The sequence below is a fragment of the Mya arenaria genome, chromosome 7, assembly GCF_026914265.1.
Source record: "Mya arenaria isolate MELC-2E11 chromosome 7, ASM2691426v1".
Taxonomy (NCBI): Eukaryota; Metazoa; Mollusca; class Bivalvia; order Myida; family Myidae; genus Mya; species Mya arenaria.
In genome coordinates this window covers 58,610,809-58,899,166 of record NC_069128.1, presented here as the reverse complement: position 1 = coordinate 58,899,166, position 288,358 = coordinate 58,610,809, and the positions used below count along the sequence as shown (strand labels likewise).

Sequence of the window (288,358 nt, the reverse complement as noted above, 5' to 3'; positions counted from 1 at the left end):
CCAAAAACTTGCTCAGGATGTTTTTCTTGATGATGTCTTGATCGAGTTCAGTCATGGATGGGGCAAGGTCAAAAAATAGGTCAGTAGGTCAAATCTTCGAAAAATCCTGTTTACCCTGTAGGAGCCCCATTTTTTGCCCAATCTTCCTGAAATTCAGTCAGAATATTTGTTTGATGATATCTCAATCGAGTTTGACCATGGGTTGGGCCAGGTCAAAAAGTAGGTCAGTAGGTCAAATCTTTGAAAAATCCTATTTAGGCTTTAAGGGCCACATTTTTTACCCAATCTTCCTGAAACTAGCTCAGGATTATTTCTTGATAATATCTTGATCAAGTTCAATCAAGGGTGGGGCCAGGTCATAAAGTAGGTCAGTAAGTTAAATCTCAAAAAATCACAAACCTTCACCTTTGACATTAGTGCGTAAATGGGCACTCCCAACCCCTATTGCATGCACAATTGTGAAAAAGTGCCTTCATGCTAGACCCAGTCCTTTTGGGGCATGTGTCATGTGACTGTGACAGCTCTTGTTAATCATTTCTTTTTATATGCCCAAAGAAACTTTGGTTGTATTTTGTTATGGCGCATCTTCCGCTTGTCCATCCCTCTGTCTGTTTGTCTGTCAGCCATTCTTGTCCGCTCAATAACTTTAATACTATTCAGCTTAGGGCAACCATGGATTAAAAATTTATGACCCAACAATTCTTAGGGTTTTGCAAGTTATATATATATTACATTGTTGGGTTAATTTTTTTATGACCCAACAATTATTCAGAGTTCTCATGGAATATATAAAAAAATGTATAATACATTGTCTTTTTGTCTGTTAGCCATTCTTGTCCGCTCAATAACTTTAATACTATTCAGCTTAGGGCAACCATGGATTAAAAAATTATGACCCAACAATTCTTGGAGTTTTGCAAGTTATATATATATTACATTGTTGGGTCAATTGTTTTATGACCCAACAATTATTCAGAGTTCTCATGGAATATATAAAAAAATGTATAATACATTGTTGGGTCACCAATCTCAAATACTACCAGTAGCTATCTTTAATTTGAAGGTTATGTTATCGGGCACCAAGGCAACACTTAATTAGGGACCAAATCAATGTCAATGTCACAGTTATCTGATATATAGAATGCCTGTGCACTCAAACATTTCTGCTCAATACCGTAACTTGAATAACTCGATCAATAGGTCATCGCCACCGTGATCTTTAATCTAGTCAGTACCATTAATTGAAACGCATTCAGCTAAGGACTACCTTATGTGGTGTTATAGATGATCATGGTCTGTAGTTGATGCTTATTTTTATACCCCCAGAAACCAAGTTCGAGAAGGGGTATATAGGAGTTGGCATTGTCGTTGTTGTCGTCATTGTCATGGTTGGTGTAGGCATGAAAAACTTTAACCTTGGCTATAACTTCTTTGTTCTTGAAGCTACTGCAATGAAACTTCACACAGCTGTTTACAATCACAAGGGCTTTAATCTGACCAAGAGCCATAACTCTGTGATGCTTTGTTGTCAGAATTATGTTTATGGTCTTGGGAAATAATAGACGAGAGTTGACCTCCATGCACGGGACTTATAGTTTTGAATTGTCTCTTCAAGACGATTATTGAGTAATAGCCCATAATAACAAAACCTGGTTGTGTCAGGAGCTGGGGCAGAAGTACTGATGGTTCTAGGGTTTTTGTGTCACCTGCTGTAGGCAGAAGGTGACACTAAACGATCACTTCTCTGGCGTCTGTCTTAGTCCGTCTGTCCAGCCGTCTGTCCGTCCATCTGTCTGTCCGTCACACTTTTCATGTCACGCGTTTTAGCTCACCTGAGCAAAGCTCAGGATGAGCTACTGTGATCGCTCGAGGCATCCAATAAATCGACTATTATTCTTTTGATATAATTAGAAATAATATAAATGATAATATAAATATAAGAAATGAACGCCTACTCGCTACATTTCAACGGGTATATGAATACAACAGGTCGCATGCATAGTTAATGTAAACCCCTTCGGGGTTTACGAACTCTGCACGCGACCTGTTGTATTCATATACCCGAGAACAGACGCGAGAAGGCGTTCATTTCTTAATTGAAATTAAGTTTTAAATTTTATTCATAATTACACCTGTAATAGCCTATAGGACTTATTCTTTTTGGCTGAAATCTGTTAAGGTTTTGGGGTTAGTGTTGTAATGCACTGTTGCTCCATGAAATAATATTTGCCCTAGGAAGCTTATATGTGACGTCGTTTGAAAAAATGGGACCAATTGCGGGACAAAAAATGCAAACTTAGATCAGACGCCGCTCATTCTGCGCGACGTCTGATCAAAGTCTGCACTTTTTGTCACCCATAGACGTGTAGAGAAAACATTTTCTCTCTCTGTGTGTGAAGATTAAACTAAAAAATAACGACACATGTGTGAAAACAGCTGATATATAATGTCACCATGTTTTCCGCAATTGGTCCCATTTTCTCAGACGACGTCACATATTTGAAATGGAAGTGCCCTGTATGCTGAACATAGATTCTGCATAGATACTGTTTCAAACAATTGATAATTTTAGTCAAATTTCACAGGATTTGAACTGAGTCATTTTTAGTTTAAATCTGATTGATAGTTGAAATATTTGCTGTAGGGAGCTTATATTTGAAATGGAGATGCAATGGAAGGCTGAATATAGATACTTCATAATTAAAGATGATGAAAATATGTTTTATCCAAATTTTAACCCTTTACCTGTTTAATGTTCATGTAAAAAAAACTCTGCCTACTATGCATATATTATTAGACTATTTTCATAGTTTGTGAATTATACTTGTAATTTGTAGAACAATATCCAGACTACAATATTTTATGTTGCAAACAGAGCAGTGTAGTGGACATGATATTTATTATCATATGTTAATATAATAAACACCATGTCCACTACAGACCATAGTTATCTCCCCTTGATGTGTTAAAGTAGGCAAAATAAGCCCTGTCCGGGATTCTTCTTTGTTATTATTCAACAAATCTTTATCAAACTTTCAGAAATTAATGGCCATGTTGTAAACTTTCGCCTCTGTGAATTTGGTACGGGTCACATGACCCTGACCAGAGTTATCTCCCCTTGATGTGTTAAAGTAGGCAAAATTAGCTTTGTCCGGCCTAACTCCAGGGCAAAAAACCTAGACATGGAGGGGATGTACTTATTTCAAACAGTTAGCTCTAGGCGAGCTTTGCTCTTTGTTACTTTTTGTTGTATAAATGGTACAACATGTATTTTTATGCCCCCTCTCTTAAAAAAGGGGGGGGGGGCATATAGATTTGCCTTTGTCCGTCCGTCTGTCTGTCTGTCTGTCTGTCATTCCGTCTGTCTGTACGTTCCGAAAAGTTTGTGTCGCGTGTATCTCAAAAACCGTTAGTAGTTCAGACTTGAAACTTCATGGATGTAATACTCTGGGTGGGAACTTGCGCACCTGGGTATTTTCATCCGGCCAAAATTGATATTTACGGAGTTATGGGCCTTGATTTTGTGAAAAAATGGCATTTTTAGTTTGTGTCATCTGTAACTCTAAAAGCCTTTGTAGTGCAGACTTGAACTTCATGGATGTATTACTCAGGGTGTGAACTTGTGCACCTGGGTATTTTCATCCGGCCAAAATTTATATTTACGGAGTTTTGGGCCTTGATTTAGTGAAAAAACGGCATTTTTAGTTTGTGTCATCCGTAACTCTAAAAGTATTTGTAGTACAGACTTGAAATTTCATGGATGTATTATTCAGGGTATGAACTTGTGCACCTGGGTATTTATCCGGCCAAAATTTATATTTACGGAGTTATGGGCCTTGATTTAGTGAAAAAGCGGCATTTTTAGTTTGTGTCGTCCATAACTCTAAAAGCGTTTGTAGTAGTGACTTAAAACTGCATGGATGTATTATTTAGGGTGTCAATTTGTGCACCTGAGTATTTTTAGCCAGCTAAAATGTATTTTTACGGAGTTATGGGCCTTGATTTAGTGAAAAATCTGCATTTTTGACAAAGCACTAGTGGGGGCATCTGTGTCCTATGGACACGTTTTCTAGTTCATAAAAGAGTTCTTTAAGAATAAAAGTTAAAATGAAATTTTAGCTTTGTCTGATTTATTCCCAAATCATTTGAATTTTATGTATTATTAACTTGGAGGTGTGTTTCTTGAGGCTAGGAAATCCAGTCCCTACCTAGGTTTACAGACCGCTTAAAACTAGCACCTAGGTTTGGAAAGGTTGGGGAATAATCTTTCGTAGGCAAGCAAGGTCATTTTGCTAAAAGCTAGATCGTTTCTTTTTAAGCAAGATTAAAATCTACCTCTGACTTCCTCTTACTTTCAGAGTCTAGCTGAAGGAAACGCACATCTGATGACTTTAAAAAGTAGGACCCATGCAAACATTTTTGGACTGATTTTTCAACGAAAAAAATCGTCTATTACAATTGTGATGTCCGGGCGGGCGGGCGTCCGCACAGGACCACCTTTTGGTAAAAGTGCTATAATTATTTTATCCTTCAATGGATTGCTTCCATATTTGGACAGTTGCTTCATTGGATAGTCCCTTTCATGTGACATTGACCTTGACCTACTTTTTGCCCCGGAAAATCCGTCCATAATGCGTTTCTCGATTTTATTTTTTTAGCTCACCTGAGCACAGCTCGGGGTGAGCTTTTGTGAACGAGCGTGGTCAACAATTTGCTAATAACCTAATAACCACTTTATAGGCCAGAATTTAGAACCTTGTGTCGCCAAACTTGCTCATAATGTTTTCTATTGATAATATCTCGACCGGAAGCTTTTTTTTCTTCACTATTAGATCTATTTAGACAAATAATTGATATTTTGTTCCATGTTTAGGTCAATTATTTCAGGGTGACATGGCTTACGAGCATGTGCAAATAAACAAACTAGCTATAGCTTAGGTGGCCGAACTTACGTACTTCAAGGGGCTAGCTCACGTAAGAAGACTTTAAAAATTCCAATCATAGTCACACGGCCTGTAAACGTGGGCGCCACCTCTTTTTATGCCCCCAGAATCTGTGATTCGGGGGCATATAGGTTTTGCCCTGTCTGTCTGTTTGTCTGTCTGTGTCACGAAAACTTAACCTTGGCTATAACTTTTCAACCATTGGTCATAGAGCTTTCATACTTGGCATGTGTCTTCCTTGTGACAAGAGCTTTCCAGCTGTGCAAGATTTGTAACTCTGTCTGCAATATTTAAGGAGTTATGCCCCTTTAACCGAAAACTTAACCTTGGCTATAACTTTTCAACCATTGATCATAGAGCTTTAATACTTGGCATGTGTCTTCCTTGTGACGAGCTTTCCAGCTGTGCAAGGTTTGTAACTCTGTTTGCAATTTTGATGGAGTTATGCTCCTTTGAAATTTTGAGTTTTTTTACAAAAGTGCCGCCTGGGGGGCATTCGTGTTTCACAAACACATTTTTCTTGTTTTTAGATGCATTGAAAATGCCCCTATGCAACTTCACAGATACCAAGACATATTTCCACAATTTCCTAGATTGAAGCAGTTTGGATTAAGCAGACGATAATTTTATCGGCGGGTTCAGGGTTAAACTATCGTAAGCAAAATTATGTGTGGCCGCAGCCTCTTAATATAGCGACAAAAACATTTGACGTCATCTGCGAAAAGGACCTTATTGCGGAACAAACCATGACGTACGTCATAAAGCAGCTGCTTTCACACGTTTATGTTGATATTTATAGTTTATACTGCACACAGAGTGATAAAATGTTTTTCTACTAGACTATACAGTCCTATGTGACAAAAAGTGCAGGCTTTGATCAGCCGCCGGGCAGAACGAGGCGTCTGGTCAAATCTTGCACATTGTGTCCCTCCATAAGGTCCTTTTCCCACACAACGTCATTTTTCAGCCGTTTTAGATCTGCAGTCCTGTGCTTTTCAGCTTATTGTAGAGCTAAGCCATTAAAATGTTTAGTGTCCTGAAAAAAAATGAAACTGCGTAGACGGTCAGTGTGACACGTGCTCGCTTAGCCCATTCAGCCCTAGCGACGAGTTTCAGCGTCCTTTGCAAAAACGTGTAAACCAGATCAGAGGGCTCCTGATGGAGCCCTCTGATCAGGGTTTCACTTTTTGTAAAAAAAATTAGATTTATTCATGTTTTTTTCTCAAAAAAATCCCCCAAAATCTCAGACTGAATTTGTCTTTATAGATCGCATGGAAAAGTCCATTTTAAGGCTAATGCTCAAGGAACTATCTGCACTTTTGTTTTAACGCACTTATGCCTAAAGTCGACAAAAGTAGACATAGGCAAATGGTGTAGACCCAGATAAGCGGACTATGTTTGCTCAACCTGAAATTTCCAAAAAAATCAAAAATCTTAACACTTTGGAAAGTTTGTCCTTATTGTATCAAAATAGACTGTTCCGTGGAATAAATTGGAAAATCCCACTATTAATTCAGGCATGAATAGTAGTGATGTACTGATTAATCAGAAAGTCAACGAATCGTTGACGAGTAGCCCTCTGACTTGACGATGACGGCCGCAAATATTCGTTGACGAAATTTGCCCAAACCCGAAAATGCTTCATTAGTACTGTAGAAGGCATGCGTCTTTGCCTTCGAAAAAATACTGCACTTTTATCACTAGTTTTTAATTGAAAGAAAGTATTTTTCTATAAGTTCTCTATATCCTCCTATATACCCCCAACTTTTGTGTCGGGGGATAACAATACTGTATCAAGCATCAAAGAGTATTATAGTAGTCATTTAACCTTTACAACATTAGTTCTAATGAAGTTTTGCAACTTTTCTCACAAACATTAATACTGTCCCTTTTAGTTGACTTTAGTCGATTAATCGTCAACTTTGACCACTGATTAATCGACGAACTTTTTGGGGGCTGATTACAATCACTAATGAATAGGTTAAGTGATTACCGAATTATTTTTTTAAAATGGTTCTTTCATATTTTACCTCATTCTAACTGCAAGTTCACGATTATACTAGCAAATGTTACTACCGCTGTTATGATATATCACTATACCGGTATATCGAGGGGTTGCTGCCAGAAGCACATAGCTCCTTCTGGCAGTAATCCCTCGATATCATTCGATGTAATTTACACAGGTTCTTAAGACCTCCAAACTGTGTGCAAGAATAGCGGTCCATTCAAGACCTAGGGACTGTTACAGAGGGACTTCGAAATTTCCTTAACATTGAGTTAATGTTTCGTTAATGTTTGCTGGTAAATAATGGTTACAGTAGTGAACTTGATTAAATTGACAACTCTTCCGGTTCCGGTTTGGTATTACTGATTGAATTATGGGATGTGTCAATTCTTATGCAAAATAGTTTGGATGCTGGGACTCTCACAGCTGGCGGTGTCTCACAAAGTTTCCATCTGTAGGTATTTGCAACGCTCAAATACATGTATAATGGCCACAAAATGTTTGAAAACGCTGGATTTTCTTAGTTTGTTAAAGCTTTTAATGGCATCATTGATTAAAAGGTTAAATACTGTGGTACACGTATTAAGGTTAGGTGTTGATAATAATGACAAAAAGTTATGTTTATTGTTTAGCGATTTATTAACACAACGAGCTTCATTAATACTAACCCTATCCAATACAGTAACAATTATTAACGTATAAAACATGATAAAAAGTATACATAATTCGAATTATCTGCACTGATTAACCCAATCATCCAAATTGGTAGAGCTGTTACGAGTATCCGAGTACTCGGATATCCGTGAATCAGGCCTAAAAATCGTGTACGGATATTCGTCATTGCCGAGATCGGTGGATCGCAATCTTTTGCACATTATATAAGTTATACAAAGTATAACGTTTTTGTTCATTATCTTGCCATTTTAAACTGTTCATTTCTGAACAGAAAGTAAAGAATCAATCTATAGGTAGCAACGAACCTTTGTCATTATATAAGATTCGATGATATTCTTGTATGAATTTTCAAAACACAAAAACATGTTTTGAAATTAAATCTTAAATCAGAATGACAATGAACAAGAAATTAATTATAATTTTATGGATATAAAATAATAAATAAATAAATCGGGCTTATTGGTTGACAGGACTGATACACACACGCTTTGTAAAATAAATAATTTGCCAGCATTAACGTTTGACTTAAATGATTCGTATGTGAGCTATTCACTAGGAGAAAGAAACTACTGAGTAAGAACAGTCATAAGGGTATTGCTAGTATTTGCTATCTTTCCATTGCTGTGTTGTTATTATTATGTCTCCCCTTCTCTGAAAGGGGGAGACATATTGTATTTGTAGTTATTCTTATTCTTATTCTTATTATTCTTAGTCTTCTGGGAATTTTTTTGTCCGAGGCAGAACTCGGAAACTACTTGAAGGAATTGATTGAAACTTGGAACATAGCTAGATGGCGATGTGAAGTTGTGCCCCTTGCAAGAGTTATAACTCTAGACCATTTTTTTGCAGAGTTATCTCCCCTTTTTCAATTTTTTAATGGTGTACTTTGTCCAGAGCAGAACTCAGAAGCTACTTGAAGGAATTGATGGAAACTTGGAATATAAATAGATGGCGATCTGCAGTTGTGCATCCTGCAAGAGTTATAACTCTAGGCCACTTTGTTGCAAAGTTATCTCCCCTTGTTCAATAGTTAAATAGTGTAAACTTTGTCCAGAGCATACTATGACAACTACTGGATGGAATTTTATAAAACTTCATACAATTGTAAAGCTCAATGAGAGGAAATGCATTATTCAGGGGCCATAACTCTTAATTACATAATCACAGAGTTATGTCCCTTTGTTACTTTTTCTTATCTAGTTCTTCTTCTTATTCTTCTGGGAATTTTTTGTCCGGAGCAGAACTCGGAAACTACTTGAAGGAATTGATTGAAACTTGGAACATAGATAGATGGCGATGTGAAGTTGTGCACCTTGCAAGAGTTATAACTCTAGGCCATTTTGTTGCAGAGTTATCTCCCCTTTTTCAATATTTTTAGAGTGTACTTTGTCCAGAGCATAACTGAGAAACTACTTTAAGGAATTGATTGAAACTTGCAACATAGATGACGATGTAAAGTTGTGCATCCTGCAAGAGTTATAACTCTAAGCCAATTTGTTGCAGAGTTATCTCCCCTTGTTCAATAGTTAAATAGTGTAAACTTTGTCCAGAGCATACTATGACAATTACTGGATGGAATTTTATAAAACTTCATAGAATGGTAAAGCTCAATGAGAGGAAATGCATCATGCAGGGACCATAACTCTACTTTACCTAATTACACAGTTATTTCCCTTTGCTACTTTTTCTTATTTGGAGCATACCATGAAAAGTATTGGATGTAATTTGATAAAACTTCATAGAATGATAAAGTTCAATGAGAGGGATTGCTTTGTACAGGAACCATTACTCTAATTTACTTCATGACAAAGTTGTCTCCCATTCTTTAGGTCAAACATATGCTAGGGGAGACATCTGTTTTCGACGCTATGCTCGAAAACAACACCCATCTAGTTTTCAAACTGAATTTCGATGAACAGATGATGAAAGCTATAACACAAATATCAAAATAGATATTATTTTACAACACAAATTTAAAGAAAATGATTTTCGTAAGGTGTTTATGTGGTCGTTAATTAATGCTGATGATTCGTGGTTCGATCTGTGAATCGTCATCTCTGACTCGTGGATCGAATCGGATCGCCACTTGACCGGCGATCCACAGCCCTACAAATTGGACAATCATTATGTAATAATTAAAATTGATAATAGAACTATCACTAAAATATTTTGATGCTCTTTTCTGACAATATTGTCAATATTGTCAAACATTCTATTTTATCTAGAAGTCGGAGGCAAAATTACCTATTTATATTTCAAAGTGATATAAACCTTCAAAGCAAATAAATAGGATCCTGATGAAACAACTACAGATGCTGTCTCGACGGGGTCCAAACTATTTACATATCAAATTGGTTACAGGGTTGATTGTTCATACTTCTTTATATCCAGAAGTTCTTTTTACAATATTCAGTTAAAAAAAACTAATGTCTTGCTGTCAGTTTTTGATTGCCTCCAACTGTCCCCACTTTCAGGAAACGACTTAAGCCTCTTGGTGGGCCAATTTGGAAATTGGTTCCTGATCCAATTTTGTTAACAGATCTGATCATCATGTCTACTAGAAGTAAGACATGTTATATCTAAATCCATACATTTTGAAATTTTAAATTCATTCAGCCCTAGTGTCAAAGATAAGCGTGGAATCATACCGATTCGACCCAATAGCTTAATGCATTTTATATATTATATATAACATATTGGGTCTAAAGCCCCAGTAAAATGATGGGTCTGACCCAAGAAGTTGGTGACACTAAAAAGGTACCTATGTCTCAAGATTTTCTGATGTATATTGATATACATAGCATTCCAACAGTCAATCTATACTGTATATAGGACAGTGACGCCTGTATCACTATTATATCTAGTAGGTCCCAATAAATATGGATAGGATTATAGTCCCAATAAGTTGGCGAGTTTAAGTATATATATATATATATATATATATATATATATATATATATTTATATATATATATAAGGGGGGGTCACATGTTTTTTGGGTCTGGACCTAGTTTTGCTCACAACTAACCCTAATGTAGAGCTCTGGCACCGTGACAACCGCCTTTGTAATCAATTAAACTGCTACCTAATTTTCACTTAACCAACATAAGTGAATTTACCATTTCCTGGGATTTCCTTGGCAGTTCAATATCAGAAATATACTCCTCTGGCCAAACATTTACTCTAGGATCTGTAAAATCATATGGGACAAAATCGCTTATGATCATATATACGGTTAATAAATCGAAGGAAGGCCCTGATTCGCGTTTGTTCGGTTCAACTGGTTGGTTGTATTTTCTCTTGAAATGGCTAAATTACTACTAAGGGAAGTAACTCGAATGGCTAATTCGATTTTGTATAATACTGAAGGTTACAGACCACCAATCAAAAGCCTAATCTATTACATTATAACACAAGAAAAAAGTTGATACATAGCATCAAGTCGGCGCAATGAAATTAGAAGAAAAACGTGCAGGTAGATAACCAAAATTGGTTATTATTTCAATGATTATATTTTTTATGTTGGATGTACATATGTTCAAAAGGACATTATGGTTAATAATATTGTTACAATAGTTTAAGCCCGGAATTATAGATATTCTGTTTTTTCCAAGCTAATCCCCCGGTAAAAACTAAATTATACCAAAAATATACATACGTTTCTTTGGGAAAAGAAGAGTCAATGGTCTTATACATAGATTTCAATAGCATGAAATTTACCTTTTATTTGTACCGGCATGTTATGTGAATTATTTGCTTTATATATTGTATAAGTTTTTGTTACACATTTCACTCATATGAGTATATAGAACGGGGATACAAAAATACCACACATAAAGAGGAAATTATCTGGATTTATTCTTTCGAATGACATTTTCAAAACAAACAATTAAGCTCAATGTTAATTTTTCAAAACTCGACATTTTATGCTGTCGCCAAGGGAGATTACTGCGTAGGTTTAGTTTAGTTTAGTTTATTTCATAAATCAAGGCATGTTACATGCATGTGATTTAAACATAAAACTGACATACAACTACATGGTTAAAACAAGTATAACAAAATGTAGTACACATACAAAGCGACAGTTTAAATATAGGCTTTAGATGTTAAAATAGATATATTAGTTTTGTTACATGTATATCAACATTAGCCAAAAAATTCAAATAAATGATACAGGGAGAATGAGATCAATTAAAGTTAGCTAGAATAATTTTACAAAATAATGCCATATATACAAGTACAACTTTATCTTTAGAGTTCATCAATTGTTCAAATTTGTAAACATTAGGATGTTTAATATAAAATTGCTGAATATACTTTTTTCTGTCATTGCTTAAGTATCTGCATTCCATTAAATAGTGATATTCATCACCCAAAAAATTATTAGTACATAAGTGACAAACACGATTATTTCTAACAATGTTTAAAAGCGACCTTTTTCTATTGGTAATTTGTGATTCATAGTTCGGAATTTACATAATGAATAAGCTAAGTTTATGGGAATAATATCAAGATAGTTCCCAAACAAATGTTGTTTCTTATACAATCTATAAACTAAACACTTTGGTGAATTGTATATAATACCATTCCAGTCTTGTAAAAACTGATCATTAACTCGAGAATTTAACACAGATTTAAAATGATTGACACTGTTAACATTTTGACAAGTGAAATAATCTGACATACCAAGGCTATCCAAAGATGTAAATAACATATTAAATCCAAGGAAATTTAACAGATCCAACATTGTGTAAAGATAGTGCAGTGTTATGATCTGTTAAATTTCCTTGGATTGAATATGTTAAAACGTCTTTGGATAGCCTTGGTATATCTGTCACGGATATTGTGTTATTGGAGCAAAATTTTGAATGCTAATAGCATTCAAAATTTTGCTCCAATAACACAATATCCGTGACGTAACATGCAAGGCTATGGGAGGTTTACAAAAATAAAGGATATTGTAATAGTACCGTGTAACCTTCATCTATTTGGCGGAAGTTGGTATCAATCGGAACCCCTCGGCCTGTATCTATCTCGAAGCTTGCCGGAGATGGCCGAGTTGTTATGATTGAGTTGGTATTTAAAATCAAAATTCACAAAATGATAAGCAGACTCTATCCACTTATGACATTTTAAATAATCTTACAAAATACTGTAACAGCATACACTTTGTAGCACTGGAAATATACACGAAATTTGAAATAACTGATTTATGGAATAACGACAGTTTGTTTAAACATAAGGTCGGATAGTTTTGTTTTATGTCTTGTCAAGGTCATAGCAGACAGACAGACAGACAGACAGACAGACAGTTTATTGACTTGCACATAGTACATCGTCACAACACATACATATTATAATACAATTTGTCAACGTGTATCAGCAATGATAATAAACAATAATAAATACACATTACAACATACAAATATGTAGAAAAAAACACACAAAAAGACAATAAATTAGAAGGTGAACATGGTTTATAAATGAAATTAATTATTGACATTTCGTAAGTTTGATCTTATTTTAAGAGATTCTTTAACAAAGATACATAGTTTTATAAGTTCCGTTCTGTTAGTTGAAATTATTAACTGGATATATTTAAATTCTGACGGCTTTACAAAATAGTATTTCTTTAAATATTCCCTTCTAAGAGCATCAAAATAAGAACAGATGCATATAAAGTGAAATTCATCTTCGATATCAAAGAATTACAGCACTGACATTATCTTTCAGCTCTAGGTATGTTATTTCTGGCATATCTACCAGTTTGAATACGAAGTGGATGAACAGATAGACGTAATCGACTAAAGTAAAATCTTAAACTTCCTGGTAAAATATCTAAAGTAAGTTTCATATGCAAAACATGATTTAACTGTTCTATATATATCCAATACGCTACTATTTTCAACTGTTCTGAACCAATCTTGTTTAAAAGTATCGTATAATCTACACTTGAAAGCTTCAATGAATACAGCTACATCAATATTTAGAACATTATCAAAGACGTGGCTAAAGCCAAAGTCATCTAACATTTTTTTAACATTATAAACCCAATTGCGACAACCTTTAGCGCAATAATACACAGCCAGACCTCTGCTGAGTAATTTAATATGGAGCCAACAAAGGCGTCAAAAAGTTGACACATAATCTTGGGTTTAAAATCAAAACACTTGTGAAATAAAACATTCAATGCCTTAAGGGCTTTTCCAATCAAATGTTCCTGGTTCAAACTAAAATTACCAGTATAATTAAATACAACACCTAAATAATTAAAATCGTTAACCACTTGTATCTCCTGACCATTATAAGTCCATCGTTCGTTAGGCAAAATCCCGCCTCTTTTTCGAAACACCATAATTTTTGTTTTATCAGTATTTACCTTTAATCCCCATGCATTACAATAACTTGATAAATAATTTAATTGAATTTGAATATCTTCAGGAGATTTGCCTACAATTGCCATGTCATCAGCAAATAATAACAATATTAAAATAATATCACCAGGTCACAAATATGCGATGATAATATATCAACGGTTTCAATGAAGTATTCATTTAATAAAAAGTCATTGCCAAATGCTTTACATCTTTTCAATGATTTAACAGCAACTTTAATTTCTTCAACAGAAATAAATTCATCAAGTTCTGGAAAAACTGTATTTGGTTGATTAAAATCAAATTGTTCATTAAAATCCTCCGCTTCCAAGTTATGATTACCAAAATCATTGTTACTTATATTTTCAAATGATTAATGGAATTCGTCAAGAGGAGTTGTATTGGATTTGTTGGAACTTTTTGTTTTAAAATGCTTCCAAAAATCTCGAGGTTTACATTTTCTCAGATTTTCGATGTCATTCATTCTTTTTCTATAATCAACATTTTTCTTTCTTTTTATATGAATAGCCCGGTGCGCCAGCAGGTTTGACAAGCGTTTACTTCCGGTATTCTTAAAAACGCCATGTAGCCGTTAGTATAGTAAAGATACATATATGTATTATCAACGTTGATCTATATAGTATAAAGTTACATTTTTTTCTAAAAGTTTAAATATTCAGGTGTTATAAAAAATGAAGATATAATGTTTATAAGGTATTAAACACCGCTAAAAACTGAGAGTTTTAATTAACAGCAATACTGCGATTTAGGAAACCTAGTCCATATAAATGGCTGTCAAGGAGTCTTTTAAAATTTTAGGAAATTAGAAAATGAGTTATCGCTGAAGATTTATTAAGACGCAAGCATTTAACAACGCAGAGTTTGTTATGTTATTAATCAGAGATAATTTTGTTTTAGCTAGACACACTAACACGCGTGAACGTTACCTTTTAATCATTTGGAGTGTGTATGTGTATACGCTAATCTATATTTGCACTCAGGCAAGGCCCTGTTGGCGATAACTTCAATAAGTTTGTTACTAATTTTATTTTTTTGGTTTTTTGAGCATAGTGCACAGACAGAATGTAACCCTGGTTAGAGCTACGCTGGTTCTCTAACGTGCTAAAGTGTATAGCACTGTTACACTGGACCCCCATTTAATGTCCCTCCCGGAAGACGATTAGTGTTGTTTTAGTTGTGCAGCGGGGAATCAAACCGGAAACTCTGGAATGACAGTCAAGTGTGTTAATACCACTAGACCAAGGCGTGACCCGCCACTTCCGTAACATTTGGACAGGCATGATGTACCCCTTTATCCGTCAGGTCCAAACAAAAATCGTCAAAGACACTGAATCGGCTGTTTAAATAGACTGTGGTTTACTGGTCTAGCAGCATGAAAAGTAACTTTCGTTTCACATGTTTGTTAAGGGCCGGCCACATACAAACATTTTTTTAAAAAAAAAATGTATTTTTTTTATTTTTTTATTTAGTTTTGTGATTCAATATTAAGCAAGCAAAATTCATATATCTGTTGCAACATTAAATCTAAGCTATAAGGAGTATAGCAAATTTTTAAAAGGAAGATTTTTTTCAGATTTCCAATCAAAAAGCATTTACGTTTTCCCGGAAATGTCTTTATTAGTATAACAAACTGAATATGTTTATAAGTCAAAAGTATCGGAACTACCCAATCAACAATGTCTTGAGGGTTTGTTATGATTGCAGCTATTTTTATAAAAAGATCTATTTGCATTTTTGTAACCAGGAAATGAATTTCATTCACTTTTTTCATTTTTTTAAATTACTTTCTTTTTTGAAAATATATCACCAATGGCTCTCATGACATTGTTGATTAGGTGGTCTTGAGCATTATGACACAAACAAACAACAACAAACAAACAAAGTAATAATGTCGACAGACTTTTCCCAAAGAATGTGAATGCTCGTTTTATCGAAAAATGTGATAAAATCTCCTTTGTTCAACTCCTTACTACCCCAAATCACCTTGAGAATGTATGTTTCACTTCCAAAAAAGATCGTTCCGCAAAACTAACTATATAAAATGAACTGAAGCTTCCCCACACATGTTGCACTATGGAAGGCACTTACATGACCGAGAAAACATACAGTACAGTCTCAACCACAGCGGTTTCTTTCCATCTTGTACCCTATATGCATCTATAGTCTATATACATATGTATGTTAATATAGAGTAAACAGATCGCGGGAACGCCCTGTGATCCCGATTCGCGTTTCTAACTACAAATTACCTCGGTTCAACTGGTTGGTTGTATTTTATCGTATTTAACTTGAAATGGCTAAATTACTACTAAGGGGAGTAACTCGAGTGGCTAATTTGATTTTATTTAATACTATAGGTTACATACCACCAATCAAAATCCCCATCTTTTACATTATATTAATAATTATTAATATCAACTTCACATAACAAAATATTCCCATTTCTAGCGCTTCACGGCCCCCAACACCACACTGTTCACTTCGATGGAGGTTGCCATTTATTGGCGCAAGGTCTGATGAATCGGTTCACCGGTAACTACTTGCTCATTTTAAGTAGTTCCATCCTATTTCAGTTTTTTATCAGAAAACAACTATCAGTTAAAAGAGGGCTCAAATGTCTAGAATGCACAACAGCTTTCCAAAGAATATCATGGTCTGAAATTTTCATAAATAAGGAATGTAACAATACAAATGTCCCCAAATGCTCTTCATTTTAGTATAAAGAAATACCCGAATGTTCTTCTCTTTATAATAAACCTGTACTTGTACTACACTTTAGTATAAACCTGTACCCAAATGTACTACTGTTTAGAATAAAGCTGTACCTAAATGTACTTCTTTTCTGTGTAAAACTGTACTCTAATGTACTTCACTTTAGAATAAACCTGTACCCGAATGTGTTACTCTTTAGAATAAACCTATACCCTATTGTACTGCATTTTAGTATAAACCTATACCCTTATGTACTACTGTTTAGAACAAACCTTAACAATACTGTAGTTTTCTTAAGTTTCTCACCACCAAAGGGTAAAGAATGTAATGTTAGTGCTTAAAAACCTGTAAAAAAAACTAAAATTTATCAAGGTTATAAGATACTATATGTCTGTCTTATGTCAAGGACCACATCAGCACTGCCAGAGCTGACCTCTATACCTGTCTTGACCAGAAGTAATAGTTTGTGGCTGGTTCATTTCTGTCTCATTTATGGTCTGATTTTGAAGTGACAACCATAGTATGAGGACATGCTGCCCTAAGACCAGTGACCCTACCTTAGAAATCAAGGTCACAGCCACCTTCTGGACTTACTAGTAATATGTTTTGCTAAATAAGCCTCGCTGATGATAGTTTATGTCCAGTCCATATATTTGTAATACAAGGTCAGATTTAAAATGATTTGGAAGAAGTCACCTCCATAGTATAAGGATGTTTGTTGTGTTGTACAGTGTCTGAACCTTTGAGGCCAAGGTCACTTTAATTTAAAATCATTTGGAAGAAGTCACCTCCATAGTATAAGGATGTTTGTTGTGTTGTCCAGTGTCTGAACCTTTGAGGCCAAGGTCACTTTAATTTAAAGGAAGTTTGTTTGCTTTATAAACAGTATTGATGATATTTCATGTCCGGCTCATACCTTTGTCATTCGTGGTTGGATTTTAAAAGAATTTGCCAGAAGTTACCAGTCCATAGGATGAGGTTGTGTCAAGCGCAAGAGCCTTCAATGTCAAGGTTTACATCAACCTTCCAACTTTGTCAGTTTTGCTGTATAAGCCTTAAAGGGACTGTACACCAGATTGGCACCAAAAAGAGATTTTTCTGTAACGAATCTCAGGACAATTCTTTAATAGAATGTGTTACGCTTTGATATCATAATTTAAAAAGTACCAAAATGTAAAAAACAAAAAATGTGTCGGATACCGGGTTCGAACCCGTGTCGACAAAATTGCAGTCGATCGTTGTATCCACTGAGCTACGAAGGATTAGAGTGGTATATTTAATCTATATACCAAACTTGGTAATATCACGTGATAACATCGACTAGTCAATCACGCATAAGGAATGAATTTTACTAGGTAGACATACCCAGTAAACATTTTTAATGAAAAAATACGAAATAACTGCTAAACTTAAATAAATTGTAAACTATGTGGACAATTTTCTTTTTTTTTCTTGCAAATCGGTCATCTGGTGCACAGTTGCTTTAATGATGATAGATTATGTCTGGTCCATTATTTTTTCTCATTCATGGTTGGAGTTTGAAGTGATGTGGCAGGAGTTACAACCATAGAATAAGGACACGTCTGCCTGTCTGTCTGTCTGTCTGTCTGTCTGTCTTTCTGTACCGACTATCTGTACCGACTATATTTCTGACATTTTGGCGTGAGAGGGCATTAATCATAATTTGTGATAGCTCTTATTTTACATTTGAATACATCAATAATAATTGACGCTAGCTTTAATGAATAAATCAGCCATTTTGATAATTCAGTATTCTAATATAATAAACTTGAAATTTGTGATTTTTGAGTAGTTTTTACTATTCAATTTAAATAGATAATTAAACAAGTTAATTTTATTAAAATAAATAGGTGGGGTTTTATACTTAAAATGATGAATTTCTCAATAAAAAACCCAGATTTTTTTTCTCATAATATATTCAAATGCTGTAAAAAATGAAGTTTGCAAAACTTGTCATGCTAGTTATAATGATGAATTTATATTTTACAAAAGAGAAGATTTCTTTTTCTTATGATTAAATATAACATCATTGAAATCATAGTAAGATGAAGTTAGTGGGTTTTGTTACACGGCTGTAAATTAAACTCTTACTAGATGTGCTAAACTTGTAACATCTTTATAAAATTGGGTGAGTCCTTTCATCTTGAATAATAAGATGTCTTACAATTAGGTGATGGTAAGGATAGACAATTATTTAATAAAACCTGGGACCAACAATACTTACTCCCAGATAAAACACATAAAAGATGAGCGTGGATTTTATTAAACTTGAAATATTTATAGTGCTTATGTGTCAAGATATTTTGTTTGCTTGGACTATTCATAAAAATAAATTTTGAAATTGAAGTATTCTCCAGAAATCTAGGATCAGATGGATGCATCTACAAATGTAAGTAGTCACTTTCGAATATGTATTCATTTACCTTGTACCGTGCTTAATTCCCATCGACTTAAGGTAGTATGACCCTTATGAGTATCATTTCAAAGTATGGTCGATTTCTCGAATTAAAAAAAAGAATAAAATTGAGCAGAAATTTACCGTTAAATAAGACTTTTATTTAAACTTTAATAAACACGAACCAGATCGCGAATGTTATAAGGGTTAAATAAGACTTTTATTTAAACTTTAATAAACACGAACCAGATCGCGAATGTTATAAGGGTTATCTTAGGGCAGAGGAGCCAGAACTGGGGGGCAGGGGTGGCGTACTCACATCTTTCGGTCGCGTAAAGCTACTTTTGTTATAGAATATAACTTAGCTACGACCTGGTCTTTTATTACAAATGTGTGAAGGGCGCTTTCGCCAGTGCACATGGAAACGACTATTTTACTATACATATTGTTGTGACGATGAGCTTTTTATGCTTAAGTCGAATAAAATTTATGTTCTGTTCTGTTCTGTTCTGTGTCGAGGTATTGAGCAATAAACAACACGTTTATCGATATTGCATGAGTCAGCGGTCCTCAAAGATTATTGGAGTGAACTATGAACTATGACAGCATGTGCGAACTACAAAAGATTTATTGAAGTTTTACCATAATTATTTGTCTTAAAATGCATACTTTTAGGAAACGTTTTCATTGATTTTCCCTGCTGCGCATCCTAGTTTATTGCACTCAGTACTCAGCAGGGGTCGAGTATCTTGTTTTGTTGAGTTGTTCAGGGCCAATCAGAATTGAGTACCAAATTTGTCACTTTTGGAATAGATCATCTCAGTGTTTCACTAATACATAACAAATTCTTGTGTAAAGATAACGTAACTTTATTTGACGTATATCCAAAAGATACAAAGTAATATAATCAAATTTATATAACTTGAATTAAAAATTCACATTTTTCTGATATAATTTCTACAAGTAATCAAAGCGCGAATGCGCTGAAAGACTATCTGCAGGCAAATATGTGAGGGTTGCAAATTTGGAATGGGTGAAGGGCACATAGATAAAAGTGAAAGTGCCGAGGGTCAAGAGAGCTTGTGCCCAGATTGGGCGAGGAAACAAACATATCTATACATCTATTTTATGGCGTTTGGTGTCATTTTGTATATGTAAACGTCACTTGTTCACTTGTTAAACGTCGTAACCCCCATCCCCATGTATTTGAGGTTACAATGCCTGCCCCATTCAATAGTTTCTTAAGGTTTTTCGTTGCTTTGATTAGATAGTATACGATAGGAAAATACAATACATTATATATACCATTTCTTTTTATGAATATACACGTTTTATTTAAGAAAAATCATTTGTTTAAAACCAACTCCAGCAATAATTCCCTTCAAAATGCACAGCTTATCACTTCAGTCGACGTATCCCCCATCCCCATGTATTTGAAGTTATAATGCATGCCCCTTTCAATCGTTTCTAAAGGTTTTTCGGTGCTTTGATTAGATATCATACGTTAGGCAAGTTTTATGAACATACATTTTTTAATGGTTTAAGGAAAATGATTTTATTTTACGAACAACTTTAGCAATAACTGCTTTCGAAACGCAGAGCTTATCAAATGGTCGTTTTCCCGTGGTAAGGACAAACATGTGGTCAGTTAATGTATGTAGAAAATATCGGTCAGTTAATGTAGTTGAAACTATATTTAGATTATCGGAACTTGTCTGTTCTAAGAATGAGAATATGATTGTGCTTTTTAAAGTTTATTGATAAATTTAATGTTATTTATGTTTTATGTAAGTATCTGTGTAGAAATAGTACTAGTGCTGTTATGAATACTTCGTACTCTTTGGATGTTTTACTGGTTTAATCCGAACTACTTTGCTTCACCAAAGGTATGCATATCTCACTGTCGTATCAGGGCATTCGTGCTTATATAAATTGAAAGCATAATGTCTAAAACTATGCCAAGAATACACCGGAACGATGCTTTTATGCAAAAAATGAAAACATCTCATTAGAAATATAAACGCCTAAAATCATAGAATGAATAGTATCTTGTTATTGTGTAGCAGGTAAATTACAGTATTTGAAGCATTAGCAACGCGAAACCTGAGATACAACTATTTTGACACTCAGACAAACATTTTTGTTTCTTCTCTCATAAAAGTAAAATAAATAATGCACCATTACAAATAAGCGTGCTTCAGGGTCACGTCAGGTTAAAATAACAAACCCTGCAGGCGATTGGACACTTGCGGTCGGTAATAATTTCTGGAACATCATGGGCTAAATTCAGAGTGAATATCATTATGTTACCTTCCTACCAGAGCCTCCATTATTTTGACCCACATGAATCTGATAAATATAGCGATCTAAAAATAGTTATATTCTGCTAAATATAAAACGCCGGGATACAGAAGTACAGCACGGAAATAGCCGAACAAGCAAAAACTCATATTCGGACTGCAATGCAACCAATCTTTTTTATGCTTCCGACGTCATTCTGCTAAACATAGAGCGCATTGAGACAAAAAATGGGTTAAAACGACATAAATAGAAGTAGTTCTTTGGAGTTTGCGGTCTTAAGACTACCTGCGCGCATGCGCAGATAGTCCAAAAATTGGAAGTCATCGTCTAGATCATTGGAGTACTAAAATGTACAATAACGTTCATCTCTAGGAATGTTGTTATTTGCATATCTACCGGTATTTTTGTATCTACTTCTAGCCTTGACATTACCCTACGCTGACTTTAATGTTTGTATGAATGTTTCTCCGAATAAGTTGACAAATGTTTAAACATTTGTACCAATGAATTATCTCAAACATAGGCAGAGGCATGCTTTCTTAAAATATCTTTAACATTATTTACCCCATTGCATTCACCATTTTGACAATTTTTAACAGACATATTATATATTTTCCTTAATATTAACGTTATCGGTTTCAACAACTTTGAACAAATGCTTTAAAATTCTAATCTATCGTAATGTCAAAAAGGGGAAACAGGATTCCCTGTATATAGCACAACTTGAAATATTGATACGTACATTTAAAACACTTACAAATACGATCGATTTCATTTGGGTTTCCGAAACTCCATATCTCTGACCCATAACTCAATATTGAGCCAACAAAAGCATCAATATAATTTACAACTAATGGTTGGCATGACTACTGGACTTGTTTCTGTAGTTTTTCATATAAATATTGATATTATACGTAAGGCCACAACAAATTGATCATTTGTTCTACGGATTTTGCCAAAAAAGTAGGAGCGAGCGAGCGAAAAAACAAAACATTTTTTTAAAAATTAATGCAAATCAGAGAAAATAAAATAAAAATGTATATTTCTTACCAAATTTATCATACAATTATATCAAGAAATGCTTTTTAATTGCAAAAAAGGGTTCTAAGCTATAAATTAAAATGTTTTGATTGTATCACATGAAAATCATTCAAAATATTTATCCAGTGCTTTACTATTAACTTTCATTGCAACAGCAATTTAAACGTGGATATTATTGTAAAGACAGCATTCCTCACAGTAACGTTCAATTATTTGAAGACCAAAAAGAACAACTAGTGTATTCATTCCGTACTTATTTAACGTAATATCATCTTTTTTTAGACAAGTAAGAGTAATTCATCATTTGAGCATTTCTAAATATTGGGTCTAAATTTGAACCTCTTGAAGCACATGATAAAATTGTAGTGACATTGACATGGCAGGAGATCGAAAATGTAAATAACACAGAGAACATTTCTGAAAAAATACACTGTGGATTGAATTGTGGGACAATACAAATGAAGCAGTATCAAACAAATCTGCAAATGTGGCACTGGTCATTATATTAAGTGCAAGTGGTGGATTTAAGATGTTTCCGTTTCAAGACCTCGCCTTGACCACAAACCTATGCTTTATAGGTCCGTGTCTTGAAAAAGAATAACATGACAGCCTCCATAGCTTCAATGCCCGATAGAAACAGGCCACTTTATCATTAATCGATCAAAGAAAATTAGTGCGAGAAGAACAAAGACTTGAGAAAATTAAAACATGTAAAAGGTTTTATTTTCGGATTTTACTGATGTTATTATATTTAAATGCTGTATGTGTAAATACAGACTGATTCTAAAATAATTACAAGTCCTACTTGCTTATCTGTTTATAACACTTATGAGCATATGAATACTGGAATTGCATTTTAGAATTTAAAAAATAACTCACGAAAACATGTGCAATGGTTGTAAGTCGTGTGTCCGACGTGTATTGGAATAGAAATTAGGCCTAACCCTAACCTACTCAATGCTTCCGGCTACATCGTGTACAAATATCTTTATAAATATGTTGTTTTTTTCGTCTGTTGAAAGTTAACTTTTTTCATATACATGCACTCCAGTTGAATTTTAATTGCCATCAGGATGTTTAAGGTGTTTTCTGTAGTTTTTGACATAAATATTGATATTTTTCTAAAGTTTTTCCATAAATACTCTGATAAGATTTACAATTTACGTTTTTACTTTATTCGGGATTGTTGGGATTAGAGTGAGGTTGTGCACACAAACTGGTTTAAAACCCCAGTAATTTTACATTTTACTAACCGTCCCAAGGCGGTACCTCACAATCCGTGATACCCCTAGTTTTTTACATAATATATATGTACTGTGTTGTTTGTGGAGTTTTGTGCTGTTGATCAATGTTTCTGGTTTGTGACTGTTTGTGTTGTGTTCTATGTCTTTGGCGTTTACCCTGTGCCAATAAACAGAGTTTATGTTTAAATCTTCGACTACTGAGCTTGTTTCTGTAGTTTTTCATATAATTATTTATCGTGTCAACAAGTATGGACAGTGTTGTTTGGTGTTGTTATTTTCAAGTTAATACAATTTTACCGCTTTCTTTGTTAAGTTTTTTGATTGTCAACGATGAATGAAAAAACGGCGCTACGCTGGTTATCGATCACTAGCATGCTTTCACAAATTGAGTTCGCGTTTGCCTCCCTTTACGATTTTTATAATAAATCTGAACAAATAGCTCAATAACTGTTGATTATGTAGTTCATGCACGAGTTCACAGTCGAAAACCTGATTTTGAAACGAATATTGAATTTACTATCGATCGTTCCACAGGCGGGACGCGAAACGATAATCGGCCCGGGCCGCCAAATTGATCGACGTGTCGTCAAAATAATAGCGAAACCCCGCATAATTGTGTAACTATAAATACTTACATATGCATTATGTATAAGTAATAACTAATTATATATATGGCTGGATGATAGGATGAATTAACAAGAACACTAATTATGCTTCAATAGTATTCAATCTTAGAGTTTGAATTCAACCTTTGGTCGCATACGAGTGCCGTATTAATAACGTTTGTGTTATGTTGTATTTATAACTACCGTTCATATATTGGCTGGCTGATGTAAAGAATAAACAAGGACGTACATAATGCTTCAATAGCATTCCATCATAAAGTCGTATCTATTGTGGTCAATGAGTGCCGATCTTATTATTTTTGACACCTATGCTTTCGAATTTGGGATACCAGATACATATAAATGTTTTTAATTGTCACATTCGAGTTTCTGGTTTAAAATGTCGTTGAAAATGACCTTATAGCCGTCCTCAAATCATTAAAGATTCACTTACTAACACTTTTCCATAACTCGTTTAAAAATGACATTGTAACCGTCCGCAGATCTTTAAAGATGTTTTAACTAACACGTTTATTGAACTTGTTTAAAAATGATCTGAAAGCCGTCCTCAGATCACACAAAAATCGCTTACTAACATTTTTTTGAACTCGTTTAAAAATGACATTATAGCAGACCGCAGATCTTCAAAGATTCACTAAATGACACTCTTCTTAAATGTTTATATGACTTAAGTGTGTATTAAATGACTCGTGACAAATCAAATATAGTATATCGATTTATTATTGCATAATTATTTCGAAATCCAATTCGGTATTAATCGTCTTCAGGCGCAGCACTTCAGCTGATGTTAACACTCGGGATGTCAAAATCATCCGGAATTTTATCCGTCGCTTTTCAAGAGCGATTCGATTCTTCGGCATCAACCACAGCCTTACTATCGACGGTGCAGAACCTTACATACGGTGTTACCGGTAGGAGGAACTTTTTTATTTGTATATCAGCTTTACGGTTATCCGCATGTTAAGTTTTAGATATTGACATTAAAGTAGTGTAAAGCATGTATACGCCCGATTGTTCAGAACTTCGTTAAAGTTATCAAAATTGTTAACGTCATCGAAGTTAGCTATTTAATCTGTATTGCTCTGCAAGTTTGACAGATACGCTTATTATTCACAGTAGTCCTAACGTGATTTAAGACAACTGATTTTGATGTACTTATTGTTTTGTTTTCAGGTATATGAGCTCATCATGAAATAGTTCACCTATATAAGTAAACAACGATGACGTTTATCACATAGTTAACTTTTACAAGTTCTGAACAATCTAGTCGAAATGTTCTATAGTTCTTAATTTAATCATATTTGGTAGTAGATCTCATGTTCTTAATACGTTAACAATGTCCAATTCTGTATACCTTACAGCAATGCTCGGCATGACAGTAGGAGTGAAACTGACGTCTTGCAGAAATCTCGTGTTCATTGGATCTTTATTAAACTCTGCAGGATTTGTTATCACATCTAGGGCTGTTAGCATAAAGGTTCTCCTACTTTCATATGGAGTGTTAATTGGTAAGTAACCTTGATAAGTGTCGAAGTCGAATATTTCAATATCCGTTAAAAGCCAATTTATGAAATACTTGTTGGTTGTAAACTTAATGCGTTTCATTTTTATTACGACTGATAGGTCTGGGCTATGCATTCACTATCGGACCGTCAGTGATAATGGTTGAACTCTACTTTGACAAACGGAGGGGCCTAGCTACCACCCTTGCAGTGGCCGGGGTCTCAGTCGGTGGACTTGTTTTCGCACCATTAATAACCGCTATGCTTGAGTACTACGGATACCAAGGATTAATGATTATTGGTGCAATATATCTGAATGGTTTCGTCAGTGCGTTGTTCTTAAGACCACCTGGTTATTACCAGAAAGCATGTGTTAAGTCAGAAGAAGACGAAAATACATTGATGTTAGCAAAAAATGTAAACGATGATAAGGTTAAGAAAGAGTCGTCAGCAGACAAGGACAGTGACAATTGCAATGTGTGTCAACTAAACATGGAAGACGAGAATAAATGTGTATCAATAGTTATGGAAGAGATGTCAAGCGAAATGTCACCACCATATAAAAACAGTTTCCTGGACCAAACACATGCAGTTGTAAACACACATGAAACAATTGCTTCAGAGACTTCTTTGAAAACTTCCCAGTGTTCGCGAATACTTAAGTCAACAAAAGACATGTTTGACCTAAGGGTATTTCGAATACCATCCTTCATTGTTTTTATAATTTCAGCATTTTTACAAAGTCCTGCAATAGGGTTGAGTACGGGTTTTGTTGCACCATATGCGAAGGAAATCGGTGTGAACTCGGACAGAATTGCTTTGCTTCTTATTGTATACAGTATAGTGAATTTGTTCGTAAGACTGTTGTTGGCGTCAATTGCTAATAAGAGTTACATACAAAGAACAACTCTTGTTGCTTGCTGCTCGTTTACAATCGGAGTAACGGGTCACCTTCTTCGTTGGTATACGAGTTTTGAGTTTCTTATAGCGTACACATGTGTTCTTAGGCTTGTGAGTGGAGTTTATTTTTTCTTCTACGTCGTTATTATCGTGGACGTTATAGGCCTTCAACAAGTGCTTGGCTTTGCAGAGTTATTTCAATGTGTCACTATTGCCTGCGAGTTCTACATTGTCGGTGAGACCTCTCGATATTTTGACTGAAACTAATAATACAATATATAATGAAAGCTTAAAGATATTTTAAAGATATTTTAGTAACATTATTTATATTCAATGGTTTCCAGTAAATATGTGTTTAACATTTTCGACTGTGGTTTGTTTCTGTTCTGTATTGCAGGTTATTTGCACGATGTTACTGGAAATTGGGTCATATCACCTTTTGGGATCTTGCGTGATTTTAGGACGAATCATTATGCTATTTCTGCCGAGACTGAAGACGTAGGAAATCAAATTTACTTGATTCTGAACAAAGAAAGGTGGTCCTGTTGAATAACATGCGGTGGCGGCTTTTTAATTGTAAATGCTGATATAAACGGATCACAGGCATATTTATGTAAACGAATCATATATCACGACAATTTCATTTGATCTGAGTTCAAACGAATATATGAAAGAAATGAAAATTCCAGTCGGCTTATTATCTTGATATTATGCATTCCGGGCAGTTTTTGGAGCCATAATATTTTGTGATACGTTGCAAATGCTCAAATGCGTCTTCCGTTGTAGTGCCCTAAAAAACCTCATAAAATGAAAATTAAGAAACCATACTCAATGTTAACGTCCCTTTTCCACTAGTTTGCACAACAACGGAAGGCGCGATGGAACATTTTCAACGCATAACAAAAATGTTAGGGTTCCAATGTTTGCCCACCGTGTTATGGTTTTTCACGGATTATTAGCATTTAATACATAGTATGAATGAGCATCAAGTAAATAAAATATACCTCTCATAGTCTTTGACTGTGTATTTGATGATGTATGATGTAATGTTATATTATGATAGGCAATCAGAGAGGTTGACAAACACGAGGTGCACGTGTTCATGTACGTGTTGATACACGTTCACGTAAGGGCTTCAGTTTAGTTTTGAAAGTCGTATGAGAAATTTCTCTCAAAACTTGTTCTTATAGGCTCGCTGATACCGGCTTTAATCACTTTTCTCTAGTTTTTTTTACACGTCATTCTAAATGTGTACAATATACATATAATAGATGACGTAGAAAAAATATACACGTTAAAGTCTAGTTTGAAAGTCGTTTGTGAAATTTTGCCTAGGGTAACCTAGATTAAATCTGGAAGATTCACGAGGGGCTTATTGCTTTAAGGTAGTGTAGCGCTACATTCATATGTAAGCAAATTATGGATGTAAGCTATTTAAGAAATATAACACACCACTGAGGGTCATATGCTAATATAAGGACGGGCAAGTCATCTCCCGAGGTGTATATGGAGCGAGGCTTTAGCCTAAATGGCATAGATAACTAGTGCGCGACGGAGAGACTGTCGTTTATGCAGTCAGGCAAGGGAAATAACTAGACAAATATTATAGCTCGAAATATACATGCTCATTAACCAGAGGTTTGATGATAATAAATCTGTTAAACGCATGGAATCATCGCTCTGGTGTACGAGAACGGTGACATAGCTAATTGTCTTACGTACCTAAATAAGGTTATAATTTTCAACAGATACTGAAAACGACGATATGAACCTTTACTTGGGGAAAATATTGGTTTTTAAAACAGTTCACCTTCTTTTTACTCCTATGTCTTGAACAGGATTCCGGTTAAAGTCTTTGTGTCGGTGTGTGTCCACAATGGACCACAATGGAAATGAGAGCTCTCCGGGACCCTTTTTTGTGTTATCCTTGGTGCTGGTATGTATGTCATGCATTATCAATGAATGCATATACGTTATATTTTATACACTGTATTAAAACTCAACTGGTTCTGAGTGTTCATTCTATGCACCGTTAGGCTTGAGTCGAAATACTCTGAAGAGGCTGATTATCTGAACTAAGGCTCACTGGTCTAGTAGCACGAGAGGAACTTTTGTTGCACAAGTTTGTTAAATGATTGAGAAAAAATACAGTCAAATCACTATCACATGGGTTTCTCACGATTGTGTAGCCTATATATTTTGTATAGTCTCAACAATATATATATTTAGAGAATGAGAGAAAGTTAATCGATGGAACGCCCTGTGATCACGATTCGCGTTTGTAAATACACATTACCTGGTTGGAGTTTTTTTTAAATGATAAATTTACTACTAAGGTTAGTTACTCGAATGAATATTTTGGTTATATGTAACAATATACCTTGTAGAGTGTTTCTCTATTAAGAGTGCACGTACCTTTAATCATATAACACCATTAATCGTTAACACTTCTATCAGAATGGTTAAATACCTCTCGGCAGTTAATATCTATTAACCCTGTCTTGCATCCATGATGGCCGTGGTTTTCTTGCCGTTAAAAGTCCCGCAGATACCAATAGTAGCAGACAACAGTTTATATGACACAAATTGAACCAAGAATGAGCGGTTACGAAATGGAAAAGTCATAAAATGACCATTATTTAACGATATGTATAAGTTTCCGGACCACAAGTACAAAACCCTTCAACCATCACTTTCTTTTAGTCTTCTACAAGAGTAAACACACACACCGTCTGCATGGCATCCTCGTTTAAGAGATCCGTGTGTTCCAACAGCCGATCAAGATGAAAATGGCTGTCGAAAGCCACTGGCCAATCCTCCAAGTTCAATATTGCCGGTCAACTTTCAAAAACATGTGCAAATTATTTGGCATGCATACTATTTTGTATCCTAATTGTCATATTGCAACTGACAAAATCGCATTACGTTCAGTCCTGTTCTAACAGAACTGACCACCTCAGAAATCAAAATATATATTAAAGGGAATGGGCTAATTATGGACAAATTACTGAACTGCAGGATCAGCTAGATAAAATCTATCACAACGGGTTTATTATTTTAGGTAGCATTACGCTATATTCATATGTTAGTAAATAATTGATGTTAGCTAGGATTGCATGTAAGTACAATTTTCAAAGATTAAGAAAGTTTCTTCATTTAAAGTTGTTACGTTATAAACTTAAAATGCATGGTTGTCACAACGTTGTGGCAACGTTTTATAGATGGTGTATTGGTTGCCAAAGTAACGTTTTCACAACGTTTAGAAAACATCCATACTCAAAGCGTTGTAAGAACGTACGTTATGGCATTACGCTAGCGTTAACGTTATTACAACGCTGTCAATACGTTATGGTTTTTTGCGGGACTATCAATTAATAAGATCAATCTGAATAGCCTAAATTTACGAAAATCGATTTTTTTTATACACATTCTATGACTTCTTTCTTAATCTTTCGTTAATCAGTTTATACAATTGTGTGCATATACAGTTTATTTTTTCACGAACATATCTTATAGTTTTATTTTACAATAATAATGTTCGCTGGTCCATTTTGATCACGTGATCCTCCATGGTACAAACATTGAGACCTATCCCAAGCTACCACGTGACGTCAATAATGTTGAATGAGAAGGGTGCCGACTGCTAATAATAGGTTTTCCGGGACCCCTTTTGGGCTATCCTTGGTGCTGGCAAGTATGTCATGAATTATCAATATAAAATTATGTATGTATGTGATAATTGTTATACACTGTATTAGCTGTACTGGTTTTGATTGTTTTGCTTTGTACCATTTGCCTTGCCGACATAAATTTAACTTATGTCGTTTACATCGTAGTTTCCACTTTACGTTAGGTTGTTTTTATTCATGCGGTATTATTGTATAACGACACTTCACTGTGTATGTTAAGATTGTTTATAACATTAATCCCCAGATATACATACCCTTGCATTGCTTTACCAGACTTCCCGAAAGTTGAATAAAAGTGGCAGACATCTGGTCTGACAAGACATAAAAATCTGTCAGACCGAAAGGAAATCTGTCAGACCGAAACAAAAAACAAAGTAATAACATTGCTTTATTCATCAATAGCAGCTTATTTCTTTATAAAGGCTTTATCATAATCACTCTGTCAAAATTCAAAAGTTGATCTTGATATTCAAAACACTCCTCATCAATATCGGGGTTAAGGTCCTGTTTGTCACAGAGAGTGTCCATTTCAAGAGCCTGATGTAAGGACTGTTTCAGTGTTGGACAGGGTGACAACCTCCTGTGATGACAATGGTTCTGGTGTAGTCTGTTCGATTATATGCAGGCACATCTAGACTCTGCCTAAAAGTACAAAATTTATCATGGACAGTGGATGTACAAATAAACTTTTATCAATAAAATTAAAAAAAAATCACAAATAAAATGCCTTTCACAACATGCCAAATTATTATATTAGTGGTGAATTTAGATTACACTTTTATGCCTTATTATGGATTTAGTTTTTGTTGTATAGGATATTTTCTTTTAAATTTATAAAGGTAGAGCTATTTTTAAGATAGAAGTAATAATTGCCTACCAGCAAAGTGTCCATAACTTTCTGTTTCTGGAGGTTTGAGTTTCACCATCATCATCGCAGGTTATTACTTGCTTTTCTTTGTCAATAACAAGTCATTTCCTATTTCTTTGCCATTTCGCAAAATAATTCTTTGATGACATTTCGTTTCATATTCATTTTCCTTTCAGAGCATTCATCGATTGATAATTTTCTCTTTATTAACTAGCATTCGTAAAATGTTAGAGAAGCCATGTTTGATGCGCAAATGACTGACAGTATATAACATGCGCACCGATTGGTTCTTCTACGGGCACTGTGCCGAAAGCGAACAATGAAAACTTGTGTAACGTTTTTCTAAGGCCCTCATGCAAAAACCCGGTTACCGGGATTTTATGATAAAACCCGGTCACCGGGAATAAAAAATAGCCGGACAGTCGGACCGATTTTTGTTCAGATATCGTCGGACCGGATCAAAATTTGCCGGTCATGTCCGTCGGACCGACGACTTTCGGGAAGTCTGCTTTACAGCAGGACACATCTGATAAGGATTTGGGGGGGGGAGAGATTACTAAAATGGCTTAAAAAGGACTTTACAAATATTCAAGTATTTGGAACGTATGGAGCAAAGCGTTGTAACACACGTTACTTTTCTATTTTTCTTTATACTATTTGTGTGAAAAGCTAATCCACATTTCTTACAAACGAACTGTTTGTCTCCACTTTCAATTCGCAAACGTTTATGTTCATACTATTTCCTTGAAAATGAACTCACGTCTCACACTTGTTTTTTTCTCCTGTGTGGATACGCATGTGCCTTTGTAAATCAAATTTCCTTGAAAAGGAAACACTACACTTTTCACAAATAAATGGTTTCTCTCCTAAATGAGTTACCGATACGTGGGCCCGTAAATTATATTTTCGTGCAAAGTTAGCGCCGCATAGTTCACATATATATGGTTTATCCCCTGTGTGAGTACTCATATGCCTTTTTAATGTATCATTTCTTGTAAAAGTAGCATTACACGTCTCACATGTGAATTCTCCAGTGTGATTGTGCAAGTGGTTTTTCATAGCTTGTCTAGAAACAAATTCAATACCACACGTTTCACACTTGTATGGCTTTTCCCCTGTGTGTATTCGCATGTGGCTGTGGAATCGAGTCCTGCGTGTAAAAGCAGCACCACATGTTTCACACTTGAATGGCTTTTCTCCTGTATGCGTTCGGGTATGGAGTTGCAAAGTAGATTTCTGCGCAAATGCCTCATCACATATTTCACATTTAAATGGCTTTTCTCCTGTGTGAGTTCTGGTGTGAAGTTTTAAAGTAAATTTATGCGCAAATGCCTCGTCACATATCTTACATTTGAACGGCTTTTCCCCCGTATGAGTTCTCATATGCCTTTTTAATGTATCATTTCTTGTAAAAGTAGCATTACACGTCTCACATGTGAATTCTCCAGTGTGATTGTGCAAGTGGTTTTTCATAGCTTGTCTAGAAACAAATTCAATACCACACGTTTCACACTTGTATGGCTTTTCCCCCGTATGAGTTCTCATATGACCTAGTAGGTTACTCTTTCTAGTAAAAGCAGCATTACATACTCCACAACTGTATGGTGTGTGCTTTTTGTGCAATTCCATTATTCCTTCTATGAGAAGATCATATCAGGCGAACAGTAACATGTCCCTCTCGATCGTGGTCACACTCGCTTACTGTAAATAATCATAAAGTAATACATGTATTTTATATGTATGATAATACATCTATATAAAAGTTACGCCAGAGAAGCAATTAGTGTATGTCAGAATTAATATTTTAGGCAATTTGTTCATATATCTGTTTTCCAAACATGGTACTTTTTCTTTAAAATCAGCTTAGAGAAAAGACACTTTTCTACCAAGTTGAAAATTAAACCTATGTGGCTTCATGAATAAGGCCCAAAAAAGCTGTTTGTAACTGAAAGTGAGTTCTTAAACACTCAGTATGGGCCTATAATTTAATCTGCAGTATTATACCATATATATGTAACGTGCGAGCTTTCTGGCGTAATGAAACAAACACCAACAGATCCCTTCAGGGCAAAGCATACTCGACCCTGAAGGGGTCCACTGGTCTTTATATACACTAACTTCTCCATTCTCACATAGCCCAGGCTTTGCTAATTTGCATATTACCAAGTTAACATACGTACAACGAACGTACTTCCGTTTTATACGGAACGTTATTATGAACGCACACGTTACATATATATTAGTTTTCAAAACTGTAAATTGGTCTAAATGCTGTCATTAGTAGTATTAGTAGTTTTATTCGTGCATTACGTCAATAACAGTACATTTTACATCAATATAAGATAATCACATACTGTATTTGTATGATATTTAGAGTCCTAATAAGTTATATCACAGAAAGTTTGTCATGAAATAAATATTAATACTAGATCTACTAAAAAAGTATTACTTCTGGTGTTAATGATAAAGCTATCTAATTTATTACCAAATAAAGTTTAACATAATAAATGACATTGTACAGGATAACCCGTAAAGATTTGCACAAGTACAAAAGCTTATTTCCAACAGGGTCCATGTCTAAGGTATTAAAGTTGGCATTAACGATTAAATGATTTAGTGAACAGTATTATATAATATTATATCATATACTCAGATGAATTAAAATAATATATGACATTCATCACAATTACAACTACTATCAGTATCACATAATTATATAATATACCACACAATTATACAAATAGTTAAGAAATGTTTAAAAATTACCAAATCAACTATATAAAAGTTGTGCGTATTCTTAGAAAGCGCACTTATATTTATCTAATACATAAAAATTATGAATACAAAAAGACTGACTTTTCAAACTTTTCTCCATCATTGCTGAAGCTTAAAATATGAAATTTTGGTGAAAATATATGAAAAAATATAGGAAATTTTGTCCAAAACTATAGGAGGTTTTGGCATTTTCTGGGCAAAATATAGGAATTTTAAGGTTGAAAAATCGACATTAAGAGGTATGTAAGTGGACATTTTCTTACTAGTTTATTGGCTATAATCATAAAATTGATGTTTCACTTAATCCACATTCCTTAAAGGCACTGTACACTAGATTGGCACAAAAAAAGTGTGTTTTTTCTGTAACAAATCTCAGGACATATATTTAATAAAATATTTTACTCTTTGATATCATAATTGTAAAACAAATACCAAAATGTATAAAAAAATCAAGTCGGAGACCGGATTTGAACCGGGGTCGCTAAAATTGCAGTCCAGTGTTGTATCCACTATGCTATGAAGGCTTACCCTTCACGGTTGGAATATTTCAGCTATATACCTAACTTGGTAATATCACATGATAACATCGACTAGGTAGACATACCTAGTAATCTTTTTTAATGGAAAAATACCAAAAAACTGCAAAAAATAAATTAATTGTAAACTATGTGGTACTTCAGTTAGTAAGTTTCAATGCATTGTAAACATCCATACCAACTTTATGTCAGTTTTCCCTATTTCATCATACGGAGTACAGCCCCTTTAAACCTCTCAATCAAGGCGGACTATGCTGCAGCAACACAACTGTGGTCATCAAAGTGGAAACAGCAATTCTGAAAGAGGGTGATGGTTTAGAGGATAAGGACAGTCTTAAATTGTAAATAAACAATATTTAAAGGCAGTATCAATTCTTTGAATGATTTCAAACATACCCAGCACCATTTTTTAAGAAAAATATAGGAAAAAAATCCAAAATATAGGAAAATATAGGAAATATAGGTTTTGAAAATATAGGAAATTTCTCAAAAATATAGGAAAATACAGGAATAAAGGAATTGGTCGACGGCCTGAGTAAGTCAAAACTTCACAGTCAATGTCATTCAAGGACAACATTGATCTTTCTTTTCAAAACTGTATTGATGGTCCAAATTTCATTGCTGAATTTTCAAATAAAAGAAAATATATCAAAAGGCCAGAGCCAAGGTAACCCGTGCATAACATTTATATGTATTTTCAAAGAAGTACATATGGTCATTACTATAGCTCCAAAAAGAACGAACTATGTTAAAGGGAGAGTGATTATTGAGAGTGTAGTTTCTTAAAGCACCACGACAAACCTTTTCACAATATGGCCGTCTGACGGAGCACTGTCAAAAGATTATTTGGAAACAGGTTTGTCGAAGTATTTGATGAGACTAATCACCTTATCAAACTCCGGTAATACAACGAAGGTTTGACTCTTAAAAAAAAGATAATAAGCGGCTTAGACTGACTGCCCTTTGTTTCATTTAAAATGGTGCATTAAAAGAAAAGTTATCTCTGATTTAATCCCTCATTTTAAGCCAAATGTTGCTTTCCGACGTAGCATTAACGACGGTATTTATCACGTGGTATACACACACTTGGTATGCAGGCAAGATTTATGTTATAAATATTTTTATATATCAAAACATTAGTAGTTTCAAGGTTCAAGTTTTATTCGCTAAGGGCATGTATTTCTCATTGTACAGGTCGGCAAAAAATATCCATTTTCACCAAATATTTATATCAAACAGATTTTTATTTGTTGAACGATTCTTTCTATTTTCTCATCTACAGAAAGCTCTTGTAATGTATGAATATTAAATAGCACATTTTCACACTTAAGGATATTAAGAAAAGAAAAACAACAACATTGTGATGCCACTTTCTGCACAGTAATACATTAGGCTTACTATGAAAGTGAGTAATATGTTAAAATTATTTAAGTCTGGAGATCTAGCTCTTGTTGATAAATTCAATAGCACGTTTAGATATATTGATGATAGTCTAAGTTTAGATAATCCTGTGTTTATAGATAACATTCATTCGATATACCCTTCACAATTGCAACTTAATAAATCTAATACATCCTATTTAGATTTGCAACTAGAAGTAAAGGATGATATATTAAGCATCAATCTCTATGATAAACGTGATGATTTTAATTTTAAAATAATTAATTACCCTTCTTTGGATGGTGATGTTCCTATTTCACCATCGTATGGTGTTTTTATTGCACAGTTAATACGATTTGCTAAAATATGTACAGATGTAAAAAAAATCCGCTCTCGCAGTAAACTTCTAAAACAGGGCTTCCGATATTTTAAATTAAGGAAAACTTTCTCTAAATTTGTTAATGGTCGTTATAATCTCATATCAAAGTACAATAATAGTCTTAAATCGCTCATTGCTGATAGTATTGCTCATCCCGATTTTTATGGTGATGTTTTAAAGAAAATTCGTAAAATTAAAATGTTTCCAGCAGGCAGTTGGGCAGATAGACTTAATGAATTACTTGGATTTTATTTAAACCGTGGATATAAAGGCAATATTTTGAAGAGCACTTGCCTTCTTGTTTTTGAAGATGAATACCTGAAACAAAATATTGGGTTGAATATAGCATCCTTTCATAACTAAACTTTCAGTGTTTTGATTTTTATGAAGAATTTGCTAATTCATGTTATCTTTAAAACCGTTTTTGGCGGACACGTGTTGACTGACTCCGAGTGTTTTGGCTGTGACTTAAATTTCTTCAAATATTTTACGTTTTCAAATCATTTGGAAGGAGAGAATAGCATATACTAGTCGCTTTTATTTTTAATAATGTTTTTCTTTATTTGTTTCAGAATTTAGAGTTTTAGTACAATGATGCTTTTTATTATGAAACTCTATAATCACATAGTTTTAAACCTTTTAAGGAAGACTGTGTGCGAAGCTTTTGGTTTCTAACGACGACTGCATCGTATCTTTGAAAAGTATTTGCATTAGGTGCTCTGAATTGTTTTCCTCCGTCTGCAGATAGAGTTGGGATCTCTAATCATTGAAGTACTTTGGGTTTACCTTTTCGTTTTTTTTATTATTATTTGTTTATTGATAAGTTTCCTCAAGTTAATGCATACTTTGATAAGATTTACTTTTTGCGTTTTATCTTTATTAAGAATTGTTGGGATAAGAGTGAGGTTTGTGCACATAAACTGGTTTAAACCCCCAGTAAATTTACATTTTACTGACCGTTCCAAGGCGGTACCTAACAATTCTTGATAAACATACCAATTATATAGTATTTATGCACTGTGCTGTTGGTAGAGTTGTGTGCTGTTCTATGTTTCTTGTTTGTGAATTTGTGTTCTATGTCTTTGGCGTTGCCCATTGCCACTAAACCGGGTTTATGTTTAAACTTTTTGCTACTGAGCATGTTTCTGTAGCTTTTTGCATATATATTACTTACAAACATTGTGATGCCACTTTCTGCACAGTAATACATTAGGCATACTTACAATCTCATTTATGTAGCAAGGTGCATATTTCAGTATTTTATTAGTTTGTGTGTTTGGTATGGTTCTATATCGTATATCGTTTTGTATTGTTTGTGTATCGTCGTGTTTAGTGTTGTGCTACGTGGTTATTGTCCTCTGTGCGTTACTGTCCGTCTATGTCCGTCAATGTCGTCTTTGTCCGAGTGCGTCAGAGCGTGAATACTGGTTATGCGAGTTTGTCTAAATTTATAGAGTGATTGATTGGTTCATAATGCCTTTTCCCCTTTTTCCCGCTTCATTGCACACGCCCTTATTTATATATACACATATATCATTCCGTTCTGAATCATCATCGACGCAAGTCAAGATTTCAATTGTAACAGTTGTTACTATTTATTTAATATTCGCTCTTATCATTGAGCTGAAATATTCTTACTTATTTAATATTTGCTCTTATCTTTGAGCTGAAATATTCATTCATATTTAATTATTATTTAAACGTGCCTGGTAAGTTTATTACTCATAGTTCTTAGAATGTTTTATGTATTTAACCGCGAAGTCTCCCTTGATATATTTACCGATCACCGTCCATTGTCTTTGTATTTTGTGCTATTAATAATATGATTATATTAGCATATTCTTTTATATGTTTTATTATATGTTTTAGGTTTCGTTCGACTACGTATAAATAAATAATATTCGAATTCCGAAGTTGAGTGGTTTTGTCTTGGGACACCCACACTACATTTATTTTAACTTTTTAACAAATTTCAAACCAAAAAGTTTTTGTTTTTTATACGTATTAAATATGATTTGAAGACCTTTCCAATGATACATTATATAACAAGAATGTTATGGAAAAAAAAGATTTTAAAATCAAAGTCATTAAGACATATGCCAGACATTACAGTATGCCCCGGGTGTACAAATCAACTTTTGTTCCACCAAAATGGCAATTTTTATTGAAGCGTGGCATCCAGTATATTTAATGCTTTCATGGTACGACCCTAGTCTAAAATAATAGACGTGTTATACGGGATTCTTCCAATCCCTAACGTCTAAACGGGAATGTGCAAAAAACAGGGGTGTTTTAAAAATATTGAAATTGTTTTAAGTGAAGTATTTTATGGTTGAAATTGATCATAAAGAGTTATATTCATGTTTTAGCATGTAAGTGAAATGTTATTTTGCACTAAACAAGCATTTAGTGCATTAAAACAAGTTGTTTAGCTTTCCAATAAAACAAAAGTTGACTGACACAGACAACAATTATGCGAAGGGGAACAACTCGATACAATCGTAATAGCTCGGCCTCCTCCGACAAAGCTTCGAGATAGACTTCGTTATACAATTGTAACAACTTGGCCATGGCAGAAATGTTCCGAGCGATTTAAAACTGTGCCCTAAAGCCTTGCAGGTGCCCTTCATGTATATATCGTTATGTTTTGACAGAATGAAATGAAAAAAAAAGCCGTCAAACTCATAATTATAAGTTTGATATTTATTTTTTTGTGTACGGAACTAATATAAAATAACATTATCTGGTAATATTTCTTGTTTTTATGATATTTTATAGACGCTATATGCTTTAACCCGGAATCGTGATTGTAACAACTACCCACTTTTGATACTAAAGAATTTGTACGTGAAGGATTTGCCATATCAAAAATCTAAAAAAATCTGTCAACGTACAATTATTTGGACTAGGTACGACCCTGTCAACCATTACTGTATATCTTTGAGGGACATCTCCTTTTTGACCAAATAAACTGCCAAACAATACCATTCAGTAGCCTATATAGCAGATACTGCCGTTTATAGCAGAACTGCTATTTGGAAATCTGCCCTGACGTGTATTTTCATAAGTAAAGTACTAGTAGTCGATGAGGCTTAACATTATTCAGATGGATACATTTGACAAAAAAGTTTAAAAGGTTATGCTCAGTTATAATTTAGTTTAAGCATACAAAGAAATTTGTGTTTACATGTGTTAAATGAATGAGAACACAAACGGTCACTATCCGCGTTTGTAAATACAAATTACCTTCTTACACCTGTTCCGTTGTATTTTGTTCTTGCAATGGCTAAATTACTTCTAAGGGTAGTAACTCGAATGACTCTTTCGATTCGGCTACCAGACAAATCGGCCCCTAGTTAAAACCGGTGCGGGGTGATACAGGAATCCAGCGGTGCGGGGTGATACAGGAATCCAGTGGATTTCAATATTTCAATAGGAACAATTAAAACGGTTCCTTTTCGACCACATACCAAATCGGCCCCATCCAGTAGACGCTTCGGCCCCTGATTACGGAGACGTTTCGGCCCTTATTTTTATTTTTAAATATAAGAGAAAAACCATAAAATTTCATTTTTTATTTTCAAAGAAGTTGTAATGAGATATGTTTATTGACATAAAGCCATATATAATATGCATAAATGGTATTGATAAAATATAGATTTAAAAGAAAATAACTTTTTACTTGAACACATAGATCTATATATACATATGAACATATTTTTATTTTCTTATATTCTGGGAATAGTGTCAAACTTTAATATGCATTGAAACGTAAAGGTATATGGAAAAACAGTTTACCACATTTAAATGTTGATAACACCATGTCAGACGTGTTTCAAGTATAATGTCCACAAGTGCCCACGTGTCAATGTTAGTTATAAACATTTTGACACATATTCTGCCAGTCCGGTGTCAATGACAACAGCTTTGATATAATTTGGTAACATTTGCATTTTATTCTAAATAACATGAATTATAGGATAACTCGCTGTTACATACATAGCCATATCTTGAAAGATTTATTATACATTTTAGGGTTGTCTACAAAACATTAATATTGCTAACACTTACCTGTATCGAAGACTCGGTGCTGCCATCTGTCACATTCATCGCAGGTGATGGCCTGTTGCCTCACAACCTTATCACACACAATACACAAATCCGAATCAGACATTACAAATTTTATCAAAAGTCCAAAACACAAAACATTAAGAAATATAAGACACTTATTCAACCACACTGACACGTCTTTGAAAGTCTTTTTCACACCTACAACACCAACAGTTTGCCTGGCAAAGAATGCATTGATCAAAGACAATTTTTCTTTGAAGTTTTTATTTTATTTTATTTATATTAAACAGTTTTAAAAAAGTATATTCTTATATTTTTTTTAAAATTTTATATTCAAGATAAAGGTTAAGATTTTAATGCTTTTTTGCAATCTTATCAATATAGTTCATGAATGTCTATTTTTGACTTTACAGATCTCATGTGCAACGTCTTTTGAAATACAATTTGAAAATTTATATGTTTTTTTTATATTAAATAAAAAATAAAATAAAATTAAGGGGCCGAAATGTCTCTGTTGAAATTCAGGAAGGGGCCGAAACGTCTCGAGCCAATTAAATTAAGGGGACGAAATGGCAGGGCCGAAACGTCTTAGGGGCCGATTTGGTAGTAGGCCGATTTGGTAAGGGACCGATTTGTCTCTCTCTCGCTCTTCGATTTCAAGGGAAGTAATATATACTAATCTGTGACAAATAAGTGTTGTGGGCATCGCTATTTTGTCTTGGAGTAAAAACAAAATCGTTTTCTGGATGAATCTGAAAATAAATGATAATTGATCGAATCCAACACCACGGAAAGAGAGTGCGCTTTATCCCTTTTTGGAAATGACAAAACAATTATAAACGTGTTCGAGTAAAATCACAGTTAAATACAAAAGTCACAAAATACGATGGAAGCTACAGGAACAAGTAAAAAACAAGTCAATACTTAAATGAAGACCCCCGCCAAGAGCCAAGGCATTCGAATAACACATACTGTATGTGACCGCTGCTACCCAATTAACTCCCTTTGAGAACGTATTAGTTTTTATTTTAAAAATGATGTAAAGAATTTGATAAAATGAAAAATTTCTTATAAACATTATAAAAGATACAATTTTAAAAATTATTTGAGTAATAGGATCTTCTTTATAATGCAATAATCAATGTTGATACGTCCAAGATATTCACATGAAACTTAGACGACTGTAGGCTCCAGCAAATATTTCTGCTGTTGACTAGAATAGTATTTGAGCGCTCCACAACATCGACCAACTGTCGAGTGGAGGGTAACCATTCATTATTTATAAGTAAACTGCTGTCCCCGGTATACCCCTAGAACAAGGGCGATGGGTGGGCGGGGCAGTCTTTACAATTGACAAGTGCATTACAATCCCTAGCTAAAGAACTTCAGCGAACACATTATATATTACCTTTTTGGATGTGTTAGCTGAAGAGAACGCCGTATCCAAACCCTACCAGAATTCGTGACATTTTTATGTCACGCTGTTATTTCACTTGTATGCATTGTACAGACAAAATACTGTACCCTTAGGTAAATGAAGTAAAATGTAGTTCACAAACTCATTTTCAAAACCAAAAAACGCTTTAAAGATAGTGAATTTAGCATTTGAATAAATCCTATTACAGGCATTCCTTATCTATGTCATAGTTGTGTTCAAATTTAATCACGTGACACCAAGATTTCCAGAAAATACCCATGTTACCTAGTATTTATTTTGCTGTTATTTTTTCTATTTCGAATAATTAATAAATAACTAATAACAAATTTGGAATAAATAAATAGTTTTTACTTATCAAAAGGTATTTACAGCCTTACTGCAATTGGATTCAACTAAATGAACAATGTGAATCCGATGCTATAAATAGAATCCATCGACGTCATCATGGTCATGTGATTGCACTGCATCATCACACTCAATTGATTCTGGTTGACTTTACTATGGGGGTTACGCCATAACTTTAATGTGTTGTAAACATCAAAAAAATAAATATCAACATTAAAGTTATGGAAGCCAGAACTATACAATCCCAGATTATGCTGCAAATAAAAACAAAATATAAGGTGATAAACTTAGGCTTACTTGTGTTGAGGTATAGCCAGATCAGTGTTTATATCGCTACATGTATTTGTGAAAAGATATTTATTCAAAACTGTTGTTTTGTCAGAATTTGATCAAAAATGAGCTTGATACATCAATTTGGACCAAACAATGACTCACAATCCAGTTAAGTTGACCTGTCATTTTCAGCATCGTCGTAACGAGAAATTTTGGTCCCTTGTATTATGACTTGAATAAAAAAAGTTGATCATTCCGATTTCCATTCAAAACGAGTCACTAATTACGCAATATAATCGCTACCAGTCTCAGATACACATGCTTTATTGCATAATGATTGCTTTAAATAATGATCTTTTAGTGCATGAGACGATCAACAATGACGTCAAGCATGCTCAAAACATATTTATTGTAAAAAATAAGAATTAATTTCCAAACTTCGAGCCACATTGTTTATATCGGAAGCCGCTATTTTGATTGAATTTATTGAAACCCATGCTAAACCGATCGATATACAATATAAAAACACTACACTCGGTAACTTCCCTTTACAAAAACAAAAACTAGCGTAGAAAAATTATACTTGATTATTTTCAGCCTTTTAATATATTATTACCTGAAAAAAATCTTCTTGGCGATCAAAATGGAGGTGCGGGCGCACAAAAAAAATAAAAAAATTTTTTTTACATTTTCAAAAAAATAGGAGCGGTAAATCCGCGGAACGAAATATCAATTTGGTGTGGCCTAAGTCAACTTCATACAAATATGTAGCATAATAATGAAACTGCATTCTCATTCATCAGGGGTTTTACAATGATAATTGTTGTATAGCATCAAGTCTCTGGTGTACGAGAATGTAAAACTATCGCAGGCATTAGACACGAAACCAAGTCCAAATAAAACATTAAATCGCAGGCAAACAGGACCAGTTAAGTCGATACATGACTGACTCTGATGACATAATAGTGCAGGCCTTGGCCACAGGACCAAGCCTGGATATGACACTGATAATATTATCTCAGGCCTTGGAGAAATGCCCTTTTCCGGTGCATGGAATTTACGTGCATAAGCGCAACTATGTAAATGCCATTTTGTGACAATTTCCATGCAATTGCACTTCAACGTTAAGATGCAAATGGTTTTTTTTCGAAATTTGATCAAATGATATTCCGTTTATTTTGCAGTAAAGCTCTCAAAACATCTACAGGTGTATGAAAAATCACGTGCATTTCACTTGCTTATACTTTTAAAACTTAAATCGAAATAAAGATCGACTTTTTGAAGAATTGTGCTTTGATCCATCAATTCATCCGTGCTTCTTACTGACTGTGGAAATTCGGCTTAATAAACCCCAAACACTTTATTACAGTCCTCATATATATAACCACGTTTTTTTGATTTTTCGGTTTACAAGACCGGCGACCCTAAATTTTGACAAAACTGAAAAAAAATAAAAATGATTTTTGTGATTTATTTGGCCGATCCGACGTGCTGCGAGTTAAAAATAAATAAATTCGGGTACGAAATAGAGTGGGTACGAAACGTATCGCGGCGTCATGTCGAATATATTCTTCCACGCTAAGTTCGAAATGAACAACAAAATACTATGCCAAAAGTTTATTAAAAGTAAAATAACGGCACAAGAAGATATTGGAACTGTAATATCACAGTACCTTCCCACAGAAAATGTTCTGGTAGGTAAACTTGTCGCATTTCATTTCTGTCATATATTTTCGCGACCCGAATTTCAACTTTTTTCATCAACATATTTTTCTGCAAACCTTTGTTTCTGTAGATGTATAACCTATTTTAATAATGTGAATCGAGCATTAGTATTTTCCATACGGATTTCCTGACCTGTGATATTTACTTTACTTTTCAAAATCAAAGCACTGAGGGTGTAGTCACAATTGTCTGAATTATTTGTTTATATTAAAGAAATTATGGAGATATGACAAGCGACAGTGACTTATTATCATAGACTTATTAGAAAACAGTGTTTGTTTTTAAAGTAGTGTGTGTCATAATGATTTTATGACCATATTAAATCTGACTTACAATGTTTATATATGTACATATATTATAAATGATCAAAATGTAAAAAAATCAGTTTTTCTAAAGATTCGAAAAGTGGTATGCTTAAGTCTTTAAAGTTTGTTTTGTTTTGTTTTCGACCTGCCGGTGAGTACTTTTTAAAAAATTTCTCGTAAACCAAAAAAAACAAAAAACGTGGCCTAACTGAAATCTGATAATGATAATTTCTTGCAGTAATGACTTTCATAATCGATTCGTTATTAAGTAGCCACGACCATATCCGATGATTACCCCTTGTTGGCAGTATTTTTACAGCAGATTTGAATGTAACGGAGAGGCAAGTCGAGCGCTCGAGGTACGTCAATCGTATGGTCGACTGCATATAAGTCGGCCGCTCGGTACACGTCAGCCGATAGGCTTAAAGTCGACCATACGATATGCGCTAGTTAGTCGACTGGCTTAAAGTCGACCATACGATATGCGCTAGTTAGTCGACTGGCTTAAAGTCGACCATACGATATGCGCTAGTTAGTCGACTGGCTTAAAGTCGACCATACGATATGCGCTAGTTAGTCGAATGGTTTAAAGTCGACCATACGATATGCGCTAGTTAGTCGAATGGCTTAAAGTCGACCATACGATATGCGCTAGTTAGTCGACTGGCTTAAAGTCGACCATACGATATGCGCTAGTTAGTCGACTGGCTTAAAGTCGACCATACGATATGTGCTAGTTAGTCGACTGGCTTAAAGTCGACCATACGATATGCGCTAGTTAGTCGACTGGCTTAAAGTCGACCATACGATATGCGCTAGTTAGTCGACTGGCTTAAAATCATCACTCGGAATTCGTTAATCGACTGTCTTAAGGTCCCAGATCGCTTGGTAAACGTCAGTTGACTAGCTTAATTACTTATGTGATAAACTACAGAAACAAGCTGAGTAGCTAAAGTTTAAACATAAACCCCGTTGCATGGCACTGGGTAAACGCCAAAGACATAGAACACGAACATAAAAAAAATCACAAACAAGAAACATGTTGTTAACGTCAGTTGACTAGGCTAAAGTTGAGCACTCGAGATACGGCAGTCGACTGGTTTAAGGTTGATCGCTCGGTAAAAGTCAGTCGACTGGCTTAGAGTTGATCGCTCGGTTGAAGTCAGTCGACTGGCTTAAAGTCGATCGCTCGGCATACCTTATTCAACTGTCTTTAAGTCGATCACTTGGTATATGTCAATCGACTGGCTTTAATATTTATGCGAAAAGCTATTTAAGTCGAGCGTGTATGTCGAGTGCTAAATGATTTGACAAAACAAAACAACGGACTATAAAACGCTTTCCAGATACATATGGTTAGTATAACTATAGTTTAATATATCAGTTTTGGTCTTAGTAACACAAGATTAGAAACAAGTAAAGCATATGGTTCGTATATAACATTTATTACTTCCCTTATATATTTGTATTCAACTTTTATTTTATTCATTAACACAATGTTTTAAATGTAGCACTTTCTTGAACCGACGATAAGTCACTTCATAGTTATTGTTAAAAAAAGTATTAATCAAAATTGTATATATCATGTGTGAACTGTGTGTTAGTTTCATGAAACTTGGAAAGCGACGTCTGCGTATTATTTCTACAGCGGACGTCCATTTTTGATCACTTCACATTTAACGACCGACCGTCGAGTGAAGTGTCATTTCTCGTGCCTTCATCTTGACTGTTTTAATACATATCTTTAAATATTGCAAAAGTACATAATTTTTATACTGTCAGGGGCGTACCTGGAGCAGCGTACACTTGAGGAATCCCCATGAGAAGTTCACGCACCAGGGGCGTAGCCAGGCTTTACTGAATATTACGCACAAATGTGGGAGGGTATTGGAGGGGGGATATCCCAGTAACCGTAGGGGGTTCGGGGGGGGGGGGGGCTCCCCAAGGAGAAAATGGGAAAAGGAACTAACATGTAGAGCACTGATGTGTTTTTGGAGGGATTTATAGGTTCGAGGCCACCAAATGTAGTTGAAAGTGATTTATTTAGGCTCAGTAAGTTATCTAGCATAGAAAAACGGTGCTTTCTATAGCTGATCTTCCCTTTATTCAGATTTCAATATTTAGCTTAGACCTCGACTTTGATGCCATTTTTGGCCATACTTATTTTTTCATTTTTCAAATTGTACGCACATGCGTAAGTGCGTAACGCTGGCTACGCCCCTGCGGCGCTTACGTTAAGTTAGTCGTCGACAAGCTCTAACCAGTAATTTAACGTTATTGTATCTAAACATATGTATACCCCTCGTAGCTCACTGATTCGAGTTTTAATTACTAGTACCTGTCATTTCGAAGGAATATGATCTTAATTTGCACGCCCGGGTGAGCTGGAGCCTAGGTACGCCAATGTTAGTAAGTCGAAGGTATAAATAAAACTGGGGCGTAATATGTGTTTAAGCAAATAATACACCACTGGTGAAAACTTTGTTTCCGAAATCTGGAAGGAGTATTGTTTGGTACAAAATACATATAACATTTTAATATTGTACAGACATTGGCGCCGGTTTGTCTTCATACTGACTTCGTATAAGTATTTACCTACTGGTCAAACTGTAGTATTGATTGATCCAATTAGCACACGATACATATTAATGTTGAATAGATGCCGACACCCAAAAACTACTTTTTACCACGACCTTATGTATATATATAATGCATGAAAAGAAAATTATGTTTGACCTTTTGACCTCATTTGATTTTCGAGGTCACGCTACTGCAGTAACGACGATTTATGACGTCTATCAAAGATCGAGAAAGTACGACCGACAGACTTAAATCAAAACATTTCGAGCTGTCAATCTGCCTCTATGATGACATAAATAAAACACAATTCTTATTACTTCCCTTGAATATATTTACTCATATTTTTAAATAAGGGTTTTTTCTTTTTATCTTTTATGTTGTAAAAACAACCCAGATATAATTTATATTGGCCATGAATTCGAAAATTAAATAAGGTAGTCAGATATATATGTACAAATAAGAGCTTCAATTGACTAAAACTTGGTACAAAGACTACTCGTGCAGCTTGTATCTCAACTGCACGGGCAATGTTTGAACGCTCCACGGAAAAGACCGACCGTCTAGTAAGTGGAGGGAATACAAAAATGTACTTCAGGAAAATAAGACAGGCTGACCAATGCAGTAGCGTATCATTTATTTTCAGTACTGGGTCATTCCCCCACCCCACTCTGCCATGGCCAGAAATCTCAACTGTTGGTTATTTAAATTAATAGACGATTGTACGAATTAAAGTGCATTCATGATTTTGATACATACTTGCAAATTTGCATAATTATAATATAATGTATTTGAGTTTGAATATCTAGTTTCAAGGTATTTAGTTGGGCATTCCAAGGCACTTATCTGAACTTTTGTTATATTTATGAATAGAATATGTCTCAAAGTGGACGGGATGATACTTTTGTATATTTACACCTCAACTTCCATTCCTTAAATGAACTGCCTTTCGGCAATTGCGTTCATCAATCGATGAACGCAACATCTTCGGATATGTTCGGATCGTAATTCATTGCATAACAATATACATGAAAGCTTTTGATCTTGTTATTGGTTGTATTGTGTCTGCAGGTCCCGTAAAATATAGATCAACATTTTTAAAAGTGTAAGTTTATTATATTTTAAATATAATGGTACCAGAAGTGTTTCAATTTTACGTTTTAAAGTGATTTCAAGTGGTTGATCTTTTCCCGCGTTATTGTGACGTCATTTGAAAAAAATGTTTCCGGTAATAGTCGGGTCGTTCTATTTACAGAATGGGTAAGAACGGATTACTTAAAGGTTTTCTTAAATGAAATGAAGAATTTTTTTAACAATTCTTGAATGAAATAATGAACTATTGGTGTAAATATAAGGAATGAATTGCGGTGTTGATGTCATTATCGGGGATATGAACGCAATTGGGTTGGTCAAAGTACGCGTGGAGTCCTTCGGACTCCACACACATTGACCAACCCAATTGCGTTCATACCCCGATAATGACATCAACCCCGCAAATCATTCCTTAAATATTAAAGCTATCTTTGCATTTATATGGAGGCATGAGAACATTTCTCTGCTTAAACCAATACTATATTTTACTAAATATGTGTCACATACATATCAGTTGAGCCCCAAACTTCAAAAACTGTCATGGAGCATTGTTATGGAAAGTGGGTGGTGGGGTAACTGAACAAGGTATTGTGGTTGAAAATAGATGATTTTTTTACTATTTCTATATAAATACTACAGCATTTTTACACATGGCAATTTAAATCGATTTAATATATTTTGCAATACAATAAGAGGAGTTAAGAAAAAAACTAAACAAAGACAGCCTTAACGCATAGAAATACTGTATGTTGATAAAGATGTAAAAAACAAAAACAAAAAACAAACAATATCGCCTAGAATTTTCTGATAACTTTAGTTAGTATATTTGGCCTTACTGGTAAAATGTTGAGAAAAATACGTTACATGTATAAATATGTTAAATCATGTTTAAAAGGATGTGAAAAATATTCAGAATACTTTGATATCTCATGTGGCTTAAGGCAGAGGGAGATGATCTCTCCGATAATGTTTGCATGGTTTATCGAGGACCTAGAGCTATGTTTACAATATAGGATAAACTATGGCTTAGCCATTTATGATTTATGTCTCATACTTTTACTGTTTGCATTCGATATTTGTATACTAGGCACGTCACTCCAAGACCTACAAAACTCGTAATTTTAGCCTTAATACCCAGGCTTTGCATGAAGAGGCATGAGTAGATTGCTTTTGTATCCCCAATTGTTTCGTATGGTTGTGAAGTATGGGGCATCAGTAAGTCTAAATCTTTAGAAAATATTCTTCCCTTAAAACCATTCTATAACCTCCTATCCGATAGAAAGCAACAAAATCAATACCTTTCAATGGTCTTATTTTGGAAGTCTCAGTGAAGCGATTTGGGAAACCGATAAACATATACAGCATAAACTTGCAACATGAGCAAAGTATGTCTTATTAACAACACGCCTGACAAAAATGGAGCTTACAGACGTGGTCGACTGACCGAGGAAAAACTGAGATAAAACCCTCCTTTTGGGGAAAACTCAGAAACCTCTACCCGTTTGTCATCCAGATTTACAGGATTTGTCTCGTACCACTAGAAGTCGGGCCTCATCACCTGTAAGCTCCTTAACAATTAGGTATAAAATACATATCATTTATATGATTCATGTACACGTACTATAAAGAGAATACTAGGTTAGTGCCGTGGATGGAGGAAGTTTATCTGGCATGGCGGAGGAATTAATCGGGTGAGCCGATGGCGAACCCGATAAAATCCGCAGCCGAGCCAGATAAACGTTCGTTTTTGCGGTCACATGACCATCTGACTGTAAATAAACATCACGTGGTTTACTATCCTCATAAACTAAAATCGACATGTATGCAAGTGACAAGATAAATCTAGTTATAAAACTTACAGGTGTCAATTACAGTACTATGTATACAAGTGAGAACAAAAAGATCATTCATATGATGAAATTGCGTAATAACAGAAAACTTTCACAATCAATTGTATCGATGTGAGCGAATCCCAGCGCTGAATGCCTTTACATTCATATGCACACAAAATACTCGTGCCTATGAACCGCTCGTTCATATAAAACGCCACCTGGTGGTTATTCCATTATAAGGGAAAATAATTTTCTTCTAACTCGTTTCACTGAAACGCAGAAAATAATATGTCTTAAATATTGTAAAACTTTACTAATAAGACAATCTGATAAAAACGTTGATGCATACGGAATGTTAGGGCATTTCCAACTGTATATAAATATATATTTCCAACTGTATATAAATATATACATTAAACTAATTTTGTTTTGGTTTAAGTTGTATCAAACAGACAACATAATATTAAAGGCTATGATATCTAATAACCATTTGGGTGTTGAAAATAATAAACAAAACTGTTTAACTAAGGTTCAGCAAATGCTAGTTTGTTATGGATTTTAAGAGGTTTATGACAATGTTGCCAATGTAGATTATGTGTTTTTTTTTCAATTTATAATATACAAAGAATAATTTACGAATGTTTGCAAAAATGGCATAAAAATAGAATTAAAAGACGTGTATGCCAGATTTGAACTGCAAATGGTATTGAGGGTGAATTTCATTTTATCTTTATTTGTCAATTTAACCGCAACTAATTAGAGCAAAAAATATAAAGCGTTACTAGAGACAACGACCTAGTATGTTTAAATCTGTACAGTTACATCAGAAAATAAATGTGAAATATTCTTACTTATAGGAAGTTAAGCTTTTTACCATTACCACTATTTTCATCATGCTACTATTTACCATGTTTTGAGGTAAACACTCTATACACCAATATTATTTGTAAGGTGAACATGCTTTATATCCCTTACCTTGTGAAATGGTTTAAACTTATATATTCCTTATAGGATACAACCTTACTATGTTCTATTACTCTGTGTCTTGTAGTTTGATTATTATTTTTTTAAATGTCACGTGAAGTTATGAAGTTTATGTGAATCTGTTTTATGTCCACACAGGTACCAATCTAACAGCTGGAACTACTTTTCAGCTCTTGAAAATACGTCTAAAGGTTGCCCCTAAAAACATTAAAAATGCTTAGACTAGCTGATATTTGTACAAATAATACAATGATTACTAAAGCATGCTGTAATTCCCATGTACATAAGGCCTAAAAAATAAATTGTGTGGTTCGGGTAACATGGTCCCCAAGAATAGGTAGGGTAGGTCGGGATTTTTTTTTTATTAGTTTGGTACAGGTTTGTTTGCTTTGTTTTTGTCCTTTTTCAACATAATTTCAGTTATATAAGGACATTGCTGAGCATCGCTGCAGTTAGGTGGTGTGTCATTGCTAGTTTTGTTGTCATCGTCACACAACTTCCGAAAGCAAAACATATTGATAATTAAATGTGACAATACTGACCTGCTGCAGCATCTCAATAACATTTCTCTGCCATTCTCCAATAAGTAAAGTTAGGAATAATTTATAAACTGTACAAATGGCAACAGACCCAGGTTTCAGTCCCAGTTTCAAAGAAAGTCACATTTTGTCAGGCACCAGCCTATGTCAGAACTCCCAGTATTTTATATTTCCTTTCTATACTAGTAATATGTCTGCCCTGCTGCTTTTTTATTTAAACTGTTTTTTATGATTGCATCTGACAACATGACAAGTGAAAAGGGTCTTGCCTTGTCCTGCAGTGGTGGGTGGGGTATATTAAAATTAGACCGGCATTCAATCTTATGTGTGGGAAAACTTATACTATTATCCAAGAGACATTTTGTTCCATTGTATATACCTAACTCTGAAGAGTGAAAAGTCGGAGAATTTCTTGATAAATTGTACGACAGGAATATCGTACAGCTGTTCTTCTTACAAAAGGGTCCATGACCCCTTGTCGGATGTTGATATGTCAATCTCGGATACAGATCCCGGCTCGAACAAAAACATTATCTCTACATCTTCGAAACTCATCTTGGGTGTTATGAGCTTGAACTTTCGACGTTCTCGAGTGTTGTTTTTTTCGCAAGTCGCACCAAAAAACAACAACAGTAGGGTCGGCGATATTTTCCAGGTAGGGTCGGGTGACCCGAACCACACAATTTATTTTTTTAGGCCTAATGCTTCTTACAACTTCGCTGAATGAAACGTATATTTTTAGTATCCATAATTTATACTATAGTCTTGAAAGAACTTACCACTTAACGGTAGTGATCTAATCCATCTTACGTTTTTGTAATGGTATTTACACACTCAATATGTGAGTAAACTAATTATTCACTAATCTCAAAATACAACAACACAAACAGTTAAGGAATTAGCAATGTATTTGGTGAACGTACACAGGAAAAGGCAGTATTTGGATGCTGGAAGATTCGTTATAGCGTCTTAGCACATCCGGGTCGTAACCTTGGTCAATCGTGGCCACGTCCGCCCTTAGAGTCAGCAACATCCATAACGACTGGTATCTTAGGAAATATCATGAAACAACTGGAACAAAACTTAACATGCGCTAAATCTTAAACGATAAAAGTAACAAATACGTTGCTAACTTATGTTAGGCAATCAAACAGTGGAACCCTGTAAATGAAAATATGCATATAGATAGAACACCTGTTTCAGTAAAACCAATCTAAATATAGGAATGGGATGGGCGGGAAATATGATCAAATATATACTTTCGCTTTCAGACATTTCAAAATAATTTCTTATTTTACCAAATACAAAACCTCGAGTGACGAAAACAGAATACTTTTCCCCATATACCAACAAAATCACACGAGGAAATCATGTTACTAGTGTCCCGCCAAACTTATCCCCTAAGTACTAAAGTACTACGCGTACATGAACCAATCTCCTGAATTCAATAAAGTTGATATTTTTTAAAACGTGAATAATTGTATGCATGGATATAATTAAAAACGGCTTTTGTAAATACTAAATGTTACCTATTTAAAACTATATGCTTTCATTTCCAGGTCATCAGTTTATTGTTATGTTTTCATATGGTATGTATGTTTGTCAATCATGTCGAAAAATAGCTAATTAGGCTTATATTCCTTGTTATGTTATACCCGACTTTAAATAAAGATTATTGAATCTTACACTTTGTATCTAGTCAAACAATAAAAAAATAACATGTTTATATGAATAAGATGATAAGAGCCCAAACGACACTAAAAGAGATATTAAAAAAATATGTTCACAGATTGTGCCGATTGTTAAAAACTTTGTTTAAAGTTAACAATGCTGCTTTTCTCATCGTTGTTGACTTTCAAATCGTTAATGCTCTAGAAGTTTAATGGATACACTTGTGATCTGCTGTATTTAAGAGATCTGGAACAAATGTTTCAGCTGTACTTGTTTATATTTAAATATATGAGCACTTCATCAAATAGTTCACGTTTAAAAGCTAACAACGATGTTGTTAACCACTGTATTTTTTAGCTTTAAAATCGGAACAATCGCCTCATTGTTTACGGTTTTGTAAATAAGTTCGAGTGCATTACAACACAATAACTACTAGTTTGTATCTGTAACAGGCACGAGACAGGTGTGTAAGCTTATTTATACTCCCACTCGGGCCTTGCCCATTCGGCGAGTGCTCCGTTAAGATTGTAAGTCATTTAAGGTTTTGTGGAGCATAGTACACAGACAGAATGTAACCCTAGTTAGAGCTACCCTGGTTCTTTAACTTGCACCAGTGTATAGCACTGTCACACGGGACCCCCATTTAATTTCCATCGGAAGACGATTAGTCAAGTGGGTTACCACTAGACCACGGATCCATCACCTATGAGGCACACAATCGAAGGCCTTTAATATACAGATTCATCATGATTGGAGCATGGATGGATGTCCGGGAATGATTTTAGTACTCGGCATCCGGGCAATACAAAACCACCATCGAATGTTTGTCGCGTTTCATGTGTTTTACGTCAGTCTTGTCGCCCGCTAAATGATTGGAAAAGGGTCAAGGTGTTTATCGAATGCATATATCAACAGTTGGCTTGCGTTCGGGAAAACTAAGGCCCATTCCTTAATTAAAGGCCGGGAACAATGTCTTTTTCGGTTTACTTACTTTGTTATGCAACAAACTTTAAGTATTCGGACAATGAATCGGACTACTTTCTAACAGCCGTGTACAAATTACTTCAAGTATATGAAAATGTGTTATTAAATTGAATCTGAAATTACATTTGACTATATTGTTTATCGTCTTCTAACTCACAGTTATGGATTAATTAAGGAATTAATTTTGTAATGCCAGATAAACATACTTTCCCGAGTCCAATAAGGGATAACTTAAGGAACTGGTTAATTATTTCTTATTCAAAAAGCACATAAGGAACAGAAAAAGTTGAAATTTAATTTTCCTTTCCTTTACTTTTTATAAAACTAATTATGCATCATTGGTGTTGTTTTTAAAACTGTTTTAATACGATAAAAACTCCGAATAAGGAATAGAAATGTGAAATATAATGTAATGCGCAATGCATTGCAAAGCAATACAGCAATACAAACCTTGGCAATCCAATACAAATACAAATTCGAATACAAATACGAATACGAATACAATACAATACAAAACAATACAAAACAAAATATTACAATACAGTACAAAAATACAACTACAAATACAATACAATACGAATACAATACAATACTGTGCAGAACAATACAATAAAACACAATACAATCATGACTTTAACGTGCGAGGCCAACGAGGCCACCAGATCCCTTCAGAGAAAAGCATACCCGACCCTGAAGTGGTCGACTGGTCTTTATATACCTATATTCTCCATCCAAACGGAGACCTGAATATGCCAATTTGCATTATCAAGTACATCAACGTTCTACGAACGCACTTCCGCCTACAGCGGAACGTTACAATACAATACAATTCAATTCAATTCAATTTTATTCAATTCAATTACAAATTCAAATACAAATGCAATACAAAACAGTTATGTACACTGCATTGCATTGAAATGCAATACAATACACTACAAAATAATTTGTTTCGTATAAACAATGCGATATCATAGCTAAAGGGGTGTTGATGAAAATATTATAAAACAATTGCAGAGGAAAATATTGACGTAAACACTCATTATGTTAAACAGTTGAACAATATGAAAGGCATTTCCGTAGGCCATTTCCTTTTACATGCGATTATAATATATATTGCTGGTTGTATAGCTAATTAAATCTTCCGTTTGATTGCAATACATAAATATTTATTTACATATTATATCGCTCCATTCGCTCGTCATGTATATAATGTATGAAACATATTGATATTTGAGTTTATTAAATTATGTGATACCTATTAATTCTTGTTTCTTTTTGAAATCACAATGGTTACGCTCAACCAGTTTTATTGTTTCTGAATCTAACTAATGTTTAGTTCACAGGTTGAACTTTATATATGCTGCTTTGGGTCGCCAAGCACTTAAAATCAGTGTTATTTTGCGTGTAACTTGGTCAATTGACTATAAAATATATACGGATTTTTTTTGGTCCCTGATCTACATGGTTGTCATACACATGAAACGCTAGATATGGCATTTTTCCAATGTTAAGTTTGCTTATTTACATTGAAATGTAGTGGAAATAATTAGTAGTGCATAACCTAAATTAGCCTAACACGAATAATTTATCCGGGATATATTTCATAGATATATACTACAGTACGCACCGGCTTTAAGAAACAGTCATCGAATTACGTACACATGTAGGCATAAAGAAGATCAAAGTGATTAAGTTTTGTACTTTTGCCAAAACTGACACAAGAGTGGTCAGGCATTTGACAGAATTGGACTACAATTTGTGTTTTTGGACGGACAACTCATTATTCTAAAAATAGCCTACTTTCGTTTTGTAAAGTTCGAGAGATAACGATCGGTAACGGAAATTTCCGAAGTACGGGCGGAAATTGCCGAATGAATGTTTAGAATGGCGGATGAGTAATCTCAGACAAAGATGCATCGAAATTATGTCTTTTTTGCTGTTTTGCGATACTTAAGCCATGAGTTCAACTGACCAGTCAGGAGATTCAGCTAGTGACCGCGATGTGGACTACTTTTTTAGACCAGGTTCGTCTTGAATTGGATAGAAATGGGAAAGTTCTGAAAATAATTCCGAGAAATGATGCTGAGATAAGAAAAATGTACCGGAACACCGGTTCCAAAATATGGAACTAAATTGGCTTTTAATTGGCAATTTCTCTTCCATGTACTTATTGTTGATCAGCGCAATCGTATTATGCTGACTTTTCACCAATTTACAAAACATAAATTAATTGTATTTGTTTACATATTGTAATAGTGCATCACTATATATATCCTCAAACTGTGCTATCCAGAATTATCAGAACCTGAACTGCATTTTCTACTTTTGATCTTTATACTTGTATCGCCTTTGTGCAAGTACAAAGTAAACAGAAAAGCAACGCTATTCAATTTAGCAATATTTTATTGTTGGTTACTAGTCTATATGTCAAATCCAGTATTCACAGTTGTCATTGAATCTCTCAAAGAATGAAGTGATCAGAATCATCAAATAGCGATCACCAATCAAGGCCAGTTGTGCCCTCCATGGACCAATTACGCCATCCACAACCATAACCTGGCCAAAGTCGCGTCTGGCAGGCCTTGTAGTTACATCTGTAGACAATCTTTCATGGAATGCTCACGTGAAAGCAAAACAAAGTGCTTTACCATCCTAATGAAGCCAATAAAATAGTACACATCAACCGCCTGGGACTTGCACACAAACAGGAACATTCAACAGTTAGAAGCAGTCTGATGTAGGGCAGCAAGTTTTGTCATGGGAGAATACAAAACCACAAGCAGCACAAGCAAGATGATAAGAAAACTTGGCTAAATTTCTCTGCTGAAGAAACGGACTGACAACAGACATATGAATGGAACACAACCTCATAGACATCCCAGGTGTCTTTGGGATAGAATTGACTAGAGTCAGAATGTGTAGCTCCCATAAAACACCTTAACAACGGAAATCAGAAGTAGAGTTGTTTAGATTATCGAATGGTATTTTACGTTGCAAATCATGCACACATTTTCATACCCTTACCATACGCCATTCTGTTCTGGTAGTTGGTAGGTAATGTGGAATTTTGACCCACGAACAATGTTCTTGGACCTTGTTTGTGTCGATTGGGCTACTGTATCTTATATGGCACACCGAAGATCCAAGAAGAATGAATCTCCCAAAGACGCCCCTCATGTAACCTGTTCCAGCATGCAGCCACTCTGAGTCGCAACATGTACTGCCATAGCATGGGATATATGCTACCATTCTGCAGGACTGACGTGTACACACACCCCTTCTTTACAGATGGTATTTGCCTGTAGAACGAACCAACTGCACAAGAATTTTCAAAATACATTTTTTTCATTAACCTTATTGAAAGAAACATACTTTTATGTTAAAAACACTTCTATATTTCCTTCAATTTGACTATGAAATGGAGGGTTTAAAGGTGGCCAACATGTACATAACATATACATAACATTTCTGATTCCAGGAGGTAGAAGAACGGAGGGGTTAAAGGCCGCCGACATTGTCCCGATCCTGCGGGAAAGGGTCGCCTATCTCTCAGGTAATTAGGACTTTGATTACCATAGCATCGTGGTCAGCAGTTCTGATTATTCAATATTGATATCAACTTTTTACATTGTTCTCAGTCCAGACTTTTTGAATAATTAAAACTTTTGTCAAGCCATAGCTGTCACAATGGCAGGTCTATGTGTATGCATGCATGCATCAATGTGTTTTGATGAATTATTTAATGGGATACACAGTCTCTGGTTCAGGCAATTATTTCTGTTGAAATCTTAGTAATTTTATATGTGACCCTGCTACAGTGATCTTCTGTGCTTAAAAATCAAGAAAAAAAATAATGCCTTATATTTTGTTGGATATCTTTAAATTATTCATATCTTATGATTGTCAGGAGGTCGAGACAAGCGTGGGGGCCCAATCCTAACCTTCCCCTCCTGCACCCACCCTGAGAGACTCAAATATGAAGACCTGCGACGGCTCATGACATATCTCGCAAGCGTACCAAGGTAAGGGCAAACTTTAGTGTGATAGAGTTATATCCCTTGGCTAAGAAGTTTACTGTGATTTTGTTGTCCCCTTTTTCTAATTTATTTTTACTATTATCCCCCTTGGCTGAGAAGTTCACTGACCAATTACAGGGCTTGAATTTAACTTTTTTTGATACTCGCAAATGTTTGCGAGTGCTTTAATTTTCAACTCACAAAACCAGACACTCACTCGCATTTTTTAAGGCAAACCTTTGTGTTTGCTAGGAAAAGGTATATATTGTATGGAAAACAATGGTTTAAGGTATAGTATAACTTTTTTAATGAATGATCATGTAATTGTTCATTATTGAAAAACGATATCATCATAAATGTAACACTGACAATACGTTCTGAGGAAGTCTGATCAGGCCAGTATTGGTCTGTGCAAAATATTTTGAAAACGTTCCTTTCGTTATCTGTGCTGAGGGTCAATTTAATGTTCAACTTCCTCTTCCACATAGTAACAGTTTTAACGGACGGATTATTTCATTTTGGCGTCTTTTTTTGGAACTGATTGATCATTGCCATCAGCGGTCGGCGATTTTAAAATCAACACACGTAAAAAAAAGTATCTTTTTGCTTGTCATCATTATACAGACTGCTTCTCGATACGATTATCGCTAAAAACAGCCGCCAGAACTTTAAACGAAACACCAGTCTATAAAAAAATACAAAGTAACGAGTACCTGCCACATAGTAACGAGTACCTGCCTGTGTGCATAACGTTAATCTACGTCATCAGTTTCTGTGTGATAATTGGAAAATGAAAGTAGGCATTTCTAAAATTAGTTTTATATCTATTGTGCAGGAATTGATCACCGATTATGTTCATATCTATTTCAAGGATTGCATATTTTCTGCAAATTTTGAACTCGCAAATTTTTGCGAATGTCTTAAAATTCAACTCGCATTTTGAAATTTTGGCTTGCATTTTGCGAGTGTGCGAGTGCTAAATTCGAGCCTTGCAATTATCCCCCTTGGTGAAAAAGTTCACTTTGATAGAGCTATCTCTCTCTCTGCTGTGGAACTCACTGATTGAGCTATCCCCCTTGGCTGGGCTTACAATAATGGCTGAGTTATCCCCTTTGGCTAAGAAGTTCACTGTGGCTGAACCATCTCCCTTGGTATAGAAATTTACTATTACCAGTTATCGCCCTTGATTTAATTTTTCTTGTTTTTCTGAGTAATGTTTTGAATTTTATGGTAAGCTGCCTTTACTTGTTTATGTTTAGACATTGTGTTACTTGGGTTGAATGGCAGACATGTACGGATCATGTTATCCTTCATTCACGTCATCTGTGGCGTCACATTTTTGTTTCTCCTCTCTGATTGAGATACGTTGTATTTCTTATTTGATCTTAACAAAATGCAATGCTTATTGTCATAACATCACAAATATATTTGTTAATCTGAAGTTATGGCCCTTGAAATTAAAAAAATGATGAGTGCTCCCAACAAACACAGATATTTCATTTTGAATGCTAAAAAGAGTTGTTTTTCGGCCTCATTTCCCTTCTGAAATATTGTATATTCCCCCCCTGCCAAGGTTAATAATCCCCTTTAAAAAAGTGATATAGTGCCATTCATAAATATGTTGATAGGTTTGTTGATTAAAAGGTTTGAATTCATGTAAGTATTAATTCCCTTTTTGCCAAAGCAATGCTGCCTTTCCCTTTTCAAAGGGGCCCACAACTATTCCCTTAAAAGTGGAAAAAAGCAAGGAGAATCAGAATGAATCATGACTTTAACATTGCATGTCCTTACACTAGAACATCTAACTTATGTATTCCAGTGACGATGTGCGAGAGAAAGGGTTTACGATCATATTGGACATGCGGGGCTCAACATGGCAGAGTGTCAAACCGGTTCTAAAGGCACTTCAGGTATATTCGCGTTCATATAGCAACCTAAACACATAGACGAAGAACACTCTAGTGATATTATGTCGGAAGTTTGTAACAGTAGAAATAGATAAAGTTTCTACTGACTATATTCAGCTTGATTGAAAGTAATACTACTAGCTTCAGGCTTGCTACCATTTGTTGGGAATAACAACTCCTCGTGCCATATTCATAAAGCATCGTGGTGAAAAATCTCAACTTAGTGAAAAAATACTTTTTATCAAAGATGAGACTCAAGACTCAGAAAAGCAAAATTTTCATTTTGTTGTAAAAAGGCTATGAGTTTGAGTCTCAGACTTAAGATCTTAGTGTATATGAGCCCTGCACAACACGAATTATCCTCTGTACAATAATACATTAAAAAACTGACATATAATGATGAGTTAAATTTCAATGGCCCCCAGTGTAAGCATTTTTTTGGTCTGTTGGTTTATTGAAAAAAATACGGTTTTCGTATTGTGATAGCCTTTGTATTATTGTCGTAAACATCGTTGTGTAAAAACTTAGCTTAGCCATAACTCCAAAAAAGTCATACATATTCACATGAAACTTGGTACCCATACAAAGTACTACCAGAGAAGATGTTCACATGTACAGCAAGGCCCGTAACTCTAGCTTTACTATTTGTTGAGTTATTTTCGACTGACAAAAAAGAAGAGACAACTGTTCGGTGATTTTTTCACCATGTTCTTTTTACTCTCATCTTCTTTCATTCACTTCAGGAGTGTTTTCCTGGCAACATCAACATAGCATTTATCATCAAGCCAGAGAAATTCTGGGAAAAGCAGCGGACAAGTCTTGGAAGCTCCAAGTATAACTTTGAGGTAAAGTTTTGCATTCCTCCAAATTATATTACCTATTTCAAAATACTATCGAGAATACCCCACTATTGATAAATTTCATACTTAAATGTCTAGTACAATTGCTGTGTACATACTTAATGTAGCAATGTTTATATATTACATATTTGAAGAAAGAAAATATTTTATGGAAGTTTAAGTTTGATATCATGACATTTCATTGTCACTGTCTATCTGTCATGTTTGTATCATATATGTATGCTATTGTGTTTGTGTATGGGTCAGAGGCCGTTTGTGCAAAAAGCTTTGAACTGAACATTGGATTTCAACCAATCAATGGTTCTACTCTTTTAAGTGGCAAATACTTTTAAATTAAAAGTCTTCAGCAATAAGGCAGGGGCTTTTGTTATTATATTTAATGAAAGCCTTAATAAGAATAAAAATAATTATACTAGGTAATTATAAAACTTAAATTTGACATAAAACTTGTGATTCTGGGTTTAATTATGTATTAAATGTGATCTTAAAAACATTCCTTGAAGCTTTGACTAAAAAGCATGAAAATACGTAAAAAGTAACTGAAATATACTTTTTTTTCCAGTGTACTTCTGTATAAACCATGTAAACTAGACTCTACATTTTTAGACACACAAGGCCTAAAAAAAACAACATTTGGTTCGGGTTACCCAACCCTACCTACGGAATAGGCGCCGACCCTACCGTTTTTATAGTCAGTTTGAAAAAAATAATGAAAAACTTAAAAAAAAAAAAAAAAAAATCCGTTTTTTTTTTAATTGCTTTTCAATATGTAGTTTAAACCTTAAACGCTTATACAGAAGATAGCTTTAACACCATTCTCCAATGATGAAAATGATATTCTTATATAAAGCCTAATAAAAAAAAAAAAAATAAATAAAAAAAGCCTACCTACCCTACCTATTTTTGAAAAGGATGTAACCCTAACCAAACAATTTTTTTTTTTTAGGCCCAAGGAAGATACGGATATAACTACAAATAAATTGAATGGACACATTGAAACTACAGTAATTTTGAGTTTGGGCTGCATGACCAATAATTACCTGAATGCTTTGTTACTTTTTCAGACCCACATGATATCTGTGGACAACCTGAACAAGGCCGTAGAGAGGACACAACTCACGCGAGAGTTTGATGGCACGCTTGATTATGACCATGAACAATGGATCAAGCTTAGACTGGTATGTTGTTGTTTTTTTTGCTTACTGAATATTGTTCAAAACTTGGACTTGAACTTTTTGTTATTTGTTTACTAAATATTGTTCCAACCTTGGACTGGTACATTTCTTTTGTTATTTGTTTGAATATTGTGTAAAACTTAGACTGGTGCAGAATGACACATGAGCAAATTCCATGAAGTGTGCTAGTGAGTGTGCCCTCCTGTGCTCTTATGATATGAACACAATTTTTTTGATAAATCCTTATATGAAAAAAATAATATATGTTTTCAACACAAATAAAAAATAATAAAGTCTGTTCATGTGTTCCAAGTTTCATATGAGTATTTATTGTATAAGAAATGTTATTGATAGTATAACTTTCTATAAATGAATACCAGATAATCATATCCTTGTATACCATAATATGAACCTCAATTTTTTCTCTGTTTAAAAAAATTCGTATGGTCTTCGCTGAAATCTAGTTTGCATGCTCAGATCAAGTTTGGGTTGCAATTTAACAAATTTTTCTGTACAAAAGACTCACATTTACCATACCTTTAAATGATTTAATAATATAAATTATTCATCTTGAAACTCTAATACTCTTTGACAAATGGCGCAGTGGATTCGTCACCAATATTTTTTTTTAAATATAACTGCATGGATTCATGAACCAATACTTTAATTCACTTAACTTTTTTCCTAGATGTTGGAGGAATTTATCTGGAAAGCCTTGGACCTGTTGGACAAACTTGACGAGCTGAGTGGAATTCTTACGAACCCTGACCTCCCCGTCGACCTTGCAGAGGCCCAGCGCCGTCTAGAGGAACACAACCACCTGAAGAAGCGGGTTACTATGGCACCCGTGGAACAGCTGGGGAGGGAGGGCCAGTGTATACTGTACAGCATCACTGGGGAGGGCCTCGAACAAGCAGGTAGGAATAGGGTTATGAGTGGAAGTTGAAGTTTTTGTCTTTTATTTATTTGATTGATTGCTATTACGCTCAATGATTGATCAAATACCTTTTATCATTGACAGAATTATCAGTGACACATGCTTGGTTTTTGTCATGATTGCACAACTTGTCGGACTGTAAGAAATGAAAAGGCCCCATTTTCTTTAATTATACCCTTATACCGGAATCCAGACACACTTTTTTGTTTTAGTAATATTCTGATTTGAATCGATCTTAGACTCATAAATGAAACAATTTGCTATGGAAGTCACTGATGTGAGCAAAGTTATACTTTTGAGTATTAATTCATATGTTTGAAGTCACTTCATTTTGACCAATAGAGATTTCAAAAGTGCGGAACCCCAGATTTGGCAAATACTGGAAAACCTACAATCTGCAAAACTGCACTTAGGCTAACAACACCACGTATAAATATAGTTATATATGAATTCACAGGTATTGAAATGCATATTGTGGTATAGGGAAAAGCAGACTTCCAAATTTCAGAACTCCTCAGATTTCTCAAATGCCGGACAACCTACAATCCACAACACTTCACCTATGCTAACAACACTTCATATAAATGTAATTATATATGAATTCACATATTTTGGAGTGCGTTTTGTTATACTGGGCAATGCAGACTTCTAAAGTGCAGAACCCCAGATTTCACAACTGCTGGAGAACCTTCAGTCTGAGCAAGCAACAGTATATATTAATGCTATCATCTATTATATCACAGGTGTTAGTGTGCGTTTTGTGATATCGGGCAATGCAGACTTCCAAAGTGCAGTACCCCAGATTTCACAACTTCTGGAGAACCTCCACTCCACAAAACTGCATCTGAACCAACTATGGACTGTGAAGAGGTCTCGCCTTGAACACTGCTTACAGCTGAAGATATTTGAGGATGATGTAGAAAAGGTAGGATGGTGTTTTTTGCAAGTTTGTTGACAATTATGGTAGGGCAGTAATGTATCTAGAGGCATGGAGGTGGTTTGTAGGGCAGTGGCTTTTAGCTTGTCTCTTTAAGTAAGAATAAAACAATTAAAATGATTTAGGAGATAGTTATATAAACTTGTGCTAAGTCACTCTTGTTGGCATGATGTTATGGTCTTATGTCAGTGGGGAAACCAGAGAATCTGGAGAAAACCCACTTGTCCAGCTTGGTGAACACCAACAAAACTCTGGCCAGTAATCAAACCCAGGTGCCTGGATCCTAATATTTCTGTTTTTGAAAAAATTGCATCTTTAATTCTAAATGATAAACAGACTAAATTATAATTCTTGAACATTTCTTCATTTACCTTCTTTGCATATAGGTCCATGTAAATGTAATTGGTATACTAAAAGATCATTCTATCATCATGTATTCAGATGTTCAACTGGATCTATCACAACCGGGACATGTTCCTGGTGAACTATACAGAGATCGGAATGTCACACCAGTTTGCTGTAGAGTTGGAGAATGAACATAGCCAATTCGCCAACAGCGCTGTGGTACGTAGAACATCTGGTATTTGTTTTGTCGTAGTGACATGTTCAGGTGAATACTTAAGGGAATTTAGACATCCCACCAGTTTGCCATATAGTTGGAAAATGAACATAGTAAGCTTGTCAATAGGGCTGTGGTGCCAAGAAAATTCTGGTACTTACATGTTATTGGTAAAATGTGAGGAAATTCGTTTGTCACACCAGTATTCTGTGGAGCTGAGAATGAACCATCTAAAACTCTTTAAAACGAGAATATTACAGAAATCGTACCAAAGCTCAAAAGTGTGGTGCTGAGATTGGTGCTGAGATTGAACAAGTTATAAAGGAATGAGGCCTTAATTCCATATGTATTTAGGCTGCCCACTTAAGACAGGAGGGGACGTATCAATAATTAGTGGTACATTTTGTGTCTACATTTTCAGAATGTGTACGTAAACATCACCCGTATCCTGAGTATGGCTCAGCGTCTGTGTGATGCGGGTCACTACGCCCAAAACTCCATCCGTATCCAGGCTGCCAAGCTAGAGCGCGAGTGGAAGAGTCTGGCCGCCGCCCTGGATGATCGCAGCACAGTTCTCAGCATGTCTGTCATGTTTCACAAGAAGGCTGAGACTGTAAGTGATACTGTCATACACAATATTTAGTTGCATTACTTTTTCGTGTGAACATTATCTGTAAATTATTTTTGTAGAATTGTTTCATGGTCTTATATGTATGTATAAACAGCAAGCTTAAAAGTAAATATGTGTTATTTTTTCCTGAGAATGCATTCTTTGGTAAGAAAACCTGACTTAATTGTGCACATATCTGGTGTTTAATAATCACATACCTCGCAATGAAATTTAATATTAGTATAATGTAACCTGGTTCTTCAGTAACAGTTTATAGCCCAAGTTGTTGGTTGGCAATAAGCTTGTGAAAGCCTAACTATTCAAACATCCATTGAAAAAACTGCAGGAAGTTTTACAGAAATACTTACAAAATGTCAGATTGAGGAAAAACATGTATTTTAATTCATGGTGTAAAATAAGAATAATCAGGGACATGGGTTGTCAACAGATTCGGGTTTAAATGGCTCCAGGGACAAAACAAAACAAAAACTTAACTGGTTGCTTTTGGTTGTTATTTTATCTGGTGTTAACATTGATACTCCAGTTTGCTTTGAATATGAAGTCAGGAGTTAACATTGATACTCCAGTTTGCTTCGAATATGAAGTCAGGAGTTAATATTGATACTCCAGTTGGCTTCGAATATGAAGTCAGGAGTTAACATTGATACTCCAGTTGGCTTCGAATATGAAGTCAGGAGTTAACATTGATACTCCAGTTGGCTTCGAATATGAAGTCAGGAGTTAACATTGATACTCCAGTTGGCTTCGAATATGAAGTCAGGAGTTAACATTGATACTCCAGTTGGCTTCGAATATGAAGTCAGGAGTTAACATTGATACTCCAGTTGGCTTCGAATATGAAGTCAGGAGAGACCATAAAAAGGATTATAAAAATTAATTATGGCTTCAGGGATGAAAAAGTTCAGGATTAATCCTTGAAAGCTTTTAGTTTTATCTATTGTACTGTTGTAAAGTTAGTTTTTGATGTACACTTGCATTCAAAATAGGAAAAAGTACCCTTTACATGGATATAAATGGCTTTGAAAACCGTTTCAACAGGGGTCTAAGCACTTCAAGGCTTTGTAGGGATGGAATCCCTCATATTTAAACTAATTTTTCAAGAGTTATCATCCCTGAGTCTCCCTTTGACCCCCATTGGTATCCTATATTGCCCCCAAACCCATCGTCTCAATGGTTTCAGCCCTTTAGCTGTCAGGTCAATGACATTCCTGATAATGTAACCTTGTTCTCCATTACAGTACCTGGCTCAAGTGATTGGATGGCGACAGGCGTGTGAGAGCCCTGCAATACCGACCTCCATTGAGGAGCTTGAAGACGCGTTACAAAAACACCAGTCCTTGATAGAAACCATCAGCCAGGCGTACGCTGAGGTCTGTGGTGACGGGAAAGCTCTGCTAGGTATGACCAGTGTTAATATTGATACAAGTAATTTCGGGATAGACTTTTGATACAGGATCTAAAATAATTGTTATCCACTTAGTAAGTTGTCCAGTTAAACTTGTATGTTTTGAATGTAATTACAAGCATATGAACGATGTGTATGAAAGAAACAAATACACTTACATAGAAATCTTGAACAAGAAATGCATGACACAAGACTATTTTGCAATTGGTTGATTCAAAATATTGTTTTTTAGCTTGTGTTGTCCTAGCCTTGGTGCTTTTGGCATCATTATGCAAACCCTACACACCCCAGTTTCCCCAGGTAGCCCCAACTCTCTCACTGCCAAGGCCTTTTATTCTGAGGCTGTCCTCATCTATTTGGTATCATAGGTACTTACAGAGATGGCCCTTCATTATAACATTCCATATTTCAGACACCCTACAGACACCATTTTCCTCAGGGAGCCCTAACTCGCTCACTGCCAACGCATCTTATTATGAGGCTGTCCTTCATGTTCTTGATATCGTAGATACTTACAGGGATGGCCCTTCATTATAACATGCCATATTTCAGACACCCTACAGACACCAGTCTCTTCAGGTAGCTCCAACTCCCTCACCGCCAAGGCAGACTACTCCGAAGCTGCTGGCCATGTGTTAGATGTTGTTCATGAGGTATACATTCTCTTTTCTGGTGAATAAATTGATTTATGGGTATTTGCATGCTTAAAGTGCTACAGATAGTTGATGAAATAATATTTGTATTGTTTGTAATGCCATTACCTAAAATGTTTTGTTTTTATTTTTGATATTGCTAATGATACATGTAGCTGATTGGGAGCTGTCTGGGAATTGAAAGCTGTATGAATAATTTAAATATGTAAGGTTATCTGGACTTTACAAAAGCTACACCATGAGAAATATTATTCCTGAAAATAGTCTATGTGATATAAATGTTATCTTCATTTAAGGTAACACCTCAATGTTCATGAGATATATATGATATATCTGGTTTAAGGGGACACCTCTTTGTACATGAGTTATAAATGATATCTCCAGTTTAAGGGGACACCTCTATGTACATGAGATATAAATGATATCTCCAGTTTAAGGGGACACCTCTATGTACATGAGCTATAAATGTTATCCCAAGTTTAAGGGAACACCTCTATGTACATGAGATATAAATGATAACTCCAGTTTAAGGGGACACCTCTATGTACATGAGATATAAATGATATCTCCAGTTTAAGGGGACACCTCTATGTACATGAGATATAAATGATATCTCCAGTTTAAGGGGACACCTCTATGTACATGAGATATATATGATATCTCCAGTTTAAGGGGACACCTCTATGTTCAATTAATATAAATGATATCTCCAGTTTAAGGGGACACCTCTATGTACATGAGATATATATGATATCTCCAGTTTAAGGGGACACCTCTATGTACATGAGATATAAATGATATATCCGTTTAAGGGGACACCTCTATGTACATGAGCTATAAATGATATCTCCAGTTTAAGGGGACACCTCTATGTACATGAGATATAAATGATATCTCCAGTTTAAGGGGACACCTCTATGCACATGAGATATAAATGATATCTCCAGTTTAAGGGGACACCTCTATATACATGATATATAAATGATATCTCCGGTTTAAGGGGACACCTCTATGTAAATGCGATATAAATGATATCTCCAGTTTAAGGGGACACCTCTATGTACATGAGATATAAATGATATCTCCGGTTTAAGGGGACACCTCTATGTTCATGAAATATAAATGATATCTCCAGTTTAAGGGGACACCTCTATGTACATGAGATATAAATGATATCTCCAGTTTAAGGGGACACCTCTATGTACATGAGATATAAATGTTATCCCAAGTTTAAGGGGACACCTCTATGTACATGAGATATAAATGTTATCCCAAGTTTAAGGGGACACCTCTATGTACATGAGATATAAATGTTATCCCATGTTTAAGGGGACACCTCTATGTACATGAGATATAAATGTTCTTAAGGTAACTTCTCTATGCTATCTTGCATGGTGTGGTCTGATCAATATATCAAGAACAAGTCGCATATCAGAGCTTAAGTTTGTATTCAAAATGTTTTTAAACACAACTTTTACTGTGCAATGATAAAACTTGATGTAATTTTGTATATGGGAAGTAATGGTGCTACTTATAGATGGGTCCTTCAACAGGTCAAGATTTATGCATTTTGTATAGCTTTACCCATTAAATATCAACAGTATGTAGGATATATCTGCTGCATGTGTACAAGTTTGCAAACGGCATGTAGTTCTGTTACCCATACCATGTATGCAACATGTAAGTAAAATAGTTCTGTGTTCCATACAATGCCACAGTGTGAGGTTCACTTCTCAGAGGTAAGACATTTTGGAAGTGACAACATTTTGGGATTACAATACCCCACCCACCTATGAATTTTGGCCTAAGGGATTGAAATGCCTTTACACTTTATAGTTTAGTTATAAATTATTAATAATAAATACCTATTTCCAAGATTTTATTTTTATGTTTTGACTCTTACACATAGATTGGTTGTTATATTGTTTTCTACGCTTTTTCGAAAAGAGAGCTTTAAGTGTTTATCAAATTTGCAAAATGATTTTTCTGGAAAAAGATGATATTTCCTCAAATGAACTTCTCACATATTACAGGCTGGTCTTGGCACCATTTCTCCCTCCTGAGGAATTGTTTGGTATATTATTACATTAATTTTGTGGCAATAGTTATAAATCTCACAATCCACCTAAATCTATATACCCCACCCACCCTTGTATACAGGTCGTCTAACACTTTGGGTATATCGCTTACCTTAAATACAGTAGTTCTAACCACTGAGGGATCAAATCTATGATCGAAGATACATTGTAAAGGTCATAAATTGATTTAGTTCAAAGCAGAGTAACATTAGCTATGTGTAATTTAAGGTTTTTGTGTCGCCTGCTAAGAATGGCTGACACATACAGGATTACTTTGTCAGTCGTTGACGACCGTGGCATCATCATAATTTCCAATCAATAACTTTTGAATGACTTGTTATAGAGTCTTCAAACTAGGTTTGCAAATTGGTCATGGTAAGTTCATGACCCCTGTTGATTTTTTGGGTCAGGGGATCCAAGGTAAAGTTCATGGTGACCTTGACCAGAAAAAGAATGTTGCTCCCGACCTGCGACACATCATATTCGCATATTTCTACTTGGCTGACATAGTGGGCTTAATGTTGATATTTATAGAAAGTAATTTAGCAAATTACCGGAGAAGACAATGGATATTTTTATGTCACTTTTGGTAGAGGGCTCCTACAAAAAGTATTATTTTCTCAGCTATTTTGTCACACAAAAGTTATAATTCTGCAAAAGATTGTTTCAGCTTTGATTTGTTATGCTGTTTTGTTGTCTGGGTTTTGTTTCCATTTAAACAATAGTTACTGCTCGGCACCAAATATCTGATGTTGGGCATACCTTTGTCATAAGTACATCTGTTGGATATTCTTTGACAATTCAATGAAACTTATCGCCTGTGAATGAAAAAAAAATATGTATGACTGTAATCAATGTAAATTTTTACAGATTTTATTTACCAATGACTGATTTGTTGGAATAATTTGGTTAAGAATGGATTGGTTTTTGTCATACAACTGTTTAGTTATGCTCCAGTTAATATTACAGGTGTTGGCCCACCAAAGACACCTGGAGCAGTTATGGCAGGGAAAGAAGGTCAAACTACACCAAAGATTGGGACTGAGATTGTTCCAGCAAGATGTCAAACAGGTAGGGGTACTGCCGCTTTCTGTAGGTATTAGTCCACCTAAGACACATGGAGAAGTTGTGGTAGGGGAAGAAGGTCTAACTGCACCATAGCCTGGGTCTTAGATTGTACCAGCAATGTGTCAAACAAGTAGCTGCATTTAAGGTAAACTGAGCAAAACATGCACCTCATGAAGTGTGCAATTGAAGCGAAATGGAGTTCTCCATTAAAGCACGCATAAGTTCTCCATTGAAGTGCTCATGAGTTTTTAATGAAAGTGCTCGTGAAGTGCATAATTTATGTGTCATGAATTCTTTATTGAAGTGACATGAAGTTCCTGATTTCAATGCTGATCAAGTGCATAGTTGAAGTGAACATAACAAACTCTGAAAAAGCACATGATGTTCTCCATTAAAGTGATCATGAAATTCTTTATTAAAGTGCTCATGAAGTTCCCCATTAAAGTGTGAATTTTGAGCTCTCCATTGAAGTGCTCATAAGCTCTGCATTAAAGTGAACATGATGTACATGATGTTCTCCATTGAAGTTCTCCATTGAAGTGAACATAAAATTCTCCATGAACTTCTCCATTAAAGTAAACATGATGTTCTCCATTGAAGTTCTCCATTGAAGTGCTCATGAAGTTCTCTATTGAAGTGAACATGAAGTTCTCCATTGAAGTGACATGAAGTTATATATTGAAGTAAACATGAAGTTCTCCATTGAAGTAAACATAAAGTTCTCCATTGAAGTAAACATGAAGTTCTCCATTGAAGTAAACATAAAGTTCTCTATTGAAGTAAACATGAAGTTCTCCATTGAAGTAAACATGAAGTTCTCTATTGAAGTGAATATAAAGTTATCCATTGAAGTGAACATGTAGTTCTCCATTAAAGTGCTTTTAAGTTTTCCATTGAAGTGCTCATTAAGTTTTCCATTGAAGTGCTCATGAAGTTCTCTATTGAAGTGAACATAAGGTTCTCTATTGAAGTAAACATGAAATTCTCAATTGAAGTTCTCATGAAGTTCTCCATTGAAGTGACATGAAGTTATATATTGAAGTAAACATGAAGTTCTCCATTGAAGTGAACATGAAGTTCTCCATTGAAGTAAACATGAAGTTCTCTATTGAAGTAAACATAAAGTTATCCATTGAAGTAAACATGAAGTTCTCTATTGAAGTGAATATAAAGTTATCCATTGAAGTGAACACGAATTTCTCCATTGAAGTAAACATAAAGTTCTCCATTGAAGTGACATGAAGTTCTCCATTGAAGTGAATATAATGTTCTCTATTGAAGTACATAAATTTCTCCATTGAAGTGCTGATGAAGTTCTCTATTGAAGTGAACATGTAGTTCTCCATTAAAGTGCTTATAAGTTCTCCTTTGAAGTGCTCATTAAGTTTTCCATTGAAGTGAACATGAAGTTCTTTATTGAAGTGAACATAAGGTTCTCTATTGAAGTAAACATGAACTTCTCCATTGAAGTGCTCATGAAGTTCTCTATTGAAGTGAACATGAAATTCTCCATCAAAGTTAACATGAGGCTCTCCATTGAAGTAAACATGAAGTTCTCTATTGAAGTAAACATAAAGTTCTCCATTGAAGTAAACATGAAGTTCTTTATTGAAGTACATAAATTTCTCCATTGATGTGACATGAAGTTCTCTATTGAAGTTCTCATGAAGTTCTCTATTGAAGTGAACATGTAGTTCTCCATTAAAGCGCTTATAAGTTCTCCATTGAAGTGCTCATTAAGTTTTCCATTGAAGTGAACATGAAGTTCTTTATTGAAGTGAACATAAGGTTCTCTATTGAAGTAAACATGAACTTCTCCATTGAAGTGCTCATGAAGTTCTCTATTGAAGTGAACATGAAATTCTCCATTGAAGTGAACACGAATTTCTCCATTGAAGTGCTCATGAAGTTCTCTATTGTAGTGAACATGAAATTCTCCATTGAAGTTAACATGAGGCTCTCCATTGAAGTAAACATGAAATTCTCCATTGAAGTGAACGTGAAGTTCTCCATTGAAGTGCTCATGAAATTCTCCATGGAAGTGAATATGAAGCTTTCCATTGAAGTGAACATGAACCTCTCCATTGAAGTGATCATGTAGTTCTCCATTCTCCATTGAAGGAAATATGAAGTTCTCCATTGAAGTGAACATGTAGTTCTCCATTCTCCATTGAAGTGCTTCTGAAGTTATCCATTGAAGAAAACATGAAGTTTTCCATTAAAGGAAACATGAAGTTCTCCATTGAAGTGAACATGAAATTCTATTACGAAGTCCTCATGAAGTTTTATATTGAGTACTCAAAGTTCTCCATTGAAGTGCTTATGAAATTATCCATTGAATGAAACATGAAGTACTTCATTGAAGTGCTCATAGATTTAGTTTGAATAAACTGCGTCTATTAGCAGTCTTCCATTGGCTGAAAGAATTGGACATTTTGTTTTAATCCCGATTTTTCTGCCCACTCTTCACAAACTTTGATTGAATCTTTGTCTTTATGAGATATATGTTCAGTTTGTATCCTTCTGAAATCTAGGTAAAGTGTGAATATAAGTTATGTAGGGTCTAACCAAGAAGAGAAATGAAGTGTTTTTGATTAGTAGGCGAAGTTGAATTCAATAAATGTCTAGTATGATGTTTAACTAGATGAAATGTTAGTTTAACCATGTTTATGTTGTTTACAGTTAATTAGTTGCAACCGGTTGTTAAAAACTTAGGCCAGAAATCATTTTAACTAGTTTATTTTTAATCAGAAAACAACTTTGTACAAAATAAGGCCATCCTTAAAAAATTGAATGTTTGCTGTAACGCGACCGACTCACGAAATTTTTTTTTCGCATCCGAGCGTACGGAAAATAATCTTTCCGCTCATTATATTTTCTTTCCGCTCATTATTTTCCTTCGGCTCATTTATATTACGTCATGCAGTTGACTTTTGTTTTTATCGACAAAATGGCCGACGAAGGCGAGCGTGTAACCTTTGCGGTTACAGTTATCGAGAAAAAGGGGCCTGAAACCATATTCCATGCTCGAAACTCCATTAGAAAATTCAGCACAAACTGGGCTGGTTGTTACAAAACAGTATCACTTGTGGTGATCACAGTAAACTGGTTGTTATCCTAATCACAACACAGTAAACATCTATTCACAGACTATATCTGAAGCTAGTACACATATAACAGCTAGCATTTGGGAACAACATCATTTTTCTATACTGCGTTTCTAATGAATTCTGTATTTAATAGGTAAATAAAGGGTGTGACACTGGGCTCAAAGCTAGTAGACTGTCTTCTGCTACCATTTAATGACATATTACTTTCAGGAGCATAATAACAATGTTTATAGCAAATTAGCAACTTCCTTCTTTAGACTATCAGTCAAATAAGCAGACTGCATTTCTGCACCTGCTGAGTCTACTGCCTTGTTTACAAGAAGCTTCCTAACTTACAAGTCCAATTGCATAACTGCAGGACATCAAACATGTCTGCACCCTGAGTGGGACCTGAAGTTTAGCTTGCCTGTACCTACTTATGTGTCCACTGCCTAGTGTATCCATTATAATTAAGGGTCAATACACAATTTCAAGAGATTAGGGTGTCTGCAAGGTAGCAGGGGTCCGGCCCTAGGCTGTAAATTCCTTTAGGCCCAACTGACTGCTACTGTCTCGCCTGGTTTGTCTAGCCTGACTAATCATGAGCAATCAAAATGATGTAAGCTTTACTTTAACATGGTATATCATAGGTCAGCCCAAAATCCAGGTTTACAACACATTCATGGGTCATGATTTGTACATGATTTCTACAGCATTTTGGTCCCTCTTGCTGTTCTCAGTTACTGATAGGAGTATGGGAACTTTATAGAACTGGTAAACAACTCAGGATGACTGAGATTGCCCAGGAACATTGTGAGTAGGTTTCTAAAAATGTTACTCAAACAAAGCCAATAAACAAAAATGATGCAATGCATTAGACTTTATTAACAGGAAACTTATTTTGGATGTTCATTATAAATATCAAATTTATTATTATAATGTTCTGTAACTATTTATATTGTAATCCTAAGAGTTTGTTGTACAACTATGTAGACACACTGATGAAGTATCTGTGTCCATGGGATCTGTCCAAATGAGGATGATGGAATGAGACATGTCTGATGATAGTCATCACACTGTACTACATGATAATGGATTAATGGATGAGGTCTGTCCAAAATGAAGTGTCAAGCAATCTGAAATGATAAGAAACTTATTTACTGAGTAATTTAAGGCACACAATGGGAAAAAAAAATCTCTACCTACCTACTCACTGTAAAAATGATGGGTAGCGTTACAGCAAACATACAATTTTTTAAGGATGGCCTAAAGCAATCAATGAATACTGTTTCTGTTACTAGGTGATAGACTGGTTGGATCACCATGGTGACATATTCCTGAAAAAGAACAATTCCATCGGGCGGAGCCTTCAGCGGTCTCGGGCTCTACAAAAAAGCCATGAACACTTCGAGTCTGTTGCCAAGGTAGTACTGAATTCCATTTGCGTTTATTTATTACTATTTTTCCAAGGAATCATACCATTTCATTGGTGTAACTTGATGACTGATTTTACGAGCAACATAAAACCTTCTTTCCAATGTATATGTTAATATCAATTACTTTTACCAGCCTGTCTGGTTTTCGATGCTGAAGGTCAATGTTTTATCAAAGCTTTGTGTTATCTAAGGCAAAACAATATTACTCGGCTCCACCAAATCAATGTATTACTACCAAAATATTTTCATAGCATAAGAGGCTAAAATTTTCACAACTGAACTGTTGATCATTACATGTTACCCTTAGGCTAATGTACACTCATTCGGTTACAGAACACCATTACAAATGCTGAAAAACTACTAGCAGCAGCAGACGAGCTCGCCCAGACGGGGGAATGTAACCCAAAGGAAATCTATAATGAGGCTCACGAATTGGAAGAACGAATGTCCTCATTCCTGGCAGCTCTCGCGCGTCGACGGTCAGCACTCGACATGACCGTGTCCTTTCACTCGCATGTTCATGCGGTAAGTAATCAATGTTGTTTGTTTCTATGTAAAGTTAAAAATCCTTGTTTCTTTCGGCACTTACGCATCAAAGGTCTGAACTCCATGTAAAGTTAAATATCCTTGTTTCTTTCGGCACTTATGCATCAAAGGTCTGAACTCCATGTAAAGTTAAATATCCTTGTTTCTTTCGGCACTTACGCATCAAAGGTCTGAACTCCATGTAAAGTTAAATATCCTTGTTTCTTTTGTCACTTACGCATCAAAGGTCTGAACTCCATGTAAAGTTAAATATCCTTGTTTCTTTTGTCACTTTCGCATCAAAGATCTGAACTCCATGTAAAGTTAAATATCCTTGTTTCTTTCGGCACTTATGCATCAAAGGTCTGAACTCCATGTAAAGTTAAATATCCTTGTTTCTTTCGGCACTTATGCATCAAAGGTCTGAACTCCATGTAAAGTTAAATATCCTTGTTTCTTTCGCACTTAAGCATCAAAGGTCTGAACTCCATGTGTAAAGTTAAATATCCTCGTTTCTTTCGGCACTTACGCATCAAAGATCTGAACTCCATGTAAAGTTAAATATCCTTGTTTCTTTTGTCACTTTCGCATCAAAGGTCTGAACTCCATGTAAAGTGAAATATCCTTGTTTCTTTTGTCACTTTCGCATCAAAGATCTGAACTCCATGTAAAGTTAAAAATCCTTGTTTCTTTCGGCACTTATGCATCAAAGGTCTGAACTCCATGTAAAGTTAAATATTCTTGTTTCTTTTGCACTTAAGCATCAAAGGTCTGAACTCCATGTGTAAAGTTAAATATCCTCGTTTATTTCGGCACTTACGCATCAAAGATCTGAACTCCATGTAAAGTTAAATATCCTTGTTTCTTTCGGCACTTGTGCATCAATGGTCTGAACTCCATGTAAAGTTAAATATTCTTGTTTCTTTTGCACTTAAGCATCAAAGGTCTGAACTCCATGTGTAAAGTTAAATATCCTCGTTTATTTCGGCACTTACGCATCAAAGATCTGAACTCCATGTAAAGTTAAATATCCTTGTTTCTTTTGTCACTTTCGCATCAAAGGTCTGAACTCCATGTAAAGTGAAATATCCTTGTTTCTTTTGGCACTTAAGCATCAAAGGTCTGAACTCCATGTAAAGTTAAATATCCTTGTTTCTTTTGGCACTTAAGCATCAAAGGTCTGAACTCCATGTAAAGTGAAATATCCTTGTTTCTTTTGGCACTTAAGCATCAAAGGTCTGAACTCCATGTAAAGTTAAGTATCCTTGTTTCTTTTGTCACTTTCGCATCAAAGATCTGAACTCCATGTAAAGTTAAAAATCCTTATTTCTTTCGGCACTTATGCATCAAAGGTCTGAACTCCATGTGTAAAGTTAAATAACCTTGTTTCTTTTAGCACTTGTGCATCAAAGGTCTGAACTCCATGTAAAGTTAAATATCCTCGTTTCTTTCGCACTTAAGCATCAAAGGTCTGAACTCCATGTAAAGTTAAATATCCTCGTTTCTTTCGGCACTTACGCATCAAAGATCTGAACTCCATGTAAAGTTAAATATCCTTGTTTCTTTTGTCACTTTCGCATCAAAGGTCTGAACACCATGTAAAGTTAAATATCCTCGTTTCTTTCGGCACTTACGCATCAAAGGTCTGAACTCCATGTAAAGTTAAATATCCTTGTTTCTTTCGGCACTTATGCATCAAAGGTCTGAACTCCATGTAAAGTTAAATATCCTTGTTTCTTTCGGCACTTATGCATCAAAGGTCTGAACTCAATATATGACCGTATCAACACTCACACTGTAAAGTTTCCATATTTTTTTTTGATCAGTTTAAAATTTTAATGTCTTTGTTACTGGTGGCACCTGTGGGTTGATGTCTGTACTCGACATATTTGATGTTTCATTTATGTACATGAAGACTCTTAAAAGTATTATTTTGAAGTTTTCTCTCTTTGTTCAAATTTTTCAACAATCTTTGCTTTCTCTAATTTACAGCTGACCTGCTGGCTGGAAGAACTTCAGAGTGAGTTACAGAGTTCCGAGATAGCTGATACCTTCGAGGGTGCCGAACAGCTTATCGCCCAGTTTAACCAACAAAGGGACACAACTCTGGATGCTGCCATGAACACAGTCGGGGAGGGAGAAAATCTCCTGGAACAGCTCAGGTAGGAACAACTGTTCTGTTTAGTGTCCCAATTAATAGGTCCATTCATTATAATTGCTTAAATAATTGGGAATTTAAAATGAGTAGCTGCGTATAACAGACAGAATAATTAATTGATGAAGAATTGTTTTCTTTAGTTGTATAAACACCTTCATTAATGGTGCAATGTTTTGTTGCCAATATTAAAACAAGAACCTAAATACTTGTATCTAAGCCCTACTGAAAATGATACCCACAAAAGTCTGATTGCTTTATTATGCAGCTGTGACTGTGTTTGTAGTTTGCAGATAAATCAGTCATCTAATCCATGTAGCTTTTGTGTTAATGTTGTAAAAAGTACCCCAGGGTTAAGTTGCATCTATTCAGGTTTTGTTTGAAAATTAACCAAAAGTGAAAGAATACATACATTACATAATGAAACATGTATGCTGCCTACAATGTTAAACTGCTCTGTTTAGTTCAATTTGAACATCTATGATACACTTGATATCAGTTAACTATGTGTTCACTCCCACTTGTCTCATTGTATAATAAACAAATGATGGAAACAGCAACATCGGCAACAACAAAATCAACAATAACAACAACAATAACAACAACACCAACAACAACAAATACAGTAACTGCAGGAACAAGCAACATTACTTTCATCAACAACAACAACAACAACAACAACAACAACAGGAAGAGCAGCTAGACAGTTGGAGCAACAACAACAGCTGCAACAGCAACAGCAGTAACAATATTGGCAACAACAACAACAAAATGGAGACCAGCAACAACAGTAGAAACAAAAAGAGCAGCTAGACAGTACCAGCAAAAACATCAGCTGCAGCATTTAAAGCAATAACAACAAAATCAGCAACCACAACATCAACTACAATGACAGCAACATCATCAGCAGCAACAGTAGCAGCTCAAATAACTGCAGGAACAAACAACACCACTGTCAACAACAGTCACAGGGATAGCACCTAGACAGTTGCAGTAACAACAGCTAAAACAGCAGCAGTAGAAGCAACATATGCTGTAACAGCAGCAGCAGCAGCAGCAGCAGCAACAACATCAGCTGCAATAATAAAGGCAACACTATCATTTTCAGCAACAACATTAAAAAATTACAAAACCTACTGACACATAAAATAAACATCCTTCTTCATTGCCCATCATGCTGTGTGATTGGATAGGCAGAAGCAGCAGGATGGTTCCAGATTTTTAATTGTTTTTTAATTGTTCTCTGATAAAATGCCAGCGCAGTGCTGGTAACTGAGTGTAGAGATAAGTAATGTGACAAGTTTGTTTAACTTCACTGCTGCATTGCGGTGTTACTGTTGTGTCATTGCATGACTTCGCTGTTAGTCAAACATGTTTTCAAGAGCAACATTATTGTAATTGTTGACTTCAGTGTCCACTTATTAGGTCATTTTTATGTCACTGCCAAGAAATGGTAGGAAGGTCAGTATTAATTTTATTTTAGGTAAGATCTGAGTGTCATTTTCACACTAAGAACTGATGCCATTTCATCTAGGTCAACAAGTATGTAGCTGACTGTACGCAAAATCGCAATGAAATACTGACAGGTGGAAGTGTTTTGCACACCAAAACATCGATTTTAAAAATAAAAACCCAAGGGGGTTAGGGGGTGAAGGGGTTAATATGCTCTCAGTCATCGATCTGTGTAATCCAAAATTAGCCCTAGCTTCGCGCCTGGTGAGTGTTAACTAGATTGACTCAAAAAACAGTGTGTCCATATATCTTGCAGCTACAAAAATACCAAATAGATGTACCTGCAGTAGGGAAACTGATATATGCTGATAAGCCATACACTGATAAGCCTTGTATGGCTTGGTTTGGCATAAGCTGAAAGGTTAACTGGATTTTTTATGGATAAAAAAATGACTGTCAGGAAAAGTTTTCTAGTGGGAATAAAACAATTACTGTCGGGTGCTAAATTTTAAGAGTTGAAGGAAACCGGAAACAAATCTTTTTTTGTGTATGCCTTATGGTGAAGGACATATTATAACAGTGGCTTTCTCATTCTAGTTATTCTGAAATTATTGTGAATATTTCTTGATGAAATACTGATGAAACCTGCCTTATCTTCTACAATGTTTTACAACCTCACTGACAAATGAATCAGGGATAGGTGTTCAAATGAGATGCAATTTGGAAAAAACAACCGATATTATTGACAAAAACCAACCCATTAAAAATAATATAAGCAAATATCACACAAAAACCAACGTATTGGATGGATAAGCACATAACACACAAATACCAACGTATAGTGGCAAACTCGCACATCTGTTAAAGTACTTTGAAACTGCACAAAGAGGTATATGCACACCTACATTTCATGGGTAAATATACAATATACAAAGTCTCTGTCAGAGGTATACCGAGACAAAGATTGTGAACAGGAGAGAAAGAGAGAAGGGTAATTCCCATAACACTTAAAATGATGGGGCTTGGGGAACTTAGCTTGTGTAGAAGGGTGTGTTTAATGTTTGGCAGGAATGTTCGGTCTTAGTATTTGCTAGCTGCATAACTTGCAAGTAGTTTTAAGAATTGCTAAAAAATAAAAATTGGTTTGAATTTTTAAAAACAAATGTAAAGCAATAAGTTTTAACAGAGCTCATTGTCTACTTACTGTAAAATATCAGTAATATATAGGGGTAGTAGTGCACACGCTGCATCATTTAGCAGTCGAAAAAATAAATACATACTATCAAGATACAAGATACAAGAATCTTTATTTAAAGTCAGGTATATGATAACAAGAAACATTAGCTCAATAAGCTATTTTCCCACAGGAATAACAAACATGCATTACATATCCAAACATGACAATGAACTGCATGGTGACCTGGAAATATCAATGAACTGCATGGTGACCTGGAAATATCAATGAACTGCATGGTGACCTGGAAATAACAATGAACTGCATGGTGACCTGGAAATATCAATGAACTGCATGGTGACCTGGAAATATCAATGAACTGCATGGTGACCTGGAAATATCAATGAACTGCATGGTGACCTGGAAATATCAATGAACTGCATGGTGACCTGGAAATATCAATGAACTGCATGGTGACCTGGAAATATCAATGAACTGCATGGTGACCTGGAAATATCAATGAACTGCATGGTGACCTGGAAATATCAATGAACTGCGTGGTGACCTGGAAATATCAATGAACTGCATGGTGACCTGGAAATATCAATGAACTGCATGGTGACCTGGAAATAACAATGAACTGCGTGGTGACCTGGAAATATCAATGAACTGCATGGTGACCTGGAAATATCAATGAACTGCATGGTGACCTGGAAATAACAATGAACTGCATGGTGACCTGGAAATAACAATGAACTGCATGGTGACCTGGAAATAACAATGAACTGCATGGTGACCTGGAAATAACAATGAACTGCGTGGTGACCTGGAAATATCAATGAACTGCATGGTGACCTGGAAATATCAATGAACTGCATGGTGACCTGGAAATATCAATGAACTGCATGGTGACCTGGAAATATCAATGAACTGCGTGGTGACCTGGAAATATCAATGAACTGCGTGGTGACCTGGAAATAACAATGAACTGCATGGTGACCTGGAAATATCAATGAACTGCATGGTGACCTGGAAATATCAATGAACTGCATGGTGACCTGGAAATAACAATGAACTGCATGGTGACCTGGAAATATCAATGAACTGCATGGTGACCTGGAAATATCAATGAACTGCATGGTGACCTGGAAATAACAATGAACTGCATGGTGACCTGGAAATATCAATGAACTGCATGGTGACCTGGAAATATCAATGAACTGCATGGTGACCTGGAAATATCAATGAACTGCATGGTGACCTGGAAATATCAATGAACTGCATGGTGACCTGGAAATATCAATGAACTGCATGGTGACCTGGAAATATCAATGAACTGCATGGTGACCTGGAAATATCAATGAACTGCGTGGTGACCTGGAAATATCAATGAACTGCGTGGTGACCTGGAAATATCAATGAACTGCATGGTGACCTGGAAATATCAATGAACTGCGTGGTGACCTGGAAATAACAATGAACTGCGTGGTGACCTGGAAATATCAATGAACTGCATGGTGACCTGGAAATATCAATGAACTGCATGGTGACCTGGAAATATCAATGAACTGCATGGTGACCTGGAAATATCAATGAACTGCATGGTGACCTGGAAATATCAATGAACTGCATGGTGACCTGGAAATATCAATGAACTGCATGGTGACCTGGAAATAAAAGCATATAGTTTTATATAGGTACAATATTGGAACAATTATTTACAAAAGCCGTTTCTTATTATATTCATGCTACATTTACAAGAAGTAAGATGGTTTAGAGCACTGAATACAATGACAGTGTTCTCAATAAGAACCGGCTGCCGGCCAAAATGGATGGTTCAAATGGCAATTGTGCCGGTTAAAATTTTGAAAAATAAATTAATTTTAAATAGAATAAGTTGAAGCAGGTCGGTTACTTTACTCTTTGAGACGGTTCAACTGAAACTTATTGAGAACCCTGAATAATAAATTCAACTAGTTTTCTCTTAGAGTTGGCACAGATGTCTCTACCTTAAACAGCGTACATGCATAAACTGCTGAACGAAATCAACCCCTGACTGCACGGAATCTGGGCGACCACTTACTTTGGTAGCTTTCTAAATAATTAAATCAGCATTTGATGGGAGAAATAATTGCTGGATAACACATACTTTGTTTTACAGATCACTTTGCAGCAAAAACCACAATTGTGTACTACATATTTAATTGTAAAAAATATTTTCTGTTACATTTGTTCACTTTTACTGATTGTTTATATTTCTCTTGCTTTGTAAGCTGAATCCACTTGTATGTAGGTACACTATGATACCAAGTGTCATCTCATAGCATCTGATTTTAATTAAATCATCATTTTGAAGTTCAAGTTTCACTGAAGGTTGGGTCATTCAGTGGTCATCTTATGGTCAATGATGGTCATTTGATGTGGACAGTTCACAACTAAACTTCTGAATCTCTGCAGACATCCAAGACATATTGTAATGGAAACATTGATTTTCATTTCTGTTGATGCCTTTATATAATGATAAGGACTGAGAAATGGGAATATTTCTGAGTGTAATTGCTTTGTAACTGGCCATTATGACCGGACTCCAAACAAATATAGCTCTAGAACATTTTCAAATAATGGAGTGGTAGCTACTACTTCTTTTATTTTCTGACCAATTCCAGCTAGTATCTAAATTCAGCCCCATTCCCAATGATAATATATGTGCTTTTTTCCAAAATGTGAAAATAAAAATCCCAATCTTAAAATTTGAAAGAAAAAAGAAGAAAAACAATTGGACTTCAGACCATTTTGTATAAAAGAAATGGTGTTTCGTAAAAGAAACAAACTTGACCATACGTATTTTACCTTTTTTGTTTTCCTTTCAAAGCATTCTTGTTTAGTTCTAGGCAAATTTAGAATTACAAATTTCAATCAAAATGAGGCATTTCTCCAAATTCCAATGGCCCAAGCCCCATAACCCAAATTGTGGAGAAAAAATACTGCTTTCAAGTTCCCATACAAGAAGTGTTTCCATATAAATGAAGGCTAAGTCTATGGATGCCCAATTAAAGTGGAAATTCCATTAACCTAGATTTTCTTTAAAAGCTGCTGAAGAAAAATAAAATGTAAGATTTCATGGCATTCTACCAAAGTGATCAAGCAAAAAACAATGAGATTGTGAATTAGCTTATAACAAGTGGTTATCTGTGGAAGACTTTGTCTGGAGTATTCACCTGGGCTGCTGATAGAAGGTTGTGATGGCTGGGTGTGGTATGAGGATTGTAAGAAACTACACTCTGATAATACAGTACATACTGTTACCTTGGGTATGATTAACCATCTGGGAGAAAAAACAGCATTGAACATGTTGTTATTGTTTGTATACAATGATGATGATGATGACGATGATGATGATGATGATGATGACGATGATGATGTTGATGATGATGATGATGATGATGATGATGATGATGATGATGATGATGATGATGATTATGATGATTATGATGACGATGATTATGTTGATGATAATGACGATGATTATGTTGATGATAATGATGATGATGATGATGATGATGATGATGATGATGATGAAAATGATCCATACATGTCATATTTCAAGAGACCATTTTAGGGTATTTTGACATTCTTGTTAGGAATTCCAGGGAGTTTTGACTTTAGACCAGGAAAACTTTATCAAATAACATACCACTAATGTGGAAACGTCTTTTTACCTTTTTGTATATCCTGAAGTTTTATTTATGCTTGTGACATTGTGATACTGTAAACTGTAATGCACTTGCAGAACAAAGCATGTCGTATAAAAATAGAGGCAATTTAATTGGCTTGCCTTCCTCCAATGTAAATTTGAAATTCTGTTTACTATCAGAAATGATGACTTTCAGACTGATAAAGATTGGAGCAGGTATTATAATTATCATTCATTTCCTTTATTATTTGTTTGCCTTTGATCATTATTACAGGTAAATTAAATTTCTTGGAAAAGATGATGATCTTTTTGGCATTTATAAAAAAAAAATGATTCATAATGCTATTTTCTTGCATGTGGGGTTGTTTATTTACGTTTAATTAAACTCACAGTCTGTGGTTTCATTTTGTCATTTTTCAGAAAATGGCAATGTACATGTATGTAAACATGCTGCCAAATTTCAACGATGTCAGGGGATATGGCATGGTGGTGGTGATTGTGGTGGTGGTGGTGGTGGTGGTGGTGGTGGTGGTGGTGATGATGATGATGATGGTGGTGGTGGTGGTGGTGGTGGTGGTGGTGGTGGTGATGATGGTGATGGTGGTGGTGGTGATGGTGGTGGTGGTGGTTATGGTGATGATGATGGTAGTGTGATGGTTGTTGTGGTGATAATGACAGTGGTAAGCTTGGCAGGTTGTCATGTTTTTGATGCATTTTGGCAAATAATACGACGATAATGATGGTAATGATTTTGATGTTGCTGGGAACAGTGATGATGTTGGTCAAGGTCTTTGTGATGATGATATTTTCTGCTGCTGTTGCAACTGCAACAAATTGATGGAGGTGGGTATAATAGTGAAGTATATTCTCATTGTTATCCTCATCTCTTATTAATCCATATGATAATGTTTATAAACAACTCTATTAGGAAGCAGCATTTTCAGAGGCGAAAGCAGGAAGGATTTAACTGACATTAAATGAAGAAGCAGGTAGAAGCTTTCGGCTTTCATCTATCATGTATTATCCCTGGAATACAATAGCAACTGTATGTTTCCTGAATTGAAGCAATATAACCAATGTTGAAGACTGTTAATCAATAAGTTGGTTTTGTAAACCAGGAAGGTAATCAATATCGGGTGATTAGTCAGGGCTTAAAATACTGCAGGCCCACACAAGTTGGCCAAAGAAAGACAAAGGCAATAGAGATTATTCAGGGCTTAAAATACTGTAGCTCCAAACAAGTAGGCCAAAGAAATTATAAAGTGATATCAATGTCACTGCAGAGAGCCTATAGAAATTTGAGAGGGCTGAATATATTGTAGCTCTTGCACAAAGTAGGCAAAATAAATGATAAATTGATATTGATGTCATAGTAGAAAAAAAACTGTAGAGATTAGTGAGGACTGAAAATATTGAAGCTTGAACACAAGTAGGCCAAAGAAATAATAAATTTATACCAATGTCACTGCAGAAAGAGGCAGTAGAGATAAGTCAGGGCTGAACATTATGGTAGCTCCAACACAAGTAGGCCAATTAATATCAATGTCATTGCCAGCAGAGGCTGAGCAAAAGAAGCATCCAAACAATGCTTATTTTGAGCACATTTATTGTGGCACTTGCAGAGCATGACAGACACATTGTCATAGTATAGGTCTATATGGAGTCATAGCCATCATCCTTTCAATCCAGCTATGGTGCTTGTTGAGTAACAGAACAACTTTTGGATCTATTTGCATCTCTTGTTTCAGTGCAAATTATCTACTGTTATACTGACAATACCAATAGTAACACAGAAAGTTTGGAAGGTAAAAGCCAAAATGTTACCAAGCAACAATGTAGAGGATTTGGGTACCTTTTTACATTAACCATGTGTTTTCGAGAAGTTTAGATTTGTGCTTAGTTTGCACAGATCAAATTTAACTAGAAAATATACATGCATCAGTGGTTTGTTATAAATTAAGAAGAACAATTGAAGTTTAACTCATATTTATGTGAGCCTACTTTAAAAGCATACTTTAGTCACAGAGGCCATCCTGTTTGTGGTTACTCGACTGACTCAGTATTAATAAATTAGCAAAAATACATTTAGCCATCTGCAGTGTCAGCTTTTTTCTCCAGGGGCATTTAAGTAGCTAGAAAGTACATACCACCATAAAAAATTCCTGGATTTCCACCCACCCCCAGAGTGCAAACAAACTTGTTTTTAATTGTGGCCTGACAGTATTTAAATATTGCTTGGCCTTACAAACAGCATCAGCATCTTAAAATAAACAACTCAAATTGTAACTCAATAACTGAAATTGTTATTTAATTATGTTGGCCTAATGTGCAAACATGTTCAACTGTCTGGGAAAACCCAGACCTGTTGGTTATTATATTGATGGTGGTGGTTGGTTTGAGAACATGTGGAATTAAATGTTTCCTGGCTAGCGTATACTTCTAGTATTGATGTGGAATGTTAATAGATAATGCATAAAATATTGTGATCCACATGATATAATGTCTGTGTGAGCATAGTGAGTTAATTGGTTATGAAATAAAGTCATGTTTTATGGTGTGTGTTAATGTGTTTATCGAGGGAAAAGTTTTCAAAAAGTTTAAGTGTATTGAAAAAGAGAAGTGATGAAAAAAAACAACAACAACCAGAATTGAGTAAATTGGATTTGCTACGTGATTGTGTTTTGTGGTTAATATACATGTTTTCGTTAAAAGTTATATCATGGGAAATTTTTCGACAAATATTTGGTGTATTTAAGTGTGAAATATAAAAAAGAAGCGAACAGGTGGATATGACATTAATTTAAATAGATGTGTACAGTTGAATGGATGCATCATATCTTGAGATGCATTACAGTGGCTTCGAAATTTCGGTTTGTAGAGTATATGTTATCATACGAAAGTGCTCGAGTATGTGATTTGGAAATGGTTCAAAATTCGTATAAAAACTGGAGTAGGAGACATTTTGCAAGTTTGTCGTTCATGTTTTTTTTATATGTCATTTCTGCTGTCACATAAAATAACGAGATTAAAGTTGAGTTCGTGCAATCATATTCAGATGGTGTTTGTTTTTATACCTTTAAGCTGTTATTAAACCATACTGAAAGTTGCACTTGATTTATTCCAGAGTTAAGTTTATTTTTAGCATCATTGACTCTTTAAAGGGGCACTTTCACATTTTATATAGGTCAGAAGTCAATTTTATTATATAGTGTGAAATGTGAACAGAATGCTTGTGACAATGATAAAACATCTATAAAAGTTAAAATCAGCTCTTTTGTTAGTAATTATTGATAAATGGGTCAGAAAATGCTCTATTTTGCCAAAATAGTCTAATAAAAGAAAGATGAAATAACTCAATTTTAAAACTTTTAAAAAGAAAAACCTCAGAAAAGTAAGATGAAATAACTCATTTTAAAACCTTAAAAAAGAGAAACCTCAGAAAAGTAAGATGAAATAACTCAATTTTAAAACCTTAAAATAGAAAACCCACAGAAAAGTAAGATGAAATAACTCAATTTTAAAAAAGAAACTTAAACAATCAGTGAACAAGCCCTTTAAGAGTTTGTAAATGTTGACCTTTTAAATTCAAGTGGTGTAATTGCCATTTCCTGAAATGAACATCGTTTCACATGAATTAAACATTTAGAATTGATTATGAAATTGTCTTTGTTTAAGGGATTCATTCATTTTTTATACAGTCACACAAGTATTATGTGAACAAAATACAGGCTTGTTAATTCATTTTTGATCTCTCAAATAAAAAAGCCACACTATTGAAAGTTGAATTATTGTAGGCTTAATTAATCAAATGAGTATCTATATATCAGTGACTGTTGTTGTTTGGTATTTAACATTATGTTTTAACAAAAAAATAAAATAAATGTTGCCACCTTAAAATATTTGATTAAGTCCCTTGAAGTGATAGTAAAAATTACTGGAAACATTTAACATTAGGAGTCATGACCATGGTTTAAGAATTTAGAAGTGATCAAAGGATAAATAGTGCATGTAGGGTCTCATGATTTTTCTGAAATTATAATGTGGATCCAAGAAGTGTTTTAAGTGCATAGTGGTAGCAGTTTCATTTTGCTCCATTGCTTCATTTGTCTATTTGTTTCTGTGTTGGCATATCCTTCCCTGTGTCATCTGATTACGGTAGTTTCATGTTTCATATTCAGTCTTCATTGATTTCTACTGATGATTCAGAATGGTACAGATGTTGTATGAAATAATACAGTCACATTCATTGATATCACCTTAACGTAATGACAGTTTAGGAGGGTAAGGGTTAGGGTATTTGGAGTCTGTGTCCTAGTGAATCCCTATATTTGGAGTAGTAGTCCTAGGGAATCCCTATATTTGGAGTAGTAGTCCTAGGGAATCCCTATATTTGGGGTAGTAGTCCTAGGGAATCCCTTTATTTGGAGTAGTAGTCCTAGGGAATCCCTATATTTGGGGTAGTAGTCCTAGGGAATCCCTATATTTGGAGTAGTAGTCCTAGGGAATCCCTATATTTGGAGTAGTAGTCCTAGGGAATCCCTATATTTGGAGTAGTAGTCCTAGGGAATCCCTATATTTGGGGTAGTAGTCCTAGGGAATCCCTATATTTGGAGTAGTAGTCCTAGGGAATCCCTATATTTGGGGTAGTAGTCCTAGGGAATCCCTATATTTGGAGTAGTAGTCCTAGGGAATCCCTATATTTGGAGTAGTAGTCCTAGGGAATCCCTATATTTGGAGTAGTAGTCCTAGGGAATCCCTATATTTGGGGTAGTAGTCCTAGGGAATCCCTATATTTGGAGTAGTAGTCCTAGGGAATCCCTATATTTGGAGTAGTAGTCCTAGGGAATCCCTATATTTGGAGTAGTAGTCCTAGGGAATCCCTATATTTGGGGTAGTAGTCCTAGGGAATCCCTATATTTGGAGTAGTAGTCCTAGGGAATCCCTATATTTGGGGTAGTAGTCCTAGGGCATCCCTTTATTTGGAGTAGTAGTCCTAGGGAATCCCTATATTTGGAGTAGTAGTCCTAGGGAATCCCTATATTTGGGGTAGTAGTCCTAGGGCATCCCTTTATTTGGAGTAGTAGTCCTAGGGAATCCCTATATTTTGAGTATTAGTCCTAGGGAATCCCTTTGTTTGGAGTCTGTGTCCTAAGGAATCCCTATATTTGGAGTCTGTGTCATAGGGAATCCCTATATTTGGATTCTGTGTCCTAGGGAATCCCTATATTTTGGAGTCTGTGTCCTAGGGAATCCCTATATTTTGGAGTCTGTGTCCTAAGGAATCCCTATATTTGGAGTCTGTGTCCTAGTGAATCCCTATATTTGGAGTCTGTGTCCTAGGGAATCCCTATATTTGGAGTCTGTGTCCTAAGGAATCCCTATATTTGGAGTCTGTGTCCTAGTGAATCCCTATATTTGGAGTCTGTGTCCTAAGGAATCCCTGTATTTGGAGTCTGTGTCCTAGGGAATCCCTATATTTTGGAATCTGTGTCCTAGGGAATCCCTATATTTTGGAGTCTGTGTCCTAGGGAATCCCTATATTTGGATTCTGTGTCTTAGGGAATCCCTATATTTTGGAGTCTGTGTCCTAGGGAATCCCTATATTTTGGAGTCTGTGTCCTAGGGAATCCCTATATTTTGGAGTGTGTGTCCTAGGGAATCACAATATTTGGATTCTGTGTCATATGGAATCCCTTTATTTTGAGTCTGTGTCCTAGGGAATCCCTATATTTGGAGTCTGTGTCCTAGGGAACACCTATATTTTGGAGTCTGTGGGGAATCCAAATATTTGGAAAAATGTAATTTTAGAACAAGAAAGATTACTTAAGTTAACATTAAAATGACTTTAAACATTCAGCTTATATCACTACAAACAAAATCCATGTGAGAATGCACTTTAAAAATAATAAAAATCATATAATACTTAAATCATTGTATGCTGCAAAGTGATAAAGTGAGTTGAAAATGTGATTAAAGCTTGATTTTAAGAATTTTCGTGATATTTGGGCCTCACAGTAATCAGGCTAGTGTCCATTATGAGAGGCCCTGAAAAGGTGCCTCATGCCGCAACGGTTTCTGTGAAAGGCGGACATGTATAGATATACCACTAGGTCTATTATATGTATGTGATATTTTTAGCTTAAATGTTGCAAATTTATTATAATATGAAAACTTTGTAGGGTGAGGTGAAATATTTGATGGAAAATATTTTTTTGATCCTGTTTTATGTAAATACATGATGACATTTTTATGTGTTTCTTCTAGTACCAAATGAACCAATCAAATATTTATTCGAGATACTAAATTGAGAGGAATTAATCAGAATTATTTGTGAATGCTGCAGCAGGATGTGTCTGACTTCTATTTTAACATTTTGCAAGGCCCCACTCGGTTCCTACATCAACATTTCTGCATTTTGTATGAAGTGCATTGAATTATCTTATCAAAATGTTTTGTTCAATTGTCAGCCACTGCCTAATTGCTCGGGGTGGCTACAATAAGTGCTATAATGTTTTTTTGCAGTTAAAATGATGCTCTGTGTTGAAAATTTCCAGAACATGCCATGCAAACTATAATTTTAAATTGCTGTAAACACAGGAGTTTAAATTATAAAATTACAGGAAAAAGACAGGTGCACCTAGGTCAATCTCACTGCATTAGAAGGGCAACAGAGCTCAGTGCAAGCTTGACTTTCCAAGTTGTTGGTCTTCTTGACACACACTTTCTTGATCTTCTGTTTGTCCGCAAGGATTTCAGTCCCTCAATATCTCTGCCAGTGTTGCTGTCTGTCTGCCTATTTTATATGTTATGTAGTAGTAGGTGTTTGTCATGTTTTTGTGGAATCAGGATCAATTACATCCATTTCAGTCCATTTGTCTGTCATCCACTCAGCATATGCCTCTCTGTCTTTTGATTAAGGGAATTCCTTTACATTTTAGTCTGTGTCCCAGGGAATCCCATAAATCTCTTATTGGTGCAGGTCAAACTCTTACTGGTGCACCTAGGTCAATCTCTTACTTGTGCATCTAGGTCAGTCTCTTACTTGTGCACCTAGGTCAGTCTCTTACTGTTGCACCTTGGTCAATCTATTACTGTTGCACCTAGGTCAATCTCTTACTAGTGCACCTTGGTCAATCCCTTAAAGGTGCACCTAGGTCAATCTCTTACTGGTGCACCTTGGTCAATCCCTTACTGTTGCACCTAGGTCAATCTCTTACTGGTGCACCTTGGTCAATCCCTTACTGGTGCACCTAGGTGAATCTCTTACTGGTGCACCTAGGTCAATCTCTTACTGGTGCACCTTGGTCAATCCCTTACTGATGCACCTAGGTCAATCTCTTACTGGTGCACCTTGGTCAATCCCGTACTGTTGCACCTAGGTCAATGTCTTACTGGTGCACCTAGGTCAATCTCTTACTGGTGCACCTAGGTCAATCCCTTACTGGTGCACCTTGGTCAATCTCTTACTGGTGTCTGAATTTTTGTTATTATCAATTGTTTGTCTATATATACATTATTTTCCTGTTGGTCTGTCTAAAATTCTGTTATATCAGCTTATCCATTCACCTGTCAGCTCTCGTCATTGGTTCTCATTTCTACTCTACTGTGTTATTGTGTTTTCATTTATTTGCCTGTGTTTTGAACATTGATAAAATAAATTAGAAATTTTGTTCATATTTATTTTGCAGCTATTTTGTATCAATCGTAATGCTCTTTAGTTTACCAAGTCATATATAATGTGCCCTCATGTTCACAACTGGAATACAGACGATTACCTACAGCAGGGATATTAATGATGGTTTCTTCTCAAGAATATGCCATAAAAGATTTATGACAGGCGTTTTTCAGTGGTAATCACAATATGATGAGCCAGGCATGTTGGAACTCATATTGTCATGTATTGAACACTGTATGTACATTTACTCTGAGGTTTACTCTGTTGAGACTGTGTTTCTGAGAGGAATTTGTAACAAGCGTTGGAGAAATAGTATTATTCTTGATTGATGTTAAATAACACTAAGAAGAATCAGAACACTGATTGCGCTGGCTTTTATTTTTGCAGTCTTGATCATCTGTGTTTTTTAAGAACAAAGTTTGGGTATTGTCATAGCCCTAGAGTCATTTGCCTCTTCATTGGGCAAAAACTTTAACCTTGACCATAGCACATAATATTTCTAAAAATATTCAGGTGAAACATGGTACCCTTGTTGCCCTGAGACAATACACACATGTTTAGCAAGGCCCGCACTTGTTAAACAAGGCAAACACATGTTAAGCAAGACCTGCACATGTTTAGCAAGGCCCGCACTTGTTAAACAAGGCAAGCACATGTTAAGCAAGACCTGCACATGTTTAGCAAGGCCCGCACATGTTAAACAAGGCCAGCACATGTTAAGCAAGACCTGCACATGTTTAGCAAGGCCCGCACATGTTAAACAAGGCCCGCACATGTTAAACAAGGCCAGCACATGTTAAGCAAGGCCCGCACATGTTTAGCAAGGCCCGCACATGTTTAGCAAGGCCCGCACATGTTTAGCAAGGCCCGCACATGTTTAGCAAGGCCCACACATGTTTAGCAAGGCCCGCACATGTTTAGCAAGGCCCGCACATGTTTAGCAAGGCCTGCACATTTTTAGCAAGGCCTGGACATGTTTAGCAAGGCCCGCACATGTTTAGCAAGGCCCGCACATGTTTAGCAAGGCCCGCACATGTTTAGCAAGGCCCGCACATGTTTAGCAAGGCCCGCACATGTTTAGCAAGGCCCGCACATGTTTAGCAAGGTCCGCACATTGTTAAGCAAGGCCCGCACATGTTTAGCAAGGCCTGTTACTCTAAAATTAACAGAAATTTGATCAAATGAAAAAAAATAAAGACAACATCCCTGTACATGTAAGGGATGTATGTGCTTTGTAAGCCTTACTGATGATATTTCATGTCCGGCCCATATCTTTGTCATATATGGTTGGATTTTAAAATCATTTGCAAGAAGTTACCAGTCCATAGGATGAGGCTGTGTCAAGCGCAAGACCTGTGTCCCTCCCTTCGAGGTCAAGGTTACAGCAACATTCCAACTTTGTCAGTTTTGCTGTATAAGCCTTAATGATGATAGATGGTGTCTGGTCCATTATTTTTTCTCATTCATGGTTGAAGTTTGAAGTAATATGGCAGGAATTACAATCATAGGATAAGGACAGGTTTGTCTGTCTGTCTGTCTGTCCAGACTGTATTTCTGACACTTAGGCGTGCAGGGGTATTAATCACATTCTGTGATATGTCTAGTTTTACATTTCAAAACACTTTAAAGTGATAATAAAATCATATGCTTCACCAAGCTTTAAAATTTAACATTATGGGGAATGACATTAGTTAGGAAATTAAAGGCTTATTTGTACATAGGATGCTGATATATGTCATGTTTTGATAACTTTTAAGAAATAAGTGTGAATGGATTGGATCAATTATCATTTTTTTCAAACTGCATACTTTTTTTTAAACTCATGGAAAATTATGTTATGTTATACATTTTAACAATGCCGTCTTTTTACCAAAAATACTTGATGCTAACTTTAATGAATAAATCAGACATTTTCATAATTCAGTTTTCTCGAGATCATATAATAAACTGAGTTTGTGATTTTTTAGTAGTTTGTACTATAACATTTTAAAATTTTCAATACATCATTGTACAAGTGAATTTCATAAAAATGAACAGGTGGAGTTTTATAATTAAAATGATGGATTTCTCAATAAAAACACAGATTTCTTTTCTTATAATATATTCAAATGCTGTAAAAAATGAATTTAGCAAAATGTGTCTTGCTAGTTATAATGATGAATTGATATTTTACAAAAGAGAAGACTTTTTGTTCCTAATATCTTAAAATACCTAAAATATAAGATGGTTAAAGTCATAGTAAGATGAAAGGGGTGGTTTTCGTTACACAGCTGTAATTTAAACTCTTACTAGATATATGTGTTAAACTTGTAACATCCTTGTAACATTGAGTGAACCCTTTCATCTTGAATAATGAGGTGTCTAATAATTATGTGAGGGTTAGGATAGAAAAATATTTAATAAAAACACATAAAAGATGAGCTAGGATTTTATCAAAATTTAAATATTTATAGTGTTTGTGTGTCAAGAAATTTTGTTTGCTTGGAAAGTTCATAAAAATAAATTTTGGAATTTTACTGAAAGAGGCTAAATAAGGATTTGTACCAGTGATTTTTTATTTTAAACATGTCGCAGCTGACATTTTAATGGGACTTGTTTTTATTCTATATCGAAATTATGGAAGATGTAATTGGAAATTAAATGACTGTATAATTGAATAAGGGAATGTCAGTTGGGTGTTGTTTTATTTGGATCATAAAAATGATGTGTAAACTTGAAGTATTCTCCATAAAGCTGTGATCAGATGGATACATTAATATCGGAAATTAAGGAAGGAGAGATTGGAAACTGTATAATATAAAGAGTAGGTCATCTGACAACTATTAATATAGAATATAAGTTTACATTGTAGAAAATGATCTAAACTCAATGCTCTTTCTGAATTCCATTATGTAGTGCAGGTAGTTTTTTGCTTTTGAAAATTCCGCAGAAACTCGAGACACATTTTTAATTATTTTGGCATGTAGCAGTTTGCAAATTAGCCTTGGGAAATTGTTGATCTTCTCCAAGTGGTCTTGTTTCTCCTGGGAAAATTGGGTAAACTTATCTGTATACCTGGCAGGAATGCTTTTGTTTTGATGTGAAACTCTTCAATGTTGAGTCCAACCACACTTTGGCTCATTGTATGTAAATCATCATTGGTTAATTACACAAGGTGCAACATAATAGGCTCTGAGTGATGAGACATAAAATACAAAAACATAAAAACACCAACATACATACTGTACCATTGAATATAAAAATAGAAAATGAGGTCAAATAGAAGGGTCAACATGAAATATGTGATTCTATGTTAAGGTTACTTGGCTTCTCAATAATTTCACATTAAATACAGATGTTTCACTATCATGGTTTTTATCACCCAAAATAGGGCAAGTCTTTGAAAATTAACTTTTCATTTATTTATAATTCCTTCAAAATATTATTTTGATACTGTTTTCAATAACAACAAGCTTTCAACGCCTTTATCTCAAGAGGATCTATAAGTATACAGTTACCTTAACTGTTCTTTATCACATATTCCAGCAGCAAAGTTCAACTTCAAGCCAATATTCTGTATAAGAATGAAAGCAAGTCATGCCATCAAATGAAATAGACAAAATGCAAGATAATATTAATTGTTTTAATGGTGTGTAGAGGATTTATGATGTAAGGAAGAAGAACCCAGAAAGGATTAAAATGAAAAGAAGAAAACAATTAATGAGTCTTGAAAAACAGAATTCAAACGCATCAGAAGATGGAGTGGAAAATGAGGGTACCAGTACAAACAGAAGATCTGGTTCCCAGCAGGCTGCTTGTAGACTGGCAGATGCCCATTACAGGGCTTCCTGGCATGGAACCAGTCTCAGTGTAGGACTTGAACAGGAAGTGACATCATCTGCAGGTGCTTGTGGCATTACAGCCAGGTCTAGTAGTCATGACAACCTACAACGAAACACAAAATGGAGGCCAAGGTTAAAACTGTTTAAAAGGAGGAGTTACAATGTGAATCCTTCCCCTCCCGCATCACCAACTAAAAGCACTGACCAATCAGGGTTTAGATCCTTGTTTCAGAACTTAAGAAAGAACAAAAAATCATCCAATGAAAATGTAGCATTACAAAATACCGACAGTTCTGTTTTAAGAAGAAGTGTGGTAGACCAGTCTGAAAATGTAGACTGGAATGTGAGTACAGAGAGTGATTCAGACCAAACACAGAGAAAGAGAGTAAGAACCAGTCCAGATCTAGACCAAACAAGTGTTAAGAGTTTGACAGATGCCACAGGCTCCACACAAAATGCTCAAACTAACTCTAGATCTGACAGTGCACGCACACAATCCACAAATTCACAAAATCAAAATCTCGCAGTTCATAGAACTTCGTCAGCATCTATTCCACGTTCAAACACCCATCCAATCCACACATTCCAAATTCAAACCAGGAACCAAGCAGCATCAAGGACTTCGACTTCCATATTTGGGCGTATACGTTCCCCGCGGTCTGTGATAAAGGAAGTAGAATCAAACCTGATGCATCCTGGGATGCTTGTTGCCTTATCTGTGATAAATTTCTTCCTCTGGATGTTTTTATTGAGCGTTAAAGTGTTTCGGATTACTGCCCGGATTTCGGTATGGACTTGGTTACGGTTGCTATACTTTTTTGACTTTTTCATGAAATTGTTCTACAGGCTTTTCAATGTGGACCCAGAGATAGCAAACCAGAACAGCGACTACTCGCACATTGAAAGTGAGTACAAACCACCATTTCCATATTAGTCAAGTTTAAATGATATTTTATTGATGCTCGGTGAAATATAGAATATATTTAGTCATTTACTGAAGAATTGTTTAAACTTTACATTGTAAAAATGTCAACAGCGACTACTCACACATTGAAAGTAAGTACAAACAAGCATTTTCACTTTTGTCATATCTCATTTATATATTATTGAGGATAATTGCTGGCTTCAGTAAGATATTGAATATATTTCATCATTTACTAAAGCATCATTTAAACTTTAAAGTCCCATTGATTTTTTGAAGTCACACATCTGTGTGCAAACTGATGTTTGACAGGGAAAGGCAAACGTTTCAAAACACTTATGATATCAAAGTATTGTTTCAATGTTTTAAATCATTGGGATATCAGATATATCCTGGTGAATTTTGCTATTTTGTAACTCTGTTTGCTGCACCGACATTAGTCATTATGTCGTTGATGAGCTCCCCAGAGCTTTTACTAATTGGCTCCAGAGGTCGTGTTCACAAAGAATCTTGGTGACAATTACTAACTTCTGTTTTGTGCAACAATTATTTTGAATAGCCTCTACATTTAATCAAATTTATTACATTTATTATTGAGACCATTTTTTGGCCTGGCTTCATATACGTGTATTTGGTGTACAAACATTGTTTGTTTACTTTGATTTCAAATTATAAAAAAATACTTTTTCCATTAAGTTGAAAATTTAATCAAATTGCTTTGTGAATATCACCTTCAAAATTCAACTTATGTCACTATAATATTTACATGGTTTTAAATCCTGCTTGTAATGTTATTAAGGCACTCTACGCCAGCTAAACGAGAGTCGCTCGGAGCTTGAGGAATTATGGGCCGCCCGTAAACTGAAGCTCGATCTGTGTCTACAGCTTCGCCTGTTCGAGAGAGATGCCCTTGAGGTAAGGACAACCAAACCTTTTGTGATATTATTTATTTAGCATTATTTTTTTTACCCTAAAGTTTAACAAAAGAGATTAAGAGAAGTTAAGGCAATTTTGTATGACATCAATTATGTCTGCTTAAGTAACACTTCAACAATTCCACATCTCTGTCTCTTAAAGTTTGAATGCAGCAAATCAAGGATGATATAACTGGCATCCTTTAAAACTCAATGGATGAGATATCACACATTCACTTGAAACAATTCACTAGTGAGCACTGAACTACACTACAACATTGCAGCGTAGTAAAGGTTAATAAAAATATAGTCTATTAGATACATAATTGATGCCCTCGGTTCTATGTTGACCATAGGTTGACCAATCAAATACTCACTTTCAAATGAATGATTCCCCAGTTTGTACATTAAAAAGGAGATTGACCAATCAAATCGCTTAATTTACAGGTGTCATCCCAGCCAATCAAATCACTTGTTTCCTATCATTTACAGGTGTCATCCCAGCTGGAGTTGTGGGCGGAGGAACTGCAGCACCAGGAGCTGGTAACCGACGGCAACAAGGCAGAACAGATGCTCGTCATGCATAATGAGAGTGTTTTACATATGCAGAACTGCACATTCGAGGTCTTACAAAGGGGCCAGGAACTTTCACAGGTAAGGCCAAAAAAGAAAGATGTTTTTGTTAGGTTTAAATCCTTTTCAAAAACAGGTAGGGAAGGTAGGCTTTATATAAGAATGTTATTTTGATCATAAGAGAATCGTGTTAAAGTAATATTCTGTATATAGCATAAAATAAATTTAAACTACATATTAGAACATACTTATAGGGTTGGCGCCAACTTCGTAGGTAGGGTCGGGTAACCCGAAACCAAATGTTTTTGTGTTTTTTTAGGCCTAATACTAGTTTAAGGGCACTTATCTACTAAGATTTCCATTCTTGTATGAATAAAAGAGTATTTGACCAAGCCCTATTTCCTGGGGCAAAGCCTTCAATAAGTAAGACTTGTAGGTTGTTATTGATCTTTCTTCCTCAGATATAAAAACAATTCCCTGATTCAATTTGAAGTCTGGAAAACTGTTCAGGATAGCTAAAACACACTGTCTAAACAGTTTATACAATTGTGCATTCATTTCATTTGTACTTCAGTCCTCTGCCAAGTGTGCAAAAACAGGTTCCGAGATTACTGCATTTTGAAATACCATGTGATTTTGTACCTTGTACTCGAATATATTGAAATTGTGCAATTACAGGATTGATATGAGTTGCATGAGTGCATAAAATAGGTTAGCCCTTTCTTATACTTATACTTTGAAGAAAAGATGCTCTTTCTGCACATGTATAAGTAAACATGGAATCATCAATAAGGACCCCAATGCTTAAAAGTTTAAAGCATATTTCTCTAGTTCGAAGCATGGTTTTATAACCATCGTTATTTTTGCCATATACATGCAATTCAAATAACCTACAATTAATGGATGAAGGCAAAACCATTTTGGCATCTCTCTTAAAGTCTCATTTATAAATACTCTATGTTAAAGAATAAAATAAGATAGAGAAATAAATTCTCATTTACTTGTCATTTTCCAGCTATTTGAGATCATGGGGCTTCACCTAATGGTTGACTCCCATTACGACGCTCCAACTACAAGAGCTTCCATAACACTTGATAATATAACAACTATATTTTCAATTTTCCAGCTATTTGAGACCACCGGTGTACAACTGATGGCGGACTCGCATTACGACGCGCCAACTCGGATACAGGAACTTCTAGAATACCTGCATGAACGAGAGGTTGACCTAGAAACACTGGCTGACTCCAAACGTAGCCGCCTAGAACAGTGTGTACAGCTGCGGAACTTTGAAGTGGAGGCCAGACAGGTAAGCTCTAATGAAAATGTGAAGTACAGCTTTAAAATAAGCTCATGAGTTTATTTTCAGATAAAGTATATAAATGTTCTATAATACCTTGTGGAAAATAACAACACTGTTCACTTTTGCCGCACACTAATTAAATGCTGACCTAATAAGCATGATACAAAACAGTTTCTCAGTTGTGATTGAGATTATTCACTCCTGCTAAAGCCCTCAGTTATATTCTCAAAAACAGGTTGTAGAGGCAGGAACTTATCTAAAAATTCTGGTCTTTGGTGCTGTAAATACTACATATACATCTAGAATGCTACTGCATAATCTTAAAACCTCAGGTTGTGGGTGTCGTAACTTGTACATGGACAGCTAAAACATTCATTTATAATCTCATCAACTCTAGTTGTTGGTGTCCTAACTATTACATAGACAGCTTAAGTGCTCGTTCAAAATCTTAATAACTCGGGAATGGGGAATTGTAACTATTACATAGACAGCTAAAGCACTCGTGTAAAATCTCAATTTCTTTGGTTAAGGGTGACATAAATATAACTATAAGTATCTTCCATGGCCAAGAGTGTAAGACGGTAAACCTCGTTTCTGCAAAACACCCTACGCTCGGGTCGGAATGAACCTATCTTACACGAGCGGCTATGGTAGATGCTTTTTCTCCCACCTCAGTTAAACAAAATTAAGTAAAAATGTATTTTTTGCTGGAACTCTTTTGTGCTTAGTGAAAATAATTGCGTATGGATATGCAATAATTCGTGGTTGTTATGGATATGCACGCAGTGATTCAGATTATGTTAATAGTCAAACAGGTCTTTAAATAGTTCTAAGGAGAGTGAAGCATTATTTCTTAAAAGGTGCTTGAAAACTGTTTTATGGTGACATTAGGAGCGAAAAATTATTTATTAGCGTTCTAAATATTGCCACAAGACAAGGTTTCCATGATGCTTTAGACGACAGTCTTCAACAAGGGAGGTAATTACAATGTAGTGACCATTAAAAAGGAGTTCCATATGGGCGTTTTATCTTTGCCCCTAGGCAAGATTATAAGTATCTTCCATGGCCGAGAGTGTAAGATAGGTTCATTCCGACCCGAGCATAGGGTGTTTTGTGGAAACGAGGTTTACCAAGTTTCCGCAAAACACCCTGCGCGAGGGTCGGGATGAACCTATCTTACACGAGCAGCTATGGTAGATGCTTTTTCTCCCACCTCAGTTAAACAAAATTAAGTAAAAATGTATTTTTTGCTGGAACTCTATTGTGCTTAATGATAAAAATTGCGTATGGATTTGCGATAATTTGTGGTTGTCATGGATATGCACGCAGTGATTCATATTATGTTCATAGTCAAATCGATCTTTAAATAGTTCTAAGGAGAGTGAAGCATTATTTCTTGAAAGGTGCGTGAAAACTGTTTTATGGTGACATTTGAAGCGAGAATAATTAATAAGCGTTCTAAATATTGCCACAAGACAAGGTTTCCATGATGCTACAGACGACAGTCTCAACAAGGGAGGTAATTACAATATGGTGTATTTAAAAAGGAGTTCCATACGGGCATTTTATCTTCGCCCGTGGGCAAGATAAGAATTTCTAGCATGGTTAAATTATCGGATCTACTTATCTGAGGTGGGAGAAATAGATATCTAAAGCGCTTTTGTATAATCTCAATAACTGAGGTTGTGGGTGAATCAACTATAACAAAACAGGTAACATTTTTGTTTGAAAACTAACAGGAAGACACGCACATGAAGTTTAAATGCTTATTTTATCTCTGCAGGTGATATCATGGATCCGTAATGGTGAAAACATGTTGACCGGCACATTCATGTGTCCCAACACACTCATGGAGGCTGAACAACTGAAAAAGGAACAAGACCAGTTCATGAATGCCATTGAGGTAGGTTGATTTCCCTGCTGGTGGGAAATGGATTGGACTTGATTTAGTGTAAAAGGAATGGTTCATTTAATGCATAATAGGGGGCTTCAACCAGAAAGTTTCAACTTAGTAATAGGTTTAAGAATGGTATTGAATGTTAGTAGCATGATTTCAAGTGAAGTAATGTTACTTTGTTTTATTTTTGGAATTTCTTAACGCATGCGCAATAAAATGTAACACATTGTAAGATACGGTATGTGGAAGACCAAGGTTCCTAACCAAAAAATAAGTCACACATAAGGTGAATTGGCCAGGATCTATGGTATTTTATATGATATATATTATTAGCCGGATTTTTCATCGAAAAATTACGGGTTATAGAATGGCGAAAACCGGGCGGGCGAGCGGTTGGCGGGTGTCTGGTTGGTTGGGCAGGTGGGCGGGCGTAAACAATTTTGCGTTAAAGTTTTCATTTTATGTAATAAAATCAAGAGTTTTTATCCAATGGTAATCAAACTTCATACTATGGTAGAGCATAATGAGAGGAAGTGCAGTGTACAATAACCATAACACTATTATTGCTTATTACTGAGTTATTGCCCCTTGTTACTTTTTTTTGTCCGGAGTATAACTTGAAAAGTACTGGATGGTTATTGGAACTGCATACAATGGTAAAGCACAGTGAGAGGAAGTGCAGTGTACAATAACCATAACTCTATTCTTGCTTATTACTGAGTTATTGCCCCTTTTTACTTTTTTTTGTCTGGAGTTTTACTTGAAAAGTACTGGATGGAATTCATTGGAACTTCATACAATGGTAAAGCACAATGACAGGAAGTGCAGTGTTCAAGAACCATAACTCTACCTAAACTAATTACTGAGTTATTGCCCTTTATTTGTTTTTTTTTTGCTGTTAATTTTTTTTCCAGACATTAACTTGCAAATTACAGAGTTACTGCCCTTTGTTACTTCTTTCTTGTCCGGAGCATAACTTAAAAACTATTGGATGGGATTTAATAAAACTTCATACAGTGATAGATCATAATGAGAGGGAGTGCAGTGTACAGGAACTGCAATTCTATTTCAGCTTATTACATAGTTAGTGCCCTTTGTTACTTTTTCTTGTCCGGAGCATAACTTGAAAACTATTAGATGGAATTTAATAAAACTTCATACAGTGATAGATCATAATGAGAGGGAGTGCAGTGTACAGGAACCGCAATTCTATTTCAGCGAATTACAGAGTTACTGCCCTTCGTTTCTTTTTTCTTGTCCGGAGCATAACTTGAAAACTATTGGATTGAATTTAATAAAACTTCATACAGTAATAGATCATAATAAGAGGAAGTGTAATGTACAGGAACCGCAATTCTTTTTCAGCCAATTACAGAGTTATTGCCCTTTGTTACCTTTTTCTTGTCCGGATCATAACTTAAAAACTATTGGATGGAACTTAATAAAATTTCATACAGTGATGGATCATAATGAGAGGGAGTGCAGTGTACAGGAATTGCAATTCTAATTACAGAGTAACTGCCTTAAGAGAAAGAATTCCACGGCCATAAAAATTCATTAATTTTTGTCAAATCTTTATGAAACTTGCTCAGAATATTTGTCTACTTGTTGTCTTAAACATTTGTGAATATGGGTCACCTCAGATCAAAAACTAGGTCACTAGGTCAAATCTTAGGAAATATTTTCCTGATGTCATAATTTTTTTTTTTTAAATCATGAAACTTTTCATGAAACTTTTACATTTTTTTTTCCTAGGATATCTTAGTCACATTTAAGTATAATAGATTTTTTTCCTGCAGGATATTGATTTTTTTTTTCAATTTTCATGACATTTGGTTTCTTTACATACATACACAGTATAAATATGGGTCTTTTAGGTTAAAAATACTAGGTCACTAGCTCAAATCCTGGGTTTGCAAAATTGCATCGTCAAATAAAAATCCGGCTTTAATGCGGCGTTGCCGCATTGGCGTCTTGTTTACATACTGTAATGTTTGGCTGCATTTAAAATGTTTTTCCATTTGCAGAAAACCCACTATAGTGTGGTGCAAGTCATACAGAAGGCAGAGGTCATGATCAGCACCCAGCACTACAACTCTGACCTTGTACGAGCGATAGCTGAGAATGTGACCCTGGCCTGGAACCAGCTGCGGAACCACTCTGAAGAGCGACACAAACTTGTAATGGCTTCCATGACATGGTACAAGACTGCCGAACAGGTAAGCCCAGAGAGTGTTAAGGTTTTTTTTAATGCCTTGTTAACAATTAAGATGCCTTTAGGCCACACCAAATTAATGTTTAGTTCCTCAGATTTTTACCAAAAAAAATTGGAGCGAAAAATATATTTTTCCTTATATTCAATATAAATAAGAAAGATTGTTCAAAATAATTGCCCTTAAACCCATTTTAATGCCATCTTGAACTGAACCTCTAATGGACATTAGGAAAATGTCGGAATACATACTATTTATTCATCCGTGTTTAGTACAAACATTATATGGATAAATCTAATTTCTTATATAATTAAAACATACTTTAATATGACGATCATTCATAATAATAAACAACCCTGCTTTTAGTAAAAAGTTTGAAACAACTTATAAATCTACCTGAATCAGTTTAACATCATATGCAACTGTATTTAGACATAACTTAGACTAAATTTTGTTTTTATTATCACAGGAAATGCAATGACATGTGCTTATTTAAACAAAAAGAACAAGGGAATTTTTCAGAGTACTTTTTTTTGGTTATTTAGATGTTTTTATGCACCAGCCAATTGTATATGCCCCCCCCCCCCATGTCCGGAATAGCGGGGACTTTGACTTCCGGTCTCTCAAAAGCCGGGTAAAATACCCGACCTGCAGGGACACACTGCTGGTAAAATCCCTGCCAAATGGCCCCGAAACCCCGAATACCTATGTGAGGCCGATTCCCGACTATTTTCAATATGAAGACAAAACCACATTTACTAGGCACTGCGGGGCCACGTGAAAGGTAAAAACACAGCCCATTGCCTCTGCTGTCCCTGGCGAGGGGTGGGCGGGGCAGTGGTTACAATTGACAAGTGCATTACAATCCCGGATTATGCTGCAAATAAAAACAAAATATAAGGTGATAAACTTAGGCTTACTTATGTTGAGGTATATCCAGACCAGTGTTTATATCGCTATTTGTGAAAAGATATTTGTTCAAAACTGTTGTTTTGTCATAATTTGATCAAAAATGAGCTTGATACATCAATTTGGACCAAACAATGACTTATGTTCCAGTTAAGTTGACCTGTCATCTTCAGCATTGTCGTAATGAGGTAAAATTTTGGTCCCTTGTATTATGACTTGAATAAAATAGTACTAAGTTGATCATTCCGATTTCCATTCAAAACGCAAAACGAGTCACTAATTACGCAATATAATCGCTACCAGTCTCAGATACACATGCTTTATTGCATAATGATTGCTTTAAATAATGATCCTTTAGTACATGAGACGATCAACAATGAATTCAAGCGTGCTCAAAACATATTTATTGTCAAAAATAAGATTTAATTTCCAAACTTCGAGCCACATTGTTAATACCGGAAGGCCGCCATTTTGAATGAATTTATTGAAACCCATGCTAAACCGATTGATAAACAGTATAAAAACACTACGCATCGGTAACTTCCCTTTACAAAAACACGAAAACTAGCGTAGAAAAATTATACTAGATTATTTTTAGCCATTTAATAAAGTATTACCTGAAAAAAATCTGCTTGGCGATCAAAATGGAGGTGTATTTTTTTACATTTTCAAAAAATTAGGAGCGGTAAATCCGCGGAACAAAATATCAAGTTGGTGTGGCCTTATCCAATGATACAAGATAAAGCTGGTACTTTTAGAAGTGACACAAACTTTTTATGGCCAACATGATTATGAACAAGACAGCAGAAGAGTCTGGTGTGGTATTGCGAGAGCTAGCATTGCGGATAAGCCCAGCTGCTCATACACAGGTGTATAACAGGTCTGTTCTGTATAACAGGTTTACCACAGGTGTGTTCTTTATTACAGGTGTGGTCGGTGTTAGAGAGCCTGGATAGAGACTACAAGAGGGATGAGGACTGGTGTGGCACTGAGAGGACCGCCGTTGCTGATAAGCCCAGCTTTATGGTTCAGCTTATTAACAAGCACAATGAACAAAAAGAGGCATTTCTTAAGGTATGCAAATATCACTCTGAACATATATTGACGTTGGTTGAACATATATTGACGTTGGTTGAACATATATTGACGTTGGTTGAACATATATTGACGTTGGTTGAACATATATTGATGTTGGTTGAACATATATTGACGTTGGTTGAACATATATTGACGTTGGTTGAACATATATTGACGTTGGTTGAACATATATTGACGTTGGTTGAACATATATTGACGTTGGTTGAACATATATTGACGTTGGTTGAACATATATTGACGTTGGTTGAACATATATTGACGTTGGTTGAACATATATTGACGTTGGTTGAACATATATTGACGTTGGTTGAACATATATTGACGTTGGTTGAACATTTGAAATGTGGTGAAATATTTATGTCATAATCTGTACTTGTTTCCATACCTGTACGCTCTCAAACCTTATGTACATGATTTCCTTGAAGTGTTCATTGTTATTCTATGTCTTACTTTCCTGGTTGATGGACATATTTCCCCCCTATACTAGTGAATGGTACCATGGGTGCCTGACAATACCTCTCTCCAAAGAGATTGCGGGATTAAGTCCCACCAGGCCTTATTATTTTGGTATACACCGCTGCCTTTGTCTAAGCCTTGTACAGGGATGTACTTACCAACCTAGATGTAACAGTTAGATTCCTCAGGCGTGTGGCTAGCCTTTCTTTCATTATGCTCATATTTCCCCAAAGCCTTGCTTTCTCAAACCCAAGTTATATGATTCACAGGTTTGTACACAGACTTTCACTTTCTTCATGCAATCTGATGTACATTGTCTATACACATCTTTAATATGTCTTTACACTACATGTTTTGCAGGTGTGAACACTGCCTTTTCATATGAAATCCATTTAAATGTTTCCCAGTTTTGTCCCAAATGCGAAATATGACTGTTAACCCACCTATTTATGTCTCCAAGACGCGTTTCCTTGTCAGACGGATGGCAAAATACTATTTGAAATATGTTAACAGGAAGCTGCAACATACATATTTCCAAGGCGTGTACTCAACTTTGTATATCTAACTCAATGTTTATGTGTCCCAGGCGTGTACGCTAGCCAGACGGACAGCAGAGAGCTTCTTAAAGTATGTCAACCGGAACCTTCACACCCTCGGCATGCAGATGAAATTCAGAAGCACTGAAGCTCATGTGAAAAGTAAGATTCTATATTTGTTATTGTAATGCCTGTAAAGTATTGCAGGCACAATGATTACTTTGTCTGATTTCATTGTCCACATCTTCGTTGGGGTCTTAAGCATCACATTTGTTTTTGATAGATCACTTTTGAATGGCTTGTTGTCGAGTCTTCAACTTTATTTTGCACATTGCTAGTGTTGCTAATTGAATAATAATAGTTTAAGTGGGACAACCTGTTTTCAGACAGTGCAGTTTTTGTTTTTGTTTTGTTTTTCTCTCCCTTGCCGTTGTTGAAGATGCAGTGTAAGAGAGACAACCTGTACTCTTTGCAGTTGTTATTCTGCCTTGTCTCTGTTAAAGAGGGTTGATTGATGTTCACTTAACTTTGAACAGTAGTTAGGTACTGACTTAATGACAGTTCTTTCGAGAACCAGCCACATCCACCCATACATGACTAGATTATGGCCCATTAAAATGTCAAATTGTGAACACAAATAAGGCTCCTTTTCTTTTCTGATCCTCACCTAAGTAGCACACTTATATTTATATATATCTATATTGATGAGCCCTCAGTTCCTTTCAAAATCAAGCCAGATCCTCCCATGCAAGGCTGGATGATGGCTTTTAAAATTGTCAAAATTGCTATAATTTAACTTGTGAATACAATATAGCTTCCATTTATTATCCGATGTTTAGTTTGCTTATACAGTAGTTAGATATTGACTTAATCACAGTTCCTTTCAAAAACTAACCAGATCCACCCATGCTCGACTGGGTTATAAAGGCATATCAGGGTGGTTTAAGTTTGTAATAGAACCATTTGTGAAAAATTATTATGGTCCATTGTTCGTGCATGAACTGTAAAAAAGTGTAGAATGTGAGTGACAATTTCAAGGACTATTGATTTCACTGTGTAACCTACATTTTACAGAGACACTGGACTCGCTGCTACAACAGGAGAATAATGTAATAGAGTTCTGGACCGTGAAAAAGAAGAAGCTGGAACAGTGTCACCAGTATGTTCTCTTCGAACAGAGCGCAAAGCAGGTAAAATATCTTATTAAAGTGTTGTTACTTTCCAGTCATTGAAATTATACTTTTGAATGGACAAGCATGAATTCTAGAATCAAAATATTTGCCAAGCCCTGGTATAAGAAACCCAGAATTGGAGCAAGCCCGGAAAGCATTTTTTTAGTGCAGGACTTGGGGCTCGAGCTAGTTTCCAACATGAAGAGCATTATAAACACTTTAAAGCTACTCTGTCATTTGTGAACATCACTTTATAAGCGTAATCCATTGTGAAGAAGCAAGAACAGTTTAATCAGTGTTTGTAGAAGCAATACCGACTGGAAACCTAACAAAGGACTGAGCCCTCATTGAGTCCTACCTTAGAACCCATCTGAAACTGGGCTCTACCCAATACCATACTGTGTATGCCAAGTTTAACCCATACCTCTGTGTGACAGGTACTTGAGTGGATCAAAGACTATGGGGAGTCCTATCTTAGCACCCATCAGAAACTGGGCTCCACCCAACAAGAGACTGAAGCACTTCTACAAGAGCATCATGACTTCCGGGCGAGGGCTAAGGTATGCTAATTGATTTGCTATTTATAAGACCTTTTTGCCAGATATTTGTAAGGATTCTGAGGTACAGGTTATAGAATTGTCTCACTGTTGATTTAAACCTGCAATGTACCTTTCACAAACCTTTTTCAAGTTTAATCTAAATTACAAATTCATGTTTAAAGACAAATAAAGTAACTAGACTCATTAAATTTATGTTTTTCACCAACAGGAAAACAAAGAGAATGTCAAGCTCCTGCTCTCATTGGCCGAGGGGTTTGTTGCCAAGGGTAACATGCATGCCAACAATATCAGAGCATGGTGCTCTGCAGTGGACAAGCGCTATAAGGAGTTCTCTGTGCGGATGGAGAAATACCGCACCAAACTGGAACAGACTCTCGGGGTTCACCGCGAGGAAGAGGTAGGCAATGTTGGGAAAGTTGTTCATTATGATCCCGTAATCTTTTGAATCAATATTTATATGTAATAAGACTAACTATTTAAAATTAATATTTATTTTTGTCAGTTCAAACATCGAAAAGGGTGGGTGTGGGGGGTCGGTTCACAGGTATTGTTGCTTAAACATTATCCTTGGCCAGAAACCCCCATAAATCTTTTAAGATATTCGAATGAAACTTGGTACACACTTTGCCAGAGACAATATGCACATGAACAGTTTGGCCCATATTTCTTGCTTTATTGAACTTTTAAGTACAGTCAGAACTTGCTATGTCAAACTCTGCTATCTCGGATGTTCCGCTTATGTCGAACTTGTTGGGTTTAGTTAGACATGTTTGTATTTCGGTAATATTGAGTGTTTGTTATCTATATAAGTAATTCCCAAGGTCCCAACGACTTCGACCAAACATTTTGACTGCATACCCCCTGTTGTACTGAAGACAACACACTGGGGTTGGCCTTTGTTGCTCAAGGTTCTTGTTAAATAGAAGAAATTGAACCAGACAGTTTTTGTAAATAATCTTAAAGTCATGTTGAGTACGAAAAGGCCCCTGATGAAAAAGGGTTCACAGATAAATAGTGACTTTTCACTGAAGGAGGTCTTGACACAGTATTTTTCTCCTTGCAAGCCCCCATCAAATGAAAAACACATTGAGACACAGTAACTGCGCACTGTCCTGAGGAGATAGTCATCAAATTTAATACCAGAGTGGGAAACATGCGTTGTTAACCTCAACAGACATGCATAAAGAATTGGTAAAAGTATGAATATGCATCTGATCTTATATTCTCCTCCAGCTGCAGAAGTAAAGTAGACCTATATATACGGTGAGTCGTCACTTGAAGAAAATGTGTCCAAATTTAATATGAAAGAGAGACTCTTATACACAAAGTAGGTTTGTTAGTAATGTTATTTTCTACTTTATATTTTTTCTTCTCCAGCCGCAGAAGGAGGAAGACACCCAGAGACACAGTGACTCGTCATTGGAGGAGAAGGTGTTTAAACAAGCACCCAAGGAGTTGACGGAGGAAAAACGCCGATCTGCTCGCAGGCGAGAGTAAGTGTACCTTTCAGCACTTTTGTCTGGCAAAGTCTGCACTCCTTAGTACATTATTCCCATTATGATCAAAAGTAACTTGGATTTTAAAGACTTTAAACAAGTTTCTTACAAACTGACCGAGGGAAAAATTCAGTTTATCTTTCTTTATAACAATTTCTCTATTGTTAGTCTTTACTGTTATGTATCCAAGACTTGATGTATGATTCAACAAAATGATTAGGATAGATTGAAACTTATTCATCCTTCTTGTTTTAATGTTTAATTTCGTGGCCTTTTTCGTGAAACTTTAGTCATATTATGCACTTAGGATGAATTTTTTGACCACCTGATTTGATTGTCATTACTGTCCAATCAGATGAAAGAATTTCAGGCTGAAATATAGTTCCGCGGCTTAGATTTGTTTGTAGAACCAGCCCCACATCTCCATGTTCATGATTTTGTACATTCCAGGTTTATCATGGCCGAGCTGCTGCACACAGAGAGGACATATGTGAATGACTTGGAGACTAGTATTAAGGTATGGTATTTACGAAGTGTAATGGAAGACATTACCATGGTTGCAGATGATGGTATGGAGTATGCAACAAGAATTGGCAGTACTATGCAGTATTTTTTCAAATTAATTAAAAAACTATTTGTTATGCAGGATTCATAAAGAAATTGAAGTAGGAGTTTTTGGTGCGCAAGGGGAGGTGGAAGAGGGGATTGAGGAGGAGGGGGTGGGGGTTGAATAGAGGGGGGTTTAGGGAGAGAGGGGTGTTGAGCAGGGGGTTGAAGGGGAGAGGGGGGTCTTGGGAGAGAGATAAGGGGGTTGAGGAGGAGGTTGAACAGGAGGGGAGTCTCTGGAGAGAGAGAAGGGTGTTGAGCAGGGGGTTGAAGAGGGGGGGGGGTGAATAGGAGGGATGTGAGGAGGTGGGGGGGGGTTTAGGAGGAGGGGGGTGTTGCATAGAGGGGTGTTGAGGAAGAGGGGGTTGAGGAAGAGGGGGATCAGGAGGAGGGGGTTGAGGCGGTTGAAGAGGAGGAGGGTGTTGAGGCGGGGGCGGGGGTTGAAGAGGAGGAGGGGGTTGAGGAGGGGTGTTGAAGAGGGAGAGGGAATTTGAGGAGGAGAGGGTTGAGAGGAGTGTTGAGGAGGAGGGGGTTGAAGAGGAGGGGGAGAGGGGAGTTGAGGAGGAGGGGGTGAAGAGGAGGGGGGGGGGGGGGTGAGGAGGAGGAAGAGGGGGATGAGGAGGAGGGGGATGTACCAGTTTACATCTGATTTCATCTTTTCAGTGTTACTTGAATGAGATGCAAGATCCGGACAACTTCATGCCAACAGGGATACAAAACAAACACAAGATTATCTTTGGTAACATGGAGGAAATCCATGAATTTCATAAGAAGTAAGTTATCTAGCTAAGACTTATGTTCTGAAGTGGTACCAGTATTATATCCAATATGTTGCTACACTGGTTTTTGGGTGATGAAAAACTGGTCTTTTCATTTCTTCTGTTGAGGGGGTGGGAATTCACTTAAACAATAAAACTATTTTGGAACAATGTTAATTTAACAGAGAAAGAATCATTACATAAAATGTACCAAAGTAAATAAGATTATTGAGGGGAAAAGTTGAAGGTGAGAGATGGAGATGTCCACCTTTCACCCATAGTTGGAGAAGCTTGCTATTATTGTCTTATGTAATCCTCGATAGCTTAGCGATGAGAGTTCCTGGCTGTGGAGCGCATTAGGTGTTTGAATCACACCAAAACAACAAATTTATGTCAATATCATTTGACTTCGTCAGTCCATTACTTGTGTAGTGTTATTTGAATGTGTAACGTAGATTCCTGATGATAGCTCTCTAAATTTAAGGTGAAACAATAGCTCCTGTAATGGACTGGAGATTGAGTTATGTCAGAGAAAGCTGGTATTCGATATGCCTATATGTAGCCACACTTATACTGTCTCGTAAATGAGCCCAACGTAAATAAATCATGGTGCACCATAAGCCTAAAGGTCATTGCAAACTGACCTGAGTCTCAGAAATTGGAGGACAGATTTCAAAATGGAGGGGGAAAGTGTAATGGAGCATTCAATTTATATATAGCATCACTTAAACCTTCGCTATATAGAGCTTGCTTGCTTGTGACACAGAAGAGCGTCTACCTGCAGAAAGATGTCCTGGGTTTGATCCTCACCAGATATACACAGCTGTATTAACATAGCTGTCTCAACATCTAAGCTGTAATGCTTAATTTTAAAAAATGGAATGAAAAATCTTACAGGCTTATTAAGAATTGTTTTTCTCTTTCAGCGTGTTTTTGAAGGAGCTGGAGAAGTATGAAACTATGCCAGAAGATATCGGCCATTGCTTCGTCACATGGGTAAGATCTTGGGGGTTGTTTCATTATAGGAAATACGTGGTTACTTCAAAAGTCTTCAATGCATTACAGCAAGAAGCAGATTTGTTACATTTCTGCAACATTATTAAAAAAATTAAGTTCTGTCTGAAGTTCAACTCACATGAATACTTTGGAAAAAAAATGAAATAGAACATTGTGGGTAATTTCAGCTTGCTCCTTCAATCTTGAAGAAAATAGGGCAATGCACAATAACTATAATAGTAAATTTGGTAAAATCAGTTTTGTTAAGATTAAAACTAATTGTTGCAATTTATCATTTGCATTATAATTATACATTATTCTTACTTTATAGTAAGCATGGTTACAGGGAAATAACCAGGTTATATTTTTCAGCTAGATTGCTATTTGTTTTGTAAGTCTTACTGTCAACTTGCAACAATGAAGATATTCAATAAAAGTATTTTTGGTATATCTTTGTAAGTAATTTGACTGTTAAATGGCAACATGATGTAACACAAGTCAGATATCATCATATGTTCACACCCAACCTTGTGTATCTGGGTATTTGAAATGTATATAACGGCAATAACATTGCCTTGAGCTAGGTTTAATATCAATAAAGTAGTGTTTTCACACTAGAGGTCATTGGTTCAATCTATGACAGATTCAAAAAGCAATTTGTGGAGTCCTTTACATGAAAAATAAAACTTTATTTATTTACTTCTCTGATGATCAGGCGGAGAGGTTCTCCATCTATGTGACCTACTGCAAGAATAAACCCGACTCCAACCAGATGCTGGTGGACCATGCAGGCTCCTTCTTCGAGGAGATGCAGAAAAAAACACCAACTCAATGAACCAGTCGCCTCCTATCTGATTAAACCAGTCCAGAGGGTTACGAAGTACCAATTGTTGCTGAAGGACCTGTTGTCATGCTGTGAGGGGCACACAGGGGAAATCAAGGTAACAGGCATCAATTAGAGGAAAGGATTTTGAAAAAGGGAAAGAATCAATTACAATGTGTCTGTCAAATGCAACTGCTGCTGCATATTTTAATGTTCACTATTTCTCTTGTTATGTGGTTTTGTCAGAGTTCTGTTTTTTTTCCACATGTGTTTTCTGATATCAATTGATTGCAACATGCTAAGGGTAGAACATCGGACAAGCCATGTAAGATTCAGTATTACATGAAATGATATTTTTTTCCTTTCAACATTGATATATATTTCTTGGTAAGTATGCAAAGTGATGGTTAACTTCCCAAAGAAAGCTGATCAGTATGTGAGAGTGTCTTGGAAGATTTTTTTGAGGCTTTTAGTAAGGTCATATGGCAGGAAAAAATCGTGCTGTAGGCTGTATCTATTTTGTTTTACTTCATGATATTTTGCTTTCATCCCGCAGGATGCGCTGGAAGTGATGCTAAATGTACCAAAAAAAGCGAACGATGCGATGCACCTCAGTATGTTAGAGGGTCTGGAAGATTCCCTTGAGGCCCTCGGTGAGGTCATACTGCAGGAAAACTTCACGGTGTGGGACCCTAAACAGCTGATTAAGAAGGGCCGGGAGCGACATATCTTCCTGTTTGATATGTGCCTCATATTCGCCAAAGAGTCCAAGGACAGCAATGGAAAGACAAAGTATATGTACAAGTTTAAGCTGATGGTGAGTTGCTGTAGTTGTGTGCACATTCAGAGATAAAGATACAAATTATAATCACAGATCAAAGTATATTTCTGTGTTGTTTAAACATTTAAAAATATTTCTCGGCCACCACCCAATGATCAAGGTATTCAAATGACACTTGGTTCATATGTTGCTCAAGACAATATTCACATTGGTGATGAGGCCAATTACTCTTGCTTCAATCAAAGGTGGTTAAGCCCCCTTTTGGAGTGTACCTAAGATTTGGCATTTTTTTTAGATACAGGGTGGATTAACATGTAATGACATTAAAATTGGTCATCAATCTCTTTGAGGATTTTTTCTAATTATGTAACATACTGTCTGTCAAGTGAAAGATGTACTGAGTGTCATCAAATTTTTTTCCTGAGGACAGTGAATATGTATTGGAATAAGATATACTATATGTGTGTATTGCTTGATTTCAGATATCTGAAGTGAACATCACAGAACACATAGAGGGGGATGCCACGAAGTTTGCCCTGTGGACGGGTCGGGCGCCGATATCAGAGTACAAGATCGTCCTAAAGGCTCAGACACTTGATGTTAAACAGGTAGCCAATCAGGTTATAAGTACAACCCAGTTTGAGTGAAGCAAGTGTAAATATAATTTACTGTTTCCATGCATATGGCCAGGATTTATGATGCAAAATAGCCGTAGCACAGTTGAAAAATGAAAACTTATGTAGAACGCAATAATATTTGAACCTTTGTGTCAAACATGATTCTAATCAGTTGGCATGACAATACATTTAATTAAATATCCATTGTTAATATGTTTGAAATTGTAAAATCATTGGTATAGGCTTGATACCCTTTGACCCTAAACTTAAACTGCAGCTCAATAATAAGGAAAGTATCAATTGGAACATTTATTAAAGGTCTTCAACCTAAAAAGTCACAAATCATGACCTTTTAAAGGGCAGCAGGCGTGTCAAGATAATAGGGCCTTTTCTGACTGCAGGATATTTTACCATATGATTAACATTAGCCATTATCAAAGTTATTGTTTAGTTTTTAATGTACCGTAGGTGTGGGTGAAGAAACTACGAGAGTTGATCCAGGAGCGTATGATGTACATCCATGAGGCGTTCAGAGACAAACAGCCCGTGGTGTTCAAGGCCCCGCCCAAGATCAGCATGCCCAGGATTCACAGGTATACATGTGTAATGTATAATGTACATCCATGAGGCGTTCACAGACAAACAGCCCGTGGTGTTTAAGGCCCCGCCCAAGATCAGCATGCCCAGGATTCACAGGTATATATGTGTAATGTATAATGTACATCCATGAGGTGTTCAGAGACAAACAGCCCGTGGTGTTCAAGGCCCCGCCCAAGATCAGCATGCCCAGGATTCACAGGTATATATGTGTAATGTATAATGTACATCCATGAGGCGTTCAGAGACAAACAGCCCGTGGTGTTCAAGGCCACGCCCAAGATCAGCATGCCCAGGATTCACAGGTATACATGTGTAATGTATAATGTACATCCATGAGGCGTTCACAGACAAACAGCCCGTGGTGTTTAAGGCCCCGCCCAAGATCAGCATGCCCAGGATTCACAGGTATATATGTGTAATGTATAATGTACATCCATGAGGCGTTCAGAGACAAACAGCCCGTGGTGTTCAAGGCCCCGCCCAAGATCAGCATGCCGAGGATTTACAAGTATATATGTGTAATGTATAATGTACATCCATGAGGCGTTCAGAGACAAACAGCCCGTGGTGTTCAAGGCCACGCCCAAGATCAGCATGCCCAGGATTCACAGGTATACATGTGTAATGTATAATGTACATCCATGAGGCGTTCACAGACAAACAGCCCGTGGTGTTTAAGGCCCCGCCCAAGATCAGCATGCCCAGGATTCACAGGTATATATGTGTAATGTATAATGTACATCCATGAGGTGTTCAGAGACAAACAGCCCGTGGTGTTCAAGGCCCCGCCCAAGATCAGCATGCCGAGGATTCACAGGTATATATGTGTAATGTATAATGTACATCCATGAGGCGTTCAGAGACAAACAGCCCGTGGTGTTCAAGGCCCCGCCCAAGATCAGCATGCCGAGGATTCACAGGTATATATGTGTAATGTATAATGTACATCCACGAGGCGTTCAGAGACAAACAGCCCGTGGTGTTCAAGGCCACGCCCAAGATCAGCATGCCCAGGATTCACAGGTATATATGTGTAATGTATAATGTACATCCATGAGGCGTTCAGAGACAAACAGCCCGTGGTGTTCAAGGCCCCGCCCAAGATCAGCATGCCGAGGATTTACAAGTATATATGTGTAATGTATGATGTACATCCATGAGGCGTTCAGAGACAAACAGCCTGTGGTGTTCAAGGCCACGCCCAAGATCAGCATGCCCAGGATTCACAGGTATATATTTGTAATGTATGATGTACATCCATGAGGCGTTCAGAGACAAACAGCCCGTGGTGTTCAAGGCCCCCCAAGATCAGCATGCCCAGGATTCACAGGTATATATGTGTAATGTATGATGTACATCCATGAGGCGTTCAGTGACAAACAGCCTGTGGTGTTCAAGGCCCCGCCCAAGATCAGCATGCCCAGGATTCACAGGTATGCATGTGTAATGTATAATGTACATGTCAGGCATTTTCAGATTGATTTGTACATGTATTGATACTGTGATCATTATATAAGCTAATCAAAATGATCATGGTCCAGTATTCTACTGCTGTTTTTGCACAGACTGGAATATGATTTATATCAGTATATAATTGTTATTATAATATAGTATATAATCCAAACTTTTATTGGCCATGAGCCTGTCATGTGACAAATCATATAATGTGATATATCCCAGCAAAACATGACATTTTTGTAAAGAAACCATCACACGTATCATGTTGTAAAATAACTCCTGTACGCTATGAAAAAAAGCGTCAAGAAGTAGAATAAATGCCAGTGACGTCTATTTTTAGCATGTAAAAGAGTGTACAATGATGATTATGTCTAAAAGCATATAATTACTTCATCTCAATGAATATCACTTTCTATGGTCAATAAATGCCATCATCAGTCAATAACTGTATACTGTCTCTGCTACAAAGCTAAAACTCTTGTCTCTTCCACAAAGGTAAACCTATAAGGAATGTCCTTGGCATTACATTTTAATATCCCGTCTATTCCTTTCAGAAACATAGAGAGTGATTATTGAAGGTTATCCATGTTATCTGTAATAGGTCTGCAATCAGACTAAACTGATTTGATGTTAAACGGTGAACTGTCTTTTTTCCTAATGTTGAAAGTGACCATGGATAGTTACCTATGGGCTGATGTCACTCCCTGAGTAAAATGACCTTGAAGGTATTTGGTATCATCTATTCAAGCTTAAATTATAACTACATTTTATCTGTGTTTCTGCCAGGGACCTGGAGAGTGACTATGATGAGCTCCCAATGGGCCGCTGTGGCTCCCTGAGCAGTGTGAACTCCACCACCACCACCAACACCACTGATAGCAGCAGCAGCAACAAGGTGAGTTACCGTAGTAACATGACACATGAAAGTAGCTCAACTTACATTTTGCTGAATTATACTTGTGTGAATTTGTGTGCTAAAACAGTCCTCCCAAATCGAGTTTATTTCCTTAGCAACAATGGTCATAACAACTATTTGTAATTGATAATATGTAATCATTGAAGCATGTCCAATTATTTTTATGAACTCTAGCAGCTGACGCCAACGACATCAGTAACAGCAACAGGAAAAGTCTCACCATGGGATGATTGTCAGCATAAATGTGTTACTATGGCAATGTTTAACTTTGATCTTATATTTGTTCATACTTTGCTTGAACATTGAAATATATAGCCACCAATGACATAAGCGCCAGCAGCAGCAACAAGGAATGTCTCCATGGAAACATAGTCACCATGACGATAAAGATTACAATGTCAACATGATATTATAACTATGATAACAGTTTCTGATCATTTTCTTCTATTAGTTTTTTCTCCAACTCCACTTGTAACAGCAACAACAGCAGAACCAGCAACTACAACAGCAGCAGCGTGAGTAACCATAGAAACAATTTTCAACCTTTTTTTTGAAAATATGCCAAAATGAAGTATGGAAAGTTATGGAGTTGATGTCAGTCTGTTTTTCTATTGAGTAATGTGATTTTACATAATATATAATGAGGAACATCTGTTCATCGCTTGTTTTCTTTAAGAGGTTCAAAGGCCTTGTAACAACAAAATCTGTTTTACATTGTTTTCTGGGGATTTTTGACTTGCTGTAGGAGTTCGCAAGTTGTACAAGTATTCCTTGTCGTTCATAGTGAAGTTAAGTGATTATTCAAATAATTTACTCATATAATTTCTAATGGGTTTCACAAGATTTTCAAGTGTTTGCAGCTTGGGTGTTTTTTTAAGGGTGTGATTTATTATCTTCCTGTCATCTTGAATCTGTGTACAGATATTCAGACAGATGACTCAGAGACAGATTGCAGCTCTTTGAAAACTACTGTTTAAACAAAGTACCAGTACCAGGGTAAAACAAAACTAACTGTCAACTGAGGGGAGATCATTACATGGTTACAAACAAACATGAGTCGGAATTGTAGAATTATTCTGTCCCTCTATTAAAGAGTCACAGCTCAGAAATGTATAGAAGCTCAGTGAAAATCCGGGCCCCAACTTTTTAAAAACTTTTTGAGTCATTTATAACAGGATTAAGCTAAGCTCACTATTTTTGTATTCCAATAATTTGCATAATATTTACTCTTTTAAGAGTTTTTCATACTTAAGGAATTGTCTTTATGATATTCACAATAAACCATTTTTTTCATTTATCAAAATTTAATTAAAGTATGTATTTTGGATAATTTTATTAAACCACTTAACCCTATTAAGCTGAAACAGTTTCGATAAATTTGGGCCTGTATCTTATGTGACTAACAAAAAGTCAAACATCTAGAAAAAATATTTTGACATAATTATTTATACTCTGTAATATACATATACTGTAAAAAATACAAATGGACAACATGGATTTATTATGCCAGGTGGTCTGTCATTTAAATGGAAAGATAATGTGCTGAAACTAAACTGTGGTGAAATTAACTGTTTTAGTGACAGTGATTTAAAACCTTGTTAACATTCGGATGTCGGAGTTTCCAATAATATCTTTTACTTTTTACATGGCCGACATGATATTTTATGGAAACTCCTGTGGCTGGCTTTTGGGTGGCAGTTGTTTGTGCTGTAACTTGAAAAGCTTTTGTCCAATCATCTTCAAACTTGGACAATATGTGTATGGGTAGAATATCTCAGGCAATTTTAATAACCAGCCATTACTCCCCAATCACTTAAGAGTTATGGCCCTTGAAATGCTAAAATTACTCTAAATTAAAAAAAATATTTATATATTGTGGCAATTATCCACTCTTGTTTAATTAGGATAAGATAATTGATTGATTTGGGTTTTCAAAACATTTCTTGTTGGATGCTTAAAGTTTGATGTACAAAACCACAGACATAAGACCATATATGGTTTTTATGTGATTTGGTTTTAAAAGGGGTATACTTTCTCTTTCAACTCAGATTAGATCAATTAAGGGCCTTAAAAATACATGTGGTTTGGGTTACCTGACCCAACTTACGAAATAGATGCTGACCCTACAGTTTTTATAGGTGGATAAAAAAAAATATTTAAAAAAAATAAATATCTTCTTTCATAAGCCTTATAAATTATTTTTTTTTAAACCTACCAACCCTACCTTTATTTGAAAAGAATGTAACCCTGACCAAACCCTTTTTTCTGCCCTAGGTATAACTATCAATTAACTAAATACTAAATGTTCTTATTTGTAAGACAATTAAAACATCGCCTTGAAATATGCTTTTACCTCATAGAATTATAAAAGCTGAGATCTATTTTCATTTACTAAGTGTGTTTCATTAATATCTCACTGCTAATAACCGGTAGAAAAGATAGATTGTCCAGTTAATTGGTTGATATGGAAATACATCCGTCAGAACTTAATGGATTTGACCTGTTTGTGAACTATCAGGGATAAAAGACTGTAGGATGCTGATAGAAGACATTATAAGGACAATAAACATATTATCATTCCTGATTATAGGACAATAATGCAGGAAGTTGATGGATTTTATGAGGCAGAGAGCATTAATTTTTGTGTAGAAACATTGGTACTCCCCATATTTCTGTCCTATTTTTATTTCATCAGCATTTAGCTTGGATATATAAAAAGTCATCATACTCAAAGGTGAATGGAATGTTTGAAGTTAAAAGGAGCATATAATATAGTCATTTTGACTAGAAAAAGGTGTTGGACAAGGCTGCCTACTGTCGGCCTCATTGTTTATGATTTGCTTAAAAAAACTAACTATCTTATACTAAACAATGGCATAAACCCTTTAGCACATAGGCAAGTAGCCAGATAACAAGCACATAGGCAAGTAGCCAGATAACAAGCACATAGGCAAGTAGCCAGATAACAAGCACATAGGCAAGTAGCCAGATAACAAACACATAGGCAAGTAGCCAGATAACAAGCACATAGGCAAGTAGCCAGATAACAAGCACATAGGCATGTAGCCAGATAACAAGCACATAGGCAAGTAGCCAGATAACAAGCACATAGGCAAGTAGCCAGATAACAAGCACATAGGCAAGTAGCCAGATAACAAGCACATAGGCAAGTAGCCAGATAACAAGCACATAGGCAAGTAGCCAGATAACAAGCACATAGGCAAGTAGCCAGATAACAAACACATAGGCAAGTAGCCAGATAACAAACACATAGGCAAGTAGCCAGATAACAAGCACATAAGCAAGTAGCCAGATAACAAGCACATAGGCAAGTAGCCAGATAACAAGCACATAGGCAAGTAGCCAGATAACAAGCACATAGGCAAGTAGCCAGATAACAAGCACATAGGCAAGTAGCCAGATAACAAGCACATAGGCAAGTAGCCAGATAACAAGCACATAGGCAAGAAGCCAGATAACAAGCACATAGGCAAGTAGCCAGATAACAAACACATAGGCGAGTAGCCAGATAACAAGCACATAGGCGAGTAGCCAGATAACAAGCACATAGGCAAGTAGCCAGATAACAAGCACATAGGCAAGTAGCCAGATAACAAGCACATAGGCAAGTAGCCAGATAACAAACACATAGGCAAGTAGCCAGATAACAAGCACATAGGCAAGTAGCCAGATAACAAGCACATAGGCAAGTAGCCAGATAACAAGCACATAGGCAAGTAGCCAGATAACAAGCACATAGACAAGTAGCCAGATAACAAGCACATAGACAAGTAGCCAGATAACAAGCACATAGGCATGTAGCCAGATAACAAGCACATAGGCAAGTAGCCAGATAACAAGGACATAGGCAAGTAGCCAGATAACAAGGACATAGGCATGTAGCCAGATAACACCTCCCAGTCAATTGCCAACTTACTGATAAGCAGTCCTTATTTGTAAATGCCCTTTTTAGGCATACTGGAAAAGTGTAAATTTACATACCAGTATGACCTTAATATCAATTTTACTCGCACTAATTGTGGCCAAATCTTTTTATGTAAAAATATTTTTAATAGATAATTAAATTATCTAATGAATGGTGGCAATGATAATATATAAAACTATTTAATTTCACCTGTAAATGCATTTTAAAGATAGACTTGTACCATTGTTTGAAAATTCATAATTTCATTCAGTCAAAAAGTGCCCAAATTCATGTCATGCGAAATATAAGCATTTCATTATGCCTGTTATATATCAATATCAGGTTATTTTAGACTCTTTTAATTAATTGTTAAATGGCTTCATTAAAAAGAATAAAACAAAATACAAGCATTATTGAGTGGTTCTTGGCCTGTGTTTACAAACTGTCTGAAGCCTGGGGTCAGATTCAAGACTCAGAATTGCAAATCATAATTGTTTTTTTCCGTCTAGCATACATGCCATATTTCTGAGAGGCTTCCCAGGGGATTTTGGTCTGAATTCCAGGGGATTTTGATATAACACCAGGGGATTTTTAAGCGACGAAAATTTGCGCAATATCTGCATTTATAATATAAGAATGAATACAGAAATACACTCAAATTACAATAATTTTTGGACTTTGTCATCATGGTCCTTCATGGAATTTCACACTCATAATAATATTGATGCTTTCCACTGTCAACCTTAAGCAAGTTTAGAAAATATTTTTTTTTTTTTTTTTTTTTTTTTTTAAATTCCAGGGGATATGGATCCCCCGGTGGGGGACCAGGGGATGGGGCGAAATTATGGGGGATTTTCCCACCCACATTAAGCATTGATGGTAAACTTTACTAAAATATATTACTATTTTAATGTTTTACTCTTATCTTCATGTACTTTTGTACAATGAAAAGAATAAAGATGATTTATTGTTCCTTTATAAAAAATCTTTTCTGAGTCTAGACTCGGACTTGAGGCGGTTCATAATCATCGGCCCAGGAGATTAATTCAAGCATTATTGGAAGATTATAGACAGATTCTGGAGATTGCGGTGGCTGCGTTACCATCTAAACAGCTTGTTATAGTTGATTTTCACATTTTGTGGGGATGTTTAGCTTGCCTGTCTTTCGAAGAAAAAAGCTTGGTGTTATGGTGGCCATTGGTGGCGTCATTGTTGGAGATCACTTCAAAATATTTTAAAGTTGTCACATGAACATAATAGTACACATGTCCCCAGGTACAATTTAGCAAAGCTTTGCAAGGCTAATAACTCTAGCTTTGATTTTTATTGAGTTATGCCCCTTGGGCTAGGATTAGGGTTAGTAAATTAATAACAGAGGCATTAGGGCCATGTCATCAAGGCACTTATCCTACTATCACTTTATGAATCTCTATATGGGAATAGTTATAATATGTTTTACAAAACTAGTAACTTACTTGGCCAGTTTAGGCAAAACTTTCAATTTAGTTTGTGACAATTGAAATTCTAGATCTTACTATTTTTTGTCATTGATATGATTGCCCCATTGTCTTAATTAGTGATGTCATGGCTATTCATTATTGTGGCATCATTGTTGGAAATAACTTGAAAATCGTTTGATGTTGTCATATGAAACTTAAAGAACACATGTCACCAGGTACAATTTAGCATAGCGTTGTAAGGCTGATAACTCTGGCTTTAGTAATTATTAAGTTATACCCCTTGGGTTAGGGTAAGGCTTAGTATAAAAATAGCAGAGGCAATGGGGCCATCTTATGCCTTATCAACGCATGTAAAAATCATACAACTCTTTTCTAAATCTATTTTTCTGAGTAATTATAATATGTATTACGAAACTAATAACTTTCTTGGCCATTTTAGGCAAATGCAATATATTTTGTATGTAAACTTTTCAATTTGTGACACTTAATATTCAATTGAAATTCTTGATATTTGGACATTTTGTCATATGCTTGTTGATTAGCTTGATTTTGTTGTTGCCATTTGTGGAGTTGGAAATAACTTTGTTTGAGGTTGGCATATGAAACTAATAGTACACATGCCACCAGGTACAATATAGCATAGCATTACAAGGATGATAACTCACTTTAATAATGGTTCAGTTATTCCCCTTGGTGGACTGAGAGAATTATTGAGTTATTCCCCTTGATGGACTGAGATATTTTTTGAGTTATTTCCCCTTGATGGACTGAGATAATTTTTGAGTTATTCCCCCTGATGAACTGAGAGAATTGTTGAGTTATTCCCCTGGATATACTGAGAGAATTGTTGAGTTATTTCTCTTGATGGACTGAGACAATTGTTGAGTTATTTCCCTTGATGGACTGAGATAATTATTGAGTTATTCCCCTTGATGGACTGAGATAAGTTTTGAGTTATTTCCCCTTGATGGACTGAGATAATTTTTGAGTTATTCCCCCTGATGAACTGAGAGAATTGTTGAGTTATTCCCCTGGATATACTGAGAGAATTGTTGAGTTATTTCTCTTGATGGACTGAGACAATTGTTGAGTTATTTCCCTTGATGAACTGAGAGAATTGTTGAGTTATTCCCCTGGATATACTGAGAGAATTGTTGAGTTATTTCTCTTGATGGACTGAGACAATTGTTGAGCTATTTCCCTTGATGGACTAAGAGAATTGTGGAGTTATTTCCCTTGATGGAACGAGAGAAACAGAAAAGCATAGGCATTTATTTTCATTTTTCCTTATGATATCCAAAACAAAATTAAGTTGTGATTTTCAATATATTTTTAGTGTCAATGGTTTTGTTGAAGGGTGTATAAATTTCATAAATGTCAGTATACTTGATACATTTATAATGAGCATAATTTGTCATATATCATTTCACACCATCTCCTAAACGTATGTTTGGTCAAGTGACTGTCACATTACTTTTAAACAATCATTAAACAATCATTACTTTTCAGACTTATTAATACAAATATGTATATAAAAAGGCATGCTAACAAATGCTGGAGATGTATTCTTAACTAACATGATACATGATTTATTGTGCCCATAACTTGATTAGACAAGGGCTTATCACTAATAATAATCACAAGATCAAGCAATTATGGACACGACTGATTGATTATGTATCAGAAGTTCATTGGGTTAATTGAGCCACTAAATATAATAGATAAACACTAATGACAACTATTCATATAACTAGCCATAACACAGCTTGGTCTAAGAAGTATTTGTCCTTGGTAAGCCCGACATCAGGGGTCGTATACATTAAGCATGTTAGTGACAATTTTCAACTTTATGGAAATTTGGAAAGTTCAATTCAAAGAAAACTAGCAATGTTTGTTCACCAAAAATATGAAAATAAGCATGAAAATGATTTCATCAATATATGCGGATGAATGAATTTGATGAACAGTAGTGGGTATTTAAAATACTTGGTGTCAATAAATACGAAATTTTCACTAACTGAAAAATATTCACTAAGTTGCTTTATAAATATGACCCAGTGAGTTAAATTCAGCCCTCAGGCCACAATTTTAAAAAATACTTTGTTCAGCCTTACCCAAAATCCATTCTTAGGGTAGTGGTAGGCAGGTTGGTTGGTAGGATTCTTTTTCTGGTTCTTTTTTGCCTCTAAATTCTGTAATGTTGTTTGTTCCGCCTTACCCAACCCCCTTTCATAGGGGAGCAGTAGGCAGTTTGGTTGGTAGGAATTATTTTGTTCTTTCTTACAGTTAATTCCATAATGAAAAATGAATAAATTGACAACCTCAGTGGCTTTAATGTCATGGGTACTTTTGTTAATGGGTTGGGTGAGATGAAACAAATGATTTATTTATGTTGTCTCATTACAAGTTTTAAAGACCTAAAATGAACCCTATAACCAGAGATATTTGAACAGACGGCTCCTAAAACACTGGGCAAGGATTCAAGTCTCCCCTCCCCTTGCCAGAGGGTTTATTGTTTGCTGGAATTTCTGTCTTGTTGCTGTCTGTTGTTGTTTTTACCTAGAAAATTTCACTGCAACAGTTCAGTGCTTGCCAAGGTAGGGTAGTATTACAATCAAGCAAGGGATTGTAAAATAATTAACGAGGTGTCAGTCACTTACATAAGTAACAAATACTTTTGTAATTCAATAAGACATCCATGGCTATATAATTGAAGTCCACTTAAACACTATAGACAAAAACCTAGACAAAATACTTGCATAAACAATCATAGAGACCATAGACAAACAATCTAAGACAAACTATACCTTAGACAAACAACCTTAGACAAATAAACTTACACAAGCAACCTTAGACAAACAAATTTAGACAAACAACCTTAGACAAACAAACTTAGACAAACAACCTTAGACAAACAAACTTAGACAAACAACCTTAGAAAAACAACTTTATTCAAACACACTTAGATGACAAACCCTTAGACAAACAACCTTAGACAAATAAACTTACACAAGCAACCTTAGACAAACAAACTTAGACAAACAACCTTAGACAAACAAACTTAGATGACAAACCCTTAGACAAACAACCTTAGATGACAAACCCTTTGACAAACAGCCTTAGACAAACAACTTTAGACAAACAAACTTAGACAAATAACCTTAGGCAAACAAACTTAGACATACAACTTTAGATAAACAAACTTAGACAAACAACTTTAAACAAACAAACTTAGACAAACAACCTTAGACAAACAACCTTAGAAAAACAACTTTAGACAAACACACTTAGATGACAAACCCTTAGACAAACAACCTTAGACAAATAAACTTACACAAACAACCTTAGACAAACAAACTTAGACAAACAACCTTAGACAAACAAACTTAGACAAACAACTTTAGACAAACAAACTTAGACAAACAACCTTAGACAAACAAACTTAGACGACAAAACCTTAGACAAACAAACTTAGACAAATAAACTTAGACAAACAACCTTAGACAAACAAACTTAGAAGACAAATTCTTAGACAAACAGCCTTAGACAAATAAACTTAGAGAAACAATCTAAGACAAACAACCTAAGACAAACTATACTTTGGACAAAAAAACTTAGACAAACAACCTTAGACAAACAATCTAAGACAAACTATACCTTGGACTAAAAACTTAGACAAACAACCTTAGACAAACAAACTTAACTGGTGGTTATAATGCCCCATCATTAACTGGAGATTTTAATGCCCAATTATTAATTGTAGGTTATTGGTCCCTATGATTGACTGTAGGTTACAATGCCCAATGATAAACTGGAGTTTATAATACCCCATGATTCACTGGGGGTTTTAAAGCCACACTTTTAAAAAATATGGATGGACATTGGTGTCCTCTTGCACTGCTTTAGTGTTATATTGTTCCATCCAAGAACTAAGTATTAAATGCCATAAACCATACAGCATGACAGTTTTGAGGAAACCTCTTTGAACGGTCTGCCAAGAGGTAATAGCCCTGTGGACAGGTTTATAGGACTGTTGTCTGTGTTGGAATACAAATGTTTGCAAACATTAGGAGGCCGTCAATCAAGCACCAGGATTTCATGTTTTTCCAACATACCAACAGCCATGTCTTATGTTTTGTCATCTTGGTATGCTATTGTATGCTTAACTTATTTATATTACAATAATTGTGAAGCAAGTTATTACCACCTTAGTGCGAGAACTCAATATCTGCTTTATTTCTATTTCTTCTATTTCTATATGCAGTTACTGAGTTATTGTACTAAGGTGACAAATTATTTGTTATTATTAACTTACAAATTTATATAAATTACCCTCGTTGACACACACCATGTTACGCAAGAGTGTGTTCTTGTGTTTGGGGTGTAAACCAGAGTATCTCAAGTAAACCAACCATTCAAGCTTGGTAACCACAAATCAATCTCACATGGGCCCTGACAGGGAACATGACCTGGGATGCCTTGGTGAGAAGTGAATGCACTAACCTCTGCGTTAACCGGACAATGTTTTAATGACTTGTTTCACAACTGTTGTTATAAAAATGATTTGTTGATTCAACCATTAAGACCAAGCTGTTATTGGTGTGATTGAGTGATCTTGGTCAAGCACTAGGACTATGGATATCTGAACATTCCAACAGCCATGTCCACTGTTATGTTTGTCTGTGAATTTACCATTAATGAAGGCAATTAATGTTTCAGCAATTAATGTTTCAGCATTTGTCCAGTTATTTAAAAGGTCTCATTTGTATTGATAGTCTGCAATGAAAGTCTTTATTTGGCTTAGTAATTTGAGGTCTGATCTATTCAAAATTTGTTTTTACTGTTTCACTTACTTTTATGATGTCTTCACTAACTGCGATTGCTATTCTAATTTTATCACTGACTTCTTTCTTTATACAATTGTATAACTAACTGCTTATTCCTTTATAATTGTATCACCATCTGCTTTCCCTTTCATGGTTGTTTCACTAAATGCTTTCTTTAATATCATTCTTTTACTAACTGCTTTCTCTGTTATAACTGATTCACTCACTGCCTTTTCTTTGATAATTGTTTCACTATCTGCTTTCTTTGTTGTAATAGTTGCACCATTGTCTCTTTACACTTTACTATTGTTTTATTTATTGCTTTCTCTATTACAATTGTTTCATCTGATTATGCTCTCTCTACTAAAATTGTTTCATATTCATGCTTTCTCTATTACAATTAATTAATCCAAGGGCATTTTTTATTACAACTGTTTCATCTATATGCTTTCTCTATTACAACTGTCTCATCTAGATGCTAACTCAATTGTTTCATTAACTGCATTCTTTATAACAAATATCTCATCTAGATGCTAACTCAATTGTTTCATTAACTGCATTCTCTATTACAACTGTCTCATCTAGATGCTAACTCAATTGTTTCATTAACTGCATTCTTTATAACAAATATCTCATCTAGATGCTAACTCAATTGTTTCATTAACTGCATTCTTTATAACAAATATCTCATCTAGATGCTAACTCAATTGTTTCATTAACTCCTTTCTCTATTACAACTGTCTCATCTAGATGCTAACTCAATTGTTTCATTAACTGCTTTCTCTATTACAACTGTCTCATCTAGATGCTTTCTCAATTGTTTCATTAACTGCTTTCTCTATTACAACTGTCTCATCTAGATGCTTTCTCAATTGTTTCATTAACTGCTTTCTCTATTACAAATGTCTCATCTAGATGCTAACTCAATTGTTTCATTAACTGCTTTCTCTATTACAAATGTCTCATCTAGATGCTTTCTCAATTGTTTCATTAACTGCTTTCTCTATTACAAATGTCTCATCTAGATGCTAACTCAATTGTTTCATTAACTGCTTTCTCTATTACAACTGTCTCATCTAGATGCTTTCTCAATTGTTTCATTAACTGCTTTCTCTATTACAACTGTCTCATCTAGATGCTTTCTCAATTGTTTCATTAACTGCTTTCTCTATTACAACTGTCTCATCTAGATGCTTTCTCAATTGTTTCATTGACTCCTTTCTCTATTACAACTGTCTCATCTAGATGCTAATTCAATTGTTTCATTAACTGCATTCTCTATTACAACTGTCTCATCTAGATGCTAACTCAATTGTTTCATTAACTGCATTCTTTATAACAAATATCTCATCTAGATGCTAACTCAATTGTTTCATTAACTGCATTCTCTATTACAACTGTCTCATCTAGATGCTAACTCAATTGTTTCATTAACTGCTTTCTCTATTACAACTGTCTCATCGAGATGCTAACTCAATTGTTTCATTAACTGCTTTCTCTATTACAACTGTCTCATCTAGATGCTTTCTCAATTGTTTCATTAACTGCTTTCTCTATTACAACTGTCTCATCTAGATGCTTTCTCAATTGTTTCATTAACTGCTTTCTCTATTACAACTGTCTCATCTAGATGCTTTCTCAATTGTTTCATTAACTGCTTTCTCTATTACAAATGTCTCATCTAGATGCTAACTCAATTGTTTCATTAACTGCTTTCTCTATTACAACTGTCTCATCTAGATGCTTTCTCAATTGTTTCATTAACTGCTTTCTCTATTACAACTGTCTCATCTAGATGCTTTCTCAATTGTTTCATTGACTGCTTTCTCTATTACAACTGTCTCATCTAGATGCTTTCTCAATTGTTTCATTGACTGCTTTCTCTATCACAACTGTCTCATCTAGATGCCTTCCCTTTTTCAATTGGTTCATTAGCTGATTTCTATATTACAATTGTTTCATTAACTGCTTTCTCTATTGCAATTGTTTCATTAACTGATTTCTCTATTGCAATTGTTTCATTAACTGCTTGCTCTATTGCAATTGTTTCATCTAAATGTTTCTTCATTACAATTGATTCTTCAACTGCTTTCTCTTTTAGAATTCTATCATCTAAATTTTCCCTATATAACAATTTAATCATTATACTGTTTTCCCTATTTGAACTGTTTTATCTAAATACTTTCTCTATTTCAATTTTACTAAATTTTGTATTACTAAATTAAATGAATAACTGTCTTCCAAAGCAAATACACTTAACTTTTTGAGTCACAGTTTGTTATAAGGTTTTGTCTTCAAGAAAATCTTAAGAAAGTCCCTAACACATGCATTAAATGTTCACTGCTTCCTATTAACATATAACTGACTTAAAGTAACAATATCCTTCATCAGTAAACAAGGCTAGTTTACATGCATAATTTAACATAAAAGTGCTATGAATAGTGCTTTTTACACTTTGATTATTGAAGTATTATGCTTTTTGAAGAGGACTATAATACTTTATTTTATTTTTATTCATGCTATCAGGTGGTTTATTGAAATAACGCAGACATGATAAACTCATTGTTTTAAACTAAAAGAAAACCATGAGTTTTAACCATGCTGCTGCTGCTGCTGCTGCTTTTGCTGATTATTATGTCCATGTGGATAATGATGATAATGATAATGATGATGATGATGATGGAGATGATGATGATGATGATGATGATGATGATGATGATGATGATGATGATGATGATGATGAGATGAAGATGGAGACCATGATGAAGAAGATGAAGACGATGATTATGATGACAACGACGATGACAATGATAATGGTGAAGTTGACGACGACCATGATGATAATGTTGATGATTGTGATAATGCTATTAAGTTGGTTGTATGCCTTTTTATGGTGTATAGTTTCTAATACTGTCTAGAATCTTGTTTTGAATGTTTGTTTTTTTAACACAACATCATGGAATAAGAAACATCATTTTCAGCAGTATTATATAACCTCAATCTTCTTATCTAAAAATCTACGCCCAACAACTATTGACTGCTTTGACATTACCATTAACGAGTGACAAGCAATTTTCCATTTTCCCTCCAAATTTCTGCGGCCTTATATTCGCCTAGACTTTTCTTATTAACACAGAGTGCCTTGTTTAATCTTGGGGGAATAATGGACGCTGCATTGTGGCTAGTTCTCTATATGGTAAAAGCTGTGAGCAATCGCCTTAATATAATGTTAGTGTGAAACATGATAGCTGGACAGTTTTTTCGTTTTGTCAGGAGTGGACGCTCAATAGTTTGCTTGTAGTGAAAAAATATATTTGTGTCAAGCAAGCATTTTTTGAAAAATTATTTAAGACAGAATGTCATTGCTAAACTAATATAAAGTCTATAAGGCTGGATATACATGTTATAAATATATATTCTGGATTATAAAAAGTGTTGTGGATTTAATCAATTTTCATCCCCTCACATAGTTGGAGTTGAATTTTTGAATTAAGATTTGAGGAATATAATTTAATCAAAATTTAATTTAAATTCCAATGAAGCTTACAAAAGCTGACTTTGTTTCTGTGGCTTGAAGTTTTTTCAAAGGTCATAAATTTTGAGGGCTTAGCACAAGACTGTTCTAACAGCTTCTTTTACTATATTGAGTTGCATTGTCTTGCAACAAGCCTGCATATAAGGAGTTACAGTGTGACCAAACTGTCTCTAGTTTAAAGAAGCATTAAACAGGTATATAAGAAGTATTTATTGCAGGAAAGTATCTTCAGAAAGCTATATTTCTGTGAGGTCCCTGCAGTTTGCACAGGAAATGTAATCAAAATTGCTTGCTGGAATTATTCAGACTAGCAGATGACGGGTGAAAGCGAGAAGGTTCTAAATGAAACGAAATCAGAGAAGCAGATATAATCTTTTAGCTGTATCCCGTCACTGACGAGGGTAGACTTTTCATGTTTTCAAAATACCTGTCATAGATCAATGCAGAGCTAGAAAAAAATATGAATAATTGTTCTCTGATAAGATATTTGCAGCATTCTCTGTAAAATCTCAGGTTTTTGGTGCAAATTCAAAGGCTAGATGACTGAGAGGATGCAGTTATGCAATATTGAAAATCACACCACTTATAAATGCATGTGTTGATTTTTTTATGATTTTCTTGGGGGAAAAATAGATGTGTACCAGTACAAGACTTGAAATGTGTGAATTGGATTATTTATTTCCAAATGATAAAGTATTATAATGCAGTGAATAAAGTCCAAGAGTAATTAAAGAAACTGGAAGGTCCATAACTGTTTGACCGAAAATCTTCTATTTTTAATGCAGTATTGAGTTAACCCTCAGCTCGCCCTTTTTGTCGGTTTTTATAGGATATTTTTTACAATTTCCTTCTTTTAAACTGTTATATGGTTAACTGATTTGTCTTGGTTCTATTGATATTGTAAAATTTTCATCATGACCTGCATTAAGATAGCCTTGGGCCAGCAGAGAGTTGTGTATCCATGATGTATATGTGAAGAGTTGGGTTCAGGAATGACAGTTTCATGTCCATGATGAATATATCAGTGCTTACATTTAATCACTTAGGTAAAGATAGCTTTTGGCCAGGAGTGAAAGTTAAGTGTCTGTTCCTCAATATCTGGTTTTAAACATTTAGGTAACTTATATTAAAGCATAGATGGATGCTTATGTCTCTGACCGCCTCATTTCTCAAGTTTTTGGTAAGGCCAAATTTATAATAAGTCTGGTTCCCGTGACATTCCTGGAAAAAAAAAAGAGATTTTAAATGAAAAACCAATACTTACATGAAGCAAAGACGCATGAATGAATTAATTCTTCTTGCATTCTACTAAAAAGGTATAAAAAATATTTGGCACTGTATTTCAAAAGAAAGAAAAGGAAATTAAGGTCTGCCCATATTTCATATGGAGGGTCAAGTCACCAGAACCAGACATTTTTTTTCAGCCTAAGAATAGCTTGGGGTCAACAGTGAAAGTTTCATATTTGTACTTTGATTGCTCAGTTTAAAGATTTTGATAAGAATGTATTGAAACAAGACCTTGGCGTTAAAGTTCATTGTAAGATCGGAAATTGCTCTATAATTAATGCAGTATTTATTTAACCCTCAGCTGGCTCTTTTATTTTTTGTCATTAAAACTGCACTCTCACAGGTTTACCGTTTTTACATCTTTTGATATTTTTGAAAAATGCATAAAACATCAATTTTTGAACTTAAAAACCAAATCTGCGATCTATTTTTGTCAGCAGTCTTGTATGACTGGTTTACATGCATTTCGCATAAATTGGCTCGTTCCAAGACAAAAATTAAAAAAAGGTGTCAAAACGTTCAATCTGTGAGAGTGCAGTTTTAATGGTTACGGTCAGGAGTGAAAGTTGCATATTTGTACCTTAATTTGATTTATCAGTTAAAAGATTTAGAAAACAATATATAGGAGGTAGACCTTGGACTTAAAGTTCATTGTATTGCCTGGATAAATGTAGACCACCATGGCCACTCAGTGAGTTAAGCAAATGGATTTCCTCTTTAATAAATGGAGGGACATTATCGTATTGGACTTCTAGCAGCTGTGCTATGAGGGAGGCGGCTCTCTCAACAAGTTGCTGAAATCATTGTAACACTACAGCATGGAGCTGAAGACTGATATAGCTGATAACTGGTAGTTAAGACTAGTTGGTCTATAATGTGAAAGTCTCCAGGATTTATTATTACTTGGTCAATGTGTGTGGGCAGTTGTTGTTTTATTTTGTTTCTACTTTCCTGTCAGCAGTATATTTCCGACTCATTAATGTAGTCTCTCATGTGGTTGCCATAGTAATGGTTTAACAGATATATTTAAGGAGGTAGTATGTATTACTGGAATAATCTTGCATAGCTCATCATTTTTATTTTGGAATAACAATCAAGCTTCAATTTTAAGTACTAACAATGGGGCTGCATTTTTAAAAAAAGAAGTCATTTTATGGTGAGATTGTTTAATTTTAAATCTGCTTTACTCAAAGTATTTAAATTAAATATAAAAGTTAAAGTTTTATTTTAGTGTAATATGAGTTTTCTGGAAGTGGGTTCCAAGTGTGAAGCTCGGCTTTATAAGATTTACAACATCCAATAGAGAAATTGTTCTGCACTTCCTGTTAGATATCTTTGTGAGAAATGATAAAAAAAATCCTTTTTGATATCTTTTAGGGAAATGAGGAAACAGCGTTTTTAAGTAGCCTGTTGAATATCTTTAAAATGTTTACATCCAACATCCTTTAACTATGTGACAAAGTGAGAGCCGAAGTGATAAAAGAGTTTTTTAAAATACTGGTTTAAGATGTTTTGTGAAAAAATATTTTAATGAAAATAATATCTTTAATTTTAATGTATCCAACAAAGTGTTCTTTTACAAAGCACTGCTTACATCAATAAGTTAGTCTGGATTAAATGGTCAATAATGTGGATTAATTCTTAGTATATGTGTATGAGTGAAATAATGCTGGAATACTGAGGGTTTGCGTATCCATGGTAACTGCTGTGTATCAGTAGTAACTGCTGCGAATCTGTGGTAACTGCAGTGTGTCTGTGATAACAGTGGTGTGTCTGTGGTAACTGCTGCATATCTGTGGTAACTGGGGTGTGTCCGTGGTAACTGCTGCATATCCGTGGTAACTGCTGTGGTAACTGCGGTGTGTCCGTGGTAGAGGTTGTGTATCCTCGGTAACGATGGCCTTCCAAACGTTCAGTATGATGATGGTGCGCCTTGCTCACTGGCGACGATACAAGGCCAACAAAAAAGAGGTGAGAAAGGTCAAGGTCAAGGTTATTATTATTGTTCGGACATTCAACTTATATAAAAAAAAAATGCATTAACCATGATGTTGATTTTTTATACCCAGTGAACCCATAAGATACTGGTTAAATAATGATTGTTTATTCCAGACAACCCAATGAAGTACTGGTATGGTATGAAAATGACATTCAGATTGTAAACAGTCATTGTCTTTGTTGTTGGTTTTTTAAATATCAACTATTTCCCATTTAACCCTTTAGCACATAGACAAGTGGCCAGATTACACCTCCCAGTCAATAGCCATCTTACTGATAAGCAGTCCTTATCTGCATAGGTACTTTTCTGGATATTTGAAAATGAGAAAATGAATACAGCAGTGTGACCTTAAAATCAATGTTACTCCAAATAATTGTGTCCAAATCTTTTTTATGTGAATTCAATTAAATTAACTAATAAATGGTGTCAATGATGAAATATTAAATTATTTTATTTCAGCTGTAAATGTATTTTCAAGATGGATTTGTAACATTTCTTTGAAATGTCATAATTGCATTAAATCAAAGGGTAATAAAATGCTGGGATCGATCTAATTTTTATTACCCATATCATAAAAAAGACCCATCTGGATTAAAAAGCCGACAATTTATGTTCTTGTGTATTAATACACAGAAATATGTCAGGAATATGCGGTGCCATCCAGCTGAGAGATCTAGTCCAAGGTGTCTGTTTAACTTTATTACCCCCTCATAAAATTGTTTACAAAAAAAGAAAGCCGATAAATGAAAATTTACCCATCATTTTCTCATTTACTAATTGTTTCTTTTGTTTGTAAACAAAATATTACCTTTAAGTAAATATAATCTCAATTGATTTTAATGGTAAACTGAACTGACGTAATATATTTAATGATTTACGCATCAATGAATTTGGGGGAAATTCCATACAGTACTTAGCTCGTGGTCTTATTACGTCACAATGGGATATCACACCTGCGATTGGGAGTATAAACACCTTCTCAATTTAGCAGACGATATTTTCAAGGGAAAATCAATACACAAAAGGTTAAACTTTAATTTTATAAACATCCGGGATATTGTTTACAAAAAGAAAGATGCAAAATTGAAATATTGAAATGACCCTATTGAAATATGCGGGCCATGCGTTTACATCCAGTAATGGATACGGTCGGCCAAATGCGTATACATCTGGTAATGAGCTATGTCGGCCTATCTCGTATACATGCGCTAAAGGGTTAAAGATATATATGAAAACCTTCTGAAGACAATTGTTAAAATGACACAAAGCACATGAGTAAGAGCTAATAATGGATTATTTTTAGTAAGTTGATATTTGTAAGAATATGCTGGTCAAGTTATTGACATAGGTTTCTGGTGTCCTGGTCAACATCTTTGTGCAAAACTCTACCTTGGCCATATCTCAAAAGAAAGACTTAGCCTTTGAACAAAATGAGAAAATTGAACAGCCTTGACGTCTAGTTTGCTCTTTTTGTTAGGTGTTGATTGTAAAACTAGCGCCAATGTGTGAATTAGTATGAGCCATCTTTGCATTTTGCTTCATCAAAACTGATCCTGAAATTCTTTTCACAAATCTGTTAAGAAATGATAGAGGGGTTAGTTGAAAAGCAATTATAACTGTGATAGTTGGAGAATTTAAGTTGCCGGAAAATTTTGTATAGAAAATTAGTACATTAGGCCATTATTAATATAAAAGGGTGTTTCCATTCAAGCTTATAAAATACCGGAGCAACCCTAAACATATATGTAGGTATCTAGTTTCCCTTATTTTCATTATGGAATAAAGGAAGAATAAAAAAAAATCTACCCTGTGCACACATGAACATAAAGTTAGGGAAACGCCTGCAAACAAACAACTTATTAATGGTGGCCTTCTTACTTACTTTCTTGCTGGATAAAACCTGTTTAACCATGTACAACATTTACTGATTTCTAAGAATTAAAAATGCTCAAGAATAATATTATTTACATTTACATCACGCCAGTATACCATGATAGAATGATGATGTCAATGGAGGTCTCCTGTCACACTCAGGAGTTTGTATTGCGCTGACAAGGTTGTAGTAGCCGTTAGAACCCTCAGAGAGCTAATGTCATGGCTGTATAGTGTTGGAAAGTAATTACGTATAAGTGTAGGAGGGGGATCTGGTTTCTAATGGACTCTTGCAGGATTCTACTGTCTTTGTGTTTGCAACCTTGCAGATGATTTACAGTTTTCTGTTCAACTACAAAGATGGTTTGAAAATATAAAACCTAGTTATAAATCAAAATATGAAAAAAGCAGAGTTTATTTCTTATTCTTTGACAAAACATAAGCAGCAGTTAAATAATAAACATCACTGAATGTTGAACAAGTCAGTCTCCTGTTTATCTTTAAAGATGATATATTTTTAAAGGCCATTGTGCATAAATATCAACTACACTGGTTTAAACTTGTCCAAGTACACATACCTGAATGACGTAGCACTCAAAAAGTAGTTCACACGTAACGGTACACCTGCTTGTAGTGTTTCAGAATCTCTATATTATCCAGTTTAATTATCTTATTTAATTAATCTTAGCTTAACTAAGCAGGTGGATTTGCTTTAAGATATGCACTAATAACATCTAAATGTACAAGTCCTAATTAATTACTCCATAACTGTAATGAAGGAAATGAAATTGTGTACAATTCCTAACTGATTTCGCCATTGAAATTGTGTACAAGTCCTAATTAATTACTCCATAACTATAATGAAGTAAAAAGAAATGTGTACAATTCCTAACTAATTTGTTTATTGAAATTGTGTATGAGTCCTAATTGATTACTCCATAGCCATTTTGAAGGAAGTAATTTGTATACAAGTCCTATTTTTTTATTACTCCATTAAAATAGCGAACATGCTCTAATTGATATAGGACTATTACATGAAGGAAAATAGTTTCTTTATAAGTTCTAATTGACATCTCCATAACCATTTTAAGGGAAAGAAATTGAATGTACGAACCTTAATTGATTACTTCATTAAAATTGTGTCCGAGTCCTAAACTTTATTAAAATTATGTCCTAGTCCTAATTTATTACTCCATTAAAATTGTGTGTGAGTCCTAATTGATTACTCCATTAAAATTGTGTGTGAGTCCTAATTGATTACTCCATTAAAATTGTGTGCGAGTCTTAATTGATTACTCCATTAAAATTGTGTATGAGTCCTAATTTATTACCCTATTACTGTAATGAAGGTAATGGAATTTTTCATTGTATCTCTTTGAAAAGGGGCAGCCATCCTCTAAAAAACACATTTTGCATTATTTTTCTGTCAGGCCACCAGCAGTGGGCAAGTTGTAAAACTTTCAAATATGAAATATTGCATTTTGCTAACATCATAAACAATGATTTGTGCAAGCTGGCAGATTACAGTGTCTAGCTGTGAGATAATTACAGTTTATTTCTTTTGTGCATTTAACAATTATTTTTGATTGCTGTATAGGAACACTTTGTATTGACATACTTGAGCACAGCGGGAATCTTTTTTAACTAAAATTCATATGAGCGATCATTTCTTGAAAAAAACTAAAACCACTTCCTTGAAAGGTAATTGCACCGAAATTTGTTTTCCTACTATTCTACTTTTTGCAATTAGCTTAGCATTTGAAGGTTTTGCAGCATTGACTGATCATGTGCAGCATCTAAGGCCTGTAACTTCACACATCAAAAAAAGCAACTGCAGAGTTGAACCATATTCTTTCAGGTATCAACTTATAACTTACTTCTAAGGAATAGGGGCTCATAAACCCACACAAAGGATCAATTGATGTACAGTTTGCATTATTTCATCAAATTGCTGCTTTAAATTTTTTAATTATGCTCTTTGAAGTGCTGAAAAATAACAGAAAATTAACTGTTCAGATTTGCATTTGAAGCTGTACAAATGGACTGTTTCTTCTTTGCAAAAAGGCATTATGATTGTGCTTTCATTGGATGATTGACGAGTTCACTTTGCTAAAATATTGCAAACAAATATATCTAACAAAAACAGTGTAAACATAGTCTTTAAGTTGCCTCTGTACATAGCTTTGGAATCATGTTACTTTCACGTCTGATCTCTTACTTAAGCATTTCCAGGGCATAAAGCAAGACTGTTGTAATACGTCCTATTTTTATATTGCATTACAACCATCTTGCACCAAGCCCACAATCTGTCGTCTAATCTTGACCAAACTTGATTGCAAAGTTCATGGGGAAATTATCTTGACAGAGTTCCATCTACAGCTAGATTGCACTCAACATACTCAAAAGTTATGGCCCTTAAATTGTCTAAATATAAAAACAAAATGATTTGTCTGGTCTCTAACTTATATTAATAACTTATTAATCATTTCTTACCCAATCTTTACCACACATTCTTTGTCCACTTTCTTAACATATGACTTAATTTTGGGATCCAATCTTGGTCTTAATGTTTTTTAAGCATAATACCGCAAACGTGAGTTTGATCAACAACCAAATTTGATTATACACTCTATAGAGTTATGGCCCTTGATTTGACAAACATTAAACGCAAAACAATACTTACATAATTATTTTGTAATGTAAACGCAAGAAGATACCAAAATGTTCTTTTTTTAATGTCACCTAGTACCTTTTGGCATTTACACCACAGACTATGATTCACTAGGAACAGCGTTATGGTACTTAAAATCATTGTAAATACATCAAGGGCCATTATTATTTTTTATTTGGTTATGGTTACATACTTTTTAAAAACAGGTAGGGTACATGTAGGTAGGTTTTTCATTTTTATTTTTTAATTTGGCTATATGTAAGAAGGTTATTGTCATAACTGGAGAATGGTGTTAAAGATATATTCTGTGTAAAGCTTTAAAGATTTTTGAACTACATATAAAAACACACAATTTATTTTTTTATTTTTTTTATTTTCATGTTTTTATATATTTTTTTAACCAACTCACTGCAGAGGGGTCGGTACCCATTTCGTTGCTAGGGTAGGGTAACCTGAACTCAATGTATTTGGGTTTTTTTATGGCCTAGTTCTATTATTGTGTTCTCTAAGCCATAGGTGGTATAACATTCACTAAAACATAAGGTTCTACAGTTTCAAATGGCTTTTAGGTTCTAACTCATTATCAGTAGGTCTTATATTTCTGTAATACCTTACATCATGTTTGTTAAACCATCTGTTGGAGAACTCCATACAGCATCTGGATTTCTTGTTCGGGCAGGTTGCATTGAAACAAGAATGGGGGGCATTGTTTTCTCTTCATGTGAACAATCCTGGGAAGACTGAAAGATTTACTGTGATAGTTTTGTGCATTTTCTACTTGTAAATGAACATAAAGTATACTTCTCAGCACATTTGTTAAATGTGTTTTCATAAATTATCTGATTGAGCCATAAAAACCTGTTGAGTATGGTTGTTTTGAAAGCTGCATTTATGATGTTTTATATCTAGAATTTTGTGAGAACTAAGCTTCCATCTGATTCCTGGAAGGGAGGTACCATGCCTGGTGTCTTTGAAAAACCTAGGTATTGGGCCACTAATAAAGGATTAAACCTATTGACTCATATGTGGGATACCCAGCCGTTAATGGTGATCAAGGTGGCTAAATGCATATCAAACCCAAAACTCCTAATGTGAGACTGACCCATCTCCTAAAGGGGGTTGAAAATAACACTTTATGGGGATCAAACCCACAGCCTCTTGGGTTAGACACCCAGCCTGTAATAGGGATCAAATATTACCTTATGGGGATCAAGCCCACAGCCTCTTGGGTTAGACACCCAGCCTGTAATAGAGATCAAACCATTACCATATGGGATCAAGCTCACAGCCTCTTGGGTTAGACACCCAGCCCCAAATCATGGCTTTAGGCCAGTTCATAATGGGGATCAAGCCCACAATCTCTGGGTTTAGACACCCAGCAACTAATTACGGTCAAACTATTATCTAATGGGGATCAAGCCCACAACATTTTGGTTAGACACCCTGCCCAAAATCCTTTTATTTGGATCATGAAGCTCACAGCCTTTTGATTGAGACACCCAGCCCCTTATGGGGATCAGACTCGCAGCATCTTAAGTGAAACACACCCATCTATGTGAAACGTGTGATATCTTCAGATTTGTAATGCCAATAAGTCATTGTTTGTAGTCATACTTTTGCTATGAGAGAGAACATTAGTAGTTTGTATAAATAAAATAATTGCTATTTATCAATTGCTCAGATAGCAAACAAAATTTATGTGCTTTGATGTTTCAATCATAAGTGAAAATATTCTTTTGACCCATATTTATGTGAAAAGTTAATAGGTTTTTATCTAAGAACAGATCATTAAAACATTTTGACTCATCGCCATTTCCTGGTAATATGTTCTGTTTTAATGTTTTGTATGGAAAATAGTTCCAAGGAGCTACAGCAACTGTATGAATATGTTTGTTAATTTTTAATACATGAACTATTACTCATATTGTTTATCATTCAAAACTCAGATAAGTAGATAATTTAATGTTATGTCACGGCTCAGTATATGTAATTGATACAGTCACATACACCAATTACCAAATACAGTGCTTAAATACTTGGCTCTGATTGGCTTGTTTAAAGCAATACAATTGCAAGTAAATGCAGAATAGAATAGGAACATCAGAGTCTGGTTGTAATAAAGATGGTAAGAATTAAGATCATAAATTTCCCGGCGTAGCCCCATTTTTGGCGTAAACTGCGACTGAACCAAAATATCAGGAGGACATTTATTGCACAGAGGTGTCTCCAAAAGCTCTTGAACAGTGTTAGGACTGAGATATCATATTGAAACATGGGGGTGGGGGGATGCAGGATATACTTAAAAGGAAATATCCCTTTTGTTACATGGAATAAGGCCTATCGCATGATTTAGCTACATTTCACAAAATACTGGTACAAATATTTGAGGCCCTAAGATTGATTTATCCAGCCATCTTTCCAATATAAATGACCGTCATTGATTCTAATTTTGAGGGTTCCAGGAAGTGTGCAGCAGTTATAATCATGGAACCTGTGAACATTGCAGCAAATGCTAATTCATACACAAGTACCATTGATGGAATTTTTTCATTTGAGCCCCAAATCAAGCCCATTCTCATGTCATTTGTTCAAGCCCTGCATCAAGCCCATTCTCATGTCATTGGTTCGAGCCATGTATCAAGCCCATTCTCATGTCATTTGTTCGAGCCCTGTATCAAGCCCATTTTCATGTCATTGGTTCGAGCCCTGTATCAAGCCCATTCTCACGTCATTGGTTGGAGCCCTGCATCAAGCCCATTCTCATGTCATTTGTTCAAGCCCTGCATCAAGCCCATTTTCTTCAGGTGTACAGTTATGAAATAAAACCAAAGACACATTTGTGTGAGCTGTTACAAGGATTAGGCCAAAGCAGAGACACAGTTAAGTGAATTCTATTACAGTTGTGAAAATACACATATAAAAGCAGGTTAGGTGAGGAATTATCACCTAGGATCACATGAAAACCTTCCACTTGCAGTCTCTCTCGGGTAGGACCAATTATCACTTACAATCTGCTGCTAATAGATGAGGTTCCATAGCTATTCACCCATACACCATTCATAAAGCTTTTTTGATGAAAGTGGTCTTAATAAAAGGCGTTTGCTTTTCAGATTTTCTGATTGCATTCTCCGATATAATTATGCAATCGGAATTTAGATAAACAAGTATGTTTCTGAAGATGTTTTAGCTTGTGATGGTAATCGTCTTCTCCTTCTGTAAACAGTAAGCCTCATAACTCCTGCTTGTTTAGTCCTGATGGGCCAAAAAATGATCCATAGTTACACCCATCTGTTTAACAATTGTCTTTTATATCCTTCGTCTGCTAGAACCGCCTTGTTGATTCAGTGGGCCAGGTACACCCAGCATTTTTCTTACCGAAGTTGAAAATTGTCACTCAAATTTTAAGCCATATCTTTTCTTTATGGTGGAAGAACATATTAACAATGCTGTAATATTTAACCACTTATTTGTTGTCGTCTGCTGATGCTAATGGTACCTGATGTTCTACTGCCGTTATAACTAAATCCATCAAGCAATGTGATTAGCATCTGTCACCGTGTGACTTTCTCTTTCAAATTCTGTTAGAAAATTTATTGTTCTTTTTTTTGGTTACATCTTATTTTTCTATGATATTTACTTTCATAATTTCCGAAAGAGACTTTTGTCAGTCATTCTAATTGCAATTGAGTGTTTTGACATTTCTGATAAGATTTTCCTGCTTCCTCTTCTTAATTATTATCAGTTAATTATCTCAGATCATAATCATAAACCTTACTCTTTGAGACTTTGACACTTCTCAATTATCTCAGACTTAATCTAATTGTAAATTTTATTTTTGACAATAATTATTTTTGAGTGACACTTTCTAAAATCTTTGATCATTATCTTTTTATCACTTAATTCTGATTGGTAACTTCTACTCTTTAAGTTAGTATATAAGTATGTACATTTTTTCATTTAGGGAAGAAAAAGAGAAGAGAAATATATACATTAGAGATACATATAGACTAGGAACTTTGTACTTCTTCTTTTACTAAGGAAATATCTTTGAACTACTTTTTTGTGACTATATAATTAATTCACTTACTTTCATAACTTAATATATCACATGGACTATTGAATGTTTCTTGTTAAATAAGTCTTTGGATTTATCTTTGTTAACTATTCAACTTATATGTGGAATTAATAAAGAACCAACTTTTAAACATCTTAATTGGACTTGAGTTGTTAATCAAAGTGAACCATTAAACGTGATCTGAACTTAAACGGCATCTCGCAGTTGTGCCAGCTAATTCCCCAAATTAATGGCCAACTGCACGTGCCCCTTAGACAGTGTGGCTCGGGCTCGGTGACCACCCCTACTATACCGGAGTGTATATGCTGGCCCGTTCCCGACGCTGCACGACTTAACTGGGGTGCGCGGTGCCATATGGTGGAGAATCAGCGGGTAATCAATTTCTACATTGATTCGATCACCGACATCAACTCAACGGAAACATCATCAGCCGAGACAACTTCACATCAACCATTTCAGCTAGAAACGAGTCTTCTTGAACAGAAGAATTCTACTGGATTTAAGTGTATAGTGAGTGTCAAGTGCTAAATTAAATAGTTAAATGTGATATAAGTGTTCAATATGAAATGGATTAATTTTATCAACACAATCAACCATAAAAGCTTCAAGATTCAACATTCCTGGTGAGAAGATTGCTTCAGTTTCAACAACAGCTGATTTGCGTCATCAAAACTGGACATCAACCTTTCAATTAAAGTTGTTTGGTAACCACTGTGTTCCTGTTTTATCCTGAGACCATCCTGCTGATTGAACTCTAGGAAAATGTACAAGTTCTAAGTTGCTGGTTGAGCCAATCACACTTCTTTGTTCCAAGAAGATGGCTTCCAGAAAGAAAATAGGTCATTCTTGGCAATGCTCCAAGAAAATTTGCAAGAAATATGCCGTTAATTCAACAGAACAACCTACAAGACCATTTACTCCAGTGCTTGAGAAAAACAAGATAAACATTTCAATTAACAGCAAATCTGTGAAATGTTTAATTGACACTGGAGCTGACATCAGTTGCATCAGCAAGTTTCTGCTAAAATCAGTTGCACCTAATGTGGAGATTAAACGGTCCTCCTTGATGACAATAGTTGGTGCTTGTGGGGAAAGACACCCTGTGCTTGGAACAGTGGAGCTTGAATTCAACTGTGAGGAACATTCATTTAAGCAAATATTCCACGTTTTTGAACATTTACAAGCCAAAATTATACTTGGCGTGGACTTTCTGATCAAGAACAGTGTGACAGTAAAATTTGGTGAAGTTCAAGTTCCAATTGAAAATCACAATGGAATTACATGTGCTACCATTTCCACAGAAAAAGTGCTTCATCAACAAACTGAATTGGCAAGACCAGTTTCACAAACCATAGTGCCACCACACAGTGAACATTCATTTCAAGTGAAAATCAATGGATTTGCAGATGGTTCAACTATTTTAATTGAGCCCATGTCAAACACTTTAGGAAAGAACCAATTATCTGGATGCAAGACACTTTGTACAGTAAACAATGGTCAAGCTCGATTTAGGGTCTTAAACCCTACTGAACTACCTGTATTTCTAAGCAGTAAATTAGCAATAGGCAAAGCTCAATTAGTGGACAATGATTTGTGTTTTGATTTTGAAGAGGAAACATATGACATTAACATTTCCAATATAGATACAGCAAATTCAAACTTAAATCTTACATATGACAAAAACTTGGTGAATGAACTTGGAATTAACCTGGACAATAATGAAAATTTAACTGAAACCCAAAAATTACAAACTTACAATTTATTAGCTAGACATCGGGATATCTTTGCCAAGGATTTATCTGAAATTGGTGAGACAACCCTTCATACACATGAAATCTACACCAAGCAGGGAGCTCGACCTGTGAGCTCTGGTCCATACCGCCTGTCTCCAGAGATGAGGAAAGTTTTGGATGGTGAATTGGATGAGATGAAAAGGAACGGGTTCATTACTGAGAGTAACACACCCTGGCATAGCCCCGTTGTCATGGTGAAGAAACCAAATGGGGAATGGAGGGTTTGCATTGACTATCGCAAACTCAATGAAATCACCGAGCCAATGTCATACCCCATTCCTCATATGACAGACGTCTTCGACACCTTGGTTGAGTCAAAGGCTACCATCTACTCTACTTTGGACCTCCGTTCAGGCTTTTGGCAGGTTCCTCTTGGGGAAGAAACTAAACACAAGAGTGGATTCATCACGCACAGAGGCGTCTTTGAATTCAATAGGTTAAGTTTTGGGATGACCAATGCTCCAATGACCTTTCAGGCCCTGATGAGAAAAGTACTCCGAAACCTCAACTACAAGATTGCTTTGGTCTACATCGATGACATCCTAATTTTCTCCAAAACCTTTGCCGAACATATCCATCATCTAGACACCATCTTCAATAACCTGCGACAAGCAAATTTGAAACTTCATCCAACCAAGTGCAAGTTTGCAACAACCAGTGTTAAATATCTTGGGCATATTATTTCAAAAGACGGGTTAACTACATCTCCAGAAAATATTGAGAAAATAATGAAAGCTAAATCACCAAAATCTGCCAAAGAAATCAAACGCTTTTTAGGAATGGCTGGATATTATCGAAAGTTTGTGAAGGACTATTCTAAAATTTCTCAACCCCTCCAAGATCAACTAAAGAAAAATGTAAAATTTCAGTGGACTCAAAAATGTGAAATCGCCTCAAGAAAAAAGAAAAATTAACTAGTGCACCAATCCTAAAATACCCAGACTTTGACAAACCATTTGTACTTTCAACTGATAGTTCAGAATATGCAATAGGATATGTGTTAACACAGGAATACAACAAGAAAGAGCACCCCATCAGCTTTGGAGGACGATCACTGCGTGAAAACGAATTAAAGTGGCACATCACAGACAAAGAAGGGCTTGCATTAGTGGAAGGAATACAACATTTTAAACATTACCTTGCAAACAAACATTTCATCATCTACACCGACAATATTGGCATAAAATATCTCCAAAAGATCCAAGACTGTCAAGGTCGCCTTGGGAGATGGAGCATTCTACTACAAGGCTACGACTTTGAAATCCGCCACAGAGCTGGTGCTGCCAACCACACTGCAGACTTCCTTTCACGTCAAGAATACAGCTCTGAACAAACAAAATATTCTACAGACCTAGCAGACCACATTGGTTCTATAAGCGCTTCAACAAAAACCTACATTCAGACATCATTCCAGTATCCTGATGAACCAGACGTAGTTGTTTCACCTATAACAGCCATTCAAGACCCACCAGACAACATTAACATAGACACCATATCCAATGCTCAACAATCTTGCTGTGATCTTCAACACCTCTACAAATACCTGAAAACCAGAGAAGTCCCTGATAATGAAAAACTAGCTAGAGCGGTAGCAGCTGAATCCTACAACTACATCATTGAAAACCAAGTTCTATACCATTTCCACACAAAACGCAACAAGAATCGACCACAACATGAAAGAATCGTCAAATGCATTGCCATTCCAAGAAAACTTCGCGACGACCTACTCAAGTCCTACCATGATTGTCTAATAGGAGGAGGACATCAAGGCTCAGAGAGAACTTATGAGGCCCTTCGTAGTAAATACTTCTGGCGATCAATGTATACCGATGTCAGGCAGTATATTCAATCCTGCGAAGTGTGCCAACAATCCAAGAGAGCTTTCAATAGTAAGCCACCTCCTCTTCACCCACAGCCAGTGGATGACATCTTCAGTCGCTGGCACATGGACATTCTGAGTGGACTACCTACTACAAAGGAGAAATATAAGCACATTCTTTTAGTGGTTGACAGCTACTCAAAATGGTGCGAGTGCTTCCCTTTGAAAACACAAGAAGCCCCAGAAGTTGCAGCTGTCCTCTACCGGGAAATCATTTCCAGATACGGAGCTCCAAGGACACTTATCAGCGACAGGGGAAGGAACTTCATGTCCCATCTTGTGAATGCCTTATCTGAACTCTTCCAGATCAAGCGCAGCTACACCAGTTCCTATCATCCTCAAACCAATGGACTGGTAGAGTCTAAAAACTCTTTCATTCTTCAATCATTTCGTGCCTACTGTAAAAATCAGCAAGATGACTGGCCAGAATATCTTCCTGGAATTATGATGGCATACCGTTCAACTCCCGCAACCCAATCAACGGATTACAGTCCCTTTTTCATGTTATTTGGACGAGAAATGAGGCTCCCTATCGACACTGTGTTACAACCAAAAGATCATCTCTCTCCAGATATCAAACTGAACCTCGCTCGAATTACACAGAATGTGGAGATATGTCGCAAACTTGCAGGCGAAAACATACAGCGGTCACAGGACAAGTACAAGAAGCAGTATGACAAGTGGTCTAAACTTCCCAGCTATAGACCAGCTCAACGTGTTTGGCTTTACTGCAATAAAGTACCACCTGGGAAAGCACCCAAGCTACACCGCAAGTGGGTTGGTCCCTACTACATCACTCTGGTTGGACCAAACCATACATACAAAGTGCGACATCAGGCAACTAACAAAGAGGTACAATCCCTTGTCAATGCCAAGAGGCTTAAACCATACTACGATCCTGAAGAAAGGCCAACCAATATTCCTGATGATCTACATAATGCAGCAGATGAGCTTGATCCTGATCAATTAAATGACAACCTAGATGATGATATTGAAGACAATGATCCTGCACCGAACAATACTTCTGACATTCAGCAGCAGCCAGCTACAAATTATCCTCAACATAATAATCAAGCTCTTCAACAAAATGACCATACAGCCGACAATCAAGTTGAACAGCAACGACAACTGCAAGATGCAGCAACTAATCAAAATCCAGTCAATGTTAAAACAGGGAAACCAAAGATGAAACCCAGAGCTAACAAATCATCAACAGCAGACAAAACCAAAACTGTTGCATCAAAATTTCAACCTCAACATAAGCAGCACACCATTAAAGCTACTCTACCTATGAACAAGAACCAGGAAAAACAACCTAATGTTAAGCAGCATCAGATTCACAGTAACCCTCAAGCATCTTCACCTCAACCAGGACCGAGTGGCATCAACAAAACTCCAACATGCCCAGATTGCAAAGAACCTGTTTGTCTCAAACTACCTACTTCAAGAATTCAACAACTTGAAGCTAGCAAAAGACAAAATGGAAAACTTTACTACAAAGTTCGTTTCCAAAACAAGGAATTTGCTTGGTATGTTCAGTGCAGAGTTCCTGGACACCTCAAACGAGAATTTCACGCCAGCAAAGCAATGCACGGAAAGAAACGCAAAAGACCACTTCGGCAACACCAGCACAAGTTCTTCAATCAAGTTAAACCTACAGTTAATTACATTCAAAAACAAAACTTTCAGCAAAACCCTAAAATCAATAGAAAGAAAAAATCAAAACAAAACTACAACCAGCCTTTCCAAAAATACCGGAGCTACCATAGACCACATTTCGAAAACCAACCACATCATCAACAATATGCTGACATTATCCATGAACAATCATTTGCCTCGTCTCCTTTCGATGACAACTTCCAGGCCTTCGAAGAACCATACTACAACAACAACTTCCAGACCTACCAACACCCTTCTTTCAACAACCACTTTCCTTATGAACCTCAATGTCACAACAACTTTGAACCTTACCATGATCCACCAATCTACGACAACTATGATGAACCCAACCAAAATGAATGTTTTCAAGATTGCGATCACTATAACAATCATGCATGCTACAACCAGGTAGAAGATCACTATAACAATCATGCAAGCTACAACCAGGTAGAAGTAATACAGAGTATGCTGGACAATTGTGCTAAAATTACTAAAACCTTGGACATATTAGCTGCACTAAAGAAATCTTAGAACTGCTGATTTAACTATCATTTTTTTATATTCTGGTCTTCGATTTTCTAAGGGTTAATTTTTAATTTTTGAGTCAACGCTCAAAATTCTAAAAAATGCTAAAGATATTACAACTTTATTGCGCAAAAAGTTTGTTTTATCGCATACCCTTATAATATCGGATATTGGAATCAAAATAAAGTGAAATGAGTTAAACTGTATAATTACTTCATAATCTTATATACATGTATATGTTCTTTAAACCTATTTTGTATGTGGATCCACACTGTACATATCACTGTATATAGCAACTTGTATTGTCCTTGTTTTTCATTTGTATTGTATTGTTACATGGGTGAAAATTCGTCATATAATATTCATGTTATGTTAAACTTCAATTTAACGAATTAGAAAAATCAAAAAAAAAAAAAAATCTACTTATGTTAAAGTTATAACTGTTTTATTAAGTTCGGGACGAACTTTTTGTGAGCAAGGGGGAATTTGTCACCGTGTGACTTTCTCTTTCAAATTCTGTTAGAAAATTTATTGTTCTTTTTTTTGGTTACATCTTATTTTTCTATGATATTTACTTTCATAATTTCCGAAAGAGACTTTTGTCAGTCATTCTAATTGCAATTGAGTGTTTTGACATTTCTGATAAGATTTTCCTGCTTCCTCTTCTTAATTATTATCAGTTAATTATCTCAGATCATAATCATAAACCTTACTCTTTGAGACTTTGACACTTCTCAATTATCTCAGACTTAATCTAATTGTAAATTTTATTTTTGACAATAATTATTTTTGAGTGACACTTTCTAAAATCTTTGATCATTATCTTTTTATCACTTAATTCTGATTGGTAACTTCTACTCTTTAAGTTAGTATATAAGTATGTACATTTTTTCATTTAGGGAAGAAAAAGAGAAGAGAAATATATACATTAGAGATACATATAGACTAGGAACTTTGTACTTCTTCTTTTACTAAGGAAATATCTTTGAACTACTTTTTTGTGACTATATAATTAATTCACTTACTTTCATAACTTAATATATCACATGGACTATTGAATGTTTCTTGTTAAATAAGTCTTTGGATTTATCTTTGTTAACTATTCAACTTATATGTGGAATTAATAAAGAACCAACTTTTAAACATCTTAATTGGACTTGAGTTGTTAATCAAAGTGAACCATTAAACGTGATCTGAACTTAAACGGCATCTCGCAGTTGTGCCAGCTAATTCCCCAAATTAATGGCCAACTGCACGTGCCCCTTAGACAGTGTGGCTCGGGCTCGGTGACCACCCCTACTATACCGGAGTGTATATGCTGGCCCGTTCCCGACGCTGCACGACTTAACTGGGGTGCGCGGTGCCACATCCCTTTGAAGTGAAATGTAAACACACATATATTTTCAAAAGCAAAAGCCCATTCTCAATGATTTACGGTAAGTTATAATAATACAATCATTGTGTTGGAGGAAGGTAACTTCTACTCCATCCATCCTCCACCCACAAAAATATCAGTTATGTTGAACATTTGATCTTCATGAACAAATGGCCAATCATGAACTTGGTCATTAAGAAATAATCTCATTAACTTCATGAACCCTTTTCACAGAAGTTAAATATGCCTTTTATACACCAGATTGATCCATTGTATTCTAATATTAACATAAGTTGGTCCCTTATTTTTTATGATATTTAGAGTAAGAAAATAGTTGTGGTTTGCTTGGGGATTATAGCACACACTAAGTCCTGAATTCGCTGAGACATCAGAATATGCACTGTAATTATAGCCTTAAAAGTTGTAAGACTGGCTGAGTATCTCCTGTCATCAAATCAAATTGATCTCCCAAAGAATCCCTGTATGCAATTATGATGAGATTGTCGGGCTTTAAAAAAGGAATATGATAAAATGCCATGGAGGCAATCCAGTACAGCAAGCTGAACTTATATACAGCATAGATAAAGTGATAGGAAGTCAGATGCTGTTAATAGTATATTCTGAAAAAATAACACCTTGACTGTTCTATGGTATGGCACATAAAAACAGCACAGAAAATATGATGTCAGTTGCTGTTATAGTGTATTATTATACAACAATTTAAATCCTTTATTTTTTTGTTTCAGAATGATGTATCAGTCAATTGTTATATGAACATAACAGCACAGTGATTGTGACATGGCATCAGATGCTGTTATACTGTATTATATGTTGCAATAAAGTCCTTTATATTTTTTGTTTGTTCTAGAATGACTATCGATCATGATATTAACATAAACAACAGGGATAACAAGACCGTATACTTTATTGAATCCCACAGGGCTATCATTTCAGATGTTGTTAATGCTAGCTCTATATTCTTGTGTAACAAAATCTTGAACTATTTCTCCTTTTGTTTTTTTGCAGAACAATGTAACGACATAGGGCTGCAACAGCAAAATTTCGCTGAGACATGAGCAGATAATCTTAATCATAACTTAAACAGCATTCTTTTATATTCTTTCAGAGTGATGTGACTATCGTGGTCGATGACTTTGCTGCAAGTAACAACACAGAATTAACGGTCCATCGAGGTCAGCAGGTAGAGGTCATTGACCTGTCACCTGGGCAACCAAACTGGTGCTACGTGCGTACACTCCAGGGGGAGGGGCTTGACACCGAACAGGGGCTTGTTCCAACAGCAACACTCAAACCAATACCTCGTCTCCTAGGGCCTGGGTCAAGGTCAAGTCAGGAGTTTGAAGGTTCGTAGAGATTCAAGGCCTTTCTGTATAAGGATCATAAAACCGCAAGTCTATGGTTTGGTTTCTTTATCAAGTTTGAAGGCCCCATGACTGTTATTGTTGAATTTGATGTTAACCTCATCTCGCAATCACCTCTTCAATGCTTTGCGTCATTAATATCCAGTCTCGACACCAACTTTACCATTCCCCATGTCTCTCAGTACTCCCAGTGCTTTGATTGTAAAGAGTTTTGGCAATTTTCTAGATTTGACTGTTACCTGAAGCAAAACTTAAAGACAAGGTCATTGTATATACAGTTTATTTTTTCCCACAAACAGTTCAATTACACTGATTTTTTTAATCATAAATGAACAAAAAACCTGAAAACACCTGTTAAAAGGTTTATATACAGCCTCATAAACAGAAATCACTTTATAGCATGTGTAGCTCTTATGTTTCAGCTGCTATTAAAAACCCATTTGAGACCCATTTTGATCCCTGATTATACAGGTAACAATAAGTGATTGAGTCTGTTTTAAGGGGACTTATAGTGGGTTTTCATGATGTTACCAGGTGGTTTAAGGCAGAAATAAAACACTTGCTAAGGTATGCAGGCACATTACAACGTTGATGAACACTTTAGTTGATAGGTTTGTACCAAGATATATCTGACAGAAGTATCTGGCAAGCTGATTTGAATTTATTTATTTTCACCATGGTTGTTAAAAAAGTTACAACTGCATTAATCAATCTCCTGCCAGAATGATGTCACTATAATGGCACTTGATAAAATGGCAGTTTTGTAGCCCAGCGGGACCAAGCTCAAATTCACACAGGCATAATTCCAACCAGTGATTACAAGCCGTCTGTGTACAAATTGAATGCACCAAATGCTATATGTGTGAGAAAAGCAAGTCCAAAAGCATAACCAGATCTGATATTCTTACAGCAATAATCTCCTTACATTGACAGTTGTTTGGTAATATTAACGGCTTGCAAACTCCTCAATCTTTTTTTCTGTCTGCTTAAGTTAATAAGTCCACTAAATCTATGTTGGATGCTTTTGTCATGGCTACTAAGGAATTCTTTTCATTCAAATGTCTGTATCAATCTTTCTGTATCAATCTATTCCTTGAACTCCCCAGGACAGATTTCAACATGTTCTTTTACAACTTGTAAGTCTTTTTCCATTAAAATGAGTGCAGTATGTCTTGCCAATATATGGTGTTACTGATTGGCCCCTTTGGAGCAATTTGACATTGAATTGCCTTTTACTGTTTGGTATTAAGCTGCATCCAGACCTATGTTCTTTCATTTTAAAATATCATTAAATTATTCAGATGTTAGTTTTTTTGTGACATCCCATAACAGTTTTTAATTGTGTTACTCAGCTCTATTGATGTTTTAATAGGATGTTGATCAAGAGTTGCATTCAGAGGGCCCTCAATATGGTATCACTGTGTCATTTAAGTGGAACAGGTTGGAATGGATTAAAGACATACAAGAGTCATGTGCATATATGAAGTCATGGGCAAACAGGTAGTCATGGGCATACATGTAGTCATGGGCATACATGTAGTCATGGGCATACATGCAGTCATGGGCATACATGTAGTCATGGGCATACATGCAGTCATGGGCATACATGCAGTCATGGGCATACATGTAGTCATGGGCATACATGCAGTCATGGGCATACATGCAGTCATGGGCATACATGTAGTCATGGGCATACATGCAGTCATGGGCATACAGGTAGTCATGGGCATACATGTAGTCATGGGCATACATGTAGTCATGGGCATACATGTAGTCATGGGCATACATGTAGTCATGGGCATACATGTAGTCATGGGCATACATGCAGTCATGGGCATACATGCAGTCATGGGCATACATGCAGTCATGGGCATACATGCAGTCATGGGCATACATGCAGTCATGGGCATACATGTAGTCATGGGCATACATGCAGTCATGGGCATACATGCAGTCATGGGCATACATGCAGTCATGGGCATACATGTAGTCATGGGCATACATGCAGTCATGGGCATACATGCAGTCATGGGCATACATGCAGTCATGGGCATACATGCAGTCATGGGCATACATGCAGTCATGGGCATACATGCAGTCATGGGCATACATGTAGTCATGGGCATACATGCAGTCATGGGCATACATGTAGTCATGGGCATACATGCAGTCATGGGCATACATGTAGTCATGGGCATACATGTAGTCATGGGCATACATGCAGTCATGGGCATACATGTAGTCATGGGCATACATGTAGTCATGGGCATACATGCAGTCATGGGCATACATGTAGTCATGGGCATACATGCAGTCATGGGCATACATGCAGTCATGGGCATACATGCAGTCATGGGCATACATGCAGTCATGGGCATACATGTAGTCATGGGCATACATGCAGTCATGGGCATACATGCAGTCATGGGCATACATGCAGTCATGGGCATACATGCAGTCATGGGCATACATGTAGTCATGGGCATACATGTAGTCATGGGCATACATGCAGTCATGGGCATACATGCAGTCATGGGCATACATGTAGTCATGGGCATACATGCAGTCATGGGCATACATGCAGTCATGGGCATACATGCAGTCATGGGCATACATGCAGTCATGGGCATACATGTAGTCATGGGCATACATGCAGTCATGGGCATACATGCAGTCATGGGCATACATGCAGTCATGGGCATACATGCAGTCATGGGCATACATGCAGTCATGGGCATACATGCAGTCATGGGCATACATGTAGTCATGGGCATACATGCAGTCATGGGCATACATGCAGTCATGGGCATACATGCAGTCATGGGCATACATGTAGTCATGGGCATACATGTAGTCATGGGCAGTCATGGGCATACATGCAGTCATGGGCATACATGCAGTCATGGGCATACATGCAGTCATGGGCATACATGTAGTCATGGGCATACATGTAGTCATGGGCATACATGCAGTCATGGGCATACATGCAGTCATGGGCATACATGCAGTCATGGGCATACATGTAGTCATGGGCATACATGCAGTCATGGGCATACATGTAGTCATGGGCATACATGTAGTCATGGGCATACATGCAGTCATGGGCATACATGTAGTCATGGGCATACATGCAGTCATGGGCATACATGCAGTCATGGGATACATGCAGTCATGGGCATACATGTAGTCATGGGCATACATGCAGTCATGGGCATACATGCAGTCATGGGTATACATGCAGTCATGGGCATACATGTAGTCATGGGCATACATGCAGTCATGGGCATACATGCAGTCATGGGCATACATGTAGTCATGGGCATACATGCAGTCATGGGCATACATGCAGTCATGGGCATACAGGCAGTCATGGGCATACATGCAGTCATGGGCATACATGTAGTCATGGGCATACATGTAGTCATGGGCATACATGTAGTCATGGGCATACATGTAGTCATGGGCATACATGCAGTCATGGGCATACATGCAGTCATGGGCATACATGTAGTCATGGGCATACATGCAGTCATGGGCATACATGTAGTCATGGGCATACATGCAGTCATGGGCATACATGTAGTCATGGGCAGTCATGGGCATACATGCAGTCATGGGCATACATGCAGTCATGGGCATACATGCAGTCATGGGCATACATGTAGTCATGGGCATACATGTAGTCATGGGCATACATGCAGTCATGGGCATACATGTAGTCATGGGCATACATGCAGTCATGGGCATACATGTAGTCATGGGCATACATGCAGTCATGGGCATACATGCAGTCATGGGCATACATGTAGTCATGGGCATACATGCAGTCATGGGCATACATGCAGTCATGGGCTTACATGTAGTCATGGGCATACAGGTAGTAATTTGTATTAATAATGAAGTCGTTGGCATACACATATTCTTGGGTATTAATTATGTAGTGAGGGCACATGTTGTCATTGGCTCTTTAATAGTTAGAAATTATAATAGATAAGACAATACTCTGAAACAGAAAAACTGATAGAGTAAAATAGAGTATTTCACCTTTTATAGTTTCAGTAATATATAATTATTTCTTAGAATCAGAACCTTTCTGCCTTTAACTGATAAACTACTGAATGAGTTTCACGTTTGATTGTCCCAGTTTCCACACATTTCATTGAGTGCCTTTCCGCGCTTGTACACTGAATGAAAGCATTGTTTATATAACTGTTATAAAAGACGTCTGACGGTACAAATGCATTCCTAAGTGATAATATTATAGCCATGTTATTATTACATTTCTAGGAAACTGTTCTGAATTGTTTCTATATTGGTCACATTTACCAAGTTTGGGAGTGTTTTCTGTTTTCATCTTCACATTATAAGGGTATAGAGTAGAACAGGCATAACGGTTCTATAACTACCATGCAGAAAAATTATTATGCTATATAACACTTGTACTGCATGCTAGTTATTGAACATTGTCCTTGACTACATGCATGGTATAAAACAATTACATCAGCCAAAACCCTGGTCATTGAAAATACACATGAGCGCCAAATTACAGCACTCACGTGTAATCTCGATAACAGGGGTCATTATAAATGTGCTTTGATTGTAACATACCCTATCTGTATACAATAGGAGCAATAAAGAAAACAAGGTATCTCAGCTGATATTAAATAAGTAGTTCACAAACATATAAATATGAAATATTCTCAGCTTTGGTGACTTATAGACCCATCGTGTCAGGTGCAACCTCTGATATGCTGTAATTTGTTGTAATTGCAGTCATGTCACAATAATAAATAACTGACTTACTTACTTACTTATTTTCAAAATTGGAAAAACGAACGAAGGAAAATATTGCTGTTTTCAAATGTATAGTTGGTCACATGATATCATCTGTATCTTAAAATGAAAAAAACAAACCCTGAAAGAAAACAGTTATTATACCAGCCAGACTTTTTATAGGCTGGTCACAGTTAGATATTGGTCATGTATATCACATTTCTGAGAAACTGTGAACAATCTAATACACGCAAGAGCTAGAAGAGCCAAGGTTTTCTTGTTGCTGTGAATACCAAACATCAGGGTTTGCTGAATACCAAACATCAGTGTTTGTGTCCTGAAGGAATGGCCGCTCATCAAAACAGTGACAATTGATGTGTTGGAATCAAACACAGAAATAGTGGCACTGAAATTGAAAATGACAGCGTTGTCATGGAAACTAAGATTGAATTATTGGGAGAACTTAATGGTTTTATGACGGAATTTGATTATTTGAAAGATTAGATGAATCTGACTGGTATATCATTCAAAATCACTTTCATATCAATAATAGATAGCAGGAGTCTAATTTCAGACCAAAATATTTGTATAATATGATTTTAAGCTTGAAATTCTAAAGAAAATTGTTTACATCACTTGTATCACAGGGTTCAAGCTCGCAAAATTCTGCGAGTGGCTTTTTCTAAACCACAAAATGTTAAAAGGAAAGTAGAATAAACATGAACTTAGCTCTGCTACGTAGTCGAGTGTAAACAGCCTTCAAGTAACATGTTTACACTACCAGTATATAGAAGACAGTACGGAGTCACGCTCTAGTAAGTTTTCAAAAATAGAACAAATACGGAAAAGGCCGAGTTTTATCTCGAATCTTTCCGGGATGCTCCGAGGCTTGCATAATACAAACTGAATACAAATTAATGACGTAATCACCTAGCTCAATCATTGGCTAAATTTAGCGCTTTCGCGCACTATATGTAAACCCCATCAACCTTTGAATATATTTCCACCCAATTGTCAAAGTGAATAGACTTGGTCAATCGATATATTTCATGGTCCAAAGCATCCACGCTACATTTACTGTTGCTTTTAATTATTTTAAATTAATAATGTTATTGTTTTTATACGCCCATCTTACGATGGCCGTATTATGGGAACACCCATGGCGGGCGGGCGGCGGGCTGGCGGCTCCACAATGTTGTCCGCTCACTAACTTGAACATTTCTCATCCAATTTCCACCAAACTTCATGAAAGTGTTTGTTGGTGAAATATCTAGGTCAAGTTCGATAACCAGCCAAATCGCTTTAGGCACTCCAGAGTTATGGCCTCCTGAATTTGTCAAAATTGGCCATTTTAGCTATGTCCGCTTTCTAACTTGATCATTTCTCATCCAATTTCCACCAAACGTCATGAAAGTGTTTGTTGGTGAAATATCTCGGTCAAGATCAATAACCAGCCAAATCGCTTTAGACACTCCAGAGTTATGGCCCCCTGAATTTGTCAAAATTGTCCATTTTAGCTTTGTCCGCTCTCTAACTTGAACATTTCTCATCCAATTTCCACCAAACTTCATGAAAGTGTTTGTTGGTGAAATATCTAGGTCAAGTTCGATAACCAGCCTAATCGCTTTAGGCACTCCAGAGTTATGGCCCCCTGAATTTATCAAAATTGGCCATTTTAGCTTTGTCTACTCTCAAACTTGAACAGTTTTTATCCGAATTTCACCAAACTTGCTACTATAAATGTTTGTTGGTTTATATTCTTGGCAAAGTTCTATAACCAGCCAGGCTCTTCAGGATTATGGCCCTTGAATTGGTCAAAATTTGCCATTTTAGCTTTGTCCACTGTCTAATTTGAACAGCCTATGAAAATTATAGACATTTTAGCACCTTTTGACTCGAAACCCTCAAATTAAAATAATTTCTTTTCTACTGTTAAAGCCATATTGTGCCAAATCATTTGCTTCTTGAAAAGCTTGCTTCTCAAAGGGCCAATGTGACAGTAAGTTGTCTTAGAATCCAAGAAATTATTGATGGGCGTATTTTGTGAGTGTCACTCTTGTTAATACTTATAGACTTAATAAAATCTGTAGCGTGCTTGTCGAATGACTATTACACGATGGCGAGGGTAAATTTACAAAGTGAACAATGTCAAATTATTGGACAGCTTTGTTATCAAAAAGCGGCCAGCATCTGATGAGTCTTTCCTTACCCCCCAAAAAGAATAAGCCATCAACAAGTGTTAGTATACTTTTTAATGTTCATAATATGTCTTAGGTGTAAATTTCTACTTCAATTAGGCAATATTATAAGGGAATAAAGCAAATAATAAAATTGCAAGTTGATTTTTCATTTTGCGAGTTGCTTCAAAAAGCACTCGCAATTTTTTTCGAGTGCTCCTCAAAGTTAAATTCGAACCTTTTATCATGCAAATTACTTTTATAAAATACATGGTCACCCTTCTAAAGAAGTCGGGTAATGTTTAACACAATGATATATTGAAAGTTCGATGTTGAAGGGTATATATCTCTTATCCTCAACCTAAGCTGTAATGAGCACAAATTGACTGTAAGAGTTTGCAGCCAAAATTCATTTAAAACGTAGTTATCATTTGCTGTTTGGGATAATCTTAATTGACTTTCATGTTCGCTTACAATTGGTTAACAAGTTAGCAAATCACAGCTATAATTGCATTGGAACAGCTAGGTAACATGCTTTCAAGATTTCATCAAAAACTTGGATTGAAGGAATAATTTTATGCTTTAACCTTTGGTAATCTTTTGCGATTAAATTGTGATGTTTTAAAGAAATAACAGGCTTCTATGATAAAATGATAGGTGAAGCAGTAGTCATAAGTTTGTCTAATCTTATACAAACATTTTGTTGAAATTTGAGGTGGTTTCATGGCATTAGCAACCATAAATGATATTCACATGAATTTTGTACAAAAAATTATGTTCTTTCATTTTGTCAATAATATGTCAATGGGCCCGATGGTACAGAACTTTGTTAAAGTTAACAACATTATTTAAAGTATTCATTGTTAAATAAAAATCATAACTTTTCTCAGAGTTTCATGGATACACTAGTCTTGTGATCTGCGGTATTTCTTAGAGGCAACTGTTTAGCTCTTCTTGTTTACATTTAAAAATATCACGCCTCCAACATAAATGATGCAACGCCATTGGTCCAGGATAGGTGACGCGGTGACCCCATATTTTTCAATATTGGGTCACCAAATATATTTCGTACCAAAATGGTGTCTAATTTTTTGATGAATCAATGAAACATTTAATTTAACACAATTTAACCATATTTGGGTTCAATTTTGATCTCATCCGATATGGTTTCCTTTGCCCTGCAATATTCCATATCGGGTCACCTACTAACCACGTTTGCCCTGCAATATTCCATATCGGGTCACCTACTAACCACGTTTGCCCTGCAATATTCCATATCGGGTCACCTACTAACCACGTTTGCCCTGCAATATTCCATATCGGGTCACCTACTAACCACGTTTGCCCTGCAATATTCCATATCGGGTCACCTACTAACCACGTTTGCCCTGCAATATTCCATATCGGGTCACCTACTAACCACGTTTGCCCTGCAATATTCCATATCGGGTCACCTACTAACCACGTTTGCCCTGCAATATTCCATATCGGGTCACCTACTAACCACGTTTGCCCTGCAATATTCCATATCGGGTCACCTACTAACCACGTTTGCCCTGCAATATTCCATATCGGGTCACCTACTAACCACGTTTGCCCTGCAATATTCCATATCGGGTCACCTACTAACCACGTTTGCCCTGCAATATTCCATATCGGGTCACCTACTAACCACGTTTGCCCTGCAATATTCCATATCGGGTCACCTACTAACCACGTTTGCCCTGCAATATTCCATATCGGGTCACCTACTAACCACGTTTGCCCTGCAATATTCCATATCGGGTCACCTACTAACCACGTTTGCCCTGCAATATTCCATATCGGGTCACCTACTAACCACGTTTGCCCTGCAATATTCCATATCGGGTCACCTACTAACCACGTTTGCCCTGCAATATTCCATATCGGGTCACCTACCAACCACGTTTGCCCTGCAATATTCCATATCGGGTCACCTACCAACCACGTTTGCCCTGCAATATTCCATATCGGGTCACCTACCAACCACGTTTGCCCTGCAATATTCCATATCGGGTCACCTACCAACCACGTTTGCCCTGCAATATTCCATATCGGGTCACCTACCAACCACGTTTGCCCTGCAATATTCCATATCGGGTCACCTACCAACCACGTTTGCCCTGCAATATTCCATATCGGGTCACCTACTAACCACGTTTGCCCTGCAATATTCCATATCGGGTCACCTACTAACCACGTTTGCCCTGCAATATTCCATATCGGGTCACCTACTAACCACGTTTGCCCTGCAATATTCCATATCGGGTCACCTACTAACCACGTTTGCCCTGCAATATTCCATATCGGGTCACCTACTAACCACGTTTGCCCTGCAATATTCCATATCGGGTCACCTACTAACCACGTTTGCCCTGCAATATTCCATATCGGGTCACCTACTAACCACGTAGCTTATAATATTGGCACATCATCCGATATTTTACCTTTAAAAGTTAACAACGATGTTGTTAATCATGCGGTTAACGTTCACAAAATTCGGAACAATAGACCCAATATATGTCAAATATTGTTGAGTAATGGCCCTTGATAATGTTGCTGACATGTGACTTTTTGCCATGTGTGTAGTCAGTGTGTGTATACCTCGTGATCAGTTACGTCATATATGCTACGTCGGAAGACAATTATTTTGTTAAAATAAAGACTTAAAACAAAGATAACTTTTCTTTTACTACACCATTTAAAATAAACAAAGGGCAGTCTATGCCGCTTGAAGAGCCCCGCCTTTGTGTTATTATTTAATAAGGTGATTAGCTTTATCAAACACTTTAACAAACCTGTTTCCAAAATAATGTTTTGACAGTGCTCCATCAGACGGCCGTATCGTGAACAGGTTTGTCGAAGTGTTTTAAGAAACTAGACTCTCAATATAACTCTGGTAAAAGACCGAAGGCGGGACTCCATAAGCGCCGTAGAATGTGTTTTATTTTATTTTAAATGGTGAAGAAAAATTGAAGTTGTCTTTGTTGGAAGTTTTCATTAGAAGCAAAATATTGCCATCCGTCGTAGCATTTATGATGCAATTTATCACGTGGTATATAATATAAAAAATTATCAAAGTTAACATATTTTTATTCGCAAGCCACCAAATTCTTTAGCTATCAGTTTCTCACTCTGACAATGCAAACAAAAGCATGGGGGGTTCCAAGAAAAATATTTATGAAATAGGTCTGAGAATAGACAATTTCTATGATCTCTGGATTTCTTATCGAAATATGAGAGATTGAATTTGCCGATTATTTCATCATGCTGTAATGTTTTATATCTGCTGGTGTCGACATTATTCAGTTCTTAAGTCTTTTAAAAATATATTCTGAGCTGATTGAAAGTAATCTGTGTATATCTAATTGCAAGTGTAATCATAGATTTTATATTGAAAGGTAATTCAGTTTAAATAAAATTTAGATTAATTTCAGCAAAAAATCATTTCCCTAATCTTTAGGTGTTAGACAAAAATTGGTTGAATCAATTCTTCTCAAAAGCAGTTCATTTTATAGAAGTTCTAATATTTCTGAAGTCTGTATTTTTAGTTTTTTATCTTAGTATTTATGTGGGCGAGATTATTGAGGACAAGTTCTTTGGTTCTTTATGTTACTATGGTAACACAATTTCAGGGGTTCATGTTCTATCTTGACATTAGATATTGTCATATGTTTCAATACCACCTACAAAGATAATTTTAAAAGAGCAAAATAATATGGGAAGCTTAAATGCAAGAATTTACCAGAACCTTAAATATTGTAATGGCGCTTTTACATGTATGATACTCTACAGGATTATAACCCCACAATTGTTGTGTTCTGTTTCTAGTTGTTAAAGGTCTTATTTATACATGTAGTATTAACATTGCAATGGTCAAGTAGTCAGGGAAGCTATCTTTCAGAGGTTTGCGATTTTTTCCACGGTGAAGCTTTGTCAATGATTTACACATCTAATTTTAAAACACTTTACTTGTGTGACGTAAAATAAGTCTAATTAACATATCCTTGTCTTCTTCTATTTATAGACTCGATGGAGCCAAGCCCTCATTCTTCGTTGGCAAATATGAACTCTTCTCCCGTAGTAAAACGTCGCAGCAGCAGCAGCAGCTTCAGGTAAGGAATTGTGGTACTGGTAGTTAGGTGCAAAACTGTTAAGTGCTGCCAAAATTGCAAAACTGTTGAGTGCTGCCAAAATTGCAAAAACTGTTAAGTGCTGCCAAAATTGCAAAACTGTTGAGTGCTGCCAAATTGTGTTTCCATCGGAATGCAACAAAAACTATTTCACCAACCAAAGACTTGATACTTCAGCAATGAATGGTTTTAGAGTACAGTTTTAATGAATATTGTGGAATAAATTCAAGGTCATATGCAATAATTATAGAACCCCAAAGATCTTACCTGCAGTAAAGGCTTACTTGTGTAAATGGAGCACAAGCTATATCAGGCAAAAAAGTGATCCTTTAACAGCCATTTGTAAAGGCAACATAGGGATCCTTGAACTGTCATTTGTGGATTTACAAATGTATAAGATCTATACCTGTATTTTTATTATTCAGGAAATGGCTGACAAACCCAGTGCGGAAGTTGAGCACAAATAAATTAGAAAAAGACGGGCAGCGTGTTGAGTACATGGACCGGCAGATGGTTGGACACTTGGGTGCAGGGCGGGTAAGTTGGCATGCCTATTCATTTGTAGCGACCCTTACTGGACACTCATGGCCCGTTTCTGATATTCAATCTGCTACTGTATTACTTGTTCATTGGAGTGACAATATACTACTTAAAACAATATTTCTAATCAGGGATTCATTTTACTGCACATTCCGAGTCCAATACTCATTGGGATCTTTAATTATATCTTAATATGTGCATCCCAGGTCCTTAGACATGCCTCAGTGATTCAATTCAGCGTTTTGGTCAGCTAAATATACAGGCCAATCAAAACACTTAGACTCTAATCTTAAACTTAAGTTAATCTAAGTTGTTATCGAATATGGCTCATGCACTCTTTTTAAAGTCTTATGAGCACAAAAGTATGCTTTGGACTCTCAGTGTGGTTTGCTGAGGGCCCATGGTTTAGAAATATTTTGAGTCCCAATGAGATTTGGAAATGAATCAATGTTATATTATGATCATTGTTGACTTATGCTGAAGATTTTCTAGATTTGTATAAGTTATAAAACAGAGATGGACACTACAAGAACCATCAGCAAGGAAGAACCAGGTGTTTGTAATGGTGATATGAACACACATGTAATGGTTGTATTAAGGCATTAGACCCACAAATCATGTTCAGTTTAAATGCCTGGTGATTCTCTGTAGTTTTGATTTCATTTGTAAGGGTATTGCTAGTTGATTCTTACTATGCAAATAAACTACCATCACTACATTATACTTAAACTTACAGATTTTGTCATTTGTATTTTTACTCTTTATTTCAACTGAAATAGAACTTGAAAGGAACTATTTTGCAATTTTAAAGACCAAAAAAGTTGGTTTGTCATATTATTTTTATATTATTTTCTGTCTAATTTTTAAATTTTATTTTTCTGCACATGGCGCCCTGTTGAGTGATACCAAATTGACACCAAAATAAGATGGGGTCACCAGGCTTCTGAAATTCACATATCTGTAGGTTGGAAGAAAATGGTCAGTTGCATGTACATCATACATGCCATATTTTCTGGAGACCATTCAGGGGGATTTGTTCAAAAGTCTGAAAATTCAGGGGGATTTTGGTAGTATTCAGGGGGATTTTTTAGCAGGTCTAATTTGGCAAAATTTCAAAGGATTTTAAGACGCAAGTACAAAAAAAACAAATTGCCATAATTTTGAAATTCCCGAGGGGATTATGTCCAGAATTTAAAGGGATTTGGGTCACATACCAGGGGACTTTCATCATCGCCATGTAGCATTACGGGCATGACACACGTGCCAATTCACCTTGTTTACCCCTTTTTCTAGGGCACTTTATCTATATTTTTATGAGACACAGCCATATTGCATAATAAAAGCACTCACTTGCAAAATAGAATACTTTACAGAAAAATATGTTTCAGAGACAATTTAATGGGCTTACCTTCCTCTAAAATTGGATACAAAATCTGCTGCCTATGATCATAAATGATGACTTTCAGACTAATAGAGAGAATGGAATGAATTATCAATATTTTTCATTTCAATTCCCAAATAGTCAGATTTGTTTGCTTCTGATAAAAAGCAAATGCATAATTTATTGTTTAAGTTCATAAACATATCTTCTTTTGGCATTCATCAAAAAATAAAAACATCACCGCCATAATATTAAAATAAATAATTTACTGTCACCTTTAAATAATAAATCCTTTTGATGACAATGACACATGTTTTGAAGAACACTTTAATTTGTTACATCCTCTCTGATTGGATAAAAATCATAGTTTTAACCAATGAAAATCGACCTTTTATCTGACCAGTCTAATTGACATTTCTTATGCAAATTCTGTCAGTTTCAATCAAAACAGTGCATGAAATGTGCCCTGCTGATTTATTAAGTGTCACCCAATAGGTGTTGTTAAAACACACCATCAGTTGATAATCCAATTAAGCTTCAGGACAGGAAGGGCATTATAACTGTAAACAGGCATATATAATTAAACCCTGTGATAATTTTGCGTAATTTTAAACACACTTTTTTTTAATTCCGGGGGTGAAAATCCCCCTCCGGGAGACCAGGGGATGGGTTGAAATTCCGGGGGATTTTTTGCCCCTCCGGGGGATATGGCATGTATGGTACATTTGTGCTATAAAATAATCAGAGTGTTCAGACTTATGCCTAAGGATCGCTGGACAGATTCACATTTAATCATTTAGAAGAACTCTGACAACCAAAAATCCATGTTGCAGATTGTTATATTAGTAATTAATTGCATTTAGTAAGTGGGTCATTTAGAAACTTGGGCGTGCTTGCTGTCTATTAAAGAGGCATTTTGCGCTCAACACTAAGAAAGTTAGCATTTATTTTTTGCCTGACACAACACTGTTACATGTATGTTTTTATTTTTTAACTTTCAATTTTAGTTTAAGTTAATATGATGTAAAATGAATATAATGTTGATGTAATCATCACAAATATGTACGGTCTACTTTTCAAAGCTATCAATTAAAATTCCTCTGACCAGTATGAATGCATTAATGATCTGAATTTTGTGACTAATATCTGAACTTGTCCAACAACCTTTATTTAATGGCAATTTAATAATTATAAAATGAGAATCATTGTGCCCATGGGCATGTGTGTGCATTCCGACCCCCCTCTGTTGCAGCCTGATACAGCAGTTATAATTGTACATTGTAGCAAGTTAGGTATTTCTTTATCAGAGTTGAACAGGCTGACATTTTATCAGATAACAATGCACATAAAGAGAATATTGAGGTAGATAAACACTGGGTTTTTTATATTGACATGTTTTGCGCTGAGACAAGCTTCTGTCTTATCCTGTGATGGTAGTGAATGTAACATTGTTAATCAATTTTTGTGATTAAATTTGACCATGATTTGTCACGAAGATCTTTTTCAATCTTAACTTATAAATGTGAAAAAAGCATATTTCTTCATATATCAGTAGCTGTATTCATTTAATTATTTCAGCATTTACTTGATGATATTTGCATTTCAGTGTTTGGTTGACATTCTGGCATTTCATTATTATAATCCTCTGCGGCAGGGGGGTGGGGATGGGGACAAGGCTTTCTCTTTGATTTTGGGGTAATTGTTTTAGTGTGAAGTATTTTTGAAGGGGAAGTAATACAGGACTGTATTAGTCTTAAAGCTTGAATGAATGACCTCCCCTGTATTCAAGTTGTTTCAACTGCGGTGATGGTGTGTGTATAGTGGTTCTCCTCGACCTCATAGATTAGGATACTAATTTCAGATAACATTATTTCAATGCCATTATTATCAAGGTAAATGTATCAACAAAATCAAGAGTTGGAGTACACATGTATGTATCATAAACAATTCTTAGATTTTTAACATGCAGTGGTTAGAGTCTGTCGCAATATTTTGACAAAATATTCAAGAGTGACAAAATATTCAAGATTAAAAACATTTAAAATGGTGTTTATATTTTTGAACTATTTGCTAGTTAAATGAATTTTCAATTAGTTTGAAATTAATTTTGGCTCAAAATGAAAAATGATTTATAACTATTAGAATTACTGAAATTGAAAAGAATTTAAACAACAACAACAGCAAAATGTATTTTAACATGACAAATTACTTGAAAGGACAGATAGAGAAATCTCCATTGAGAAATAATGGCTGGGAAAAAATATATACTATCGATGTGCTTCTAAATATAGGGAAGGCTGAATGTGTTGGAAATGAGACAAGAGATCAATACAACATTGATATCGGCAAATTCTCAGATCTCTCTCTCTCAATTGCTTCCCTGTATTGGATGTGTCAGTTTCAATGCCCCTCTCTCTATTGCTTTCCTGTATTGAATGTGTCAGTTTCAATGCCCCGCTCTCTATTGCTTTCCTGTATTGAATGTGTCAGTTTCAATGCCCCGCTCTCTATTGCTTCCCTGTATTGGATGTGTCAGCCTCAACATACCTCTCTCTATTGCTTTCCTGTATTGAATGTGTCAGTTTCAATGCCCCTCTCTCTATTGCTTCCCTGTATTGGATGTGTCAGTTTCAATGCCCCTATCTCTATTGCTTTCCTGTATTGAATGTGTCAGTTTCAATGCCCCGCTCTCTATTGCTTTCCTGTATTGGATGTGTCAGTTTCAATGCCCCTCTCTCTATTGCTTCCCTGTATTGGATGTGTCAGTTTCAATGCCCCTCGCTCTATTGCTTTCCTGTATTGAATGTGTCAGTTTCAATGCCCCTCTCTCTATTGCTTTCCTGTATTGGATGTGTCAGTTTCAATGCCCCTCTCTCTATTGCTTTCCTGTATTGGATGTGTCAGTTTCAATGAAACTCTCTCTATTGCTTTCCTGTATTGGATGTGTCAGCCTCAATGGTCCTCTCTCTATTGCTTTCTTGTATTGGATGTGTCAGCCTCAATATCCCCTTCTATATTTTGTTATGGTATTGGATGTGTCAGCCTCAACATACCTCTCTATTGCTTTCCTGTATTGGATGTGTCAGTTTCAATGACACTCTCTCTATTGCTTTTCTGTATTGGATGTGTCAGCCTCAATGTCCCTCTCTCTATTGCTTTTCTGTATTGGGTGTGTCAGTCTCAATGTCCCTCTCTCTATTGCTCTCCTGTATTGAATGTGTCAGCCTCAATGTCCCTCTCTCTCTCTATTGCATTCCTGTATTGAATGTGTCAGCCTCAATGTCCCTCTCTCTATTGTATTCCTGTATTGAATGTGTCAGCCTCAATGTCTCTCTCTCTCTCTCTCTCTATTGCTTTCTTGTATTGAATGCTTCATCCTCAATGTCCGTCTCTCTATTGCATTCCTGTATTGACTGTGTCATCCTCAATGTCCCTCTCTGTATTGCAATCCTGTATTGAATGTGTCAGCCTCAATGTTCCTCTCTCTATTGCATTCCTGTATTGGATGTGTCAGCCTCAATGTCCCCCTCTCTCTCTCTCTCTCTCTATTGCTTTCTTGTATTGAATGTTTCAGCCTCAATGTCCCTCCCTCTCTCTATTGCTTTCTTGTATTGAATGTTTCAGCCCCAATGTTCCTCTCTCTCTCTATTGCTTTCTTGTATTGAATGTGTCAGCCTCAATGTCCCCCTCTCTCTCTCTATTGCTTTCTTGTATTGAATGTGTCAGCCACAATGTCCCCCTCTCTCGCTCTATTGCTTTCTTGTATTGAATGTGTCAGCCTCAATGTCCCCCTCTCTCTCTCTATTGCTTTCTTGTATTGAATGTGTCAGCCTCAATGTCCCCCTCTCTCTCTCTATTGCTTTCTTGTATTGAATGTGTCAGCCTCAATGTCCCCCTCTCTCTCTCTATTGCTTTCTTGTATTGGATGTATCAGCCTCAATTTCCCTCTCTCTCTCTCTATTGCTTTCTTGTATTGGATGTGTCAGCCTCAATGTCCCTTTCATTCTCTATTGCTTTCGTGTATTGGATGTGTAAGCCTCAATGTCCCTCTCTCTCTTTTGCTTTCTTGTATTGAATGTGTCAGCCTCAATGTCCCTCTCTCTCTCTCTATTGCTTTCTTGTATTGGATGTGTCAGCCTCAATGTCCCTCTCTCCCTCTATTGCTTTCTTGTATTGGATGTGTCAGCCTCAATGTCCCTTTCATTCTCTATTGCTTTTGTGTATTGGATGTGTCAGCCTCAATGTCCCTCTCTCTCTCTATTGCTTTCTTGTATTGGATGTTTCAGCCTCAACGTCCCCCTCTTTCTCTCTATTGCTTTCTTGTATTGGATGTATCAGCCTCAATGTCCCTCTCTCTCTCTATTGCTTTCTTGTATTGGATGTATCAGCCTCAATGTCCCTCTCTCTCTATTGCTTTCTTGTATTGAATGTGTCAGCCTCAATGTCCCTCTCTCTCTCTATTGCTTTCTTGTATTGGATGTATCAGCCTCAATGTCCCTCTCTCTCTCTATTGCTTTCTTGTATTGGTTGTATCAGCCTCAATGTCCCTCTCTCTCTCTATTGCTTTCTTGTATTGAATGTATCAGCCTCAATGTCCCTTTCTGTATTGCTTTCTTGTATTGGATGTATCAGCCTCAATGTCCCTCTCTCTCTATTGCTTTCTTGTATTGAATGTGTCAGCTCAACGTCTCTCACAAATTGGTACTCGGCCTGCTTATTTGTAAAGATTGCAGTTTTACAACTTAACAGACATGAAGTCCTAATTTGGTTCCTGGTCTGTAAGTTGGAACATTGTGTGTAAAATCTTAATGACAGAGAAAGGAAGGGTCACTGGCTTGGATAAGAGTTAAAAGAAAAACCAATGTTAGCGATATATCCCTTTAAATCGTCTCCTGCACTACATGAAGCACTACAGAGATGTACCAAGACTCCTACGGAGATATTGTCTTGTCAAATGACAGTAAACAAGTGGCGACCACAGAAAAAAACACTTCCTCTTTGTAAAGCAATAACATTATTTGTTAAGGCATGGAACGCAGTCATGGGACACAATAAACCCATCAGAATAATAAACGGCAGTTGTGTTTTACAGAGGGAACATATGTTGCACTAGTCTGTAATGTACAATAGCCTGTGGGACAGACAGAATTATGGACAGCAGTGAGTTCAATGCAGATCGCACTGAGATTGCCTTCTATATTTACATAGTTTTTACGTTCACAAGTTCCATGATCATCATTATGGCTCACTGGCTAGGCTTCTGTTTATAAGCCTATTCTAAAATCAAATTATTGATTACAGCTTTTCATTGACAAAATCTGGACAAAACAGCTCCTATAGGGTCTCAAATGTGGAAGTCGGTGAATGGAGTAATTGAGGCTAATCCATTAGGATGTCCTTATTTTTGTAACTTTTGTTGTTGCATGTGATTTGTCTTTAGGAACATAATTACTGCTGTCACTGTATGGAATATAAGTCATTGTTTGTCACTTCAAACAGGCCAATGACAGACCCATATTTTTTTGTGCATTGTATTTTGTTTATTAGGCTATGTGACTGAACTGATTAATGTATTGGGCCTTGACATCATACTTATGTTTCTATTTGTTAATTTAAAAGTCTGCTATAGTTTTTGTATGAGAAATTGATTCCTAACAAGGGTCAAAAGTCATAGCAATGAGTTTGTTTAGTACATGTTAAACATAAGCTTTATCTCTGCTTAAAATCATTGTCATTTATTCCATTGACATCCTTTGAAATTTCCACTGTTGGTCTTTCGAAATTTCCATTGTGGTCTTTTGAAATTTCCATTGTGGTCTTTTGAAATTTCTATTGTGGTCTTTTGGAATTTCCAATGTGGTCTTTTGAATTTTCCGTTGTGGTCTGTTGAAATTTCCACTGTGGTTCCTTGAAATTTCCACTGTGGTTCTTTGAAATTTCCATTGCGATCCTTTAAAAATTTCCATGCTGGTTCTTTGAAATTTCTTGGTGGTCCTTTGAAATTCCCATTGTGGTTCTTTGAAAATTTTCATGGTCATCCTCAATATTTCCATGGTGAACATTCAAAATTTCTATTGTGGTTCTTAGAAATTTCCATTGTGGTCCTTTTAAAATATCTGTGGTTCTTTAAAAAATTCCATGCAGGTCCTTTGAAATTTCCTTGCTGGTCCTTTGAAATTTCTAGGTGGTGCTTTGAAATTTCCATTGTGGTCCTTTGAAATTTACCTCCTGAAATATTTTTCCCTTTACCCAGGTAATAAAATCCCATTTAGAAAAACATTTTTATTTATTTTTCGGAAGAGCATTGACCTGGCTCTGAACTTTAAGTAAATGTAGCAATATAGTGCCATTAATGGACCTACGTTCAAAGGTTTGCTGAACTAAAGGTTAGAAAACAAGTTGATGATTATATGAACCATGTTAGGATTTTCATCTTTTTGCCAAAATGTCAGTTTTCCCTATTAAAGGTTCTTGCCACCATTCTCGTTAAAATTGAAAAAAAACACTACATGTTAAATGTTATATTGTCTTGGTTCTTATGTACATTCTTCAGTGGTAGGGGCAAAAACATGTCCGTTTGAAAGGAGCATTGGTTGTCAGTAAACAAAATTGATTGCAACCATTATAATTGTTATCATTTATTTGGATTTTTTTGCAAATTAAACATTTTCGCAACTGTTTGTCCAAAAACAACCATGATTATGATAGTTCCAAATAGAAATGGGCTTAAAATATTCAGTAGAAATTTATTTGCTTGTAAGGCCGCTATTGTTCCTCGGAGCCTGCCCGAATGTATGATAATGTGTTTCAGCATGGTCTTGTCCATTGATTTTTATCCAGCATCAGCTTCAGAGACAGCACAGCAATCAGCTGTTATGCTCTATGTTCAATATGTCCTTTTGGTAATGTCCTCGTTTCTCCCTCTTTCCTTAAACGGCCATGATGAACACACTTAGTGCGAGTGAACATTTGTCATAAGGTTTATGAGATGAGGCAAAGTGATGCAGTGTACATTCAAGGGATAATTTGTGTGTCTTGGTTGTTAGTTTTTGTGCCTTGTGAGATTCGACATTAGCGAGATGGAGAGATGGATTTATGTCTGTGTTTGAAGTAGGTCAGTCTCAGACTTTGTTTTTCCAATGAAGAAAATAAGGAAGTGAATGAAACTCCAGTGTTAAATGTGTGGCAAAGTTGTAAAACACCCAATATGTGTGCTTAATTTCAACCATAAAGGTCAGGTTTGATTTCTAAAGGTCACATTGTGAGAAGATCTTTCTTGGGAGTTTAGTTCAGAAGTGGTAGTTAGGATAGGATGGCAACTCAGGCTGTAAATCGGTTCATGAATAAATAGTTTTGATAAGTTATGAGTTTTAAAGTTAAAATAGTATATTTGTATATGAAGTTTATACTAGCAACAGTAGCAGAACATATTATAACTTAAAGGTTTATACATTTTTGAGTGCTGTGGAGAGGAGCAAATGTATTCAACCATTAATGCATGTAAACAATATCACAAATGCAGTATAACTGTTTTATAAAGTACTCTTCCTCAAACCTTTAATAAGCCATATATACTCATTACACAAGGGATATATAACAAGCCCTGATTGAACTTGTGCTGTTCTTCGTATAAATGCCCATAATTGTCCCAATTTGCAGATCTTTATCATGTTGAAAATAGTGTGTTGAAATCCCTGTGAAATATTTACAGATTTTTTTGTATGGAAAATTCAGATTTTGTATCATTTTGTCTGACATTCAGCTTTAAGATTCCACCATTTACTTCCTGTGTTCATGAAGTCTAACTTCATTAAAAAATGTAACTATGTATTTTGGTAGGGCTTATAATGTTTACAGGTAGATTACAATCTCATTTTAGATTGTATTATGTTCCCATTTGTTCCCATTAAAACAAATCAAAGTTAAATAAGAAGCTTGTTTAACAATTAGATAAAGCATTTTGGTTATCAGTCACCTGTTCACACTGGGGGGAAACAAACATCAGAAAGGTTGTGAAGCCCTACTGTACTTGAACAAGGACTTGTTAGTGCAGCCACCCGTACTTGTTCATGTACTTGTAAGTGCAGCTACCTGCACTTGCACTTGTTAGTGTAGCTATCCGTACTTGTACATGTACTTGTTACTACAGCTACCAGCACATGTACATGTACTTGTTAGTGCAGCTACCAGCACATGTTAATGTACTTGTTAGTGCAGCTACCCGCACTTGTACATATACTTGTTAGTGCAGCTACCCGTACTTGTAAATGTACTTGTTACTGCAGCTACCAGCACTTGTACATATAGTTGTTAGTGCAGCTACCAGCACTTGTACATGTACTTGTTAGTGCAGCTACCCGCACTTGTTCATGTATTTGTTAGTGCAGCTACCCGTACTTGTACATGTACTTGTTAGTGCAGCTACCCGTACTTGTACATGTACTTGTTAGTGCAGCTACCCGTACCTGTACATGTACTTGTTACTGCAGCTACCCGTACTTGTACATGTACTTGTAAGTGCAGCTACCCGTACTTGTACATGTACTTGTTAGTGCAACTACCCGTACTTGTACATGTACTTGTTAGTGCAGCTACCCGTACCTGTACATGTACTTGTTAGTGCAGCTACCCGTACTTGTACATGTACTTGTTAGTGCAGCTACCCGTACTTGTACATGTACTTGTAAGTGCAGCTACCTGTACTTGTACATGTACTTGTTAGTGCAGCTACCTGCACTTGTTCATGTATTTGTTAGTGCAGCTACCCGTACTTGAACAAGGACTTGTTAGTGCAGCTACCCGCACTTGTACATGTACTTGTAAGTGCAGCTACCTGCACTTGCACTTGTTAGTGTAGCTATCCGTACTTGTACATGTACTTGTTACTGCAGCTACCAGCACATGTTAATGTACTTGTTAGTGCAGCTACCCGCACTTGTACATGTACTTGTTAGTGCAGCTACCCGTACTTGTACATGTACTTGTTAGTGCAGCTACCCATACTTGTAAATGTACTTGTTACTGCAGCTACCCGCACTTGTACATATAGTTGTTAGTGCAGCTACCCATACTTGTAAATGTACTTGTTACTGCAGCTACCAGCACTTGTACATGTACTTGTTAGTGCAGCTACCCGCACTTGTACATGTATTTGTAAGTGCAGCTACCTGTACTTGTACATGTACTTGTAAGTGCAGCTACCTGCACTTGCACTTGTTAGTGTAGCTATCCATACTTGTACATGTACTTGTTACTACAGCTACCAGCACATGTTAATGTACTTGTTAGTGCAGCTACCCGCACTTGTACATGTATCAGTTAGTGCAGCTACCCGTACTTGTACATGTACTTGTTACTGCAGCTACCAGCACATGTACATGTACTTGTTAGTGCAGCTACCCGTACTTGTACATGTACTTGTTAGTGCAGCTACCCGTACTTGTACATGTACTTGTTAGTGCAGCTACCCGTACTTGTACATGTACTTGTTAGTGCAGCTACCCGTATTTGTAAATGTACTTGTTAGTGCAGCTACCCGTATTTGTAAATGTACTTGTTAGTGCAGCTACCCGTACTTGTACATGTACTTGTAAGTGCAGCTACCTGCACTTGCACTTGTTAGTGTAGCTATCCGTACTTGTACATGTATCAGTTAGTGTAGCTTCCCGTACTTGTACATGTACTTGTTACTGCAGCTACCAGCACATGTACATGTATCAGTTAGTGCAGCTACCCGTACTTGTACTTGTTACTGCAGCTACCCGCACGTGTACGTGTTAGTGTAGCTATCTGTACTAAAATTTTTGTTGATGTTTTGAAGCCTTAATTTGACATGAATGTGTAGTGTAGCTACCTGTGCTTGAAACATTGCTGAGGTTTCGAAACATTACTTGTTAGTGAATGTGTATGTGTACCGGTTAGTGAAGCTACTTGTACTAAAACATAGAAAGGTTGCGCAGGGCTAAGTGTACTTATAAGGGTAGCTGCCTGAACTAGAAACTTGTACCTGTAGGTGCAGCTACTTGTACTTGTATGTCTACCTGATAGTAGTTTAGCTACCTGTACTAGAATCATCGCTGAGGTTGTGAAACATTACTTTTATGTGAATGTGTCGAGTAGTCACCTGTACTGGAATCATTAGCGAAGTTGTGAAAATCTGATTGTATGTGTACGTTACTTGAAAGTGTAGCTTCATGTACTGGAATCATAAAAGAAGTTGTGAAACATTACCTGTACATGTATGTGTACTTGTAAGTGTAGCTACTTGTACTGGAAACATTGGAGTAGTTGTGAAACATTACCTGTACATGTATGTGTACTTGTTAGTGTAGCTACTTGTACTGGAAACATTGAAATAGTTGTGAAACTTTACCTGTACATGTATGTGTACTTGTTAGTGTAGCTACTTGTACTGGAAACATTGGAGTATTTGTGAAACTTTACCTGTACATGAATGTGTACTTGTTAGTTCAGCTACCTGTACTGGAAACATTAGAGTATTTGTGAAACTTTACCTGTACATGTATGTGTACTTGTTTGTGTAGCTACTTGTACTGGAAACTGGAGTAGTTGTGAAACATTACCTGTACATGAATGTGTACTTGTTAGTTCAGCTACTTGTACTGGAAACATTGGAGTAGTTGTGAAACTTTACCTGTACATGTATGTGTACTTGTTAGTGTAGCTACTTGTACTGGAAACATTGAAATAGTTGTGAAACTTTACCTGTACATGTATGTGTACTTGTAAGTGTAGCTACTTGTACTGGAAACATTGGAGTAGTTGTGAAACATTACCTGTACATGTATGTGTACTTGTTAGTGTAGCTACTTGTACTGGAAACATTAGAGTAGTTCGGAAACATTACCTGTACATGTATGTGTACTTGTTAGTGTAGCTACTTGTACTGGAAACTGGAGTAGTTCGGAAACATTACCTGTACATGTATGTGTACTTGTTAGTGTAGCTACCTGTACTGGAAACTGGAGTAGTTCGGAAACATTACCTGTACATGTATGTGTACTTGTTTGTGTAGCTACTTGTACTGGAAACTGGAGTAGTTCGGAAACATTACCTGTACATGTATGTGTACTTGTTAGTGTAGCTACTTGTACTGGAAACATTTAAATAACTTTACCTGTACATGTATGTGTACTTGTTAGTTCAGCTACCTGTACTGGAAACATTAGAGTATTTGTGAAACTTTACCTGTACATGAATGTGTACTTGTTTGTGTAGCTACTTGTACTGGAAACATTGGAGTAGTTGTGAAACATTACCTGTACATGAATGTGTACTTGTTAGTGTAGCTACTTTTACTGGAAACATTAGAGTAGTTGTGAAACATTACCTGTACTTGTATGTGTACTTTTAAGTGTAGCTACCTGTACTGGCAGCATTAGAGTGGTTGTGGAAAGTTGTTTTTGATATATCTTTAAAATTCTAATGGTAGGCCTGGTTCACTGATATCTGGTAGGCCTGGATCACTGATATCTGGCAGGCCTGGTTTACTGAGACCTAGTAGGCCTGGATCACTGATATCTTGTAGGCCTGGATCACTGTTATCTGGCAGGCCTGGTTCACTGATATCTGGAAGGCTTGGTTCACTGATATCTGGTAGGCCTGATTCACTGATATCTGGTAGGCCGGGTTCACTGATATCTGGTAGGAGTATATCACTGATATCAAATCAGCATGGTTACCTGATATTTGGTAGGCCAGGTTCACTGATATCTGGCAGGCCTGGTTCATTCATATCTGCTAGGAGTATATCACTGATATCTGGTCAGCCTGGATCACTGATATCTGGTAGGTATGGATCACTGATATCTGGTAGGTCTGGTTCAGTGATATCTGGTAGGCCTGGATCACTAATATCTGGTAGGCCTGGTTCACTGATATCTGGTAGACCTGTATCACTGATATTTGGTAGACTTGGTTCACTGATATCTGGCAGGCCTGGTTCACTGATATCTGGTAGGAGTATGTCACTAATATATGGTCAGCCTGATTCACTGATATCTGGTAGGAGTATATAACTGATATCTCGTAGGCCTGGATCACTGATATCTGGTAGACCTGGATCACTGATATCTGGTAGGCCTGGTTCACTGTTATCCGGTAGAACTAGTTCACTGATATCTGGTAGAACTGGTTCACTGATATCTGGTAGGCCTGGTTCACTGATATCTGGTAGGCCAGGTTCACTGTTATCTGGTAGGCCTGGGATCACTGATATCTGTTAGGCCTGGTTCACTGATATTTTTCTTTCTCACTTTCCACATGCTTTTGAAGGTGCCAGTTTGAATTTGTACATTGCATACCTTGATACATAGCTCACAAAAAGTAGTCCACATGTTTATGTACCCATACAAGTTTGCAATCACTCTGCTGTCTTAGACTTGATGGGGTAATTTATTATTCTTGCAGATTGCACCATTGAAAACAAAAACTATTCCAAATAACACACAAACAGTTGTACTTTAGTTTTCAGAATAAATCAGATATGCAATCAAAGATGATACTATATAAAGATGCACAATTCAATAGTCAGGATAAGAGTTTTCATTTTCAGATTATCAAACATTTGATAATTGCTTTTTGTTGTCAGATCTTAGCATTAAAATAGAAAAAATACCTTAAAATGGATATAGATGGCTTTGAAATCAATTTCAATACTGATCTCAGAGCCCTAAACCTTTCTATGGGCCTGAGCCCCTAAACCCTGCTTTTGGCCTCAGCCCCTCAACCCTGCTTTTGGCCTCTCAGCCCCTTAATCCTGCTTTGGACCTAGCCCCACAACCCTGTTTTGGGTCTGATCCCCTAAACCCTGTCTTTTGCCTGAGCCCCTGAACTCTGTTTTGGCCTGAGCCCCTAAACCCTGCTTTGGGCCCCAGCCCCTAAACCTGCTTTGGATCTGAGCCCCTTAGCTTTTTCTGAGTCTGAGGTCCTAAACCCTGCTGGTCCTAAGATCCCTAAACCCTGTTTTGGCCTGAGCCCCTATAACCCCTGGTTTGGGCATGAGCCCCTCATACTCAAGGCCACACTCATGTTCAGTCTTTCTAGAATTCGGGATAATGGTCTTTTATTGGTAAAACTCATCCCTGGGACAAATATTTCCAATCAGAATATATAAGCCAGTTGATAATTATTATTCAGTCGTATATTTAATATACGCAAATAGTGATTGTCTGATTTGACGGCTTGTCCAGGTTTAAAGCTCATTCGTTGACGTAAGGATCAACAATAGGTGTTGAGGTAATTACCATGTATGTGCTCCAGATACGTTATTGCTGTCCACTTGGTAATAAAAACACACAGTCATCGACACAAAGTGACCACTAATTTATACAATCATATAGTACTGTGTATAATAAGTTTTCTCGCAAGTTTAATTGTTGTTCCCTCACCATTTATACATTATTGTCATATCCGTTGTTGTTTGTCATTTCAATTTGTGACTTCGGATAGCAGATCTGTATAATGTGTGATAATTTTGATTGAAAGTTTTAACTACAAGATGGATATCAACAGGATAAACTTTTCGTTATAACATACGGAGAAAATTAATTGTTTAAAGGTTATCAATTAGATTAATATGTGTACACTCATCGTGCAATTTATTAATTTATTTAGATTTCAAAGACAAAAGTCAAGGAACTACCGGTCATGCCCTTGGTGTCGTCAGCATTTTTGTGAAAAAAAAACAACTTTGGCCATGACTCAAAAACAGTTCATGATATTCAAATGAAACTTGGTATAAATGTTGCCAAATACTAATTATAGGCTCATGTATAACAGGGCCAGTAACTCTTGCTTACCTTTCGAGTTATTCCCTTTGTTTGCTTTAAAAAACAGACCAGCTTTGATGATTATGAGAAATTTTCTGCTACTGTTGTTAGCATTTTTAATTCGATCGAAAATGTTAATAGGTGTTAAGGCTTAAAATAATTACTTTTGGAAATACGTTAAAAAAATTAAAAAAAATGTTTGTTTCCACTTAATGTGACCAACCTTAGTTTTTCCTCCTGACTTAACACTTATTTTTGCCATAGTGTGGATTTTTTTCTGTAAAGGGGTTCCTTAAATGCATCAATGCAGCCATATATTTTTTTTGGGGGGGGGGGGGGCTTAAATGCATCAACGCAGTCATATATTTAAGAGGGGGGCTTAAATGCATCAACGAAGTCATATATTAAAGGGGGGGGGGGGCTTAAATGCATCAATGCAGTCATAAAGTGTGGTTTGCTGAAATAGCTACTTGACAGTGATATGTTTAGATAAAGTCATATTTCTTATTGATTACGCATTTAGCTTGTAATGTATGCTCCATGATACTGGAACAAATGTTTAAGATAATGGATGATAATAATTTCACCTAGTTTCAAAAGACCATATCTTTATATCTTAAATTATAGAAAAGGCCGCTATTAATCAAAGTCTGCAGTGGAATGTTTATGAATTAATATTTTATTATTACTTTATAATTTTATGCGTGAACATGCTGAACTTTTCTTTAACACTGTTTGATGAGGTAGTACTTTCTCTTTAAGTAGATGTTTATTCATCTAATTGACAACAGTTCAACCATTTTAAATTCTGAGGTGCAAGAGGATTATTTCTTAGATTTTCTGTAGGCTCCAGTGTATGATAACAGTTGAGGAACATTAAAATGGTCCAGTTTACAGCCTGGCCATGGTTATGAGTACACTTTGAGGAAGTTGAAAATATTAGTGACATATCTCATTTAGGTTGGAATATTTTTTAACTATCATTTCAACTTTTGGATAATATTTGAGAAAGGAAGAAATTGTACAAAGGTCCATCATGTTCGAGTGAGCAAAACATGAAGACAAGAACTCAATCGAAAAGAAACCTTTCCATTTCCTGTTACTATGGAAATGAAAAAGCACCAGCGACGTGCTAGACGGAAGCTCCCGTTCTTGAAACTGTGTTCGTGTATGTCCGTCGATCAGGAAGAGTTTCCGGAAAGTTCGAAGCCATATGTCAAAGCGGAGAAATCGTCGTCAACTTCAAGTCCTCCTGTTTCTTCATCGGTAAGTGTCGTAATTTGGGCGTTTTTATTGCTGGCTTCTTTTTGACTATATAAGGGCCAGGTGTCCTGTTTTCATTCATCAACTTTTGATTGAAAGGAATACATAAAAGGGACTGTACACCAGATTGGCACCAAAAAAAGTTTTTTTCTGTAACGAATCTCAGGACAATTATTTAATAAAATGTTTTACTCTTTGATATCATAAAAAATACTAAAATGTAAAAAAAAATCGAGTCGGAGACCGGGTTTTGAACCGGTGTCGCCGAAATTGCAGTCCAGTGTTGTATCCACTGTGCTACGAATGCTTACCCTAAACAGTTGGAATATTTATGGTATAAACCTAACTTGGTTATATCATGTGCAAACATCGACTAGCCAATCACGCATGAATTCTACAAGGTAGACATACCTAGTAATCTTTTTTAATGGAAAAATACAAAAAACGGTGAAAAATAAATTAATTGTAAACTATGTGGTAAGTAAGTTTCAATGCATTGTACATGTCAATACCAAGTTTATGTCAGTTTTCGACAATTTTCTTCTCTTTTTTTTGCTATTTCATCATACGGAGTTGAAATTTGAAAAACCTTAGCAAGCCAACTTGTATTTATATATGTAAAGAGGTTTATTGATTAACATATCAGTTGGGGCTTTAATTTAGATTGAAAATCACCCTCTTGCCCTCCACTCATTGAAGGGTAAAAAGATTGGTGTTTGATTTAAAGTCAATACCTTGTGTGTTTATTTGTATGAGGTTGTTTACATTTGACACACCAAAGATTTCATTTGCTTCACTCCAGCATTTGTTCAAATGATACATTTTTCTGATCAATGTGTCAATAAACATTAAGCTACCTTCTCACATATGGGAAAATGTTTGCATTTTTTTTACTGTTTGTTCTTTAAGTTTTGCCATAGTTTTTGTTTTGTATATCAGCACATGATTTTACATGTGATATTACAGATGCATTCTGTTTTTTTTTTCTCTTTCTTAGAAATGCCTTACAAAAAATCTTGAACGTATAGTGCAAAGAAAGGTTTACAAATGTGCAAGCTTAGAGCTAGCATACATGATTTATTAACATCCGTGACCAGAGGGATGGAAGCACACCAGTTGAAACCATTTTTGAATCAGAAATATTTAACATATTTGCTTAAACTGAGGAATCAAACAATCCATTGCAGCAACTTGTAAACCTTCTGTCACAGTAGCACTAGTCTTGTGACCTGTTAACAGTCATATTGTTTCTATATAGATGAAAGAGGGAAATACCATGTTTAATGTTTTGCCCAAGAAAAGGCAATTTTTGGTCATTGTTTCATATAAATCCAACCAACCAAAGAACATAATTGACAGAAAAGAAAGGGTTTTAATTGGTTTTCGAATTTATGCTGATCTGTTACATGCAGCATTAACTTAATTGTTTAATCTTGGTCAATCTGCTACTAGATCAGCTTGTTAAAAGCAGTTTAACAAGTTTCTCACAGATGGCAACATTTGTGATAAACAAACAAACATAAAAAAAATATGTTCAGTGCACCCTTGAAATTTACTGATAAGCCCAGCCTACCATGATATTGACTGTGTTGATTATGTTATCTGTCAATCTTGCAGCATGTTTTGAACTTGATACAGAATGAAGTAGCTGTTTAGTGGAATTATCTATCCTTCAGGGGCTAACATTAAGGTTGAATGAGTTTTCCAGCTCGATAAGAAAAGATTGAAGTCCTTCCTTTGGCGGTGTATTATGACAAAACTTTGTGAGTCAATGATAGAATAGGGAAGTTGCCAGGTGACAAGGTTAAAAAAGTCACCCCATTCCAGAGTTTGAAATGTTCAAAAACCACATGAATTTGTTTGTCTTAAAAGGTTGTTTTTAATATCCGATTTCTGAGATCAAAATACCAAAACACCTATAGAAAACTATAATAAACTACACATTTGTAAAAACACATGCTATATAGTATACCTGTCTTTTTTACAAACAAACCTGTTAACTTAATGCATCTCTGTCTGTAAAATATGGGCAAAAACAACAGGTATGTGGGGATTTTGCAAGATTAATATGCCAGTTTTATCAGCTAAGCTCAATAGTTCTGTCTTTTTTGTGGAATGTTTTGCTATGAAAATGTCAGTTTTGTAAAGTAGAGAAAGTGGTCCACAAGTTTCCAGCAAATGCAGACTATTTGCAAGAACAAAAACACATGCATACTGTTGGCAAGGTATACCAATTTAATTTACAAATATGCCCAAGATTGGCAAGGATTTGACGTTTTATTTTCATACATTCTCCAGATTTACAAGGACTTGTCATTAAATTTACCAACAATTTATTGATACAAAGTCAAAAACATTTCCAACTACAAAGATTGACAAAAATGAATATACCTATCACTAGGTCATAACCATTGGCAGAGCAACATAATATTATAAACAAAAGTGGGGACCAGAACCTAGGACAAAAATAACATGATGACAGGCATTATTAGAAAGAGCCTTGGCTTATCAGAAAATGAAAAGTAAGCAATGACCTATACCAAGAACAAGCAGACCTGAAGCTAAAGCAAGTCCAACAGAATCTAAAGCAACGTAAAACTACATAAAGAAAGTTGAACTGAACCTTGAGCAAGCAGACCTGAATCTAGAGCAAATAGAACTGAATCCAGAGAAAGTTGAACTGAACCTTGAGCAAGCAGACCTGAATCTAGAGCAAATAGAACTGAATCCAGAGAAAGTAGAACTGAATTTTGAGCAAGCAGACTTGAACCTGGAGCAGCAGCACAACAGAACTAAACAAAGCAGACCTGAACCATAAGCAAGTTGAACTAAACATAGAACAAGCATTAATAAACATAATCTAGAGTAAGCAGAACAAAACCTAAGGGAAGACTAGAAGAACTAATTAAATCAAGCAAATAGAAATAAGCTAATAGCAAGCAGAAAGAAACATATGAATACATGAGTAGCCTGTTCAATATCAGAGCCTGCTTTACTTTATACCACATTCATAACATCCCATTCTGCTTTTATTTCATTTAGTTATGCTCAACGTGTGAAATGTTTATGATATTATATATTAGAAATTAGTTTAAAAACCACATGTTAGGAATAATACTATAGTTTCATGAGAATAACATAGATTATCATATCCATTAAGTACATGTTTATTGTTTACAAATTATGCATGCTGTGTGTTCGATTGGAAGTCATATCTTCCATGGAATCATTTGAAACAGCTATATCAGCAAAGTCATGCAACATTCAGAAAACATATATTACATTGCCTGATGCCAATCTGTTACTGGAGCAATCAAAATATCTGATTGTTTTAACATTTTCGGGTAAACAATTATCATTATTTCCCATATCAAACAGACAAGAGCATTTACGTTCCCATTATATTTCAGACAATGTCGTCATAGGCCCAAAATGTCTGGTATCCGTACTTAAGGAACAAACACATACTAACCATCACCTGGGGAAAAACCTTCTTCTATTGATATTGATGCTCAAAACAATAAGATATGCATACCTGATGCAGTGGTTGAAGTAATTAGGGCATAATGCCCGTGCCAGCGAGTTGCCTGTGGTTTTATTGCTCCCATAGAGACGTGCAAGCAAAAACATCCATAGTGACACTCAATTAATAATTTTCACATTTACTCCTGACAGAACATGCCGTACATATGCACTTTCTTGTTACTTCATATTTCATATTTCGCTAACAATGACAGAAGTACTTATTATGTACTTATATCATTTAGGACATAATTGTATTAGTGGGCATCCAGCTGTTTTCCCATACTGAACTGTCTGTGCTGGTATTGTTTTCCTTGTCATGACATGGGCTACTTTTCTTTATCATTATTCCAACGTTGATGAGTAAGTTATTCAGTAAGTATGAAGCTTAAACGCCTTATCGGTTAATTTGTTAATTCTGTTATTCATCAGAACTCGATGCTTTTAGACAATTAAAATGTTTAAGCATCTAATATTTTATTAGTATGTGTTTAGTTTTGTATTGATGATTGTGAGGATTGCAGCATCTGTAAGCTAATTGTGTCCATTTTCATGGAATAAACAATCATTGGTGTCCACTCTGAGAGCCAATTCAAAAGCACCCCTGTTTGGGCTCGAACCCTCATTTTGGTGTCCACTCTGAGAGGCAATGTCAAAGCATCCCTATTTGGCCTCAAGTTCTCAGCATTGGTGTCTGCTCTCTGATCACCCATGTTGGGACTCCAGCCCATGTTGGGATTGGAACACTCAGGACTGGTGTCTGCTCTCTGATCACCCATGTTGGGACTCGAACACTCAGCACTTGTGTCGACTCTGATCACCCTTGTTGGGACTCAAACACTCAGCACTTGTGTCTGCTCTCTGATCACCGATGTTGGGGCTCGAACACTCAGCACTTGTGTCTGCTCTCTGATCACCGATGTTGGGACTCGAACACTCAGCACTTGTGTCTGCTCTCTGATCACCCATGTTGGGACTCGAACACTCAGCACTTGTGTCTGCTCTCTGATCACCCTTGTTGGGACTCGAACACTCAGCACTTGTGTCTACTCTCTGATCACCCATGTTGGGACTCGAACACTCAGCACTTGTGTCTGCTCTCTGATCATCCATGTTGGGACTCGAACACTCAGCAATGGTGTCTGCTCTCTGATCACCGATGTTGGGACTCGAACACAGGATCAGTACTTGTGTCTGCTCAGAGAGCCAAAGACACAGCACTTCTGTTGGAGCTCTATAGCCCCCATCTCTAACATCTGCTTTGAGAGCCAGTGTTAAAGCATCAATGTTGGGGCTCAAGTCCTCTTTTCCTTGGGCAAGTAAAGGGCGTCTATACCTCTAGATCACCATACATGTTTCTTATGAAACAAATTGAAATAGGTATAATGGTCTATCAGTTAAACAAAGGATCACAGTACCATTTTAAACCTAAGAGACAGTCAATATCATATGGTGTCATATGCACCTCTGAGTGGTCTGTATGTCAGCAGTTTATTTCCACCAGTATGTCGGCAGTATATTTCCACCTGTATGTCAGCAGTACATTTCCACCTGTATGTCAGCAGTATGTCTGCAGTATATTTCCACCTGTATGTCAGCAGTATGTCTGCAGTATATTTCCACCTGTATGTAAGCAGTATGTCGGCAGTATATTTCCACCTGTATGTCAGCAGTATGTCGGCAGTATATTTCCACCTGTATGTCAGCAGTATGTCGGCAGTATATTTCCACCTGTATGTCAGCAGTATGTCGGCAGTATATTTCCACCTCTATGTCAGCAGTATGTCGGCAGTATAATTCCACCTGTATGTCAGCAGTATGTTGTCAGTATATTTCCACCTGTATGTCAGCAGAATGTATCCACCTGTATGTCGGTAAACATGAGCAGTCTTATTCCAGGGTAATCTAGCTGTCAAGTTGGAATGCTTCCTGACACTTGTGTTGGTTTCTTCCCTCAGCTTATTATACTCCTCCCTCAGCCATGGTTTTCCTCCTTGTCTCTTCACCCCACCCAGCCCCATCTTATATCTTCTGCATATCAGGACATTTGTTCTTGACATCAATTGGTGGAGCATTACCAAGAAACATTTCTTCCAGTTGTCTTGTTTTGTAGAGAGTTATGTAAGTTTGTAAAGTGTAAAAAAATGGTCATCCATGTACAAGTGACAACAGCGATCAGATAAATGAATGCATGGTAACTGCAAACCTCATTTAATTGTGGAAATAACTGCATGGATGCACTAATTAAAAGTGCTGACAAAGAAAACTGCACACTCAGCATTTAATTTTTCAACTTAGTAAGCATGCAGACTTAAATAAATTGACGTAATGATAGTGGCTATATATGTATTCATTGCCGTTCTCCGATCGAAAAGTGTTTTCTGCATAATATTTTTTCTCTGAAATGAGTGTTAGATCTCGAATGCATCAGAGCCACATTGATGCTTAAAATCAAGTATTGTCAGCCGTTTTTAGATTATCGAGCTTGGGCCAGCCAGTGTTGACACATACACAGTGAAATACAGAAATTACAGACGCAGTTTTCACATTGTAGAGATGACATCAGGAATATTGGACTGGAGGACTGCTGTGTCATATAAACCAGCCGGTAAGGCAGTGGATGTATTGGGTAACGACAACAGAAAACCAGCCATTCCCTACCTGAAAAATATAGCACATTTTGTAACAACACTTTGAAATGGCAAGAAAAAGCTGGCACATTTAGTGTCAGAACGAAAAAAAAACGAACACATTTTTGTATTAATTAACAACAAAATATTGTAATGTCAGGACAAAAAAAGCAAACTTGGTGTTTCAAAAAAGTATGATATTGTTAGTAGTGTGGGAAAAAGTTTGAAACCAGCTATTAGGATGACTCGCCCGCCCCTTCTTGCCCGCTTTTTTGGTATGCAGTATTCAGGGGCCATTTTAAGGTGTACTTAAACTTAAGAATGTTGTACGCAGTAAGCAGACTGACTCTCAAAAAAAAGTAAAATATCATTTTTTAACACAGGATTCGTGTAGGAAATGAAATACCTTTAGAATGCAATGGAAGGGAGATGGGGGTTACTGCCTCAGCTACGGCTTATTTAATTTTCTGGACTAAATGAACTTTTTTCTCAGTCAAACAGCAAGTAAAAAAATAAGTTAAACGTGGCATTGAATATGATTGATGTGGAATTTTGGTTAATTTTGCTATTAGTGGGGATGAAAATGTGCAGAGTCTGACACTGATGTGCAGCTAATTGCATAATTTATTTTTCTTTCTCGGTAGATTTCAAAGACAGTTAATATGCATTCTTTGCTGTGCTGTAAAGTAACGTTGATTAGTGAAGTGTTGTTAAGTTGTAATTGTGAATTTTGGAGCATTTTGACTGGGGCGTGGCTAGACAGTTTCTTATGTAATGCACTGGTAAAGGGTCATAATATGTTCGAGCCATAATAACCCCTGGCCCTTAGCCTACCTAACTTAAGAGCTTTGTTAATTTGGCTACATTAACATTGTTAACTTTAGAATGATTTAAGTTTGGTTATGTCAATTAGGGGTGTAGTAAAATTAGACTATGTTAACTTTGATAGCATTGTTAGTTGGTCTATGTTTATTTTGGAATGTTTTTATTTCGTCTGTTTAATTAGGGGTGTTGTTTATTGGACCATGTTAACTGAATGGGACCTTGTTAATTGTTGTATGTTGCAGTCTTCTAAAATAGATTTTTGGATGAACAAGCCCGAATTTTTATACTTTTGCTTGGCATCAAATTTTTTAACAAGCCCTGCTGTATAAAATTCAGAATTTGAACAAGCCCTGAAGATATTTTACTAGTGCAGGGCTTGCGGGCTTGTGTTAATTTTGACCACTGAATTGTTGTTATTTCTTAACTTGTAATGGCAGGTTTTCTCTTGGTCAGACTAGCTAGTGTTCTGTCTTTCTACATACAACATGGGATCCTGTGAAAAACAGATATCTTGGAACATTGGCTCTGTGACATGATTCTTGTTCATGGGAATGGATTGTGGCACATGTGTGCATAGTGTTTGTGATTTGCTACACATTGACCTGCTCTTGGAAACAAACACAGGATTTCCTCAATGCAATGATGTTTCCTGTATTGTGACCCTAGCTTTCTATAAGACATGTTGTTTCCTTCATTGTGACCTTTTCTGGCTATAAGACAGAATCTTCTTAATGCGGTGAGATTCCTAGCTATTCAATGACCTTCACGAGCAAACAAACCAAACAGCGTTTTTTCTAAATGTGGTAGCTAAATGATCGTGTCAACCTTTCCGATTTCTTTAATGGAAATAACCATTGATCTTTGTGAGAATACAGAACTGCTTGGCGCTGATTTATTCAGTGAGGCAATATGGGAATATAGTGTAGAAAATCAAGGGGAAAAAACAAATACTCAGTTTTGCAGTTATACGGTTGGTGCTGCTGGATTAGGCTACTGCATCTTGTGTTTTTATCGTCTGTGATATTTTGATGAGCCAAATTTCGGTTATTTGTTATAATTATTTGGAAATGTTGGTGGTTTGTATTTTTGAACTCAGAGTAAATATAATATCTTCAGTATTGTATGTGGGTATATCAAAAAATTACCATTTAATAACCTGACTTGCAAGGTGATTATTTTTTCTAATGAGACATACACATGTACATTATGGTTTGCAATAATTAGTAGTGTAGGTATTTGATGATAACCCCAGGTTGACTATATCTCCCTGGCTGTCTGTGTATGTCCCGGACTGATAAATTATTCCAGCGAAACTTTTCACCAGACTGAAAATTTTCACCAGACCAGCAACATTAATTGGTCTCACTGAATTATTTATAATTCATCTTTTCATTCTACTGGCAAAGTAGCTAATACTTTCCATATTATAAGTATGTCACATTAAAAAAGAACGGTTTCAATGTGTTTCCGACAGTTTTTGGATGTACTATGATTGTACTATGATGGAATTGTGATCGTGCGAACATTTCAATATTGCTCTTGACTGTGGATGTACTATGATTGTGATTGTCCCCTGGTGCTTTTCATTGATCGATCTACTTTTATTCCCTGAGGACAGAAAAATGTCAATCTGACAGTTGGATATTACCAGCCACTGGAATATGTAATGTGTTTTTCATTGAAACATCAATATTTAAATTACTGGAGATACTTATTGGAAAGTGCAGATACTCCTTGTTGTTATATAATCAGAGGAGATGTTAAATACACAAGCATTCATTGATATAAAATAAACACTTGATACTGGAGTAGTATATCATTGATGAACAGTGTTCCATCATATTGAGTGTACATTGGGAGATGACTGCTGGTCAGTGACAGACCACACTGGTAACCATGGGTGACATTCAGTCCAGCTCTTCCAAATATCAGACCTCCACCGATGCCTGCCAAGATGAACCACTGGCATTCAGGACTCAGGTAAACTTGAGGACTTTTATCTTGAACATATATGGGGACTTGTGCTTTCTAAACTTGAACACATGTGGGGACTTGAATACTCCAAACTAAAACAAATATCAGGACGTGAGCTCTCTAAACTTTAACAAATGTGGGGGCTTGAACACTCTAAACTTGAACAAATGTGGGGACTTGAATACTCTAAACTAAAACAAATATCAGGAATTGAGCTCTCTAAACTTGAACAAATATTGGGACTTGAGCTCTCTAAACTTGAACAAATGTGGGGACTTGAGCTCTCTAAACTTGAACAAATGTGGGGACTTGAGCTCTCTAAACTTGAACAAATATGGGGACTTGAGGCCTCTAAACTTGAACAAATATGAGGACTTGAGCACTCTAAACTTGAACAAATATTGGGACTTGAGCTCTGTAAACTTGAACAAATATGGGGACTTGAGCTCTCTAAACTTGAACAAATGTGGGGACTTGAGCTCTCTAAACTTGAACAAATGTGGGGACTTGAGCACTCTAAACTTGAACAAATGTGGGGACTTGAATACTCCAAACTAAAACAAATATCAGGACGTGAGCTCTCTAAACTTGAACAAATGTGGGGACTTGAGCACTCTAAACTTGAACAAATGTGGGGACTTGAGCACTCTAAACTTGAACAAATATGGGGACTTGAGCACTCCAACCAGAACAAATGTGGGGACTTGAGCTCTCTAAACTTGAACAAATATGGGGACTTGAGGCCTCTAAACTTGAACAAATATGGGGACTTGAGCACTTTAAACTTGAACAAATATGGGGACTTGAGCACTCTAAACTTGAACAAATATGGGGGCTTGAGGTCACTAAACTTAACAAATGTGGAGATTTGAGGTCACTAAACTTTAACAAAAGTTAAGATTCGAGGACTCTTAACTTGAACAAATGCTGGAACTTGAGTTCTCTAAACTTAAACAAATGTGGGGACTTGAGCACTCTTAACTATAACAAATGTGGGGATTGGAGCTCTCTAAATTTGAACAAATGTAGAGACTTGAGCTCTCTAAAAATTGAACGTATGTGGGGACTTGAGACCTCTTAACTTAAACGAATGTGGGGATTTGAGCACTCTAAACTTTAATGAAAGTGGGGATTTGAGCTCTCTAAACTTGAACAAATGTGGGGACTTGAGCACTCTAAACTTGAACAAATGTGGGTGACTTGAGCACTCTAAACTTGAACAAAGTGGGGATTTGAGCACTCTAAACTTTAATGAAAGTGGGGATTTGAGCTCTCTAAACTTGAACAAATGTGGGGACTTGAGCACTCTAAACTTGAACAAATGTGGGGGACTTGAGCACTCTTAACTTGAACAAATGCTGGAACTTGAGGTCTCTAAACTTAAACAAATGTAGGGATATAGCACTCTTAACTATAACAAATGTGGGGATTGGAGCTCTCTAAATTTGAACAAATGTAGAGACTTGAGCTCTCTAAAATTTTCTTAACTTGAACAAATGTGGGGACTTGAGCCCTCTAAACTTGAACAAATGTGGGGACTTGAGCACTCTAAACTTTAATGAAAGTGGGGATTTGAGCTCTCTAAACTTCAACAAATGTGGGGACTTGAGCACTCTAAACTTGAACAAATGTGGGGGACTTGAGCACTCTAAACTTGAACAAATGTGGGGACTTGAGCACTCTAAACTTGAACAAATGTGGGGACTTGAGCACTCTAAACTTGAACAAATGTGGGGGACTTGAGCACTCTAAACTTGAACAAATGTGGGGACTTGAGCACTCTAAACTTGAACAAATGTGGGGGACTTGAGCACTCTAAACTTGAACAAATGCGGGGGACTTGAGCACTCTAAACTTGAACGAATGTGGGGACTTGAGCACTCTAAACTTGAACAAATGTGGGGACCTGAGCACTCTAAACTTGAACAAATGTGGGGACTTGAGCACTCTAAACTTGAACAAATGTGGGGACTTGAGCACTCTAAACTTGAACAAATGTGGGGACTTGAGCACTCTAAACTTGAACAAATGTGGGGACTTGAGCACTCTAAACTTGAACAAATGTGGGGACTTGAGCACTCTAAACTTGAACAAATGTGGGGACTTGAGCACTCTAAACTTGAACAAATGTGGGGACTTGAGGACTCTAAACTTGAACAAATATAGTGACTTCAGAGCACTCCAACTTGAACAAATGTGGGGACTTGAGGACTCTAAACTTGAACAAATATGGGGACTTGAGCACTCTAAACTTGAACAAATATTGGGACTGGAGCACTCCAACTTGAACAAATATGGGGACTTGGGCACTCTAAACTTGAATAAATATGGGGGCTTGAGGTCACTAAACTTAACAAATGTGGAGAGGTGAGGTCACTAAACTTTAACAAAAGTTGGGATTCGAGTCTGGAACTTGAGGTCTCACAACTTAAACAAATGTGGGGACTTGAGCACTCTTAACTATAACAAATGTGGGGATTGGAGCTCTCTAAATTTGAACAAATGTAGAGACTTGAGCTCTCTAAAAATTGAACAAATGTGGGGACTTGAGCTCTCTAAACTTGAACAAATATTGGGACTTGAGCTTTCTAAACTTGAACAAATGTGGAGACTTGAGCATTCAAAGCTTGGACAAATGTGGGGACTTGAGGCCACTCAAGCTTGAAAAAAATGTTGGGATTTGAGGACTCTTAAGATTTAACAAAAGTTTGGATTCAAGGACTCTAAGCTTGAGCATTATTGTGGGGACCTGAGGACTCCAAATGGGGGCTCATCGAGGATTACAATGGTGCATATAAATAACTTTTGGTCTCAGTCTCATGGAAACCTTTAGTATCAGACACATGACCTATATGGTCTTTGGATATAACTTAGCCTCAGATACAAGAATGAATACTATAATTTTACAACATATTCTGAGTTAAGATGCTGCGAGGATTGTTAAAACAGAAGGAACTGTTTCAAATAAGTATAAAGAACAATATGTAATAAATAAGAAATTGTTTTGCTAGTGGCATTTCTGTTACTGTAAACAACTTGAACCACTTAAACATATTCATAAGAAATGACAATTAATAGTAGTTTTTGCCAAGAAGGCTTGGAAATGGTATAAAAAATAGTCTGATGCGTGAGATAACTGTTGACTGCTACTCATGCGGTTTGTTATCTCTAAAATGCAGTGCCCTACTGTTTATATTGCCATTTCCTGGAAAGAGTGTAACATTGGGAAACATAACATCTTTGATGTGTGTTATGAAGTCAGAGAGGATTGAATCTTGAATTATAATGATATTAATGTAATAAAGCAAAAACAATTAAGTGACTTATGATAAAGAAATAGATGAAACTTTTTCGCCTTTACTCCTTGTAATGGTGTTATGGGTAATTCTCGTAATCCCATGAATAATGTCTGAGATAAGTATTTTGTTTACATATAGAGATATTAACAATACCTTTTCCCTGGTAAACGACTATTACCCAACATGGTTTCAGACAATTACATATTTTTTATATTAATAGGGCCTCAACTATGCCATTTGAAATCAGAAATATATGAAGGTTGAATTACATCTGGATAATAAACCTTAGAATGGCTATTTTTGTTTTGTGCTTCTCTGCATTATGGAGAAAGATGTTCAGCTGTCTTAATTCGCTATAAAAAGATACATGATGCATTCATTACCCAGCCTGCACTCCTCTGTCGGCACCGGTAATTGTTACTGAAGTGCGGTACGGCTTGGTGTTGGTTAATGGTACTGCTCTCCACCATCTTAATTCTATTTCCACTAGTAATTAAGTGGCAGATTCTGTGATGAAATGATAGGGCTTTATTACCTATCATCTCGCTTAATTCCTGGCATAGTTTTGTAACCTTGAGTTTCACAGCAGTGACTAGAATAAACATCACAATGCGTTGTATTCAAGAATATAATGGAGCAGGTTTGTTTAAATTTGGGGGAAACATCAAGTGCATTTTTCTAAAAACAACGATGTGCACAGAATTTGCATTCATTAAACCTTACAATCGTTATCATATATGTTGCTGAGAATGGCATCGTTAGGTCCCAAAAGTCAAAACAGGTGTATAAGCTAGTGTTTACTTTAAACATTATATATTTTACAATGATTGTGAAGGAAGCTATGATAGCTTATACTAAGTCACTCTCGTTGGCACGATGTTGCGCGAGAGTGTGGTCTTGTGTTGTGGGGGAAACCAGAGTACCCGGAGAAAACCCACTTGTCTGGCTTGTTGACCACTAACCAACCTCACATGCATCCAGGGCGGGAATCGAACCCATGTCGCCTTGGTGAGAAGCGAGTGCACTAACCACTGCGCTAACCGGACAAGCTAGTGTTTATGTTTGGTCTTCTAAACAATTAAGTCAGAAGGCTAGGACACAGCCTTCTTTATGAGAGCAAATATAAATAAAAACTTTCTTAGTGTTTGGAACTAAACACCTCTATACTTAGACAGTGCTTATGCACAAACTTCTAAGTAATACAATTATTAAACCAATTAATGAGGGAGTGTAAAATTTAGCGTAGTTTAAGTTCCTTAATGATTATATTTGAATCCAAGGGGTGATACCATTGGTAGAAGCATGAGGTGGGACACTCTGGATATTGAATCCAAGGGGTGATACCATTGGTAGAAGCATGGGGTGGGGCACTAAGGATATTGAATCCAAGGGGTGATACCATTGGTAGAAGCATGAGGTGGGGCACTATGGATATTGAATCCAAGGGATGATACCATTGGTAGAAGCATGAGGTGGGACACTATGGATATTGAATCCAAGGGATGATACCATTGGTAGAAGCATGAGGTGGGACACTATGGATATTGAATCCAAGGGGTGATACCATTGGTAGAAGCATGAGGTGGGACACTATGGATATTGAATCCAAGGGATGATACCATTGGTAGAAGCATGAGGTGGGGCACTATGTATATTGAATCCAAGGGATGATACCATTGGTAGAAGCGTGGGGTGGGGCACTATGGATATTGAATCCAAGGGGTGATACCATTGGTAGAAGCATGGGGTGGGACACTATGGATATTGAATCCAAGGGGTGATACCATTGGTAGAAGCATGAGGTGGGACACTATGGATATTGAATCCAAGGGGTGATACCATTGGTAGAAGCATGAGGTGGGACACTATGGATATTGAATCCAAGGGATGATACCATTGGTAGAAGCATGAGGTGGGGCACTATGGATATTGAATCCAAGGGGTGATACCATTGGTAGAAGCATGAGGTGGGACACTATGGATATTGAATCCAAGGGATGATACCATTGGTAGAAGCATGAGGTGGGACACTATGGATATTGAATCCAAGGGATGATACCATTGGTAGAAGCATGGGGTGGGGCACTATGGATATTGAATCCAAGGGGTGATACCATTGGTAGAAGCATGGGGTGGGACACTATGGATATTGAATCCAAGGGGTGATACCATTGGTAGAAGCATGAGGTGGGACACTATGGATATTGAATCCAAGGGATGATACCATTGGTAGAAGCATGAGGTGGGACACTATGGATATTGAATCCAAGGGATGATACCATTGGTAGAAGCATGAGGTGGGGCACTATGGATATTGAATCCAAGGGGTGATACCATTGGTAGAAGCATGAGGTGGGGCACTATGGATATTGAATCCAAGGGATGATACCATTGGTAGAAGCATGAGGTGGGACACTATGGATATTGAATCCAAGGGATGATACCATTGGTAGAAGCATGAGGTGGGACACTGTGGATATTGAATCCAAGGGGTGATACCATTGGTAGAAGCATGAGGTGGGACACTGTGGATATTGAATCCAAGGGGTGATACCATTGGTAGAAGCATGGGGTGGGACACTGTGGATATTGAATCCAAGGGGTGATACCATTGGTAGAAGCATGGGGTGGGGCACTATGGATATTGAATCCAAGGGGTGATACCATTGGTAGAAGCATGAGGTGGGACACTGTGGATATTGAATCCAAGGGATGATACCATTGGTAGAAGCATGAGGTGGGACACTATGGATATTGAATCCAAGGGGTGATACCATTGGTAGAAGCATGAGGTGGGACACTATGGATATTGAATCCAAGGGATGATACCATTGGTAGAAGCATGGGGTGGGGCACTATGGATATTGAATCCAAGGGATGATACCATTGGTAGAAGCATGGGGTGGGGCACTATGGATATTGAATCCAAGGGGTGATACCATTGGTAGAAGCATGAGGTGGGGCACTATGGATATTGAATCCAAGGGGTGATACCATTGGTAGAAGCATGAGGTGGGACACTATGGATATTAATTAATCCAGTTTGTAACAGAAAGTGTTGGTAATGTTAACCACTGATGACAGTGTGCTACTGAAAGATCAGGGTAATCATTTCTTGATTGGAAGATTAGGTTTACCAATTTTTGATCGGAAGATCAGGGTTATCAATTCTTGATTGGAATTTGTCAGTTGGAAGATCTGTTTGTTGTTAAACAAGCTTTTGAACTAAGGTTTTATCTACTTTATTCCTTCCATGATCATGATACTTTCATTTATCTCACACTCTTAACTGGAATAGCTGAGAGCTTGTTGTTTAATACACATAGGAAAGATAAGATAAGCTAAATTTGTAACTTTATGAACATAGTTATAAAATATTTCACCTGCATTTGATTGGTAAACAGTTGTTTTTTCTGTTTCGCCTTGCACTTTATGAGTGTTTTCAGTGATTTTGGAAGGGTATAATACTGGAAAGTGGTTAAACATGTTACTGGTGTCTGGTCGTTACTTTGAGGAGAAGGAATTATAAGAGCATTGACTTCAAGACTCGTTTTGGGGCACTTAAAGCTGGTCTCTCACAGATTGACAGCTTTGGCTTTTAAATTTAAATTTTAGTCTCAGAATCAACTGAATTTGGCATCAATATCTTAAATTCAGTCATATTAAATAACTCACAAATGAACATTATTCAATTGTTTGGAAAACTGCCGAAAAATTTCATTTTTTTCTTAAAGGGTTAGTACTGCTCTTAGCCATAAAACATTGATTTTCGAACTTTAATAATATGAAACACTGGTCTGATCTTCTGCCAGCAGTCTTATGATATTCACTGGTTCCCAGACATTTACCATGAAAAAATGCTCATTCCAAGAAATAAAAATAAGTTGCCCAAACGGTCAATCTGTAACAGTGCAGCTTTAATGATAATTACAGTCTCCAGGAATATACAACAAAGATATAAATATAGCACCCCTGTCTTGGAGGCTGAGAAACATTTTCTGGTTCATCTGTAATCTTTGCTTGAACTTCTGGCTTGCCAAGAGTTGAGTATGTGAGGATGTGAGCTGTTAACAAGACTATGTAGCTGATGATGAATTATGATGAATGATTATTTAAGAAATCAGGGAATGTTTAACCAGTAGCCAGCCACCAGGGATATTTCTAATGAAAACTTATATTTAATTACCAACAGCTCAGGTAGATTCATCTGACAGCTCTTGAATGCAAATAAACAACTAAAGAAAACAAGTTTGAATATCTGTTTTTGAATAACTTCAAGTGTTTCTGATTTTACAAACTGTGTTTAAATGGCATGGTGGGATAGTTGCCGATGAACCATTCGATTGAAAAAGTCTCGAGTTTTTTGTATGTGGCAAGCCAATCGGAAACCTCTTGAGTTTTGAGCTTGGTTAATATTTCACTTGCCTTTTATTGATTGGTCAATGTTTAACCAAAAAAATAATATTATCCAATCAAATCATTTGAAGTCACCTAAAGATAACCTGTGGTGAATTTATTAAAGTTTCATACAATAGGCTGCTGGTTTCTAAAGTCACTGGATACTTGATATTAAAGTAAGCAGTAGTCACTGCACCTGTAGCCAGAGATATTGATATCATACAATGTACATGTGATATTCATGTTTCGATGCGGTATTAATATTATACAGTCGATATTCATATTAAACTTGCGATATTCATATTATGCATGCAATCTTGATATTTATAATACATGTGATATTGATGTTATACATGCGATATTATCATGGTTGTCTCATCACAAGTGTATATAAATTTCAATCACAACAGCTTATAGATTAAACTTTATTTATTTTACAACGATTTTCACATATTAGCTAAGTCACTCGCTCTCATTGGCACGATATGCGCAAGAATGTGGCCTTGTGTTGTGGGCGAAACTGGAGTACTCAGAGAAAACCCACTTGTCCGGCTTGGTGACCACAAACCAAACTCACATGCGCCCAGTAAGTTGGTCATATAATTGTTTTACTCTATGCATGTTGTCAAGGACAACATTCAATAACAAGCATGTAATTTATCTGCATGCTAGTAACTGAATGGTTAAGCTCTGCCTACTTGTTTTGATATGTGAGTTAACATCACATAGATGAAAACAAAGGGAACACTCTTAACACATAGTTCAATTGAAAAATAACAAAGTGATATTGATTTATTTATGTTTTCCCATTTTTTACATCTGGTTATAGACCAGTAAGGAATGTCTTCAGCTTGGTCAGTTATTAACTCTATCGAACATGTAGTTTGCCAGACATATTGACCGCCCCCTGTGGATAGCCATAATTAAATGTTCTTAAATATAGCTACTGTAAATTTAGGTAGAAGTGACATATCAATATAACCTTGGACAGTCATAAATATATCATTCTTGTACCATATTGTTTTAGTGTTCTCTCTGGTGTTTTTTCATTGATCTATTGTCATGTACCATACAGTGTTACCAGTAGACAGATCTCTTAAATTACATGATGATATTTCAATATATCGGATATATATACACTACTTATTGAATGTTGTCCTTGACGATGTGGTACAAAGCTGTTATACTACACCAAACCCTTGTGTTTGAAGTAACAGGTAGAGGGTACAGTAACTATTACATGTAAGATAGAAGTAACATATCTTTATCATCGCTGACCTTATTGCCTGTATTGGTTGCCCTGTATATTCCACAGCAGGTTAATTGCCCTGTTATCATTGGCAGGCAGTGTAAACCTGTCTATCATGCTAATTGGATAATTGATGACATGATATATCTAACTACTCTCTGTTGCCTTTGTTACCTACTGTGGGCTTCTCTGTATGATGAGTGAATTCATTCTTTTTTGTATAACATCTTATTCCCCACCTTATTGGAGGTATTCAATAGTATGTCTGTGTCAGTAGGTTACTTTTGTTTCTGAGCTGAAACTTACTTAATATTATTCAAACTCCTATAAAATGTACTAATTTATAGGAAGGTGTGATTTGGGATGCATTAATGTGCAAAGAAGGTCAAGGCCACTACTTTGGTCACTTCCTGTCAAGGCTTAATTGGGGGCCTTTGTCATGTTCCTGTGACAGTTCTTGATAACTAATCTTGCCCCTGTTTGTTTTTAAAAACAAGTGGTACCAAACTCTTTGTCTGGAGGATAACTTCTGTATAAACTACTGGAATATTTTAGCTAATTACAGAGTTATTTCCCTTTGTTACTTTTTCTTGTCAATAACTTGAAATCTACTGCATTGAATTTAATTAAACTACATACAATGGTAAAACACAATGAGAGGATGTGCAGTGTACAATAATCATTACTCTATTTTACCTAATTACAGAGTTATTGCCCTTTGTCATTTATTCTTGTCCAGATTATACCTTGAAAACTTCTTGATTAACTTTATTCAAAATTCATACAATGGTAATGCATAATGAGAGGAAGTAGAGTGTTCAAGAACCATAATTCTATATAAGGTATTGCAGGGTTATTGCCCTTTGTGACATTTTCTTGTACAAATTAAAACTAATAAAAAGAATTTAACTTAACTTCATAAAAAGGTAAAACACATTGAGAGGAAGTGCAGTGTACAACAGCCATAACTCTATTTCAGCTAAACATAGAGTTATTGCCCTTTGTTACTTTTTTCTTGTCAGCAGTGTAACTTTTAAATTACTCAATGGATTTCAATTCAGGAACGTACTTTGATGATTTGAAATGCAGTGTAAAATAACCTATTTTTAAAAAAAAAAAATTGCCATTCCTCTGTCCAGGCAGCATTCAGAGGTATTTGTCACTTCTGTGTCCAGGCAGCATTCAGAGTTATTTGCCATTCCTCTGTCCAGGCAGCATTCAGAGGTATTTGTCACTCCTCTGTCCAGGCAGCATTCAGAGTTATTTGCCATTCCTCTGTCCAGACAGCATTCAAAGGTATTTGCCATTCCTGTGCCCAGGAAGCATTCAGGGGTATTTGCCAATCCAGTGTCCAGGCAGCATTCCGGGTATTTGTCATTCCTGAGTCCAGGCAGCATTCAGGGGTATTTGTCACTCTTGTTTCCAGGCAGCACTTGGGGGGTATTTGTCACTCCTGTGTCCAGGCAGCATTTGGGGGTATTTGTCACTCCTGTGTCCAGGCAGCATTCAGGGGATTTTATAACCAGGTTTTCACAAAGTGAAACCTGGTTATTAGAATGAAGAACGTCGATTGTTTGGGTGGGCGGGCATCCGAGCGGCGTCAAACTCACCTATGAAACTGAATTTCAGTAAGGGTTGGCATATCTTGACCAACTTGGTCTATAGGAAGAGTTTATGGTTACCTTTCATGGTCTTGTGTTTAGGGTCCCTAGGGTCAAGGCCATGGTCACTGTTACCAAAAAATAGAAAAACGGTTGAAACTGAATAACTTTAGTTTGGTTGACACATCTTGACCAAACATGGTATAATGGAAGAATTTATGGAGACCTTTCATGGGATTGCGATTGGGGTCCATAGGGTCAAGGTCACTGTTACCTAAAATAGAAAAAACAGTTGAAACTGAATAACTTTAGTCAGGTTCCACATATCTTGACCAAACTTGGTATAAAGAAAGAGTTTATGGAGACCTGTCATGGGATTGTGTTTGGGGTCCATAGGGTCAAATTCACTGTTACTAAAAATAGAAAAAACAGTTGAAACTGAATAACTTTAGTCAGGGTCCACATATCTTGACGACCAAACTTGGTATAAAGGAAGAGTTTATGGAGACCTGTCATGGGATTGTGGATGGGGTCCCTAGGATCAAGGTCACTGTTACTTTAAAAAAAGAAGAATGGTTGAAACTGAATTACTTTGGTCAGGGTTCACATATCTTGACCAAACTTGGTCTATAGGAAGAGTTAACGGATACCTTTCATGGGATTGCGTTTGGGGTCCCTAGAGTAAAGGCCAAGGTCACTTTACTAAAAATAGAAAAACAGTTGAAACTGAATAACTTTAGTCAGGGTTGACATAGCTTGACCCAACTTGATATAAAGAAAGAGTTTATAGATACCTTTCATCTGGTTGCATTTGGGGTCCCTATGGTCAAGGTCACTGTTACTTAAAATAGAAATACAGACACAGGCTGAAGTTCTTCTGTCAATTATTGAAAACCTGGTTTCGTCGCATTGCGGCGTTTCTTGTTAATTCCTGTGTCCAGACAGCATTTAGATGTATTTGTCAGTCCTGTGTCAAGGCAACATTTGGGGGTATTGGCCAATCCTGTGTCAAGGCAGCATTCGGGGGTAATGGCCAATCCTGTGTCAAGGCAGCATTCGGTGGTATTGGCCAATCCTGTGTCCAGGCAGCATTCGGGGGTATTTGTCACTTCTGTGTGAGGTCTAGTTTTAATTGCTGTGTCTACATCACTGTTGAATAATCCGGAAAATATGTCATTCATGTTCTAGATTTTAAATCATTTCCTTTTATGTATGTAGCTTACATTGAAACAATGCAACAAGCAATACAGAGGGCTTTGTGTGCATTTCAGTCACTGGTATGCCTTTTTTGCATTGATTGTTTAGATAAGTTTGAAGTGGTCAAGTCTTAAGAGCAGTGGTCAATTGACCAGAAACAAAGTGTTGTAAAAAAAAGGATAATTTAGAACACACTAAGGTTCATTCAGAACACAGCAAGGATCACTCAGAACACAATGAGGATCACTCAGAACACAATGAAGATCACTCAGAACACAGCAAAGATCACTCAGAACACATCAAGGATCACTCAGAACACAGCAAAGATCACTCAGAACACAGCAAGGATCACTCAGAACACAGTAAGGATCACTCAGAACACAATGAGGGTCACATAGAACACAATTAGGGTCACTCAGAACATAATGAAGAACACTCAGAACACAATTCAGATCACACAGAATACAATGAGGATCTCTTATATCACAATGAAGATCACTCAGAACACAATAAGGGTCACTTAGAACACAATGAGGGTCACTCAGAACATAATGAAGCACACTCAGAACACAATTCAGATCACACAGAATACAATGAGGATCTCTTATATCACAATGAAGATCACTCAGAACACAATAAGGGTCACTTAGAACACAATGAGGGTCACTCAGAACACAATAAGGGTCACACAGAACACAATGAAGATCACTCAGAACACAATGAAGATCACTCAGAACACAATAAGGGTCACACAGAACACAATGAAGATCACTCAGAACACAATGAAGATCACTCAGAACACAATGAGGGTCACTCAGAACACAATGAAGATCACTCAGAACACAATAAGGGTCACTTAGAACACAATGAGGGTCACTCAGAACACAATGAAGATCACTCAGAACACAATGAAGATCACTCAGAACACAATGAAGATCACTCAGAACACAATGAGGGTCACTTAGAACACAATGAGGGTCACTCAGAACACAATAAGGGTCACTCAGAACACAATGAAGATCACTCAGAACACAATGAAGTTATTCAGAAGACAACAGGGATCATTCATACTGCACTTCAATTTTTAAGTCCAATTACCAAATGCTACTTAATGTTCAAGTTCAATTTAAAGTGTTTTTTTTTAGTTTCAAATTCAAGCTAGTTAACTAATATATTACAAACAGTCATGATAGTTTGTGACTAGATATGGCCAAAATCAATCAAACCCCTGCATTGTTAAATTGAAGTAAATTCAAGGCTTATTGCCGTGTGCTCTAAGTGGTGTCTTGGGTCAGGAAGGAAGGATTGGGGTTAGTAATATAATAAAATATGTCCAGCCAAGTGAATGCTCTACTGTATTCACACTGTATGTTAATTCTATTTAATAGTTATAATGCTGTTTGCTTATAGTTTGTGAAATCCATTGTGTGGTCTCAATGAGAATTTGGTGTGAGGATAGGGTACAAAGTATAGGATTGAAATGATTGTTGAAATGGAATTATTACACAATAATGGAATAGTGTTTGACCAGAAATGAATCAAGTGTGTTTTTTTATTACAAAAGTGTTACTTAAAATCCAACAGCAAGCCTTTTATTAACCCACAATTCATCATCAATAATGCTTGCTGTGTGTGTTGTTTGTATGGAGTTGTATATTTTGGTCACCACATGAGGGAAATTTTTTAGTGTTTGTATTGCAATAATATTCAATTTCAATCATGAAAAGGAGCTGTCATTGAAAAATGTTATCTTCTATGGGGTGATATATAATGATTGTATTGCACATTAAAGTATGTATATATAGAGGGATATTAAGCAATGGGAGAGATACACATTTTTTGGTTTATATGGGATTATGTCACAGATGACATTGCATAAAAATATTGAACCCTTCATGGTTCAAATAAGGTGTGATTGATTGGATATAGCAAATGAAAAAGAGTGAAATTGGATTTGAAACTCGAAATCAGATTCTGATGAAAAGAGATATTAACTCCTTTATAAAAATTTTTGTTAGAGATTGGATTTAAAAAAATAAAAACGTTTACTTAAAACTCAAGAGGATAATAATCTAACTGAAGATCTGATTACAAGATAAAAGATAACATTTTGAGTGCAGAAATCAAACTTGTACGTGACAGTTTCTCTGCGAGGCCAAAATTTGAAAAGTGTAACAAGATGAGTAGGAGAATGAGCCGGGAGTCGTTCAATCGTCAGCCCATCACCAAAAAACCCTCATGGTTCAAAAGGAAGAAGTCTTTGGTAATTATAATGTTAATTATATACACTCACTTGGTGTTTATGCTGGTGTCTCTGCCACTGCGGTATCTGGATGAGTTCTTATTTAATCATAAAGAAAGGTTCTAACCAAAACAATGAACGCCAAAGTTCCATTAATTTTAGCAATTAATTAAATGGGTCATTCAACAGTTTGCACTCAGGGCTTGCTTAAAGAACAGACACTTATTGCGCACCAAAAAACAATTGGTAATTGAATTGACAGCTGTGCTGTGCCACAGGCTTATGTAAATTTAAGGGTGTAATAAAGCAAAAATTAACAATTACAAGTACACATATTTTGTATGTTGCTATTAGGAAACCCATATGTATAAACTGAATAATAATTCTGAGCATGGAGGCTGTTTGGGATCGTAGGAAAAATGCCAGGGCATCTTGTATTTTTTCAGCATTTTTGCCGGCAATTAAAGTCAGGTTCCTGGTACACATTGTAGATTATATCAGACAAGATTCTTTTACTCTTCTGATAATCACCTGGACCAGTAATTATGGTAACACAGCAGTATTAATATTTATTGTAACCATATGAGCTGCATTGTGCAATTTTGGTCCTTTAGACAATCATTTGCTTTACTATTTTTGGGGCATTTTAATTTAAATAATAAAGAAGTAGAAAATTATTTGGGAGAAAATCTGTGGTTGCTATGAAAACATATGGTCATGCATAAAGTGTTGAGAAAATTAAATGATGCGCTAATTATATGACATACCCTTAAAATAGAGAAGTTTGGAAGAACTTAATAAACATACAAAAATTCTTTATTTTTGCCATAATTCTTATTAATGATAATTTCATTTTTAATAATTTTGTCTGAAGGCCCAAAACTGACGCTCATAATGTCTGGCTATTTTTGTTGTTATTTAAAAAACACACAAAAAAAAAAGTTAAAATGTAGGGCACTCTTACAGCCTTGCTGTCATTAATGAGTTCTGGGATTCTGATAATATGATCAGGTCTAACTCATAAAACTATTCATTTACATAATTCTTGTAACAATTGTTTATTATGGGATGGGGCACATGACAAACAAGTCCATTAACTCTGGCTATAATATTTGTTGAGTTATGCCCCTTGGTTTAAACATATTTATGCAATAGTATACAAAATAATCAATATAAGGATTGGGCTGGAAGAAGATAAACAGTTTAGCCCTTTCCAACAGTAACTTGATGAATGGCAATATGAAAAACAATTACAGTAATATTTAAAGGAAATTTTTTAACACTGTTCCATTAAAGCATGGATAAACTGCCTGAAGTATGGTGTGTGAGAATAGAGTGAAAGGTTGGAGAGCATGAGAGAGCATGCGAGAAGGAAGATTGGACGACTAGTTATGCATCAACAACCAACTGAGAAACACTGAAAAGGCTTGGAAGCCACATGCAGTCCTTTTATCTAACCTATTCTTGCATAGTTTTTGTTTAAACTTTCATTTTTTCGAAGATCCGTTTTGCCATATCCGTTATTTAAAATGTTTTGCAGCATGATATATAAATCAGCTTGTTTTAATGGACAAGCATTATTTTAATCTATTATGTCAAACTTAAATATTGTGTGGGTTATGTTAAAAGGTGTCATTAGCAACATTCATATATCAAGATGGCTTTGTTTATATTAGAGCAATTAACATTGCAGGAAAAAACCTCCAAGTCAAAATTAATGAAAAATAATGACACCCCTGACACAAACTCCTCTAAGCTAACCTGTCTTTACAATCTCTATTGACTAAGTTATCATCTAAGGCATGTGTGTTCCCTGAGAAGCTCCAGAAGGCTACGCCCCTGGCCCCTGGCCCCTCCCCCGCGCCCCTCTCCCAAGCCTGAAGACGTCATCATCTACAACACCAAATTATGACAGCACTTGCTAGAAGCCTGCATACAATTGTTAGCCCCACAAATTATCATATGCTTTTGATTTTTAACTCCATGAACTAAGGCATGTAAACTGATGTTCCAATTTTTTTGATATTATATATTCTATACTATTAACTTTATTCCCATTGGCATTGTTTAGCATTGAGAGCTCTTAACTTTAGAATACTGTAAAGATTGTGTTTTGCTCGGACATTTGCATTTTACTGGATAGAAATTACTTTGGAAACAACTTCAAAAGGGTTAAGCCCGTTTACCCAGCTTTGGGTATAAACGCTTCTTACTCGTACAGACCTAAAACTATTCTTAAGGATTGACAATTATCATCATGTAAGATACACATAAAAAAGATATGTGAGTATTTTAAGAGTGGGTTTCCTGTGATAATTGACCTTCAGCTACTGACTCAGGTCATAATGTAGTAAATGGAGGAGTGGATTAGGTCAGTGAGCAGTAAATCAATATTTATCTATCTAGTTAGTTCAGGTCAAAGAGCAAAAAAGCTATTCATTTTCTTGTATTAGCAGCTCAAATTATTGCAGTTTTCTCAATTAAGATTGAGGATGAATGTAAACAAACATTTTCCACATATTTCTTTGTCAGCTCAACACATGTGGATTTTCATGTGATTGAATGTGAAATAGCTGTGATCTACCTGTCCATAAAGCATGTGAAATGTGAATAAATAGTGGTAAGCCTGTGGAATTAGTTTTGTAAGAAGTACATTGTCTTGGCATTTGGTAGCTTTACAAAACTGAAACATCAACCATTAGGAAACTGCCTGTCAATCCCAAAGTGGTGTTAGTATTGCTTTATAGTTTTAATGGGTTCTTCATGGTCTAATTGGGCATTTTGTGTGTTCATAAGACCATTCCCTGTGTGTTCCTTGAACACTTGTTGGCTTAACTCATCAACAGAAACCTGTATGATGGCCTCAGCTGTCATGAAGATATTGTCAAATATGGCTTAATTCTACCATGAAGGACATGGCCTGAGGGTTTCTTGATGATCTAATAATAATAATGTAAAACATCATGATTTTCTAAGTCTAACATGAAGGAGATGGCTTGAGGGTTTCTTGTAAAACATGGCTTAAGTCTACTATGAAGGACATGGCCTGAAGGTTTCTTGTAAAACATGGCTTAATTCTACCATGAATGACATGGCCTGAAGGTTTCTTGTAAAACATGGCTTAATTCTACCATGAAGGACATGGCCTGAGGGTTTCTTGTAAAACATGGCTTAATTCTACCATGAAGGACATGGCCTGAGGGTTTCTTGTAAAACATGGCTTAATTCTACCATGAAGGACATGGCCTGAAGGTTTCTTGTAAAACATGGCTTAATTCTACCATGAAGGACATGATCTGAGGGTTTCTTTTAAAACATGGCTTAATTCTACCATGAAGGACATGGCCTGAGGGTTTCTTGTAAAACATGGCTTAATTCTACCATGAAGGACATGGCCTGAGGGTTTCTTGATGATCTAATAATAATAATGTAAAACATCATGATTTTCTTAGTCTAACATGAAGGAGATGGCCTGAGGGTTTCTTGTAAAACATGGCTTAAGTCTACTATGAAGGACATGGCCTGAGGGTTGCAAGTAAAACATGGCTTTAGTCTACCATGAAGGACATGGCCTGAGGGTTTCTTGTAAAACACAGCTGTAGTCTACCATGAAGGACATGGCCTGAGGGTTTCTTGTAAAACACAGCTGTAGTCTACTATAAAGGGCATGGCCTGAGGGTCTCTTGTAAAATATGGCTTAATTCTACCATGGAGGACATGGCCTGAGGGTTTCTTGATGATCTAATAATAATAAACATGAGTAAAACATCATGATTTTCTTAGTCTAACATGAAGGTCATGGCCTGAGGGTTTCTTGTAAAACATGGCTTAAGTCTACTATGAAGGACATGGCCTGAGGGTTTCTTGTAAAACATGGCTTAATTCTACCATGAAGGACATGGCCTGAGGGTTTCTTGTAAAACATGGCTTAATTCTACCATGAAGGACATGGCCTGAGGGTTTCTTGTAAAACATGGCTTAATTCTACCATGAAGGTCATGGCCTGAGGGTTTCTTGATGATCTAATAATAATAATGTAAAACATCATGATTTTCTTAGTCTAACATGAAGGAGATGGCCTGAGGGTTTCTTGTAAAACATGGCTTAAGTCTACTATGAAGGACATGGCCTGAGGGTTGCAAGTAAAACATGGCTTTAGTCTACCATGAAGGATATGGCCTGAGGGTTTCTTGTAAAACACAGCTGTAGTCTACCATAAAGGACATGGCCTGAGGGTTTCTTGTAAAACACAGCTGTAGTCTACTATAAAGGGCATGGCCTGAGGGTCTCTTGTAAAATATGGCTTAATTCTACCATGAAGGACATGGCCTGAGGGTTTCTTGATGATCTAATAATAATAAACATGAGTAAAACATCATGATTTTCTTAGTCTAACATGAAGGAGATGGCCTGAGGGTTTCTTGTAAAACATGGCTTAAGTCTACTATGAAGGACATGGCCTGAGGGTTGCAAGTAAAACATGGCTTTAGTCTACCATGAAGGATATGGCCTGAGGGTTTCTTGTAAAACACAGCTGTAGTCTACCATTAAGGACATGGCCTGAGGGTTTCTTGTAAAACACAGCTGTAGTCTACTATAAAGGACATGGCCTGAGGGTTTCTTGTAAAACACAGCTGTAGTCTACTATAAAGGACATGGCCTGAGGGTTTCTTGTAAAACACAGCTGTAGTCTACCATGAAGGTCATGACCTGAGGTTTTCTTGTAAAACATGGCTTTAGTCTACCATGAAGGACATGGCTTGAGGGTTTCTTGTAAAACATGGCTTTAGTCTACCATGAAGGACATGATCTGAGGGTTTCTTGTAAAACATGGCTTAATTCTACCATGAAGGACATGGCCTGAGGGTTTCTTGATGATCTAATTATAATAATGTAAAACATCATGATTTTCTTAGTCTAACATGAAGGTCATGGCTTAAGGGTTTCGGGTAAAACATGGCTTTAGTCTACCATGAAGACATGGCCTGAGGGTTTCTTGGAAAAAACACAGCTGTAGTCTACCATGAAGGACATGACCTGAGGGTTTCTTGTAAAACACAGCTGTAGTTTACCATGAAGGACATGACCTGAGGGTTTCTTGTAAAACACAACTGTAGTTTACCATTAAGGACATGACCTGAGGGTTTCTTGTAAAACACAACTGTAGTTTACCATGAAGGACATGACCTGAGGGTTTCTTGTAAAACACAGCTGTAGTTTACCATGAAGGACATGACCTGAGGGTTTCTTGTAAAACACAGCTGTAGTCTACCATGAAGGACATGGCCTGAGGGTTTCTTGTAAAACACAGCTTTAGTCTACCATGAAGGACATGGCCTGAGGATTTCTAGTAACACAAGGCTTAAGTATACCATGAAGGACATGACCTGAGGGTTTCTTGTAAAACACAGCTTTAGTCTACCATGAAGGACATGGCCTGAGGATTTCTAGTAACTCAAGGCTTTAGTATACCATGAAGGACATGACATGATGGTCATAATTGTGTACCATCTTTTATGACCCACAGCAGTTGGCACTCTTGGAGTGGATGCTCCAATCACTGCAACATCTAGGAAGGACAAAATTAACAATTTGGATTATAATCAAACCCACTGAAGTATTTGTTTCACTTTCACTTTCTGCTCCCTGTTGGGTTGGTATAAACTGTCTGTCTTGCTGCCTTGTGTACAGGTTACATTGGAATGTTGTCAGCATACCTTTGTTGTCATAAAATAGGAAAACAATAGAATTCTTATGCCCTACTTAATGATATACCACAGATTTAGAGTATTCCACAGACACTCTTTCTGATGATGGTGGAAGATTAATTATTTTGGGATTATTTTTGATTGTGTGTTTTTGTGGGTGAATTATATATTTACCAGAGATAGCGGGGCTTGAATCTTGGTTGTGATCTGAAGTGTAATTTTAAGTAATTGGATATTAAGTGATTTGGAAGTCATTCAAAATGTGTCATGTGAAGGATTTTATTTGCTCTTGAAGCTTGCGGAATCCTATTTTCCAGGAAAGTTTTCATGAAAAATTGATATATAACTGCGTAATGAGTTCAGTTAAAGAAAAATCTAATACAGATAATGTTTTTTATGTAGATGATTAAGTTATGCAGTAAATCTTCAAGTTAAAGGCTTTTAACAGCTACAATGTTACATACATGACATTTAAAGGTACAATAATACATACAGGGGTTTTCATTATTTATGCCCCCCCCCGCCCCCCCCCACCATTTTTTAAGCACAAAGTTCATGTGTACACTAATAAGAAAGCATATTTTCACTGTTGATAGTCTTATAAAATTAGGAATTAGGAACAAATCAAATCAACTACATAAAATGGAAAGCATTCTTAATTCTGTACCATTCTGTGAGTAATAATCCATAGAATGGAACTTGAATAATTGTGAAAGACGTGAATGAGACTGCTAATGAGTGTAACTAAACCTTCATTACTGTTACAGTTTCATAAACTTCTTCACACTAGATAGACATTGTATAATGGGCAGATAACCTTTATTAAAAAATCAAGATGATATAAGTCATTTTTACTCCATGAAAAACCTGAGTTATTGATATTATAAACAAGAATTTTGTACTGTGTTGTCAAGAACAACGTTCAATAAAGAACATTGTTCAATAATCAATAGCGATGTAATTTATTCACACACAAGTAATTGAACTGTTAAGCTCCGCCTTCTTTTTAAATTTCTTGTGCGAGAGTAAATTAAAATAAATGAAAACAATAGAAACTCCCTCAAAATTGGTACAAAGTCCATTTGTAAATAGGTAGATTAACTCACAATAAAACTATGTAGGGTGAATTTGATATCAGTTCATTGTTGATAATCATTTCATTGACAGTGTTAAATTAAGACAGGGTAATGGTGAAAACTGAGTAATATCAAAGTGTTAATGTAAAATTGTTCAAAATTTGTACTCCTAGGTAAACAGTCATTGAAATTAAACTTGAAGCCCTGCTATAAAAAATCAAAATTTGAGCAAGCCTGCTAAGTTTGAGGACTGGGAGAATTGGACGGAGTTTATTATTGAAGTGTAAATGAGTGTTGAAATATTAATATGGCTTATGATGAAGTATTGGTCAAAGATTGTTAGTATATACAGAAAAAAATGGTTGTATTCGGGGCAAACTGTTTTTAAGTAGTCTGCAATATATTGTGTAAATACCCTTCTGTTTAGGCCAACCACTTTTTATATCTTCTGCTTCACCTGATTAAAATCAAAAATAGATGACTGCTGATGTTCTGAAACAATTGTATTGCAGAACTTCAGAAATTCTGCCTTTTTATTGGACAAAATATAATGTTGACCACTGAATATTTGTATGTATAAAATTCCTCACAGACAAGTAATGGTAATCAAAATTTCATAATCTATTAATTTAGGTGACTTATTGACAGGTAAATTAGCTGATACAGAATTATAGCTAGAAGGAAGTTGATTGTTTTATGTAAGTTATCCTTTGTGTTATTTTTATTCATCAAACATATGGATATAAATCTTGGTTTGTGACAATGCTCAGTCATAACTTATGTAGTATTCAAATTTTCAATTAGCATTCAATATATATTGCTCAGTCAGAACGTTATATATGTCAGTAAGGTTGAAGTTTATTTATGGTATAATTTATGGGCAGAATTATTTATGGTGAAATTTATTTTTCAGTCAGCCATTAAATTTTCATGCATAATGATAAATCCAAACATCTTTCTGAAAGGAATAAATTGAATACTTATAAGGTTGTAAATTTTTATTTTGACAGGCAACATATATGTAAATAAGGATTATTTTGGATTTAAAAATCTCTGTGTGAATTTTACCTGCTCCGATAAGGACACACTGAATAAATTATCATACATGTTTGCCTGTTAATGTCATAATGCTGTTTATTAATACACAAAATTTAGAATTTCAATATATATATATTTGATGGTCAAACTTGTTATAGTAAATATGCTACTTAAATGTTGTGTTATTTCATCAATTAAACTGGCCTTTTGACCTGGATTTTTACTGCAGTGTGGCTATGTTAAAGCCCCGAATTATGGATTGATTAATGTCAAGATGACCATTTCTCAATATAAGTGGATTTCATTCATCTTGATGTGATAGTTGTGAAATTAATTGGCCAGTACCTAATCGGATTAACTTTTTTTATTATTAAATAGCCGTTGTGTGGATGCTAGTTCGGATTTTGCACCAAATTAAGGACTATACCCATTCCAGCATAGTTTTGAATAGCATTTTGTATGCTTAGTGCTAGATGGTTGAAGCTCTTTACAGAAATAGACTGTTTGAACAGTTTTGGGCTTAGCTTTTGTTGGCTTGAATCAATTTAAGCTGTATAATACCCGGGCGATAAGTAAGAAGTGAAAAACGCGGCAACGTTCAGTATCTCCAACAAAGTACACTCCATTTCACAATACTGAGGCTTTTTTGTGTGTAATACTTTCACTGAGGTTCATGGATTATATTGTACAATATTTTCCCATTAAAAAATATTATTTATCATGTCATTGAAAGAGGAACCTCTATTGACTAGAATTGTGAAGATCAACACGGTGGGAAATGTTGCCTAGTAACATATAATGTTTCCTTCAGCAGATATTGACAGAACTCACCCAAGTCAAGATTATTGGTAGAGTGTGGATTTAGAAAGCTGTTGTTAGTTCCAGTAATTAAGGAAATCATCCAATGATAACGTGATACATGTGCACTGGATAATTGGTGAAAATTGCATGACAGAGAATTGCATATTTACCTATACTGGAAGCTGTTGAGGTCAAGGATAATACATTTGATTTTGAATAGTGCGAAGTTGCAAAGCATATATAACTATAGTAACTTATTATGCAACCAGATATATATGGGTGGGGTGGGGGGGGGTATAGGAGTTTGTTCTTTAAGTCACATTGCATCCCAAATATTTTGTGTCATTATTACAACTAAGCCTCAAAAGTATTCACCTGCTCTCATGAAACTTCATAGGAAGTTTGTTCAACATGGACTTTCGTGTACCTGCCATTTCTGTTTCTGGGGGTAATCCTCACAACTCTAATAGCTTTACTGTGGTCTCTAAGATTTTGGCAGTGGAATCTATCTAATCGTACTTGTATTGATTATATTTTTACATGTTTAACTTGTTTTAATGGTGCGTCTTAGAATATTTGCATTTAATTAAGGGTGTTTTAAACTGCATTTTGATAGAATTTGAATAAGTTCTGGATTTCATTTTTAAAGTTCACATTTAGTTTGATGCAATTATGTATGGACATTAGTTGAAAAAGGTGTTTTTTCACCTGGACTCGTGCATAATACGCTAAATGGAAAGTTTGGATGACAAAACAGTGACGAGCATTTCGCACCTGCTAGTGAAATATCTGTGCCCGTGTAGTCGGACGAGCTCCATATATGACCTTCACAATGACCTTCAACATGCGGTAATGGATGTTTGTTGATGATATTAGTTTAAATTCAAGGTAAACGTTGATTTGTGTAATTATAGACACTCAGATATAAGCATGGGCTTTTACCCATTGATGGTGACTACATTTTGTTGGTCATGGCTTGTAAATACAATTGTGAAAAAAAGGGAACATTTTTATAAATGCATAAACTGGTGTAAATAATGGTGCTACAGTTATGATGATGATAATAATAATGATAATAATAATAATAATAGTAATAGTAATAATTATTTATAAAAATGATAATAATGATAATATTAAACAAATCTTAATCTTAATCATTAAAATGATAATGATAATAATAGTCATGATATATAATAATTACAATGTGGCCATCCATATGAAACAAACAACATAAGTAAAACAATCAATCAAGATGATGCATATGTACCTAATATCTGAACAACAATAACATGTGCAAAAATGACTGTTGATAAACATATTTATAATTCTTTGTTGTTGAGTAAAAAACAAAAATAAAAAAATATGAATAATACCGATTTGAATTTGACAGTCATACCAGTACTCATTTAAACAATAAACATACAGCCAAACTAGCGGCTGTTGGCATGGTGTTATTATGGTGGCTATGATTCCCTCTCTAAATTGAACTGTATGTTAAGTAAATATTTCATGCATTTTGACTTGAAACATTGAAATGTTAAGGCAGCCTGCATATTTTCATGTAAACTGCTATATTATATATGAATGATCGTTTTAAATCTAATTTTGGCTATATCCTTTTTTATACGCCCGAAGGGTCGTATTATGTTATGGCCTCCATCGTCTGTCTGTCTAGCAATTCCGTGTCCGGGCCATAACTTGGTAACTAATAAAGCGATTTTCAAATAACTTTATACAAATCATCACTACATTAAAAGGATGTGTCGCGCGCAATTTCCAGGTCCATACCTCAAAGACTAGAATCACCATGGGGGTGCGTTAGCAATTCCGTGTCCGGGCCACAACTTTGTCACTAATAAAGTCATTTTCAAATAACTTTATACAAAGCATCATTACATTAAAAGGATGAATCGCGCGCAATTTCCAGGTCCATACCTCAAAGACTAGAATCACCATGGGGGGGCGTTACAACTTTGTCACTAATAAAGTCATTTTGAAATAACTTTATACAAAGCATCATTACATTAAAAGGATGTGTCGCGCGCAATTTCCAGGTCCATACCTCAAAAACTAGAATCACCATGGGGGGCGTTAGTAATTTTGTTTCCGGGCCATAACTTGGTAACTAATAAAGCGATTTTCAAATAACTTTATACAAATCATCACTACATTAAAAGGATGTGTCGCGCGCAATTTCCAGGTCCATACCTCAAAGACTAGAATCACCATGGGGGTGCGTTAGCAAATCCGTGTCCGGACCACAACTTGGTCACTAATAAAGTCATTTTCAAATAACTTTATACAAAGCATCATTACATAAAAAGGATGTGTCGCGCGCAATTTCCAGGTCCATACCTCAAACACTAGAATCACCATGGGGGGGCGTTAGCAATTCTGTGTCCGGGCCACATCTTTTTTTACTAATAAAGTGATTTTCAAATAACTTTATACAAATCATCACTACATTAAAAGGATGTGTCACATGGAATTTCCAGGTCCATACCTCAAAGTCTAGAATCACCATAGGGGGGGACGTTAGCAATTCCATGTCCAGGCCATAACTCAAAGACTAGAATCACCAATGGGGGCGTTAGCAATTCTGTGTCCGGGCCACATCTTTGTTACTCGTCCGTTAGCAATTCCGTGTCCGGGCCATAACTTGGTAACTAATAAAGCGATTTTCAAATAACTTTATACAAATCATCACTACATTAAAAGGATGTGTCGCGCGCAATTTCCAGGTCCATACCTCAAAGACTAGAATCACCATGGGGGGGCGTTAGCAATTCTGTTTCCGGGCCACATCTTTGTTACTCGTCCGTTAGCAATTCCGTGTCCGGGCCATAACTTGGTAACTAATAAAGCGATTTTCAAATAACTTTATACAAATCATCACTACATTAAAAGGATGTGTCGCGCGCAATTTCCAGGTCCATACCTCAAAGACTAGAATCACCATGGGGGGGGCGTTAGCAATTCTGTTTCCGGGCCACATCTTTGTTACTCGTCCGTTAGCAATTCCGTGTCCGGGCCATAACTTGGTAACTAATAAAGCGATTTTCAAATAACTTTATACAAATCATCACTACATTAAAAGGATGTGTCGCGCGCAATTTCCAGGTCCATACCTCAAAGACTAGAATCACCATGGGGGGGCGTTAGCAATTCTGTTTCCGGGCCACATCTTTGTTACTCGTCCGTTAGCAATTCCGTGTCCGGGCCATAACTTGGTAACTAATAAAGCGATTTTCAAATAACTTTATACAAATCATCACTACATTAAAAGGACCTCAAGCCGAATCTTCTTCGGGCGTATAATGCTCCGTTTCTTGGTGCTCTTGTTATAGGATGATCGTTAATTGTAAGTTTCATTGTTTGAGAAAGTCATCAGATCTTCCTTGTATTGTACTCTGAGGGCATTGGTTGTTAAATGTTTGATATGCAAGAATGTATTGTGTCACAGAATATATATACTTTCAAGAGTACTTTGTCTACATTGGTTTCTTTTATTATCAAAAACACAAAACTTTGTGTTATCTGGAGGAAGACGAGATTTTAGCTCAAAACTTAGTTAAATAAAGAACCAAACCAACATCCAGATATTGTCACACACTGTTGAGTCTAATCAGTAGTGATGTTGTTATCTTTAATTGTTGTGCAAAAACATTAACCATGAGTTTTAGATGATTAATATTCATACGAATCCTAGTACAAATTAACATTATAGTAATTGGGGCATGTTTGTCAAGTCCTGCAACTCTAGCTTATTATAACGCTTTGTCAACGAAGAAAAACTGACACTTACCTTAATGACATCCACTTACAATGCTGTTGTAATTTAAATGTCTCTGAAATTTTCTTTCAGAAATATCTCAGATGGTGAATCCAGCTACATGTAGATTCTGAGAATGATACTATGAAGCTATTAGACTCATTCTAGAACAGTTAAAACAAATATCAGTCAACACGTTAAATTAAAACTTTGTTAATAATTTACATTTCAGGAGAACGCTGACAGTACCTTGGGTGACGACCAGATCATCACAAGCCCTGAGGTCACGACCTTTCAACCCCGCCAGCCCCGCCCACCGGGGCCTGACACTGAAGACCTGCTGGAGCCCGCGCCCGATATCGAGATCCCGCCGCCCATGCCCGTACAGGACCAGACCCACATGCTCAGTCTCGGCAAAACCGATACAGATAACAACATCGCAGAGAAAATTGTAAGTTTGGGGGGCTTCTTTTTATATAAGATATTATTCTAAGTCTTTTAATGGGATCATTTTCTTATTTAAATATAACAAAAAACAACATATTTGTATCCATGGGTATAGGGTCGAAGAATTTTGTAAGAATCAGGGCCCCGATTTAATAAAGATCATCAGGCTAAAGATCCGGGTGTTGCCTTGTTTTGGGCGTAATGTGTTATAAATAAAAATATCTGACAATTTTCTCATTGATTCTGCCCGTAACTTTACGGGCACTCATGTACCCAAGCATATTTAAGTATTGTTAGGATTTTTACGAAGATATATTATTGAAACTTGGCCCAGTATCTTAAGTTCTTATAAATGGTTCATATTAATAGCAAATATGTGTATATGCAATGCTCTTATTATGTCTTACTTTACAATACTATTCATCTTCAATGAAATTTTGTTCACTATGAAATTGTCTTTATGATAATTCGTCTTTTAACCATGTAGTCTTCAGCACAATAACTATTGATTATTTAACCACACATGTCATTAATTTATCAACATTTTTTAACCTCAAACTTTATCAATATTTTCGAGCCATGATTTATCATCAATATTTAACCATAAACTTCAACAACAGTTTAACTGTAAACTTAGGTAATGTCTTAACACAAACTTCATTGAAAGTTTAACCACAAACTTTAGTGATATCTTTACTCCAAACTTCTTTGATATTTCAACTACTATTAGTTTAACTGATATCCTCAAAGCAAACTTTCTGATTAACTTCATTGATATCTTAACCTAAATCTTCATTGATCACCCTTATCTTAACCACATTCTTCGTTGAACATTGATATCATAACCACAATTGTCATTGATATCTTAACCACCATCTTCATTGATCATTGATATCTTAACAACATTCATCATTGATATCTTAACCACAATATTTATTGCTCATTGATATCTTTACCACATTTTGCATTGATTTCTCCTCATTGACCATTGGTATTTTAAACACACTTGTCATTGATCATTGATAACCACATTCATCATTGATATTTTAACCACAATCATTATTGATCATTGATATCTTAACAACAACCTTCATTGGTCATTGATACCTTAACCACAATCTTTATGAATCATTGCTATTGTAACCGAACTCTTCTTTGAGCATTGATATCTTAACCGCACCTTCATTGAGCATTGATATCTTAAGCACATCTTCATTGAGCATTGATATCTTAACCACATTCGTCATTGATCATTTTATCTTGACCACAAAATTAACTGAGATTTTAACTCATGGAAAAGCTTCACCAATACTTAACTATCTTTATTTTATAACCATAACTTTTTCCAGGCCTCCACTCTTTCTCTGAAACCTCAGACCGACCACTCGGTTGATTTAGCAAACGAAATAGAACACCTTGCCAAGCTTAGAATGGTGAGGACCGCCATGGTAACATGTTACCATGGTGTGCATGACAATGTTGTGGTTATGTCTATTTAGTCAGGTACATGGCAGTTTCATTCTCTTTTTTGGTATCCTGCATGAAACACTTAAGGTAGTTGACCCACAAATAAAAATGTGAATTTTGAATGTTTGGTGACCCCATATTATTCTGGTTTCAATTGACAAAGCTGATCAAAGTCAAAGTTGATAAAGATAGAACTTTTGAACATGGTGTTGTTTGACCAAGTAATTTTCATTCTTTGAAAAAATCTGTAAGGAATTGGCTGGTTTACAGAACTTTCTGACAGAGAGCAAAGTAAGTTGACTGATACATAGGTCTTCATAAAAGAGTGAACATTAGTTTGACTTATTAAATGTCTGGGAAGGAGTTTTTAATTTTGAGCTAGTTTGTTGAGGTATTGTTAGAGCCTTGGTGTTGTCCCGTCATGCAAAATTCATGCAAAATTTTTAAACTTGGCCATAATTCAAAAACCATTCAAAATATCCATATGAAACTTCGTTCACATGTTGTCAGAGGAAATACAAAAATGTTCGGCAAGGCCCATAACTGTGGCTTTAAAATATGTTGAGTAGTGATCCATTTCCAACTGAAAAAAATGACAAGCATTTGGGTTCACTCTGCGGCGGTCTTATTTTAGATAATGGTCAGAAGGTTTGTCGTATTATTTGATGCATGTTTATTGTTGTACCATATGCTTCCTAATTGATGCCATAGTTTAACTTTATATTGTAGAATTTACCATTTCATGATTGTAGTTCATAGCACAAAGTTCAGAGAGTCTAAATAGAAGTCCATGTTTTCATATTTCTTCTTATGTTAGTAACTTTATAATAAACTATTGAAAATAATTTGCCATGTAATTATTGTGCACTGTAAATGTGTCCTGGTGGTCCCAGCATGTTAATTTAATTTTGCGCCATTGTTTTTTGCTTGAGGTTTTAGAGTTAAGCATGACTGAATAAATGTTGTGAAGTTAATTACCGGTATCGTTGCTAAAATTTTTCCTTGTATTAGACTCTGTATTTAGAGAGTATTAATTATCATAAATTAATTCTAAAGATTAAAGGTGTTTCTTTACTATAGCTTCTATACTTATAAAAACTAATATGGAATGCAATATGGAAATCGTTTTGTAATGAATATTTAAGTGACCAATAAAATGTCTCTAATTTGTTCATACAAAAAACACATGGTAAGGTTTCACTCCACTAACTTTCAAACCTCGGACAAACAGCCTTAGACAAACCATAAGGTATGGAGACTGCCTGTAAGGTTAATTAACTAACTTCCCTGTACAACTGTTTATTCTATGTTTTTCAGCAATCGGACACCATCTCCATCGACAAAGGTCAGGGGTCAGACTCAGGCGGGGAGGAGGATAAGGAAACAGAACAGGAAAAATACCTCCAGAAACGACAGTAAGTCTATGTATAGTAGATTACATTATACTAAATTATATACATGGTTCTCCTAAAAACATGTAAAGCAGCAAATTGTGTTTTTTATCACATCTTAAAAGAAAGGGTGAAAACACCAAGCACTGCTGCTGGAAACAAAAAAAACAAACAAGTACAGCCTCAAGTCTCTTTGTTGAAGCGGGAACTGCCTGAAGCCGTAAATTTCATAAACTTTTTTACCTTTTAACCAATTTGATTAGTGAAATTCAAGATTTTTGTTCATTGAAATTTATTTAGCTGACAATTAAGTTTATTATTTAGCAGTTACTTTGTACACAATCATATTCCCAAAGACAATTGGCCGATTGTTCAGAATTTTTTTTAAGTTAACAACGAGGCATACAACATCAATGTTCACTTTCAAGCATGAAATATTCGATGATGTGCTCACATAGTTAAATATAAACAACAGCTGAAACCGTTGTCTCAAAGCTTCTGAGAAATATTGCAAGTCACAAGCGTATCCATGTAACATTCAGAGCAGTAACGATTTGAAATGTAACAGCCATCAGCCATACTATATATTAAGTATTTAGCAATGTTATAAACCTAGATTATTCAACATTATCTTAGGCACTTAATACCTACTTGAAATATTTGCCATATCAAAAACTGTCAAAAATCCATTCTATGTAAAATTATATAGATTATTTGTAGGATATATTTAATGACTGCATGTTTATTTGAAGGTTATATTTATTGGAATGATTGTGCATTTTTCAGTTATGTGATACAAGAGCTGATAGAAACAGAGCAAGATTACGTGAAGGACCTCGGTGGTGTTATAGAGGTGAGATATGCTCGCTGTCTGTCACTCCAAGGGCTGATAAAGTCCAGATTTGACCCTGGGGTCAGGATTGAGACCTTTCAAATTCAGAACATTGTAAACTTGTTTATTGTTTTTTTTCTGCTTGACATAATTATGCATTGAACACTGAAATTGATGGTGTTGGTGTTGGTGGTGGTGATGGTGATGATGATGATGATGATGATGATGATTGAGATTCATAGGACATTTTAAGGAGCAACCAGTCAGCACTCGAAGGTTTATAAAGACCAAGGCATTAGCCTCCACTGGGGCTGACTCGCTTATCATTAAAATGCCATACTGCCAGAAGTGATATTTTATATTTTTTAAATTATACCAAACATTTTATATTACCATGCAATATTTTTAGAGCAATCTGTCAACTGGCTGTTGTCTGGCCATATTTACTTGCGACATTTTCACATTGAAAATTGCAAAGTCACAAAGAACAGTTTGATGAAATTAGCAGTCCATAAATTATTTTTGGACATGTCGGGACTGTCCAAAAATGTTTTATGGACCACTGACTTATGGACCACTGACTTCATAAAACTGGATATTTATGAAAATGCAATGATATACAAACCAATCGATTTTATATATGCAAAGAAGGGACACATTTATGTAAGGTATAATATTGATTATTATGAAGCTAACTATGATTGTGTTATATCTTCCAGGGATACAAGGCTTATATAGATGAATGTGATTTACCCGACGACATGCGAGAGAAGTGCAAGATCGTCTTCGGCAACATTCACCAAATATATGATTTCCACAAAGAGTAAGATCACAAGATATTTCCTTTGAAATTGAAGGCATATTGATGATGTATAACTTCCACAAAGAGTAAGATCACAAGATATTTCCTTTGAAATTGAAGGCATATTGATGATGTATAACTTCCACAAAGAGTAAGATCACAAGATATTTCCTTTGAAATTGAAGGCATATTGATGATGTATAACTTCCACAAAGAGTAAGATCACAAGATATGTCCTTTGAAATTGAAGGCATATTGATGATGTATAACTTCCACAAAGAGTAAGATCACAAGATATTTCCTTTGAAATTGAAGGCATATTGATGATGTATAACTTCCACAAAGAGTAAGATCACAAGATATTTCCTTTGAAATTGAAGGCATATTGATGATGTATAACTTCCACAAAGAGTAAGATCACAAGATATTTCCTTTGAAATTGAAGGCATATTGATGATGTATAACTTCCACAAAGAGTAAGATCACAAGATATGTCCTTTGAAATTGAAGGCATATTGATGATGTATAACTTCCACAAAGAGTAAGATCACAAGATATTTCCTTTGAAATTGAAGGCATATTGATGATGTATAACTTCCACAAAGAGTAAGATCACAAGATATGTCCTTTGAAATTGAAGGCATATTGATGATGTATAACTTCCACAAAGAGTAAGATCACAAGATATGTCCTTTGAAATTGAAGGCATATTGATGATATATAACTAGTTGATTTTGAGCTAGAGTAACAGTAAGACAAATGATGAAAACCGCAGGTTAAAGCTGCAAGATTGTCTTCAAAGCTGCACTCTCACAGATCAAACTTTTTGACAACTTTTATTTATTTTTTGTCTCGGAATGAGCCAATTTTTTATGTAAATGTCTGGAAACCAGTCACAGTTTTTCATATTTATGTTCATGATATGATGATTTATTCATTTTCTTAAAGCGTTTGTAACGCGTTGAGCCATAAATCAATAATTTTCGAATGTAAATATGATAACATTTGATCTGATTTTTACCAGCAGTCTTATATCACTGGTTTCCAGATATTTTTGCAAAATTGTTGCATTGCCAAATGATTAACTGTGGTCTACTGTAGTCTCATAAGGTAGAAATACTGTGTTTAATGCACATTTCTTTCAAATTAAAATCGGTATCCTCCATAAGAAACATTGTTTTTGACATTTATTCATCCTTTTTGGAATATTAAAACTAAAGTATTTATTGTGGTAAATCTTATTTGGGAGTAAGAGTGCATGTTTAAACTGTGAATGGGTTGAATGGCTTATAGATCACAAGAAAAAAACAAACCTGATATATTATGAAAAATTATAAACCTTTGATATGGTATTTCTGTTCTGGTTTAATAATGTAGGAGATTGTTTTAGAAAAGAGATATTTTAATAAGTGCTGGGAAAATATCTAGATCAATGTTTAAAATTGGCTTGTTTAGTAAAATATACTTAGTTTTGTCAAAGAAACATGCAGCTTGAGTGGCAGCTTATTGCCATTTTATGATTTCTACCAGGCAACATTAACTATCAACATTTCTATATTTTAAAAGTTTGTTGCATTTTTGATCACTCTGACCTAAGTATTGGTTGAGTTCTGCCCCTTTGATTAATGGCAAAAAAATAGATAGGCATTTGGTATTCACTTGCAGTACTCATGTTTGTATGCTGAATGAAATTTTATTCTCCATACAATCCTGCCTAAATGTTGTAAATGGTTGCTGTAGTTTCTGTATTTGTTTTTCAGGACGTTTTCTGAAGAACTACAGAAATGTGCGGCAGACCCTGAAAGATTGGCGGGGCTCTTCCTCAGATATGTAAGTATATGCAGTGTGTTTTTTTCTGACTAATTTAGAACTCCATTCCCAGGCAATGCTAAAACATACTTTTTTTCCAAAAGAATAACATTTTTTATTTTTTTTTTTTTTTTTTTTTTTATCAAATTTGGGACACTCAGACCTTTCTTGTATGAAAGAGTTCATGTTTTCTGAAGGAAAAATCATACTGTTTAATTTGCTGGAAGACTTTTATTACACTCTTTTATCTTTACTGTCTATATTTTAAAGCACTTTTGTTCATTTCTGGGCACTATTCCCTATTTCAGTCTAAATGGGGGATTTACGCATTTTTTTTCAAATCAGAAAGGCCTTTGTCTTTTTTCCAAAATCATGGGGAAAAACACTGATATCATAAATTTATTATATTCAATTAATCAAAACTTTTGAATAACATTAAATAAAGAACGATTTTGATCATTCTCAAGATCCACTGTAAAAGATCCACTGTAAATGCTTTTGCACTATGGGTACAGTAGAGTTTTTGTCATTTCTCATCCAATGGTATGTCTAGACAAGTTATGTTGTCAGTCTTTAGAAAAAAATAATTAAAGAGAAAATAAGCCATGTGGCTGGTTTTATAAAACATATCTTCAATTCAGATGCATCGTAAACATTTCTTAATGCTTGAATATGAAAACTGATGATATTGAAGTTAACTTTCATATCAAATATACCTGCAGGGGTGGCTTAAGAATTTTGCTATATAGGGGTGCTCTTTGGTAGCATATTCTCTTCCCAAAGAAAATAAACAAAGCTCTGTTTTAATTTGGACTTAATGTTCTTCCATGGAAAAATTTAGCCATTTTAGTCTGAAATAGTTTATCTAAGTGCATTAATTTCCTATTGTTTCTTGGATATTAACATAAAAAAGAAAACTCAAAGGATTTAACAGGGGGTGCGTGCTGGGTGGGCGCCGGTCTAAATATGCCAGCGCTAATATAAATAATCTGCTTGCACACACATGAACATGATATTGTTACTTTAAAGACCCACAATATAGGTTTATGCCAATATATATTCTTTAATTTTAATGCATTATCATGTTAAATACATTGGACTTTAATGATCAAAACAAAAAATGCAGATAACAGATATAAAAATATTAGCAACATAATGGCCTTTTTTTAACTGTGGAATTTGTGGCCATGTAGGTTTTGATTAAAAAAAACACACATTTATTAAGGCTTTTATTTTGTTAGCCGTACCTAATACATATGGGTTTTTTTATCAATAAAATACAACCTACATTTTCAGCCAATAAAATTGCAGATAGATGATCATTAAGTACTCGACTTAATAATTAAGAATTTCTACTTTCGCAGGTTTTTAAAGGTCCGCATACTGCCACTCATCAATAACACACTTCTTGCGTCTGATTTTACGTTGACAATGTTGAATTCTAAGTCTGTTAGATGACCTGAAGTAATGTCTAAATGATTAAGAATTTAATTCATGTCATCTAACTATCACTTAAAAGTTAATTAAGTTAAACATCATAGTGCATTAAATCAAATATTTATATTTTTGTATCAACCTATATTGTGGACCTTTAATACCTATGCTAGTTTTACAGTGTTTGGCACCTATTGCCTCTCGATTGGGCAAAGTTACAGATACATTTAATTAATCGATATTATTTATACACAAACATAAAGCGATAGAGAAAAAAGTCACCTATTTCTGGTCTAACTATTTGGCAGTTAAAGCTGGTATGAAGACGATGGCATTTGAATTATAAACCTCAAAGCAGAAATTTCTATGAACACACATTAAATTGCCCAGAAAATTTTCAAATGAAGGTTTGTGGTTTAAACCAATTAAATGGCATGTTCTCCCCGCTGTGTTAGTGCACATTTTATGATGCAGTAAAAATGAAAGTTATCGCTTTTAATGTTTTAATCAGAGATCATTAATTATGCACCTGCTGTATGACTGTCTTTAATTATGTCTGTTATTTGATGGAGGCATTCAAAATTAAAGCTCTGTTTGTAAGTGTAATTTAGAAATTATTCAATCATTCAGATATTATTGATAATTGATACAAGGAAGATTAAATTCAAGATTAAATTTCAGCTTGTCCGTTTTTCAAAGAAAAGAAATCATAACAGTATTGCAATAGCCTTGATAGTCTATATGTATAATTTGAAACTTGAATGATGACCAATTCTAAAAACAATTGAAGATATTCAATTAAAACTTAGTACACAATGTCACATGTTTGATTAAGGGCCTATAACACCTGATTTGGTTGTCTGGCTAGTGCAGTGGTTAGTGCACTCGCTTCTCACCAAGGTGACCCGGGTTCGATTTCCGGCCTGGGCGCATGTGAGTTTGGCATGTGGTCACCAAGCCGGGCAAGTGGGTTTCCTCCGGGTACTCCGGTTTCCCCCACAACACAAGACCACACTCTCTTGTAACATCGTGTAAACGAGAGTGATATATATAATGTTGTAATAACTTGTTGCACAATTGTTGTAAAATAAATAAGTTTAAACTCCTGATTTAATAACTGAGGTCATTTGTCTTTTTCAACTGTAACAGATGAGCATTGACATCCCCATACTGCTCTCTTGTTTGCCGGTATTCATAAAACATCTAAACTCATTTCCTTACTTAAGTCATTTCATTAAGTTAAGTAACTCTCTTATCATATGATATAATTGCCGCATAATATCTGAAATATATCTGAAATACTTACTTTTCACTGATTTGATTTAAATAAATACTTAAATGTAAAAAAAACAACTGTTTACTTCACTTTTTATTTGACAAAGAAAATATTAGGAAATTGACTTCAGTTGAGAAATGACTTAAGATGTTTTATGAAAACCGCCCCAGGTGGCTAACATTTCTTGTAATGAAAGGCATATTTTAGCAAGAAAACAATGTATACTTGAATCATGAATTTATTTAAGCGACATGTGTTTTTTTAATTAGTGTAATTGGTTTTCATGTTTTTTAGTATCTCACATTTAATTAAATTGAATTCATAAATAACTTTGTAAGGCTCTCCTTGCAACTGTGGAAACTAACGGTCCTTCGAGCATTGAACTTGCTGTTCTATGGAATTTCCGAGCATTCTTCATGTTATGCCTGTGTTTAATGTTAAGATCATGTTTATTATCTTCCCCGGTAAAAAAATCACCAAAGTTTACAGTTTCTGGTCTGTGTTGTTTAAACTGTTAAGTCTTCCGGCAAATTAAACAGTGATATAAGATATATACACCGAAACACCTTGGTGTTGTTGAATGTATCTGTTAATGCCGTGGTAATTGAAGCCTCAAAGAAAATAAATACTGGAAATAAGGGTTACAAGTATTCAACAATATTTTCAATTAAAATACCTTGGAAATGTTTTATCTGTTATTTTAAGACATTCAGAAAACACATTTAGGTTTCTACAATGTTCTTACATGGCCATACTGTTTTTATAATAATTTTTTTGATTGGCAAGCATATTTTTTTTAAAGATTTCTAAATACTGCACCAGAAATCTAACACAGACCTTGCTATAAGCTTAACATCATTGAGATTCTTCCACATAGCCAACGGGTTTCGACTGTATCTCAGTCGAAAAAAAAGAAAATGCAGATTTTTTCACAGCCTAATTATTGATTGTCAAAGTTTACTTTCATATAAAAATCTCTGTTCTTTTATTTTGAAAACTAAGACATTAATTTTTTCATGTGGGGCTTTTAGCAAAATCCTTAGACTAACTTTGTACATGATGTCATATATGATCAAACTAGTACTTCATTTTGAAAGTTAGTCTATTTATGTTATCTGTGTTACAGGAGAGGCGACTTGGAATGTATGTGAAGTACTGCGAGAACAAACCCAAATCTGAATACATCGTGTCCGAATATATCGACATCTTCTTCGAGGTATTTTCAGTTTGGTTTATAATAAATTATGATTACTAAAGTGTAGAAAATATTTAGGCTTCCACATTTCCTGTAGATTGACAATTTTAGAACTAAGAAAACTCAAAAACTTGATTATAACAATAAACAGAAGATATTAGTATTTCAGAAAACTCAAAATTTACTCAAACATAAAAAATTAATACTAAGCAACATGTTGTTGTTTTTTCCATATTTTTGTTTCTATAGAACCAGCTTTACATAATGATTAGAAAGATATTTGATGAAATGAAATCTCATTGCTGAAGTTATTTCTTTATTAGTGTAACATTCATTTCGAAATGAAAACGCAAAATTTATTTGGCAAGAAACTTACTCAATGTTTCCATAACTATTCTACCAGTCTGCCTTGCTGGTTCCCTGTGACTGTATGTGTTGTATTACAGGAGATCCGTCAGAAGCTGGGTCACAGACTGAACCTTGCAGACCTGCTGATTAAACCAGTCCAGCGAATCATGAAATACCAGCTCATACTCAAGGTAACCAGTCTGATACAACACACATACTCAAGGAAACCAGTCTGATACAACACACATACTCAAGGAAACCAGTCTGATACAACACACATACTCAAGGAAACCAGTCTGATACAACACACATACTCAAGGAAACCAGTCTGATACAACACACATACTCAAGGAAACCAGTCTGATACAACACACATACTCAAGGAAACTAGTCTAACACAACACACATACTCAAGGAAACCAGTCTGATACAATACACATACTCAAGGTAACCAGTCTGATACAATTCACATACTCAAGGAAACCAGTCTAATACAACACACATTCTCAAGGAAACCAGTCTAACACAACACACATACTCAAGGAAACTAGTCTAACACAACACACATACTCAAGGAAACTAGTCTTACACAACACATACACTCATGATAACCAGTCTAATACAACACACATACTCAAGGAAACCAGTCTAATACAACACACATACTCCAGGAAACCAGTCTAATACAACACACATACTCAAGGAAACCAGTCTTACACAACACACATACTCAAGGAAACCAGTCTTACACAACACACACACTCATGATAACCAGTCTAATACAACACACATACTCAAGGAAACCAGTCTAATACAACACACATTCTCAAGGAAACCAGTCTGATACAACACACATACTCAAGGAAACTAGTCTTACACAACATACATACTCAAGGAAACCAGTCTAACACAACACACACACTCATGATAACCAGTCTGATACAACACACATACTCAAGGTAACCAGTTTAATACAACACACATACTCAAGGAAACCAGTCTGATACAACACACATACTCAAGGAAACCAGTCTAATACAACACACATACTCAAGGAAACCAGTCTAATACAACACACATACTCAAGGAAACCAGTCTAATACAACACACATACTCAAGGAAACCAGTCTAATACAACACACATTCTCAAGGAAACCAGTCTGATACAACACACATTCTTAAGGAAACCAGTCTAACACAACACACATACTCAAGGAAACCAGTCTGATACAACACACATGCTCAAGAAAACTAGTCTAACACAACACACATACTCAAGGTAACCAGTCTGATACAATACACATACTCAAGGTAACCAGTCTGATACAATTCACATACTCAAGGTAACCAGTCTGATACAACACACATACTCAAGGAAACCAGTCTAATACAACACACATACTCAAGGAAACCAGTCTAATACAACACACATACTCAAGGAAACCAGTCTAATACAACACACATACTCATGATAACCAGTCTAATACAACACACATACTCAAGGTAACCAGTCTAATACAACACACATACTCAAGGAAACCAGTCTAATACAACACACATACTCAAGGAAACCAGTCTGATACAATACACATACTCAAGGTAACCAGTCTGATACAACACACACATTCATGATAACAAGTCTAATACAACACATAAATTCCTTATGGCATTGATAAGTTAGTGCAATGACCATCAGAGTTTTTAAAATGAAACACAATGAGTTCTAAGTATGGAAATGTGTTTTTCTAGGCATTTAAAAATAATCCTTGAAAGTGACAATCTTTTGGTTTATAGATATCATCCATGTGTGCAGGCCTTTAGTTTGTATGGTTTAAATAAATATATGCACCTTGTTCAAGGAATCTTATCAGATGTTTCATTGAATTTGTCATAGTCACTAAGTAAGCAAATACTTGAGCCGGAAATCAGTACACACAATCTTAAGTATTTACGTTGTTAGTCTGAAGTAGACACTGGTTACTGTTATTTATCAATCTAAGATGCACATGTTTTTATAGGCCATGTATCTGTGGGTGTCAATTGGCACATTGTTCAAAACTTTGTTTTAAGTTAACAGCATGATTAACAACATGTTAAAACAACTTGATTGTTTACTTTAAACTTAAGATATTTAATTATGTGCTCACATATCTAGATTTCTGACTTCTCTATCTTTAGTCTAAACATGAAATAGTACATGTCAAAGACATTTTAAAATAAATGCAAAATAAACTCACCTTTAAAAAAGTATGTAATATCTATATATAGTTATTTATTTATACTCCCGCACAATGGCAGCCTGTCCATCCGTCTATCCACATGTTACCATAGTCCTATCACATGCTACCATAGTCCTATCACATGCTACCATAGTCCTATCACATGCTACCATAGTCCTATCACATGCTACCATAGTCCTATCACATGCTACCATAGTCCTATCACATGCTACCATAGTCCTATCACATGCTACCATAGTCCTATCACATGTTACCATAGTCCTATCACATGCTACCATAGTCCTATCACATGTTACCATAGTCCTATCTCATGCTACCATAGTCCTATCACATGTTACCATAGTCCTATCTCATGCTACCATAGTCCTATCACATGTTACCATAGTCCTATCTCATGCTACCATAGTCCTATCACATGCTACCATAGTCCTATCACATGCTACCATAGTCCTATCACATGCTACCATAGTCCTATCACATGCTACCATAGTCCTATCACATGCTACCATAGTCCTATCACATGCTACCATAGTCCTATCACATGCTACCATAGTCCTATCACATGCTACCATAGTCCTATCACATGCTACCATAGTCCTATCACATGTTACCATAGTCCTATCACATGCTACCATAGTCCTATCACATGCTACCATAGTCCTATCACATGCTACCATAGTCCTATCACATGCTACCATAGTCCTATCACATGCTACCATAGTCCTATCACATGCTACCATAGTCCTATCACATGCTACCATAGTCCTATCACATGCTACCATAGTCCTATCACATGCTACCATAGTCCTATCACATGCTACCATAGTCCTATCACATGTTACCATAGTCCTATCACATGCTACCATAGTCCTATCACATGTTACCATAGTCCTATCACATGCTACCATAGTCCTATCACATGTTACCATAGTCCTATCACATGCTACCATAGTCCCATCACATGTTACCATAGTCCTATCACATGCTACCATAGTCTCATCACAGGTTAGTTGGTCTGTTTTTCATAGCCTTTAGTGTTATCCTTGGTGTCTTCCTTGGTGTCGTCCTTGGTGTTGGCATGCGCAATCATGAACCTTGGCCACCACTCTAAAACAATTCAAGATTATGGAATCAAACTTGGTGCACATGTTACCAGAGACAATACTCACATGTATAGCAAGGCCCATAACACCGGCTATAACAATTGTTGAGTTATTCCCTAAACAGAACAAAACTCAAGACTATTGTAATTCGTTGTTCTGAAGTGCGCCTGTTTTATTTTATAACTAAGTCATTTATGCAGTTATGATGATATTCGTAATTTTCAGGACATCCTGAAGTACACAGAGAGAGCGGAGCTGGATGTGACGACCTTGAAGAAAGCCTACAAGGTGATGTGTATCGTACCCAAGGACGCCAACGATATGATGCAGTTTGGACGGTTACAGGGTTACGATGTATGTGTTCCCATCCTTTCATTAGTTTGTCTGTGTTTAAAAACCCAATTATCACATGTTTGAGTAAGTGTCCTGCAGCCAATGGCATAAAATGTGTCCAGGTAAGTGTCCTGCAACCGATTGTATAAAACGTGTTTGAGTAAGAGTACTTTAGCGAATTGTATAACACATGTTTGAGTAAGTGCCCTGCAGCCAAATGCCTACAACTGGCTTATATTTTCCGTTTTCACCTACTTTCCTTTGGGTTCACCTACTTTCCTTTGGGTTAAATTCTTGAAACAGACTCTTAGGCTTGTTATTATGCATGCTTTTTCAGGTTTCAGTTAGATATAACTAAGAACATTTACAAAAAATGTTGTTTTAAATGTTTTTTAAAATTCAAATGCCTTGTGAATGACATTTGGAATAATTTTATCACATGGATATTAATCATGTATTCATTATATTGATTGGCACGTATTGAAATTGAAAGTGTTTGTTTCCCTGGTTTCACTGACAGCTGTGATTGTACATAACGCAATAGTTACCTCCTCTTGAAGACACAGCAGTTGAGATGTGACCCGTGAATGGATCATGCTCAAGTGCTATGGTTATTTATACATGGTCATTGGTATTACAAAAGTCTTATTGTTCCTTAAAAAAATTCAGGAAGATAAAGCTATCATATTATTATAAAAGAAATTTTACAATTTGTTCATTGTCTGATATTAGCCTTGGTTTTGTTGGGGGCATTAACAGCTTGCAAAACAATTAGCATTAGTCATAATTTGAAAACTATAAAATGAAACTTAGTCCACATGTTGCCAGTTCAAATATGAACAAGTATAGCAAGGGCCACAACTCTGGATATAATGATTGTTGAGAGTAATGCCCCTTTTTGGATTCAAATAATGAAAAAGTATAGCAAGGCCCACAACTCTGGCTATAACTATTGTTGAGATTAATGCCCCTTTTTATTAAAAAAAACACTGAGAAGCATTGGTTTTTCGCTCTGTGGCATTCTGGTTGTGATTTGAGTTTTCCCTTGTCTCACCACATTCATAATGAAGACATTAGATGTATTGGATTGATTCCCAGTCTAATAGAAAGCTGGCTGTTGACATGGAATGCATTTACTGCACATTACAAAACACCAGAAGCAGACAATAACATTGTGGATATAATCACTATATTGTAAAGATATTGGCTGAGATAAAAGATCTTCTGATGAACAATGTCGTTTTTGCTAAAACATGCAACTTAGCACTTGCCTTTCAGGATTGACTGTAAGAGCTTTACATGTGCTATGCATGAACATGGTACCAGGGCAGTCGATGTCTTGTAAAAAATGTCATAAGGTCAACAGTCCATACCTCCCATTAATTTGGATAAAAATACAAACAACTTTATATATCAAAATTGTGGGTCTACTTTTTGTGGAGTTGTTTTATTTATCTATCTTTTCCATGCATTTTGAGTTCATTGTGGACAAAAAGACAATGTGACTCATTTTGCGTGGTCAGATTGGGGGCATGGAGGCGGGCGTGCAGTTTGATTTTTTAATAAAGTTGAATTTTCTTTCCAGGGTAAAATTACTGCTGTTGGAAAATTACTGCTACAAGGCACGTTGTCCGTTTCTGAATTTCCGAGTTCGACGGGGCCCAAAGGGGGACAACTGAAGTTTAAGGAGCGAAGAGTGTTCCTGTTTGAACAGATAATACTCTTCAGTGAAATGACTGAGAAGAAGCGGGGAAATATGGTCAGCGAATACTACCTGTTCAAGAACAGTCTCAAGGTGGGAATCAAGGCTTGGATTATCTTAAGATACAAAGAATGATAAACTCTTGTATAGACTTTATATTGACTTTTCCAGTGTAAGACCTTTTGGATGATTACATTTCAGTAATATAAAAAATAAATATCCTGTCCATTGCTGTAGATTTGATACAGTGTACAGAGTCCCGGCAGTGCTAAATGACAGCAAATAAGGTGCCTCGGTTTTGCTCAGTGTCTGTTGCTACGGCATTTTCATTATTAAATGTAACTTTGTAGTTATTTCATGAATTCAGAGGTCGATCCTATTAGTTTGCATTGTATTAGTTATTTTTATTTATTTGCTCTCTAAATTTTAACCGAGGCTGGTGCCTCGGTGTGCCTCAGTGTGGCTACGGCACTACTGTCTTACGTCATCAAATTTGGTAGGAGTTAAGGGATTCATGTTTGGTAAATGATTCTATGAACTTTATGAACTGTCTTACTTTTCATTGGGAAGAGGTAAATCTGACCACTGTTCATTCTCATTCCTTACTCCTACATATTCTCAAGGCAAAAATTTCCAAATGACTTTTTTAAACCATCTACCTTAATCTACATGATACAATTATCCCCATAACCACAGTTTTGTACATATTGATAGAATAGATCCATGTAATAGCTAAAATGATATCTCATCCAATTTCATCACGCCACCACTGAATTGATTTTTATTTCTTTTAAGTTTCGTTATACATGACTAAGCCCCTGTCCATCATAGGTAAACAAGATGTCGATGACAGACAACGTGGACAATGAAACCACGCGATTCATGCTGCGCGATCAGACGCCCGGAACAGATATGAAGTTTGTTATTCAGGCCCCGTCCGAGGATGTGAAAAACACGTGGGTGTCGGCTATTCAGCGTATACTTGAAATGCAGGGGGATTTCCTCAGAGGTCAGTGGATATTGTTTGACACGCAAGTAGCTTTGTGACGTGTCTGTGGTGATTCAAACACCTAAACTTAAGGTGGTTGACGTTGATTCAGAACTTAAACGATGCAGTTAATCTCCCTTATAATAAACTTATAAGCAACCATTTTTTTACATTGCTATATTATAGATGATTTCGTAAATTTATCCTGTATCCCAGTGTAGCACTTGAAATTGATAAAGTGTACAACACCAGTCTTGTTATGCAAACAAAAATAATTAAGCCAAGCTGAGTTTCATTTGAATGTTAAGTAGAATAATGTTGTTTTTTCTCAGTTCAGTTATTTTTGTTTTCAGCTCTGCAGTCCCCGATAGCATTCTACAATAAAGAAAAAGAACTTACGAAGGAATTGTAAGTATAGTGGTAACATATTTGTACAGTCTATAATTAGCTTCTCAGCCTACAAAAGCTAACTTTGGCGAATTTAAAAGCTAAAAAAATGAAAACATATTTGAATGTATGTTGCCGGAGACAGTCTGGACTTCAGTAGCCAGGCCAATAACTCTACCTCTTATTCCTGTCGAGATATGTCGATATTCCTGTCGAGATATGTCGATATTCCTGTCGAGATATGTCGATTGTTTAACAGAAATACCTACAGGCAAGCCTTTACAATCGCTCTCGTTTAACTTGAGAAACAGTCTTACCTCGAGGTATCTTTCGTTTAACTTCTTTTATTAAAAATCATAAATTTGTCTATAATCTTTTATAGAATAAGGCGTTCTCTTGATTTTCAAGTGGTAATAAATGAAACACTAAAAAAAAATCAGGCAGCGATAAAAAATTGCACCTGCAAATAAGACAGATGGAATGTTTTAAATTAAACAGGATTTACTTGAAATAACCATAGATTCCGTTTTTTAAGGAAACATCTCGAGGAATGAATCAGTAAATTGTAAAAATAAAATCCTCAAAGTTTTATGATTTTTAAAGATTTAATTAATTTTTAGAAATAGAAATAATATTAAAAATTAATTAAACTCCTTTAAAACTTGCAGCGGTGGAAATGATTTGTCTTTGGAGTAAGTTATTGCATAAAGATCCATATAGGCTTAAAATAGCTTTGATGTAGGCTAAAAATAGCATTGATTGAGGCTAAAAATAGTTTTGAATGAGGCAGAAAATAGCATTGATTGAACCTAAAAAATTAGTTTTGAGTGAGGCTGAAAATACCCTTATTTTTAGCAGTGAATGAGGATAATAATTGCATTGAATTAAAAGTCCTTACAGCAGACTGGTTTAGACACATTTGCATAAGCTTGGTAGCAGATTTGTTTTGCACCATTCTGTAGTAAAATATTATTTTGTAGATGTTTATATGAACATTAAGACAGTTTTTGAACAATTTTAAAATATAAAGGTTTTTTTCTTGTGCGTAAATTATATCAATTAAAGAAATAACCCAAATTTTATGGGTTTTTTCAACACAAATTAATGTTCATATTTAATATTTTGCCAAATTCATACTTAAGAATGTTGCATATGCTTGTGTTATCAACTTGTTGAAAATGTTTAAACCCTCACAGAATTTTGAGCACATTTACAATTGTGTGAACAGCATGTGAAACATCATTGTCATTATTAACTCCCCTTGAATGATTGTAGGCGAACTAACATAAAGCGTGATTAGTGTTTGTGCTTATGTCTCAGCCAATTTAATGCGTCTCACAAAATTGATGCAAAACTTATATTTAGCCAATATTTATTGATTTTTTATTGGAATATTTAGCAGTTTGGGCTTTGGCTGGTATCGAGACATTCGCACCTACACAAAAACAGTTGGTATTTACTTTTGCGTTCATAAACAATTAAGTAAGCAGCCAAGCTGTGCCTGGCTCATGCCAGCTAATGTAATGCAAAACTGAACACCAACATTTACATTCAGCTATGTTGTCTGCATTATGTTCATAACATCATTGTGTTTTTAACTAGAAAAAGTAGACACTTCAGCTGGTTGAAATGATGGAGAAAAGGTAAACATCGCTAACAAAGTACATGTATACTATATTCCTTGCATCGACATGTATATTCATGGCATTGAAAATGTATCAAGATTCAGAAGTGATTGGTTAATGGGTGGTTGAAACTTGTAACTCAATTGAGATGTCTGATGATTAAACCGATAATGACGTGTTACTTACTCGGGAAAGCATTATTTAAAAACATTTTATATTTTTGCACTTTAGATGCAGCTTAAATGGCCAATTTGTTTGTATGCTTCTTGGAAATGGGATTGCGGCATTACAAAATTCTGAATTTTAGACAACTATGTTTAATTAAGTAAATAATGAAATGATCCTTAAAGAGTTACAAGTTTTTTTTACCCAAATGATAATATACTACACATGGAAAGTACAAGGGTGATTTTAGAGTGTTACTTGCATCCACTAGCTTTAAACAATTATGGTATAGAATGTTTTTTCTCTATTTTGATACAAATGTAGCTATTCACTATGTATGTTGATGACTTTGTATATAATGCTGAATTGTTTCATCTGAGTTTATACAGAACAACAGTTTACTATCCTCACTATTGACCAGGGGCAATCTTGTAAACACAGATAGTTTAGGATTTTTATACTTTTTTCAAAACTTTGATATTTTTTGGTCACAATGAGAAATATTTCAAATCCAAGAGTTGGACTAGAAACATTACTACAGACTTATTCTTAATTAACCACTTAAAATTTTAATTCTAGTTTTGACACTTACTTAGTATTGTAATAATAATTCAACATATGAGATCTTACATTATTTTTTGTAGATTCGTTGCCTGATAAGATACGACTTCCACACATCAATAACAATGAACAAAATATATTACAATTTGATACCAAAAAGATATTCAAACAAAAATATTGTGATTCTAGGCTTTGATGCATAGTTTGGGATCTTTGACTAAACTCTTAGCAGTTGATAAAAAAAAATGCAAAAAAAGCTGGTTTTGGGATTATCGAAAACATAATTTTTCAAAGAATTAAAGAGGTTACAAAGTGTTAGCATTTAAAAAAGTAGTAACAGTAAAAAAATCTGATTTTGATTTCTTTATATTAATGGTTGAAATTAACATATTATAGTATATTGATTCATGTAAATAATACATTATATTTTAAACATTTTTAACTATTTTCACAATATTACTTATTAACTAATCCTGGGAGCTTAGAAGATTTAGACTTTTTACTCTATGACTAATCCATGGGATAGTTTGTTTTAACGATCTTTAACACCTCTATGTGACAGGGATCCACTTATCCTCAATCATACGATCGCTTTTACAAAATGATATTTCCAAATAGTAATAATATATAAATACATTTTAACACTAATATTGTTATTGCTAGTTTAATCTAAAAAACTAAAAAAAAATAATTTGTAAGTGGAAATTTCTATTTAATTTGACATTCACACTATATTTAACTGAAATTAGTGACCTTGCGATATTTTGTTATACGCTTGTTAATGAGATGCCTGAATAGTTTGTTATATTAAACTAAGAACCATGGGTTTACTAAGTAATTTGTTGGGCATTTGAATGAATACAATTTAATCCAACTGAGCAACAGCGACCATAGAAATAAGTCTGTTTAATTTGTAATACATAAACTACACAACTTACAGTTTATCCTTTAAACCCTGGGGCGGTTTTCATAGAACATGTTAAGTTATTTCTTAACCTTAGTTAAATTTCTAACCGTTTTATTGTCAAATTTAAAGAAAAGTACAAGTGTTTTTTTAACATAAAATATTTATAGTACATAACATTAATGAAAATGAAGTATTTTATATTTTATTAAATTATTATATCATATATCCAGTGAGATAATTAACAATGGCAAATGATTGAAGTTAGGGAATGACTTAGAATGTTTCATGAATACTGGGCCCAGGTGAGAAGACTATGAGATATGACATCATGATCTAATACATGAATCCACTCAGGTCATATACACCAACAAACAATATAGAGGGTACTAAATATACTAGCCGGAATAAGAAAATGTGACTTATAAAAAATTTGTCTAAATTAACATCAAACTTTACGATGATTACATGAACTGTTTGAGACATAAATGTAAAAGTACTTCCTCAAAGCTCAATATGACAATTTTCAGAATTAAATAATGGTTATCAGTATGGCAGTCTCATAACCATTTATTTCGTGTAAGTACATACTTACCATAAATTTAGTGGTCTACATTTTATTTTGGTTATTTTAAAATACCTATGCCATTTGCCTGTCATTGTTTTTCCCTTCACCTGATTTAAGTCAATAACAGCTGACTGCTGGTTAACTGAAATATATCTTTTGGATAACTTGAAAAATACTGCTATCTTATTGGACAAAATAAAATGTTGACCACTAAATCATCTCTAAAAATTGCTGTTTCTGGTTGTCATTTCAGAATTGGTACATGTTTGTATGCACTGTTTCTTTATCCAGCCAGTAATCTTTGCTCTGATTGGCCGTTTGATGAGATGAACATGCTTTCTTACCCATTTCTGATATAGTTCTTCAAATTATCTCAATATGAATGAGAAATTATGAATAAAAGCAAGAAAAGAATCGTTTGTATTACTCTCAGTCTTCCTCTCTTTCTAGCAATATGAAATGTTATGGTCCTCAAAGACTTTGTCTGCTATATTCACATATTTTAGAATTATCAAATGTTTTTTTGATACTCATACATTGTGGATTTTTTTATACAGAAAAATGTCAGTGATTAATATGACACCAAATTTCACAACATGATTTATTATATGAAACCTTACAGCATAGGACTGCATGGCTGTCTTAACCATTTTTCATTTATTACGTACAATATGTACATTTGTGTTTATTTCACTATGTTACAACAGTAAGTAATTTTGAAAGAACAAATTTAACATTAGTTTTGCCTTTGTTCTTCAGGTCAGCTCCGGAATTGGGCAATGCCAGCAAGGATGGACAACTCCGCAAGACCAACTCCCAACCTCAGCCTTCCAGGGGCACTAACTCTGCACAGGGCAGTTTAAAGGGTCGTAACCTGGAGGACGCACACAATAAACACTTCCGCTGCAAGTCCGTGCCCACACCTTTAAACGAGGTCGTAAATACGGGAAAAGACGATGCAGCGGTCGCAGCGGCCATATTGGCGGGAGTGAAAAACGGGAAATCAACGCTTGGCAGTGGGCAGGAATCATCCTGTCCAGACTCCCCGACAGAGTGTTCAAACAATCTTTCAGACAGCGCGAATAAAATGTCTAGTTCAAATTCTAATCAAAGTGCAGTGGATTCTCTATCAAAGTCAAAAGGTGTGAAAAGTACTGGTCAAAAATCAAACATGGGAGTGACAAAGGAAGATCCCAGTTATGCAAATTCGACTGATCCCTCGGACAATGGGTCCGGAAGTTCCCTTGCACAGACCTCAAAATCAAACAACAACGGCAGTGAAGGGTTAGAAAATGAACAGAACTCGGTAAGTTAACCCATAGGTTGACATCCCTATATTGACCAAAATGGAATAGTCCGAGCTCCAATATGGACTGGACCATTAACATTTCATAGGGGTGTTTGTCTATATGTGTGGAAATAACCCGAGAATGACATGGAATGGAATGCTAACTGGGAATGTTGCTATGTTTAACACCTCCACACGGAATGTGCTAGTTACCATGGCAACACGGAAACTTTCCTGTAGTCTTACGTGGATATATTTGAGTGTTTTAATACTGGAATGCTTTCATACAAAATGTGATTTGTTTTTTAAGTTAGTTATTTATCATTTATTTATTAATACTTTCATTATGGATATTTATATGTGTATATATACATACTAAACTTGTCTGTGACAGTTGAATGCTGTAAAATCGTTATAGTATAAATGATGATGTGCATGTCTGTAGAGGAGTTTATCATTCAGGCGAAACAATTAGTTGACCATTTCGTAATAATCAGGTTTAATAAAGTGTTCAAATAAACAAAACACAACTAACTAGTCAGTTTTACAGGAAATTTATCTGCTTAGAAGGACCCATCGGTCGTGCATTTAAACCACTGAACCAAGTTGAAGCCAAAATATCTGATCTTTCTACAATATGATTAAAATATTAGATAGATATTATCCTATTATGTTTATAATAAACCAGTTTGGGAGATTTTTACTTCTCTGAATGAAACTGGGTTTTTTTCATGCCAGAATACCTAATAATTCTGGATATTTTTTTTATTAAATGTTTGTTGTAATTAATAGATAAGAAAGGTTATAATTATCACACCAAAACATTCTTTGTTATGTTTTTCTTAAACCTCCTCAATTTAACATGACTGACAGCCAGGGCTGTCTTCATATTAATTTGGGGGGCCCAACTTTGGCCTTACCTTAAGAAGTATATATGTCCCCCAATTAATTAATAATTCAGTCCTTATTTAAAGAATTGAGACTTAAAGGTCTTTTTTTAAAGGTAATCATGATAAAACATTTTTTATTTGTGAAATAAAATTGAAGTAAAATGGCTATGGGAAATAAGTTACAAGTTGCGCTTATACTTGTGTAATAAAGCAGACTTTTCAGCTGCTGGGCTTGTGCCCATAGTTTTTATTGTGTTAACAAAATAAAAATGGAGTGATTGGGGCCTGGTATTTAAGCCACTGTGTTCAGTTCTATGTGACACATGCTGTCATTTAATTAATTCCATTTAATTATCATAGGGGTTGTGTGAGGAAGTTAGTGTGAATGATTGTGTGTCCATTTACAGCCAAATGGTTCATCAGTATAACTTAAGGTGAATGCATTACAGTACTTTATATTATCTGTGGTATATATTGTAACTACAAGGCCCTTGTTCATTAATGTATTCAGTCTGATAATAAGACCCAAAATTGCTATTTAAGAGCAATACTCATAACTTAGAATTGCAACATGTTTACAGTAAGATATTTTACAATTGTCTACTTATTTTTTGTCAAAAATAATTGTATTTAAAATAATTGATGATATTTTGAAATTGTTTTTTTCTGACTAGCAATAACCTTTAGAATATATGTTGATAGGCATTCTGGCTGTGGGTGGATGGTATTTATTTCCAACAATCGTTGTTATTGTGCTTAGTCTTCGTTGTGTTAGGATTATGATACAAAAATGAACAAAATAAACATTTGTTGATCAGCTGGTTTTGTTTGCCTTTCCTTCTTTATTTACTCATTGCCCTATTCTTTGCTTTAGAGCAAAGCTGACGTTAGTATCGCATGAACTGCACGGCACTATCATGTCTTTGTTTATTTCACTGCTGCACTCTGATTGGACAAGCTGTACATTTCTTGCCCAATGGTAAATGATTCAAATATCGGCTGACACAAATGTGAAAGCAGTCCCAAAAAACATCTGTCTTCTATTGTCGTCTCCCCCTCCGGCATCTTGCAAAAACTTGGCCATAACCATTAAACTGTTCAGGATATTTAAATGAAACTTGGTTCACATGTTTCCAGAGACAACATACACATGCATACTAAGGCCCATGGCTCTGCAGCACTGTTAATGAGTGTCTGTCACTAAGAAGTGTGGACACCAACTCTTGGTTTCCCTTAAGACCAAATAATTCTTACACTGATAAAAAATGAAAATTTATACACTGAGGCAAAAATGTCTAGGTTACACAGCTTGTTAATACATTTAACCTAAACAACTACTATTTTTAAGAGTTGATCCCTAGAGAAGCTCTCTATATATCAATACCAAACAGTCTAGGTTCTAGATGTGGTGTTTAACCTTGTATCATGTTAACTTTGAGACCTGCTTGACCTAAGCTCATAAAACTTATGATATAAGCTCTTAAAACTTGTGTGATAAGATTAGTGCATGAACCTATTAGAAAACGTTGCCAAAAGTCAAGGTCACATTTGTTTTCATTTCAATATTTATATGAGAAAGAAAGACCATAGAACCGTAAAACAAATGAGTAAAATGATGTTTAATGTGACAATGTAGGTCAGAGCTGTCTTGGTAGGAAGATAATGTACAAGAACAATTACAGGTTACAGCTGTCTTGATAGAGGAGGAAATAATATCAAAGGATAAACTGTGGTATAATGTTGGTCATAAATCTAAAACTTTTCAATGGCTATTTGCAAACAACTTAGCCCAACCTCTAAAATTGTTCAACGGCATTTTGCTAAATCTTGGCCATAACTCTTTAAACTGTAACTTCAAGATATGTAAATGAAACTTGGTTCACATGTTTCCAGAGACATCATACACATGCATACTAAGGCCCATGGCTCTGCAGCACTGTTAGTAAGAAGTGTGCATACCAACAATTGTCTTCTCTTACGACAAAATAATCCTTACACTGATAATAAATGAATATTTATACACTGGAAGCAAAAAATTTCAAGGTCACTCAGCTTGATTATACATTAACAACTTCTATTTTCAAAAGAGAAACACTAGAAACTCGATGCAACAGTACAAAACAGTCCAGGTTCTAGATGTGGTGCTTAACCTAGAATCATGTTTACTTTGAGACCTTTTTGACCTCAGCTCATAAAACTTATATGGAATGATCAGTGCATGAACCTATTCGGTAACTCTGCCAAAGATCAAGGTCACATTTGTTTTCATATCATTATTATGATAAAGAAAGACCATAGAACAATAAAACATGAGGAAAACGATGTTCAATTTGAAAATGTAGGTCACATCTGTCTTGGTAGGAAACTAATATTAAAGGACAATGTAGGTCACAACCGTCTTGGTAGGAGGAACATAATGATACAGAATAATTTAGGTCACATGTGTATTGATAGGAGGAAATTAATGATGCAGAATAATGTAGGTCACAGGTGTCTTGATAGGAGGAAATTAATGATACAGAATAATGTAGGTCACAGGTGTATTGATAGGAGGAAATTAATGATACAGAATAATGTAGGTCACAGGTGTCTTGATAGGAGGAAATTAATGTCAAAGGATAATGTAGGTCAAAGGTGTATTGATAGGAGGAAAATAATGTCAGAGGATAATGTAGGTCACAGGTGTCTTGATAGGAGGAAACTAATGATACAGATTAGTGTAGGTCACAGGTGTCTTGATAGGAGAAAATTAATGTCAAAGGATAATGTAGGTCACAGGTGTCTTGATAGGAGGAAAGTAATGTCAAAGAATAATGTAGGTCACAGCTGTCTTGATAAGAGGAAAATAATGTCAAAGGATAATGTAGGTCACAGGTGTCTTTATAGGAGGAAAATAATGTTAAAGGATAATGTAGTTCACAGGTGTCTTGATAGGAGGAAAATAATGTCAAAGGATAATGTAGTTCACAGGTGTCTTGATAGGAGGAAAATAATGTCAAAGAATAATGTAGGTCACAGCTGTCTTGATAGGAGGAAAATAATGTCAAAGAATAATGTAGGTCACAGCCATCTTGATAAGAGGAAAATAATGTCAAAGGATAATGTAGGTCACAGGTGTCTTGATAGGAGGAAAATAATGTCAAAGGATAATGTAGTTCACAGGTGTCTTGATAGGAGGAAAATAATGTCAAAGAATAATGTAGGTCACAGCTGTCTTGATAGGAGGAAAATAATGTTAAAGGATAATGGATTTTACAGGTGTCTTGGTGGGAGGAAAATAATGTCAAAGGATTATGTAGGTCACAGGTGTCTTGGTAGGAGGAAAATAATGTCAAAGGATAATGTATGTCACAGGTGTCTTGATAGGAGGAAAATAATGTCAAAGGATAATGAAGGTCACAGCTGTCTTGATCAGAGGAATATAATGTTTAAGGAAAATGTAGATCTCATCTGTCTTGATTGGAGGGAAATAATATTAACAGGTAATGTAGGTCACAATTATCTTGATATGATAAAATAATATCAAGAGACAATGTATGTTACAGAGTCTAGAAAGAAGGGAACCAATGACAAAGTACAAATCATGTTACAGCTGCCTTGATAGTAGGATATTAATGACAAAGGACAATGAAGGTAGGTCATATTTTGATGGAAGGGAAACAATGTTAACAGGCAATGTAGGTCACAGCTTTCTTGATAGGATGAAATGATGTGAAAGGACATTGTAGGGCAGTGCTGTCCAGATAGGTGGAAGTTTATATCAACGGAAAAGGTAGATCACAGCTGTCTTGGTACGACGCAAATAATGGCAAAATGATCATAGCTTTCTTGATAGGTTGACAATGAAGGGAGATCACAGCTGTCTAGATAGGATGAAAATAATTTCAAATAACATGTAGTCAAAGCTGTAGTGATAGGAGGAAAACAAGGTTAAAGGACAATATAGATAACAGCTGTCTTGAAAGGAGGTAAACAATCTCAATAGACCGTGTAGATAGATCAAAGCTGTCCAAGAATCAAAAAGGGTTTATTTTTTCAAATATATTTCTTTAGTTCACATGGGGGATCAAAAAGACAAAAATCAACTCATGGGAGATGAAACAAATGCTATCAAGACTTCTGTGATCTACATTGGTTTTTCCTATCAAGATAGCTGTGACATTATTTTGTCCTATAAAAATAGCCGTTATCTTCCTACATTATTTTCCTGCTACAAAGACAGCTATGATCTACATTGTCCTTTGGCATTATCATATCATATCTAGACAGCTGTGACCTACATTGCCCTTTAACTTTTTTTCCTCCTACCGATACAGCTATAATATACCTACATGTTTTGTTTTACATTATTTTTCTCCTACCAAGACAGTTTGGATCTACATTGCCCTTTAACATTACTTTCCTCCTATCAAGATAGCTGTGATATCTACCTTAATTGCCCTTTAATATTACTTTCATCATATCAAGATAGCTGTGATCTACCTAAATTGCCCTTTAACATTACTTTCATCATATCAAGATAGCTGTGATCTACCTAAATTGCCCTTTAATATTACTTTCCTCCTATCAAGATAGCTGTGATCTACCTTAATTGCCCTTTAATATTACTCTCCTCCTATCAAGATAGCTGTGATCTACCTTAATTGCCCTTTAATATCACTCTCCTCCTATCAAGATAGCTGTGATCTACCTTCATTGCCCTTTAATATCACTCTCCTCCTATCAAGATAGCTGTGATCTACCTTAATTGCCCTTTAATATCACTCTCCTCCTATCAAGATAGCTGTGATCTACCTTCATTGCCCTTTAATATCACTCTCCTCCTATCAAGATAGCTGTGATCTACCTTAATTGCCCTTTAATATCACTCTCCTCCTATCAAGACAGCTGTGATCTCCCTAAATTGCCCTTTAATATCTCTCTCCTCCTATCAAGACAGCTGTGATCTACCTTAATTGCCCTTTAATATCACTCTCCTCCTATTTAGATAGCTGTGATCTACCTAAATTGCCCTTTAATATTACTTTCCTCCTATCAAGATAGCTGTGATCTACCTAAATTGCCCTTTAATATTACTTTCCTCCTATCAAGATAGCTGTGATCTACCTAAATTGCCCTTTAATATTACTTTCCTCCTATCAAGATAGCTGTGATCTACCTAAATTGCCCTTTAATATTACTTACCTCCTATCAAGATAGCTGTGATCTACCTAAATTGCCCTTTAATATTACTTTCCTCCTATCAAGATAGCTGTGATCTACCTAAATTGCCCTTAAATATCACTCTCCTCCTATCAAGATAGCTGTGATCTACCTTAGTTGCCCTTTTATATTACTTTCCTCCTATCAAGATAGCTGTGATCTACCTTAGTTGCCCTTTAATATTACTTTCCTCCTATCAAGATAGCTGTGATCTACCTTAGTTACCCTTTAATATTACTCTCCTCCTATCAAGATAGCTGTGATCTACCTTACTTGCCCTTTAATATCACTCTCCTCCTATCAAGATAGCTGTGATCTACCTTACTTGCCCTTTAATATTACTCTCCTCCTATCAAGATAGCTGTGATCTACCTTAATTGCCCTTTAATATCACTCTCCTCCTATCAAGATAGCTGTGATCTACATTAATTGCCCTTTAATATCACTCTCCTCCTATCAAGATAGCTGTGATCTACCTTAATTGCCCTTTAATATCACTCTCCTCCTATCGAGATAGCTGTGATCTACCTATATTGCCCTTTAATATCACTCTCCTCCCATCCAGATAGCTGTGATCTACCTTAATTGCCCTTTAATATTACTTACCTCCTATCAAGATAGCTGTGATCTACCTTAATTGCCCTTTAATATCACTCTCCTCCTATCAAGATAGCTGTGATCTACCTTAATTGCCCTTTAATATCACTCTCCTCCTATCAAGATAGCTGTGATCTACCTTAATTGCCCTTTAATATTACTTACCTCCTATCAAGATAGCTGTGATCTACCTTAATTGCCCTTTAATATCACTCTCCTCCTATCAAGATAGCTGTGATCTACCTAAATTGCCCTTTAATATTACTTTCCTCCTATCAAGATAGCTGTGATCTACCTAAATTGCCCTTTAATATCACTCTCCTTCTATCAAGATAGCTGTGATCTACCTTAATTGCCCTTTAATATTACTTTCATCCTATCAAGATAGCTCTGATCTACCTTAATTGCCCTTTAATATTACTTTCATCCTATCAAGATAGCTGTGATCTACCTAAATAGCTCTTTAATATTACTTTCCTCCTATCAAGATAGCTGTGATCTACCTTAGTTGCCCTTAAATATTACGTACCTCCTATCAAGATAGCTGTGATCTACCTAAATTGCCCTTTAATATTACTTACCTCCTATCAAGATAGCTGTGATCTACCTAAATTGCCCTTAAATATTACTTACCTCCTATCAAGATAGCTGTGATCTACCTAAATTGCCCTTTAATATTACTTACCTCCTATCAAGATAGCTGTGATCTACCTAAATTGCCCTTTAATATTACTTTCCTCCTATCAAGATAGCTGTGATCTACCTAAATTGCCCTTTAATATTACTTTCCTCCTATCAAGATAGCTGTGATCTACCTAAATTGCCCTTTAATATCACTCTCCTCCTATCAAGATAGCTGTGATCTACCTTAATTGCCCTTTAATATTACTTACCTCCTATCTAGATAGCTGTGATCTACCTTAATTGCCCTTTAATATTACTTTCCTCCTATCAAGATAGCTGTGATCTACCTTAGTTGCCCTTTAATATTACTTTCCTCCTATCAAGATAGCTGTGATCTACCTTAATTGCCCTTTAATATTACTTTCCTCCTATCAAGATAGCTGTGATCTACCTTAATTGCCCTTTAATATTACTTTCCTCCTATCAAGATAGCTGTGATCTACCTAAATTGCCCTTTAATATTACTTACCTCCTATCAAGATAGCTGTGATCTACCTAAATTGCCCTTTAATATTACTTTCCTCCTATCAAGATAGCTGTGATCTACCTAAATTGCCCTTTAATATTACTTTCCTCCTATCAAGATAGCTGTGATCTACCTAAATTGCCCTTTAATATTACTTACCTCCTATCAAGATAGCTGTGATCTACCTTAATTGCCCTTTAATACTATTTACCTCCTATCAAGATAGCTGTGGTCGACCTTAATTGCCCTTTAATATTACTTTCATCATATCAAGATAGCTGTGATCTACCTAAATTGCCCTTTAATATTACTAACCTCCTATCAAGATAGCTGTGATCTACCTTCATTGCCCTTTAACATTACTTTCATCATATCAAGATAGCTGTGATCTACCTAAATTGCCCTTTAACATTACTTACCTCCTATCAAGATAGCTGTGATCTACCTTAGTTGCCCTTTAATATGATCTACCTTAATTGCCCTTTAATATTACTTACCTCCTATCAAGATAGCTGTGATCTACCTTAATTGCCCTTTAATATTACTTACCTCCTATCAAGATAGCTGTGATCTACCTTAATTGCCCTTTAATATTACTTTCCTCCTATCAAGATAGCTGTGATCTACCTAAATTGCCCTTTAATATTACTTACCTCCTATCAAGATAGCTGTGATCTACCTTAATTGCCCTTTAATATTACTTACCTCCTATCAAGATAGCTGTGATCTACCTAAATTGCCCTTTAACATTACTTTCATCATATCAAGATAGCTGTGATCTACCTAAATTGCCCTTTAATATTACTTTCCTCCTATCAAGATAGCTGTGATCTACCTAAATTGCCCTTTAATATTACTTTCCTCCTATCAAGATAGCTGTGATCTACCTTAATTGCCCTTTAATATTACTTACCTCCTATCAAGATAGCTGTGATCTACCTAAATTGCCCTTTAATATCACTCTCCTCCTATCAAGATAGCTGTGATCTACCTAAATTGCCCTTTAATATTACTTACCTCCTATCAAGATAGCTGTGATCTACCTAAATTGCCCTTTAATATTATTTTCCCCTATAAAGATAGCTGTGATCTACATCATTACTTTTCTTTTATCGAAACAGCTTTGACAACAACCTCCTTTTGACATTATTTTTCTTCCTACAAAGACACCTGTTATCTACTCACATTGTCTTATTTCTGTTTTATAGTAGATATTAAAATAACAGGTTGATAACCGCATGTTTCTTGTTTAAATGGTGGGTCGAAGATGACGGTTGTTTGAGGCCCAGAACCTAAACTTTTTTGAAATATATACAAGAGAAATCATTGTATCATGTTCTTTTGTATGCCCTGCACGTCATATTCTAACGTACCAACTGCTCCTTCTTTTTTAACATGATACGGCTTGGACAACTATATACACAGGCCTATACCAATGTGGGCCAATGACAATCGAGGATTTACCCCATTTGCTAAAGCTCCTTGTCAAGCAGATCTGACAGTGAATACAGCATTTATTTTCATAGAGCAGTTTTTGTCGGTCAACGTGACTTGGTACACTCGTCTTTTTTACATAGAAAGCTCTGCCCTCTGCGCATGCGCGAAATGACTATGATTGACAGTTAAGGCTGCTGTTTTAAGTTTACGCCATGAACCAGAATTAAAAAAGGATGCCTATTTAAACACAATTCGTATTGACTATTATTCAGTGCACAATCAAAATTGTTATTTGGCAATATTCAAATACAAATGAAGCATTAACGTTCTTCCTTTAATATGTTATACAACTAAGCAAATTTAGAACCAAAATGTACAATCTTTTATTGATCATTATAAATGAAAAAAAAACTTAACGAGGTCACCACAGTGAATGTGTACTATATAAACATACCTTAGGTTATTCTTATTATCTTAATAGCAACAATTTGTTGATTTTTAAATTAAGATTATTTATTGAAATGAAACCCTGGACATAATACTGTGCCAGTTTCGGTCCCCTGGACATACTACTGTGCCAGTTTCGGTCCCCTGGACATACTACTGTGCCAGTTTCGGTCCCCTGGACATAATACTGTCAGTTTCGGTCTCCTGGACATAATACTGTGTCAGTTTCGGTCCTCTGGACATAATACTGTGTGAGTTTCGGTCCCCTGGACATAATACTGTGCCAGTTTCGGTCCCCTGGACACAATACTGTGCCAGTTTCGGTCCCCTGGACATAATACTGTGCCAGTTTCGGTCCCCTGGACATAATACTGTGCCACTTTCGGTCCCGTTCTTGATTCTTACTTGACTAAAAGTACCATCAACGTTGATGTTTCAGTGCTTTTCCATTATTTGGTACACACATTAATCCATTGTATTTGCGTTTATAACATACATGTACGAACAAAGCCGCGACAATTTACCATTGCCCGATACTCATTTAATGAAACTAACGCCTGGGTGATTTAACTTTCGCGCAAAAATAACACGTGACTATACAGAATGCATTTTTGTAGGATGCAAAAATAAACCCTTAACAACTACGTTGACCTATTGTTATATGCAATTTATTTCATATTAACACAAAACTATATCTTACACTTAACTTTATGCAGCGAGTAAACAAAGTGTTTAAAATTACGGATGTTCATTTGGGAATTCATTATGATTTATGAACAGTCACATGATGTATGCGGTGCATGATGTATGCACCATGATGTATGCGGTGCATGATGTCGACCTGCATGATCTAACTACACACAGCAGCTACTTCCCTATACTCTACCTTCTCTGCTTGTCAGGGGAGACCACTGTGCTATGGAGATAGTTCAGTATATCCTCAAATTGCCTCCTTGTAATACGATACAGAATTATTCACATATAATTAAATCCCCGAATTCGCATTTTCCACATACAAAACTGCCTTCTTCGACAACCAGAACTGTACACCGATATTTATTTTTGATAAATTGCCCTCTTCAACATATAGAACTGAACACAGAGCAATGTACCACCAATTGCCTCCTCCAACATATAGAACTAAACACAGAGCAATGAACCCACCAATTGCCACCTTCCACCAACATATCTGTTCAAAGAGAAAATTACTACACTTTGGATTTAACTGTTAAACAAACTGTCGCTCTGACTCCGTACCAGAGCAAGGTATACATATGACTAGTGATTGGGTCGATTTCTAAATTGCCGTACTCGGTCTTATTGGTAATAAAAAGAATCTTATCTGATCGGATCTAATCTTAAATTGATCTGACCTTATAAGTAATTAGTGACAAGACAAATCCTGTGTTTTCTAAGAAACAGTGATTGCGCGGGTCGTTGTTGTACCACAAGCATCTTGTCACTTTATAGGTCAGTTAGAACTATTTACATGTAATGAAAAGTTTTAAGAATGTCTAGCATGTGTATATAGTGCATTGGAGGAAAACATTGTGTTGATAATAAAGGTAAATACAACCTGATATACAATGTACCATCACTCTTGCATTTATTTGAATAACATCCTTTGATAAAATATAAGAAGCAAAGCATTTGCTTGCAATAAAGTCTCCTATTCATACAATGTCTTCTATTTCTACAACTTCCCATAGCTGACACCAGAATCGTTCACAATCGTCGTTGCCGCCTGCTGTTCGTATACATTTACTGTGTACAACCCCGCAAGCGCGTCAACTGCTTACTGATGTCATGCCTTATTTATGTGGTTATTCATTTTTGTATTTCTCCGCTATAGCTGATAGAATCTGGAACGATCGCCGTTGGGCGCGTCTTGTTCACCTACAACGCCATCAGAGAGGACGAGATCTCCGTCAATAAAGGTGGGACACGTTATCTATACGTCAGCGTCAATGTATCCGCGGCGTAAATATAAAAATTCGTCAACGTATACGCGATCACAACACCAACGTTTGTCAATTGTGTTCACTAATATGTGTTAGGTCAACATTTTACAATTTGGTTTAATATCTGTCTCTTGATGTTGACCAAAATGCCTCAATAAGCTTCCCCGGTCATTGAAGATGTTTTCAAGGCCCATAATTACACAAACTAAGGCACAAAATAAATTATTTATTTATAAAACATTACTATTGAGACGTCGCAACTACCTGACTGTGATAATTTGTTCAGTTATATTAATGATGTGTTCATCCGACCACTGATGTCTAACCTATATTACAAACTACTTGATTCGAATACTACCTACACCAATTGTTATCAAAAAAACTTTATTATCCCCCGTTGTCAAGGTGAGACAGTTCACGTGCTAGGAACGAACCAGTACAACATGTTCCTGATACACCGGCCAGCCAATGACGTTTCGCCGGCCGCCGAGGGGGTCGTGCCTTTATACGTTATCGGACCCAAGGAAGGGGATCCCTCGTTCAAGTAAGTAAAATTTATTTGTAATCATTTGCGTTCATTATATGTTTCATTGATTACACCAACATATAGATCATTCCTTGACGGTACCAACCTTGCAATCCATATATTTTGCAGACGGAACACATGGCAGTTGTTCAAGCAACTCCGGACGCCGCCCGCCTCCCTGGACAGGTTTGAATGGAACGGGATGAGCAGCTTTGAGAGCCGGAGCAAAACTCTGCCCCTCACCAAGGATAGCAGAAACAAGGTAACCGTGGTCACGTGAAACACATTTTGTAATTGCATGGAACACAACATGTGGCGCATGGTACACACATTGTTTGTAACGTGATACACTACTGTGGTAATGTTATACAATTTTCTGGTCTAGTGGTGCACATTATATGACACGTTATACACAGAGTGGTGTAGTCATGTACACAAAGCTGAACACGTGCTTCACATTATATTGTGACATGTTGTATATTATCTGATGACATACCCTCAACGAACTCTGTAGTCACTTTACATACATACTGCAGTCACTTTACATACATACTGTAGTCACTTTACATACATACTGTAGTCACTTTACATACATACTGTAGTCACTTTACATACATACTGTAGTCACTTTACATACATACTGTAGTCACTTTACATACATACTGTAGTCACTTTACATACATACTGTAGTCACTTTACATACATACTGTAGTCACTTTACATACATACTGTAGTCACTTTACAAACATACTGTAGTCACTTTACATACATACTGTAGTCACTTTACATACATACTGCAGTCACTTTACACACAAACTGAGTCACTTTACATACATACTGCAGTCACTTTACATACATACTGCAGTCACTTTACACACAAACTGAGTCACTTTACATACATACTGCAGTCACTTTACACACAAACTGAGTCACTTTACATACATACTGTAGTCCTTTTACATACATACTGTAGTCACTTTACACACAAACTGAGTCACTTTACATACAAATTGAAGTCACTTTACATACATACTGTAGTCACTTTACACACATACTGTAGTCACGTTACATACATACTGTAGTCACGTTATACACATACTATAGTCACGTTACATACATATTGTAGTCACTTTACCTACATACTGTAGTCACGTTACATACATACTGTAGTCACGTTACAAACATACTGTAGTTACGTTACAAACATACTGCAGTCACGTTATACACATACTGTTGTCACGTTACAAACATACTGAAGTCACTTTACCTACATACTGTAGTCACTTTACATACATACTGTAGTCTCTTTACACACATACTGTAGTCACTTTACACACATACTATAGTCACTTAACACACATACTGTAGTCACGTTATACACATACTGTAGTCACGTTATACACATACTGTAGTCACGTTATACACATACTGTAGTCACGTTATACACATACTGTAGTCACGTTACATACATACTGTAGTCACTTTACACACATACTGTAGTCACTTTACACACAAACTGAGTCACTTTACATACATACTGTAGTCACTTTACATACATACTGTAGTCACTTTACATACATACTGTAGTCACTTTACATACATACTGTAGTCACGTTATACACATACTGTAGTCACGTTACAAACATACTGTAGTCACTTTACATACATACTGTAGTCACGTTATACACATAATGTAGTCATTTTACACACAAACTGAGTCACTTTACATACATACTGTAGTCACTTTACATACACACTGTAGTCACTTAACACACGTACTGAGTCACGTTATACACATACTGTAGTCACGTTATACACATACTGTAGTCACGTTACAAACATACTTTAGTCACTTTACACACATACTGTAGTCACGTTATACACATACTGTAGTCATTTTACACACAAACTGAGTCACTTGACATACATACTGTAGTCACTTTACATACATACTGTAGTCACTTTACATACACACTGTAGTCACTTAACACACGTACTGAGTCACGTTATACACATACTGTAGTCACGTTACAAACATACTTTAGTCACTTTACACACATACTGTAGTCACGTTATACACATACTAAAGTCAAGCTATACACATACTGTAGTCACTTTACACATACTGTAGTCACTTTACACACATACTGTAGTCACTTAACACACATACTGTAGTCACTTAATACACATACTGTATTCACGTAAACTACATACTGTTATAAGTGACGTTCGCAGTTGAAATAAAAAAAAATCCAGTTATTGAAATATAGCCAAACATTGTTTGTCTTGCAGGCGGGCAGTCAGGAGTTCTTGTTTGAGATGTCTCCCAGCGTGGTGACTCCCCTGTCCAGTTTTACAGTTCAGGCGGGTGAGAGCGCCGTGTTCACATGTCGGATATGCGGTCGCCCGCGCCCTAACGTCACCTGGACGTTTAACAGCAACATTTCTGTGGTACCGGACCACCGGACAATCACGGCGTACAGGGAAGATGGCGTTGTTACTCTGCAGGTATATGGACGAGCAAAGTTTTACAATCTGTTGTGCGATTATCGTTTTTAATGTATCTTGTGCAGCAGGAGCAGTTATTTCCCGGAGTACTTTTGTCAATAAACGGTATTTGTTACGCCAAAAACAAAATGACATTTCTATGGGTATAAATGTTGTTTTTTTGTATTTTTTAAGTAAACGGCATTATAAATAAAAGTTAAGTGCATTGTGTTATTCCCTTTCTATCATGATCGTTCCATCATTATGTTGTTTTTTTTTCGAACCCCCCCACAAAACATTAGAAAACTATATACTTCCACATACGTTATACACGTACTGCATTTCAAGTCCCCCTCTCCTGTTTACAGATCTCCCAGGTGACAGCGGCGGACAGCGGGGAGTACACGTGCGTTGCAAATAGCGACATCGGCGGAGTCGTCACCAGGGCGACGCTCACTGTGCTGGACCGTCCCGACCCTCCCTCCAAACCGGACATGAAGACGCAGGTGGGAACTTCCGTCCACCTGGAGTGGCGCCCGCCTTCCACCGTATCCTGCGGACAGATACAGGTACACTGATCTTAACTGTAGTTTTAAGTTATGTACCCATGAATCACGCTCGTATTAAACGTTCCCTGCAGAATTACTCGTTATGTGATAACAACTTCAGCTGAGGTAGGTCATTGTTAGCTTTACTGGCCAAAGGCTTATGCGGTGGCCATCGTCCTTGCGTCCGTCCGTAATCGATTGCTTGTAAACGCCATACAGTTTGCACGTTTAATTTATTTCAAACAAACTTATATAGTACTTAATATCCATGAGTTCCTATGACTTGAGTATGCCCTTCAAAATTATGTAGCTATACTCTAAGGGATGCAACTTGTACAGAGGGTTGTGTTTTTTCTCTCTATTTGCCCTTGGTAAAAATATAGTATACGGATTGATTCCCTTTGAATGTGGGTTCAATATATTGCCTATTACTAGTATGAACATGCTTTGGAAAGAAAAATACCAAAACATGTCATGCTTGTGGAGCATTGGTACTCGTGGGCCTCCAGTTACTTAACTCATTTAAGTGAACATTGTTTATAACATTGTTTATAACATTGTTTATATACTAGTAATACTAAATGTCCATGTTCGTTTGCTTCCAGGGCTACACAATAGAGTTTAATGAGGTCGGTCTGGATTACTGGCAGGCTGGGATCCCCTACGTGCCCACCACATCCCAGGTGATAGGAGACCTCTCCCCTGGGGCCATATACCAGTTTAGGGTTCGGGCCAATAACACAATCGGTATGAGCGACCACAGCATCCCCTCCGACTTCGTCGCCATACCAACTGAGTCAGGTACTTTTGGTCCAATGGAGTTTGGTTGCAATTGATTGATAATACGAAATTTGTGTTTATTATTGTTAAATTTTATATACTAGGTGTCAATAGTTATAGCATCCTAGAGTGATCTCTTTACTTGGCCACGATATCAACAAGGAAGTAATTATACATTTAAGGACTGTAAAACAGCGTTTATACTCAAAAAATGAATCGCACTATAAGTACAATAATAAGTAGTTTAATATTTTCTCCTTTAATTAAACGAGGAAAACACACGCACAAAATAAACACAATTATCCTTTCATAAAAAGGTTATAATAATTCTTCATAAAGCATTGAAGCGGTTTGTTTATGCGCTAATGGTCTTCCATACTTATCTTTAGAACTGACGGAGAACGCTGACGGCAACTTTACCACGTGGAAAACCACATATGAGAATGACTTCACTGAACTCGAGGAGCTGGAAAGGTATGAAAGATTTCTAACTCTCCTTCACATGATGACATGTAATTTTTATTTATCATTTTTATGGTGGCATTTTACAGTTGTAAGATAACCTATTAACGTTTGCGAACTGCTTCGTGTTAACCATTTATTTGTCGCTATAGTAATCTAGTTGACATTCGCGAAAGATTGATAATAATTGTCATATGTTTCCGTTCTGGATAGAAAAATCCGACCCGAGGGCACCTGCGTTGCCAGGTAACGAGGCTAGCCGACACACACACAATCTTTAGTTTTTCTAGCATACCTTTAATTACATTTTGTTGTTAAAAATACATAAAAAAGCGCATTTTGTTTACATTTCATTAAAAAACATGTGCGATGATTTTTGCTGACGTCATGACGCGCAGTATTTTTATTCACTGCATATGTCAAGAAGTTTCCTCAGTATCACGCCCTTTAAGGGTTAATTTGTTTTGTTTTGAAGATACTTTTCTGTAAAATTTATGATTATGGAACTAATCTATTAAAATCACATGTTTATGGCTACAGAAGTGTATTAGAAAAGAAATAAACAATATTACGTCACAGCGCGTGACTCATCTGGCATGGGGGGGGGGGGGCGGTGCCAGATGGACTTTTCCAGCTCTGATGAATTCACCGGAAATGCCTATCCGGTGTGCAAGAAAATATAATCAGACTAAAACCAGCCATGAAAGGGCCTGCAACTGACATATGTTACTTTGTTTTTAACCTGTATAGCAATAACTGCATACGTGTTGCTAATTCTGTTGTTCCATTTTTCGGTATTGTATTCCGGCGCACTATCTCGCAGTTCACTTACAGTACAAAAATGACTGCCGCTATGCAAATCAAGTAACCATACGAATACATCATATCGGTAATTAAATAATTGAATTTGGATTAAAATTATCCGCAAAAAAAAAGAGAATTTTTTTTAAAAAGAATTTAATAAAGTTAATGTAGCTGAACTCCAACTATACTGGCTCATGGTTGCAGAGTTCTATTCGGCTTATCAGGGGAGTTCACTGCGTATGATATTGCCAGGGTCAAATTGCGCAGGGAGAGAAAAACACATAGCGCTCTGTGAGAACGCTCCTTTACCTAACAAGCGACCTGAAACACGGTTGAGCGGCACTCCCTGCTACGTACCGTTGCGTAGCGATCGATAGTGCTAGAGCAAATAGCCACTGAGAAAGTAAATATGGAACCATTTAAAATTATTATTCTTGATCGATAATTGATCGTTTGCTCAATAACTAACACAAAATTATGTTTTCTCAACTCCAGGGGTCGGTTCTCAATTGTTAAGAAAACGTCTCAGAACTGCTCCGGCCAACATTTTGCCGCCAAATACATAAAGAAGCGCGGCACGTGCAAGGCGCTCGTGGAGACAGAATACAACACCGTACAGAGTCTGCAGCATCCGGGCATCGTCCGCGTGCATGACTTGTACGAAACGCCTGACCACTATCTTCTGATAATGCAGCTGTGAGTGTTTTGATGACAAATATGAATATATATACACCCGAAGGTCATTGTCAGATATTTCGTTGGTATTCTTAACGTATACATGTATTGGCTAACCAAAACAAATCATTTGAATGGATTGTTTACTTTCACTATAGATCTCGAACAATGGATTCACTTTTATAAAACTCTTACATCCGTACGTACAATGTATGCGCGGTGATGAGACCACTTATCTTTGTAACCATGTTAAAAGAAATGAAAATCATTACAAAAATTACAAACTGAAACATGTTATAAACAGTCCGGGCAATTTTTCTAACGGACGCAAGTTCGAGTACCGCGGGTTGGTCGAAGAATATATATAGCCCGGAATTAATTTAACTGGGTTTCCCCATGCCGGTACAAATAAAAGGTGAATATCGAGCTATTGAAATTCATGTAACAGTCCAATGACTCTATTGTGTCCGAAGTAACGTGTGTATATAACAACGGTTTAATTCTATTTGTACCGGAGGATTAGGCTGGGAAAACCCGAATAACTATAATTCCGGGCTTAAACTATTAGCAAGGTATGACCTTTAACCCTGTGTGTTTTTCAGGCTTCCACAGGGCCGGTTGTTTGAGTACATCTGCACTACCTCCCACTTTGACGAGCTGCACGCTGCGGACTTTACCAACCAGCTTCTGGAGGCAATACAGTACCTACATAACTGCAGGATTGCTCACTTAGATATTAAGGTATAGCGATATAGTAAATACAGTAGCTGAATGCGTATCATGACACTGCAGACTTGACTGACCAGCTTCTAGAGGCCATTTAGTACCTGCATAACTGCAGGATTGCCCATTTAGGTATTAACATCTTAGATCAGTGTATAAACTGCATTATAAAACAAAATGATATTCGTCTTCCGAGACGTCACATACTCTGATAACAGATGAAGACTTTCGTGTAACTCATTATTTGCAAAGCTTTATAATAAATAAATATTTATTTTAAATGAATCTATATCAATACCATTGATTTACACCTTTTTCACAGAAAATAGACTCTAGATCTTATGAATACATAGTGAACAAGAATGGCGATAAACATTCTCCCTGCCTCACGCCTAGTACACATTCATTTGTTCCATTCAAATTGTTACAATAATTTACTCTTAACTTAACTGAAGAGTACATAGATTCAATAATGTTAAATATTTTTACATCGTAATCCTAGCTTGATAAGTTTTCACCAAAGATTGTTTCTGACAACATAATCGAAGACTTTAGTAAAATCGACAAAAGCACAATACAATTGTTTCCCTTGGTTAATGACATGCGCTAATAAGCTATGAAGTACCAACATTTTACCTACATTATTCAATCCAAAACCAGCCTGTGTTTCAAAATAAACATTGTAATTTTGAGATCACTTAGTCTGTTGTTCAAAATATGTAATCCATATTTGGGCATGCAATGCATATATATATTTCTTTCCACGTTTACCTTCACTTGCACCTTATTTTATCCAGCCGGAGAACCTGCTACTAGACATCAGCAACTCGGTTGCAATGGTGAAGCTGACGGACTTCGGTGACGCTCGGCACATCTACAACAACTACTATGTGCACGCGGCTTCCGGTGACCCAGAGTTCCTCGCACCGGAAATAGTCGCCGGCACGCCCGTCGGTCTTCTGTCAGATATATGGTATGGAAATGAAGAACAAAACTTATTACATAGTATTAACAATAATCACTGTTTGTAGTACTACTTTTTTATACTGTTTTAAATTGGTCCTTGACATGTTTATGCTTAAACTCACGTTCAGTATTCAGGGGCGTAACTGAAAACTTTTAAATGAACGCCCTTCGATATGAAAAAGGTATTTTATTTCTTTGGTTTCAGTGTGTGATATGGGCTTGACGAGAAGTTTATAAAGAAAACAGTATTGTAAGAACATTAATCGAAGCATTACTTTCGTAAATATTCGGTGTGTTTAATTGTTAGCCTTCGATTTGTACTCCAAAATTTAAGATTGAAGCACGTGCGTGTTTGGAGAAACCTAAAGGATGTCTTCGCCCGGGCGTACTGGAGAACGCCTATAGTCTTGATTTGTATAATGCTTGTTTCATTTTTGCGTGTTTAGATTTAGAGTTTGCTTGTGATTGACAGTTTACTACTTTGTGTTTTGCTGGGATTTATCAAACTATACATCGCTACAGCATACTGTTGACATATGTGAAATATGTGTTCTTTACAGTGTTACACAATACTTGTGGTCCTGTATGCCTTGCTGATCTTAGACGAATGCGAAGAAAAGACTTCCTCAAACATTTTGAGGAACAAATGTCTGCCTTGTCTATCAATCGCGTACATTGATATATATATTGTAATGTTAATACCCTTTATCCGTATCCTCAGGGCGGTGGGTGTGGTACTGTACGTCATGCTGAGCGGCGTGTCCCCGTTTTTAGACGAAAGCGAAGAAGAAACTTGCTCGAACATTCTGAGGACCGACTTTTGCTTTCCCGACGAGTTCTTCGCCGGCGTCACAGCTGAGGCAAAGGAGTTTATAAAGACGCTGCTTGTAGATGACATGGGGTGTGTAAATGTTGTATTTGAACATTTTGACAGTAATTTTTCATAGACCACGATACCCTAATAAAAGCAATCAACTATATGTCTTGTTTAACGGGACCATGCCATATTACAAAACAAGGATAGCACACAGCTGTAAGCACAATGCACATGGACAGCGTTTGTTTTGTTTTTAGAAAGCGGCCCACCGCGCATACGTGTCTTGACTCCGCCTGGCTGAAGAGGGCGGCGCTTCACAGAAGCAACCAGATTAGGCCCCGCCCTATCTCCACCGCCCGTCTTGCTCATTTCCTGGACAGAAGGCGACACCTGGTGAAAATATAAATAATGGATCAATAATGGAATGATATTCGAGTTGAAGTCGATTTGATTGGATTGAAAAATAGGTTTAATGTACACATGACCGTTGTATTTTGCTAATAAAATTGATTGAGCTTTAAAAATGTGTACTTGAAATTAGAGAGTAGTATTGGTTTGGCAGAGCGATATTCATGGGCGGACCCAGGAATTAACATAAGAGGGGGCGTGATTTAGGGGTGCACCTTTTGACAAGCGCACCTCTATTATAATCAATTTTTATGGTTTAAAATGTTGGCAGCGGGTTCTGAATTTTTTTAAACCATTAAAGTCAGAAAGGTGCGTTATGAGCGTATTTTATTACTTTTTTCCGATATTGACACATAAAGTAATTTCGAAAAAATATTTTTTAAATGAAATATCGGCACGTACCACGGTCGATATCGCTACTTCGGACCAATGTTACGTAACATCGGATGAGCAGCATCGGCCCGGTAACGTCATGTTGGTCAGAAGGAGCAATATCTACTCGGTTATGCAACATCGATCCGGGTACGCACTTTCCGCGCGCTACGCAATAATTTCCTAGCTGTTACCCTGCAAGGTACCCACACATAATGATTGGTAATTATTTCTATTTATAGAAATATATGTGTTACTGTTATTAGTAAAAATAGTATAATGGGTTATTATTTTTTTCAGGTTTTGGCCACATCTTGATAAGAAGCGACGTTGGTGCATCTGACGAAAGACATATATCTCAATTCTTTATAATGACTTTGTGTGTATATAAGGTGTCTTTCAGCAGCCTTTTCTCACCTATTCCGTTACCTCAACATGTATAAGACCAGGTCCCAGTGACTCGAACATACTCAAGTAATTTATCTTTACTAATCTCGACATTTTTTACAACTTAACAGCGAAACATGGGAAAAACAATGAAATGTTTTTTTCTCTGTCAGAATTAAACTTATGAATTATTTTTACTGTATATAGACTTGTTTGGAGAAACAGAAATGCACAAAATATGTTTAAGGGCTAGAAATGATCTTGCCAATGAGTAATAACTCACACATTTAAAGCTGTACTCAACTGTTACAGATTGTTCTTCATTAATAATCAAGTTATGAAAGGAAATACTCGCACAATTAAAATAATTAATAAAGCAATTATATGGAATAACTAGATTGTATTTGATTTTTGTTCACATTATACTCGGGTTTTTTTCAAAAAAGCTTGAGAATTTTCGAGAGACTGGGGCTAGATTTGTGTATATTCTTCAAAACCATACTGGACCCCTTAAGTGAAGCTAAAATCCGTTTATAATTCCGATTGTTCGAGCTGTAGGTGCTTCAGTGCTTGTGTATACTTTCAATGACTTGGATTGTGAGTGCAGGCCCGAAAATATAATAATTTGTAATAATTAATAGAAAGTCTTTTGAATACGGCCTAGCTTTAAGTTTGATTGAATTATAACAAGGCTCATGCACTCAAAGCAAATGTTAACTGAAGTACGACTCTCTTTAAAGAGACGCCCATACACTAAGCCTTCTTGTCATACGTTTTGTATTAAACGCCCAAAATAATTTATTTCGCCGATTATTTCCTTTGTACTGAACATTTTGCAATTTATTTTCAAACTCACAGTGTATTTCTTCCTAACAAAGCCATAAGCTTACACTCATTCTATGATGTATTTATCAATTGTGCTTGCATGACGCTGGGCTTTATGTATTCGATGTACAATAATGTGACGTTTACATGTCTGGTGGGCCAATATTATTTTGGTATTATCTGAAAAAGGTTTAAAGGGACTAAACACCAAATGATACAATTGCAAGAAAAAAATAAATTGTAAACATCTTACATATAATTGATATCGTTGTGTTCAACGCATTGAATCTTTCTTATTGATTATCGCATCGCTAACGACACATGTTTCTCCCACCTCAGATAAGTAGATCCAATAATTTAACCATGCTAGATATTCTTATCTTGCCCACGGGCGAAGATAAAATGCCCGTATGGAACTCCTTTTTAACGGTCACCACAATATAATTATCTCCCTTGTTGAAGACTAATTCGTATTTACAATAACAGGCTTGTTTTGAGGACATACTGTGTTTGCTGATTTTGGAACCATCTGGTGTCTAGTTCCTTTAATGTGTAGAGAAAGAATATGTAAATATAACACTGATACAAATACTGCAAGCTTGAAAGATTGAAAAAGCGGCCACATCACTTCCGATTTCAGTTGAAATAAAGCACAAAAAACAAACTGCCATTACTTGACACTACGGCGAAACTTGGCGTTTGCCCATTGCCACTTAACCGGTTTTATGTTTAAACGTTTTGCTACTGAGCATGTTTCTGTAACCTTTTGCATAAATATTTATATGTAATGTAGTTTCGATTATTTATTTTATAAATTGGTAATCAGTTGGGAATAATATTTCAAATGAGACAAAACTTATAAAGGGACTTTGTACTAATCTCCTAGAGATAAATACAAAATGAATTCTAAACAATGTTAATTTACATGATGGCGGACATGATACCATTCATAACCGTCGACACTTTTTTATTTAAGGTTACGCTATACTATTAGTGGAGTTACGTCCAGGCTTACACTCAATGGCATAATCAAACCAAAATATCTTTTGTACATCGGATACCTTCAGCTGAAGCGACACTTGTATACTGCATTTCTCACATAAATATAGAACAGATACCTAAATTATGGATTTTGGTATTTTAGAGGAATATTTTGAAGAAATGTACAGTATGTGTTAGAGAAATATACAGTTATATGTTAAAGAAAAATAAATAATGTGTTGAAGTAATATACAGTTAAATATTAAAGATATATAAATTATGTGTTGAAAAAATATACAGTTATATGTTAAAGAAATATACAGTATGCGTTGATTATGTGTTAAAGAACGTTATGTGTTGAAAAAATACACAGTTATCAGTTTAAAAATACACAATAATAAGTTGCATAATTACACATTAATGTGTTGAAGAAATTTACATTTATGCCTTGATTTTTTTTATTAATGTGTTGGAAGACGAATTCATTTATAAATCAGCAGTGTGTCACAAGCCACTAACGGTAACGCTGACACAGAGGTGATAAGTGAAGTGGTCGTGTTCGCTTTTCACACAACAGGGCGTGGGTTCCAGCCTCACTAGGTTGAGAGAGGTCTAGTGATATAAGTGTCCGCCTCTCACCCAAGAGGACGTGGGTTCGATTCCAAATATGGTTCAAATCAGCTATCAACTGTCTTCAATCGAACTTAAAACATTGGTTTAAGTTTTCTGATCATAGTTGAAGGAAATGATATCATGATATTGACGGATTCTGCCCTACATTTATTGTTAGAGAAATAACAGAAACAATATTCCCATATTTAGTGATACTGGTTGTCCAGAACTCGGTATTTTGTTTGTGTTCTCATTGATAAATCATTTACCTTTCCGCTGTTGGTAAGACTTAAACATTTAGATATACTTGATGCCAATATAGCTATTTAAATAGAGTATAAATGTACAAACTATTTAGAATGAATATGGGGTGCGTTGCTTAAAGCAGTTGGCTGACAAGTAAAAAAAAGGACAAAAAAAAAGACAAAACAAACAATATTAAAAGAACAGAAAATGCTCAGCCCCACCTCGAACATGTCCAAGTAGTTTTAGGTCATGCTATGGTGCAAAGTTTCAATACAACGATACAAAGCCGAAGATCGCTCTCAACGAAAAAGCAACGTTCTAGCCACAGAAGGTTACGGAGGGAACACATGTATAATTTGTGACACTGATACACTTTCTAGAATGTATCATTTAAATTTATATAGAAATGTAGTTTGTGGTAATTACAATATTTAAAACAAAGTTTTCCTGTGAAAAACAAGTTTCATTATATTTACTTGTAAATTTGCATTTTTGTCATTGATATCATTATCACATTTCTGCTGTGTATTTAAATTGACATTTCTTTTTATTTTCTATAAACGCTTGATGAATATAGCCTTTATGAAAATGTATTTGATTCCGACATTGACTCTTTGCAAGTATTTTTTCACTATTTATTGCTAGTTCAAATACTGTTTGCTTGTACTTGACTGTGTATATAGACTTGTATTTATAATAATAAACAAAACAGATTCAGATGCTGGTATCATTGTCATTAAAGGTGTATTCAGACACACCTTTAAACAGCGGCGAACTTCAACTAGATCGGAGAAACGTTTACATTAAACTTATGTCCAAAAAGCGCGACAAACAAACAGCTGAGAACATTCGAACAGTGAGCCTAACATCTTTAACAGGCAGAATATTGAAACACATTATCTGTAGCCACCTATTGAAACACTTCGAAATGCATATTGTTTTGACATCACTTAACTATGTTTTCAGATCTGGATTCACTCATGAAACACAGCTGCTCGTACCTTACATGACCGACTAAATTGTTTTGAAAAGAAACAAATAGATATCGCTATTCTTGATTTTAGTCAGGCGTTCGACTCTGTACCCTACGATCGCCCTTTGCAGAAGATGTCGTATTATGGAATGAAAGGCCATCTTCTGGCATAGCTATCATCATTCTTGAAAGACCGGTCCATGAATGTCGTCGTGAAAGGAGTAAACTCAAGGAGAATACACGTAGACATCAGGGTTCCACAAGGAACAGTCCTTGATGCTTTTCTGCCATATGAATGACTTACCAATTGAGCGTCCGATCACAGGATCGAATCTTTGGAGGCATGTTATTCAATGCAAAAAGTGTTATTTTCTTAGAGTCAGAAGTAAATAAATCAACTTTTAGGGACTTGCAAATACAAAACTGAAACACGTGAACTCAAACTCTTACATAGGATTACTTATCAAATGACTTTACATGGTCGAACCACATAGAAAATATCTACACAAAGGCAAATATACTCTAAACTTGGATTCCTTCGACGTATCCTGAAACATTATCCACTAGAATGAAGGAAAACCGCCTTCTTTGCACTTGTTATATCTCAATAAGAAAAAATCAACGCCTATGAGCTAGCGTTAACCTAAACAATTACAAGACAAAGGAAGAAGGCTGTTTAACAGAAATGCTTAGTACACTGGAACTTAGCTCTCTACCAGGCCGTCGTGTATTCAACCGACTAGTGATGCTATACAAGTTAGCAGGGGGTATGGTACCGGAAGAGGATCCTGATCTTTATCTGACATTACAATCAAACAAACGCTGCATACAACCAAAATCATATACGGATTATTCAACCTCTAATATAATAGATAGATGTGCTTCTAATAACCCAAGTCCATATAACATTCCATTAGCAGGCTGTTAACCAAGTTTAGGAGAATATATAGGAAAAAAATATAGGATATTTTGACCAAAAATATAGGAGGTTTTGGCATTTTCTTGGCAAAATTTAAGAATTTTAAGGTTGAAAAATTGGCATTGAGACATATGGTAGTTAACATTTACTTTCTTGTTTAAAGGCTATAATCATCAAATTTGTGTTTCAGTGAACTGCAGCAACACAACTGTGGTCATCAAAGTGGACACCTGAAATGTTTTATTAACCTTATTGATAACTTATTTAAACAACATTTACAAAACATCATGAACTGAGCATGTAAAAGAAAGTTTATTATATAATGAAATTAAACCCAAAGCTCACAGTATACGAAATTCAAATGCTAATACGATTAACATCACAACCTAGAGCTCTCCAAAATAATGAGGATAAGAGAATATCTATAACCAAATATTTATTTCTAACATTCCTTGTTCTCCTAAAAATTGCTGAACTGTCAGTATTTTTTATTTGCAACCATAACTCAGATACAATGGCCTTATGTAAAGCTACCTTTAAAGCTAATATCTCATCACTTTATGGAATCTCTATCCAGTAAGTTTTGAAGGCTTCTGTACATGTATTTTAAATCACACAAAAATAAATCAATATAATGCCTACTGGACATTTATAAAAAAATGCACACTACAAACCATGTCATTCATAAGACTAAAGAACAAACTAACAAGTGATATTTGAGCATGTGTATATGTATGCAAAACATTTCTTTGAGCGGAGTAATGCACTACAACCTTGTACTTTTGACTTGAATCAACGTCATAACTGCCAGCATAATAATGATCATGGCATTTAAAAATCATCAAACTATCAATAAACAGCTTGTTGACAAAACAAAACAGAATAAGTGATAGTTCTTGCATAGAAACTTTTGTCAAACGACAATTAAACATCATTTCTTTGAAGGTTTGACAGAAATGAGTTTGCCGCCTTTAGCACTAGACAATTTTCTTTTCTTGCTACATTATGCACAGGTGTTAACTGATCCTTTCCTGTTCTCGGATGATTGATTGACAATATGCTTATTTCTGGCTACATCATTCATTCTTTTCTTAATTAAACTCATGCAATTTCTGCTGACACCTTTCTACACCCTTTCTTCCTCTCTCAATTCTACTTTCTGCACTCTCAAGCATTCCCTGCGCAACGTGCATTTCAACCACAGGCCCCAGTTTTGATGCAGCTTCTTTTAGCAGTACTTCTGCCAATTTAGATAACATTACTAAATTCATCTTCTTCAATTTCAAGGACTTCTCCTTTCCATTTAGTTTTTTTTTTTTACTTTTTCTTGTTCCTTTTGGTCTTTTTCCATCTTATTTTCCTACATAGTAATTTTCTTTCTGCCTGTTTCTTCATTTTCCTTTCTCAATATTTCTTATAAATTTCTTTGCCTTGTGAGCCAAATTAACATGTTTGTTGGAATTCTGAACATTGTGCACACCCTTAACCTGACTTACTTAGTGAATTGTAGTCTCAGCCCATTGATGGTCGCAAAGCTAAGGTCTATTCTGTCTGGGGTAACAGTGTTTTTGTTGTCAGATAGTGACCTTTCAACATCAGCATTTCCATGAGCAAGAGTCAGTGCTGACTTTACTTTCTCAGTCATAACAGGATACTTCTTTTAACCACTTTTTGTCCTCTGGCCACTCAACTTGTTCCAGTACTGATCATTTCTTACCTACTTACCATCATCATCTTCTGACCATTGAAGTTGAATGTCAAAGGTGCTATGATATAACCGTTAATTCATTAGGGATGGAAGCTCTTGCATTAAAAGAGATTTCCCTGAACTACTTACCCATTTGTCTACAGACTTCCAGTGTTTTCAAATATAGGTATTTCGAAGTAAAGAAAGTCTGAAGGTATGCTCAATTCCATCTTATAGTGAAAGAGCACAGCAATTCAGTATTTCAATATTGGGGTAGGACCTGTTCGATTTGTACCATGCTCTTCTGTCTTACCTTTCATGTTGATGTTCGGCATCAAAGGTGTCCAAATGGATAACAATGGGTGTACAACAGCAATTCTGAATGATGGTGATGGTTCTGAGGACATATGACAGTATTTGACTTTAACTAAACAATATCTAAAGGCACTATCAAGCCTTAGAATGCTTTCAAAATAGAACGGCGTCACTTTTTAAAAACAATATAGGAACAAACTCTAAAATATAGGAATATATAGACACAAATAGGAGGTTTTGAAGAATGTAGGAAATTTCTCAAACTTATAGGAAAATATAGAAATATAAGAGTTGGGTGGCGGCCTTGTTTTGCTTATACTGAACAGTTAACACATTCATATTTTCTTGGAAACACTCGTCAATTTGAACAACCTGGAATATAGTGCATCTTCAGTCGAGGGCTCCCCCACAGCGCTACTAGAACCCCTCCATCCGTAGATATATGCCAGAAATGGTACGTACTCGAACGAATACAGATATTGATCGGTCATAGACCAAATATTATTGATCGATGATTTATATAGGAAGACTTGTAATAAATATAAATACACAATTACAGACCTTCGAGATGGTGCAAGTTTTAAAAGTTCAAAGGGCTCTTGCTATTGTTGCAATATGTCGTGGCCAAACCGCACGGTGGTGTTGAAGAGGCATTAGGAAGTATAAAAGGTAGACATTTAACATCGGTAATAGCTAGCGGATGGCGTGTCTTATGTGAAATTGAAAACGTCGTTGTGTATTCGAAGAGCCAAACGTCAAAATACTTCTTTACCACTCTGATAACCCAATATAACATTGGTATCCTTGAAAATTAGGGTGTATTTGTGAAATATATGACAAAACCGATGTTTAATCTTAAATTAAAAGTACATGTGTCATGTTCAATGCGAATAAAGTATGAAAAAAACTACTTGCCACTCAAAATCAGAAGTAATTAATTACGTTGTCGTATTATGATTATCAAAAATATAATGATTTAAATGCACGCTACCACAAACGACTCAAACTCGGTATTAAATATTTAGGGTGAATTCATTGTCATTCAATAGATCCTCAATACATCCTTATAGCAATGCATTTTCACACATCCTCAATGCATCGTTTATAAAAGTAATATTTGACAAGCACACTGAATACAAAGCTAAACTTAAATTGTCGTTTTTTGATTATCAAATATATTATTATTCACGGCGGATCACCGTTCACCGGATAAAGTAGCCCATAAAGAGACTGAACAATGCTATTTTCACAAGGACTGTACGGATTTGACCTGTTTTGTCATAAATAACCTAAGATTAACACAATAAAGTATCAGTTTAACGAGTATTGACATGTCCGTGTCTACAGACATCAACAAAACTGAGTTGCTTGGGTTTAGAACATAGTAAACTGATGGTTACGTAGATACCTCAAGGGCAAAGGCAGGCTATTTTAATATCTTATATTTTCCGATCTTCTTAGTATCATCTGAGAATTTCTCTTTTAATTTTGCACACTGGTTATGTACTGAATATAGATATTTTAACGCAGAAACTGTATGGGCCTTTCTGTGTTCTGGGGATAGTCGTGGCATCACCATAGGCTCTACAACTATTCTCAGTGTTGAAATTTGGTATATTGTTTTTCCAAATAAGCTATTTAGAGACTTTAGTCAACCATAGATGCGATTATATAGTAGCACACGTGGTTATCAGAAGTGTGAATACTTGGATGTTTTGGATCTCGTTGCTGCAAGAAACAACAACAACTAATTTAAAATGAAATACATTCATAGATAACTTTTAGCACACTTGGTATTTCGAATCAATATCCACTAAACAAAGTTATATATGTATGAAGTGTCACTTGCATTTATCACACGTTTATAAGAAAGAAAAAGCACAACAGTGAACAAGTGACATATGCATTATCATATTTTCTGATTTAAGTGGGAAAGTAGTCAGTCGATTGCAGTGAAACAGAGGAATGCACTGGTTATGGGGCACATGTAGATCCTATATGAACTGACACGCCTCTAAATGTCCAGAGCTATTCAAAGGGCGTTAAAGCCGACAATCCCTAAATGAAAGCGTTGTTATGCTGTAGGCGCGACAAGAGTGATTTTACTTATTTTACAATTCTGTTCAATACAATGAAAATCGAATCCAATGGAATATTTTAAGTAGCCTCAAACTGTATGGTTACAACTGGTAAGTACCTGTTATTTAATAAGAAAAGGGTGCTGTAAATTGATACAATTAACTAAGTGACAAACTTATGTACTAAGATGTATGATTTTTTGTGCTAAGTTTATTGTAAGTGTTGAGGAAATTACGTATTGAATTAGAACATTTATTCTCTCTATATGACGTAAATACATCAATAAATTTTGTCAACACACTTCCATTTTTTTGCTTTATTATAAGAAATAAATAATCATCTACTCCCCTGGGATACTCACCAATATTTATTGTAAGTATTCGGCTTGCTTTCAAATTCACATTCACGTTGCAATCTTAAGAACGTATTAAAACAAAGTGGTCTTTTAATGTGTACTTTATAAAACAGCATAACACCATACTTCGCATTTTTGTACCCCGGTGCAATGATTATTTTGAACATGTCATGTAAAAAAAAAGATCTGACGATACCTGATTTCGATTTGTGGTAGTTACGTATGTAGCCTTGCGGCCAACAACATAAAGATCAGAATCGAAGGAAATATATTTGATAGAATATAAGATTCTTCAAAATATGACAGTTCAGTGTTCAAGACTTTGCCTAAGTAAAACCCTGATTTCTATTTCCATCTAACATCGTAGCTGCTAAAAATATTACTTTCGGTGCCCACTCGATGAAACTAAATTTATATACTAAACAAACAATTGCCCTTTAGTTACGTATGTAGGCTTGTCATGTGGTTAATACGGGCCGGATGCGACAGGCATTTACGCATCCTACGGTTCAAATGCATAAAGCCTGAACGGGGACTACTTTCAAGCGGTATGATGGACCTTCACATTTTCTGTTCAGCTAGAGGGAAGCAGTAAAGGTTGACAATTGGACCAATATCCAAGGTCCAACAGCCAATGGGAATTCGTACGGCAATAACCAATGATTCTTACACATAATGTATACAAACTACGTTTTCACTTTCGTGAAAGTAGTTTTAACATTATATGCTTGCAGCAGTTTTTTTGAACCCGACACTAGCGGTCTGGTGGCTAGTGTCACGTTCAACCTTTACGATCATTAGAGATTTACTAGTGAAATGAAAATAGTACTGTACTGTAAGTCTGTAATACTGTACTGTTTCAAATAACGCCAGCGCGCATGGGGTTGGGAACAATTTCATCGACCTAATTTCCAAAATGACTTTACGTTTGCACACAACTTGGCGCGCTTTTCTGAAAAACAGCGATTGTTTATAAATTTATATCCTTTGTACATGCACATTAAAAATGGTTTCAATGAGAGGGCAAATAACATTAGATCTCTCACCGAAACCCACATTCTTATGTTTTACATCGTTGCTACGCCACTTTTGGTGCACATTTGGTGAAATACATTACGATCTATCTTCTATGTGGTGGCAAATAGTAAAATCGGTTCCCTTTCAGTGTAGCGTTTTAGTCGTAGCTTTCTTCGAAATTGTGCATTGAACGCTTTCGACAAAAATCAGAAACTGAAACTTGTTTAACGTTCACTTTCGGATTGATGAATGTTTTATAATTCAATTAAGATTTAATACTCGCATTGTCTTTTTAATAATATAGTTAAGTTCGTAAGAGAATGTTTTATCACTAAACGCTGTCCGCTCGTGAAGATATCGCCTTAATTCATATATCAGTGAGATAAATAAGCAGTGAAATATCGTTTTAATATCTTTTACTGCATGACCAATTTGTCACGTTTTGCTGTATTAAATCAAACGTCAGCGCACACAGAGCTGGAACAAATATCAAGGACCTCATTTCCGGCATGATGTGACGTTGTCAATATAGTATCTGATTAAGAACCTGATAAAGGTGTTTTAAGTATAAAACAGAAATTAAAGAAACCTTAAATTGTGTCTTAAGGACACGGATGCCCAAACAATCTTGAATTCATCACATAATTGCCGCTTTGAAAGTTAGTATGCCAAAGTCGACGCAGTGGAATGTTTAAGTGCACTTGACACTCAAAATGATCTCGCTAAACTCAATACCAACCTTTTAGAAAATGTGCTGACGTGAAAAACGAAAACATATTTTGACAATTTACTAACGACGTATTTATGCATTCAATTTATTAAAGAATGGGATTTAAACATTATTTTAGCATGAGTTAAAATAAGTACAAAACTTATCAGTTTTGTTCGATTAAAACATATTTTAAATAAACGTATCTTAAAAGTCACAATCTTGCCAGGAGAATAAAAAAAACCATGTCCCGGCCCATTTTATGCTCGCATTTATAAAACTATTTTGATATGCGAGCATGCAAACAGTCAAAATAACATGGCTTTGTTTACACGCAACCCCCTGCTTTATCCGGTGTTTGAATGAGTCCTTTTTGCAAAGCCGCATGCATAAGGCATAGCCTGTTAAGCGAGTTGTAAAAAAAGGTTTTTATACTATACAAGTTTGATAACATGGTCTGCTGTTTGCGTTCCGTTCTGTGGCCGATTATAACCTTCCTTATTTTTTTCCCATGCACCGCACCAACATTGTTATTATAAATTGTTGAGTGGTGTCAAAATAGTTGAAGTGAATGTCAAACTATTTGTTTTGTATCAACGGGAGATTGCCTGCAGTATCAAAGCGTATTTGCATTCACTTTCTTAACAAAAGAAATATTGACATGCTGAGACCATTAATATTTGAAATTAACATTTTTAGTGCATCTTTTCAAAACGTAGGCAGTACAGAGTTTCACTTTGTATATGCCAATGACTTCCCTGTAATTATTTACAGCTTCAGCAAGAGGCGTTGCCCATTGATACCGTTTGAATAGAATTAATTAAATATTAAATTCAATGTGTCCTAAAGTGTCAATATATTTGCAACTTACATAGCATTTTGTCTAAATAAGGTAATGTTGTCTGGCTGCCGTAGAAACCTTTAGCATTGTGCAGTATAAATTGTCAGGTCGGGCCTGTAGCGCCTTACCGGCTGATTGAAAAACGTTCCACGCACACCTGCGATCTACTTTGCCAAGATGTTTCGGGAAATTGTTTTCTGTGCAATGGTGTTTTGCGGCGTTCAGAGATCTGGTATGTTAAAACATTTGTTATTTTACTTTAAATAATTATTCTTTAGAAACAAATGAGGATGTTGAAAGGCCTTCGATTAAATGATGTCTTAAAGTCAGCGGAGTTACGCAGAACTCAGAGTTGGTTCATATCTTCTTTAATGAACGAGTGCTTTTGTTCAGAAATCGGGCAATTGGTAACACAAATAAATATAATCATATTGTATATGGAATTGACATAATGTTACCAACAATATATTCTAAAGAAAGCCGAGCTAAGTTGATTTTTAATTGCGTAATATCATATAAATTTCAATCGCTTGTGTTTTAGTAAGCTTCTTTTTCAAACTTTGTTTTACATGGAGTGATGAGGTTAAAAGTATTTTCATGGACTCTATGCAGACGTTCGATACCGTGGATCATAAGCAAGTTAAATGTATTGCATTAATAAATTAATTTAAATTGGCTTTACTCCGAAATTCTCCGATAATCTTAAGCGCCCGTTATGAGCATGTTAGAAAATGCTAGATGTTTTAAATAAACCATTCATTCAGAAAAAAACGATCCAAAATGCATGATTATTATCATGACATTACTAATGAAATATGAGGCACGGAAAGTACCGTGACTATCCTGTAGGCATCTTGGTTTTTTTATTATTAGCCGTGGGGCACATCGGGAGTTGTTGCGAAGTTAAAAGATTCCGATATGAGAAGATATGTAATTGGCCGTAAGCTAGCTTACAGGTTAAAGTCAGCATTGCATGATTTTGTCGTTCGTTGTTTCTTTATCATTACCTTCTAGAGGTGGATGAGACAAAACGTCTCACATCATCAGGCAAACACGCGGTGAATTGTTTAAACCTCACGATTTAAATACTGTAGGTACTACTGCGTGTGCGCATCCAATCCGTGTCGGACATATTCGGGTTTGGTGGAAACAATATTAGAATACTGGCAAAAGTTATATTTTATGAACAATCAAAGAACTCAAATGCGAAGCATACAGATAATTACTTTAATAATGTCCTTATCATTTTGATATAGTCTTTTTTGCGATTGCGTATCAAATATCAGTTCGTGTTTATTTAAATGTAAAAGTGCGACTATTGAAATAAAGTATTTTTTTTATAAACCGTCCATATTCTTCTTAGAAACACAATCATCTGTGTTTTCAAGTAAATATGATCATAGTGTCATAGTAAAACTATGACCAGTGACTTGCGATATAAATATTTACCTCATTCTATAATTGTAAGACTGTTCGAACACTTAATATTAGCTGTTCATGTTCATTCACTGCTGATTTTTTTAAAAATAAAATGCATATAATAATTTGTGTGCAGAAGCTTCTTATAATTGTATATCAGCCTAGAAGGAAACCAAATAGCTAAACGCGATGAATGAAAATCAGACGTAAATATTCTATTTAGTATATAAGTCGCTTATTTAGAAATATTTTCGAAATTTTCAATTAATAAGAATGGATTTCGACAATCATACATTTGATAAAATAAATAATTGTGTATTTATAACAATGTTCACCCTACAATTTTATAATCATGACAAATATTTACTGAAAATTCCGACCAAAATCAGAAGGTTTATATGACATGATAGTCCAAATTAACCCGAACTCAAGACCTTAAAGGTGCACTCTTACTCCCAAATTAGATTTATTACAATTAGTAACATTGTTTTAATATTAAAAAACAATGATGAAAAATGCCGAAAACAACGGTTCTTCTGAAGAATACCGAGATTAATTTGAAAGAAATGAGCATAACACACGGTATTTTTACCTTATGAGACTATAGTAGACCACAGAAAATCTTGGCATTCACTAATCATTTTTGCGCTTTCTGCTAATACATACACGCTACAATCTCGTTATCAGTAATTAATAGTATCCATAAATTCCAGGTTTAGTCAGTAGTTAAAGGTTTACCAGTCAAAATTGATGTTTGTTATACATGTGTATGTATTGATTTTGAATACGAGTGTCACTTTAATGGTAAATTTATACAAGTGTTTTTTTGCGTTTCTATGCCAAAATTTATCACGAGGATAAATATGCTCACGTCATATAAACGGGGTCTAAACATTCACACATAATATAACACAAAATTACAAAGTTTCTTTCGTGTTTAACATTTCACGCAATATACATGAAGACATCAGTCAAAATTTACCCCTTATCATTGATAAATTATCACGTATGCGTATAAACATGGCGATCGAGGTTTATAGGGTTTATATACAAAGAAAGACAACTGTTTGAATGCTAAAAATAAAATGAAATAACATTCGAGTCTTTTATGGCAAATTAAGAATAAACTTTATACTTTGTTTCTTATGAAATATCTCAAATATTCAAATATTTACATTGGTATTAATACACATGTTTGATTCGATATATTTTTCAAAGCCATTGATAAACAAATTTAAATTAAACTCTCAAATGGTATCTTACACAATGTAAAATGTGGAATTTGTTAATATGACAGGGTTATTTACCGTTCTGAATTGGATGCTTTGTGTACAAAGATGGATAATTTCGGACTCTAAAAAGATATAGCTTTTAGCATAAAGGGTCGTCGACAAAAATATCTTAGTACGTTCTAACAAGCAAATGTGATACCAACTATTTATTTTACAACAGAGATATATAGGAACTGTCATGAGTCGTCATATAGTACACAATTGTATTCAACGAGTTCAAGAAATTTGTTAGTATACTAAGCGAGCATTTTGATATGCTTACTAAAATATTTCTTGAACGAGTTGAATACGATTGTGTACCTCGTAAATATATGATGAAACGAGTATCAGATTTTTAAGTAAATAAAGTGGGCTGCAACATAACACTTAGCTAAATAAAAAAGTATGAAATAACGTTATTAATAACTTTAAATAATTGTTTAAAATGGATATGCTTTACAGTTTCCATTTGTCACGTACATCCAATTATCGTGTCACCTATTTTTCCCTAATAACCACTTTGCTCAATCCTGCAAGAGGATAGAACATTTTTATTTGATGCACCTGTTGCTACACCTTTTTAAATCAAAACTTGACAGTCAAAAATAAAACTGAGGCGGTAATGTATATAGTGTTTTTCGGACTATCCCACTTGTAAATTATATCGGATCATAACATATTTTCGAAGATTGTGATCGAAATGCATGTAGTTTGTATGAGAAAGTGAGATTATAACATCTTTTTTAATTTCTGATGGATGTGTGATCTGCCTGTGTCGAGGGTCTCACGTTTAGTGTCTGTTAGCCTTAGTCTTATGTCTTTCAAATGTGGTCTTCAATGGAAAGTAAATTGCAAAATTGACACACAACCTGTTTCCATTATACTTAATACGAATTGTATAGAAAAAGAATGTTACATCTTTTTTAAGGTTGAGTTGCAATCTATACAGAACAAGTACGCGGCGCTCACATTTACCTTGCTGATTTTTGTCCCATGTTTTATTCTGTGTTTGCATTGGTGTGTTCACACAGAGTACGGTCTGTTCAACGCGTCGTTATTAAATAAAAGTCGTTACAATTCAAACGCACCGTGCCAACTTATACTTCCTTTTCTGTTTTGACAACAGGTTATAAAATAATGACAAGTTGTGTTTGTATTGCATTTGTCATTGCACTTTTCATTGCATTTGTCATTCAATCCCCGGAAGTCTGTCTGCAAATAAAATTGGTCGAGGAACAGGGATGAAATAAAATACATTTCCATTCACTTTCTTTTCAAAGAAAATAACAGCATGAGCATGAGAATGTAAATATTCAAACATTTCATCTTCAAAACGCATACAGTAAATTGTTAAACATTCATCAGTTTTTGTGAATTTTCAGAGCCGCCAGGGTCTACTTTGTATTTAGTTATGATTGATAAAATGTGAATAAACATTTTGGGAAATTGTTTTCTGTGCTTTGGTGTTATGCGACATTCAGCGATCTGTTATGTTGAAAGATTCATTACTGTTATATTACTTTAAATAATTTGAACATAAATAAATACAAAACAGGGAGTTGGATCGCCTCTGACTTAGTGATATCTTAAAGTCAGCAGCGTTTATGTGACGAAGAAATCATAGATGAATTATATCTACTTTAATAAAAGAGCAAGGGTTCCGTGGCTATCCGGCGGCACTCATTGGGTTCTTAATTAGCCGTTAAGCGCATCGGGAGTGCCCAGTTAAAAGATTCCGATGTGAGAAAAATTCTAACATACCGTAAGCTATCATACACGTTAAAGACAACATTGCACCGGTCCAGTACGGCCCCAACAGAATTCGGGCGGATGCCGTATGATTTTGATTTTATAATTTTGAAACGGACTGTTCTGAGTTTCAGGCTATTCTACAATCCAATATACATGTGTGATTCAATACCTTATCTGTCTCTCACGAGCCTCGTGCGATATTCAAAAATCGAATGTGTATCTGACGGCTCCCGCCCGTCTCCCGTCCTAGTACCATGTAACGTCCGCATGAAATCCTAGGGCACCCTTGTATCTTACTAACGGGCCACTTGCGATTGAATTTTCGAAGAAAATGATAGGGCACAAGGCGGGTACCGATTCACATGGTTGCCGAAGATCACTGACATACCTAATCCAAATCGGCAAGAATAATAACTCGTACGGATCAGTTGGATAGATAATTGTAGCTTTAGTCATTTTTTATTCCATGTAAAGAACATTTTTACCTTAATGATAAAACACGACTAAATTCGAATAACGTCTTAAACAGACAGAAATGTGTTGTTGTGAATAATTTGACGGGATAAACACTATGAGAATATAAATAATACCAACTGAAAAGCGACGACAACAGTATAAAACTGACGACGTCAGTATTATCGCACAAATGATTTTTGATTGATATTGATTAAACATAAACCACCGAAATAACAATATTATATACATAAGAATTTGTTAAAAAAATATAAGTATAAGAAAGGATTTTTAGAATTGAAATGGAAACAAAATCGAAATGTTCTGGAGCGTGCGTACATTTGTACTCATGTTTTTGACTGGATTTATACCAAAACAACATTTTAAATATTAATCTGAAGTAAATGCAAAATCTTATTCGCTTGTGGGAAGCAGAGCACTCATTGAAAAAATGATTCAATCAGATTGATAAAATGTAAGGCATATATATTGTTACTGAAAAACACTTCAGTACTGAAATAAACTGTACATGATATAATATCACACGAGAATTTTAGGCAATCTTAGTGATCTGGAAAATGATAGAACCCATTTTAAAATAAAGGAAACACTGGATCGTCGCAGAGTGAACGCGAAATCAATTTTGATGTTTTCATTACCATCTAAATGTCGTCAAGACAAAACAGTAAATATTTGCTATGATATCCCATGTCCGCAGGCAAACACGCGGCGCTTTGCCAACAGATCTAACCAGGCGGCTGGTTCCTACCAACACTGTACCCCATCCAACATAAGGCCAGCATTATACGTACATGCTTTGTTCGTTTAAACCACACGATTTGACACACACGAACACGGTTTGGATGGAAACATATACGAGTGGCAAAAGTTGTATTTTATGAACAATCAAAGAACTTAAATGATCAAGCAAAACATGCATAGAATCAGTTAATTAGTTCGTGTTCATTATACGGCAAGTGAAATATTTTGATAAAGTGATATTTGTTCGATTGCTTAACAGAAATAAGTAATTGTATCTGTCAATTTGAAAAATAATTGCGGCTATTGAAATAAAATCATTGTTTTATTATCAGACGATATTTGTATTTAGAAATACAATTATCTGTATTATTTATGAGGAAACATAATGTTTCCTTGTGGGGCTAGCCTGGTGCTCTTACCGACTGAACATACCGGGCGGCTGGTTCTACACTCTACAAAATTGCATTGAATCAAGCGATTAAAAACGACTTATAAAAATTGTCTGAAATAAGTATAAAGTAGACGCATTGCCCATGTTACCCTAAAAAATGGCCTTCAAAGAAGTGTACTTATTAAAGAGAAAACACATCCACTGTTACTCCGTTGATATGTTCAACACTTCATTTCGCCCCTCAAAATAATGCATCTGGTAGTTGTTTTGCACGCGTTGATATTGCAAATAAAAAAATGAGTATATTTAATAAAGCTCCAATAGTTTTTGTTGGAAAAGAACATGTATCATAGTGATACGTAAAACTACTATCAGTGAATTGTGATAGAAATAGTTATATCTAATTCATTTCTTTCGCATGAGTAACATTTAGATAAACTAATATATGTCCAGTGTCACCGCATTCAATGATTATAAGACGGTTAAAACACTTAAATCTTAGCTGTTCATGTTTATTCACTGCTGGATTCATTAGAAACAAAATGCATATGATAAAGTGTGTGCGATAGCTTCTCACTCTTGTATGCCAGCCTAGAAGGAAACCAAATAGCTACACTAGTAAATATAACAATGTTCGTCCTTCAGTTTTAAAATGATGCCGAATATTTTCTGTAATTGCGGACTAAATCAACACAACCCCGGAGGCAAATACTGATTATATGACATGTCCCACGAAGGCACATTAGCCCCAACTCAAGGCCCGTTTGGCAGTAATACACTAGTGAGGTTTTGCGTTTACATGCACATATTTCTAGTGGGGTAAATTTGCCTACGTCATATAAACGGGGTCAAAGCATTTACACAGAACAGAACATATGTTTTGCATTTTCTATCAGTCTGGGGGTTAAAATGTCAAAAAGGTGAAGTGAAGCCATTTGGATATATATACAAAAACATTAGTTTACATCACTAAAACATAATGGGACTTTCAGTTTAGTTAATTAAAATATGCAACTAAAAAAATTGTATCTTATACGAAACCTCGGCGTCATTCGTAGTCGTTCGGTAATCGCCGATGATTGGGAAGTATCCCAACTATATATTCTTAATAATAAACCAGTAAACTCCTTGAATTAAACATTCACAATAACAGTCTAATCTCTATTGAAGCTAATCTGAAATATTTCAATCCTCTAGGCATTTCATTCATAAATTATTCAATAATAAAATAATTCAATATTATAAGTTTATAACATATATACCGATAATTGTATATGATACCCTTACATGTATACTCATTTGCGTGCTTTATGCTGTTGCGATGAATATCGCCAATGCATTAAAGGTTGTTGTTGTTATTTGTTTGACTTTGAAATGTGCAATTTGATAATGACAGATTGAAGAAAAATCATTTACAGTTTTTGATTAGATGCTTAATTCAAAGTCATCTATACAAAGATGTATATAGTGTGTGTTATGCGTTTAATTTCAGTCTATAAATAATTTAAACATAAAGGATCGTTGACTTTAACATACTGACATGCAAATACAATACAAAATAATATTTATTTTTAAATGAAGATGTGTAGGATCTGTCATGAGTCCCCATTGTATTCAACGAGTTCATTGAAATTTGTTAGTAGGCGAGCATTTGGAGGTCTTATGAACATATTTCCTGGATGAGTTTAAAACTATTGTGAAATACGGCGTTAAATGATGAAACGAATGTCGTACAATTGTTATCACTGGCCCCTTTGTGATAATAAATAACAAACAATTACAAACAATTACCTGCGCTAATAATAACCAAGCTACATGCATTGCCTAAATATAGTACCCGGTAGTACTTATCCGGTAAGAATCCGTGAAACAGGTGACGTCACACCTGGTGAGATGCGTTTCATGAAAATATCCCGTTTTCTTCTAATGATTTAATGAAAAATAACCACTTAATTCAAATAATGTTTTATCACCAAGAAAAAAGGAGACATAAACGTATGACTTGCTGGAATTTATGCAATAATTGGCTGCAATACACATGAAGTGTTTTATAAGTTTCGTGTAAATTAAAATAAATACACAACTGTAGCATTTAAACGTGTTTATTGACATTTAAAAGTTACCCGTCAATATGATTAAAATGATGTCACACAGTTTACGTCAATAGTGGGCTGCAACATAACGTTTCGCGTAATATAAAATGGAACAACGTTTTTGATAACTTTAATTAACTGTTTAAAATGGATACATTCTACAGCTTTCATTTGTCACATATATCCAACAATCGTGCCACCTATTTTCTCTAATTACTTATCATTTTGCCCGATCCTGCGAGAGAGAGAGCAACATTTTTATTTGACTCACAAAATGCTACAATTTCTAACTCAAATGTTAAAAAAACTTGTGCTCCTATGTATATAGCTTTTTACAATTAAACAATGTTTTCCGGCTTTTCGCACTTATAAATGATATTGGTCCACAAAACATTTTCAAAGATTGTGATGGAAATATATGTAGTTTGTTGAAAAAGCCTTGTCTGGTGCATGTATGATCTGCCTGTATTGTTTTGTGTGTCAGCCTTAGTTGTGTGCCTTTGAAAAGGGTCCGATAACTGGCCTATGGTTTCCTTTATATATTTTATAACAATACATCAGTAAAATATTACTTGATAATTTCATTATTTTTTTTTCCGGTATGATGAATTAAACTGATTGCATCAGTGCAATGTAAATTGACACACAAAATGCTCTCACTACACTCAATACTAAGTGTATATAGAAGAATGATGACGCAAGAAAGATACACTCATTTTGATACTACGTTCTTGATGTTTATTAGTATAACAAACCCATATGGCTTTCAAGCATTACATTTATCATAGAATTTTACTTTATTAATAAGAAAATATTAAAGCATGAGTTACATGTTTACTTTTATGTGTTTACCCCTTTTATATCCTGTTTTGCTGAGATGTTTTTAAAAACAAACACCGGCACAGGGCACAGCCTGTTCAGCGCCTCGTTATAAATGAATCGTGGTAACAATTCAAGATGCATCGTACCAACATATGTTTTGTTCTTTTTTTGTCAAAAAGGCATTGAATTAATAACAAGCTGTGTTTGTATTGCATTTGTCATTAAAATCCCCGGGGACTATCCGCAAATCTAATTGGTCCCTGGAACGGGTAACAAAGTGTTCTTTCACTTTCTTTGCAATGAAAACATTTCCGGATACTCCGGTTTCCCGAACAACACAAGTCCACACTCTCGTGGAACAACGAGAGTGGTTAATATAAGTTGGAATATTTTGTTGCGCAATCGTTGTAAAAATAAATAAGTTTAAACTATATCCATCGGTTCGGAATAAGGCGCCCGAACAAGCCATATTTCGGGGATAATTTAAGATTTTGAGAAATCAGGGATAACACAGGGAGCTGTATTTAATTGCTTTTGATTAGGCATGTGAGCAAACTTGAAAATGAAAAACTCTGTTACTTAATCCGTACAAGTACAACACTATCAGCATCGCTAAAACATTTTAGCATTGTTACTTGACTATTATCCTCCTTGTTTTCAATGACGTATTTAGCAGTTTCTAAAAAAATATGCTTAATTCAAAATTTCGATAATGCATTTTGATGTTAACGTTTACTTATACCGTACTCCTTCTCAAACATATTCCAGATTCGTAGATTGGGGCATTTGCTAATATCGCCATACTAATTTTATTTTGAAGTCACATATAGATATACCATGCTTATGAATCCTTACTAATAGAAACTGTTATATGAGTATTTTCGTTTTTCTTGCCAGAGGCAGCTGTTAGTGGTTGGACAGCTCCAGGAGCTATAACTGGCGCAGATGGCAGTTTTGCGATTCTAGCCGCAGATGCAATAGTAGAAGACAGCCCTGAAGGGACAGCCCTCTTTACAGCCACAGCAACTGTTGGCGGTACTGCCTCCTATGTTCTCTTTGATGATGCGGGTGGTAAAGGAACGATAGACGCTACATCTGGCGTAGTGTCCTTGGCAACCGGCCAGACGCTTAATGTTGCAACGGCTGCAACCCATGATTTTATAATTGTGTACGTATTTTTTATAATTTCATTTACATAAGAGTGCATCTTGTTTAATTGTTTTATTATTCTGTTATAGATACGAATTCAGACAAGCGTGAGGTTGAATTCTCAGAAATTAGGGGACACTCTACGATAATTTAGGTTTGTATTAACCTGAAAAAAAAAGAAGATACATAATCTTTTTTAATTCCTTCAAAATAATTTTTTGCTAAATTTGATACTTTCAGGGCTACTGATAGTAAAGATAGCACTGTTGGATCAGCCACTATTACCCTCCCTATTTTAAACAACGAAGCGCCAGCCTACGCAGAAGCACAATTCACTGCCTGTGTTGAGGACAACTCTGGCGCTGGTAAATTGTAATCCGAGATAAATAAGCTTTCATTATGCATCTGCTGTGTGGGGTTGTTTCTAAGAACATGCTTAAAAGTAATACGAGCCGCGTCGCTCGATTTCGGGCCTTCGGACATATATTTGCTATGTTTTAAGGTATTTGAATGAAATGATATTTCAGGGAAAAAAATAATCTGAAAATTTCATGATGATATCACTTCAATTGCGTAAGAAACGTGTTTACAAGTGAGACCGTGTATTGCGCATTTTGAATAATAAATTTTACATCATTCAAATAACGTCTTTACGAAAGCATATTATTCAAATAACGTGCAAAATTAACGTATTAATATTACAACTAGCTAAACAATTCTTATCACAGACTGTTTAAGGAAAATAAATTAAGATACAAATAATGAATCATTTTGTATCTTAATAAATTTGGCCGTTTTAAAATCAGGCTTTTAATCCAGTCAAAATATGGCGGAACAAAATCCATGGTTGCTATGGAAACATGAGTAAACCAATTTTCATAAAGCGTCGAGAAATTGATGCACCAATGACAAAACAAAAAGAAAGAAGACTGGAAGAAACTGATTTACATAGAAAAAATCATTATTTTCGGAGTTTTTATAATCAATGATTATTTGTGAAAACGTGTCCGAAGACCCAAAATCGCGCGATGCGGCTCATCATATGTGACACTGACGTCAATATGTAAACAATATTTGAACCATGACCTCGGTTTTCTGTCGGCCGAATATGAGAATATCAATGATTCAATTAACTAAGAATCAGTAACTGGTATATACTGATTATAAAAGATTAAATAATATATATAAGGATTGAGTCGGTAGCCAGTAGCTGATATTTTACCTCCATCCTTTACTGACGCCTTTCAGCAAAATATATCATTTTCTGTCAACAATCATAAACCATAGAGGTATATTTTTAAACTTCCGATAAAGTCGTATAAAATCCATTTTTGATCCACTAAAGCGTGAGCGAGCCCTTTACTGTTTGCAGTCAAATTTAAATACAGCAGCTATAGTTTTAATATTTCAAAAATGTTATTAGACTTTTGTTTTTTTAATGAACTTGGAACCCTGTATTTTTTAAAATCATTTTAATGGTTTACAATGATCTTGCGTCATTTCAGACACGTTGGTGGGCACATACACAGCTACAGACGCAAGCAATACCATCACATACTCCATTAACTGTAAGATAAGTTTTCAAAACAATTTGAAACTCGTATTTGTTTGTTTAAATATTTTTATCTTAAATAAATGTTTCTTCCAATAGTTTTAACTCGGATTTATCAAGCTCATTGATTAACACTGTAATTCATACCGGATTAAATAAACAACAACCTGAGTTTTTCAATTACAATTTAATATCCATCATACATCTGCAAGCAAGCCATACTGCCACGCACGGTAGCTGTATAAATCTTGATGCAATTAGACAGGATATTAATCAGCTGGAATCTCGATGATGTTTACAAATATATACAGAACTCCCCTCGACTCCATTAAAATATCGCGGTCAATGTTAAGATATAAACACTTAGAACATGTGTTTATTTTCAGCTGGAGACACCAACTCTGACTTCGTTTACGGGACAGATGGTACACTGAAAGTGGCGACCAGCAAGACACTTGAAAAAAGCACAATGGCAACCTACACGTTGGTACTTCATGCCACTGACGCCGGACCTCTTACCGGATCATCAACGGTGACGTTGAGTGTCGAGTCAACATGCAGCGGCGTGGAAGCCTTCGGTGCCATGTTTACGTCTGTGCTTCTTTCTGCGATTGTTTCTTATCTGATATAATTAAGTGAGTTCTAAAGTTACCGAAGAGAATCTCTTTCAACAAAGCTAATATTTAAGATTAACGGATTTATGTAAAGAACTAATAATCATTATAATATTATGAAATAAAACAAACATAACGACCACAATCAAAATAACACATAGGCCCATTAACATTCAAAAAACAAATCGATGCTTAGTTGTTTTCAATTTCCAGCTGTTATTTTGTTAAACTTTCTACTTGAAATGATAACCTTATAAGTCTGAAGTGATAAATATTTTAATTTTGCATCTTATTATAAAAACCTTTATCAAATACCATGGGTTAAGACATATTTTCAAATAATAGTTCTCTGAACTTACGCAAAGGAACGGAACGCGCACCGATGCCTTTGAGCCTACACGTACAAACAACTTTTGACACCAACTGAAACCTTAAGTGCAACTACACGCAGTGTTTCGCAAACGAGTTGTTATCTCTGTTTTATCTGAAGTGATGTTTTCTATACTTTCAATTTAGGCTTTTATTATTATACCTTGATATATATTTGTGATCTTTGTACAATGACAGTTTTGTTTCTTTTGTCAACTGTTTAAACTATTAGATCATTAGATTCAGAGTTGTAAACATATTTTTTTATAAAAACTTAGTTGCATAAATAGCCACCATCCAACATATGTGATATTAAAAAAGACAAACAATTTGAATTCAATCGTTCGGCTTTGTACAACCGATTATGAGTTATATTACCCATATTCCTTTAAAAGTGTGTAGTGTGTTTACTTATTTCGGATGCCAGTCAGATTTACGGAGATTGTCTCAATTTGAAAACATTCAAATTACTATTTTTAACTTCATTATGAATTTTCATGAAATAGCCTAGGTAAATCCAACATGAATTACTGGCACAGTAACGACACTTGGATTTCTTAGAGCAGTACTTTTACGTTTTGGTCACTCTCGAGACAATTTCTTCTCTGACAAGCTACCGATTGTGTGATAAAAATAAATGATATAAAACGCCATTGAACTTTGTTTTTAAATATCTCATCATTATGTTCATCCATAGAAAAAAACGGGTTTATTCCGACAGGAATACAGTGCAAATAATGGGCACTTTGATTTAACATCAAACTATTCTGGGACAACTGAAGATAGAAGTGCATTCACTGTATGCTTTAAAATGGCAACGAGTAGTGAAATTGTTACTCGAGGACACGGACAATCTTCCGATCGAGTACTCGGGTACTCGGAAAACTTAAATTGGTTTTCAAGAAAGACAAATTCATGTATATATATATATATATATATATATATATATATATATATATCTTTCAATAAGTCTATCATTGTGTCATTTACACTCAATGATGAACATAAATGAAATATCATTGAACGAAATTATATTAGCATACATTAAACTTCAAGATACAACGAACATGTTTCCAAAAATAATAAAAAAGCACATACAAAAAACTAGCACTCTCTCGACACCTAACAGCGTGCCTTTCCACGACTCTGTCGGCTGCTCGTAATTGACGCTGTGGGCTTTACGAGCTGCATAATTGACACTACAATCTACTGCGATTGATGTTCAGTTGTTTACTATACACAATATTATTACCAAGGGACAATTCGTCATATTGTAATACTGCTGTTAACATCATTACTATTCATAATTCCAAATCAAAGATATCCACCAGTCAGTTGTGCTGATCATTGCAAAAACACGCCTTTTAACGAATCAATGCTCGTAACTGTCGTTCCTAGTTCCCTTGTCAACGCTCATTATTTGGAAAAAAGTAGTTGGTAAACAATAAAAAATGTGTATGAGATAGACTCCGCTAATTGATATCAGTGCTTATTGCAAATTAGGGCCCTTTATGACAGTTTGTTTACTCTCACAACTGTCATGTAATAGTTAGATGACATGAAGTCAATTCATTAAGAAATTACTTTAGGTCATCTATCTGACTTAGAATACAACCTCATTGGTTGATATATTGACAGCGCAAAATTTGACACAGGGAGTGTTTTTCGGATGAGTGGCAGTAGGCGGACCTTTAAACACCCGCGAAAGGTGAAATTCTTAATGGTTAAGTCTAGTACTTAATGATAGCCTACATGCAATGTCATTGGCTAAAAATGTAGGGTGTATTCTAATTAATATTAAGGGTCAATTGTGTACATAGTGGGGATTAGAGGGACAGTACATTGCCTTATAAGCAACGCGCCAATACTGATACATAGTATGTATATCATGTATTTCGTGAATTTCAAACAGTTTCTTTCCCGAGTACTCGAGTAGTGAATTAATAGTCGGGTACTCGTTGCAATCGCTAAGTTATATAATAAAAATTAATAAGATGTAATGAAGATAAAATCAATATTTGACTCTCTTAAGCAATTAATTATATGAAAGCAGACGAGCACCGAAGCTAGCATTGAATTCAATTATATGAGAGCAGAAGAATGCTTACAATAAGGACTGGGTGCTGCTACCTTGAAAAACTCTATAGCTAAAACCGTATTTTTTATTCTGACATAACAAGAATGATCTGTTGCATTAGCTAGTACCTTATACTTGACCAATATTCCATAAGGTATGTTTAACAGGCACAGCCGAAGTATTCGTTTCAAGCTCAATCGCCTTTACAGTATGCACCGTGTCACCAATATACTTACTAACTTGTACAAACGGATGTTGTGGTTGACCCTCACCATTGTCAGCGGCCTTATTTTACACAATTAAGAGAAGCTTCACTTCGTTCAGTCGTTTATATCCTACTGTGTATGTAGGTTTACCAATCCTATCAGTTCGTCGGAAATAAAGCACGAAACGAATAAACAACCGACCCCTATTCGGGTAAAACCATCCTTTATCCAAGAAAACATAGATATACCAGTGCACTTGTAAAAGTACCTGCAATGTTATGAATGCCTTTCCCCTTCAAATGCTTCAAAGGTGATGAATCATGCGCATACGCAAAACCGTTGTAACGCCTTCTATTTCTACATTGAATTACAACCGTCTTGCACTAAGCTCGCGAACTTTATCCTTTTATACACACTTAACGATAAAGGCAGTACTGTCGTTTTATACGGAATTAACATTAAATTATTACACATTTTGTATTTGTATCTTGTATGACCACACTGACTCAAATACTAACAATGATTATATTTGAAAGTCACTATCAAGCTTTATTCATTTTTGATCATTTGATTGGAGTCATATAATAAATTTCAGTTTTAATTAAGATCCTTTTTAAATTTCAAATTCTGCTTCAAGCTTTTAAAAGTCCAGCAGCTTTCGTTCACTACCTTGATTTTCGGACTAACCATTTAAGTATTTTATTTAATCTAATTGGTATGATCGATCAATATACTCAATGGCATTTGGCACGTGCTGGTATTTCAACTTGTAATGCAGTTAAGTACGGGGAAATACTCCAGTAAAGTCCACTGCAGAGTGTGGAAAGGGTTATCATCAATTTAACTACCATGATGATATCAACGATAAATCATAATTGGGTATTTTTGAAAATAGAGTCATGTTAAAAGAAGGGATCATTACCGTAGCCATTGAATTGAATATTCCTCATTACTTGGACTTTCGATCATTGGTTTCGTGTTTAAAAAGGTGACCACAAATAAATGTTGAAATGAAATGCGTAAACTAATACAGAAATATAATTTTCAGTCCTCGAAAGAAAATTCAAAGTATCATTATTACAGAAAAGCTAGTGATGACTATATATGTAAGTTCATAACGACAAATTAACGGCGGCAGGTATAATAATGCTGCTTAAGAATTGGCATCAGCAAACAAAAGAGTAATTATTATCCATATCGGTTATCACAAAAATATCCGATTTGCAATGCTTCTTAAAATGTGCTCAGGGTGTAAATAGCTGCGACAGCCGAGGTATTTGATCCACGGTCAGTCGGCTTTACAGTACCCATCATGATTGTCACTAAATACATCTTAACTTGTACAAAAGAATGTTTTGTTTGACCAACAACCATGAAACGGGCTTTTTCTGAATAATTAGCTAACTGGAAACTTTTAAAGGTGGATACGTCTGCAATCTTTTATTTAAGTAGGTTAACATCTTTATATGACCGATACATTTTGATGAAAACTTCCTCGGGTTTTGGGGCACAAAACATGACCTTTTCGAATCCCTTTTCTATAAAAACGTAAAACATACAGGTACATTATTTAATGCCACATTGAATCACCTGAATGTTTCAGGGTAGCTGCCCTTTTCAAACTCTACACATGTGTCGATTTAAGTCAAGGAGTTTCCAAGTAAATCGCATTCCATATGTAACATAATTAAAGCAATCCTGTCGTTTGAGTGGTAATAAAAGTTGATACACATTTACTTTTTTTTATTTTACATTTCCACACGTATTTATTACAGTATGACAATGCCTTTTTATGCCTAAACATTTTTGTTTATTTTTATTTTTTCTTTCTTTTTTATTTTAAATATTCAACAATGTTCATGTTAATACCTTGCTTTCCAGTATTCCATTGCAACAATGATAGGTTTCATCATTAATTTATGTTTTAGATAAAATCGTTTTGTTTCAAGCTTTGAACGTACAACATCTATCGTTTAACTACCTTCATTTTTAGGACCTGTCTAATGCTATTGTTATTGAGCGATCAATAAACTCAGTGCCATAGGGAACATGTGTGTATAAATATTATGACCTTTAACTTGTTCGGCGGCTAATTAAGGGGAAATACTCCGGTTTAGTCAATGGAAAGGATTGGAAAGGATTATCCTCACCTTTTACTACCATCACAACGGTTCATAATCTGATTAAAAACCATGGTTATATGAATGACGATTCTTCCTTACTGGGACATTTAAAGTGACACCCTTATTCAAAATCAATACATACACATGTATAACAAATATCAATTTTGACTGATAAACCTTTAACTACTTACTAAATAATGGATTTATGGAAAAATAAATATAACTGATAACAAGGATGTAACCCTGTATTAAATAAAAAAAAAATAACTGATAACAAGGATGTAACCCTGTATTTAATAACAGAAAACGCAAACATATTAAATAATTTGTGAATGCTAAAAGATTTTTGCTAACGACTGTTGCCTGTTCCGCGGTTTAGCGCGATTTGTAAACAGCATTTTATTTTTGTCTTTTTACCTTCACTTTACCTCCAGTTCAACTAATTTGTATGAGAAAAACATCACAAAAAACATTAATCGTAAATAAAAAACTGTAC

General features: G+C 35.7%; 2 protein-coding genes across 2 annotated transcripts; one reads left to right on the top strand and one right to left on the bottom strand.

Moving 5' to 3' along the window:
* Positions 1-29,779: 29,779 nt before the first annotated feature.
* LOC128240373 (gastrula zinc finger protein XlCGF8.2DB-like) lies at positions 29,780-39,673 on the bottom strand. Its single transcript, XM_052957004.1, has 4 exons — positions 39,633-39,673; positions 34,806-34,924; positions 31,326-33,017; positions 29,780-31,090 (listed from the first exon to the last, which is right to left on the bottom strand). The coding sequence occupies exon 3, from the start codon at positions 32,943-32,945 to the stop codon at positions 32,073-32,075; it is 873 nt and encodes a 290-aa protein (XP_052812964.1). The 5' UTR covers positions 32,946-33,017; positions 34,806-34,924; positions 39,633-39,673; the 3' UTR covers positions 29,780-31,090; positions 31,326-32,072.
* A 16,181-nt stretch (positions 39,674-55,854) lies between these two features.
* Positions 55,855-262,633, top strand: LOC128240369 (kalirin-like). The gene is given in 67 exon segments (XM_052956997.1): positions 55,855-56,246; positions 57,701-57,775; positions 58,130-58,244; positions 60,058-60,148; positions 60,889-60,990; positions 62,070-62,183; positions 62,869-63,097; positions 63,861-64,042; positions 64,496-64,618; positions 65,035-65,226; positions 66,483-66,642; positions 67,202-67,302; positions 70,350-70,451; positions 74,839-74,961; positions 75,307-75,498; positions 77,491-77,660; positions 96,316-96,374; positions 97,191-97,306; positions 97,798-97,959; positions 99,005-99,187; positions 100,965-101,084; positions 103,106-103,297; positions 105,128-105,274; positions 106,341-106,452; positions 107,365-107,480; positions 107,900-108,022; positions 108,231-108,419; positions 109,400-109,515; positions 109,969-110,035; positions 110,788-110,897; positions 111,809-111,878; positions 112,594-112,692; positions 112,694-112,819; positions 113,258-113,518; positions 113,965-114,090; positions 114,568-114,692; positions 116,944-117,052; positions 151,081-151,318; positions 162,335-162,422; positions 162,866-162,977; positions 214,979-215,197; positions 216,543-216,626; positions 217,978-218,075; positions 218,838-218,904; positions 219,603-219,706; positions 221,446-221,515; positions 225,331-225,420; positions 225,846-225,938; positions 229,316-229,444; positions 231,009-231,218; positions 231,957-232,134; positions 232,467-232,521; positions 233,169-233,192; positions 237,083-237,629; positions 249,187-249,271; positions 249,701-249,839; positions 249,951-250,083; positions 252,114-252,329; positions 252,677-252,877; positions 253,462-253,657; positions 254,026-254,110; positions 255,398-255,598; positions 256,180-256,318; positions 257,098-257,273; positions 257,988-258,167; positions 258,341-258,476; positions 259,164-262,633. Coding segments are annotated over 67 exon segments (9,177 nt in total). The 5' UTR covers positions 55,855-56,179; the 3' UTR covers positions 259,182-262,633.
* The last annotated feature ends 25,725 nt before the right edge of the window (positions 262,634-288,358 follow it).

What these genes read in the sequence shown, in the direction of transcription:
- LOC128240373 (XM_052957004.1), bottom strand. Translation starts at nt 32,945, where the DNA reads ATGGAATTGCACAAAAAGCACACACCATACAGTTGTGGAGTATGTAAT.